General features: G+C 47.6%; 3 protein-coding genes and 2 non-coding genes across 11 annotated transcripts; 4 read left to right on the top strand and 1 right to left on the bottom strand.

Annotated features, from left to right (window-relative positions):
- The first annotated feature begins 6,655 nt into the window (after positions 1-6,655).
- Positions 6,656-13,060, top strand: LOC115096032. 2 transcript variants are annotated; one of them, XR_003857943.1, is made up of 2 exons: positions 6,656-6,805; positions 12,376-13,060. XR_003857943.1 is itself a non-coding variant. In XM_029610512.1 (2 exons), exons 1-2 carry the CDS (start codon positions 7,951-7,953, stop codon positions 12,783-12,785), a joined length of 1,158 nt encoding a protein of 385 aa, XP_029466372.1. In that variant the 5' UTR covers positions 7,945-7,950; the 3' UTR covers positions 12,786-13,060. The 2 variants fall into 2 exon arrangements, 1 of the variants encoding a protein (XP_029466372.1); XM_029610512.1 differs by lacking the exon at positions 6,656-6,805 and adding an exon at positions 7,945-8,698.
- An 8,098-nt stretch (positions 13,061-21,158) lies between these two features.
- On the bottom strand, positions 21,159-51,063 carry DENND10 (DENN domain containing 10). 4 transcript variants are annotated; one of them, XM_029610510.1, is made up of 9 exons: positions 50,969-51,063; positions 50,462-50,649; positions 48,383-48,465; positions 46,627-46,775; positions 36,711-36,822; positions 35,296-35,396; positions 34,637-34,744; positions 34,446-34,540; positions 21,159-23,361 (listed from the first exon to the last, which is right to left on the bottom strand). In XM_029610510.1, the coding sequence occupies exons 1-9, from the start codon at positions 51,015-51,017 to the stop codon at positions 23,185-23,187; spliced, it is 1,062 nt and encodes a 353-aa protein (XP_029466370.1). In that variant the 5' UTR covers positions 51,018-51,063; the 3' UTR covers positions 21,159-23,184. The 4 variants fall into 4 exon arrangements, with proteins under 4 accessions (XP_029466370.1, XP_029466371.1, XP_029466367.1 ...); XM_029610511.1 differs by having other exon boundaries at positions 48,383-48,462; positions 50,969-51,017; XM_029610507.1 differs by lacking the exon at positions 50,969-51,063 and having other exon boundaries at positions 50,462-50,867.
- A 36,294-nt stretch (positions 51,064-87,357) lies between these two features.
- Positions 87,358-285,283, top strand: EIF3A (eukaryotic translation initiation factor 3 subunit A). 3 transcript variants are annotated; one of them, XM_029610506.1, is made up of 23 exons: positions 87,358-87,495; positions 107,096-107,286; positions 108,125-108,261; positions 108,908-109,071; positions 114,600-114,799; positions 128,634-128,842; positions 144,331-144,502; positions 145,051-145,155; positions 146,495-146,593; positions 153,971-154,087; positions 168,249-168,434; positions 172,759-173,106; positions 174,481-174,585; positions 175,184-175,297; positions 175,972-176,094; positions 177,282-177,435; positions 197,706-197,887; positions 206,980-207,071; positions 246,582-246,745; positions 246,986-247,714; positions 258,031-258,208; positions 266,944-267,095; positions 283,573-285,283. In XM_029610506.1, the coding sequence occupies exons 1-23, from the start codon at positions 87,447-87,449 to the stop codon at positions 283,773-283,775; spliced, it is 4,173 nt and encodes a 1,390-aa protein (XP_029466366.1). In that variant the 5' UTR covers positions 87,358-87,446; the 3' UTR covers positions 283,776-285,283. The 3 variants fall into 3 exon arrangements, with proteins under 3 accessions (XP_029466366.1, XP_029466365.1, XP_029466364.1); XM_029610505.1 differs by having other exon boundaries at positions 246,582-246,761; positions 246,972-247,714; XM_029610504.1 differs by having other exon boundaries at positions 246,582-247,714.
- LOC115096305 lies at positions 168,492-168,621 on the top strand. Its single transcript, XR_003858036.1, has one exon. It is a non-coding gene; the product is annotated as a small nucleolar RNA SNORA19 (small nucleolar RNA).
- LOC115096307 lies at positions 176,263-176,384 on the top strand. Its single transcript, XR_003858038.1, has one exon. It is a non-coding gene; the product is annotated as a small nucleolar RNA SNORA54 (small nucleolar RNA).
- Positions 285,284-288,358: the final 3,075 nt, after the last annotated feature.

Here is a 288,358-nt window from a genome sequence, read left to right as displayed (position 1 = left end):
GGTTACGTTCTCCACGGCCCATGATGGATGCGTAAGGCTGTACCAGAATCACCTCTGCTTTTGAAATACTCAAGGCTAATTCATTGTGAAAGGGCCATTGTTTTATGGTTGACAGACAGAGACAGGAAAATTAGTTTCTTACCTGATAATTTTCGTTCCTGTAGTACCAAGGATCAGTCCAGACACCTGGGTTGTGACTCCGCACCAGCAGATGGAGACAGAGCAAAACTTGTCGGGCATCCCTACATATAGTAAGGCGCCACCCACAGCTCGTCAGTCTTACGTAATGTCAAAGCACAAAATTGAACTCCGACTAACTAACTAGACGGCCCAAACCCGGGCCAATTCAACAAACCCCCGGCTAGATCAGAACTACCAGAACCAGAGGCCTCAACAACACACAAGAAACCAACATAGAGTGCCAACCGAGCGGACTCTCCTCTGCAGAACTCCCAACCAAACAGACTATACGGGCGGGATCCTGGACTGATCCTTGGTACTACAGGAACGAAAATTATCAGGTAAGAAACTAATTTTCCTTTCCCTGTACGTACCAGGATCAGTCCAGACACCTGGGATGTACCAGAGCTGAATTACCGAGGGTGGGCTCTAGAGAGTCCCGCTCGCAGAACTCTCTCTCCAAAACCCCCTGAATCCAGGTCCTGAACATCCACACGGTAGTGTCTAGCAAACGTATGCAGTGACTTCCAAGTCGCTGCTCTGCAAATCTCTTGTGGTGACACGTGGGAAGACTCCGCCCACGATGCGGCTTGTGCTCGCGTCGAGTGAGCCCGAAGACCCACGGGAACAGCCTTCCCTTTCAGTATGTACGCTGAAGCAATGGCATCCTTGAGCCAGCGCGCAATCGTGGTACGGGAGGCTGCCCCACCACGTTTTGGCCCCGAGCACAAAACAAATAGATGGTCCGAAACCCGAAAGGAATTCGTAACTTCCAGATAACGGAGCAGAACTCTGCGGACATCAAGTTTCTTCAATAGTCTAGCATCAGGATCAGAACGCTCTCCCTCCGGAAAAGCGGGCAGCTCAACCGTCTGGTTCAAATGAAAAGCTGACACCACCTTAGGAAGGAAGGAGGGAACCGTCCTCAACGAGACGCCCGCCGCCGAAAAGCGCAAGAATGGCTCCCTGCAAGACAACACCTGTAGTTCGGAAACACGTCTTGCCGACGCAATTGCCACAAGAAATACCGTCTTGAGAGTAAGATCCTTAAGTGTCGCCCGTCTCAGAGGCTCAAAAGGGGACGAACACAGCGCGGAAAGAACACAATTTAGATTCCAAGAAGGACATGGCTGACGTACAGGCGGCCGCAAATGTTTGGCTCCCCGAAGAAAACGCGCCACATCCGGGTGCTGCCCCAAGGACCTACCGCGCACCTTACCTCTGAGGCAACCAATCGCCGCCACCTGAACTTTAAGAGTACTGCAAGACAGCCCCTTCGCAAGGCCAGCCTGAAGAAACGCAAGAACATCCGGTACGGAGGGCCGCACAGGATTCAGCTCCCGAGCTCTACACCAGTCCTCAAACACTGTCCACACCCGAACATAGACAAAGGACGTGGACCGCTTTCTAGAACTCAGCAATGTGGCTACCACCGCATCCGAATATCCTTTATCCTTCAAGCGTTTCCTCTCAAAAGCCAGGCCGCGAGACAGAAGTGATCCGCGTCCTCCAAACAGACAGGCCCTTGCCGTAGAAGTGCCGTTTCCCCGCGGAATCGGAGAGAGGGCTCCCGTGTCAACTGGAGGAGGTCCGCGAACCAAGGCCGCCGTGGCCACTCGGGCGCTACCAAGACCACCTCTGCGGGATGCATCTCTATGCGCCGAAGAACCTTGCCTATCAGAGGCCAAGTAGGAAACACATACAGCAGAACGTTTGTGGGCCAGGGGAGGACCAAAGCATCCACCCCTTCGGCCCCCCATTCTCTTCTTCGACTGAAGAACTGCGGGGTTTTGGCGTTCTGAGCGGTGGCCATCAGATCCATGTGTGGCGTTCCCCACCGCTCGCAGAGGAGGTGGTAAGCTCCCTCAGACAGCTCCCATTCCCCGGGATCCAAGCGATGTCAACTGAGAAAATCCGCTTGGACATTGTCTACTCCGGCGATATGGGACGCTGCGATGTTGCTCAGATGTCTTTCCGCCCAGTGCATTAGTTGTCGCGTCTGCTCCGCGACAGCCCGGCTCTTCGTTCCTCCCTGACGATTGATGTACGCCACTGTGGTCGCGTTGTCCGACAACACTCTGACCGCTTTCCCCCGAACCAATGGGAGAAAGGACTGCAGCGCCAACAAGACCGCTCTGGTCTCCAAGCAATTGATGGACCACTGTGACTGAGCTTTGGACCACTGTCCCTGCACCAAGCGGCCCATGCACACCGCCCCCCATCCGGACAAGCTGGCATCCGTAGTGACTACTGTCCAAGCGGGCATGAGCAGGGACACTCCGCGGGTCAGATTGTTTGAGCTGAGCCACCACTGTAGACTGGATCTCGCTTGATCCATGAGCGGAAGTGGCATGTGAAAATCCTCCGACACTGGTCGCCAGCGGGAGAGCAATGCGGATTGCAATGGCCGTAGATGAGCAAACGCCCAGGGAACCAAGGACAGCATTGACGCCATCGATCCCAACACCATGAGATGATCGCGGACCAATGGGCACCGCAGGGACAACAACCTGCGCACCTGGCTCTAAAGCTTGCAAACCCGCTCCTGGGACAGAAACACTCTGCCCTGCTTCGTGTCGAATAGCGCTCCCAGGTAATGCAGCGTCTGGGTGGGGACGAGGCGACTCTTGACGAGATTGACCACCCAGCCGAGGGAACGCAAGAGTTGCAGGACTCTTTCGACCGCCTGCCGGCGTTGACTCTCCGATTTGGCCCGGATGAGCCAGTCGTCCAAGTAGGGATGTACCAGGAACCCCTCCTTGCGAAGCTCGGCTGCCACCACCACCATTACCTTTGTAAACGTCCGTGGAGCGGTGGCGAGGCCGAAGGGAAGAGCCTTGAACTGATAATGCCGGCCCAGGATACAGAAGCGTAGAAACCGCTGATGGTCTGGCAGAATGCCGATATGCAGGTAAGCCTCCGTGAGGTCCAAGGACGCCAGAAACTCTCCTGGCCGCACGGCGGCGATCACCGACCGAATCGTTTCCATCTTGAAGCGTGGAACGCTAAGACACCTGTTGACCCTTTTCAGGTCTAAGATAGGTCTGAAGGTACCTTCCTTCTTTGGCACAATGAAGTAGATGGAGTACCTTCCCCGACGGAGTTGTCCCGGGGGAACGGGTCTTACTGCACCCAGGTCTTGTAGCCGCTCCAGCGTATCCCGGACGGCCGCTTGCTTGCCGCGACCCTTGCAAGGGGAGACCAAAAACTTGTCCGCTGGAATCCGTGCAAAATCTAACGCGTAGCCTTGTCTTATCACGGTGAGGACCCACTGATCCGTCGTTATACTGGTCCATTCCCCGTAGAAGTGCTCCAACCTGGCTCCTACTTTCGGCACAGCCGGAGGAGCCGGCGGCAGGGAACGGACCAGCCGTACTTCATTGTGAGGCTTTCGGCCCCGAGCCTGACCCGGGACCGTCTCGCCTCCCAAATTTTCTGCCACGAAAGGACTGAGACCACGACGATGTTCTCGAAGAACCAGAGCCAGCCCGATAGGAGGGCCCAGACGACCTCTGCTGCTGCGACTTCCGTGGTCCCCGAAAACGGGCCCTACCAGAGAAGGATGTCCTGCTTCGGTGCCTATCCTCAGGCAACTTGAACGCCCTGTTTTCTCCCAGAGACTGCATCAGGTCGTCCAGCTCCTTACCGAACAGCAGCTTCCCTTTGAACGGAAGGGCTCCCAGATGAGCTTTCGAGGACCCATTCGCTGCCCAATTTTTGAGCCACAGTAACCGGCGAGCCGAAACCGCAGAGGCCCTGGCCGACGTCCGCAGAAGGTCATGCATCGCGTCCGCACTATAAGCGATCACCGCCTCCAGGTGATCTGCTTGTGTTGCTTCCTCTCCCGAAAGCCCTGCGTTGGCCTGGAGCACCTGAGCCCAGCGCAAACCGGCTCGTAACGCAAAATTACTGCAAATAGCCGCGCGGACTCCCAAGGCTGACGCTTCGAAAACCTTCTTGAGCTGCGCTTCGAGTTTCCGATCCTGGATATCCTTAAGAGCCGTAGCCCCGGTAACGGGAATCGTGGATCGCTTCGTCACTGCCGAGACCGCCGCATCCACCCTGGGAAAACGTAACATCTCCAGAGCATCCTCCGGTAAGGGATACAACTTATCCATCGCTTTACTGACCTTCAGGCCCAATTCCGGAGTATCCCATTCCCGGAACAGGATATTTGTTGCCGAGAAGTGAAAAGGAAAAGCCACCGCCGGTCCCGTGAGGCCTAACAGCACAGGATCCATCTTGGCGTCTGACCGAGAGGCGTCCGACCGAGACCCCACCGGGGAGGCATCTACTCCCACTTCTCGCAGAATGGCTGGGATCAACGGAGCCAGCTCCTCCTTCCTAAACAACCTGACGACCTTGGGGTCGTCTCCTTCCACGGCTGGCGTTCCTTTGGCCGTCCCTGGGCCTCCCGCCCCCGGGACGGTGGGCGCGTCCGGTCCCCCCTGATCCTCGTCCGGCTCTTCCACTGCCGACGAGACCGAATCCGATTCGGTGTCCTGGGGAATCCCCCTCAAGGACCGACGCTCCCTGGGCGGGTCCGCGGGCCTCCTGATGGCCTCCCCCGCCCGTTTTTTGCGATGACCGGCTTTCCCGGGCTTCCTCTTCCGTTTTGAGCGTTTGTATTTCAACAATTGCTGCAGCAGTCCCGCGAAACCGGAAGATAAGGAGGCCTCCGAATCCGAGGAGGCCTCCTCAGAAGGGCAACTCGCAGGCGATCTGTCCCCCCCCAGGGGAGCCCCCCTGGGGGCCCGCTGCTGCGGGGAAAGTGCTGGCGGCAACGCGGCCTGCTCCACGGCCTTCCTCGTCGCCTCACGAACCGTGTCCAAGATGGCCGCCGTTCCCGCGCTAAGCGGGAACGGCTCTGAGCTGCCTCCTGCATCGGGTCCCTCTCGCGGCGGCGAACGCAGCGGCCGAGTCCGGACTCCCTGACCGCTCTCGGACGGCCCTTCACCCCCCGAGACGCAAGTCGTACAGAGCCCCTCCCTCGACACTCGCGATCGCGCCGAGCCGCACGAGCGGCAGGAGGAACCACGCGGCATTCGCGCCCTGCTCAGCGGCGCCTGGCCGGGCAGCGAGGCAAAGGAAAAAACCTGAAAATCAAAAACTACGGCGATCCGGCGGTCCCCCCCCTTCTACCCGCGAACAAGGAGCGAGAGAGAGAGAGCGACCGGCCGGCACAGTGAATAAAATTACCAAAACCAAATTTATTTATTTATTTTTTTTTTACTTGCTGCTGGCCCCGGTCCTGATTCTTCCTCTCCGACGAGGGTGAGTGAACCGGGCTCCCCGGTGTCAACCCCCGACGCTGCTGCCAGAAAGGGCCGGGCTCTCAGCCCTCAACAGCGGCCTCAACCAGGGAGGGATGGTCCCCTCAGAACCTTCCAACCCCCCTGGGAGGCTTCCAGGACCTGGACGGGATCCTCTTCTTGAAAAACCCCTGAATTGCCTTAGAAATAAATTTCCCTCTTTTTTTTTTTTTTTTCAAAACCAAACTCTCCTGACTAACTAACCAGGATCACCAGAGACTGTGGGTGGACCTGCCCCATCTGCTGGAGACAGAGTAAGACTGAGGGGCTGTGGGTGGCGCCTTACTATATGTAGGGGGCCCGACAAGTTTTACTCTGTCTCCATCTGCTGGTGCGGAGTCACAACCCAGGTGTCTGGACTGATCCTGGTACGTACAGGGAACAAGTAATTGTGATGTTTCAGAGCCGCCGGCTTGGACATAAAGAATTGAATATCTGCCTGTGTTCCACATCTGTCACATTAAACGGAGGCAGTGCATGCAGATCTCTCTCTCATCCATCGTCATTGCAGGTAGCCTGAAACCCTGACTGGGTGTGGGGGTGTGTGAACCACTGGTTTAATAGATTAACAATTATGGGAACAGCTACGCAAGGGGAGGTTTGCGAAATCTCTCTAGGAGCTAAGTATAAATCAGAATGGAACAAGTGTGTTTATATGATTTATTTTTCCCCGACGACAGCCTTAGCTAAAATTGTTTTTTTGTGGTAACGCTGTGTTTCTGCTGCTGCTGCTGGGAGTACTTAGATGGTTAAAGGAGGCCCGCCTCTCGAGGCATGGGCCGTATAACTGGGCAGACGTGCGGCAGGCAAGAGGGAGGGGGGCACAGCCTAGGTGCGGAGAGGGGCGGACAATGGGATTAGGGGCCAGTTCAAACCTGGACATGAGACAAGGAAGGCGGCGTCTCTGAGCTCGGGTACTTAGAGGTAGGGCGGGGTGGGGGGAGCACATTTGCAGCCTGGAAGCGAGAGCAACAGGCTGACCTCAGCACGGCTGTGCTGTAACAGGCTGACCTCAGCACGGCTGTGCTGTAACAGGCTGACCTCAGCACGGCTGTGCTGTAACAGGCTGACCTCAGCACGGCTGTGCTGTAACAGGCTGACCTCAGCACGGCTGTGCTGTAACAGGCTGATCTCAGCACGGCTGTGCTGTAACAGGCTGACCTCAGCACGGCTGTGCTGTAACAGGCTGACCTCAGCACGGCTGTGCTACAACAGTTTTGCTTTTACTTTCACTTTGCCTCCAGCACGGCCGTGCTGTAAGAGGAGCAGATCAGCTAAAGGAGCAGGAACGATTTCTTTGATTACATCATTGGGTAAAGTACATAGATTTTGTGGCTTATAGGCAAAATGTTGAGAATATTAATGGTAATTTTGTGTTGCTAAGGACTGGAAGGTATGCTCCCCCCCCCCCCCCCCCCCTTTTTGCATTGAACTGGCTCTGCATTACCAGTACTTTATTTAATGAAAAGGCTTTGAATGCATGGCTGCTTCTGCCTGAAATGTTATTTTATTTAAGGAAATGCCTTAGCACATGGCTGGTTATATATATTTTACCTGTTCTTTATATATATTTATATATATATTTTATGAATTCATGGCTGGCTTTCAGCACAATGCTTGCTCTGCATGTTGCTGTATTTATTGAAAGGGCAGCGAGTGCAGGGCTGGTTATCTTTCACTTGTAGCCTCTTAGAAACGCCATTGAAGGGGTCTGCACATGGTGAATACATAGGTGGTTAGAGCACATGGCTGGCAGTAGCAGGCTTGGTAGCTCAGTGGTTAGAGCACTGATCTTGTAGGCTTACTTTCTTTAAAATCGATGTTTTCTATGTATTGCTTTACCCCTCGCTCTCTAAATTGCTAGGAAGTGGGCAGGCTTCATGTCTACCATGCTACCTCAACATCCTGCGGATGTGCTTTGTTATACTTAAGTAATCTGACAATTAAAAAGTAGCCAGCATCCCGTAGTTGGGAATTCTGATGATATGCCTGTGGGACAGCGGTATGGCATTTGAGTGCTCAGCCAGGTTAACAGGATGTTTTTATATTAATCCTAAAGGTGATATTTAGCATTCGGTTACCATTTAAAGGGACAGCTGTCCCATGTGCACGTTTATACTGAATTATAAGGGGTACAGGACCCTCAGCTTGATAGATATGATTTAGGCTGCGCTATGCAGCTCTATCAAAGTAAATTAAAATATTAATGAAAGGTTGGCTTACATCTTAGCATGGTATTGTGGTTCTCATGGGAAGGGCTTGCCAGCAGAGGTCAGCACATGGCAGCGGCCATTTTGGGAGGTCAGCACATGGCAGCGGCCATTTTGGGAGGTCAGCACATGGCAGCGGCCATTTTGGGAGGTTAGCACATGGCAGCGGCCATTTTGGAGGTCAGCACATGGACTTTCAGGATTTTCTTTTTCTATTACTTTCCTTTTACTCCCCAGGCCCCCCCCCCATGCGCCGGCACTCCCGCCTCCCCACAGAGTCCGGCCGCCCCTCGCCCCCCCCCCCCACCTTCCTCAGCTGCCCCGGCTGCCCCCTGCCCCACCCACCCCCCTTAGCAGGTGTGCGCACACCCAAGTTTGGCTACCTATTCATATGCCCCCCCCAAAACTGTGCGGGATCTAACCATTTAATATGTCTACACAGCATGGCTACCACTCAGTTTGCTATGGCTTTTGCCCCGTCTGCATTTATGCCGGACCAGGCTCAGGCTCTAGCCAAGCGAGCACGTCGGAAGCCAAGCAAATTGCAGGAAAACTTCGCAGCAACGCCAGAAGTCGAAAAACGTAAGACCAAGACACAGAGGAATAAGAAGAGGAAATCCGCAAGCACACGACAACCGCGTAGCATCAGCCATTTGGGCTGCTATGTGCCGGAGCAGCCCCTTCCACGGGGCATGACCCCTGCAGCACCGACCCCTGCAGCACCGCCACGAGAGAACTTCGGCAATGTTACCGAACGACAGCTGCGTCAGCTCATGGACCAAACCTGGTCAGCGGCTGCTATCCATGGCACGGACAGGGTGAAGGCAATGCTGGATGCCTTAACGCATACCACTAGCCCATCCCCTGGCTCAGTGCCCATCGGTCCACAGCACGGTGCAGCGGGCAGCTCCAACAGTTCAGCTGGCAACACCCAGCCACCAGCACGTCAACAGACAGCTCATGGACAACACGGGCAACCGCAAGAAGGACAGAACTGTGAGTACCCTGATTTAAACCGGGGCCAGGGTAATGTGCAGGTACCCCCAACACAGCCCAGTTACCCACCACCAAGGAATGGCAGCGAAGTGTGGCTGGGGCCACAAAGCGCTCCTACTGACAATTTCGCTGCTATGAAAGCTATTTTCGATAACTGGCATGGGCAGGGTAATGCTAACACTAGCACAACACAGGAAACAGGGCAGTCAGGACGACCCATGGGGGATATTTTACTTGTGACACCAACCCCAGCCACAGCTACAGCTGTTGGAACACCAACCACAGCTACAGCGGTTGGAACAACGGTGGGTCAGCTGGGGACCAATGGGCACAATACCACTGGTAGCTCAGCCACGAATGGCAATAACGCTGCGCAATACACATGTACAGTGGGCTCACTAACCGCGCATGTGTCAGAGGCGTTTAAAAGAGAAAATATGGCGCAGCGAATATGTAGATATATTCGAGCTGCTCAGGAAAGAAGGGGAGGGTTCCGATCCCAAATGCCACGAAGCGTGCAAACTCTCAGCTAGGGAGAAACCCTGCATCGCTAAGACGCTAGCTAATTGGTCAGCAGGATTCAGAATTCTGTCATCCATCATAGGTCAAAAATTTCCTGAAAAATGTTGCTCCTTAATTGCTTACCAGGACGTCATTTGTGGTGCTTATCGCACGTATGGCGGTACAGCTTGGTTGGAGTATGATGAGCAGTTCAGAGGGAATATGGCTGTGAACCCAGGTTTAGAATGGGATCGCAAGGATATTGACCTCTGGCTCTCAAAAATCACACCGTACTGACAGGTGCAGGAGGTTGTCCCTGGCTTCGCTGGCAATGCATACCAGCCGAGTACATGGTTAACTCCTCGCCAACATACTTTTACGGGAAGATTTCCATTTCGGCAAGGTCAGCCCTTTCGTCAAGGGCAAAGGTGGGGGCAAGCCACTAGATTTAGGGGTGGGGGGACTCCCATCTGTAGGCTGTTCAAATCTGGTTTTTGCAGATTCGCTGCTGCCTGCAAATTCAGACACGCCTGCATGGGATGCGGTGCAGGCCACCCTCAAACAAAATGCTCAAGGGGAGGAACCATCCCCCACACAGAGCAACAATAAATTCATTAGAGCACCTACCCCCATTAAGATACATAGCTTGCAGGTCTGTTTAAAGGGTTATCAGCCCAAGGAGGCCAGATGGCTATACGAAGGGTTTTCCCAAGGTTTTCATATACCTTTCATGGGGCCAGAAACCGCCACAGAGGCTAAGAATCTCTTATCTGCGAGGAATAATGAAGAGGTCATTGCACTAAAGATCAAAAAAGAAAGCGACATGGGTGGGGTGGAAGGCCCATTCAAGGGCAAACCTCTACCTCATTTTAGGATTTCCCCTCTGGGGGTGGTTCCCAAAAAAGAGCCAGGGGAATTCCGAATGATTCACCATTTATCCTTCCCAGAGGGTGGGTCAGTGAATGATTACTTGGACCCCGAAGCATGCTCGGTCGCCTACGCCTCATTCGACCAGGCATTAGACATGGTGAGGCATTGGGGGCAAGGGGCATGGTTGGCAAAAGCCGACATTGAATCAGCCTTCCGCTTGCTTCCAATACATCCAAGCTGCTTCCATCTGTTGGGGTTTCAATTCCGAGGTAAATATTACTTCGATAAATGCCTCCCGATGGGCTGCTCTATATATTGCGCCTACTTTGAGAGGTTTAGCACATTTGTGCAATGGGCTGTAGAGCAGGACATCGGGAAAGGGAAAATCATACACTATTTGGATGATTTTCTGTTTACCGGCCATAGGGACACACAGGCTTGTGCGCAAGCCCTCGAAGCATTCACCCGGAAAACTGACGAATTAGGCATTCCGCTAGCTAAGCACAAATCAGAAGGACCGTCACAAAAATTGTCATTTCTCGGTATCGAAATTGATACTCTGCAAATGGTCACACGACTACCGCCCGCAAAACTAGAAGCGTTACGTGCCAACATATCTACTACCGAACAATCACGCTAAAACAAATGCAGTCACTCATTGGTCACCTCAATTTCGCTTGCAAGATCATGCCCATGGGTCGCCCCTTCATGAGAAGATTGTCCCAAGCCACAGCAGGTATTCGCAGGAGCCATCATTTCATTAGAATCACCAAGGAGCTCAGGGAGGACCTCATAGTATGAAAGACATTCCTAGGGGAATATAATGGGCGGACAGTTTGGAGGGACCCAATCATGACCAATAGGGAGCCGCAGCTATACACCGACGCAGCGGGGAGCGCTGGATTTGGGGCCTATCTGGCTGGGAAATGGGGCGCGGAACGATGGCCAGTACAGTGGGAAGCCATGGGTTTACTCAGAGACATCACTTTTCTCGAATTGTTCCCCATTGTTGCAACAATACACATGTGGAAAGCATGTTTCCACAACAGAAGAGTGGTTTTTTGGTCAGACAACATGGCGGTTGTACAGGCGAAAAATTCTCTCACCGCTCACTCCCCTAGGGTCATTAGGCTATTGCGGGATTTAGTACTGCTCTGCCTGCGCATTAACATGGTCTTTAAGGCTAAGTACGTTCCGGGGGAAGCTAACGGCATCGCTGATGCATTGTCTCGTTGTCAGTGGTCTCGTTTCAGATTCCTGGCCCCGGAAGCAGAGCATCACCCTTATCACGTCCCTCCGCGGATTTGGGAATTAGGGTGCCCGGAATCGCCTCCATATTGAGATCGGCTCTGGCAGAGTACGGGGAGAGCATATGCACGCGGCTGGAGCCTGTTCCAAAAATTTTGCCAATCAAATAACACGCAAGTTCAGGGGACAATGACAGAGAGAAATGTAACAGAGTTCTTGCTCTACCTCAAGAACTCGGGAGTATCAAGAGCACAGGCAGGGCAACATGTAGCTGCTATTGTTTTCGTCTCCAAACTATGGGGGATAGGCTCAATTAGCAACTCCTTTCTCATAAAAAAGATATTAGAGGGTTGGCGGAGACAAGAACCAGTTAGAAGGGACGCCAGAAAGCCTATCACACCAATGCTGCTACAAGCACTGGTAAAGGAGCTCCCCAGCCTAGTTTGGGACAATTATGAGGTAAAGCTATGGACCGTGGCTTTTTCACTAATGTTCCTTGGTGCATTTAGAAACAGCGAGCTTATCCCGAGGGCAAAGGTGACCACCAGGGCATCGGATGGGGGTCTCCTGATAGAAAACATAAGGCTGTTTAATGAGACAGTACAGATCTTTCTCAGGCGAGCAAAAACTGATCAACGGGCAGTAGGTCGCTGGATTACATTATACCCTGCTCATACGGGGGGTGATATGCCCCGTAAGGGCTACAACAGAATACCTCAAAGTACGCCCGGTGGGGGGAGGGCCCTTTCTAAAACACAAAGAGGGCAACGCGCTATCAAGTTATCAGTTTATCAGTATGCTACGCAAAGGCTTGGAAAAGATAGGGGAAGACGCGGGAGCTTATCACACACATTCATTCCGAATAGGCGCAGCATCCTTCGCCAGCAGCGGTTTAAGCGAAGATCAGATTAAGGCGCTAGGGCGGTGGAAATCCGGTAAATTCAAAACATCATACGACCCAATAACCAGACAGCCCAATGAACAGTCTCACTGGGAAACATAAAAAGCATATAGTTACCGTCCTGTTGCACATAACCGTTATATTTTGTCTATCATAGACTCGCCAGCGGGGAGCGCGAAAGTGATATGGATCATGGGGCACTCGTACATTTATTGGGCGCACATTAGAACCAAGAGAAAGACCTCCAGCGAGCAGATGGGCATACCTCGTAGCAAGGCCAGCTTATTCTGGCTCGGCAAACGAGGGATGAGGTGGGTCCAACTAATGCCTTGCATCCTCCAATACGCCAGGCAACTACCTCAGCCGGATATTATCATCTGTCATTTGGGTGGTAACGATTTGGTCGCAGTCAAAAACATTGACTTAATAATCACGATCAAGAAGGACTTGACTGCAATTAAGGCTATGTGGCCAGCCGTGGTATTGGTATGGTCCCACATTATCCCCCGATTGGTATGGAGGGACGCGAGGTCGCATAAATCCATCGCAAAAGCAGGCGCAAATTGATTAAAGAAGTGGGGACGTGGTTGAGAGCTATAGGGGGATATGTCATCAAGCATGATGATATTTCGCTCTCATGTTCAGGCATGTATAGGCCAGATGGGGTCCACTTATCAGACGTTGGGGTAGATATCTTCATCCTTGCCCTGCAAACGGCCACAGCAGCTTTAGTTAATTGGTGGGGGTAGGAAACAAGTAAGGTTTTACTGTTTCCTACTTTGGCGGGTGCCCTCACCGGAGCATAAGGGGATGTGTCGCTGCATAGAGGGGAAGTTTTTGGTGTTGGGGGAGGGGGAAGGGGAGGAGCACAGCACCAAGGACTTTGCATAGGGGGAAAGCGGGGGCATGGATATAACTAAGCATGGCGGAGACCGAGATAATGGCCGGTCTGGGGGTGGCCCAATGAAGGCCTGGCATAAGCAATAACCGCGGCCCGCAAGGCCAGGGGTGGGAGGAGGCGGCAGAATACTGCACGGAGCGGCAGTAGCCACGGAGGTGTTCACGGAGCGGGATGCCAGTGGCGGGTGTTCCCCTTCACGGAGCGGAAGGCGGGATTGGCATTCACGGAGCGGGGTGCCAATGGTATACCACCTTCACGGAGCGGAAGGATGGAGGGCTGCCGTCTCCAAAAAAGCATTGGGGTGGGAAGAACAAGCAAGGTACCGGTGAGGGCGTGGCATTTAGCTAATGCCAATTGTTTAAGCTGCTGCAATATAAAGTAATAAGGTTATAATGTTAAATGCTGGCTGTGGCCGTTTCTTCCACTTAATAAAAGTTATCTTGGCTTACCTACTCTGTTGTCGCGTGGTCAAGGGTGGGAGGGGCGGTCGTCCGTGAGCTACGGCGTGCCACAGTTAAGACTCCTCGTGGTAGAAGGAAAACATCTGCATTGTGGGTCCCAGCTGGCTCCTCTGCTCAGGGCCAGTGAGACGGGCAGTGCCAGGGAGATGAAGCTGCAGGCAGAGCACGGGGCCGATTTCAGCCCGGCCCTGACCGGGGGTGAGATAAGGGACTGATCAGTCACTGCCCGAATATTCAGCTAAAGCTTTACATTTAGTGTGGCTGGAGTGCCCTCGGTGCTGGCGGTCCTGCAGCAACCGGCTCTGTCCGCAAAAAAAAAAAAAAATAAAGGCAGGGACCTGTTTTTCATGTCCCTTTAAATTGCTCATTCCCTTTTCCCGGTTCTCTTGCCCCCTTTTTTTTTTTAAGTGGGCCCCAGCCTCTCCTTAAGTGAGCGGCCCCCTCCGGTCCCCCCTGTGCAGATTGGGAGTGGAGGGGGGAGGCCAGAGGGAGCCGGGTGACTGTTATTGTTTTCTGTTTAGAAGGAAGCGCTGGAGCTGGTGGAGCCGGATGGATTGCCCTGCAGTTGGGCCGTGGGCGGTGCCTGGATTTGTGCAGCCCGGTTAGGTTGGCTTCGCCACCTGAGCTTCCGGCCTTGCCTCTATCCCCGGCCCCAGGCCTGCCCAGATTTTGCTTGGTTTATTGCAGCACCTGCCTCGTGCAATAGAGAGAGGCACAAGCGAGCCAGGCCTGCCTGGTTTTCAAAGGCTTTGAGGTAGGGCCACTCGATCCCTGTGAATGTCAAATCCCTGGCCTTCCTCTGCTCTCTTTTCCTATGAAATCATGAAATAAAACCTCAGGCTTTCTTTAGCACTCGTGCTGGTCTGATTTTATTTTTTAAAAATGCTGTGGTTGGCAGCTGCGCTCACAGAGAGCGGGGGTGGGGAGCCATCCTGCATCCGTGGTCGCCGAGTTCTTGTTGGGTATTCGGCGTCTGATCTTGTGGACTGCAGGTCCTGAAAGCGACCCCATCGCCCCCCTCCTCCTGCCCTGGCCTTTGTTACAGGGGGGGGGGGGGGTGTCACCGCCTGTGCCCTCCCTCCTCACAAGCCACAGGACTCGCTTCCTCCTGGAGCCAGCGGCTCACGCCTGCAGCCATCAAATCCAAACTCACCGCTTCATTTTCCTCCAAAGAGGTTTTAGTTTTTAAACTGAAAGCCCCCACCTGAAGCCACTTGTGCTGTTTATACTCCTGCGGCAGAGATTGCAGAGTCAGCACATTCTGGGGCGCAAATCTGCAAAATGTTGCAACATTTAGATCATTTTTGTACTTTAGAAAAATAAAATCATTTTCGGACACTTCTATAGCCAGTTAATTTATTTGGTTCTTTATTAGAGGAAAAGGGATGTTAATGATTGGGGGGGGGGAGGGGGGAGATCTCAGCAGAGGGAAAGGAAGAAGGGACCTTAGGCAGGAAAATGTAGAGAGAGAAGGGATGAAGGATAAGGAATGAGAGAAGGGAAGAGGAGTGGGGATGGAAGAGGAGGGCTGGGGAGGGGGAGAAGGGTCACTCGCCTGACTCCAGGCCTGCCCTAGGTCCCTACCTCCCTCCTTTCCTCTCTCCACCCCCACCACTATTTTATTCTACATTTCACCTACCCATCCTTCCCCAACTCCTCTTGCACACAAACCCTGATCCCACCATCCCCAACCTCTCCCAATCCCCATCATCTCTCCCCTCAGGCCCCAGCCTCTCCCCCCCCCCCCCCCTCCACCCCTTGGTGTTACCGGAAACCTCTGCCTTCACATTGCCATCGCTGACCACGCAGGGAGGAGGGACGCAGGCCACAGTCCAGCCCCACTGCAGAGAAGACCATGGCCAAACCTGCTGCCTCCTCCACCTCCCTGCAACATGGCCAGCGATGGCAGGAAGGAGGGAACTGCAGCCCGAGTCCCCGCTAGGCTGCCACTCTCTATGGAAACATAGAAACATAGAAATGAGGCATCGGTTTATGCACGGGGGAGGATCAAGATAAATGCTGCGGTGGGAGAGGAGACCAGGAAGGAGTTTGTCGGGGGCATTGGGTCAGATCCGGCTCCCCGGTCTCCTGCTGTCAATTCTGCGGCACCACAGGAGACCGGAGGCCCTGCTTGTACTATACTTAGGGCGTGTGCAGAGGTTCCCTTCTAGAAAAGAAAGACAACGGCGGGCTTTCATCAGGAACTGTCTCGAGCCTGCTGCCGTTCAGTATCTTTGTGAGCAATATTGCAGATGGGAAAGCAGAAAACGTTTGTCATTTTGTAAATGACCTTAAGATCTGCCAAAAAAAAAAAAAAAATAGGGGAGGAATGATGAAATGCTCTGTAACGAAGTTTCATGGAAAGAAAATGCAGTCTTGCATTTATAAGGCAATGTATTAAATGACAGCAGAAGAACACCTGCCCCATACATCTGTCCAGATGTTCCTGTCCATGCTGCAAGGATAGAATGGACGACCACCCCGAAATCAGCCATAGAGTCTGACTCTTTGTAAGCACAGAGAAGGGCAACCAAAATGATAAAGGGGAGGAAAGGCTGAAGAGGTTAGGGCTGTTCAGCTTGGAGAAGAGACGGCTGAGGGGATATGATAGAGGTGTTTAAGATCCAATCCTTTTTTAAACCCAGCTATACTAACTGCACTAACCACATCCTCTGGCAACAAATTCCAGAGTTTAATTGTGCGTTGAGTAAAAAAGAACTTTCTCCGATTAGTTTTAAATGTGCCCCATGCTAACTTCATGGAGTGCCCCCTAGTCTTTCTATTATCCAAAAGAGTAAATAACCGATTCACATCTACCCGTTCTAGACCTCTCATGATTTTAAACACCTCTATCATATCCCCCCTCAGCCGTCTCTTCTCCAAGCTGAAAAGTCCTAACCTCTTTAGACTTTCCTCATAGGGGAGCTGTTCCATCCCCTTTGCCCCATGAGCAGGCTGCCCTGTTGAAAGCACAATTTCCTTTTAAATGGGCTAGGAAAACCATAAACTATTTGGGAGGATTAATTGGCAACCATTTGGAGGATTTACTTCAACTAAACTTTACTCCCCTGGTAGGCAAAATCTTCCGTGACCTGGAGAATTGGACAATTACTTCATTACTTGGACGGGGAGAACAGCAACATTAAAAATGAACGTCCTCCCGAAATTTAACTCTCTCTTTCAGTCACTGCTGATACCCACGGCAATGCTGAAGTTTGGTAACTCAAAATGTGCTCTGTAGACACAAATTGCGGGGTGGTTTGGGGGTTCCTCGGCTCCAGTGGTACTAGATTCCTGCGCAGCTGGGGCGATATCATTGCATAAACGAGGGGAAACTCCGCAGTGGGTTGCCCTTGATCAGACAATGGTGGGATCTATGCCAATGGCGGCCCTTATCTATCCGGCAACCTAGAGAGACATGGGAGCTTCCTCCACCCTTCATTTATGGACCCAGTGGAAACATTTAATAGTAGGCTCCAGAAAATACTTCCACCATACTTTTTTATTTCATAATGCAAAGTTCCCCTCAGGATGGGATTCTTCCTTATTTAGGGACTGGAAATCTAGAGGACTAACCCCACTGGGGCAGCTCTGGGGCTCAGACGGGCTAATGCCCTTTGACCAATTACAGGAACTCTAGCAGCTGAAGTCATTGGCGATTTAAGCATATCGGCAAATACGCCACTTTATCAGGAAGGAAGGCATCGTGGGAGAGCTTGGGCAGGGGAAGGCGCAGTTTGAGAGGTGGTGTGCCTTAGCGGATAGGATTAAGGGAGGCCTCCCAAGATATATAATACATTACAGAAGGACTTGCCCCACAGGCCCAACTACATTCAAGCTTGGGAAAAAGACCTAGGCAGGACATTTTCTGATGAGGAGTGGGATTAAATATTTCAATGTACCAAAAGGAGCTCATATTTCCACCCTACTCACGGAAAATGGATACAAACTTATTTCGATGGCATTTTACACCACTTAGATTGTATGAGGCCCTTCTTAGCCCCAATGATGTGTTGGAAAGGCTGCGGTTATCCAGGGACTTTTATTCATATGTGGTGGGAATGTCCCAAGGTGGGGGGTTTTTGGAACGATGTGGCTGGTATTGTCCAACAAATCCTAAGGCGACCTGTTTTGCTGACGCCGGAACAAATCTTATTAAACGCTCAATTGACGCTCCTCAGGGCGAGTTTGTTGCTTAATCAAGTGTGCGTAGGGGCACGGTGCTTACTGGCAGCAGTCTGGAAACAAGCACAGATACCCACGATGGGCAACCTGTTGAATAAATTAGACACAATGTGTACCCTATACCAGATTACTGCCTAGAAACACCACACTTTGCCTAAATTTCATAACGTATGGAATCCATATCTACAGTGGAGGGGGGGGGTTTACCTGCTACCTATTCAGCCACACACTAAGGACTCCTTCTGTATCGATTTCAATGAGGAAACTTCAACAAGTATTTTGTGTATCAGTATTTATTCAGGTTATTTTATTGTTTTCCATTCGTGTATAACATTGTTGACATGTATGCATTGGTACTGGTTCGCACAACGTTATATCTCTGCATACATATGCACATTGCTATAATGTTGAAACATGACCAATAAAACATTACATTACAAAAAAAACAAAAAACTAAAACCCACTAAATACTAAATTAACTATAAATAATGAAATAAGCAATATAGTTTCCTGTTCACAGCCAAGATCAGTCCAGACTCCTGGGATGTACCCAAGCTCCCATATCTTGGGTGAGAATGTGATAGCCCTGCTCACAATCCACTCTCTCCGAAGCCCATGGAGTCCGGATTTGGACATCCGGCGAAAGTGGGTAAAGACTTCCAAGTAGCTGCCCAACAGATTTCCTGTGGCGAGACCACCAGCTGACACTCAGCCATAGGGGGGGGGGTCCGCCTGCACCTGAGTCAAGTGAGCCCTCAGACCCTCTGGACCTGGATGACCTCTGCAAATGTACACAGAGCCAATCACGTTCTATAGCCAGCACGCAATAGCAGCCTTGGATGCTTTGCACCCGTTCCTTGGTCCATTCCAAAGCAGAAAGAGATTAATCTGATTGTCGGAAATTATTAGTCACTTTGAGATACCTCAACAACACCCACCTCACATCCAAGACTTGAAGCTCCTCTGTGTGTGGCTCTGATGAAGCCAAATTAGGAAAAGGTGCAAACAAGCTTTAGAACATAAGAGCATGCCATACTGGGTCAGACCAAGGGTCCATCAAGCCCAGCATCCTGCTTCCAACAGTGGCCAATCCAGGCCACAAGAACCTGGCAAGTACCCAAACACTAAGTCTATTCCATGTTACCATTGCTAATGGCAGTGGCTATTCTCTAAGTGAACTTAATAGCAGGTAATGGACTTCTCCTCCAAGAACTTATCCAATCCTTTTTTAAACCCAGCTACACTAACTGCACTAACCACATCCTCTGGCAACAAATTCCAGAGTTTAATTGTGCGTTGAGTAAAAAAGAACTTTCTCCGATTAGTTTTAAATGTGCCCCATGCTAACTTCATGGAGTGTCCCCTAGTCTTTCTACTATCCGAAAGAGTAAATAACCGATTCACATCTACCCGTTCTAGACCTCTCATGATTTTAAACACCTCTATCATATCCCCCCTCAGTCGTCTCTTCTCCAAGCTGAAAAGTCCTAACCTCTTTAGTCTTTCCTCATAGGGGAGCTGTTCCATCCCCTTTATCATTTTGGTTGCCCTTCTCTGTACCTTCTCCATTGCAATTATATATTTTTTGAGATGCGCGACCAGAATTGTACACAGTATTCAAGGTGCGGTCTCACCTTGGAGTGATACAGATTCATTCTGCATCAAACTGCTGCCAGATACCCAAAGCAGAAAACTCAAAAAACTTCCAGGATTTGGTGCCACCCAGCTTTCAGCACAGTGAGCCCCGCGCTAATGCAACCAGGGTGCAGAATGGTCTCTACGAGAAAAGCCGATGACCTGAGTCCACCGAGTGGCCTCCAGTCTGGCTGTGAAGGCTAGGAGTGTGCACAAGGGTCCAAAGACATCCCCCCTCCCAGCTGCAAACCCATGTGCATCTTGAGTGAAAGTGGGGGACTAGAGAGGCAGAGGTGCTAAGTCTCCTCTCCTTTCTGGCCAAAAATGCCTTGTCCCATAAAGTCACAAAATCAGTTGAGAAAATGACTCCCGAGCCCATCTAGGCGTCATAGTGGATAATACTTTAAAATCGTCGGCTCAGTGTGCAGCGGCAGTCAAAAAAGCAAACAGAATGTTGGGAATTATTAGGAAGGGAATGGTTAATAGAACGGAAAATGTCATAATGCCTCTGTATCGCTCCATGGTGAGACCGCATCTTGAATATTGTGTACAATTCTGGTCGCCGCATCTCAAAAAAGATATAATTGCAATGGAGAAGGTACAGAGAAGGGCGACCAAAATGATAAAGGGGATGGAACAGCTCCCCTATGAGGAAAGACTAAAAAGGTTAGGACTTTTCAGCTTGGAGAAGAGACGGCTGAGGGGGGAATATGATAGAGGTCTTTAAGATCATGGGAGGTCTAGAACGGGTAGAGATGGGAATCGGTTATTTACTCTTTCGGATAATAGAAGGACTAGGGGGCACTCCATGAAGTTAGCAAGTAGCACATTTAAGACTAATCGGAGAAAATTCTCTCACTCAACGCACAGTTATGCTCTGAAATTTATTTTATTACAAGTTTTTATATTCCGGTATTCGTTTTCACATATCAGTTTACATGGAATGGAAATAACAAAGGAAAATAAATACATTGAACTGGTGGAGCTCAAAATAAAGGCAGGAGGAATAAGAAAGCTAACAGCATTGATATAAGTCAACAGGGTAGAATTATTTACAATTTAAGATGTCGTATTATTTACACTTTCACATGAGGCAGGTTGCAAAACAGAGGAGGGAGGTGAGGAGAGGGGGGAGAGGTAGTTGAGGGAGTAAGACAATAAATAGTATGTGGAGAGAGAGGATAGGGTGGAGTTATGCAAAAGCCTGCTTGAAAAGCCAGGTTTTTAGCTTTTTTTTTTAAATTTCTGAATGCAATGTTCCTGGCGCAGATCAGGGGGCACGGAATTCCAGATTGAGGGCCCTGCAACAGATAAAGCAGGTTCTTTCGTGGAAATGAGAGGAGCGAGGTTGGGAGCAGGAGCGCGCAGGGTTCCTTTATAGGTGGATCTGTGGAACTGTAAGGAGTCATTGAGCCAGTGTAGGTCCTGGTGGTGGAGGGTTTTATGGATGATTGCGAGGATTCTAAAGGAGATTGGGAGCCAGTGGAGGTCTTTGAGGATGGGGGTGATGTGATCTTTCTTGCGGGTGTTGCCAGGGAATTTGGTTAGTGCAGTTAGTGTAGCTGGATTTGAAAAATGATTGGATAAGTTCTTGGAGGAGAAGTCCATTAACTACTATTAATCAATTATACTTAGGGAATAGCCACTGCTATTAATTGCATCAGTAGCATGGGATCTACTTAGTGTTTGGGTAATTGCCAGGTTCTTATGGCCTGGATTGGCCCCTGCTGGAAACAGGATGCTGGGCTTGATGGACCCTTGGTCTGACCCAGCATGGCATGTTCTTATGTTCAAATCATGTCTCTCCCCCCCCCACCCCAAAAAAAAATAAAAATCCTGCATCCTCCAATTCCTCCAATTCCCTCACGTGAGCTTCATCCTCGTCACCCAGAAGCTCCGACAGAGGACTCCCATCCTTCGCTGAGCACTCAGTCTTCCAAAACCCCCGAGGCCCACTGCCCCCACACTGAAGTACCCAGGCATCATTACTCCCCCTCTATGATTTCCTGGGCTGAGGACTCTGTGAGAGGGCCGGCTTACCAGCTGGTCCTTTCCAAGCAAGCAAGGTCTTGCGCCTTAACAGCACAAACTCCTAGGCACTTTCAGAGGCTTCTCGGGCACCATCCCAATCCTGAAGGGCAGGAAGTAACTCGGGGTGAGGCGCAGGTTACTCCCCCCAATATAGAAAACGGCCGCCGTTCCCACGCTGCAGGGGAGACCTCTCTAGCTCCAGCCCTCCCCTCTGCAAAGGTGGCCAGAGCCCCTGTACTGCCTTTCCCACCGGCCTTGCATCTCCTGCAAAGCCCCGGCAATGAAAGCCGCAATCTGTGCTCACTCCAAGTACGGCAGCGTCTCTCGCGTCCCTCGGACACCGCAATCTGTGCTCACTCCAAGTACGGCAGCGTCTCTCGCGTCCCTCGGACACCGCAATCTGTGCTCACTCCTAGTACGGCAGCGTCTCTCGCGTCCCTCGGACACTGCCATGCTTCCTTTCCCTTACTCCGGCTGATGCTCCTCCTCCGGCAGAGCTAAAAACAGAGGCAGAAATCACTGCAAGGCTGTCTTCAGCTGTCCTGCTGCGAGTATTAGCAGCTCCAATCCAAGCCGAAACGGTTCCCCCCGAGCTGACGCAGCTCACTCCGTGGGCCTCTGATCCGGCCCCCGTCTCTATCATCATCATCACACGATCAACCAAGAAAACCAATTTTTGTACTTTTCTTTGCGGAGTCCTGGCTTCCTGGGAGGGAGGAGTAAAGGCCGAATGCAAAGAGGGAGCCACCCCACTGGTTTTCAGTGTCCTCATTGCTGTGGAACTGAGGCAAGTTAGGGTCACGAACCCCCTGCCCAGCCAAGCGACCTGGGGGATAGTCCCCCTCCCAGACCTAACACCCCAGGGAGTAAACAATCCTCTTGTAAAAAAAATGTTTTCCGCTCCAGTCTGCAGCTTACAGAGAAATACTGAGGGACTGCAGGTGGCGCACCAGGTTAAGTGGCAGCGTCATGAAACTTTCTCTGTCTCCATCTGCTGGCAGGGAGGCAAAACTCGGGAGTCTGGACTGATCTGGGGTATGAACAGGAAGCCGTATTCCTCATTTCATTATCTGTAATGATTTAGTAATGACTGGGTTTTAGTTTTAATTAGGTACATACATTTCATTTTTAGCGGAACACAATATAAGTCCTTTATACGTTAGCCGTACCCGCCCAGGATTCTGATGGAGAGCAGCACAGCAGCGCCACCCTAGAATAGATAGGGAGGAGGCAACAGATATGGCTTTGCAAAACCCGTAACACTTATTGCTGCATAGAAATAAAACGGGGCTCTTAATGAGGTGATCACCACTCTTACGGCCCAATTACAATTGCCTTCCATTCTCAACTGGGTGAGGCCTAACATTCTTTGATCCCTGCCCTCCTCTGCTCCTCACGTCCACACAAGACCGAGGTGGCAGCAGCATTTTGCTTTTAACTTTTGCCTCGGCCCTTCTTTTGAGCTGTAAATATGCAGGAGACAGGCAGAAGAGTAATAAAGCCACAAAACACGTCTGTGTCCACGAGATTAGAGGGGAGCGTGACATTAAAATGCCACGGTGAAGAATCTGCTTCTGCCCCCTGTCAGCTGGGTCTGGAAACGCTTGAGAAATCTTTAAAAAGGCGGAAGACATTTTAAGCAGGACGAGAGAGACCACAGCGTCATGTGGGAGGTGACGGGTCTCTCTGTCTCCCCGGCTCCAAGCTGAGCGGAAGGGACCCTGGGCATTTCCCAGCGCGCTCACCAGGCCCGTCAGACCTTCAACATTTGCTCGGACGCTGCTAAGTGACAGAGAAAGTTCTCCGTGGCGGGAGGGAAGCGTTTCCCTTTCAGAGCTTCGAAGTTAATGGCGGGCTTCTCACGGTCGCTGGAAGCTTCGGCAAAGGACGCCAGCGTGGTCAGGATCTCCCTCGTCTTCAGGGAAATGTCCTGAGAGAGACGACAACAGAGTCAGGTGGGACGGGGGTCACTGAGGGATAAAGCTCCGATACATAAATACGAACACCCGAGCCGCAACATGTGCTCCCCATCACAGGGAGGATGACCCTGTTTGTTACCAAGGGCATTTGTTATAATTCTAGAGGGTCTGTACCAAAAGCCCCGTGACGAGGCGCAAGGAGCTAAATACGCACACCCTAAGAGAGAGGAGACATGGGGGGATATGACAGACAATCTGATCCCCCCCCCCAGTTATAAATAACGCACAAAAAGAATAAATGTCCTTTCATACACATCTGTCTCTATCAAGCAGAATCCCAGTGAGCTTCATAATTTAATCCTTCTGAGACACAAAGGCAGCCATCTATGGAGCACATGGCCTGGTTGCACCTGGACTGCATAAAAGCTTCCAAAAGGAAGGGAAAAAAATTGAATAGGTCAATTACTCAGTCTTGAGAGACAAGGTGACCTGCACAGGATCAGGATCAGGATTAGAACCGAGGCCAATGGAGATAGTGACCTACCCACAGTCAGTGACAGAGCCAGGGATTAGAACTGAGGCATAGGGAGATACAGTGACCTACCCACAGTCAGTGACAGAGCCAGGGATTAGAACTGAGGCACGGGGAGATACAGTGACCTATCCACAGTCAGTGACAGAGCCAGGGATTAGAACTGAGGCACGGGGAGATACAGTGACCTACCCACAGTCAGTGACAGAGCCAGGGATTAGAACCGAGGCATAGGGAGATACAGTGACCTACCCACAGTCAGTGACAGAGCCAGGGATTAGAACTGAAGCATAGGGAGATACAGTGACCTACCCACAGTCAGTGACAGAGCCAGGGATTAGAACTGAAGCATAGGGAGATACAGTGACCTACCCACAGTCAGTGACAGAGCCAGGGATTAGAACCGAGGCATAGGGAGATACAGTGACCTATCCACAGTCAGTGACAGAGCCAGGGATTAGAACTGAAGCATAGGGAGATACAGTGACCTACCCACAGTCAGTGACAGAGCCAGGGATTAGAACTGAGGCACGGGGAGATACAGTGACCTACCCACAGTCAGTGACAGGGCCAGGGATTAGAACTGAGGCATAGGGAGATACAGTGACCTACCCACAGTCAGTGACAGAGCCAGGGATTAGAACTGAAGCATAGGGAGATACAGTGACCTACCCACAGTCAGTGACAGAGCCAGGGATTAGAACTGAGGCATAGGGAGATACAGTGACCTACCCACAGTCAGTGACAGAGCCAGGGATTAGAACTGAGGCATAGGGAGACAGTGACCTACCCACAGTCAGTGACAGAGCCAGGGATTAGAACTGAGGCATAGGGAGATACAGTGACCTACCCACAGTCAGTGACAGAGCCAGGGATTAGAACTGAGGCATGAGAAGATACAGTGACCTACCCACAGTCAGTGACAGAGCCAGGGATTAGAACTGAGGCACGGGGAGATACAGTGACCTACCCACAGTCAGTGACAGAGCCAGGGATTAGAACTGAGGCCTAGGGAGATACAGTGACCTATCCACAGTCAGGGACAGAGCCAGGGATTAGAACTGAGGCATAGGGAGATACAGTGACCTACCCACAGTCAGTGACAGAGCCAGGATTAGAACTGAGGCACGGGGAGATACAGTGACCTACCCACAGTCAGTGACAGAGCCAGGGATTAGAACTGAGGCATAGGGAGATACAGTGACCTACCCACAGTCAGTGACAGAGCCAGGGATTAGAACTGAGGCATAGGGAGATACAGTGACCTATCCACAGTCAGTGACAGAGCCAGGGATTAGAACTGAGGCATAGGGAGATACAGTGACCTACCCACAGTCAGTGACAGAGCCAGGGATTAGAACTGAGGCATAGGGAGATACAGTGACCTACCCACAGTCAGTGACAGAGCCAGGGATTAGAACTGAGGCACAGGGAGATACAGTGACCTACCCACAGTCAGTGACAGAGCCAGGGATTAGAACTGAGGCATAGGGAGATACAGTGACCTACCCACAGTCAGTGACAGAGCCAGGGATTAGAACCGAGGCATAGGGAGATACAGTGACCTATCCACAGTCAGTGACAGAGCCAGGGATTAGAACTGAGGCATAGGGAGATACAGTGACCTACCCACAGTCAGTGACAGAGCCAGGGATTAGAACTGAGGCATAGGGAGATACAGTGACCTACCCACAGTCAGTGACAGAGCCAGGGATTAGAACTGAGGCACGGGGAGATACAGTGACCTATCCAGTCAGTGACAGAGCCAGGGATTAGAACTGAAGCATAGGGAGATACAGTGACCTACCCACAGTCAGTGACAGAGCCAGGGATTAGAACTGAGGCACGAGAAGATACACTGACCTACCCACAGTCAGTGACAGAGCCAGGGATTAGAACTGAGGCACGGGGAGATACAGTGACCTACCCACAGTCAGTGACAGAGCCAGGGATTAGAACTGAGGCACGGGGAGATACAGTGACCTACCCACAGTCAGTGACAGAGCCAGGGATTAGAACTGAGGCATAGGGAGATACAGTGACCTACCCACAGTCAGTGACAGAGCCAGGGATTAGAACTGAGGCATAGGGAGATACAGTGACCTATCCACAGTCAGTGACAGAGCCAGGGATTAGAACTGAGGCATAGGGAGATACAGTGACCTACCCACAGTCAGTGACAGAGCCAGGGATTAGAACTGAGGCATGAGAAGATACACTGACCTACCCACAGTCAGTGACAGAGCCAGGGATTAGAACTGAGACAAGAGAAGATACACTGACCTACCCACAGTCAGTGACAGAGCCAGGGATTAGAACTGAGGCATAGGGAGATACAGTGACCTACCCACAGTCAGTGACAGAGCCAGGGATTAGAACTGAGGCATGAGAAGATACAGTGACCAACCCACAGTCAGTGACAGAGCCAGGGATTAGAACTGAGGCGTGGGGAGATACAGTGACCTACCCACAGTCAGTGACAGAGCCAGGGATTAGAACTGAGGCCCAGGAAGATACAGTGACCTACCCACAGTCAGTGACAGAGCCGGGGATTAGAACTGAGGCCCAGAGAGATACAGTGACCTACCCACAGTCAGTGACAGAGCCAGGGATTAGAACTGAGGCATAGGGAGATACAGTGACCTACCCACAGTCAGTGACAGAGCCAGGGATTAGAACTGAGGCATAGGGAGATACAGTGACCTACCCACAGTCAGTGACAGAGCCAGGGATTAGAACTGAGGCATAGGGAGATACAGTGACCTTCCCACAGTCAGTGACAGTGCCAGGGATTAGAACTGAGGCATAGGGAGACACAGTGACCTACCCACAGTCAGTGACAGAGCCAGGGATTAGAACTGAGGCATAGGGAGATACAGTGACCTATCCACAGTCAGTGACAGAGCCAGGGATTAGAACTGAGGCATAGGGAGACACAGTGACCTACCCACAGTCAGTGACAGAGCCAGGGATTAGAACTGAGGCGTGGGGAGAGATACAGTGACCTACCCACAGTCAGTGACAGAGCCAGGGATTAGAACTGAGGCATAGGGAGATACAGTGACCTACCCACAGTCAGTGACAGAGCCAGGGATTAGAACTGAGGCATAGGGAGATACAGTGACCTATCCACAGTCAGTGACAGAGCCAGGGATTAGAACTGAGGCATAGGGAGATACAGTGACCTATCCACAGTCAGTGACAGAGCCAGGGATTAGAACTGAGGCATAGGGAGATACAGTGACCTACCCACAGTCAGTGACAGAGCCAGGGATTAGAACTGAGGCATGGGGGGAGATACAGTGACCTACCCACAGTCAGTGACAGAGCCAGGGATTAGAACTGAGGCATAGGGAGATATACAGTGACCTACCCACAGTCAGTGACAGAGCCAGGGATTAGAACTGAGGCATAGGGAGATATACAGTGACCTACCCACAGTCAGTGACAGAGCCATGGATTAGAACTGAGGCATAGGGAGATACAGTGACCTACCCACAGTCAGGGACAGAGCCAGGGATTAGAACTGAGGCATGGGGAGATACAGTGACCTACCCACAGTCAGTGACAGAGCCAGGGATTAGAACTGAGGCATGGGGAGATACAGTGACCTACCCACAGTCAGTGACAGAGCCAGGGATTAGAACTGAGGCATAGGGAGATACAGTGACCTACCCACAGTCAGTGACAGAGCCAGGGATTAGAACTGAGGCATAGGGAGATACAGTGACCTACCCACAGTCAGTGACAGAGCCAGGGATTAGAACTGAGGCATAGGGAGATACAGTGACCTATCCACAGTCAGTGACAGAGCCAGGGATTAGAACTGAGGCATGGGGAGATACAGTGACCTACCCACAGTCAGTGACAGAGCCAGGGATTAGAACTGAGGCATAGGGAGATACAGTGACCTATCCACAGTCAGTGACAGAGCCAGGGATTAGAACTGAGGCATGAGAAGATACAGTGACCTACCCACAGTCAGTGACAGAGCCAGGGATTAGAACTGAGGCATGAGAAGATACACTGACCTACCCACAGTCAGTGACAGAGCCAGGGATTAGAACTGAGGCATGAGAAGATACACTGACCTACCCACAGTCAGTGACAGAGCCAGGGATTAGAACTGAGGCATGAGAAGATACACTGACCTACCCACAGTCAGTGACAGAGCCAGGGATTAGAACTGAGGCATAGGGAGATACAGTGACCTACCCACAGTCAGTGACAGAGCCAGGGATTAGAACTGAGGCATAGGGAGATACAGTGACCTACCCACAGTCAGTGACAGAGCCAGGGATTAGAACTGAGGCATGAGAAGATACAGTGACCTACCCACAGTCAGTGACAGAGCCAGGGATTAGAACTGAGGCATAGTGAGATACAGTTACCTACCCACAGTCAGTGACAGAGCCAGGGATTAGAACTGAGGCCCAGAAAGATACAGTGACCTACCCACAGTCAGTGACAGAGCCGGGGATTAGAACTGAGGCCCAGAGAGATACAGTGACCTACCCACAGTCAGTGACAGAGCCAGGGATTAGAACTGAGGCACAGGGAGATACAGTGACCTACCCACAGTCAGTGACAGAGCCAGGGATTAGAACTGAGGCATAGGGAGATACAGTGACCTACCCACAGTCAGTGACAGAGCCAGGGATTAGAACTGAGGCATGGGAAGATACAGTGACCTACCCACAGTCAGTGACAGAGCCAGGGATTAGAACTGAGGCATAGGGAGACACAGTGACCTACCCACAGTCAGTGACAGAGCCGGGGATTAGAACTGAGGCCCAGGAAGATACAGTGACCTACCCACAGTCAGTGACAGAGCCGGGGATTAGAACTGAGGCCCAGAGAGATACAGTGACCTACCCACAGTCAGTGACAGAGCCAGGGATTAGAACTGAGGCATAGGGAGATACAGTGACCTACCCACAGTCAGTGACAGAGCCAGGGATTAGAACTGAGGCATGGGAAGATACAGTGACCTACCCACAGTCAGTGACAGAGCCAGGGATTAGAACTGAGGCATAGGGAGATACAGTGACCTACCCACAGTCAGTGACAGAGCCAGGGATTAGAACTGAGGCCCAGGAAGATACAGTGACCTATCCACAGTCAGTGACAGAGCCAGGGATTAGAACTGAGGCCCAGGGAGATACAGTGACCTACCCACAGTCAGTGACAGAGCCAGGAATTAGAACTGAGTCATAGGGAGATATACAGTGACCTACCCACAGTCAGTGACAGAGCCAGGGATTAGAACTGAGGCCCAGAGAGATACAGTGACCTTCCCACAGTCAGTGACAGAGCCAGGGATTAGAACTGAGGCATAGGGAGATATACAGTGACCTATCCACAGTCAGTGACAGAGCCGGGGATTAGAACTGAGGCCCAGAGAGATACAGTGACCTTCCCACAGTCAGTGACAGAGCCAGGGATTAGAACTGAGGCATAGGGAGACACAGTGACCTACCCACAGTCAGTGACAGAGCCAGGGATTAGAACTGAGGCATAGGGAGATACAGTGACCTATCCACAGTCAGTGACAGAGCCAGGGATTAGAACTGAGGCATAGGGAGACACAGTGACCTACCCACAGTCAGTGACAGAGCCAGGGATTAGAACTGAGGCATAGGGAGATACAGTGACCTACCCACAGACAGTGACAGAGCCAGGGATTAGAAATGAGGCATAGGGAGATACAGTGACCTACCCACAGTCAGTGACAGAGCCAGGGATTAGAACTGAGGCATAGGGAGATACAGTGACCTACCCACAGTCAGTGACAGAGCCAGGGAATAGAACTGAGGCGTGGGGAGAGATACAGTGACCTACCCACAGTCAGTGACAGAGCCAGGGATTAGAACTGAGGCATAGGGAGATACAGTGACCTACCCACAGTCAGTGACAGAGCCAGGGATTAGAACTGAGGCATGGGGAGATACAGTGACCTACCCACAGACAGTGACAGAGCCAGGGATTAGAACTGAGGCATAGGGAGATACAGTGACCTACCCACAGTCAGTGACAGAGCCAGGGATTAGAACTGAGGCCCAGGGAGATACAGTGACCTACCCACAGTCAGTGACAGAGCCAGGGATTAGAACTGAGGCATGGGGAGATACAGTGACCTACCCACAGACAGTGACAGAGCCAGGGATTAGAACTGAGGCATAGGGAGATACAGTGACCTACCCACAGTCAGTGACAGAGCCAGGGATTAGAACTGAGGCCCAGGGAGATACAGTGACCTACCCACAGTCAGTGACAGAGCCAGGGATTAGAACTGAGGCATAGGGAGATACAGTGACCTACCCACAGTCAGTGACAGAGCCAGGGATTAGAACTGAGGCATAGGGAGATACAGTGACCTACCCACAGTCAGTGACAGAGCCAGGGATTAGAACTGAGGCATGGGAAGATACAGTGACCTACCCACAGTCAGTGACAGAGCCAGGGATTAGAACTGAGGCATAGGGAGATACAGTGACCTATCCACAGTCAGTGACAGAGCCAGGGATTAGAACTGAAGCATAGGGAGATACAGTGACCTACCCACAGTCAGTGACAGAGCCAGGGATTAGAACTGAGGCATAGGGAGATACAGTGACCTACCCACAGTCAGTGACAGAGCCAGGGATTAGAACTGAGGCGTGGGGAGAGATACAGTGACCTACCCACAGTCAGTGACAGAGCCAGGGATTAGAACTGAAGCATAGGGAGATACAGTGACCTACCCACAGTCAGTGACAGAGCCAGGGATTAGAACTGAGGCATAGGGAGATACAGTGACCTATCCACAGTCAGTGACAGAGCCAGGGATTAGAACTGAGGGATAGGGAGACACAGTGACCTACCCACAGTCAGTGACAGAGCCAGGGATTAGAACTGAGGCCCAGGAAGATACAGTGACCTACCCACAGTCAGTGACAGAGCCAGGGATTAGAACTGAGTCATAGGGAGATACAGTGACCTTCCCACAGTCAGTGACAGAGCCAGGGATTAGAACTGAGGCATAGGGAGACACAGTGACCTATCCACAGTCAGTGACAGAGCCAGGGATTAGAACTGAGGCATAGGGAGACACAGTGACCTATCCACAGTCAGTGACAGAGCCAGGGATTAGAACTGAGGCATAGGGAGACACAGTGACCTACCCACAGTCAGTGACAGAGCCAGGGATTAGAACTGAGGCGTGGGGAGAGATACAGTGACCTACCCACAGTCAGTGACAGAGCCAGGGATTAGAACTGAGGCATAGGGAGATACAGTGACCTACCCACAGTCAGTGACAGAGCCAGGGATTAGAACTGAGGCATAGGGAGATACAGTGACCTACCCACAGTCAGTGACAGAGCCAGGGATTAGAACTGAGGCATAGGGAGATACAGTGACCTACCCACAGTCAGTGACAGAGCCAGGGATTAGAACTGAGGCACAGGGAGAATCAGTGACCTACCCACAGTCAGTGACAGAGCCAGGGATTAGAACTGAGGCATAGGGAGATACAGTGACCTACCCACAGTCAGTGACAGAGCCAGGGATTAGAACTGAGGCACAGGGAGAATCAGTGACCTACCCACAGTCAGTGACAGAGCCAGGGATTAGAACTGAGGCGTGGGGAGAGATACAGTGACCTACCCACAGTCAGTGACAGAGCCAGGGATTAGAACTGAGGCGTGGGGAGATACAGTGACCTACCCACAGTCAGTGACAGAGCCAGGGATTAGAACTGAGGCATAGGGAGATACAGTGACCTACCCACAGTCAGTGACAGAGCCAGGGATTAGAACTGAGGCATAGGGAGATACAGTGACCTACCCACAGTCAGTGACAGAGCCAGGGATTAGAACTGAGGCATAGGGAGATACAGTGACCTACCCACAGTCAGTGACAGAGCCAGGGATTAGAACTGAGGCATAGGGAGATACAGTGACCTACCCACAGTCAGTGACAGAGCCAGGGATTAGAACTGAGGCATAGGGAGATACAGTGACCTACCCACAGTCAGTGACAGAGCCAGGGATTAGAACTGAGGCATAGGGAGACACAGTGACCTACCCACAGTCAGTGACAGAGCCAGGGATTAGAACTGAGGCATAGGGAGATACAGTGACCTATCCACAGTCAGTGACAGAGCCAGGGATTAGAACTGAGGCATAGGGAGACACAGTGACCTACCCACAGCCAGTGACAGAGCCAGGGATTAGAACTGAGGCGTGGGGCGAGATACAGTGACCTACCCACAGTCAGTGACAGAGCCAGGGATTAGAACTGAGGCATAGGGAGATACAGTGACCTACCCACAGTCAGGGACAGAGCCAGGGATTAGAACTGAGGCATGGGGAGATACAGTGACCTACCCACAGACAGTGACAGAGCCAGGGATTAGAACTGAGGCATAGGGAGATACAGTGACCTACCCACAGTCAGTGACAGAGCCAGGGATTAGAACTGAGGCCCAGGGAGATACAGTGACCTACCCACAGTCAGTGACAGAGCCAGGGATTAGAACTGAGGCATAGGGAGATACAGTGACCTACCCACAGTCAGTGACAGAGCCAGGGATTAGAACTGAGGCACAGGGAGATACAGTGACCTATCCACAGTCAGTGACAGAGCCAGGGATTAGAACTGAGGCATGGGGAGATACAGTGACCTACCCACAGACAGTGACAGAGCCAGGGATTAGAACTGAGGCATGGGGAGATACAGTGACCTACCCACAGTCAGTGACAGAGCCAGGGATTAGAACTGAGGCCCAGGTTAATATTGAAGCTGAATTTTCACCAAGGCTGAGCATCTAATCTAGGTGGGCCATATTTTGTTTGCCCAGATTTATATGCTCATGGTGTACTAAAGTGAAACCTCCCTCCCAGCTAGCAGCGATGCTCTCTCCCTCCCTCCCTCCCGCTGCACTGAAAAGTTGCGGCATGGGACCCAACAGCTCTCTTGGCATTCCCCTCCATTTAAAAAGCTGCATCACTGGGCCTGAAAACCCTCTGGCACCCCCCCCCCCCTCACCCAGCCAAAATGAAATTCACACATGGTGCCACTCTGCTCCCAATTCCTCCTGAAATCACCTCACGATCGGTGGCAACAGAACCCCAGTCCCTCCCTTCCCACTCAAAACAAAACCAGGCCACCCGCCTAGACTTCAACCTCCCACCCCCCTCCAAGATCCTAAGCCTAGCCTAGAGGTCACAGGCTTAGGCGTCCAGCAGGATTGTTAGCTTGGGTCCTCCCGGAGGAGCTTGGATCAATCATTCCAGCTAGGATTCAGGTTATGTTTTGTTGGGGATGCTTTACAGTCCCTGATTTTTACTTCTGAAAGGTGATAGAGGAGGGGGGTGTGGAGTGGAGATCAGCACCACCACAGGTGATTTGACATTGGATGGATGGGAGTGGTCTAGTGTCTCCTCCCAGAACCACATTTTGAAAGATGGGGGGTGAGGGATGGCGTTGCAGGAGGGGGCAAGCAGACCCTCGGCTCATCTCTGAAAAGAAACCAAGAAGGAGAGCCAAATTTAGGCCCTTTAAATCAGCACTAGCCAGCTACCTTACTCCCCCCACCCTTACTCTGCCCCTATCTTTAAGCACCTGCTGAAAACAGACATCCAAAGTTAGGAGCTTATAGAAACATAGAAATGACGGCAGAAGACGACCAAACGGCCCATCCAGTCTGCCCAGCAAGTTTCACACTTTTTTTTTCATACTTATCTGTTACTCTTGGCCCTTAGTAACCTTTTTTATTCTATTTCCCTTCCACCCCCACCATTAATGTAGAGAGCAGTGTTGGAGCTGCATCTAAGTGAAATATCAAGCTTAATTAGTTAGGGGTATTAACCGCTGCAATAAGCAAGCTACACCCATGCTTATCTGTTTACCCAGACTATGTAATACAGTCCATGTTGGTTGTTGTCTGTATATAGATCCCCTTTTCTTCATTCCCCCTGCCGTTGAAGCAGAGAGCCATGCTTAACCCGGAATGACTTGCTGCGGGTCAGAGAGGGTCATCAGTGAGGGGGACTTGAGATCAGACTGTGCGTTCCTGCAGCTCAGTTCAGTGCTGGTAAGGATTTCTGAATTAGGCCTAAGATGGAGAGAGAGTGAGTGCATCTCAGTCTCTTCTGCTCTCTCCCGAGCAGAGTCTGCGCAGTGGCTACTGATGCACAGGACCCCCTGTCCTCGCAGGGCTCGGCGCAAGTAACGCGCACGAGCCGGGACGGGCGACATCAGAAGGCCACGTCGGGAAACGGACAAGTTTCATTTCAGCTCTTGGCTGAGGTGACCTAAACCCGTTTTAAAATCCTCCGCATACGAACAGGAGCAGCTCCTGACATGACGCGTCTATGAAGCAGAGTGGGGGCAGCCATACATATCCCCCACCCCCCCCAGCAGGACACAACCCTGAAGCAGTGACCCAGAGAAACCCCGCGGTCTTTTTCGTGTGTGGGAGAGTGGGGGCTGTTTTTAAGAGACTTTTAGGATGGGGGAGGCAGCACAGCAACGTCTGCAGCCACTCTCAGCCGCTCCCGTGCGGAAGGGGCGAGTTACCTTGATGACCTGGCCGTCCGATTTCTCGGGGTCCTCTGCAGACTGCACGATGAGCTGCCCCACGTCCTTGTGCAGCTTCCCCATGGTCATCGACTCTGGGGAGAGAGGGAGGGAACGCAGCGGAGTCAGGAAAACACCGAACCCACGGCGGCCGGCGAGGGACGCTCAAGCAACGGACACGCAGACCCCACCTTTGGCCGCCTGCGAGACGGCGATCTCGCTGTCCGCCAGGTTCACGTACACGTCAAACAGATCCGGCCTGTTGCTCACCTCGGAGTCGGTGAATCCAGCGATGTACCCTGGCAGATAAAAAAACAGAACGGTTTTGCATTTCTGGAACACCTTTGATCTATCCAGTGGGCTCCGTGATCAGCGAGACACAGTCACCTCCGAGGCGAGAAATCTGGTAAATGATTTCTGCTCACCGTACAGCATTTTGGGCTATTCTGGCTTAACCTGCAAGTCCGAAGTGACCAGAAGTAAGACAGTAGGTGTTGGCTTGTAAGACCCGATCAGGCCACCCAGCAATTCCAATGTTAAAGAGATCTCCCAGCTGTCAGCTGTACAAGCTTGACCACCTGCAGGAGTTTAGCTTTCTTCCCCCTCCTTGGTCCTCTACCATTCACTGTGCCCAGGATGCCTCTTCCACCATAACCACTCAGCCCTGCGTCTCTACCATGCAAGCTTTAATTCTTTTACATTTCCATATAAATCTCTCAGCATGCACTCAGAAACATAAGAGAAGCTCACGTTCGACACTTTGTCTCTCAGGCACCCTGGAAGTAAGATTCACCTGGAGTAAGGCCACATACACCTCTAAATGCAAGCCTATGAGAATGGAGGCTCCTACCTGTACAGGACTTCAGTGCTTCTAGTTCTTCCTCAGTGAGATGCACGTACGGATGCAGTATTGACCAGTCCTGCCGGTGCCAGACCAAGGCAGGAAGAACCCTTCAGAAATCAGACAGAACAAAAACACAGGGTAAGCAGCTTCTGTAATCCCCGGGACCGAACTCCAAGCATAGCCCTGACTGAGCCGCAGCCGCAGCGTGCACAGAGAAGACGCTGAGCTGACAGGCACATTAGTTTCCTGCCATCTCACCCCCACGCCTGTGCACTGAGACGTTTACTGTGCCGCCCTGGCTTCCGATCCCTTCCAGCCCCTGCGAGTAAAACATTTCCAGAAACTCTGAAATGGAGCCAAGCTGAAGAGCGGGTGCTGGGGGTGTGGAAGGCTGAAGATACTCCATAACAGGACCCGGGGAAAATCTGTTACGCTTGGATAGTACTTTCCCCCCGCTGTGAGTCCTCACCATCGCTCCCAAATTCTACCCACTCAAAGCAGAACTGGCCCTGGCCACACATCTGGGTTTCTACACCTTGGGGGGGTGGGGGGGCCAGCAATGTATCAGTATCAGAAGCTGGCCCGCACGCTCTCTCACCTCCCGGCCATCACTCACAGTAAGACCCTGCTAGAGGTCAGCAGATACCTCAGTACTCCTCATCAGTATCAGAAGCCGGCCCGCACGCTCTCTCACCTCCCGGCCATCACTCACAGTAAGACCCTGTTAGAGGTCAGCAGATACCTCAGTACTCCTCATCAGTATCAGAAGCCGGCCCGCACGCTCTCTCACCTCCCGGCCATCACTCACAGTAAGACCCTGTTAGAGGTCAGCAGATACCTCAGTACTCCTCATCAGTATCAGAAGCCGGCCCGCACGCTCTCTCACCTCCCGGCCATCACTCACAGTAAGACCCTGTTAGAGGTCAGCAGATACCTCAGTACTCCTCATCAGTATCAGAAGCCGGCCCGCACGCTCTCTTACCTCCCGGCCATCACGCGCAGTAAGACCCTGCTAGAGGTCAGCAGATACCTCAGTACTCATCACAAAATGAAGACGCACTCTTCTCCCTGCTCCAGATGTGCCGTACGAATACCTCTGGCAGCAGTGCCAGACAGGGCTACGTTAAAGAACTGCTCGACACCTCTTTCTTGTCATGGCTAGTAACTACGGTGCAACTTGTGTATTCAGTAGCTAGCCAGGTTTTATTGAGAGAGTCAAAAATCACTAATACTCCTTTTATGGCTTCAAATTTTCATCAATTTCAGTCCTGACTGTTTATAAAGGTTTTGAAAGCTCCTTGTTGGCTGCTCCTACCATTATTCATCTAAGTCAGTCAGGGGAGCTGCTGTGCTGATTGTCATCAGAAGCCCCATGCATTATAGCAGAGAGAAAACGCAGCCTGTCCCAGGATGTGCTGTACCTGCTAAACTCCTGGATGGCTTCTATCCGGGGGTGATACACAGCAATTCTTTTCTTCAGCATAAGTGCCGTGTACAGGATAACCGTTTCCATGCCAAACTGACCGACGACATCTGAAAGATAACGTGAAAACAGAGATCTGCCAGGGGAAACCAATTAAGCAGCACTGGTGGATGTGGGGTCACCAGCACAGATATCAGTGTGACTGCACCCCAGGTGAGAGAGCATTATACAGCGCTGGGTCCACCAATCAGGGGTCATCAGGGTGAGCTGATCAACACAGAAACATAGTAACGACGGCAGAAAAGGACCAAATGGTTCATCCAGCCTGCCCAGCAAGCTCCGTGCAGGTTACCCCCCATGCTTGTAGTAAAGGAAAATAGGTTCTTACCTGCTAATTTTTGTTCCTGGAACCAAATTTCCTTTCCTGTTCATACTCCAGATTAGTCCAGACGAGTGGGTTTTGCATCCCTACCAGCAGATGGAGGCAGAGAATAAAAACCTTTCAGGCACTGCTACATAACTGAGAGTGCCACCTGCAGTCCCTCAGTATTGACCTGCACTCAAACCAAGATGTCTACTTCCCAAACTCCAAGGATTTCTCCCTCTAAATCGAGCTGAGGAATAAGTTGGAACCCCCAACAAAACCGAACCCTCAACTTAAGAGTAATGAAAAACTTCCAATCTCCAAATAGTTTAAACCATGTACAATCTTGTTCAAATTCTGCGTCACCAGCAGCATCCAGAAGCGGGAAAGGTCTTTCGTAACAATAAGGGGACAGGAGTCTGGACTGATCCGTGGTATTCCAGGAACGAAAGTTAGCAGCTAAGAACCAATTTTCCTTTCCTGTTCATACCCCAGATCAGTCCAGACAAATGGGATTTAACTAAGCCCCTCTATACTGGGCGGGATCCCAAGAAGACCCACATGCAGTACACTCTCACCAAACGTGGCCTCCTCTGGAGCCCTAACATCCAAACGGTAATGTTTACTAAAAGTCTGCAAAGACGACCAAGTCGCTGCTCGACAAGTCTCCTGCGGAGAAACCAACTGACGCTCAGCCCAGGAGGCTGCCTTTGCCCTAGTGGAATGCGCCCACAATCCCTCAGGGAAGGACCGTCCTTTACAAATATAGGCCGAAACACTCGCCTCCTTCAGCCATCTTGCAATCGTGCTCTTCGCCGCTTTCCAACCCTTCTTTGGTCTACTGAACAAAACCAAAGAGAATGTCCAGCCTCCGAAAGCTATTTGTCATCTGGATACTCCCCAACAGAACACAACGCATGTCCAAAAGGTGAAGCTGCCTTGCATGGGGAGAATCAGACGTCAGGTGCGGAAAGCCTAGCAATTCCACTGCCTGGCTAAGATGAAATGCCAACACGACCTTGGGCAAAAAGGAAGGCACCGTACGCAACGAAATTCCATTGAAATCCATTAAAAGGATCTCTGCACGGTAAGGCTTGAAGCTCCAAAATTAGTCTAGCCGAACAAATCACCACCAGAAACACAGTCTTCAGGGTAAGGTCCTTCAAAGAAGCCCTTCTTAATGGTTCAAAAGGAGGTCCACACAATACTTGAAGAACCAAATTAAGACTCCAAGATGGACAAAATCTACGGACCAGAGGACGCAACTGCTTTGCTCCTTTAAGAAAATGTAGTATGTCCAGATGAGACGCTAGCAATTGACCTTGCAACCTCCTCTGAAACAGCGCTGCTACCTGAAATTGGAGAGAATTATAGGCTAAATGTTTTGACAAGCCATCCTGCAAAAAAGCCAAGACCTGGCAATGTTTGCTTGCAAGAGATCAGCATCATGGACCCCACACTAGGAGTAAAATGCTCTCCAAACTCAGATATACGCCAAAGTAGAAGATCTTCTAGCCTGAAATAGAGTAGTAATCACTGGCTTTAAATACCTCTTCAAGCGGTAGCATATTCTCTCAAAAGCCAGGCCATTATATAGAAGCGACCCTGCCTGCTCTGAAAAAATGGGTCCCTGTCGCAGCACTCCCCTCAGGTGACTTAACCGGATGGGCCCGTCTACTGCCAGCTGGACTAGATCCGCAAACCACAGATGGCGCAGCCACTCTGGTACCACCAGGATCACTCTTCCCGGATGTTGCTCAATGTGCCACAACACTTGACCTACAAGTGGCCATGGAGGGAACACACATAGAAGAAGTCTCATTGGCCACGGCTGAACCAGAGCGTTGATCCCTGTGGAGCCGTACTCCCTCTAGCGGCTGAAAAATCTGATTGCCTTGGCATTCTTCTGCAATGCCATGAGATAAAATTGGGGCTTGCTCCGCCTGTGCCAAATGAGGGCAAAGGCCTCTGCTGACAGCTCCCATTCTCTAGGGTCCAGCTGTTGTCTACTGAGATAGTCCACCTGCACATTGTCCACACCTGCCACATGCCAAGCTGCTATTGCTGCTAGATGAAGTTGCGCCCAGGCAAAGAACTCCTGAACCTCCTGAGCCACAAAACGACTCTTCGTTCTGCCCCGCCGATTGATATAGGCTACTGTCGTCACACTATCTGAAAACACCCACACTGCACGCCCCTGAATCAGAGGAAGAGAAAGAACAGCAATGCCCTGCTCACTGCTCTCATATTCAGATGGTTGATTGATCAGGACGCCTCCACCGGCAACCACTGTGCTTGGACTGAAGATTCCTGACAGACTACTCCCCAACCTCTGAGGCTGGCATCTGTGGTCACAACCACCTAGTCCAGAACCTCCAGATCCACTCCTTTCTCCAAACTGGGATGAGACAGCCACCACGAGAGTCTGGATCTGGATTCCTCCTGGAGCGGCAACGGTAGCTGAAACTCCTCCGACAATGGATTCCAATGGGAAACGAGCACCTTCTGAAGAGGTCACATGTGAGCAAAGGCCCATGGCACCAAATCCAGGGTAGAGGCCATGGAACCTAGCACTTGTAAATAATCTCAGACTTTGGGAACCGCCAGATCCCACAGTCGAACCACTTGCAGCTGCAACTTGAACACCCTTCTCTCAGCGACTGGGATGGCTCCAGATGGCTCTTTGCCAGGTTTATCACCCAGCCCAGGGACCTTAGACACTCCATCACCCACCAAATGGAACAGTGAAACTCCATCTCAGACTTTGCCCGAATGAGCCAATCGTCCAGGGTCGAATTCACTAATATCCCTTCCCAACTGAGGGCTGCCGCTACCACCACCATCACCTTCATGAACATTCTTGGTGCAGTAGCCAGCCCGAAGAGAAGAGCTGGAAACTGAAAAAGCTCTCCTAGCACCGTGAAGCGTAGAAACTTTTGATGGTCTGCTCAGATGGGAATGTGAAGATATGCCTCCGTTATAACCAAGGAGGTGAGAAACTGCCCCTAGCGTACCTTTACAATCATTGTCTGCAATGTCTCCATCCGAAAATGCGGCAATTGCAAGGCCGCACTGACCTTTTGCAGATCTAGAATGGGCCAAGAGGAACCCTCCTTCTTGGGAACCATGAAGTACACAGAATACCTTCCTCAACCCTGTTCTTCCTGCGGACTGGGATGATGGTTTCCAAGCACTGACCCTTAGAAGGATGTCCCGCACCACCACCTGCTTGACGAGTGGTGCGTAACGAGACACCACAAAGGATTCTTCGATGGGGGCACTGTTAAGAGCCAAACACGCTTAAGACGCTTCTCCAAAATTTTGTAGCAACAAATCTCAATTTTTTTTATTGTATATCAGTAAGCAATACAGGTATCCCTGGGAGATACAGAATGGCAGTTCTCTGGCAAGATGCTCATTAGAAGCACTACCCTCTGTCTCCCCTTGTACATCAGCTAATTCTTCTTTTATAGGTAAAACAGGCAGTCTCAAGAAAGTCAGTCCCTAAACAGCATGAACATATGGGAGCATCACATACACAGTTTCTCATGTCAAAAAGAAGATAAATTAGACCTATGTTACCCTGATCCCCTTTCCCAAATTGGGGCCTACTTGCCAAGTGTTTGCATTAGTCTTCTGTTAGTCCTTTGTCCTGTCATTTTTTCACCCGCTCAAGGAGATCTCCATGGCTTAGGCCGTTTTTACGGGTGCCACTGTAGTTGAAATTCTAACCCGAGATTCTGACCCTATGATCATCCATCACAAGTTTTAGACTGTTCCGGCTGCTGTCCAGATGTGGGGCATTCAAAGTTCACATGGCCAGAACTGCAAGCAGGCCAAGACAGCAGAGGATTCTGGGTTAATCACAGTCTCCATATTGGTCTCAATCTCAAGCACACATATCAGCTCAAAAATTCTAAGTAAGGCGTAGCCATTCCTTATCACTTCCAGAACCTACTGATCGGAAGTGACTCTGGTCCACTCCATGTAAAAATGGAACCACCTTCCTCTGACAACTTCCAGGGAGGAATGGACCAGCACCCCTGGAACCCTGTCCGGAGCTATCTCTGGCCAGTCTACAGGTCCCTTGAAAGGACCAATGCTTTCATGAACCCTGCTTCTGCGTGGATCTGGAAGAACGTCCATTGGAGCGTAATCTCCTCATTTCATGAAAGCAAGCGTACGCGATGAAAAGGTCTTCTCTCTCCCTTTCCTATCTTCGGGCAATTTATTCCCTTTAGATTCTGCCAAATATGCTTCATCAGTTTCTCCAAATATTCCCCGAGCAACAAATTTCCTTTGAAGGGGAGATTGCAAAGCTGTGCTTTTGACCACACATCCGCTGACCAATTACGCAACTACAGGAGTCTTCAAGCGGCTATCACAGACACCATACCATATTCCTGGACGAAGTCCGAACCATATCATACAGGGCATCCGCCACATAAGCCACCCCTACTTCCAACTGAGCTTCCTGGTTGGAATCAGCAGAGGTCTCCGATGTCTTCTCCTGCGCCTTCTGCACCCAGCACAAACAAGCTCTCTGTATTAGGCTAGCACAGACCGCAGCTCTACGGCTCAGAACCAAGACTTCAAGCAGCCTCTTTAACAAGATCTCTAGCTTCCAATCCTGGATATCTTAATGCCACCAACCCTGCCACAGGGATGGTCGTCTTCTTTGTCACCGCTGCATCCACTTTTGGAAGCTTCCAAAACTCCAAAGTGTCCTCTGGCAAGGGATATAACCTGGCCATAGCCCTGGCCACTTTCAATCCTGCCCCATTCCCAATCAGCTTCTTCACCTTCTTTGGCAAAGGGAAAGCCTTCGGCAGTCCACACAGTCCGTCCGATACTGGGTTTACACGCTTGTTGTCCGAATCCTCCTATGCAACCTTGATCCCCAATTCTTCCAAAACCTGGGGGATGAGAGGCCACAACTCCTCCTTACAGAACAATCTCACCACCCTAGGGTCATTCCCTTCTGCAAGCGGAAAGGAAAATTGGTTCTTAACTGCTAATTTTCGTTCCTGATGTACCATAGATCAGTTCAGACAAATGGGTTTATGCATCCCTACTACCAGATGGAGGCAGAGAACAAAACTTTGAGGCACTGTTACATAACTGAGTGTGCCACCTGCAGTCCCTCACTATTGACCCGTACCCAAGCCAAGATGACTATGTTAACAAACCTTCACCCCTCAATAAGGGCGAACAGAGACAAAAGTTGTAACCCCTGGAACTAGGCCCTCTTGATATATCCAACTATGTACACCGTACATTACTCTAGACTACATCAAACATCAGCTCAGTTACACCCAGAAGCGAGGAAATCTTTTGAAAGATGGGGATGGGTCTCTGGACTGATCCTGATCAGGAACAAAAATTAGGAGGTAAGAACAAATTTTCCTTTCCTGTTTGTACCCCGGATCAGTCCAGACAAGTGGGATGTACCCAAGCCCCTCTATTCTGGGTGGGAACTCAAAAGACCCGCGCACAACACACTTTCCCCAAATGAAGCTTCATTTGGTGCCCGCACATCCAAGCGGTAATGTCTGGTAAAAGTGTAGAGAGAAGACCACGTTGCCACATGACAGATCTCCTGCGGAGAAAGCAGTTGACACTCCACCCATGAGGTCGCCTGGCTCTCAAGCCCTCCAGTACCGGCCAGCCCTTATACATATAAGCCAAAGCTACCGGTTCCTTCAACCATCTTGCAACAGTGCCCTTGGAAGCCTTACTCCTCTTTTTCTGCTCCACTGAAGAGGTCAAACAGATGATCAGACCTCTGCAAGGCATTCATTACCTTAAGACAGATGTCTGAGGTATTCTTTTGTACTAACAAGTGAAGCTGCCTTGCCACTGAAGTCTCCACTGAGAAATTCGGAAAAGCTGGTAACTCTACAACCTGGTTAAGGAGAAAAGAGGACACCATCTTAGGCAAAAAGAAAGGCACCGTACGTAAGGAACCCATCCTCTGAAAAACACAGAAAGGGATCCCTACACAATAATGCCTGCAGCTCACAAATTCGCCTGGCTGAAGATAGCCACCACGAAAACAACCTTCAGGGTTAGATCCTTTAACGACACCCTCCGTGTAGGCTCAAAAGGAGGACCCCACAGCACCCTAAGCACTAAATTAAGGTTCCAAGCCAGACACATTCTCCACACCAGACGCAGATGCTTCGCCCCTGAAGCAACGAACCACATCTGGAAGAGACGCCACCGGTCTTCCATGAATCATACCTTGAAGGGACTCTAAGGCTGCCACCTGTACTCTAAGGTAATTATAGGCCAAACCACTTTGCAAAAAGGCCAGGATATGCGGAATGTTCACCTTCATAGGTTTCACTTTATTGAGAAAACACCATGATTTGAATACCTTTCACACCCGGACACAAGTCATTGACATGGAAGGTTTCCTTGCCTTGAAGTAAATTCACAATCACTGGCTCCAAATAACCCTTCAAATGGAACTGTCACCTCTCAAAGCCAAGCCGCTAGACAGAAGAGATTCTCCCAGTCTGAAAATACAGTTCCCTGCCGCAACAGCCCCTACCAGATGGGTCATGCGAACGGGACCGTCCAAAGCTAGTCGCAGAAGATCCGCAAATGATGGCCGGCACGGCCACTCGGGCACCACCAGAACCACCCTGCCTGGATGATACTTGATTTGGCGCATCACTAGACCTATGAGGCCACAGCGGGAATATGTACAGGAGCGGCCCTGTCGGCCACGGATGAACTAGAGCGTCGATGCCTTCCAATCTGACCTCCCTTCTGCGACTGAAAAACTGAGCTGCCTTCGCATTTCCCGGAGTCGCCATGAGGTCCACTGCTGGCCTGTCTCACCTTGCCTGAAGCAAGACGAAGGCTTCCAACGATAACGCTCACTCTCTGGGGTCCAGGCATTGTCTGCTGAGGAAGTCCGCCTGCACATTTGCATGGAAGGCCACTATTCTCGCCAGATGTTTCTCTGCCCAGATGAACAGATCTTGTGCCTCTGCGCAACTAGATGACTCTTCGTACCACCCTGGCGATTCATTTACGCCACTGTTGTCACGTTGTCCAGGAACGCTCGCACAGACTTGCCTCAAACGAGCGGAAGAAAAGTCAGTAAGGCCTTGCGCACTGCCCTAGTCTCCAGGCAGTTGATGGACCAGGTCGTCTGCTCCAGCGACCACAAACCCTGAGCTGATCTCCCTTGACAAACCACCCCCCAACCAGATGTTGGATTCCATGGTCACCAGTACTCGGTCGGGCACCTCTAGATCCATTCCCTTCTCCAGACTGTGCCAAGCTGTCGCGGTTGGCCTGCCGGTTCTGAAAGTACAAGGACCAGGACTGAAACCTCCCTGAGGCCTGCCTCTGTCCTGCACCCAGAGTTCTGCTCTGGCGGGGACGCCGCTGGTTCCGAAAACGCAAACAAAGTGGGAGAAAACCCTATCTAATCTAATCTAAGGCCCCCTCTTCCAGCCCCTCCCATGCCCCCCCTGGGGCTCCTAGGGGCTGTAATTTGCCGGTGACAGCAGAGGGAATTCCCCTCCCCCCGCTGGTCTCTCCTCCACGTGCGCAGGAGAATCCAAAACGACCGCTGTTCCCGCACTGAACGGGGACAGGTCAGCCTTGACAGAAGGAGCAGAGCGAACCCAACGTGGCTCCCGCTGCTAGGAAGGGCCCCCACAGATCCCCTCAACAAGCCCTCCCCACCAAGGAGGCATCGAGAACACAAGCCGGTCCGTGAAACCTCCCCACAGGCCAGGCATTGGGAGGGACGCAGAATAATCGAAACCCCCAAGGGAACTGCTGGGCTCGCGCCAAGATCCGAAGCAAACTAACCACCAGGACCTGCCTTCGCCACTCTAAGCTGATCGGGAAATGTCGGACACCCGGGAGAGCAGAGAGCACAGCTGGACCCTATCTCCCCTGTTTTGTTTTTTTAAATAACTTTAACCGAGAAGAACAAAACAGACAAGCTATGCTCCCCTGAGGAATGGCAGAGGTTTAGAAGAAATTGTGCTGGGAGGAGAGAGAGCCAGACCACTGACTGTCACCCCTGGTGTGCCAGCCCGAGCAATTTTGGGGTCCCCAACCCCTGCTTGCTCCAGCCTACTACCAGGAAAGATGGTCCCACCAGGACCTACCAACCTCCTGGGAGACACAGTGCTCTCCTAAAAATCATAACTCCCATAAGAAATCTCATCCTTCTTGAAAGTTTTTGGTTTTTTTTTTGGTCAGAACTGCAGGTTTTGCACCTCCTCCATCTGCTGGAGAGAGAGAATTACTGAGGGGCTGCAGGTAGCACACGTGTGGTTAAGCAGCAGTGTCGGTAAAACCTTGTCTCCATCTGCTGGAAGGGAGGCAAATTCCAGGAGTCTGGACTAAGAACATAAGAACATAAGAAGCTGCCATACTGGGTCAGACCAAGGGTCCATCAAGCCCAGCATCCTGTTTCCAACAGTGGCCAATCCAGGCCATAAGAACCTGGGTACGTACAGGGAACCTGTCGGACCCTACGACTCCCCAAGAAAGGGCTCCTAAATGTGCTTTCAGTCCGTCAGGCTCGTTTCTCAGAGACTCGGGAACTCCCTTCCCATGGCACTGCGTTGCATAGGTTATACTAAAACTTTTATAGGGATGCTTAAAAGCTATTTGAGCCTTGGCAGTTTATTAGAGGGCATGGGTATTTTCTTGTATGGTTTTATTATTTGCCATTTGAGTTGTTGAATTTTTGATTGATGCTTGCCATTTTGATTATGTATGTTACATTATAAGCCACCCTGGGCCTCCTCTGAACCTGGAGGTATATACATTTTTTAATAAAGAAATTAGACATGTGTGCATTATATCTATCTAATAATAGCATGGGTGGGAATCAAGTGCTATTGTATAGTAAGCTGGGTGGAGCTATGTATTATTATAGGGGATCTATTATATGGGGCACATTAACTTTACAAGACTTTTGGTGGGCAAACCTGGGGAATTTTTCCTTGCAGTACCAGTGGTGAGGGAGCTCATTTGCTAGGAGGGGGATAGAGTAGTCTGAGAAAATTGTAGTAATCTACTATCAAATGTGCAGTTTCTAGATACTTCAAGCCTCGTTGCTTTAAGTTTCTTACCACAAAACTAGAAGAGCCGTTTTGGTCTTTATTTGCTGTCATTCCCTGCCTTACCCCGTTTCCTCCCCCATCTCCAATGTTCTCGCCCCCTGGAGAGCGGCAGCAGTCTCTTCTCCCACAAAGTGCCAGCTCTGCAGCAGGAGCTACGAGGTCTAATGGACTCCACCCTGCGAGGCCGGACTTGAGTGGCAGAGGAGGCTGACGCTGGTACCAAACACTGCTCCTCCTGTCAGCCCAGGAAGGTGAGGGGGAGAGAAGAGGGCATTGGGGATCGGAGGAGAGAAGACAGAGTAAAGTGCTGCAACTCCTGCTTTACTCAGGGGGACAACTTGTCCTGGATCCAAAACATCTGAGAGGTCTGATACCATTAGTGCGTTATAGGAGAGATGCACATTATACCACCCCTGTTATAGCACTGGACCCCCAGCTCTTACCTTTGATGGATCCTGCAAGGTACGCCTTGCGGATGTCGTAATCCTTGGTCAGGAAAGAGCCACTCTCCTCGCTCAGACAGGCCCCCTTTGTGAACACGGCCATGTACCCTTCCATCAGCTTCTGGGGGCTGCCCTGCTTCTCATACGCTCTGCAAAGACAGCAAAGGTCAGGGGGCAAGGCCATGGGAGTGGCACGCGAGCTCCATGGGGCAAGGTATCGAGGACAGGACAAAGCATCAGGCAGGTCAGAGGTGGGGCCAGTGAGGTCAGAGGGGCAAGCAAAGCCAGGATGGCCGAGTGAGCTCACCAGGCAACAGAGGAGCCAAAATCAAGACGTATTTGTTCTTGCAATGGCAGAGAAAGAGAACAAGACCCATCTAAGCTGCCCTTCTTGCAGCTCACCCAGCATGGACTGGAAGGGATTAATATTCTCTGCCTGCCCTATTCATGGCTTTCTCCTGTGCCATCACTCTCTTTTACGATGTGTGAACCACAACCTCTAAGTGCAATTCACAAAGAGGAAATAGCTCTGGGCTAGGGGCAGCACAGAAGCCCTGATCAAAGAATGCACAGGCAGCACTGGGGTAACAAGCCTGGAGCGGTGCTTACAAGCCTGGAGCGGTGCTTACAAGCCTGGAGCGGTGCTTACAAGCCTTAAAGCAGCAGTACGTTTGTACTGGGCTTCCAAGAAAGCATTAGGATATCCCGCACAAGAATGGCCATGGTCACAACCCTAACAGGAGGAGTGCTGCTTACAACCCTAAACAGCAGAAGTGTGGCTGCAGCAGTCAAAAAAGCAAACAGAATGTTGGGAATTATTAGAAAGCAAATGGTGAATAAAACGGAAAATGTCATAATGCCTCTGTATCGCTCCATGGTGAGACCACACCTTGAATATTGTGTACAATTCTGGTCGCCGCATCTCAAAAAAGATATAATTGCGATGGAGAAGGTACAGAGAAGGGCAACCAAAATGATAAGGGGAATGGAACAGCTTCCCTATGAGGAAAGGCTAAAGAGGTTAGGACTTTTCAGCTTGGAGAAGAGGCAGCTGAGGGGGGATATGATAGAGGTCTACAAAATAAAGAAAGGACTTGAGTGAAGCAGATAATAAAGGAGTAGGGGGCATTCCATGAAATCAGCAAGTAGCACATTTAAAACTAATCAGAGAAAATCTCTTTTTCACTCAATCAATTAACAATGAATTCCAGAACAATTAAGTTCTGGAATTCATTGCCAGAGGATGTGGTTAGAGCAGTTAGTGTACCTGGGTTTAAAAATGTTTTGGTTAAGTTCCTGGAGAAGAAGTCCATAAACTGCTATTAATCAACAGGGAATAGCCACTGCTTGTTGCTGGCATTATTAGCATGGGATCTTCTTGGTGTTTGGGTATTTGCCAGGTACTTGTGACCTGGACAGGCCATTGTTGGAAACAGGATGCTGGGCTTGATGGACCCTTGGTCTGACCCAGTATGGCATGTTCTTATGTTATGTAACCTTGTATCTAATGCACTTAAGTCCCTGGCCCCGAGTGTGCATGCACCTACCATCCGTATGTCAAGTAATAGGACTGAATAATGCAGTTCTGCATCTGTGGGAGTTAGATCACACGGCCACCATTACTAAATGTGCTACTGCCTGATGGACTACTGCTTCCGCAAACCACTTCCTCTTTCTCCAAATTTATACAAGTCCTGCTTCTGGGCTTGGTGTTCTGTCTTCTGTTAGATTCAGATTTCTGGCTTTTAATACAGACCTGCACAATATCCTGCCGAGGGCTGCATACTTCTCTGGGTTAAAATCTTTGGCAGTAAGAACAACGGAGAAGTGCGTCACCTGCTTGAAACACAAAAACAAGACAAATCAGAGGACCGGGTGTAAAATTATGCTCTAAAAAAATAAAGCAGCCATTTATCTTTCAGCCTGAGTTCTGTATTATTCGCTTTCTATCTCAAGTGGTGCCTGATGCAAGCCTCACCTCCTACCGGGACCTGGATCTGAACCTGCAGCCTCCTGATCACTGAGAGACAGGAGCGGCTCACATCTGACCTCCTGCCCCCTTGGTTACACACATTGCACTTGGAGCCCCAGGCCACTCTCTGTCTTTGCCTGCAGCATCGGGGGGGATTCGTGGGAGAAGATGCTTCTGTCACCTCTCCTGTCTGCATGGCTCTCGATGTAATCTTTGGCAGGGTGGTCAGGAAGCGCTCATTTCCGTCACCCCAGAGGAGACGTTCGGACAGAAATCCCGAGGGCCAAAGATTTTCTTCAGTTAAATCTCGCCAAAGGCCTGAAAGTCTCTCACTCTCTCTAAGATCCCTGGTGCTAAAGGGCTGTCCGAGAGCTGCACCCACATAACCCCACAGCCCCTTATGCTTTGATCGCCTGCTCTGACTCCTTTCAATCTCTAATACTTTGCCCTGCTTCTGTGGCACGGACACAGGCTCTTTACAGGTGGAGCTAGCTACAAGTCCAGGCCCCCAGAGAGAGGAACTTCAGAAACTAGAAGCAGCGTTGATCATTTTCTGATGTCTCATTTAGCAAAAATATAAAAAAAAACATAAAATGACACAAAACAGCAATGAAATGCTGACAAGATGGCAACCAATGCTAATGTCTCAGCAGTGCGCTGGGGAGGCAAAGAGGTATGTGAAACATAGGGAGGGAGAGCGCGGGGATACTAATTCTTGGGAGAAGTAACTGGGGTGGGAAAGGCTGCAGTCTCAGAAAAGGATGAGAAGAGCTGCTGGCAGAGACGTCCTGCCAAGATCCCTCTCTCAGTACCAGAAAACCAGGATTGGATCAGAAAGCACTAGTGCCAGGCCCTTAAGCACTGTGATCTCAGAGTGGATCCGTTATCCCACAATCAGGCCGATTCAGTAAACCGCGCGGGAGAGCCGGCGCTCCGAGGCGAGCGGTCACTCTCCTGGGCACGTGATTCAGTATGCAAATGAGGGCCCACGCCTTATTGGCGGAAGCAGCGGCTGTCAGCAGGTTTGACAGCCGACGCTTAATTTTACCGGTGTCAGCTGTCAAACCCGCTGACAGCCACGGGTTCGGAACATGGGCGCCAGCAAAATTGAGCGTCCATCTTACAACCCGCGGGCAGATTTTTTTTTTTTTTTTGAGGCGTACAGAAAAGCAGTTGGCTGCAGAGTTTACTTTCTGTATCGAGCGGGACTAATAGGCTCATCAACATGTATTTGCATGTATTTGCATGTTGAGCGCACACTATTAGTTTCGGGGGGGGGGGGGGGGGGGGGGGGGGGGGGGGGGGGGGTTGGACGCAAGTTTTCCACGCACTATTACCCATTACTGTATAAAGGGTAATAATAGCGTGTCAAAAACGCGGGTCCAAACGGGGGATAATGGTGCACTCGGCCTGAGCACACCGTACTGAATCGGCCTGAATGTCCTGAAAGCGTTTCCTGAAAGGATGACACCAAGGCAAAATGAGGCAGGAAAGCTCCAGGGAAAATGCAAAGTTTGAAGCCACAGATACAGAGGTTGAGGTCTCTGGGGCCAATGCCGAAGACAGGGTGGCTATGGGAAAATTCTTAGTGCAGCCAGGATGCTGGCTATGGACCATTGGTTTGACCCAATCTGATAGTTATATATGTAAAGCGGTCACAGGATGTTCAGAATCCCTGGTCCTAAACAGAGCTCACATGGGCCCTGTACCTTTTTGACCTGCCCTCGTCAGCCATGGGCTATGACATGGCCCCCACCTTTGAGAATATGCAGGATAAACACTTTGAAAGCCAGGCCAGGGCGATGAAGGGCTGCAAAGCCGCCCCCTCCCCCCGGCCCCTTTTTCTCTGCTCGTCGGTCTCACCTTCCTCAGTGCTGAAGTGTCCGGAACCTGCACGGACGCGATGTAGTACCACGTCCTTCGGTACTGACCGAAGAGGAAGGGCTGGATCTCGTCTGCCAGGGCGCATTTCCGCACCAGCAGGTCCCGCAGGTCGCCTCCTACAGAGGGGTAGCACCAGACCCAGAGAGTGTCGCCGTTGGTGTCCTTTTCTGGGGTAGAGAGACAAATGCAGGGCATTAGGGAATTTCTGGAAGGGCGCCCTCCCTCCGGATCTGTCAGAGCCCTGCACGCGTCCCCCATGGCACCAGCTCAGCTCCGAGTCTGCCCGAAACCGTGCACGCAAGCCACCGCCCAAGTGCAAGTTACAATCCAATATTCTTAAAGTACAAATAAAATGCGATCGTCCAACCCCTGTAAAGCAGTGCGGGTAGCAGCTTTAGCTCTTAACTTTGTATTTGTTTCCGTGGAGCCCCAGCAGGACCTGATCATTGGCCCAGGCTGGAGAGCGCGCCCCGGCCCCGTCCTCACCGATCAGCCCCACTCCGAGCAGCGGCTGAGCGCCGGCGGCCGCCGCCATCTTGCGGCTCTCGCGCCAGCCACCGACACTTCCGGCCGCCCGAGACGTCTCCTCCCATCCCGGGGCGGGGCAAGCCAGGGCACCTCCCAGCCGGGGGGGGCGGGGAACGTCAGGGCACCTCCCACCCCGGAAGGACGCGTCGCTCCCCTGGAGAACTGAGCGGTGCGCTGGAAAGAGTTGCGCCTGCTTTTTTATTTTTGTACTTTAATGTTTTATACTAAAAAAAAAACCCAAATCCTTAATTGTTTCAGACTTGGTCATGAAGAGCTTTATCCTGCTCACTCTCAGGCCCATACAGTACAGTCCGCGGGAGAGCGGACGAACGCCACTCGCCGGTGCGCGCGATTCAGTATTTGAATTAGGTCCTGCGGTAGATCCGGGTGAAAGGAGGCGCTAGGGACACTAGCGCGTCCCTAGCGCCTCCTTTTGGCCTGGAGCGGCGGCTGTCAGCGGGTTTTGACAGCCGATGCTCAATTTTGCCGGCGTTGGTTCTCGAGCCCGCTGACAGCCACGGGCTCGGAAACCGGACGCTGGCAAAATTGAGCATCCGGTTTTCAGCCCGACAACCGCGGGCCGAATTCAAATTTTTCTTTTTTTTAAACTTTTTTTACTCTTCGGGACGTCCGACTTACAGGTCGATCCAGTAAAGTGTGCTCCGTCGGAGCGCACTGTCACCCTGCTCTGGACGCTGTTTTCCCTTACCCCTTATTCAGTAAGGGGAGGAAAACACGCGGCCCACCCGCGGCACCTAATAGCGCCCTCAACATGCAAATGCATGTTTGATGGCCCTATTAGGTATTCCCGAGCGATCCAGTAAGTAAAATGTGCAGCCAAGCCGCACATTTTACTCTAAGAAATTAGCACCGCCCAAAGGTCGGCGCTAATTTCTTCCGGCGCCAGGGAAGTGCACAGAAAAGCAGTAAAAACTGCTTTTCTGTGCACCCTCCGACTTAATATCATAGCGATATTAAGTCGGAGGTCCCCAAAAGTAAAAAAAGTAAAAAAAAAAATAAAAAAATTTTGAATTCGGCCCGCGGCTGTCGGGCCGAAAACCGGACGCTCAATTTTGCCGGCGTCCGGTTTCCGAGCCCATGGCTGTCAGCGGGCTCGAGAACCGACGCCGGCAAAATTGAGCGTCGGCTGTCAAACTCGCTGACAGCCACCGCTCCAGGCCAAAAGGAGGCGCTAGGGACGCGCTAGTGTCCCTAGCGCCTCCTTTTCCTCGTTTGCACCGCGTCGCCTAATTTAAATACTGGATCGCACGCACCGGCGAGGGGCCAGTGCGCGCGCCGGGAGAGCGGGCGTTAGTCCGCTCTCCCACGGACTTTACTGGATCGGGCTGTTAATATCGCCATGATATTAAGTCGGAGGGTGCACAGAAAAGCAGTTTTTACTGCTTTTCTGTGCACTTTCCCGGTGCCGGAAGAAATTAGCGCTGACCCAAAGTACCCAAAAACGAAGTCTATTCCATGTTACCATTGCTAATGGCAATGGCTATTTTCTAAGTGAACTTAATAGCAGGTAATGGACTTCTCCTCCAAGAACTTATCCAATCCTTTTTGAACCCAGCTACACTAACTGCACTAACCACATCCTCTGGCAACAAATTCCAGAGTTTAATTGTGCGTTGAGTGAAAAAGAACTTTCTCCGATTTGTTTTAAATGTGCCCAATGATAACTTCATGGAATGCCCCCTAGTCTTTCTACTATCCGAAAAAGTAAATAACCAATTCACATCTACCCATTCTAGACCTCTCATGATCTTAAAGACCTCTATCATATCCCCCCCTCAGTCGTCTCTTCTCCAAGCTGAAAAGTCCTAACCTCTTTAGTCTTTCCTCATAGGGGAGCTGTTCCATTCCCTTATCATTTTGGTTGCTCTTCTCTGTACCTTCTCCATCGCAATTATATCTTTTTTGAGATGAGGCGACCAGAATTGTACACAGTATTCAAGGTGCGGTCTCACCATGGAGCGATACAGAGGCATTATGACATTTTCCGTTTTATTAACCATTCCATTTCTAATAATTCCCAACATTCTGTTTGCTTTTTTGACTGCCGCTGCACACTGAACCGACGATTTCAATGTATTATCCACTATGACGCCTAGATCTCTTTCTTGGGTTGTAGCACCTAATATGGAACCTAACATTGTGTAAACTATAGCATGGGTTATTTTTCCCTATATGCATCACTTTGCACTTATCCACATTAAATTTCATTTGCCATTTTGATGCCCAATTTTCCAGTCTCACAAGGTCTTCCTGCAATTTATCACAATCTGCTTGTGATTTAACTACTCTGAACAATTTTGTGTCATCTGCAAATTTGATTATCTCACTCGTTGTATTTCTTTCCAGATCATTTATAAATATATTGAAAAATAAAGGTCCCAATACAGATCCCTGAGGCACCCCACTGCCCACTCCCTTCCACTGAGAAAATTGTCCATTTAATCCTACTCTCTGTTTCCTGTCTTTTAGCCAGTTTGCAATCCATGAAAAGACATTGCCTCCTATCCCATGACTTTTTAGTTTTCTTACAAGCCTCTCATGAGGAACTTTGTCAAACGCCTTCTGAAAATCCAAGTATACTACATCTACCAGTTCACCTTTATCCACATGTTTATTAACTCCTTCAAAAAAGTGAAGCAGATTTGTGAGGCAAGACTTGCCCTGGGTAAAGCCATGCTGACTTTGTTCCATTAAACCATGTCTATCTATATGTTCTGTGATTTTGATGTTTAGAACACTTTCCACTGTTTTCCTGGCACTGAAGTCAGGCTAACCGGTCTGTAGTTTCCCGGATCGCCCCTGGAGCCCTTTTTAAATATTGGGGTTACATTAGCTATCCTCCAGTCTTCAGGTACAATGGATGATTTTAATGATAGGTTACAAATTTTTACTAATAGGTCTGAAATTTCATTTTTTAGTTCCTTCAGAACTCTGGGGTGTATACCATCCGGTCCAGGTGATTTACTACTCTTCAGTTTGTCAATCAGGCCTACCACATCTTCTAGGTGCACCGTGATTTGATTCAGTCCATCTGAATCATTATCCATGAAAACCTTCTCCATTACGGGTACCTCCCCAACATCCTCTTCAGTAAACACCAAAGCAAAGAAATCATTTAATCTTTCCATGATGGCCTTATCTTCTCTAAGTGCCCCTTTAACCCCTCGATCATCTAACGGTCCAACTGACTCCCTCACAGGCTTTCTGCTTCAGATATATTTAAAAAGGTTTTACTGTGAGTTTTTGCCTCTATGGCCAACTACTTTTCAAATTCTCTCTTAGCCTGTCTTATCAATGTCTTACATTTAACTTACCAATGTTTATGCTTTATCCTATTTTCTTCTGTTGGATCCTTCTTCCAATTTTTGAATGAAGATCTTTTGGCTAAAATAGCTTCTTTCACCTCCCCTTTTAACCATGCCGGTAATCGTTTTGCCTTCTTTCCACCTTTCTTAATGTGTGGAATACATCTGGACTGTGCTTCTAGAATGGTATTTTTTTAACAATGACCACGCCTCTTGCACATTTTTTACTTTTGTAGCTGCTCCTTTCAGTTTTTTTCTAACAATTTTTCTCATTTTCTCAATGTTTCCCTTTTGAAAGTTTAGCACGAGAGCCGTGGATTTGCATACTGTTCCTCTTATTTATTTATTTATTTAACGTCTCTTATATACCGATAGCCGTTCGCACATCGTATCGGTTCATCCAGTCATTAATTCAAATTTGATCATATTATGATCACTATTGCCAAGCGGCCCCACTACCGTTACCTCTCTCACCAAATCCTGTGCTCCACTGAGAATTAGATCTAAAATTGCTCCCTCTCGTGTCAGTTCTGAACCAATTGCTCCATAAAGCCTATCATTTATTCCATCCAGGAATGTTATCTCTCTAGCGTGTCCCGATGATACATTTACCCAGTCAATATTGGGGTAATTGAAGTCTCCCATTATTACCGCACTACCAATTTGGTTAGTTTCCCTAATTTCTCTTAGCATTTCACTGTCTGTCTCAGCATCTTGACCAGGTGGACGGTAGTATACCCCTATCACTATAGTCTTCCCCGACACACAAGGGATTTCTACCCATAAAGATTCAATTGTGCATTTAGTCTCATGCAGGATGTTTATCCTGTTGGACTCTATGCCATCCCGGACATAAAGCGCCACACCACCTCCTGGGTGCTCCTCTCTGTCATTGCGATATAATTTATACCCCAGTATAGCACTGTCCCATTGGTTATCCTCTTTCCACCATGTCTCTGAGATGCCAATTAAGTCTATGTCATCATTTACTGCATATACATTCTAATTCTCCCATCTTACTTCTTAGACTTTCTGCATTAGCATACAAACATTTCAAAGTTTGTTTTTTGTTTGTATTTTCATTCTGCTTTTTAATTGATAGGGATAAGTTAGAATTTTTTAGCTCAGGTGAGCTTTTAGTTACAGGCACTTGGACTGCTTTTCTAATTATTGGAACCTCACTGTGGGGATGCCCTAATTCTAAAGCATCATTAGTATCCTTTGAAGATACCTCTCTCCGAACCATGCGCTGCTGAGCGACTGTCGGCTTTCCCCCTTTGTTCTAGTTTAAAAGCTGCTCTATCTCCTTTTTAAAGGTTAGTGCCAGCAGTCTGGTTCCACCCTGGTTAAGATGGAGCCCATCCCTTCGGAAGAGACTCCCCCTTCCCCAAAAGGTTCCCCAGTTCCTAACAAAACTGAATCCCTCTTCCTTGCACCATCGTCTCATCCACGCATTGAGCCTCCAGAGCTCTGCCTGCCTCTGGTGACCTGCGCGTGGAACAGGGAGCATTTCAGAGAATGCTACCCTGGAGGTTCTGGATTTAAGCTTTCTACCTAAGAGCCTAAATTTGGCTTCCAGAACCTCCCTCCCACCTTTCTCTATGTCGTTGGTGCCCACATGTACCACGACAGCCGGCTCCTCCCAGCACTGTCTAAAATCCTATCTAGGTGATGCGTGAGGTCTGCCACCTTCGCACCAGGTAGGCAAGTTACCAGGCGATCCTCACGCCCACCAGCCACCCAGCTATCTACATTCCTAATAATCGAATCACCAACTATTTCGGCCGACCTAACCCTTCCCTCCTGGGCAGTAGGCCTTGGGGAGATATCCTCAGTGCGAAAGGACAATGCATCACCTGGAGAGCAGGTCCTTGCTACAGAATCCTTTCCTGCTGTATCAGGTTGATGCTCTCCAATCATGAGCCCTTCTTCCTACAAGGCCTACAACCCAAGAAAGGGCTGCCAGTCTGAAGTTGGGACTTGGCTACTATGTCCCTGAAGGTCTCATCTATATACCTCTCTGTCTGCCTCAGCTCCTCCAGGTCTGCCACTCTAGCCTCCAGAGATCGGGACTTGTTCTCTGAGAGCCAGGAGCTCTTTGCATCGCATGCACATGTACAACTTCTCACCGGTGGGTAAAAATCATACATGTGACACTCGATGCAAAAGACTGGGAAGCCCCCCTCTTGCTGGCTGGACTGCTGCCTTCATCTCAGTTTTTGATCAGTTCCTAGTTAAGTTTTAGGTTGCTATGGGAGTAGGAATGTGTCTAATGTCCTTTATAAATGTATTAGTGAATTCACTATATGTCTGGTAGTGGCCTACAGGGGAATGATTAAACTCTCAATAAAGTTTTTGTTGTTGGTGGTTTTTTTTGTGAAAGTGGCACCTGCCTATAATTAAGGATGAGCTAGAGGTGGGTGGTTTGGGAAATACAAACAGTCTAACTTCAGTTAGTCAGCCAGAGTGACTCACTACTCTCTTGATTAACAAATGTTGGTCCCTAATCAAACCCAATCACACTACCTCAACACCTTTCCAAGGTAAGTAAACTGAGCAGAACTTTTCAAACTTTTTACTTAGGTATACACTGCTCCTAGCTTGTTTCTAGCTTTTGGCTACTATTTTTTTTTGGGGGGGGGGGAGGGGGTTTGTTTAGTTTTTTTAAATGTTTGTATTAAATACAAACACTCAGTTCTTAAAAGTCTGCAGAACACTCAGTTCTGCAGTACAGGGAACTCATGCATATTCATTGTGGATATCCTGAAAACCTGGCGCTTGAGGACCGGAGTCAGACACTGCTGTCCTAATCTGACATTTTGCTTTCAGGGGGTTGCATCGGTGGTGGTGGTGGATAAGAAATGGAACGGATTATGCGCTTGTTCGTGAGCAAGTTCTGAGGGTCTGTGTCTGCTGGTGTAAGCAGGTAAGTATTTCAGTCTGTATAAAGGAACTGGTATGTGGGCTATAGGTGCATGAAAGGCTGTGGCTGGTGTGTGACAGTTTCTGCACATATGGGAGCAGATGGGGTGTGACAGTCAATGGGTAGGCTCTCCCTACGAATGATTAGAGTGAGTGGCCCATTTTCCCATGCTCTCTAACTCCTTCTTCCCCCATTCCTTTTGCACCTTTCCACTCCTTCATCCAATCGTTTCCTAACCCTTTCACCCTACACATCTTTATTTAACCCAAGCGTAGCTGCCCTTCTGCCAGGCTGGCGCTTGCCATGCATTCAGTGCCTGCTGTGCTGCTTCCTGTTTCGGTCATGGGGCCTGGACTGCCACACACACATCCACCACTCTTGCTTCCACTTGGGCTGGTAGGGCCTTGGTCTCCCCACTTAATGCACCAATGCTGCCCCATCTGTCTCAGTGAACACTCCTGCTGTCCACGAGCCACTGAGTTTACGCATGAAGGCCTGAGCTCTGTGCAAAACTCAGTACACATGGACGTTGCTCAGGGTTTGTGTATAACTCAGACAGTACACGCCTTAGTAGAGAATGGGATGTAACAGACACCCTCCAGAGGGTTGTGCACTATATATAGATGGAGCTAGATATTTCACAGTCTATATCAATTGTATATAAGACTTCTATCCCATTTCTTTCTCTCATACCCAGCTTTTCTCTTTTCCAATTGTGTTTTTATAAAATTCATTCTATTTATTTATAGACATTCAGTGAGATAACAATTTGCTTTGTACCACTATATTATTTTTCTTTTCATTGTTTCCACTGTTCTCCTCCCCTCCCCCCCCCCGTTTATTGTAAAGCACTGTTGCCATTTCGTTAACAAGGTTTATTGTAAAGTTTATTGTAAAGCACTGTTAGCACATGTTCGTTCTATTGGCACAGCTGCAATGTTTCTGTTAATTGTGAACAGACGTGAGGTTACTAAACAAATGTTTGTATATAAAACTGCAAATAAAATAAAATAAATAGTACAATGGTTCTCAAACCGCTGTGTCACCAAAAATTAGACATAGCAAGCCTATGCTTCTATAACAGCCACTGTGGAGGAGAGTGCAGAGTAAGGAGCTGGGACTTAAAATCCCCATCACCGTTCGCTGGTGCGGCTTTTCCCTCAACCCTGGCAATCACTGCCACCACCAACCAAGCCAAGAAGGTGCAGGGGATGCTGTAGCCTGCCGCGCCTCCCTGCCTTCAGTTGCACTCTGGTTTATAATTTAATGCTCTTTATTCTGTATTAGATAAGAGTCAGGCTGCATTCTGCACGTTTCTCAGAGGTGAGGGATTCTGCTAACGAGGATGTAATTTTCTGTGAAGAAATCTAGAGCAGGCCGGCTTCTTTCTTTTTCCAATAGCGGAGTGTACTGGCTGCCAGTCTTGCTTTTCATAGGTAAGGGTTGTTGCTGTTCAGGTTCCTGGGTTCTGCCTCCCTTCCAGCAGATGGAGGCAGAGAAAGTTTCACTGACACTGTCACTTAACGTGTGTGCCACCTGCACGCTGTCTGTACGGACCTGTACTCAAGCCAAGATAGAAAATGTATCCCAAAAAACAATGTAACCTATGAAAACATCACCCGCTGAACAAGCAGACCGAGTGGCCTCTAAATCCAGGTGGGATCTGGACTGATCCGTGGTACTACAGGAACGAAAATTAGCAGGGTACGAACCGATGTTCCTGTCCCTGTATGTCCCCGGATCAGTCCAGACTCCTGGGACGTATCAAAGCTGCCCTAAACCAGGTGGGACCTGTGAGAGTCCCGCACAAAGCGCACTTTCACAAAAACCTCCTAGTTTCTGCTGTATTGGAACGTACAGAAGAAGATATAGTGGAGACATCTACATGGGGGGGGCGGACAGAGAATGGATCTTTTAAGAGATTTTTTTTGCATAAGCACGAGTTGTTTCTGAAACATAATCTCCAGATCTTTCCAGATTTATCTATACAAATGCAAAAATGAAGGCAACAACTTTTAATGTTGAAGACACAAGCTCTAAAACTGGGATTACAGTTTTATTAGAAACATCCATGCCAATGCTTAATTAAAAGTCAAAGTATTTCTATGTATTTTACTCATCTGTGCCAACTAATTTCTTTTCTGGCCAGTAAAGAAGAGAGTATACCTAGTAAGACCCCCACTTCTAGTCCAGTAACTCTCTGAAAGCTGTAATTAGAGATCTTGTAAGAATATAACTGAATCCCATTCCAGGGTCATTTTTGCTCAATGTTAGATAGGGATGGTGGTAAATTTGATTCCAGTTCAGGGGCTAGTGCATGACTTATTGTTTAACATACGTGATATTGTTAAATTTCTTAGTTAAATGATGTATAATTGTAAGATTTACAATTACTAATGTAATGTGTTTTTCATGTATATCTATTTCAATTCAAGTTTGATGCTTGGAAATCTGTAAAATTAATAAATAGTAAAAAAAAAAAAAGAAAAGAACCAAGTTAAGGCTCCACAGGGGACACACTTTCTGTACTGGAGGACGCAAATCCGTACCACATCTGGATGCACAGCCAGAGACTTCCTGTGCCTTCAGGGAGGGCTAACCAGTCAACCGAACCCTAAAACTGCCTAACTTTTTTTCCTTCTCAGACTGCAGGATTTGCACGGCCTTCCATCTGCTGGAGACAGAAATACTGACAGACTGCAGGTGGCACACCAGGTTTGACAGTGTCTCCACCTGCTGGAAGGGAGACAAAACCCAGGAGTCTGGACTGATCTGGACGGCCTACACTGAACCTCCCCCAGAACTGGTTAGAAATAGTAAAACATACTGATAACTATTGAATCTTTTTGCTGTACCCGTACCCTGAAATTTTTCACTTTGTTTGCGCTGTGTCGGTGACTGAGTGGTGAGTCCAGCATTTTTTGTTTGATCTGTAGATGCATTTCTGAGAAGTGAGAGATCCATTATTGGATAGAAGCAGCGGGTAGGAACATGTGCAGGCATAGGCGCAGCCAGAGCCGTGCTTGGTAGGACCCTCCAAGTAGCCAGTGAGTTTTTATCCCAAGTGGATGTCAGTGGTAAGGCAGTATGTAAAAGCTGTCACTGCTGGTGATGAAGTCTTAGAAGTACCATTACAAATGTCAAGATTTAAGGGCACTGTTGACTTACCTGGAATCCTTCTTAAACTCATTTATGTATTCGTGATATTTGAATTGATTTGTTTTGTGTGTTTTTAATATGTTATTGCCCTGAGCTACAAAGTCTAGATAGACCCATTTTTCAAAATGTAAGTAGCTGGTTGATGATTGCCTAAAATTTCTTTAAAAAAATGTATTGAAACTTTATTATGTGCTGCATCAGAAACAGCTCCAACTGTGGTACAAACCCAACCAAAACGAGAAGACAAACAAATAGTAATGTTCTGATTTCTTCGTACTGTGATGGCAACACTTTGTTCCATGCAGTCTGGTTTTCAGAGCCCCCGCAGCATACAAATTAAGCTGGTTAGATCATGAATATTCACTGCTGAAATCCTGGTGCTCATGTTCCTAGTTTCCTTGTGCTTCCTGCTGAAAGAGCTCTTAGGTAAAAGGAATGCAGCAGTGCTGCGGCAGGGTTTCTCTTACACGTGCGCTTTCTGGTTTGAGGCCTCTGGACTACGGGTCAGTGATCAGTACTAGGAGGCAGGCAAGCAGGGGCTGACCCAGAAGAAAGGTTTCAGATCTAGCTGTGCGCCTGTTTTATGGGGCGTGGGGCTGGAGAACCAGAGGCAGATGTCTGAGTGAGGAGTGACAGCAGCAGTACTGGGTGGAGAGGGGGCTGGTGATAAGAAGAGCAGATTACCAGCTACATTAGGAGGAGGTGGAGTGGATGAACAGCTGCAGTGGCAGATTGGGATGAGGGCAAACGTGTGCGCAGAGAGCCACAGTAGAAGTAGTTAAACTAGTGCAAATGTGACTAGTTAGCAAACCATTCAAAGGTTGAAGGGATTATCGCAGCTGAATGTAATCCACAGTGAGCATTTGTTAACTGGTGCCGATTTCTGCAAGCACTGCAAGAGATAGACGGGGAAAGCAGGAGAGCCGAGAGAAGCTCTGACAAAGCACCTGGGGATTTTATGGTGCTGCCTGGAGAAACAGTCCTCCTTGAAGCTGTTTGTGAGCAATTGGCAAAAGCTTATTATTACTATTTAGTGTCTGAGCAAGGCTGGTAGTTTGCCCTGGTAATAACACACAGATTACACTAATACCAGCACTGCTTTCTGACGTGCTCTCAGCATCTCCTTCATCTAGAACTCAATGTTACAGGTAGTCTGAACTACCACCGAAGATGACTGCATGGTCCGAGAAAGTGAATATGAAAATGCTATAGCAAAACACAACAGTAATTTCAATAATTCTGTAATAAAAACACACACACAGAAGATGCATCTTGAGAAACATCATGGCACCAGCAGAGATGAAGGCAAGATGGCTGCAAGCTTGCTGAGCAAGATACAAAACCAGGCAACAAGCATTCCCGAAGCTTTGCAGCTTGTACAAATGTAAAGAGCACAGCAGATGCTTTACCACCTTAATGGAAAAGGCTGGCCTTAAGAAAACCTTGCTGCTACAAACAGAAAGCCGAGATTCAGGAATTTATTATTCATCCCAAGCAAACACAAAAATTTCCTTGAACTGTATTGTAGAGCAAATCTAGTCACCATTCCTTATCCGATTAGAGAGTATGAAACATCTGGAGCTGTGGTGGTGCTGCTTCTGGAAGACCATCATTGTGTGCAGACTGCAATGTGAAAAATCAGTAATTCAGAAGTCAGGACCCTCCTTCTTCAGCTTCTTGTAATCTATAGTTTCCGAATAAAACTAGCAGAGAAAAAACACGGCAGGTAAGACATTTGTTACACAGGTATAGATGAAACTGTACAATACATACATTTGACAAGCTCCCCTCTCTCTTACTTTAAAGGACTTGGCCTTAGGACTACCATAGACTTAAGTTAATCACTTCCCATAAGACAGCCGATTTGGGAAATAAAACTGGTTTTGAAAAATCAGACCAATGAGCTTTCATAATTCATATTTGTTAGCAAAGAAATACAAAATGCTCCCATGCACCCCAGACAGGAACCTCAGATCCACTGACTCTGGACTCCTCACCGTCCCCACCTCCAAAACAGTGCACCTGTCCCTCTACCCGAAAACGTGCCACATCAGTAGCCGGACCCACGCTTTGGAACTCCCTCCCACCCCACGTCAGAACGGAGCCCTCGACTCAAATCTTCAAACACCGCCTTAAAAGCTGGCTCCCGCCAGAAACCTAGCCCCCACCCCTGTATAGAAATGATCCATACGTCCCCCCATTGCACCCTGTAACCCACCTCCCCCTCCTCTGGCACAAGCACATCCACCCTCCCCTGCCCTGCTCCCCTTCCATACTGTAAATGCACCCCACCCTTTCGTCATCCTCTTACCTCCATTTCAAGACACCCCGGTCTTCCCTGTCACCCCCCCCCCCTACCCAGCCCCCCTGCTACCCCCATATGCTCCCCCTGTAAAAGTCTCTTTAAATAATCTGGTTTTTTTTATTTTTATATCTATTTATCTTCAAATCTCCTGTTAATTGTTATCAACTCGAAGTTATTATGTAAGTTACCCTTCCTAACTTCTTATGTCAGTTACAATGTAAAACAAGCAGCCAATGTCTTATTTCTGTTCAGTTTAATGTGAACCGATGTGATCTCTCGATCGAATGTCGGCGTACAAAAACAAATAAATAAACAAGAAATCCAGTCAAGTGCCAGCTGAGTCAAAAAGGAGTTTAATTTACCTGTGACCTGACAGAGTACTGCGTACACAAAGTGTTTTAAAGGATCTTTTTTTTTTTTAAGTAATGCAATTTAAAAAGCATAAAACAGAAGGCATGGAAGAAAACTCACATTCTTGAGCTCCGCAGTCTCTCCAATAAATAAGTTCACAGGTGCCTGGAGTGTATCGGGTCTCTCTTGTAGAGCAATACTGGCTCAGTGTTTCAGAAATCTTACTTTGCCAGTTTTCACTCGTTCGGAAAATTCACTGAGCAAACAGCTTCTAGCAAGAGAGTCTTCTATCATGGAAGAAACGGAGGAGCGTGTGCTGAGATAGAGATGGAGAGCTGTGTGTGTAACAGAACGTTGTCGCATAACGCGTTACACGTGGATTTTAGTGGCTAAGAGCTTGCGTCACACGTGGATTTTGGTGGCTAAGAGCTTGCGTCACACGTGGATTTTGGTGGCTAAGAGCTTGCGTCACACGTGGATTTTGGTGGCTAAGAGCTTGCGTTACACGTGGATTTTAGTGGCTAAGAGCCTGGGTGGAAGCTTTGTATGGGATTATGATCAGTAATAGATGGTACTAGGATTGCACGTGTTTTAGAGTGGAGCATGCTTTTAATTTCTGATGCGATCTGAATCCAACGTTTACTGCATATGGGGGCAGAGTTTCAAGGATTTACGCGCGCCGGGCCTATTTTCAAAAGCCCCGGGGCTTTTCTGAATGGACGGGCAGGGGTGGGTGGGACGGGGCAGGCTGGGAGGCATGGCCAAGGACTCCGGCAGTGGCCCTTTGCCACTTGGCAGGCAGGTGTAACTTCCACAAAGGTAAAGGGGGGAAAGCCCGATGGTTTGGCGTGCACCCCCTTGCGCGCGCCAACCCCAGATTTTATAACATGCGCGCGGCTTAGAGTTATGCGCCGGGTAGCGCGCACGCGTAACTTTTCAAACCTGCCCCTAAATGAGATACATTACACTTAATATTAAAAGTTTACATATACTTAGTATTTCCACATAATTCACAGGTACTCAGTGCTCTAATGCTTTGAGTCAGCTGGCACTTGAGGGGATTTCTGGAGCGTTGTGTTTATATTTCCTCTCTATAATCAGCATCTGGAGTGAAAAACAGCGTCTCAAATGTCGCACACTGCTCATGTTCTGAAAGAATACTGAGTGTCGCAGCGCCATTCATCCACTTGTAGCTGTCGTAGATCATCAACACTGTCTGAAACACGAGCTGCGCTCCAGAGTGATTCCTAAGTGCGGGGAGAGGGTAATTCCCAAACTGCCCCCCTAACCGAAGGCCGAGGCCATTCCAGCTTCCAATCCAGCGCGGCGGAAAGGCAGCCCCAGTACCTGCAGACCTGCCGTGGAAGTTTCCGGCGGGGGAAGCCAGCACTTCTGTCCCTGCTCATTTCATCTGCACTGCGGCGAGTGCAAAGTGCATGCGTGGAAGCTTGAACGGGGCTTTCAAAATTAAATCCTTCCAGCAGCCTAGCCCTGCTCCTTTCCCCTCCACATTAAGTCCGTTTGCTGGTCCCGGGGGCGGGGAATAGCCACACAAACTACAGAAAATGAGTCACAGAGTATTTATTCTTTTCAGAGGGAAGACGGCCGCGTGCCTGTCCATGTGTAGAGGTCACATCCACACCCGGCTGTTGTCTCCTGATTCCTGGGGGTCCTGCTGGACAGAGGGAGGCCCCACCCACGCTCACTCATGGATCACTCTTCCCCTCTTTATCCTCCTCCTCTCCCCTCATTCAATCCCGGTCCCCACTCCATCTTTTCTCCCCATCAGGCCAGTGGCAGAGCAGGGACAGGATCTCACCACTGTGACGAGCCAGCCGTCCTCTGCTTTCCTCGTCCCCTTCTTCCCGGCATCCTCACAAAGTGCAGCAGCAGGGTTTACCATCGTCCCCTCTCTCTTCCCCGCTGCCGCTAAACAGGCGGAAGAGCAGTTTGGGGCTTCTAATGTGTGCAAAGGACCCCCCAGTCCCTCTCCTCCTGTCTGCAGCAACGTGGGGGTGAAATGTTCAGAGCCGTAACGGGCCCCCACTCACTAGAGGCAGCAGCTCAGCTAATTACAGTAGCAGAAGCCGCTCGTTGTGTCCCAGGCTTAGTCTTCTTGCATCCCTTCTGGGGGACCCCTGGAATGGATCCTTCTGGACCCCAGGTTAGGAACCACTGCTGTAGACTTTTCTGCCTCCACAAACTATTGCTATTTACAGCCAGCGAAAGAAGTGAACAGCCCCTTCCCCAACCCAGGAGCTGCACATCACACTTTGAAGGATTTAACCTGCAGCGAGAAGGAAGATGGAAGAGAAATAATGGAAAGCCCAGAGCAGGCTGCTACACTGCCTTCATTACAATGTCACTTCCCGAGCCCTCTAACCCTTCAGAAGGAACTCCAGAACTTACCTTGGACTGGTGATTGGGTCCGTACTTATTCCAAGGTTCAGGGTTATTCCTCTTGTCCCAGCTGCAAGGGAAACAGGTTAAAAGGATTAGAAAACCCATTCAGTAAACAACTACACAGCAGCTCTAGTTGCCAACTCTGCCTACCTGACATCAGGATTGAAAAATGCCAAACGAACCGTGTACAGGACTGCGCCAACACCACCAAGTCCAACAAACAAAAACAGAGGAATCAGCTGAAGGGAAAAAAAGAGACGAGTCACTTTCATGCTCCTGAACGGGAATATTTATGGCAGCCAAATTCTTTATTTTAGCTTTTGCTCCAAAAAGTGTCCCCCTTGCTCAGAGCAAAAATGCCCACCCCATGCTCATTCGGCAGTTCAATCTCCATATTCTGGTACAGTGCCACCCTTTCAGCAGGTATCACAGACAGGCCGGGTCCTCATGCTATCTACCCCAGAAGGACGACTGGCTGGATGCAGCAAGTTCAACTGAAGTCTCCATAATCATTTCACACTGGGAGAAAAACCATTTCAGTACTGAAGCCACGACCAGACACACTCAAGACGCTTACTGTGGCTTTGCAGTGCCCGTTTCTGGTGATATTGTCATTTCATTGCAAGAAGTTCCCCTTGTGCTATTAAAATCTAAGATTATTTTAAGACTGTCATTTGAAAGGACATTCATCAAATCTCCCAAATAAAGGCCTATTCAAGTTATGTCTGTCCTGCATGACGTTTCACCACCACCTTCTCTCAAAGTCATAATGTGAAAAGGACTCAAAGTAAGAGAGCTAGAAAAAAAGTCTCAAAAGTTAATTGAATGCATTGATTAGTAAAGTTGTACTGAAAAACATTTCTGCTCGAGGTGTGCATATCTGAAATTTGGCAGCATGTTCAAGTACAGCTTTATTTAAGCGCACGTCCTTGTGATTTGGGTGGCAACAGACCTGTGAAACCGCAGGTACGAGCCTGGGTTGCAGGAATAAGGAGGGAGGCAGATCAGAGACACTAGTCAAGATTTTAGGGAAGTCTTTCCTCATGAATCTGCTACATTTCTTCGAAGGGGTGAATAAACGTGGATAAAGGTGAACCGGTAGATGTAGTACACTTGGATTTTCAGAAGGCGTTTGACAAAGTCCCTCATGAGAGGCTTCTAAGAAACCTAAAAAGTCATGGGATAGGAGGGCGATGTCCTTTCGTGGATTACAAACTGGTTAAAAGACAGGAAACAGAGAGGAGGATTAAATGGTCAATTTTCTCAGTGGAAAAGGGTAAACAGTGGAGTGCCTCAGGGATCTGTACTTGGACCGGTGCTTTTCAATATATTTATAAATGATCTGGAAAGGAATACGACGAGTGAGGTTATCAAATTTGCGGATGATACAAAATTGTTCAGAGTAGTTAAATCACAAACAGGCCGATACAGTAAAATGCGTGGGAGAGCCAGTGCTCCGAGGCGAGCGCCCATTCTCCTGGGCGTGCAATTTCGTATTCAAATGAGGGCCCGCAGTAATAAGGAGGCGCGAGGGACACTAGCGCATCCCTAGCGCCTCCTTATTGGCAGAAGCAGTGGCTGTCAGCAGGTTTGACAGCCAATGCTTAAATTTTTACTGGCATTGGTTGTTGAACCCGCTGAAGCCAAGGGTTTGGAAAACAGACGCCGGCAAAACTGAGCGTCCGTCTTCCAACCCGCGAGCCGATTTTTAAGGCCTCCGACTTAATATCGCTATGATATTAAGTCGGAGGGTGTACAGAAAAGCAGTTTCTTCTGCTTTTCTGTACACTTTCCCGGAGCCTTTGGGTCGGCGCTAATTTCTGAGTGTAAAACGTGTGGCTTGGCTGCACATTTTACTTTCTGTATGGGCGCGGGAATAACTAATAGGCTCATCAACATGCATTTGCATATTGTGAGTGCTATTATTTTTTGGGGGGTTGGACACGCGTTTTCCTCGCGCTATTGTCCCTTACTGTACTCAGCCGAGCGCACCGTTCTGTATTGGCCTAAAGCAGATTGTGATAAATTACAGATGGTATTTAATGTGGAGAAGTGCAGGGTGATGCACATAGGGAAAATAACCCATGTTGTAGTTACACAAGGTTAGGTTTCATGTTAGGAGTTACCAGTTAGGAAAAAGATCTAGGTGTCATAGTGGCAAAATATTGAAATCATTCAGGTGCTTTATGTTAGGTTCTATGCATTTTTAGCTCACATTTAAATCTCTTTCTGTTGGAATTAACCATAGCATCCCAGGTAGGGAGTGCCAAAGCTTTGCAACCGCTATGGAAAACAACAAATCTCTTACTTGCGTCAGGTGTGCGCTTCTTATTGTGAGATCTTAGCATTCGCTGCGGGTTGTTTGGTTGTATTGTCAAGCCTATCATACCAGTGTTAACGCTAATATTCAAAATCGTGAATTCCTATAATACCTTAAATTGGATTTGGGTCTGAACTGGCAGCCAGTGCAGAGCGATCAGTGAGGATGTAATGTGATCAAATTTTCTAGTTCCTAAAAAAAAGTCTTGCTGAGGCATTTTATAATTGTTACAGTTTTAATAGACATGCTGGAAGACCGAGTAATAATGAGTTACAGTAGTCTAGATTTGAGAAAATTAGGGGTTGCAATACAGTAGGAAAGTCCTTGAATGTTAATAAAGGTTTTAATCGTAATATGTGCAACTAGGGGTACCCTGTAGTAACTAATTTATTGATGTGCTTTTTCATCATAAGGTTCTTGTCAAGCTGGATACCTAGAGCCTGTACTCGATTTGAGGGAGTAATTTGAAATTACCCAGGTCTAGAGCTGATTCTTTTACTATCGAAGAGTTTTTGCTTAACCAAATGTTTTCAGTCTTTTGGGGGTTTAATGTTAGTTTAAGTTGCGTTAGTTCCTGCTATATTGCTTTCATATACGTTGAAAGTGTCGATACTGTTATTTTCAAATGATCTGGAGAATGGAATGTTAAACTGTACGCCGTCAGCATATAGGAAGAATGTAATTCCTAATTCCACCAGTAATTTACACAGTTATTGAAAAAGTACTGCCAAGAGGGCTGAGCCTTGAGGGACACCTGAATCAATAGGGAAAGTATCTGAAATGCGATCGTCTAATAGAACATTCCAAGTAAAACTGAGCAAAGGAGAACACAACCATCAATACCAATTGCTGCTCAGCTGCTGGCAACAGCAGGATACGGTCCACAAGGCGGATCGATTAGCACTAGAAAAGATTCAACAGCATCAAACCCTCGTAAAACGGAGTCCATTACTGAGAGGAGTAATGTTTCAACTGTACAATTTTTTCTAAATCAAAATTGATTTGGGAAGAGAACATCTTGGTCTTTCAGATGATTTACTAGTAAATAGTCCGTTGCAGTTTTTATTTATTGCTTTAATTCCTCCACCTCCTGCTCTTTGTATACTCCTCCTTGTTCGCCCTCCCTGTTCATTGTAATTTCTGCCTTTAAAGTTACATTGTAAACCGGTATGATGTATGCATACTAATACCGGCATATAAAAGTTTTTAAATAAATAAATACATAAATAGTTGGGAAACACAACTTTTTCAAGTACTTTTGAGAGAAAAGACAAGTTGGATATTGGACGATAATTCTAGCAGTTTTATTTTTTAGAATTGCCTTTATTACTGCTTGTTTTAACCCATGTGGAATGATTCCGTCTGAGACCGATTAAGCATGAAATTGTTGGAGTGATAGCTCAGAGTACTTGTTTCAAGGAACTGGCAGAAACTGGGTCATGTAGGTGAATAGCAGGATTAGTTTTAGCAATGATTTGATCTATTTTGAGATTACTCTGTTGAATGTGGACCACTTAACCTGGTTCTGTGGATCTCTCAGTACTTTTGTAGGAGAATAAATTGAGAACTGAGCTTTCAACATAGATTTTGTTTAAAAATGATGTGGCATATTCATTGCAAGCGGCCTTTGAGAAGTTATAGTTTCTAGAGATGGAAGATGACGGGTCCTTAATTGTTTTACATCATCAAAAAGCAATTTAGAATTAAACATTACCCCATGAATCTGTTTAGCATAGTTTTTTGTTTTTTTTTTGCTTTATTGGTTAGAGTGCAGCATTTTGTTAGGAGAGATTAGTATTTTTCGAGGGATTCAGACGACTGGCATACTAATTTTCTACGCTTCTGTTTAATGTGTCTTAGATCATCACTGTACCAGGGCTTCTTGTGTTTAGAGGTATTCCTTTAATAGTTTTCATCTGGACAGGACTGATGTTTTCAGCTATTTCAAAGATAACCTTTTTCCCAGGAATCAAATGTAGAGGTGGCATTGGTTTGATTTATTTTAAATAGCTTATTTTCTATTGCTTCTGCAAGTATCTCCGTGTCTATCTTTTTCCTGAAGGTAAAGATTTGATTATCTATACTTTAGTGAGATGGGTTGAGGTAGGTTATTTCTGCCTTTATTAATTGATCAGACTAGGACAATATTGTGCGAAAAGTACTGATTATTACTGTTATAGGAATTGGCAAATATCAGGTCTAGAATACATCCTGCTTTAAAAGAACTGCATACAAGAAATACAAAAGATCCCAAAGGGAGGAGCACAAAGAAGAATATCTGATTCAACTGAGGGAGACTAAGAAATTAATAAAGTTGGCAAAAAGTCAAGCAGAAGAGAGGATTGCCAAGGAGATAAAATATGGTGACAAAACATTTTTCAGATACATCAGCGAAAAGAGAAAAGTCCAAAGTGGTATAGTGAAATTGAAAGGTGGAAATGATCAATGTGTGGAGGGAGACGAAGAAATGGCAGAAATATTAAACGAATACTTCAGCTCTGTGTTCACTAAAGAAGACCCTGGAGAAGGACCATCTCTACACAACAAGAAACTGGAGGGAAGCGGAACAGAGGAAAATCCATTTACAGTAGATAATGTATGGGAAGAGCTAAAGAATCTGAAAGTGGACAAAGCCATGGGGCCTGATGGGATTCATCCAAGGATACTGAGGGAGCTCAGAAATGTGCTGGCGGGACCACTGTGCGACCTGTTCAATAGATCCCTAGAAACAGGAGTGGTGCCGAGTGATTGGAGAAGAGCGGTGGTGGTCCCTCTTCACAAGAGTGGGAACAGAGAGGAGGCTGGTAACTACAGACCAGTTAGCCTCACTTCAGTGGTGGGAAAAGTAATGGAGTCACTGTTGAAAGAGAGAATAGTGAACTATCTACAGTCCGGAGAATTGATGGACCAGAGGCAGCATGGATTCACCAGAGGAAGATCCTGTCAGACAAATCTGATTGACTTTTTTGACTGGGTAACCAAGGAATTGGATAGAGGAAGAGCACTCGATATCATATACTTGGATTTCAGCAAAGCTTTTGATACGGTTCCGCACAGGAGACTGGTGAATAAAACGAGAAGCTTGGGAGTGAGTGCCGAGGTGGTGACCTGGATTGCAAATTGGTTGACGGACAGAAGACAATGTGTGATGGTAAATGGAACCTTCTCTGAAGAGAGAGCGGTTTTAAGTGGTGTACCCCAAGGATCGGTGTTGGGACCGGTCCTGTTCAATATCTTTGTGAGCGACATTGCGGACGGGATAGAAGGTAAGGTTTGTCTTTTTGCGGATGACACTAAGATCTGCAACAGAGTGGACACGCCGGAAGGAGTGGAGAGAATGAGACGGGATCTAAGGAAACTGGAAGAGTGGTCCGAAGATATGGCAGCTGAGATTCAATGCCAAGAAGTGCAAAGTCATGCATATGGGGAGTGGGAAATCCGAATGAACTGTATTCGATGGGGGGGGAAGGCTGATGTGCACGGAGCAGGAGAGGGACCTTGGGGTGATGGTGTCTAATGATCTGAAGTCGGCGAAACAATGCGACAAGGCAATAGCTAAAGCCAGAAGAATGCTGGGCTGCATAGGAGAGAGGAATATCGAGTAAGAAAAGGGAAGTGATTATTCCCTTGTACAGGTCCTTGGTGAGGCCCTCACCTGGAGTACTGTGTTTCAGTTCTGGAGACCGTACCTTCAAAAAGACAAAGACAAGATGGAGGCGGTACAGAGAAGGGCGACCAGGAAGGTGGAGGATCTTCATCGGATGACGTACGAGGAGAGATTGAAGAATCTAAATATGTACACCCCTGGAGGAAAGGAGGAGCAGAGGTGATATGATTACAAGACTTTCAGAAACTTGAAAGGTGTTAATGATCAAAAGACAACGACAAACCTTTTCCGAAGGAAAAAAATAAGCAGAACCAGGGGTCACGATTTGAAGCTCAGGGAGGAAGATTCAGAACCAATGTCAGGAAGTATTTCTTCACAGAGAGGGTGGTGGATGCCTGGAATGCCCTTCCGGAGGATGTGGTGAAGACCAGAACTGTGAAGGACTTCAAAGGGGCGTGGGGATAAAACACTGTGAATCCATAAAGTCAAGAGGCTGCCAATGAAGAGTGGGTGACTCGCCAGAAATGATGGCTACTGCCTGGAGTCAATACCCTTATTAAATAAACATACACAGGCTTACGGTGACTCCAACTCGCTTCTAAGCTTCAACAGCAAGAGGAAATGTGGGAAAAAAGGATTCACACTCACAAAGAGGGGAGTAGCTGGCCTTGTTACGGCGGTTACTACCCCAAATCAAATAAGCCTGATACTTCACTTCAATGCATATACAGCAAGTTCTCTGATTCAACGGCAAGGGGAGGAGAGAAAACTGATACTTCACACATCCAGCAGAGCTCTCTGCTTCAACGGCAGGGGGAGAAGAAAAGAGGGTTCGCACTCACAAAGCGGGGAGTAGCTGGCTTGTTACGGCGGTTACTACCCCAAACCAAATTTGCCTGATACTTCACTTTCGATGCACATCCAGCATGGCTCTCTGCTTCAACGGCATGGAGAAGACTTATACTCACGCATATCCAGCATAGCTCCCTGCTTCAAACGGCAGGGGAGAAGAAAAACACCAATAAGGGCTAATAACATAGTCTGGGTAAAACAAATAAGCATGGGTGCAGCTTGCTTATTGCGGCGGCTACTACCCCTAACGAATCAAGCTAGATATTTCACTTGGATGCAGCTCCATCACTGCTCTCTACATTAAAGGTGGGGGTGGAAGGGAAATAGAACCAAGAGCTAAGAGAAACAGATAAGTATGAGAGAAAATGTGTGAAGCTTGCTGGGCAGACTAGATGGGCCATTTGGTCTTCTTCTGCCGTCATTTCTATGTTTCTATGTTTATGAGTAGCTTTGGAAATAAATTGGGACTACCCCAAAGCATCCATGGTCTCAAAACATTTCATAGGCTACAGTTCTTGGTATTTTATCTACATGAAGGTTAAAGTCTCCTAATATTAAGGTAGAATCTGGTGATGAAAATACCTTAGTGAATAATTCAATCAGTGGTGAGCAATCTTTTTGCAGTATCCCTGGAGGCTGACAATAAACCAGTCCTATGTTTAAATGAAGAGATTTTAGAATTGCCACCTCACAGGGAGGGTTAATCTCTACTTTGTACGGTACTAGCTTAAGTTTTTTTTTAGGTCTAGGAAAATGAAATAATTCATAGTTGGGATGAGAATGGAGAAATTACTTACCTGCTAATTTCGTTTTCCTTAGTGTAGACAGATGGACTCAGGACCAGTGGGTTATGTGCTCTTCTGCTAGCAGATGGGGGACGGAGTCAGATTTCAAAGCTGACGTCACCCTAGATATACCCCTGCAATGACCTCACTTCCTCAGTATTCTCTTCGAAAAGCCAATGTGGATATATCTTTGCTTAAATAACTTGCTTAAACTTGATTAAAACTTGACTGGTTCAACTGATTTCTAACTGGAGACTGCCAGTGCATTCAACCGGATAACGCCAACACTGGATAACCTGTGGGTGTCGAACTAAGGGTAGACCGTGGCTTACCCGTATTTGCTTAGTCTCGAGGTTTGCTTCCCGAGGTTCTCCCTTTTCTGGGGGCGGGATGCTGAGTCCATCTATCTACACGAAGGAAAATGAAATTATCAGGTAAGTAATTTCTCCATTTCCTGGCATGTAGCCAGATGGACTCAGGACCAATGGGATGTACAAAAACTACTCCCAAACGGGGCGGGAAGCTGCCCGTGGCCCACTTAGTACTGCCCTTGCAAAGGCCGTGTCCTCCCAGGCCTGAACATCCAGGCGGTAGAACCTGGAAAAGGTGTGTATGGAGGACCACGTTACCGCCAGACAAATCTCGGTGGGCGACAGCAGCCTGGTTTCTGCCCAGGAGGCTGCCTGGGCCCTCGTAGAGTGAGCCTTAACCTGTAGGAGCAAGGGCTTTCCTGCCTCTATGAAGGCCACCTTGATTACTTCTTTGATCCAGCGGGCTACGGTCGCCCGCGAAACCATTTCCCCTTGTTTCTTCCCACTGTGAGGAACGAACAGGTGGTCCTGTTTTGCGCACAGGATCCAGTCTTTCAAGGTTTTGGACTAGGAGTCAGCCGACGTTTAGATGGCGAAGAAGGCGCGAGTCTTCAGAGTCCTTATGTTCATCTGGAGATGGTAGAGAGATGGTTTGGTTCACATGAAGTACACAAAATGGGTGATATTTACCACTCTCTCAACGCAAATGTAAATACATATATTGAAAGAGCAAATTTTTATTATCACAAAAATGTTTTAATTGCCAAACAAGTGTGTCATAAAATACACTCACACATTCACTCAATTAAAATCACAAATTGAAGCCTAGCGAAGTAACAAACCAGAATTCCTGATATAACAAAATTTACAAGATGTAAAGAGATATTTAGAATGCAACTAAGAACATGTATTTGTACATCCTGTGGTTATATAAAGCCATTTACAACTCTATAAATGCTTTTATCTTCCAATACAATTGCCAAATTATTCTTTAGTTTTTAAACATATGATCTTAATTACCATACTATTATGTAAACAAATATGCTAAATACATGTGTGCACCTATATGTCAAAGTACTTGAACACTTGAAATTCTCTTCATCTGGTGTTCTTCACTATATGCTTCTCTTCATCAAAATATAAAACAATGCTTCATTTCATTCAGCCACAGTATAACCCATCTCTCAATATATAGCTCTCTCTTTCAGTATATGTATTGGCTCACATGAAACCACTTTCGGTAAGAAGGAGGGGACAGTGAACATAAGAACATAAGAAATTGCCATGCTGGGTCAGACCAAGAGTCCATCAGGCCCAGCATCCTGTTTCCAACAGAGGCCAAAAACCAGGCCACAAGAACCTGGCAATTACCCAAACACTAAGAAGAACCCATGCTACTGATGCAATTAATAGCAGTGGCTATTCCCTAAGTATAACTGATTAATAGCCATTAATGGACTTCTCCTCCAAGAACTTATCCAAACCTTTTTTTAACCCAGCTACACTAACTGCACTAACTACCTTCTCTGGCAACAAACTCCAGAGCTTTATTGTGCGTTGAGTGAAAAATAATTTTCTCCGATTAGTCTTAAATGTGTTACTTGCTAACTTCATGGAATGCCCCCTAGTCCTTCTATTATTCGAAAGTGTAAATAACCGAGTCACATCTACTCGTTCAAGACCTCTCATGATCTTAAAGACCTCTATCATATCCCCCCTCAGCCGTCTCTTCTCCAAGCTGAACAGCCCTAACCTCTTCAGCCTTTCCTCATAGGGGAGCTGTTCCATCCCCTTTATCATTTTGGTTGCCCTTCTCTGTACCTTCTCCTTCGCAACTATATCTTTTTTGAGATGCGGCGACCAGAATTGTACACAGTATTCAAGGTGCGGTCTCACCATGGAGCGATACAGAGGCATTATGACATTTTCCTTTCTATTAACCATTCCCTTCCTAATAATTCTAACATTCTATTTGCTTTTTTGACTGCTGCAGCACACTGAGCCGACGATTTTAAAGTATTATCCACTATGATGCCTAGATCTTTTCCTGGGTGGTAGCTCCTAACATGGAACCTAACATCGTGTAACTACAGCAAGGGTTATTTTTCCCTATGTGCATCACCTTGCACTTGTCCACATTAAATTTCATCTGCCATTTGGATGCCCAATCTTCCAGTCTTGCAAGGTCCTCCTGTAATGTATCACAGTCTGCCTGTGATTTAACTACTCTGAATAATTTTGTATAATCCGCAAATTTGATAACCTCACTCGTCGTATTCCTTTCCAGATCATTTATATATATATTGAAAAGCACCGGTCCCAATACAGATCCCTGAGGTACTCCACTGTTTACCCTTTTCCACTGAGAATATTGACCATTTAATCCTACTCTCTGTTTCCTGTCTTTTAACCAGTTTGTAATCCACGAAAGGACATCACCTCCTATCCCATGACTTTTTAGTTTTCGTAGAAGCCTCTCATGAGGGACTTTGTCAAATGCCTTCTGAAAATCCAAATACACTACATCTACCGGTTCACCTTTATCCACATGTTTATTAACCCCTTCAAAAAAATGAAGCAGATTTGTTAGGCAAGACTTCCCTTGGGTAAATCCATGTTGACTGTGTCCCATTAAATCATGTCTTTCTATATGCTCTACGATTTTGATCTTGAGAATAGTTTCCACTATTTTTCCCGGCACTGAAGTCAGGCTCACTGGTCTATAATTACCCGAATCGCCCCTGGAGCCTTTTTTAAATATTGGGGTTACATTGGCCACCCTCCAGTCTTCAGGTACAATGGATGATTTTAATGATAGGTTACAAATTTTAACTAATAGATCAGAAATTTCATTTTTGAGTTCCTTCAGAACCCTAGGATGCATACCATCCGGTCCAGGTGATTTGCTACTCTTTAGTTTGTCAATCTGGCCTACTACATCTTCCAGGTTCACAGTGATTTCGTTCAGTTCGTCTGAGTCATCATCCCTGAAAACCATCTCCGGAACTGGTATCTCCCCAACATCCTCATTAGTAAACACGCAGTTGTATGGTTCCAGGCGTGAACCTAAGGAATGGTTCCCGACAGGATAGTGCCTGTAGATCGGAGATACGACGAGCTGAACATATTGCCACCAAGAATGCAGTCTTCAATGTTAAGAGGCATAATGATAGATCGCGTGTTGGTCTGAAGGAAGTCCCAGCTAGGAAGTCTAATACTAGATTGAGAATCCATAGAGGCACCGGCCGCTTTAGGGGTGATCGGAGTTGTTTAACCCCTTTCAGGAAGCGGGACACATCTGAATGGGCTGATAGTCTGATAGCGTCCACTTTGTCTCTGAAGCAGGTCTGCGCGGCAACTTGGACCTTGAGGGAGTTGAGTGACAACCCTTTCTTCATACCGTCCTGTAGGAACTCCAAAATCATGGGGATTTTGATTGTTCGTGGGAGGATCCCACGGTCCTCACATTTAAATACTCTCCAGATCCATATGTATGACAGGGAGGTGGAGAACTTGCGCGCTCGGAGAAGGGTGTCAATCACGGCCTTTGAGCAACCGCGCTTCTTCAGGTGAGTCCTCTCAAGGGCCAGACTGTGAGAAAATCGAGATGGATCTTCATGGAGGATCAGGCCCTGCCAGAGAAGGTCCCTGTGTGGAGGTAGGCACAGAGGGTTCCCAGCAAGGAGTCTTCGCATGTCTGCGTACCATGGTTGTCTTGGTCAGTCAGGGGCCACTCCTAGAACTAGTCCCCTATGATGCTCTATCTTGCGGATGACCCTGCCCAGAAGTGGCCATGGAGAGAAGGAGTAAAGGTGGTCTTCCTTTGGCCAGGTCTGGACGAGAGTGTCTATTCCTTGGGATTGTGGCTCTTGTCTGCGGCTGAAGAACCTGGGGACTTGGGCACTGAGCCGGGTGGCCAGTAGATCCATGGCAGTTGGAAGGCTGTGGTTGACAGCGTCCATTTCTTGGGTCTAGGCTCCCCTCTGCTGAGGTAGTCTGCTGAGACGTTCTTTTCCCGCGATGTGGGAGGCAGAGATCCCTTGTAGGTTTATCTTCGCCCATGCCATGAGGGGATCTATTTCCAGAGACACTTGCTGGCTCTTTTTCCTCCCTGGCGGTTGATATAAGCAACTGTTGTCGCATTGTCCGACATTACCCTGATTGACTCGCCACGGAATCTGTGGTTGAATCGCAGGCACGCTAGTCTGACTGCTCGAGCTTCCAGGCAGTTTATGTTCCATTCTGCCTCTTTCTTGTTCCATTGTCCCTGGGCCGTCAGTTCCTGACAGTGGGCTCCCCACCCTCGCAGGCTTGCATCCGTGGTGAGCAAGATCCAGTTCGGTGGGGATAGGCTTACTCCTCTGCTTAGGTGGTTTTCCTATAGCCACCACTGGAGCTGGGCCAGAACCTCTGCTGGTAGCTGGAGGTGAATTAAGTAGTCCTGAGACAGTGGGTTCCATCGTGACAGTAGGGAGCACTGGAGCGTTGCATATGGGTCCTTGCCCATGGAACGAGTTCCAGGGTTGATGCCATGAGGCAGAGGACTTTAAGGTAATCCCATACTTTGGGGTGTGCATTGGTCATCAATCGCTGCAATTCTTCCATCAGTTTCCTTCTCCTCGGATGGGGGAGGAAGACTTTGTTTTGTTTCGAACCGGGCCCCCAGGGACTCAAGAGACTGGGAGGGTTCTTTCTCCTGTTCACGACCCACCCGAGCTCCTGCAGTAGGCTCTTGACTCTGGTCACCTCTGGCTCTCCTCTGAAGATTTTGCCCTGATCAACCAATCGTCCAGGTAAGGATGTACCAGGATCCCATCCTTCCTCAGTGTTGCCGCCATGAACACCATATTTTTGGTGAAGGTCCTGGGGGCGGTTGCTAGGCCGAAGGGAAGCGCCCGGAACTGGTAACTGTGACCCAATATTACAAAGTGCAGGAAGCGCTGGTGTTCCTGATGGACTGGGATGTGAAGATAGGCGTCGGAAAGGTCGAGGGAGGTTAGAAACTCTCCCGGTTGTACTGCCATTATAACGGAGCACAGAGTTTCCATGCAGAAGTGTGGCACCCGCAGATAATGGTTAACTTTCTTAAGATCCAAGATGGGCATGAATGACTCTTCCTTCTTGGGAACAATAAAATATATGGAATAGTGCCCAGTATTTTGCTGGGACGAGGGCACCAGAGTTAGTGCCTTCAGACTGAGAAGTCTTGTTAGTGTGGTTTCTACTGCCAGTCTCTTGGAGTGGGAGTGGCAGGATGACCTCATAAATTTGTCTTGAGGGATGCTGCGGAATTCCAGAGAGAGTAGCCTTCTCGAATGATGTTTAGGACCCATTTGTCCGATATTATCTCGACCCATCTTTGGTAGAAGAGGGCAAGACGACCCCCTATATCTTCTTCCTGTGGATGGGTTGGCTTCTTCTCATTGTGGGGCACGACTGGAGCCTGCCCCCTGGTCCTGCTCCCCTCTTGGTCTGTCTGCTCCGAAAGAACTGGGACCTTCCGGAGGGGCGAGGTACCTGGAACTGTGTGTTCCTGTAGGGTCTAAAGTGCTGCGATCCTCTGCCCTTGGTTCTTCTAGGAGAGGGACACAGAGGTCTTTTATTCCTATCTTCCAGTAGTTGAGGCACTGGAGATTTGCCCCATTTGATGGTTAACTTCTCCAATTTACTTCTGAACAAGAGAGATCCTTTAATAGGCATTCTGGTGAGGTTCGCTTTAGATGTTGTGTCCGCAGACCAATTCCGTAGCCAAAGTTGTCTTCTGGCTGCCACTACTGAGGCAACGCCCCTGGCTGAGGTGTGAACTAGATCTGAGCTTGCATCAGTGAGGAAGGACGCTGCAGGTTCCATCGTCTCTCCGGTATGAGATCCAGAGGTATTTGCGTCTCTCGAGAGGAGCAAACAGGAACATGCCACCAGTGCGCAGCAGGACGCAATCTGCAGTGTCATTGCTGTTGCCTCAAATGTCTGCTTAAGGATGGATTCCAATCGTCTGTCCTGCGTGTCCTTCAGTGCCGCTCCTCCCTCAATGGGAATAGTTGTTCGCTTTGAGAAGACACAGACCATAGCGTCCACTTTTGGGAAACACAGACGTTACTTGGCCACAGGTTCCAGAGGGTATAGGGCTTCCAAGGCCCACCCCCCCTTTGAAGCTGGCCTCTGGGGCATTCCATTCCAGGTCAAGCATGAGGCCTTACAAAGGGACACCAAGATGGGGTTCTTCTTTGGTTCCGCCATAGGGTCGTGCCCGGAATACCCAGTGTCTTTAGAGTCTGGGAAACAAGGGCTGGTAATTTGTCCTTGTGGAAAAAGTGAAGCATGGTTCGGTATGGTTCCAACCCTGGAGGGACATCTCATTCTTCCAGGGAATCACTCATCATCTGAGGTGTCTAGATCCTTGTTAGGGACGTTCTTTGTTAGGCGAGGCATGTCTCGAGGCTTCTGAGCCGGACCGAGAGGGTCTAGTGCTTCTGGTCGGGGTTGAGCCTGGTGCGCAGCACGGGCTGGTTGCGCCTGAATGAAAGTTTGCAGCCCTTTGAAAAATTCCACCCAGCAGAAGGTCCCTGGGTCCATGTTGATCCCAAAGGGGGTTGGAGTCGGGGGCCTCAGAGTTGCCCTCCTGTGGGGAGGCCATGTCGGAGATACATATGCCCGGGGAGCAATTGTCAGTAGTTCCGGACCCTTCTCCCGACAGTTGGGGTCCAGGCTTTGGTTCCCCCCGGGCTTCTTTGCAATGCTGGCACAAGCAGGACTCCAATTCTGGCTGCGCGGCTCTTATGTGGCAGGCTGTGTAAAGGGAGTGTCCCTTGGCCTTCTTGGGCAGTGGTGCCATGATTTTTTTACGAGTTTGTGCATGTGGTCTATATTGGGTGCGCACAAGTTAGGCGCATCGGCCGCCTGGCCTGCCCTGTGCGTACCGCTGGTCAAGGAGGGAATTTGGCGCCGACAACCCTGCTTGCAAGATGGTGCCCAAGGGTCTCCACGTGTGTGGACCCTTGCATCGGATCGAGGCCTAACCCAAGCAGGGCTGCTCAACCTAATCGGTGCCCCTTTAAAACCTTGCCGGAAGAAAGTTTCGGTACAGCAATCCGAGCTCTGGAGACCGGAGACAATTTAAAGATTTTTACCTTACCTGGTCTCTGCGCTTACTGGCCGCTTGCTGGGCGGTCTCCAGCTGCGGGGGGAGAGGGGAATACCTTCACCGCTGCGCTCGATTCTGCACCCGCTACCTTTCAGCCACCCTGGGGGCTAAGTCCACGCTGGGAACCGGCTACCAGACCAAGGCTCACCTCCGAGGGATCTCGGAAATCACCGCAGGAATTCTCAACTGGGGGAGGGACCCTTAGGTTTCACCACAGGAGAGCCGGGCTCGAGCTTCTTAAGGTAAATTTCTCTCTTTTTTGCTGTAATTGCTAACACTATTCTAGTATGTGCACATCTGCTAGGAGACGGAGAGATACTGAGGAAGTGAGGTCAGTGCAGGGGTATATGTACCCAGGATGATGACAGCTTTGAAATCTGACTGTCTCCCATCTGCCAGCAGAAGAGCATAATACCCATTGGTCCTGAGTCCGTCTGGCTATATGCTAGGAAATGTGATATTGTTCATAACAGAAAAAACTGGACTGGAGAGAGAATGTGACTCCCTGACAAATATTAAACCTACTGGCACTAAGAAAATTGAAGAAATATTTTTAATTGATATATACAGTATTGAAATGCTGCACAGTGGGTACAGATATAAATTTGTGCAATGCTGGTAACAATCTTTAAAATGGGCAGCTGCTATTTAATCCATATACTGATAGAGACAGTGATGTGTAACTGGTCCTATTAACCCCTTGTGAAATCAAGTTTCCATAGTCTAAATTCACTTAACACTCTTACCATGTGACTTTGAAAATGTTACTTTGCTTTGCAATGCTGGGTCTCCGTTTTATCTTTCATCACCACAGCTATTAGCTATTTGGGTTAGCACTGATGGAAACCATTGTGATGAACGTTATATGTAGTTAGGGATTTTCAATTTTTATTTTATTTTTCCTGGGAATTTCAATATTACAACAAAAAAAAAAAAATGTAGTGGCTTTTTCCAATGATTTTCCTGTTTCTTATAATAAAGTCATTTGTCCAACGATTTTTGTTATAACATTCAAATTCCCAGGAAAAAGTAAAATAAAATCTGAAAACAGAGGTCCCTATATATAGTATAAAAAAGTTATTTCTATAGAAACCTGACATGCGATTCTACACTGTCAGATTACTGCAAGCACTATATTATTTTAAAAGTATAAATTTCTAGCATCAATGCTTTAAACATAACTGCCCATTGCACAACTTTACATATGGGCATTTGTACATTAACAGCAATACTTAAAAAAAAAAAAAAATCCCTCAGAACATCTCAGTGCTGTCTCCTAATGCTCATGCTTGTTAATGCTTTACTATTGTGTAATAAGAGCACACAAGCAGCAGATATGTGTAGACACAAATGCATGACTATCATAAAACACACCTATGAAAATTCTCAGGTTACAAGGCTGGTGGCTCCCTAACATGCACAAGATAGGTGGGGAAAACTGACATTTCAGATAACATTTGCCAGACTGGGAAGATGGAAGGCAATCTTGAAGTGATAAGAGGACACCACCTGATCAGAAGACAAACAAAATACTTTTAAAGAGTAGGGCTAGCAGAATTGAACCTGCATGTAAAAATGGAGTCAGAGATCACAAACACTGGAAATAAATATTGAGCTTTTTACATATTTATAAAGGTTCAATTTGAAACATGGTTGTATGATGGGCTTATTTTGAAGATATATATATATATATATATGGTATGAATTGTAGTAGGGAAAGCCTACTTAGAGGAAAATGGAGCTCATTTTACAGTTTTTATGAGCAAAGGTTGCAAAATTATTGGACTTAACATTTTAAAACAGATCCTCTTCCTCTCCCTGTGCCTTAATGCCTGGTCAGTCACTGATTCCTTTCCCCAACACTACATTCAGGCCTATCTTCAGGGAGCCACCAAAGGGCCCACCCAAAGGTGGTGATGTATTTCATATCAAAAACGCTTAAATAAAATAAAATAAAAAACATATGAACATGCAGAATTAAGGGTTCAACAAGTTGTAGAGGAGACCACTTTACTGAAGTCAATATACTTGTGGCTAGTTTTTGAGAGTTAGCCTCTCTTTGCCAGGTCAATGAGGAATCTGTACAATTTAAAAAATTGTAAACTGCACTAAGACATCAAGGTCGAAGGTTGCCCGTTTAAGTCATTATAGTTCAACAAAGTGGTGTGTGCATACATCCATAAGATAGTAATGATGGCAGAAAAAGGACCAAATGGGCCATCCAGTCTGCCCAGCAAGCTTCTCATGGTAGTATCTGCTGCTCCGTGCAGTTATCCCCAGGCCTTATGATAACCCATACAAAATTTACTGCTAGCAACATTTTTACTGGCTGATGAGCCTTCTTGAAAATTCAGACAGTGCTGCATGACGTGCTTTGCTTATGGACTTCGCCATAGAAGCAGCCCTGTGCTTTTTCCCCTATGTTTGCGGATCAGTACCCCAGATCGTAGAAGTCAGGGCCTGTGTTGATTGTTGTCTGATTCCAATTCCTCTCCCCCCACCCCCGACAAAGTGGAGAACGATGTTGCAGTTATGTTAAAAACAGCAAGACTTATTGTAATCCCATACCTTCTGTTAAAGGTAGGGGCCGCTGGTCCATGCAGGTTACTCCCATGCTTAACAGTTCCCCGGACTGTAAGTGTCAGGGCCCTTGCTCGTCGTTGCCTAAATCCAATTCCCCCTTTCCCCCTGCCATTGAAGTGGAGAGCAATGCTTCAGTTGCATCCAAAGCATTAAGGCTTTTTGGTTAAGTGTAGTAATCCCCATACCTTCCATTAAGGACAGTATCCGCACACCAACAAGTTACTCATGCACCCTTTTCTTTATTTCCAACCTCTACCCTTTAGAGATTTCAATGTTTATCCCATGCCCCTTTGAATTCAGCACCCTCTCTGTGAAGAAATATTTCCGACAGAATCGTCCCCCCCCTGGAGCTTCATTTCGTGAACCCTAGTTCTACTGTTTCTTTTCCATCCAAAAAGGTTCAACATTCGTACATCATTAAAACCTTTCAGGTATCTGAAGGTCTGTATCATATCTCCCCTGAATCTCTTCTCTTCCAGGGTATATATATATATATATATATATATATATATATATATATATATTTAAATCCTTCAGCCTCTCCTCATAAGTCTTCTGATACAGACCCCACAACATTTTGGTCGCCCTCTCTGCACCGCCTCCATCCTGTCTCTGCCCTTTTTAAGATACGGGCTCCAGAACTGAACACAGTACTCCAGGTGAGGCCTCACTAAGGACCTGTACAAAGGCATTATCGCCTCCTTTTCCTTACTGGTTATTCCTCTCCTTATGCAGCCCAGCATTCTTCTGCCTTTAACTATTGCCTTGTTACATTGCTTTGCCGCTTTTAGATCCCTTGACACTATCACCCCAAGATCCCTCTCCCAGTCCATGCACATCAGTCTTTCACCCCCCATCACATACAGCTCTTTTGGATTACTGCACCCCACATGCAGGACTCTGACCTTCTTGGCATTGAATCCCAGCTGCCATATCTTCGACTGCTCTTCCAGCTTTTGTAACTCACTTTTCATTCTCTCTATTCCTTCAGGTGTGTCCACTGTTGCAGATCTTAGTAAATACCTTCTATCCCTTTCACAGTGTTGCTCACAAAGATACTGAACAGAACCGGTCCCAATTCAGATCCTTGTGGCACTCCCCTTAATACGGTTCTCTCATCAGCGGAGGTTCCATTTACAATTACACACTGTCTCCTGTCAACCAGTTTGTAATCCACACCACCACCTTGGTGCTCACTCCCAAGCTTCCCACTTTATTCACAAGCCTCCTATGTGGGACTGTATCAAAAGCTTTGCTGAAATCTAAGTAGATCACATTGAGCGCTCTTCCTTTATCCAATTCTCTAGTCTCCCAATAAAAAAAAAAAAAAAAAATCAGTTTTGACAGACAGGACCTTCCCCTGGTGAATCCATGCTACTCGGGTCCAGCAACCCACTGATTGTAGATAGTTCACTATCCTTTCCTTCGGCAGTCTCCATTAATTTTCCCACCACTGAGGTGAGGCTAACTGGCCTGTAGTTTCCAGGCTCCTCTCTGCAAAGCAGGACCACCAGCGCACTTCTCAAATCCCGTGGCACCACTCCGGTTTCCAGGGATCTATTGAACTGGTCTTTCAGCGGAGCCGCCAGCACATCTCTGAGCTCCCTCAGTATCCTGGGATGTACCTCACCTGGCCCCATGGCCTTGTCCATTTTCAGTTTGTCTAGCTCTTCCTGTAATTCTGTCCTGTAAACGGAGTTTAATCTACCTCATCCCCATCTATGGTCTTGTTTACCAGCAATCGTCCTTCTCCAGGGGCTTCTTCAGAGAACACCAAACAAGTATTTGCTTAATATTTCTGCCATTTCTTCATCTCTTTCCACACATTGCTTGTCACCTTTCAATTTCACTATACCACTTCTGGCTTCCCTTCTTTCTCAAATATATCTAAAAAATATGTTTTGTCACCTTTCTTCCACCTGACCTTTTCCTGATTTCTCTCTTCATCTCCCTAAGTTTCACTAGACATTCTTCCCCATGTTCCTCTTTTTGAGATCTTTTATACTAATTGAATGCTGTTTTTTTGGGCTGCATTTTTTTCAACTATCTCCTTTGAGAACCAGATCTGTTTCTTTTTCTAATCTAGAGATTTGTTGCCTTTTAATTTGGCCCACTGTTTCACCTTGCCCATTATCTCCCAGTCTTCCAGTTCTTCCTCCAGAACATCCCCATTTTGACAAAGTCAGGATTTTCAAAATTCAAAACTCGGGTCTTCATGTGACGTCTCTGAATCTCATTTGCGATATCAGACCATACCATCTGATGACCCGTGGTGCTCAGGTGGGCATTTACTCAAACATTTCAAACATTATCCCCATTTGTGAGCACCAGGTCAACACTTACACCCTCCCTCATGGATTCCATTACCATTTGCTTGAGCAGAGCCCCTTAAGGGCATTCACTCTTAGCAGATTCTCCAGAAGGGATGCTCCAGTCTAAACCCTGCAGATTAAAGTCTCAGACAAGCAACACTTCTCCCTTCTTTCTCACCTTTTGAATGACTTTTACCATATCTCTATCCAGCTCTTCTGTCTGAACTAGAAGCCTGTAGAACACACCAAAATAAATGGAAGCACTTTTTTTTTTTTTTTTTAAGGATGGCAGATAATGCCTCTTCCCTAGCCCATGTCCCTTGTATTTCAGTTGTTTGGATATTGTTTCTGACAAAAGCACTACTCCTCACCCTTTCCTGTCCCCTCTGCCTTTTTTTAAATCATGGCCCTGGATGGCTGTAACCCAAGCATGTGACTCAGTGAACCATGTCTCTGTAACAGCAATGCCAAGTCCACCATCAGAGTCTGCAGGTGTGGGATTTTATTGCTCAGACTATGAGCATTTGTGCTCATAGCTTTCCAGCTTCTCTCATTCAGCCTGCTTCTCTTCTTGGGCATTTTTTCTGCCCTATTCAGCTGATTTTTGTTAATTTCTTCACCCACTTCTTGGAGATGCGGGCGGGGGGGGGGTGTGTGTGTGTGACACTCCAATTTCCTTCTGCCACCCCCGTCCTCTAGTTGAAATAACTTATGGCATTTGATTTGCATTTTTCCTCCCACAGACAGATTAAGTCATCTTTGACATGTGTTCTGTACATGGTCCCAGCCCCCAATATATCCAAGTTTCTTCCTTACACCAGGTTTTGAGTCATGCATTGAAGTTATCTATATGGTTTAGACCAGGACAGGGCTGGGGACCATTGGTTTAGACTCTTCTTTCCATGAACAGATAATTCTGAAAAGGCAATAGTCTTTGCCATGTGCTTAATCTGCTTCTCTAGAGCCTGGAAATCTTTGTACTGCTTGGATTTTGTTTCTAGCAAGGTCATTGGTTCCCAGATGGATGATGTGAACTTCAGAAACCTTACTTTCTTCACTGATTGCATTGACCAATTAGCATTAATACCAGCCGAGGATCCTGGAAGGTATTTAACTATAGTGCCCCCCCCCCCTCCTCCTCGATGGGAATTGTAAAAACCAAATGAGTCGGGCGGATGGGCAGCCTGGATAGGCCATTCGGTCTTTTGTTTTTTTTTGTTTTTTCTCCCGTCATGTTCCTAGTTTCTGAAGGCATGTGGCCTTCAGCAGCTTCGCTAAATTACGCCGGGCCTGCTCACCTCCCACTCTGAATTCCCTTTGCAGTCCACGGGGGGGGGCTGACAGAAGCCAACTCTTCTAAGTGACTGGGGATGCTCAATGCAATACAAATGCCCCCCCCCTTCCTGGACGGGAGAAGAGGAGTTTGCTCAATATCGGGGGCAGTTACCGGCACCTACGGGACTGAGCACCTCACACCGGAGGGGGGGCAGCCAGCCCAGCTTGGGCTCGGGAGGAGGGAAACAGCGTGGCCCTGCGGGAAAGGCGCCGGAGGACAGCCAGCGCGCGGCGGTCGCTCGGCGCCCCCTGAACGAGAGCCGCGGCCCCTACTCACGCTGGGGTGCTTCTTAGCCTGGGTTGCCATCAAACGGAACATTGCGCTGGCGAAGAGAACGCGCGACCCCACAAAGTCAAGTAAGACGTAGCTCCTCGGGACTGCAGCGGCGACGACGAACACGCAACTACGCACGGAATGGCCGCCGGGCACTGCGTGCGTCTCAAACCAACGTGCGTTCCACGCCTCTCTCCGGAACAGAAATCTGCCCTCTCGCAAGCGCACGTAGGGGATATGGCCGATCACGTGATCGCCGCACAGTTCTGTCACCTTTCCTTCCCCGGTGACTTCCTTTTTTCTCCTTGCGTGCGTAGCGACGTCACGGGGCGCTCGCCTGCCTTGTTCCTTTCCCTGTCTCTGTGCAGCTGGCGTGAGCGCCATGCTGGTTCTGCAGGCTTACTAGTTCCCGTCGTGAGACCGCCGCCGCCCGTGCTGCCTCTGCCACCATGCCGGCTTATTTCCAGCGCCCCGAGAACGCCCTGAAGCGGGCAAACGGTGAGTACGCGGCGGCGTCTGCGGGCGGCGCTGAGGAGACGGAGGCAGCCGCCATTATCCTTCAGCCCCGCCGCCATTACCACCGCCTCCTCCTCCCGCCATTACATCCGCCGCCCTTGGGCCTCGGCGGTGCCATTGCCGGTGACGTGAATAAACGAGCTTAGGAGTCGGAGAGACCGTGCGGGTGAAGCCCGAGGCCGCCCCGTCAACCCGACGTCCTCAGCCCGCAGCCGCGTCGGGACTCTCGCCCGCTGACACTGCCCGGCAGCGGGAAAACATTCACCCGGGTGGCTAAATCTTTCCGCATTCGTATTAATAACTGACCCTTCGCTAAGCTTGGGCATTGGGTGGGGTGGCCCTAAAACTTTACCGAGTGCCCCGGAGCCGCACAGGCAGAGAAATGCTGCGGGCCGGTGCCGTACGTGAGATTGTTCCGGACACGATGTACCGAGTCCTGAGCTCGGCATGCTTGGAAAGGGATCTCTGTATAATAACCGCGATTCCCAGATCTCACCCCCCCCCCCTTCTCACCCCGTAGTTTTGAGGTGAATTTATAGTATGCAAAGTACGTTGGCTTTTAATACACACGTGTCCAGCTTACTGCATATCTAGAAGTGTTAGAGAAATAATTAGTAAATTAGTATGATTAGTTCTTGTTGCATAAATTTTAGGACACTTTTCTAAAAGATGATATATGAAGTTGGTATCATGGAAGATGGTTAATGACTTATGAAATGATTATTATGCAAGTAGTTGTATTTTTTACATCTTGTAAGATAGATAACAGCAGATCAATGGTCCTCCTCCAGTCTGCTCAGTTATTCTATCCAGCTACTAAGCATGGACACTTGTAAGAAGATATTCTGTATCAGGACAGTGTTTGTGGTCACTTTTCATACTTCTCCACTCTGGGTACATAAGTATACAATAACACACACATATATATATATATATATAGATATATATATAGATAGTACCTTGCCCTCCTCATTTCTAACCACAGAGCTTTTGCCAAAACACGTGTCGTCTCTAGGTCCCATGTAGCTTATCAGATAGACCTGGGAATATGAGCACCGGTTTTTCTACTAGGGCTTCTAGTTATTACAGTACTTAGAGCCTGCCAGAGACCAAGCTGCTAGTTTCCTTCTATGAATCAGTGTTTCACAGTTCAGTCCTGCAGGCACCCCTACCTATTTTGGTTTTTAGGGAAGCCATAATGAATGCTAGGTCTCCAATGTATTCAGATCTATCTTGTGCATACTCATTGTGGCTATCCCGAAAACCAGACCAGTTTAGGTATGCTTCCAGGACTGGGTTGGGAAACACTACTGATTTTAATTATTGTTTTACAGTAGTAGCCCAATGGCTCAACAATCACAAACTCATACTCAGACCCTCCAAATGAAAACAGCTCTGGCTAAGCAGTCAAGGAACTTGCTATCTTTGACCACCTTGTCAGGAACTCTATTAAATTTTAAGATCCCAATATATAAAGTCTGGAAGTTTAAGTTGGCCACAGCCTTAACAGTTGAAATCCACATCTCAGAGGTGGTAAGGACCTTCTTTATGCATCCTTGCTAACTCAACTATTTCAATAAACACAACCTTGTCACCTTGATGCATGCACTATTAAGCATTCACATATACTGCTGTAGTTTTCAGTTTCATCCCCCAAAAGAAAAAATGGATATAATTAAGACCCCCCCCCCCCAACACACACACACACTTCAGATAGCAAAACAAAATTAATTCAGTGGAAAGCTCTGTTTGACCAACTGCATATAAGAATTATACATGGGAATTGTCCTGATGAAGCCGGAAGTGAAACAGTCTGTGTCAGGCGATTAAACTTGTTTTCATGTTTGAGTGCATCCAGATTAATGAGAAAATAAAGAATAGTTGGGACAGTTTAACCTCTTCTGGGATTACCTTTACTTTTTCTACACACAATTTTTTGTTTTGCATTCTCCATTTCCTGGCATCTCTCAGTATGATCCCAAGCACCTCCAGCTCTTATAAAAGAACAACTCCTAGGATTCTGGTAGGGGCCAAAGCATCTGACCTCATAAGGCCAATCTTAAGTCAATTCCATTGGCTCCCAGTTGCTAACAGGATACAATTGAAAACTGTCTTCAAATGTGTAAATAACATGGCCTCAGAGTATCTCTCTCAGCTCTTGTGGGAATGTATTTATTTATTTAAACACTTTTATATACCGAAGTTCGAATGGACATCACATCGGTTTACATAAAACAATAGGGAAGAAGAGGAAGAGAAATTGGAAGAAAAGTTACAGTATAACAAATATCTTATTAAATAAAAGAGGTTAAGAGAAGAGGAAAGGAGAGAGAAGAGTGGATATGTAAAGGGGGAGATGTTAGAGGAGAGGGTAGCTGGTTTAAGAAAATATATAATTAACTCAAAAGGTGGAATATGTACAGTGGAGGAGTAGGAGGTTGTCACATAAGAGTGGCGGGGTGTTGTGAGAAGGCCTGTTTAAAGAGCCAGGGGTTTAATTTTTTTGAAGGTCTGGGTGCAAGGCTCAAGTTGAATATCAGGGGGCATAGAGTTCCAGTGATGGGGGCCGGCAATGGATAAATCATGTTTTTTGGTAGAGTTGAGGTGTGTGTGTGTTTGGCGGGGGGAATGAATAGTGTGCTGGTGTAAGAGGATCTGGTGAGTCTGGTGGGAGTGTGGAAGTATAAGGATTTGTTTAGCCATTGCATATCTGGATTGTAGAGGGTTTTTTGGATTAAGGAGAGGGTCTTGTATGGAATTCTAGAAGAGATGGGAGTGATGTGATCGCATTTTCGAGAGTTAGTGAGAATACGGGCTGCGGAGTTTTGGAGCATCTGCAGAGGTTTGAGAGAGGCAGCAGAAAGGCCAAGAAGGAGTGCGTTGCAGTAATCGATCTTGGAGAAGATTACTGCTTGGAGAACAGTACGGAAGGAGGGGTTGAAGCTTTTTAAGGGCATGGAGTTTATAGTAACAGTCTTTCAGGGTGAAGCTAATACATTTTTTGAAATTTGAGGTTGCAGTCAAGGGTGAGGCCTAGACTTCATGCTTGGTGGAGTAAGTGAGAAGAAGAAGAGGAGGAGGGACAGAGGGAGGAGAGGGGGGTGGGTTGTGGGTGAAAAGGAGAAGTTCAGTTTTTGAGGTGTTTAGTGCTAGATTTGAGAGAAGAAGATTAATAGAGGATAGGTAGTTTTGCCAGGTATGGAGAGAGGCGGTGATAGTTAGTGATAGGCATGAGAATTTGGACATCATCTGCATAGATGTAGTGGGTTAGGCCGAGGTCAGAAAGGAGACCGCAGAGGGGCAGCATGTAAATATTGAAGAGGGTTGATGACAGGGAGGAGCCTTGGGGGACCCCACGGATGAGATTGATGGGATGGGATTTGTGGTTGCCTATTTTTACTTTGTAGGTTCTATTGTCAAGATATGATTTGAACTAGTTGAGGGCTGAGCCAGTAAAGCCAATCTCAGCTAGTCTGCATAGGAGGGTTTTGTGCCAAATGGTGTTGAAAGCTGCGGAAATGTAGAGTAAGGCAAGGATGTATGATTGGCCATTGTCAAGACCTTTGAAAATGGTGTCGGAGAGTGAGAGGAGGAGTGTTTCGATATTACAATATTTCCAGAACCCGAATTGTCAGGGGGGAGAGAATGCTATGTTTCTCGAGGTGTTCGGGCACCTGGGTGTTGACTGCTTTTTCTAGGAGTTTAGCTATGAAGGGAAGATTGGAGATGGGTCTGAAGTTGGCAGGTTCAGTGGGGCATACTTGGGTTTTTTTAGAACAGGTTTGACTATGGCCTGTTTTAGGATGTCTGGGACAGTTCTGTGGGTGAGGGAGGAGTGTTTGATGTCAGCTATGGGTTTGGCTAGGGTGGAGGAGATCGCTTTGAGGGTGTTGGGCGGAATGTGATCAGAGGGGTGGGCTGCTGGTTTTATTTTCTTAATGAGGGTTTCAGTTTCGGAGGCGGAGATGGTGCCAAAAGGTGTTGATGGAGGTGTTGATGTTGACAGAGGGGATGTGGGAGGTTCAACATGATGTTGGAAATTTTGTCATTAAAGTATTTGGCAAGGGTGCTGCATTTAGTTTTGGATTCAGTGTCAGTTGGAGAAGTAAGGGGTTTGGTGAGCTCAGAGACACAGGAGAAAAGAACTTTGGGGTCATAGAGGAAGTTGTGGATCTTGTTGGTATAGAAATCCCGTTTGGTTTTTTGGAGTGCAGTTCTGTATTTGTGAAGAGTGGATTTGTAGGAGGCAAGGAGGATTGGGGAAGGGTCCTTTCGTCAGATTTTCTCAGCATTCCTTAGGGTGCGTTTAAGGTTTTTGAGTTCAGTGGTGTACCAGGGTTTATTTTTATGTGCGTAAGGGTTTATTGGTTTAGATATAAGAGGTGTAGGAGAGCAGAAGTCTGTTCCTCCCATTCATCTGGCTACCACTATCGTAACTTGTGCCAGACTCTGCATTGCTGCTTTGCTTCAGAACTTTCGAATGAGATGTCCCTGGGATAAGCAGCACGGATCCATTGAACTTAGGGATCCTGCCAGGTACTTATGACCTGTATTGGCCACTGTTGGAAATGGGATATTGGGCTTGATGGACCTTTGGTTTGACCCAGCATATCAAAGCTTGTACTTTGAGAGATCTTACCTTATCTTCAGCCAGGTCTTTTCCTAAAATTCCCCTTAAAAACTGGTGCAGCTGTGATAGCAACAGAGACTTCTGCCTATTACTGGGTACGAGAACTTGACCATGAAACCCATTTCATTGACCACCACCTTTCTCTTTGCCTTTATTTGCTCTGCCCTAGGTGCCCAGTTTGTACTCCTCTTTTTTTTTTAATATTTTTATTACCCTGCTGTCCATACCTTCTAGTAGACTTGTACCACTACCATATCTTTTGCTTCTCTATTCTATGATGGTTGGTCAAGAAAAATCACAAATAAATAATCCTCCTTTGTGCCTTTCATCCTATCATCTATATCCCTCCTTCATGCTTATGTATGTTCCTTGTTTTTCTTGCTCATTGTAAACTGAGAAGCAAATGTGACTGGAATTTAATTATAGATTTGAAGTGAGTCAGCTAGAATACACAACACATTTATTTATAAACATAGAAGTTTTTACTTAAGTCTGAGAATAAACAACACGGTTTTGATTCTGATGACTCTTATTTTCTTGTGCTAACTGATTTGACAGCTGCCTTTGACACTGGACCATACCCTGCTATGCTATCAACTAAGCAATGTTGGGACAGATGGTAGCGTTCTCAGATGGTTCTCTTCCTACCTATCTAATTGGGCACATACATATTGATACAGGTGTCCCTCAAGGTTTGGCCCTCTTGGCAACATTATTCAATATTTATATGCTCCCACTAGCAGGCCGATTCTTTAAAGTGCGCTCGGCCGTGCGTGCTGTTTAACACTGGTTTGGCCGTATGTTTTCGACGGGTGTCTATTACTCCTTATACCTTAAGGGGTTTAGTGCCTCAAACGTGTGGCCAAACCCCCTGAAAACTAATAGCGCTCATCACATACAAATGCATGTTCCCTGTACGTACCCAGATCAGTCAAGACTCCTGGGTTTTTGCCTCCCTTTCAGCAGATGGAGACAGAGAAGTTTTCAAATAAACTAGACTAAATAGACTACTGCAACGCCCTCCTACTGGGTCTCCCTGCCTCCACCACCAAACCACTTCAGATGCTCCAGAATGCGGCAGCCAGAATCTTGACAAACACCAACCGCAGAGAACACATCACTCCCATCCTCAGGAACCTGCGTTGGCTCCCTATAAAGTACCGAATTCTGCACAAGGCCCTTACCATCATCCACAAATCCATTCACAATCAGCTCTCTTGACCTTCAGATCCCTCTGAGACTCCATACAGCTACAAGACCCATTAGAGAAGCTTACAGAGGAACTCTGCCCACTTCCACATCCAAAACCACCCTCCTTACAACCACCAGAGAACGAGCTTTCTCGACAGCGGGACCAGCCATCTGGAATGCCATTCCTCCGGATCTCAGAATGGAACCCTGCCGTTTGACATTCAGGAAAAATCTCAAGACCTGGCTGTTTCAACAAGCATTCCCTTAACTCGGCCACCCCCCTTCTAACTTCCCCCTTTCCCATCCCTGCCCCTCCCTCCCTTTCCTACCCCTATTCCCCTGCCATCAGGCTGCCTCATTTCAGCTATTCTATAGATAAACGCCAATAAGACAAGACAGAACTCGCCATACATGGCTCAAGGCGTCTTCTATACACCTTTGTTAAATTTTTGACAATTTCTCTTTCTCTTCCTCTAGACGTAGCTTCTAGCTACGTCATCTTCCAAGTTCACATGACCCTGTTTATTGTAACTTTGGTTTTTCTTTTATTGTTTGCGTTAATGTTCTTACCCCGTGTTCTTTGTAAACCGATTTGATATGATCGAGATCATGAAAGTCGGCATAGAAAACAGTTAAATAAATAAAATAAACTCTACCTTATATCCTAAGGTGCCACCTACAGTCCGGCAGTATTCTCTGTCTCCAGCAGATGGTGGAGGTGCAAAACCTACAGTCTGTGCTGATTGCTTAGGGTTTTCAGAAGTATTTTAGTCAGTGTTATCAGTGTTAGAAAGTTTGTCCTCTGAATTTATAATTTGGTTTACAAAAAAAAAAAAAAGATATTCTTCTCTTTAGCCTCCCAGGGGGTTGTCAGGTCCTGAGGAGACCATCCCCCACTGGTTTTTGAGGCAGCTGCAGCACAGGGTTGAGGGCCCTATTGCTACCATCTAGCAGCTCTGGATGTGATACTAGGGAGCCTGGTTCACTCACCCCAGTCGGATCAGGACCTTGGACCACTGCCAGGCAAGTGTTTAAAAAAAAAAATTAAAAAATTGGAGTATTTGCTTGAGAGTTCGGGGTTTGCGGCGCTGTGGCTCTCTCTTCCCTCCCTGTCTCGCGATTTGTCGCTGTTGTTCCTCTCTGTTTATTTTTAGTTTATTTGAAGTTATCACCGCTCCTGCTCCCTGCCTGATGCTAGGGTCCTCAGTATGCCGCGTGTGCCTTTCCCGGGACGGTCTCTGTACGGCGTGCCTCCCCGGGGGGGATCCTCCGATGCCCCAAAAATTGTAAATAATGCGACTTGCCGAGCTCCTACAGTGGTAGGTGCATTGAAGCCATTTTAGATTCTTTCAGGGCAGCGACTCGTACAGCGATGGGGGAGGGGCTTCTGCCACCTCCTCTCTCTCCTCGGCAAAGATTTCCCGGGGGGAACGAACCTTTACAGTATGCCTCGCCTGCAGCGGAGGATAGCTCCGAGGGGGCTTCAGACTCCTCCTCGGAAATTCATTTTGCTACTCCACAAGGCTTTTGAAGTCAGGGAAGCAGCAGGCTGGAAGTAAATCTTCCTCAATTGGTCCAAAGTCAAATCCACGGAAGTGGTCCAAGTCTAAGGGGAGCTCCGGGTCCTCAAAAGCTAAGCACCCATTACGAACAGGGCCCCCCCCCCCATATCGAAACAGATTCCTCCAGGCAGGATTCTGACCCAGGGAGCCAGGGCCTACAGGTCAAGCCCCCGCAGGGGGTGGATACGGAGTCTGATCAGCATTAGCAGGTCTCAGCTAGGGGCGCTCATATTGTGGAAGGAAATGACCCCAAGATGGTCCGCCTCTTTAGGAAGGAGGAGTTGAGTCCGCTTATCCCCGCTATTCTCTGGGAGCTGGGCATTGACGGGTCGCCAGAGGAATCCAAGCTGGGGGCTATGGATTCAGTATTGTTGGGCCTGAGGGGCACGGCTACTTCCTTTCCTTTTCATTTTTCCACGACAGACTTGCTGTTCAGAGAATGGGATACTCCTGATCTGGGATTGAAAGTTAGCAAGGCTATGGATAAGCTATATCCTCTGCTGGAGGATGCTATAGACCTGCTGCATGTGCCCAAGGTTGACGCGGCAGTATCCGCAGTCACCAAGAAGACTATCCCTGTTACAAGAGCTACAGCTCTCAAAGACCTGCAAGATAGAAAGTTGGAGTTGCAGCTCAAGAGGATATTTGAAGTCTCGGCACTCTGAGTGCGGGCAGCTATGTGCAGCAGTTTTTCATTACGAGCGGGCCTTTGCTGGGTGCATCAGTTGCAGGCCAACGCTGGTCTTTCCGATGAAGAAGCTCTGCAAGCAGGGCGCCTGGAAGCTTCGATTGCTTACAGTGCTGATGCACTTTACGATCTGTTACGGACTTCGGCCAGATCTATGGTGTCAGCGGTCTCGGCCCGCAGACTCCTGTGGTTAAGAAACTGGACAGCAGATGTTTCCTCCAAGGCTCAGCTGGGATCTTTGCCTTTCAAGGGCAAGTTACTTTTTGGTAAGGACCTGGGTGAGAATTTATTTATTTATTTTTATTTAAACATTTTATATACCGGCATTAGTTGTGGACATCATGCCGGTTTACATCAAAACTGGTAAAGTATGGAAGTTACATTTTAACAGGGAATTAGAAACTGGGAGGAGGGTAAATAATTAAATAGGATAGACGAGAAGTAACAGTAACATTAACATGGTTCCTCGGTGTGAACGAGGAGAGAGGATAACATATGGTTCCTCAGTATGAGGAAGATGGAACAGACGCAATGTGGTCTATTTTTTATTGGAGGAGGTGTGAGTTTTTATTCTGGGTAGGCATGTTTGAACAACCATGTTTTCAATTTCTTTTTGAAGTTCATACATGGTTCAAGGCGTAGGTCAGGCGGCAGTGTGTTCCAGTGAGTGGGACCTGCTATGGAAAGAGCACGGTCACGTGTAGAGGTGAGATGGGCTGCTTTAAGGGAGGGCACAACTAGGGTGCCTTTATTGGTCGTTCTAGTCGGTCGATTGGACTGGGTGGTTGTGAAGGGTAGGTCTAGCCAGTTGGAGTTGTGGGTGTAAATTGCTTTATGCATTATAGTGAGTGTTTTGTAGATAATACGAGAGGCTATGGGGAGCCAGTGTAGGTCTCTGAGTATAGGGGTGATGTGGTCGTATTTACGAGAGTTTGCAATGAGTCTCGCTGTGGCATGTTGTAACGTTTGTAGAGGTTTGATGGAAGAGTAAGGGAGTCCTAGAAGAAGAGCATTACAGTAGTCTAATTTGGATGATATGGTGGCTTGTATGACTGTACAAAAGTCTTGGGTGTGAAGAAGGGGTCTGAGTTTTTTTAAGTACATTGAGTTTGAAAAAACAGGCTTTGAGAATGGAGTTTATGTAGTTCTTCATGCTTAGTTGGTGGTCAAGGAGGACTCCAAGGTCTCTCACAGCTGGTTGTGTTGAGAGGAGGTGGAGTTTGGAGGTACCAGATGGCGGAGGTGCAGGGGGAGCGTGAGGTGAGATGAGCAGAAGTTCAGTTTTGTTCGTGTTGAGGGCGAGGTGTAGGTTGGTGAGCAGGGAGTTGATGGCTGTAAGGCATTTCTCCCAATGTTCTAGTGCGTCAGAGATGGAGTTCTGGATGGGGATGATGATCTGAACATCATCAGCATAGAGGTAAAACTTGAGATGGAGATCAGAGAGGAGTTGGCAGAGGGGGGTGATGTAAATATTGAAAAGGGTGGATGAGAGAGATGAGCCTTGGGGGGGACTCCCTGTTGGAGGGGTTGTGGTGTGGATGTGGAGTTCCCGATTTTGACTGAGAACTTTCTGTTTGAGAGGAAGGATTTAAACCAGGAAAGGTCCATCTGTTGCCGGAGGACAGGCCAAGATGAGGGGGCTCTATTTCTTCACAGGCTCGATTCAGAGGGAATCGAAGATTTCGTCCATCAAGGGCTCCAGGTTCTTCCTTTTGGCAGACGTCAAGTAGGCAACAAATCTGGTCTTAGCCTTTTCGTTGCCGATGCTTTGGCAGAGCCGGTAATTCCCAGTCCACCCCTGGGGCCAAATCTTCGCAATGAAGGGGCTCCAGTCCATTCCTCTGTACCAATTGTCAGGGGCAGACTGTCCCTGTTTTACGAGGAATGGACCAAAGTGACTTCGGACCAGTGGGTTCTCACTGTGATGAGACAAGGCTACACTTTAGATTTTGCACATCTCCTTTGGGACCGGTTTCTAGTCTCTCCATGCGGCTATGAAGACAAATGGAGGGCGGTACAGGACATGTTGCAGCACTTTCTGCAGCTCAGCGCCATTATCCCAGTTCCTCCGGTGGAAAGACGAAAAGGGCGTTATTCCATTTACTTCGAAGTGCCCAAGAAAGAGGGGTCTTTCCGGCCCATTCTGGATCTGAAGCGAGTAAACAGATGCCTCAGAGTACCATGTTTTCGCATGGAGACTCTGCTGTCCGTCATTGCCTCTGCGCGAAGAGGATAGTTTCTAGCATCCTTGGATCTAAAGGAGGCGTATCTTCACACCGGCATCCGAACCGACCACCAGACGTTTCTGCGGTTCTCGGTGCTGGGTTGCCATTTTCAGTTTCGAGCTCTTCCCTTCGGTCTTGCCACTGCGCCCAGGACATTTACCAAGGTAAGGGTTGTGGTGGCAGCGCATCTCCGGAGGGAGGGGCTCCTGGTGCATCCATATCTAGAAGACTGGCTGATTCGGGCGAAATTGGAATCGCTTGCCCATTTGGCGATTTGCAGAGTGCTTCAACTCCTGAGGTCGCTGGGTTGGGTGATTAACTTAGCCAAGAGTCGGCTGGTGCCCACCCAGTCCTTGGAATTTCTAGAAGCTCTATTTGACACTCAATGGGGGAGAGTCTTCCTTACTACAGATCGGATGTGCAAACTGCAAGGCCAAGTACGGGAACGTATTGCCCAAGCAGCCTCCCAGAGTCTGGGATTACCTGCGGGTCCCCGGCTCGATGATGTCCACCCTGGAGCTGGTACCTTGGGCCTTTGCTCATATGCGGCCTTTACAGTCCGTGTTGCTTTCGTGATGGAACCCGGTCTCTGAGCAATTTCACCTACCTCTTCCCCTTACAGATACTGCGTGGTCCAGTCTAGATTGGTGGCTTGTCTCGGACAATTTATCCCGAGGAGTCCCCCTGGAAGTGCCTGAGTGGACAGTGGTTACCACGGATGCCAGCCTCTCTGGTTGGGGGGCGATATGTCGGGGGAAATTGGTACAGGGGCTATGGTCCCAGGAAGAATCTCGGTGGTCGATCAATCGTCTGGAGACCAGGACGGTGTGTTTAGCGTTGCAAGCGTTCCGTCCTCTCCTCCAAGGGAGATCGGTCAGAGTTCTGTCAGACAACGCGACTACGATGGCTTATATCAATTGCTAAGGAGGAACCAAGAGCCAGCCAGTGGCGGTGGAAACTCAGCATAGCAGCGTCTCACATAGCCGGCGTCGACAATGTTCAGGCAGACTTTCTCAGTTGGCACCGCTTCGATCCCAGGGAATGGGAGTTGGCAGATGAGGCTTTTCAGCTCATATGCGACGTGGGGCATATCCAGAATGGATCTGATGGCAACGTTTCAGAATGCCAAAGCCCCGCGCGTTGGTTGCCGCAGAGAAACGGGCAGAAGGAGTAGATGCCCTGGCCAACCGACGTTCTGTTGTACGTCTTCCCACCTTGGCCGCTGATCGGCAAAGTGCTCAGGCGAGTAGAGATCCATCCAGCGGAAGTAATCATCGTAGCTCCAGAGTGGCCGAGACATCCTTGGTACACGGACCTGGTCAATCTAGCGGTGGCGGGACCCCTGCGGTTCCCAGCTCTCCCAGACCTTCTGCATCAAGAGCGCATTTGTTTGGAAGAAGTCGATCGCTTTTGACTAGCGGCATGGCTTTTGAGAGGTGATGCCTAAGAGGCAAAGGTTATTCTGCCGCCTTAGTGACTACATTCCTGAGATCGCATAAAACATCCAACAACCTCGCATATGTTCAGGTGTGGAGAACTTTTTAATCTTGGTGTGTGGTTCCATGAGGTTGTTCCTACCCGGGCATCGGTGTCAGATATTTTGTGTTTCCTGTAAGCTGGGCTATCCAAGGGCTTATCGTGTAGTTCCCTGAGAGTATAGGTGGCAACTCTTTGTTGTTTGCTTGGTTCCATATAAGGCGTAGCGTTGGCTGCACATCTGGATGTGGCTCGTTTCCTGAGCGGAGGGAAGCATTTATTAGGGGTGTGCATTCGTTTTGAACTTATATGTAAAACGCTACTTATTTTATTTTTTTAACTTAAAAAAGTGATGAGGCGAAAACGATCGGATTTCCAACTTATTCAACATAGCTATGTTGAATACGTTGGAAATCGCGATCGTTGATCCTAAATAAAAATTTAAACCCCTCACCCTCCTTAATCCCCCCAAGACTTACCAAAACTCCCTGGTGGTCCAGCGGGGAGTCAGGAAGCCATTCCTCTATTCCTTTGCGAGGAGCACGTGATGTCCGCGTCGGAGTGACGCGGCCGTCACGTGGTCCACCGCGGTTCCGCTCCCGGACCCCTCGTTGGACACAAACGGAACTTTTGGCCAGCTTGGGGAGGTCAGGAGGCCCCCCCAAGCTGGCCAAAAGTTCCGTTTGTGCCCAACGAGGGGTCCGGGAGCGGAACCGCGGTGGACCACGTGACGGCCGCGTCACTCCGACGTGACGCGGACGTCACGTGGTCCACCGCGGTTCCGCTCCCGGACCCCTCGTTGGACACAAACGGAACTTTTGGCCAGCTTGGGGGGGGGCCTCCTGACCTCCCCAAGCTGGCCAAAAGTTCCGTTTGTGTCCAACGAGGGGTCCGGGAGCGGAACCGCGGTGGACCACGTGACGTGGACGTCACGTGCTCCTCGCAAAGGAATAGAGGAATGGCTTCCTGACTCCCCGCTGGACCACCAGGGAATTTTGGTAAGTCTTGGGGGGGGGATTAAGGAGGGTGAGGGGTTTAAATTTTTATTTAGGGAACCGGTGCACGTATGGACATAGACTCAACTTATGGAATTCTCCATATGTCACATTGACCGAAATTGACCCCCCTTTTCGACTTATGGACTTATGAACATAAACTTTTTGTCTGCACATCCCTAGCATTTATGTCCCCTGGTAAAATACCCTTGTCCTTCCTGGAGTCTGAACTTCGTTCTTTCAGCTCTGTGTACAGCACCCTTTGAGCCTCTGAAAAGGGTGACACTAAAGGATCTCACTTTAAAGGTGATTTTTCTTGTGGCTATCACATCTGCTTGTAGGGTGTCAGAGCTGCAGGCTCTATCATGTAGAGAGCCCTTTTTGAGATTTTCGGATTTTGGAGTCTCCTTGCGGATGGTTCCTTTTCTTCAGAAGGTGATTTCTTCATTTCATATGAACCAGTTGGTGGAGCTCCCGTCTTTTATGGATTTGGACCGGTCTGATCCTTTGTCTAAAGACTTGCTATTGAGACACTTGTTCTGGAAAACCTTCCTTGTTATAACTTTTGATGAGTGCTGTATCAGCTGCTATTAGGATGCTGATGTTGTCAATGTTTCGCCGAAGCGTCAGGGCGACATAATCCTAAAATAATTCTAATAAATTTCAATATAATAAGGTATTTTGTTTCATCATTGCCGTAATCATCTTGTACTTACTTAGGTTTTCTCATCATGTCTCTTCTAAAAATTCTATCGGACTGTTATAACTCTGGCAAAGGCAAAATTATTTAAACCGTATTCAGCCACTCATATTGTCACGTCATTGTGTTTCAGCGTGCACATATGTTGTCTATCATTGCTGATTTTAGACAAGCTACTGACGTTCCAAATCACAATAAACTATTCCACTCTATTTTACTATTCATGACATGTGGTTTCTCCATTTTAAGTCTAAAAATCCACTGTTGCTCTCTAAAAAAAAATAAAAATAAAATAAGAGCCGCCCATGATCACCTCTTCGTTTGCTTGGCTTTACCATATCCAACACAAACCATTTAAGGTCTGAAAAAGCGTGATTAAATTCAATGCAATGTGCAACAAGTGGTGCATTTTCTTTTTTATTTATAATGCAACTTCTATGTTCACAAATGTGGTGTTTAAATGTTCTAGAGGTCTGGCTGATGTACATACGGGACAGGGGCATAATATGGCATAGACTACAAAAGTTGAGGCACAAGTAGTGACAAATATATTCTTTAATCTGTAAAATCTGATTACAGATGGAAGAATGTCCACGTTTGTAATGGCCTCCAATATCTATATTGTGTGTTAATGTTAATGGATTCCTTATCTTGTAACATTGCTAGACATATTTCTTTCAAATTCCTATTCCTCAAGAAAGCCATCCTGAAGTCTAGGTCCTCAAAACCTTCTATCGTCTGAATTATTGGCCAAGGCGGATCCATGTCGTGATGAACAGAAAAGATAATAAGGAAATAGAAACACTGCTACAAGATATGACATATTTGAAGTTGAAAAATGATACGACTAATTCTATCCTGAAAACAGTGAAAACATAAGAACATAAGAAAATGCCATACTGGGTCAGACCAAGGGTCCATCAAGCCCAGCATCCTGTTTCCAGCAGTGGTCAATCCAGGCCATAAGAACCTGGCAAGTACCCAAAAACTAAGTCTATTCCATGTAACCATTGCTAATGGCAGTGGCTATTCTCTAAGTGATTTTTGCCAAGGAGCAAGGCTATCTGACAAATAAAAAACATCAATTCCTGAATCCTAAATTTCCAAGAACTCCAACCATATATATATTGCCCAAGGTTCTCAAGAGTTTGGTCTACCGGGGGGTTGATTCAATCATCTCTTCAAATGATTCAGCTTTAGAACCCTTGTCACTATATGTAGACTGCCATCTCAGAGATTATGTACAACAAGGTACAACTTTATTTATTTATTTAGCATTTTTATATACCGATATTCGGGTAACAGAGTTACCAATCAAGTCGGTTTACATTACAACAATAACCATGACATGAGTGTCTTACAATAAACAGGATGATCGAACTTGGATATAACGAACTGGGTTTAACAGCAAAATCAGATAGGTAAGGAGACCAGTGAAGCCAGAAGGAGTAAAGATCAGCAAGTTAATAGTAGGGTATCACGATTTAACTACATCAGGTAAAAAGGGCGAGTGATTCTCTTAAGGAGTTACCAAAGACTAAGATCACTGGTGTGAAATCTAGTAGGATTTTGAGTTAGGAGAAGGCTTGGTTGAACAACCAGGTCTTGAGTCTTTTTTTAAAAGGTGGATGGGCATTGTATTAGCTTGAGGTCTGGAGGAGGAGAGTTCCAAAGCTTAGGTCTGGCTGTGGAGAAAGCTCTTTTGCTTAATGATGTTTTGATCGGTGGACACTTCACATTTCATAATCATGCTTGACTCCATAGATACAGACATATCCGCGTATTGTTTAGTCACGATGGATATCCAATCCCTATATACTTCTATCCCCTAAGAAGCTGCTTTACAAGTTCTTAAAAATTTTTGAACAGCCGAGAATGACCACATAGAGTGCCAACTGATTTCATACTTAAGCTGGCAACTATAGCACTGACCAAAAACTTTTTAAAATTTCAGGATATGTATTTCCAGCAAATATCAGGCATGGCGATGGGGGCAACGATGGCTCCCAGTATAGCCAATCATCATATAATGGACTTTGAAGAACATTGGTTAAAATACTCTCCATTTATAGAGAAGAAAATTTTCTATAAATGGTACATCAATGACATTTTTGATCTGAGGAGGTTCTGAAAATGAACTTGTCCAGTTTTGGAATTGGATTAATATATGTGACGAAAACATTAAATTCACCATGAATTTTGACTGAGAATTCCATTTCTTGATTTAATTGTCAGTAAAACGGATGAAGGAAGGCTAGCTACCAGCATATATAAAAAAGCAATGGATAAGAACACATTCCTCCATTATTTGAGTGCACATCCATAGCCCTTAAAAATTGCCTTCCTGTTTCTCAGTTCTTCAGATACCGACGGAATTGTACAGAAAAGATCAATTTCCTAAAGCAGAAGAGCTTAAACAACAATTCATATCAAGAGGATATCCCAAAAAATGTATCAAAGAAGGTTTCAAAAGAGCATTATATCAAGATAGGGAAACATTATTACAAACCACAGATAGATCCAATAAAGATAACATTGCTGCTTGTGTCACAAGATATTCAACTAATTGTTAAAATTATACGTTCTTGTTGGCCGATAATTCAGATGATAGAAGGTTTTGAGGATCTAGACTTCAGGATGGCTTTCTTGAGGAATAGGAATTTGAAAGAAATATGTCCAGCAATGTTACAAGATAAGGAATCCAAACAGAGCACATTAACACACAATATAGATATTAGAGGCCATTACAAATGTGGACATTGTTCCATCTGTAATCAGACTTTACAGATTAAAGAATGTATTTGTCCAAAAAACCGGATATAAATATTTATTGAAGAATTTAACTACTTGTGCCTCAACTTTTGTAGTCTATGCCATATTCTGCCCCTGTCCCCGTATGTACGTCGGCCAGACCTCTAGAGCATTTAAACAACGCATTTGTGAACATAGAAGTTGCATTATAAATAAAAAAGAAAATGCACCACTAGTTTGCACATTGTATTGAATTTAATCATGCTTTTTCAGAGCTTAAATGGTTTGTGTTGGATATGGTAAAGCCAAGCAAATGAGGTGGTGATCGTGGGCGGCTCTTATTTTTTTTTTTTTTTTTAGAGAGCAACAGTGGATTTTTAGACCTAAAACGGAGGAACCACATGGCATGAATAGTAAAATAGAGTGGAATAGTTTATTGTGATTTGGAACGTCAGTAGCGTGTCTAAAATCAGCAATGATAGACAACATATGTGCACGCTGAAACACAATGACGTGACACAATATGAGTGGCTGAATACGGTTTATATAATTTTGCCTTTGCCAGAGTTATAACAGTCCGATGGAATTTTTAGAAGAGACATGATGAGAAAACCTAAGTAAGTACAAGATGATTATGGCAATGATGAAACAAAATGCCTCCTTATATTGAAATTTATTGGAAAAATTATCATTTTAGGATTGTCAACCTGACGCAGCATTTGTGAAACGTTGACAACATCAGTGTCCTAATAGCAGCTGATACAGTGCTCATCAAAAGTTATAACAAGGAAGGTTTTCCAGAACAAGTGTCTCAATAGCAGCTGACGTGTAGTGCTCATCAAAAGCCATAACAAGTAGAGTTTTCTGAAACACTGGTGAAAAGTTCAACAAGAAATCGTATAAGATAAGTGTTTCTATTGGACAATTTTGTTGCTCGCAAATTATAAGTTGCCTGGTTCTATTTTTGAGCTATAATGGAAAGTTGACACACGTGTGTATGTGTGTATGTGTGTGTGTGTGTATATATATATATATATATATATATATATATATATATATATATATATATCCACACCAATACAAAATATAGGAATCAGTTTTCAAAGTATCTTTTAAAGAAAAGAAAAAAAATTAAGTTTTTTGAATAATGAAAGAGGTTTTTATGACCCGTGATTGCACTTTCTGGTTTTAAAAAAAAAATCCGACGGTACAAACTCAGTCGGTACCAGTGCTGAGGTATTTTCCTCTCTGATATAAAATTACTAATAAGGATTAAATTGTCAACTATTTATAAATAGCAACTGTTCTTTGCACCAGCCAGTTTCTTGTATTGTATAATTAGATACTGGTGTATCCCTTTTTTCGAAGTTGCTTGTATGGTAGGATGACGAGGACGATGCCATTACTCGAGAGCCTATCTTGGAACCCATTTGAAATCTGTAAAGGACCACTCAAGATACTGTAGCCATGCAGCAAAACGTTTTGTAGACTAAGAAAGCTAAAATAGAACTTTCTAGCCTCAGTGCAAAGTGTTATATTGTGCTTAAGCACAGCACATCGCTCATCCCTACTGACAAGCGTGGTGGTGGAAGAAGCAGCTTATGGGGATGCTGGGGCCAGAAAGGACAACGACTGGAGAAAAGTTGTTGAGGGAAGCCTGTGGCCCTGTGTAAGAAAGCTGGAACTGGGATGGAATTTCACCTTTCAGCATGACTGCGGTCCGACGTGCACACCCCAACAGGAGCCCTGACCTCAGCCCAAACCAAAATCTCTGGCTTGACTTGAAGATTGCTTGTTAGAGCTTATACGGTTTTGCGAAGAAGAATGGTGTAATACTGACAAATTTAGGAAGGTAAAGTTGAAGACCTAGCCCAACAGCTTCACAGCTGTAATTACTGCCAAAAGTGCTTCCCTTAAGTACCGATTCAGGGAGGAGTAAGCTTGTCCAGTTATTCAGTTTTGTTTACTGGAGATGTATGCTTGGTCACCTCAAACATTTTTGAACCTGAAAGGTCTGGAGTATGGAGAGAGCCCCTGGTTTCCTGCAGCAGGTTAAGGGCAGATTCTTTGTTAAGAATTGCAAAACTTTGCTTCTGTTATATGGCAGATTGCATTTTAATTTTTATAGAGTGAAATAATTTTCTGGCATTTCTCTGATGGTGCTGGGAAGGGAGGAAGGAGAGAGAAAAAGGAATGGATCTGGGTAATGTAAGGGAATCTCAGAGAAGAGAAATGTTTAAGGAACAGAGGGAGAGAGCATCAGGATGGGGGAGGACCAAGACGATATCCAGGGTTGGGAGAAGGAGTGATGGATTGCCACACATCCCCTTCCTGTCAGCACGGACATCTTGCACATCCACCCGTACACATCACAGCACCTCCAAATTCCCTCGATTGCTCTTTTGCCCTCATCCTCTCACTCATTGTCCCTTCTCTGATCCTGTCATTCGTTCTTGCCCCCCTCTCTCTTCTCCCCCCCCCCAGTAACTTTATTGCTGTTTTGCTTAACACCATTTTCCTCAGTTTTGCCTCCTTATTCACTCAATTGCCCACTTGCTCGATCCCCTCATTCACACTCTTGTTCTTCTCTCTGGTCTCTCCACCTCGCCACTTACCTTGCATTCTGGTTTGCACTTGGGAGGAAGAGTGGTAGTGCAGTTCCTCAAGCTGTGCCCTCCCCTCTCTGCTGCCCAGGGCTGCTTGCATTTTGAGCCACCGTTGTGGCCGGCAGTGGGAAAGTGGGCACAATTTGAGGTACTTCCGATAGGCAGGGGATGGGAGAGCTGCTGCTGCGCATGCTGACGCCTGGAGTGCAGGGGCAATTCAATGGGATCGGCTGGACTTTGTGGCTCTTTCTGCAGCTGCAGAGTCATGACGGGCTAGGGAAGCTGAGCGTGGTGTTGGTAAGGGGGGGGGGGAAGTCGGTTCACATACACAACAAAACGTGAAACAAGTTGAATTGGAATTTTTGAAACCGTGTAGTGTTTCAGTGCAGAATTTTGAAAGTACTCTGATGCTCAGGCCCATTCACACTCGGCCTAATTCAATGAGAGTACGTCCCCTCTGTCCCTGGTCTAAGAATATTTTTCTTTCATTCCTATGAACAATTTTCCTTCTGGTTTTATTGAAATGCATAAGTGCACAGAGAGGAAATGCCAGGCAGGTCACAAAGAAAGTTCGAATAATGATAGCATCCTTAAGCTTCCTGCTGCAGCTTGGGGGGGTGCTCTACAGCAAATTGGATTTTGCATGGATTTAATCTTTTCTCCTGGGGTGAGTAGGAAGGGAATAACGCATCTTTAGATAGAGTTCATGACTTCTGCCAGTCTCTCTGCTTAGTTCTAATCACAGTGTTTGCTCACAGAGTTCCTTGAGGTTGGCAAGAAGCAGCCTGCTCTCGACGTTTTGTACGACGTGATCAAGAGTAAAAAGCATCGAACATGGCAGAAAATTCACGAGCCTATTATGCTGAAATACCTGGAGCTCTGTGTGGACCTCCGCAAGAGCCACCTGGCAAAGGAAGGGTTATATCAGTACAAGAACATCTGCCAGCAGGTAAGGGTTATCTGCTTATTAACTGCTTCCCCAGGGTCAGGGGGGTTCTCAGACAGGAGATGCTAGAACAGAAAAGAATATTCGCTGCTGTGAGATTCTGGCTCTCCATTTAGAGGATGCTTTTTGAAAAGCCATTTACCTGGGTAAATGACCCTCCTGTTTGTGGGCAGAAGCATGTGTACCAGTCGTCCAGACCCGTAGCTTTACCTGCATTATTGTAGAGCTGTTCCTGGGGTGTGGTTAGGCCACAGGAGGTACCAATGTGAAGTTTTGCGTTTTCCAAATTGTCTGGCATTTTCGCTGGCATTATATCCCCCCTCCAAAAAAAATATCCGGGGCAGATCTCCATGGATGCTTTTTCCTTGGGTGACTTTCAAAGGGAAAGTACTTGAGTTCTTTGAGAACAAGCAAAAGTACCTGTGAACGTTTCACCTGCCTGCGCGATTTGGAAAATTGTCCTCCAAAATGTTTTAAGGAGCACACGTAAGGTTACCTCTCCCTGTTTTGTGAATGTTCACTTAGGATTTTATGCTTCTGGGAGAGATCCTACAGCGTAGAAACATCTTTAAACCGCATTTCATACATCTGAGCTGTTCCAGAAGTCCTTAAACATGTCTTCAGCCTGTAAGATTTCCTGCTCCTGTCTGCCAATTGTTTGTGTGGTGTTACAGCCTGCTTCCACATGAATAGAAACCTTAGCCAGTGCAGAACCTTTTAAAGTAACCTTTACATTGTGTTAAACTATTTTTCCCTTGTGTGATTTTTTTTCAGCCTTCCCTTTCCCTTTCTGTTGATTGAATGACATGAAGCTGCTTTATCTTCTGTGCTTTTCGTTTAGGTGAATATCAAGTCCTTGGAGGATGTAGTCCGTGCTTATTTGAAGCTGGCTGAGGAGAAAACCGAATCTGCCAAAGAGTCATCCCAGCAGATGGTGCTGGATATAGAAGATCTGGATAATATTCAGACTCCAGAAAGGTAAGGTGCACAGATTTAGAGCTGCAGCCTGATAATTGGTGCAAGGATTATTGTACTGCTTTGAGCTAATTTTGAAGTTTAAGTCGTACAGTTCCTAATAGCGAAAGGTGATTGTCTCGATCTTTGCAATTTTTTGATTCTGTGATGCATCAGCAGTAGGTGCATGGCTTTTGTGTTTATGCAATTTCCCATGGAAGATGAAGAGGCAACTCCACACCAGGAGGACCTTGTTAAGGAACTTGGCTCTTTCTCTGTGTTTCTCTTTCCCTCTATCATGCACCATTTTATTATAGTATCATAGTAAGTGATGGCAGATAAAGACCAGAAGTCTGCTCAGCAGTGACTCTTATATGCTTTTACCAAGAGCAAATCAAATTCCCACATGGAACCCAATCCCGAGTCCTATTGCAACCGGTGCAAATTGAAGGTTTCCCTGTGACATCCATGAAGTACAGTTCAGCCATATCATGGTGTCTTTGGCTGCAGTGCTTGCTCAGTGAAAGCTGCACAGTTCCCTTATAATTTTCTTGCCACTAGGGATCCTCTATGTGTATCCCATGCTTTCTTGAAGATTTTAGACTGTAACCCCCCCCCCCCCCTAGATGTTTATAAGAAGGTATTCATACTACTTTCTCCTTGCTTGCAGTGTTCTTCTAAGTGCTGTGAGTGGAGAAGATACTCAGGATCGTACAGACCGACTGCTGCTCACGCCCTGGGTTAAGTTTCTGTGGGAATCTTACAGGCAGTGCTTGGACCTTTTGCGTAACAACTCGAAAGTGGAGCGTCTCTACCATGACATCGCTCAGCAAGGTACCGTGGCAGAGGCTACCGGCCTGTCTGTTCCTCAGGCTGTCTTGAGTGCTGTATAATAGCGAGAAAAAAGTGGTTCCTTTCCTAGCGTGTAGCCAGATGGACTCAGGACCAATGGGTTATGCTCCCCTGCCAGCAGATGGAGACGGAGTCAGGTTTCAAAGCTAACGTCAGCTTAGATACATTCCTGCAGTGACCTCAGCCCTTCAGTATCTCTCCTTCTCCTAGCAGATGTGGATGTGCTTTCCCTACACCAGCATTGGTGGTTTAGCGGGATTGCAGTACTCGTTAGATGAAAATTTACCTTTAAATTGGAGAAAGATCGAGCCCCGCTCTCCTGCGGTGATTTCCAGGATCCCCTCAGGTGAGCCTTGGTCAGGTTTTCTGGCGTGCACTTGCTGCTGAAGCAGTTGAAAGGCAGCGGATGTAGGTAGCCAAGCGTGGCGGTGACAGCCAAAGCCCTCTTCCCCCCTGCAGCTGGAGATTGTCTCTGTACTCTGCCTGTAAGTGCTCAACCCAGGTAAGTAGAAGGACTCCTCCTCTGATTCAGAGACATGGAAGGGCTTCGGTAAGTCTTTCCTCTGGTCTCTTGCTCGGCACTTCGTACCGGCGACGTTCCTGATCCTGTTGGGGCAAGGGAAGGGGGTTTCCGAGCGGGTTGAGCGGCCCTCTGATGGGCTAAGTCCCACTTCAGGCTTGGTGGGCACTCCATGTGACAGGCTGCGGCAGCCCCATCTTGCGCGCGATTTTGTGTGGCGCCATTTTCCCCTATAGATCGTCGGATGCTCAGTGCGGGTCTTCCCTGCCGTGTGCCTATCGCCCACGTATGTGTGCGCGCATCCCAGCGCATGTACCTGCACGCATACACTTGCATACAACCAGACGCTTAAGGGAGCTTCTACTTTTGCGCATCGGGGCGGACCTGTGCACACTAGAGTCCAAGCACTAGCTGGCTGAACACACAAGTTACCGTTAACTATGGCTCCAGTTGCAAACAAGCACAAGCGCTACTCTTTGTGCTGCCTGCCATGTTAGGGCTACACAGTCAGACCTAGAATCCTTCCTGTCAGCACTGTGAGGAAGCCCAGGGAGGACTGGACTTCCAGAACTTCTTCTCCAAGCCCGGTCCCTCCCAGTCAGAAGATGGGTCAGCCACGACCTTATCAGGGAGCACCCCGGATTTGAGCAATCTTGGGGCTGCATCCGCCTCGGGAGAGGGCAGTTTAGCGGCACCTACCCCTGTTCCTCCTGAGCTAGGTGTGGACCCGGCAGCCTTTTCTTGGGTGGAATTCTTTCAGGGTCTTTCAAGCCTTCGTACAGCAGTCTGTCTCTCCTGCCCCTGTCTGGACCAAGCCCCAGCTGGAAAGGCCATGTCCTCCCAGCCCTATCAGCATGCCTCGGGTCATGCCTCACCAAGGGTATCCCTGACAGGGTCCCAGACACCACGGATGACAAAGGGGATGCAGACTCGTTGGAAGAAGGGGAAATCCCTCCAGGCGTGGAGCCATACTGGACCATGTTACAGTTTTTCTATAGAGATGAATTGCCGGCACTTGTCTCCCAGACTATAAAGACTCTGGGAGTTTCCTGCACAGACCTGATGATGGAACCAAAGAAGAATCCCATCCTGGTGTGTGTATGGAAAGCCTCTTGATATTTTCCAATGCTGGAAGACATCTAGGAGTTGATTGATCTGGAATGGGATGCCCCGGAAGCCAGTTTTAAAGGAGGTCAGACATTGGAGGCCCTGTACCCTCTGGACCTGATGACCAGAGAACGCCTGTGTTTCCCCACGCCCTGGTCTGTGCTGTTTCAAAGCGAACAACTATCCCAGTGGAGGGAGGAGCGGCCTTGAAGGGTGCACATGATAGGTGTTGTAGTCCAACCTTAAGCAAGCCTTTGACGCAACAGCAATGACACTACAGATTGCTTCCTGTTGTGCTCTGGTGGCTCGCTCATGCCTGCTTCTCTTAAGAGAGGCAGATAGCTTAGGGGCGCATTCCAGAGAAGTGATGGAGCCCGCCACCACGGCGCTCTAACCTAGTTCGTACCTCGGCCAGAGGAGTGGCCTCAGTGGAGGCAGCCAGAAGACAGCTATGGTTGCGAAATTGGTTAGTGGACGCGACCTCTAAGGCAAACATCACAAAGATGCCCTTTAAGGGATCCCTCCTATTCGGAAGTGAATTGGAAAAGTTAGCCAGTAAGTGGGGTGAATCTTTAGTGCTGCAGCTACCGGAAGATAAGAGAGAGAGGCCGAAGCACTCCTTGCCTATGAGACCAGGTTCTCCCAAGTTTTCGGCCCTATACAAACTTGTCATTTTAGACATCTTGCCCCTCAGAAAGGTCTCCGTCCTTTCGGAGCCTACAACCAAAAAGAGGGGCTGGTTCAGGTTTGGCCTGAACTTACCAATGAAGTTTTGCTGACACATCCATGGGACAAGGAGATAGGGGGTCGACTATCCCTCTTCTATCAGTGGTGGGTTGAGATCACGTTGGACAAATAGGTACTAGGTATTGGATATCATATGAGAAGGATATGCTCTGGAGTTTTGCAGCGTCCCTCGTGACATATTGATGTCATCTTTCCACTCCCAGCACAAGAAACTGGCAGTGGAATTTACCTTGATAAGGCAGTATGGGGCTTCGTCCGTGTCTGCAGAGGGGAGGGCGGGAGCTAGTGAGGTCACTCCCCTGCAGCATGGGAATGATGGCCATTTTGGAGTAGTTTCCCACATTGGGGGGAGACATTGGAGAAGAGGAAGTCTGCCCCCCCCCCCCCGAGTTACTTCCTGCCCTTCAGGATTGGGATGGTGCCCGAGAAGCCTCTGAAAGTGCCTAGGAGTTTGTGCTGTTAAGGCGCAAGACCTTGCTTGCTTGGAAAGGACCAGCTGGTAAGCCGGCCCTCTCACAGAGTCCTCAGCCCAGGAAATCATAGAGGGGGAGTAATGATGCCTGGGTACTTCAGTGTGGGGGCAGTGGGCCTCGGGGGTTTTGGAAGACGAGTGCTCAGCGAAGGATGGGAGTCCTCTGTCGGAGCTTCTGGGTGACAAGGATGAAGCTCAAGTGAGGGTCTCAGAAGAATCGGAGGATGCCCAGATGTTAAGCTAGGCAGCGCGTCATCTGGAATTATTGGCAGCTTCTCACATGACTGGGATTGACAATGTGCAAGCAGATTTTCTCAGTTGTTGCAAGCTGGGTCCCGTGGAGTGGGAGCTTTTGGAGGAAGCAGTGCAGCTTATCCATCGCAAGTGGGGCATGCCCCACGTTGACTTGATGGCAACTCAAAGGAATGCCGAGGCTCCATGCTGCTTCAGTCACAGAAGAGAATGTGGAGCGGAAGGGGTCGATGCCTTAGTGCTCCAATGGCCGTTAAGGGGCTATTTATTTATTTAACGGTTTTATATACTGACATTCATTGGGGATATCACATCCGGTTTACATTAAACGAGGAACTACGCTTAAGTGGCGATTGACAGATAACATGAAATAAAATATATACAATACCAGGAACAGAGATATATGAGGAACTAAAAGATGAGAATAAATATACGGGAACCTATGTACACAGCACTAAAATTACTTATAAGGTTGCTTACAACATAACTAAGGAGAAAGTTACCTATTAGTTACAGAAATAACTGTATCGCAGTTAAATGGTACAGAAATAATGTATGGTAAAGTACAATGGGTTGAATTTAGGTCAGAGCAGCTAGGGAATGAGAGAATATTGCATATGTATCAAGAATATAAACAAATGTATCAAAACGGCCATGATTTGGGGATTTGATCAATCTAGAGGTGGACAGGCCGCTGTGTCTTGCCTATCTTCTGAACCTTCTGCACAAAGGTCCCATATTTTCAGATCAGACAGCTCGCTTCTGTCTCACGGCTTGGCTTTTGAAAGGAAACGACTTGAGGTGCAAAGGATATTTCGATGATGTCATTTACACTTTCCTGCAAGCTAGGAAGACCTCAACATCCTTAGAATATGTGAGGGTGTGGAGAGTTTTTGAATCTTGGTGCGCAGAGCAGGTGGTTGAACCTACTCGAGTGTCTGTGGCACACATTTTGACCTTTTTACAATGGGGATTGGCGAAGGGGTTTGCCTTTAAATCCCTTAGAGTCCAGGTAGCAGCACTGGGCTGTCTTAGAGGCAAGGTGCAGGGAGCAGCCCTAGCTACTCATCCAGATATGGTGCATTTTTCCTGTGGGGCAAAGCATTTTGCGGAAGATGTGTCCGTCCCCGTCCCGTCCCCCCCCCCCCCCCCCCCTCTCCCGGAGCCTTAACTTGGCTCTCAAGGGGATGTGTACGGCTCCATTCGAACCACTTTGGAGGGCCATTATAAAGGATCTTACCTTAAAGGTTGTGTTTTTGGTGGCCATTTTTCCATTAGGAGTATTTCGGAACCACAGGTTCTGTCATGTAGGGATCCTTTTCGGAGTATTTCGGATTCTGGAGTCTGTGTGTATGATTCCTTCCTTTCTTCTAAAGCTGGTATTGGTAGAGCTTCTGGCCTTCCCAAATCTGGACTTGGCGGCACCTCATGCAAGAGAATTGCGGCTCTTTAATGTGAAATGAGCCTTCTTACGGTATCTCAGTCACTAATACCTTTCGACTCTCAGATCATCTTTGTGCTATGGAGTTCCACAAAAAGGGACATAAGGCTTCAAAGTCCACCATAGCTTGGTGGTTGATAGAATCAATAGGTTCTGCGTACATCTGTCAGGGTTGCCCTATTTCTGAGGGGTTAAGATCTCACTCTACGCAGTCGCAAATGGCATTCTGGGCTGAGTATCAAGATTTGCCACTGTAGGGAGGCTTCTTGGAGTCGTTGCACACTTTTGCCAGAAATTGTTTGGATGTTCAGGCTCCAGATGCCATGGGCTTTGGTGTGCTTCGAGAGGGACTCTCACAGTCCCACCCCGGTTAGGGAAGCTTGGGTTCATCTCAGGCGTCTGGACTGATCCGGGTATGTACAGGGAAAGGAAAACTGGTTCTTACCTGCTAATTTTCATTCCTGTTTACCACAGATCAGTCCAGAGCCCCGCCCAGTTGATGTGGGGAGGACTGGAGAGTCCGCTTGATCTGTTATTGTAAATAGACTGACTGCACAGGTTTCATTTGGTTTCTTCTGTTAAGGTTGGAAAGGATCATTCCCATAATGGGGTTCCACATACTACTGCTTGTTCAGGGGGACATGTTATGTGAGGTTGTTTATGTTCAGTAATATCTTGGCTTGGGTACAGGTCAACATTGAGGGACTGCAGGTGGCACACTAAGTTATATGGCAGTGCCAGCGAAACTCTGTCTCCATCTGCTGGAAGGGGAGGCAAAATCCAGCAGTCTAGACTGATCTGTGGCTCTACAGGAATGAAAATTATCAAGTAAGAACCAATTTTCCTTTCTCTGTGGCAGAACTGTTCCTTTTCCTTTTGTTATCGTAACTGTGATTAGTCCAGAACAGTCAGTCTGAGTTTCTCTTAAAGTGCAGAATAAGTGACTGGCACTTTTGTTTTCCTGCCCACAGCATTTAAATTCTGCTTACTGTATACCCGCAAGGCGGAGTTCCGCAAGCTCTGCGACAACCTGAGGATGCATCTGGGGCAGATTCAGCGCCATCACAACCAGAGCACGGCTATCAACCTGAACAATCCCGAGAGCCAGTCTATGCACTTGGAGACCAGGCTGGTGCAACTGGACAGCGCCATCAGCATGGAGCTCTGGCAGGTGCGTGCTGAGCTGGGGCCTGCGGCTGATGGGAGGATCCGTTCTGGAAAGGGCTCGGGAGCTGGGATCTCTTCTATAAAGGTTACATCTGCTTGCAGTGATTGGAAGCAAATGCAAGAGATATTTGGGGGATGCAGAGGGTATTCCATTCCCTTACCAGCACTTGCAATGCTTGTGACAGAGTATAGTGAGGGCCTTTCCCCCAATCACGCAGCTAGACTGATTTGTAAATGTGTTTGTACCGCTTGTTAATTTTAGTTCTGAAAGAATAGCTTCCTTCTCTCCCTCCTTTATATGAGGGGCAGGGGAAGAAACTCCTCATCTAACAGCACTACTGCCTTATACTTTATTTAAGAATACAGTGCCCGTCTGGGTCAGGCCATGGAGGCCAGCTTCTGGTCCCCTTGACACTGGCCAGTGTGGCTCGCATGGAAATACCTGGCAGGTCCTAATAGGGACACCCCTGTTCTGTTGCTCACACCCACAAATGAAAGGTAGCGATCCCCTCTCCACCTGTCTTCCAGAAACTTGTCTGACCTTTTTTACACCCAGCTATGTTTTTAACTTTGATCACAAATTCCACACAGGCTTATACATTGATTGACTAGGAGAGAGAAAAACCCAAAATACTTCTTCAGTTTGTTTTAAATCTGCTGTCTGTTTCATGGAGCATTCCTTAGTACTATTTGAAAGAGTAAATAATCATCCCCAATTAACCTGTTCCACACCATTTATGGTTTTATAAACTTCTATCGTATTCCTTCTATCTCTTCTCCTAGCTGAAAAGCCCTGACCTGTATAACTTCTCTTCACAGGGGAGTCATTCCAGCTCCTTTATAATTTGTTACCCGTCTCTGTATGTTTTCTAGTCCTATTTTTCTTTTTTTTTTTTTTAAATAGAATGTGTGTGCAGTTCAGTGCAAAGATTTGTTTACACCATATATTCCCAAGCATTATGAAATTCTTAGTTTTATTTTCTATTCCTTTGTCTAATTCATATTCCCTGTACGTACCCAGATCAGTCCAGACTCCTGGGTTTTGCCCCCCCTCTAGCAGATGGAGACAGAGAAGTTTTCAAAACAAAACTCCGCCTTAAATAGGATGGTGCCACCTACAGTCCGACAGTATTTCTCTGTCTCCAGCAGATGGTGGAGGTGCAAGGCCTACAGTCTGTGCTGATTGCTCATTGGAGTTAGAGTAGTGAGTTCTGTGAGTTTTAGAGTTTTCGGTCTATAAAACTTTTTTTATTTTGAAAAAAAAAGCAGTTTCTGTCCTGAGCCTCCCAGGTGGGGTTTGTAAGGTCCTGAGGGGACCATCCCCCTCTGGTTGTTGAGGCAGCTGCATTACAGGGTCGAGGGCCCTCTTGTTCCAAGCTAGCAGCTCTGGGTGCAACACCGGGGAGCCCGGATCACTCCACCCCGCCGGATCAGGACCGTGGACCATTGCAGGGCAAGTCTTTAAAACAAAAAAATTTTGATTTTCTTTCATTTCCTGTCAGTGACACCGGTGCTGCTGCTCTGTCTTCCCTTCCTGACTCGGCGCTTGGGCGGACCGCAATTATTTTTCTATTTTTTACAGCATTGAATTCTAGTTTTCTCATGCCCGCTGCACGATGCCGCGCTCGTCTGCGTGCCGTGCATGTGGCTCGACCCGCATGTGTCTTTCTCGGGAGGAGCTGTGCTCAGTGTGTCTTCCCGGGGCGGGGAGGGATCCTCCGGGCCCGCAAAAATAAAAGGCAAGCCTGCCCGAGCTCCTTCAGTGTTAGCTGCACTGAGATCAGCTGAGGCAGATCCGTTCCCATTGAGTGCGGGAATGGAGGCCATTTGGAGTCTTTTAGATCAGCGACTCGTGCAGCTATCGGGGAGGCGATTCTCCCGCCTCCTCTCTCTCCTCAGCCAGGGTTTCCTGAAGGGAGCGAACTTTTACAGCCTCTCTCACCTGCAATGGAGGATAACCCCGAGGGGGCTTCTGACTCCTCCTCCTCTCCCTCCTTCTCCTTGGAGTTTATTTTATTTCTCCATAAGGCTTTTAAAGCCAGGGAGGGAAGGGAAGCTGCAGGCTGGGGGTAAAACTTCCTCTAGTGATCTTGTCTCTCTCGAAAGCGGTCTAAGTCTAAGGGAGTCTCTGGGTCCTCCAAAGCTAAGCGCCCTTTGCGTACAGGGGTTCATCAGACCGATACTGATTCCACGGGTCAGGATACGGACTCAGGGGACCAGGACCCGCAGGGCAAGCTTCCGATGGGGGTGGATACAGACCTTGATCAACATCCACAGGATCCAGCACGAGGCTCTCGCATTGTGGAAGGAGATGACCCTAAGGTAGTCTGTCTGTTTAGGAGGGAGGAGTTGACTCCGCTTATCCCTGCCATACTCTGAGAGCTAGGCATAGATGGGCCGCCAGAGGACTCCAGGCTAAGGGCCATGGACCCAGTGTTGTTGGCTCTGAGGGGCCCGGCTACTTCTTTTCCTTTTCATTTTTCTGCCACGGACTTGCTATATAGAGAGTGGGATACCCCGGATCTGGGATTGAAAGTTAGCAAGGCTATGGATAAGCTATATCCTCTTCCGGAGGAAGCAATTGTGACATACTGCGGGTGCCCATGGTGGACGCAGCGGTGACTGCAGTCACCAAAAAGACAATCCCGGTTACGGGTACTACAGTCCTGAAGGACCTGCAGAATAGAAAGTTGGAGCTGCAGCTCAAGAAAATTTTTGAAGTTTTGGCACTGGGAGTGCGGGCAGCTATGTGCAGCAATTTTGCCTTACGAGTGGGCCTTCACTGGGCTCAGCAGTTACAGGCTAATGCTGGTCTTTCCGATGAAGAAGCACAGCAAGCAGGGTGTCTGGAAGCTTCGATCGCTTATAGTGCAGATACACTTTATGATCTGTTACGGACTTCAGCCAGATCCATGGTATCGGCAGTCTTGGCTCGTCTGCTCATGTGGTTAAGAAACTGGTCGGTCGATATTTCCTCCAAGGCTCAGCTGGGGTTGTTGCCTTTCAAGGGTAAATTGCTTTTTGGCAAGGACCTTGAGGATATGATTCAATCCTTGGGGGAGAACTAGGTTCACAGACTGCCAGAGGATAGGCCCAAGTCAAGGGGCTCCTTTTCTTCACGGTCTCGATTCAGAGAGAATCGGAGATTTTGTCCGCCCAGAGCTCCAGCTTCTTCCTTTCGGCAAGCGTCCGGTCGCCAACAGTCCTGGTCTCAACCCTTTCGTGGCTGACGCTTTGGCAGAACCGGGGCTAACCAGTCCGCATCTGGGGCCAAGTCTTCCCAATGAAGGGACGCTGACCCATTCCTCGGATCCAGCTGTCAGGGACAGATTGTCCCTGTTTTAGGAGGAATGGGTCAAGGTGACATCTGACTAGTGGGTCCTTACTGTGATAAATCAAGGCTATGCTTTAGATTTTGCACACTGCCTTCCGGAGAGGTTTCTGGTCTCCCCATCCTGTACAAAGAGAAACGACAGGCAGTACAAGATACCTTGTAATGCCTTCTGCAACTCTGCGCCATCACCCTGGTTCCTTAGGCGGAGCAGCAAAAAGGGCGTTATTCCATTTACTTCGTAGTCCCCCAAAAAAAGAGGTCCTTCTGACCCATTCTGGATTTGAAGGGCGTAAACCGCTGCCTCAGGGTGCCACGTTTTCGCATGGAGACGTTAAGGTCAGTCATTGCCTCAGTAAGAAAAGGAGAGTTTCAGGGGTCACTGGACCTAATGGAAGTGTATCTTCACATAGGCATTCAGGCTGACCACCAGATGTTTCTGAGGTTCTTGGTGATGGGTCGCCATTTTCAGTTTCGAGCTTTGCCCTTCGGTCTTGCCACCGTGCCTAGACTGTTTACCCAGGTAATGGTTGTGGTGGCGGCTCATCTGCGCAGAGAGGGGTTCCTGGTGCATCCATATCTGGACGACTGGCTAATTCCGGCAAAGTCTGAGTTGCTCGGCCGGTTGGCAAGTCGCAAAGTGCTTCAACTCCTGCGATCACTGGGCTGGGTGATCAACTTAGCCAAGAGCCGATTGGTGCCCACCCAGTCTCTGGAGTTTTTGGGAGCTTTATTCGACACTCAACAGGGGAGAGTGTTCCTTACCGCGGACTGAATTGTCAAGCTACAAGGACAAGTGCTGGACTTATTGGCCAACCGTCTCCCCAGAGTGTGGGATTATTTGCGGGTTCTTGGCTCCATGACTTCCACCCTGGAGCTGGTGCTCTGGGCCTTTGTTCATATGCGTCCTTTACAGTCAGCGTTGCTTTTGCGTTGGAATCCAGTCTCCGAACAGTTTCATTTACCTGTCCCTCTTACGGATACGGCGCATTCTAGTCTCGATTGGTGGCTTATCTCTCGGACAACTTATCCCAAGGAGTTCCCCTGGAGGTGCCCGAATGGACAGTGGTGACCACGGACGCCAGCTTCTCCGGTTGGGGAGCGGTTTGCCTGAGGAAGTCTGTGCAGGGACAATGGTCCCAGGAAGAATCTCAGTGTTCGAGCAATCGTCTGGAAAGCAGGGCAGTGTGGTTGGCATTGCAAGTGTTTCGCCCTCTCCAGGGGAAGTCAGTCAGAATTCTTACTGACAATGCGACCACGGTGGCTTATATCAATCGTCAAGGGGGAACCAAGAGCCAGCCAGTGGCCACGGAAGCCCGGCAGCTGATCAGCTGGGCGGAGAAGCATTTAGTAAGTATTGCAGCGTCTCACATAGCAGGAGTCGACAACATTCAGGCGCACTTTCTCAGTCAGCACCACCTCAGCAGACGAAGCTTTGCAGCTCATATGCGACACGTGGGGTGTACCCCGTATGGATCTCATGGCAACGTTTCAGAATGCCAAGGCTCTCGCTTCTTCAGTCACTGCAGAGAAACAGGAGCAGAAGGGATAGATGCCCTGGTGCTGCCCTGGCCGACTGGCGTGCTGCTGTACGTCTTCCCTCCTTGGCCGCTGGTAGGCAAAGTGCTCAGGAGAGTGGAGAATACACCCAGCAGAAGTCATCCTCGTAGCTCCAGAATGGCCGAGATGGCCTTGGTTTGCGGACCTGGTCAATCTGGCAGTGGTGGGTCCCCTGCGGTTGCCACTGCTCCCGGACCTTCTCCATCAAGGGCCCGTGTGTTTGGAAGAGGTCGATCGCTTTTATCTAGCGGCATGGCTTTTGAGAGGCACCACCTGAGGAGCAAAGGGTATTCGCATGCTGTGGTGGCAACACTTTTCCGTCGCACAAGACATCCACCAACCTCGCATATGTGCGCGTATGGAGAATCTTTGAATCCTGGAGCGTGGACTGGGTGATTGTTCATACTCTGCCTTCAGTGTCGGATATTTTAGGTTTCTTACAATCCGGACTTGCCAAGATCTTATCGTGTAGTTCCCTGAGGGTTCAGGTGGCAGTTCTTGGTTGTTTGCGTGGTTCCATTCAAGGCGTGGCGTTGGCTGCTCACCCCGATGTGGCTCCTTTCCTAAAGAGGGCAAAGCATTTACGTCCCCCGATCAGGCACCCTTGTCATTCTTGGAATCTGAACTTGGTTCTCTCAGCTCTGTGTACGGTGCCCTTTGAGCCTCTGAAAACGGCTACAATAAAGGATCTCACGTTAAAGGTGATTTTCCTTAACTCTATCACATCTGCTCGCAGGGTATCGGAGCTCCAGGCTCTATCCTGTAGGGAGCTGTTTCTGAGAATTTCGGATTCTGGTGTGTCTTTGCGGATGATTCCTTCCTTTCTTCCGAAGGTGGTGCCTGCTTTTCACGCATGGAAGTAAGGGAGTGTCCGCTCAGTTATTGATTGATTTGTTTTCAGATCTGCAGAAATTGGATTGAGCGTCCTCAAGTGGTTCTATAGGTTTAGTTCCTAGGAGGGTTAAGTGAACCGGTTATTTCTTTTTCTTGTTGAAGGGTTATTGTACATAGTTATGGTGGTTTTTGAGAGCCATTCTGCTTTGACATTGCGTAATACTGCCGGACTGTAGGTGGCACCATCCTATATAAGGCATAGTTTTATTTTGAAAACTTCTGTTTCCATCTGCTAGAGGGGGGCAAAACCCAGGAGCCTAGACTGATCCGTTGTACTACAGGAACGAAAATTATCAGGTAAACTAATTTTCCTATAATTTTTGCTGGTGTTGCTCACTAAGCCTAGGGTGTTCAGTGTATTGGCACAATGATTCTGGGGTTCTTTTCCTGAGTGGTAATGCATAGTATACAACCCAGCATTGTGTCCATGTAGTTAAGATTTTTTCCCTATGTGTACAGTTCTGCCCTTGTTCCTGTTAAATTTCATCTGCCATTTAGATGCCCAGTTTCACCAAGTTCTCTTGTAATTCCTCACAGTCTGCTCATGTTTTAAATATTTATATTCTGCTGATTTTAATAATGTTCATGGCGGGTAATGACCAAAAACATCCATAAGAAGATAAAGCATAAATAAAATACATAGCATTACCAACATTGCAGAATTAAAATACATATAATATGCATGAAAGAACAAAGCACAGCAGCCCAACAGAGTAGAATCTGATAAAACCAGCCTTTCCTGGACATGTCCAGACCAGTGGGTTATGCACTCCCACCAGCAGATGGAGGCCGAGAACAAAACTTTGAGGCACTGCTATATACCAAATGTGCCACCTGCAGCTCCTCAGGAGAGATGGTGGTGGTGCATGCCTGCAGCTCTGTAGGAGTTGTCTTTAGAACTGGACTTTGCTTCCTGAGGTGCCGGGCTCCTTTTCTCGGGCCATCCCTCGGGTAGAAGAGGGCGAACAGGGGTTGGTGACCCCTGATAGCCAGGGGACTGGTTCCCTCATCTGTCCTGAAGTCTCCCGCCTGCCGCTAGCTCAGGGAAGTACCCCTTTTGCGGGGGGGAGTGTTTCTCTCTTCTTGTTTCATTAAGTTAAAAAAAAAAAAAAAAAGTGAGGACTTATTTCTTGCCTCTCTCAGAGCTCAGCGGCATTGCTGGGAAAATCGCTTAGCAGAAGTGTTGGCACAGTCAGGCCCTTCGGGTACAGGTGAAGGGGCGGCGGCGGGGGGGGAGGACTCTAGCAGCGATTTTCTGGGAGCTTCAGTGTTTCCTTCCCTGGAGAGGAATTTCTGTGTGAGCGCCGTTGTGTTTTTTTTTGGGCTGCCACTTCCTCCCGCACGTTTGCTCGGTGGGTCCGTGCTATTTTTGGTGCGAGGGCCATTTTTGATCGTTGCTATTTTTCCCGCATGATCAGCGCAACACCATGAGCTCCCGGGCCTGGAGGCTCTGGGCTTCCTGTCAGCTGCGTTAATGGCAGAAAAGCCATGTGTGGAGGCCTGCAAGGCCTTTGGCACATGGTCCACCATGTTGAGTCCCCTCCCCTCTCCTTGTCCACAACTTGTGCATTGAGGTGGGAGGGCACCTCCCTTAAAGAGCATAAGGCCTGGAAGTCGTCGTCAGCCAGCTTCGGGGATGGGGTCTAAGGGAAGGTCTTTGACTCCCTCCCATCCGGCAGCCAGACCGGAACTCCTGGATGACCCCCATCCCCCCCCTGTTCTCCCCTGCGGGGTGGGAACCTGAGCTGGGGGGTGAGGACTGCACAGCTTTTGACTCCAGCAGCACCGATATGCCGGGGGGGACCAGGTGGTTTTCCCCTGAGTTTATTCTCCTGATGCACACGGCTTTTTTAACCAGGAGCTCCACAGAAAGGAAACCTCAGGAGAAGTTTGGGCTCTTCCAAGCAGCCTCGACGTCATGGCAACTCTCGGGCTCCCATCCTGGGCAGGACAGAGGGGATCCACAGGTTTCAGATGACCCGCCTTGTGAGGAGGCTTCTTCCCCCAATGCGGATCCTGATGAGGCCCTGTCCTCTGACCTGGACACGGGCAGAGACAACCAGACCCTGGTGGACATGGGTACTTGGGGGGGCGACCCGTGTGTTGTCCACTTGTTCAAGATGGAAGAGCTGCGCCCCCTTATTCCCTAGGTTTTGGAGGAATTGGGGTTGAAGTTAACCCTGGAGGATTTAGATAGTGAGGGTGTCAACCCGGTTTTGGATGGCCTCCAGGGTCCGCCCAGCGCTTTCCCTATTCTGAAGAAGAACCAGAAGTTGGGAATAGAATTTCCCTGGTGCGGGTCTGAAGGTTGGTCAGGCTTTGGTGAAGCTGTATCCTGTGTTGGAAGAGCACTTGGAGTGTCTGAAGACACCTAAGGTGGATGCTGCGGTTTTGGCGGTCACTAAGAAGACCACTATTTTGGTTGGTGGGAGCTGCCGCCCTGAAGGATGTGCAGGACCTCAAATTGCTAAAGAGCGAGCCTTCTTGACAGCGGCGCCAACCATTTGGAATGCTATGCCCCCTGACCTCAGACAAGAACCCTGTCTACTGATGATCAGAAAAAAACTCAAGACTTGGCTATTTCAACAAGCCTTCCCTTAATCTGGGACCTCCCCAGCTACAGTCACAATCCAAGGCCTTCTAGTCAATGCACCCCATTACTGCTATTGTAAATATTGTTGTATTAATATTGTTTAGTTCAGAGTTTCCTCCACCACTGGCTCCTCTTTTTCCCAGTTCAAGTATCCCTGTTTTATTGTAACTTTCGCTATCTTTATGTTTAACGTTATTTCCCCCTTGTTCCTTGTAAACCGATATATGATCTGTATCATGAATGTCGGTATAAAAAAGCACTAAATAAATAAAATAAAAGATCCAGCTCAAACGCCTGTTTGAGGTTTCTTCTTTGAGTCTTTACATGGCTGCCTGTGTGAGCACGATGCAGCGCGCCTGCTTATATTGGATTCAGAAGCCTCAGGATCTTGCTTTGTTGGGGACCCTGACCCCTACCCAGGCAGCCCACCCTGAGGCTGGGGTGGCTTATGTGGCGGATCCCTTATATGATTTAGTCCGCACTGCAGCCCGGAGCATGGTTTTGGCAGTGGCGGCTCGTCGTCTTTGGCTCCGCAACTGGGCCGTGGACGCCTCTTCCAAATCCCAGTTATGCAATCTTCCTTTCAGAGGGAAACTTCTCTTCAGAGAGGATCTGGCCCAGCTGATGAAGTCCCTAGGGGAAACCAACAAGTTGCCTGAAGACAAAAAGCCTTTTAAGAAGTCCTTCACTTCTCATCCCCGCTATAGGGAGTCTCGGAGATTTCAGTACAGGAGAGGGGTCTCTTCCTCCGGCTCGAAACAGACCTCTGGTCACTCGCAGTCCTTTTGGGGATCCACTAGATCTGCCAAAGGTGGCTCTGGCCAGGAGGCCGGGGCCAGCAAACCAGCCCAATGAGATCAGTCCCACCCACTCCTCATTGGTGGCGGTCGGGGGAAGATTGTCCCGGTTTTATGAGGAGTGGGCCAAAATCCCCTCTGACTGTTGGGTACTGGAGGTGATAAGGTATGGGTGTGCTTTAGAATTTTCTCACCATCTCAAGGATGCCTTCCTGGAGTCGCACTGCACTTCCTGAAACTAACAGGAAGCGGTGGAAGGCACTCTGCGAAGGTTGTTAAGCCTGGAGGCTATTCTCAAGGTTCCACTGGAAAAACAAGGGCAGGGAAGGTACTCCATGTACTTTGTGGTTCCAAAGAAGGAGGGCACCTTCCATCCCATATTGGACCTGCAGCAGGTAAACTTTAGCTTGCGAGCGCAGAGTTTCTATTCGAAAACGTGGCAAACTGTCATCGCTGCAGTCTGCAAAGGGGAATTTCTTGCATCATTGGATCTCACCGAGGCTTACCTGCATATCCCGATTTGGAATAATCACCAGAGGTTCTTGAGGTTCAAGATTCTGGGCCAGCATTTCCAGTTCCGGGCTCTCCCCTTTGGTCTCGCCATGGCTCCACTGCCGCCACTACCACCATCACGGTGGTAGTGGCGGCAGTTCACCCGTACCTCGACGATTGTCTGATCAGGACGAAGTCTGAGGAGACCTGTACCCGGTCCGTGCACTGGGTGATACAAGTTTTGCATTCCTAGGCTGGGTGATCAACAGATTGAAGTCATCTGTCCCTGTCTCAGTCCTTGGAGTATCTGGGGGCCGCGGTTTGATCCTCCTTATAGACTTTCACCAAGCATTACCGTTTGGATGTGTGGGTGTTTTGGTAAAAGCGTCCTGAGAGTGGGTCTTTTGGGTTCCCACCCGGTCTAGAGTAGCTTTGGTACATCCCACTGATCTGGGTATGTGCAGGAAAGGAAAACTGGCTCTTACCTGCTAATTTTCATTCTTGTAATACCACAGATCAGTCCAGAGGCCCGCCCTACTAAGACTGCCAAAAGATCGATTTGCCTGGTGTTTAGCTGCTGTATATACAGAGTTTATAAATTTTAACTGTTTTAAGTCGAGTTGTTCTCATGAGTTAGCGGTACGGAGCTGGGTTTTTTTCCCATTCAGAGGAATCCACTCCCCGGGGTTTTTTCTGTTTTCCTAAGTTGGGGGTATATTGGTTTCAAATCTTGGCTTGGATATTGATCAATACTGAGGAGCTGCAGGTGGCATATTTGGTATATGGCAGTGCCTCAAAGTTTTGTTCTCTGCCTCCATCTGCTGGTGGGAGTGCATAACCCACTGGTCTGGACTGATCTGGGGTACTACAGGAATGAAAATTAGCAGGTAAGACCCAATTTTCCTATAATTACTAGAAGGCCTTTTGGCAGAGGAGGGGCCTAAACATTAAGTAGATTTGAGCTGTAGCTCTACTAGGAGCGAGTTCCACAAAACTGGCTCAGCAGATGAGAAAATGTGGGCTTTAGTATCGCTCAACCTAACCTGACGTGTAATGGCAACCATCAGTATCATCTTATCCTCCAATGAAGCTATCCCATGAGTAGACTAAAATATTAATGTTGCTAACTTAAATGTTAAATGACAGACAATTGGCAACCAATGCAGTTTGTTTAAAACAGGGGAGATAGGGGAATAAAATAGCAACTCAGAAATGACTCTGGCGGCAGCATTCTGCACTAGCTGACGCAGCTGTATTCCAGACAAATCATGGTAAATGTTAACAGTAGTTGAGCCCAGGCAATACCAGGGCTTGAACAACAACAAAAGATCTGGAGAGGGTAACTACGAATACTTTGAATAATTGGTATCCTCTGCAAATTTGATAACATCACTCATTGCTCCCTTTTCCAGATTATTAACACACAAATTAAACAGTACTGGGCCCAGTGCAGATTCTTGGGGAATTCTACTATTTACTTTTTTGTTAGGAAAATTAGTTTTTAGTCCTACTGTTTTCTATTTTTTTTTTCTTTTTTACCAATTACCACTTTTTGATAGGACATTGCTTCCTATCCCATGACTTTTTAAAAATTTCCTAAGGAGTAACTCATGAAGAATTTTCTCATACCTTCCTAAAATTCAGATACACTATCTTTCTTTTTTTAAGGATGTATTTCCTAGCATGTATCCAGATTGTCTCAGAACCAGTGGATTTATGCTCCCCTGCCAGCAGATGGAGACGGAGTCAGATTTCAAAGCTGACGTCACCCTGGATAAACCCCTACAGTGACCTCAGCCCTTCAGTATCTCTCCATCTCCCAGGAGATGTGGATGTGCTTTCCCTATGGGGATTGCTATACCTTTTGGAAGAAAAAATTCTACTTTTAAATTGGAGAAAAGATTGAGCCCGCTCGCCTGTGGTGATACCTAAAGGTCCCTCCCCAGTTGAGAATTCCTGAGGTGATTTCTGAGATCCCTCGGAGGTGGGCCTTGGTCCGGTTGCCGGTTCCTGGCGTGGACTTTGCTGCTGAAGTAGCTGAAAGGCAGTGGGTGCAGGAAGCCGAGTATGGCGGTGATGGCCAAAGCCCTCTCCCTCTGCAGCCAGAAACCATCTCTATACTCAGCTGGTAAGCACGGAGGCCAGGCAAGTCTAAAACAAAAAGAAAAAGATTTGATTTCCTCCCGATTCAGAGACTGAGGGGTTTTGGTAAGACTTCCTCCGGTCTCCTTGCTCGTGCGCAGTACTGACGTTCCTGATCCCTTTGGGGTAAGGGGAAGTGGGCTTCCGAGCAGGTTGAACGGCCCCCCGGTGAGCGAGGCACCACGTGGTAGGCCACAGCGGTGCCATCTTGTGTGCGTTTTTGTGCTTGTATTACCTGCCATAAAGCTTCGGTACGTGCAGTGTGTCGGCTCTGCGAAAGCGCTGTGCGTATAAAGGCGTGTGCTTACATACACGCACAACTTACAACTTACTAGGCGCAGAATACATGTAAAGCCTGCACACGGGCTGTGCGTGAGCCTCGCAGCGGCCTGGGTAGGAACCCGAAATCTGTGCACATAAAATTTTAAGAGCGAGCCATCTGAACACACAGTTACCGTCGCCAGTGGCTCCGGCAGCCAAGAAACATAAGCGCCTTTCTCTTTGCGCTGCTTGTCATATTAGGGCTACGCAGTCTGACCTGGATTCTTGAATATGTCAGCACTGTGAGGAAGCCCAGGGAGAGTTGGCCTCCCTGGACTTTTCTAAGCCCGGCTTCTCCCATTCAGAGTATGGATCAATCACAGTCTTAACTGGAAGTACCCCAGATCTGAATAACTCCGGGACTGGGTCATCCATGGGAGAGGGAAATTCAGCGGCACCTACCCTGGCACCTCCTGGGCTAGGCATGGACCTGGCCGCCTTCTCTTGGGTGGAATTCGTTCAAGGCCTTCAAGCCTTCGTACGGGCACAGTCTGCTACCTCACTTGCCCCTGTCCAGATGGAACTTCAACTGGTAAACCCTCCCTCTCCCAGTCCAATCGGCAGACCTCGAGGCATGCCTCGACTCACCAAGGGTATCCCTGGCAGGGACCTGGTCGGCACGGACAAAGAAGAGGATCGAGAGTCTTTGGAAGATGGGGAAATCCCCCGGTTTAGAACCATATTGGACCATGTTATGGTTTTTCCATAGTGACGAATTGCCGGCCTGGTTTCCCAGACCCTGAAGATGCTGGGAGTTCCTGGGATGGACTTTTATGGAACCGAAGAAGAATCCCATTTTGATCTGCTTAAGGAAAGCCTCTTGCTACTTTCCAGTACTGGAAGCCATCCAGGAGTTGATTGACATAGAATAGGATGCCCCAGAAGCAAGTTTTAAAGGTGGATGAGCGTTAGAAGCTCTGTACCCACTGGATCCGGCAGCGAGGGAACATTTGTGTTTCCCTAAAGTGGATGTGCTGGTCTGTGCCATCTCTAAGCGAACAACTATCCCAGTGGAGGGAGGAGTGGCCTTAAAGGATGCGCACAATAGGCGGATGGAATCCATCCTTAAAACAGGCCTTTGGTGCAATAGCAATAACATTAGATTGCTTCTTGTTATGCCCTGGTAGATTATGGGTAAGCCATTATCCAGTCCCTAGATCAGGGTATCTATAATCTTGCTGGGATTCAGCATGCATTTGGTTGAGTACAGTTATCCATTTTTAATCATATTTTTAATCGTTATTTTCAGTAGTATGTCCACAGTGACTTTTGAAGAGAATACTGAAGGGGCTGAGGGCTCTGAAGGGGTGTATGTAGGGTGATGTCAGCTTTGAAATCTGACTCCATCTCCATCTGCTGGCAGGGGAGCATAACCCATTGGTCCTGAGTCCATCTGTCTACACTAAGGAAATAATTTTATCAGGTAATTTCTCCAATAATAGCTTGTTCAATCAGTCGCCGCACTGTTTTATTTACATATTCAAAAATGTCTAATAGATTGATGAGGCCTGTGCATTCAGTACTTCCACTCCTTTGTGTCCTTACTTGACTTACTGAAGTTAAATCATAGTGAACACAAGACTTTTAAGTGCAGTTGTCTGGGGGTTTCTGCAGATTTACATTGGTTCTATGTCTTCCGTGTGTATCTCAAAAATCATTTTGCTTCAGAAAGTCCGCAATTAAAAGCAAGAGTGTTCTCTTATTTCAGGAAGCATTCAAAGCTGTGGAGGATATTCATGGACTGTTCTCATTATCCAAGAAGCCACCCAAACCCCAACTAATGGCAAATTATTATAACAAAGTGTCAACAGTCTTCTGGAAATCTGGGAATGCGCTTTTCCATGCAACTACGCTCCACCGTCTGTACCATCTGTCCCGGGAAATGCGGAAGAATCTGACACAGGAAGAGATGCAGAGGTGGGAAGTGTTACTCAGCTCTTACTCCTAGTGCATGCATAGTCCTTCAGATGCACTGCAAAATGCATTACAAGCATGGCTGTCTTGGGAATAATACACAGAATGGCCACAGTTTTGCTATCAGAATGAATCGTGCAGGGCTAAGGATGTTTGTTCTGGGAAAGGGAAGTTACTGTCTTAGCAGAGATGATGAATTGCGAATGTTCCTTATAAATCCAAGGAAGGAGAGAACCGGTTGTTAGTGGTAATGCGATTGTGAGACACTTGCTGAATTTGACCCTGTGTGTGGTGATCTCTTTGACATGATGCAGTCTTTACTTACCTATTAGAAACTGGTAATAGAATTTCCAAGTAATAGAATCTCCCTAATAATTTAACAGCTAGTTTTCCATCAATAAGCAGGCTGAATTAGCCACGGCATGTGGGTGACATCATCCAGCAGCACTGAACAGACTCATGACTTCTAGCATGTAGAGCTTTTAGCTCTGCCGAACACATGAAGGCATTGCCTCATGAGCCTCCTTGGTCATTTTTTGTCTGAGCACACGCTCAGAAGTGTACTCAGTCTCTCCAGTGTGCTGCGACAGTCAAAAAAGCAAACAATGTTGGGAATTATTAGGAAGGGAATGGTGAATAAAACGGAAAATGTCATAATGCCTCTGTATTGCTCCATGGTGAGACCGCACCTTGAATACTGTGTACAATTCTGGTCGCCGCATCTCAAAGATATAATTGCGATGGAGAAGGTACAGAGAAGGGCAAACAAAATAAGGGGAATGGAACAGCTCCCCTATGAGGAAAGACTAAAGAGGGTTAGGACTTTTCAGCTAGGAGAAGAGACGGCTGAGGGGGGATATGATAGAGGTGTTTAAAATCATGAGAGGTCTAGAACGGGTAGATGTGAATCGGTTACTTACACTTTCGGATAATAGAAAGACTAGGGGGCACTCCATGAAGTTAGCATGGGGCACATTTAAAACTAATCGGAGAAAGTTCTTTTTCACTCAACGCACAATTAAACTCTGGAATTTGTTGCCAGAGGATGTGGTTAGTGCAGTTAGTATAGCAGGGTTTAAAAAAGGATTGGATAAGTTCTTGGAGGAGAAGTCCATTACCTGCTATTAAGTTCACTTAGAGAATAGCCACTGCCATTAGCATTGGTAACATGGAATAGACTTAGTTTTTGGGTACTTGCCAGGTTCTTATGGCCTGGATTGGTCACTGTTGGAAACAGGATGCTGGGCTTGATGGACCCTTGGTCTGACCCAGTATGGCAGTTTCTTATGTTCTTAACTTTGATATTTTCCTTGAGTACTTACCATTAGTTGCCTCTCTGCCTCTGCAGCACCCAGAATAGCACATTTCAGTGCTAGAAGAAACCCCTCCACCTGTCCCTCCCCCACTTGCCGCCTCCTTAACATGTCTGGCAAAAAGCAACCTACTGTCAGCAAGTTCAAAAAATGCATCTCCAGCAAGGTAATGTCTGTCAAGGATGGGTATGAGTTGTGCCATCGATGCCTTAGGCCAAACCATGATATCCCAGTGGTCTCAGCATTCCAGGACAAGTAAAATCGAGGAGCTGCATAAATCTCTTCAGTCACAGCAGAACCTTTTCCTGTCGGGTAAGGAGTTGAGCAAGAGCTCCTCAAAAGCTCCCCTATTAGCACAGGCCGAAGCCATAGGGTCGAGGAAAAAGTAATGAGCCATCCCATATCGAGGAACAAAGTGAATCGCTCTCTGGGGCCATTGGAGCCTGTGTTGAAGCATAAATTCTTGATTTGCAGTGCATCGGCAATGTTGACACATGACATGTCAGCACTGCATCAGGCATTGGCATCATTGGTCACTTGCATGGCGCACTGGCATTCACGGGGCCCACGCTGCATAGATGTACCATGCTTGCAGTCCAACAGGTCCACATGATCCATCAATGCATAGCGCAAAAACTCACGACCATGGGAGTTCTTCCAAGCCAATGATCCCAATACAGCTGATGCATGCATCAAAAAAACATCCCAGCTCCGCGCCGGCTTTGCAGTTTAATGGATGCCTCTCAAAGCACTTTAAGAACCATTCCTTGGCAATTTCCAAACATTTTGCTCCCATCGAAGCACAAGGCTCCTTTACAGTGCATCGATCTCAGGAGCAGGGTTGTCTTGCTGCATTGCTCCCACAGCTGTGTGCTGGCCACACTAGATCAGGTGCAAAAGGTTTGTCTCTGCACCCTCCGATTATAAGATGTCTCATTCCTTCATGATTACTGGCCGAGGGCTTCCGTTTGGAGCCACTGGACTTGATATGTTCCATAATACTGCTTACCTCCAATTGACCACCTATTGCAGAGTAGAGACCCATTCTTGCTCCGAAGAATAGGTTCCACCCATAGCCGGCTTTTGGAGTGTTTGGCATAGGATACCATGAATGAAGGGGGTACCACAAAGGAGTAATGTGATAGCGTCCCCTCTCCAACAAGGATCTGGAGGCCAGATTATTAGTGTCTGCGAGGCAGTGGCATAGCTCATCTCGCGGCCTGAAGAAACAGGAGGTCTGTTTGGGCTGGAGCAAAGCCCATCTCACTGCGGCCCAAAGAGAGGAGCACGGTAGTGCTGTCGCATAGTCCATCTTGCTGTAGTTCAGAGAGGGTGGCAGGGCAGCAGCGTAGCCCATCTCCCTGCAGACGGAAGAAAGGGAAGACCCTGAGGGTGTATGTAAGCTGTGCATGCCTGGAAGAGAGCCTGTGTGTGTGTGAATGAGATCTTCTATGCATGTGTGGGTGTGAATTGTATATATGCAGAGCGAGAGACAGCTGTAGCAGACATATTGAGTATGTGCAGAACTGCAGCGGTGCTGCGCAAGAAACATTGTCAGTGGGGAGATCTGACAACCAGACTCATGATGCTGAAACCATAGGCACCATGGTAAGGCTGAAACTCAGATAGAAAAGAGAACAACCTGTAGGAACAGGAAAGATTGGGGCAACAATATTGGGATATGCTAGGATGAAAAGAAACATATCATGATGTGCTGAGATAAGAGGAAGCTGTAAACAGATTTTCTATATAAGCAGCTAATGGCAGGCAGAGAACTGAAGGAGTTCAGATAGTGACTATCGGGTTTGACATTTGTGTCTCCTTCCTGATACTCTTTGCATACCAATAAATGCTTCTAACCTGACTGAGTACTTTCTGTTTATCTGTAAACACGGGGATAAGCACTTCAGTGTTAGAGCCTGTGATTGTGTGTGTGTGTGTGTGTGTGGTGTACCTGAAAGCCTGTGGGTCTGAGAGAGGTTGCATGAAAGCCTGTGGGTGTATGAAGGGGAGAGCCTGTGCATATGAGATCATGGCTATGTATGTTTATGTATTTAAAACCACTTGTATCTCTACTTATAGTGTATAACTGTGTGTATGAGAGAGAATAAAGTTTGTGCAGCCCCTTCCCCAATCCATGACAATCTCAGGGTGCTTGGAAATCGAAAGTTCCAAGGTATGGAGAGTGGCAGATTTTTTATTCTCATTAGATTTAACTGTTGGGTGGTGTATGTGTTGAAATATTTTCTTAGTTTTTGAGACCCTTTTAAATAATTTTGTATTTAATTATTGAATAATGTCCTGTTCTTCAGCAGTTCTGACATTCTTTCTATTAGTATGTTTTTACTATTATGATGTTTGTGAGAGCCTGTGCATATGTATGTGTGTGTTTGAGGGAGAGCTTGTGTATGTGTGAGAGAGGGGACTGTATGTGGGAGCATAGGCATGTGTATGAGAGGGATTGCGTGAGAAAATGAACATGTAAGTGTGAGTGTATGAGAGGAGAGTTTGTGTGGCCCCCACCTCCCCCAGTTCACCACAGTCTCAGGACAGTTGGAAATCAAGAAATCTTGGATATGGAGAGCAGGAGATTTTTAAATCCTTATAAGTTTTAATTATGGAATGTTTGTTTCTGTTTTGCAATATTTTATTTCCTAGCGTGTAGCCAGATGGTCTCAGGACCAGTGGGGTTATGTGCTCTTCTGCTAGCAGATGGGAGACAGATTTCAAAGCTAATGTCACTCTAGATATACCCCTGCAGTAATCTCAACTCTTCAGTATCTCTCAGTCTCCTAGCAGATGCGGACACTATCCCACACACTACAGTGTTAGGAAAATAACAGCAAGAAGACAAAATTACCTTAAAGAAGATAGAGCCCCGCTCTCCTGTGGTGATACCTAAGGGCCCCATCCCCAGTCGAGAATTCCTGAGGTGATCTCCGATATCCTCAGAGGTGTGCCTTGGTCTGGTAGCCAGTTCCCGGCGTGGAATTAGCCCCCAGAATGACTGAAAGGCAGCGGGTGCAGAACCGAGCACGGCGGTGAAGGTAATTCCCTCTCCCCCCTGCAGCTGGAGACCGTCCAGCACACAATCAATGCCGAGACCAGGTAAGCAAAAAATTCTTTAAATTCAGGTCTCCGGTCTCCAGAACTTGGATTGCCATACCGATTCCTTCTTCGGGCGAGGTTAAAAAGGCAGCACTGATTGGGTTGAGCAGCCTTGGTTGGGCTTAGGCCCCTTTCGGAACTGACAGACCAAGAGAGGAGCAGGCCCAGGGGCAGGTTCCAGCCATGCTCCACAATGAGCCGACCCATCCATAGGAAGAGGAGATAGGGGGTCGACTTGCCCTCTTCTACCAAAGATGGGTCGAGATCATGTTGGACAAATGGGTACTAAACATCATTCGAGAAGGTTAGTCTCTGGAGTTCCGCAGCATCCCTCAAGACAAATTTATGATGTTACCCTGCCACTCCTTCACCAATAGACTGGAAGTGGAAGCCACCCTGACAAGACTACTCAGTCTGAAGGCAATAACTCCAGTTTCCACACCCCAACAAAATACGGGGCGCTATTCCATCTATTTTATCGTTCCGAAGGAGGAAGGATCATTCCGACCCATTTTGGATCTCCAGAACGTCAACAGTCATCTGCGGATACTACACTTCCGTGTGGAGACTCTTCGCTCCGTTATAATGGCAGTACAACCAGGGAGTTTCTAACCTCCCTGGACCTCTCCGAAGCCTACCTTCACATTCCAGTCCATCAGGATCACCAGTGTTTTCTACGCTTTGTGAAACTGGGTTACCATTACCAGTTCAGAGTGCTACCTTTCGGCCTAGCAACCGCCCCCAGAACATCCTCCAAAATTATGGCGGTCAAGGGATCTTGGTACATTCTTACCTGGACGACTGGCTGATCAGGGCAAAGTCTTCGGAAGAGAGCCGGAATGTGACCAGCAGAGTCAAGAGCCTATTGCAGGAACTCGGTCGTAAACACGGGCAAAAGCAGTCTGCAGCCCTCTCAATCTCTACAGTACCTGGGGGCCCGTTTCAACACCAAACACAACAGTCTTCCTCCCTCCCCTGAGGAGGAGGAAACTGATGGAACAATTACGACGATTGATGACCAATGCATGCCCCAAGGTATGGGACTATCTTCAAGTCCTCTGCCTCATGGCATCAACCCTGGAGGTCGACCTGTGGGCAAGGGCCCACATGCAACCGCTCCTGTGCTTCTTACTGTCACGATGGAACCCACTGTCCCAGCACTACTCAAATCGCCTCCAACTACCAGCAGAGGTACATTCTCAGCTCCAGTGGTGGCTACAGGAAGACCACCTAAGCAGAGGAGTAAGCCTATCCACACCGAACTGGATCTTGCTCACCACGGATGCGAGCCTGCGAGGGTGGGGAGCCCACTGTCAGGAGCTGACGGCCCAAGGACAGTGGAACAAGGCAGGAGCGGAATGGATCATAAACCGCCTGGAAGCTCGAGCAGTCAGACTAGCGTGCCTGCGATTTAGCCACAGACTCCAAGGCAAAGCAATTCAAGTAATGTCTTCCTCAACAGAGAAAGCCTGGACCCGGGGGAATGGATGCTGTCGACCACAGCCTTCCAACTGGGGCCTCCCAGCCATGGACCTACTGGCCACCCATCTCAGTGCCCAAGTCCCCAGGTTCTTCAGCCGCAGATGAGAGCCACACTCCCACGCTCTCGTCCAGACTTGGCCAGAGGAAGACTTACTTTACACCTTCCCCCCATGGCCGCTACTGGGCAAGGTCATCCGAGAGAGAGAACATCACAGGGGCTAGTTCTACTAGTGGTCCCATATTGGCCAAGACGACCATGGTATGCAGACATGCAGAGACTCCTTGCGGGGAACCCCCTGTGCCTACCTCCACACAGGGACCTTCTACGGCAGGGCCCGATTCTTCACGAAGATCCTTCTCGATTCTTTCTTATGGTCTGGTCCTTGAGGACTCGCCTGAAGAAGGGCGGTTACTCAAAGGCTGTGATTTGACACCTTACTCTGTGCGCGCAAGTTCTCCACATCCCTGTCATGCATACGGATCTGGAGAGTATTCGAAGCCTGGTGCGAGAACTGTGGGATACTCCCACGGAAAGCCAAGATCCCCATGATTCTGGAGTTTCTACAGGACGGTATGAAGAAGGGGTTGTCACTCAACTCCCTCAAGGTCCAAGTAGCCGGTGCCCCTATGGAATCTGTCTAGTATTAGACTTCCTAGCAGGGTCTTCCTTCAGACCAAAGCGTGGTCTGTCACTACGCCTCTTAACATTGAAGACTGTATTCCTGGTGGCAATATGTTCAGCTTGTCACATCTCTGAACTACTGGTACTATCCTGTCTGGAACCATTCCTTAGGTTCATTCCTGGAACCATATAGCTGTGCACCATCCTACCGAAAGTGGTCTCCGATTTTCATTTGAACCAGGCCATCTCCCTGCCATCTCTGGATGAACATAAAGACTCTGAAGACTCACGCCTTCACCACCTAAATGTCGGCAGACTCCTGGTGCGATACCTGGAAAGATCGGAACTGTTGCGCAAAATGGATCGCTTGTTCGTTCTTCACAGTGGGAAGAAGTAAGGAGAAGCGACCTCGCGGGCGATCATAGCCCGCTGGATCAAAGAAGTAATCAAGGCAGCCTACATTCCACCAGGCAGAGGTGCGGAGGGGCAGCCCACCAGTACCGGGCACCTTTAGGGGCAATCGCTGAGAGAAAAAGAGACCAAAAGACCAAAAAAATTGAAAAAACACTTCGCGCTGAAACTGAGAATGCTGTGAACTCAGGGATGAAGAGACCCGCCCCCCTGACGTCATCACGCTCAGCGGTGAGCTGGTAAGTGGCCACATTCCACCAGGTGTCGCACCCCTTCGTGCAATCTTTTGTGCTACGCTTATTTTAATTCCCTTAAGTTTTTTCCTTTGTTAATTAACCTTTTTCATAGTGTTTAGTAATCCTTTGTTTGTTCAATGTATTTGACTTAGGAAACCTATTTTCCTGCATACTCTGTTTTTAATGTAAACCGGTATGATTTGTATCTGATACAAGAATGTCGGTATATAAAAATGCAAAATAAATAAATAATAGAGGCAGGAAAGCCCTTACCCCTACAGGCTAAGGCTCATTCTACGAGGGCACAGGCAATTTCTTGGGCAGAAACCAAGCTGCTGTCGCCCGCCGAGATCTGTCGGGCAGCAACGTGGTCCTCATACACGCCTTCTCCAGGTTCTACCGCCTGGATGTTCAGGCCCAAGAAGACGCAGCCTTCGCAAAGGCAGTACAAAGTGGTCCACAGGCAGCCTCCCGCCCTGACCGCGAGTAGCTTTTGTACATCCCATTGGTCCTGAGTCCATCTGCCTACACGTTAGGAAATGGAGAAATTACTTACCTGATAATTTCGTTTTCCTTAGTGTAGACAGATGGACTCAGCATCCCGCCCACGGCTGCCTCAGAGAAGGAGAACCTCGGAAAGCGAACATCGAGACTAAGCAAATACGGGTAAGCCGTTGCCTACCCCTAGTTCAAGACACCCACAGTTTGTCCGGTGTCGGCGTTAATTGGTTGAGTGCATTGGCTCCAGTTTGAAATCAGTTGAACCAGTTCAAGAAAGACATGGTTTAATGGAACAAAGTCAGCATGGCTTTACCCAAGGAAAGTCTTGCCTCACAAATCTGCTTCACTTTTTTGAAGGAGTTAATAAACATGTAGATAAAGGTGAACCGGTAGATGTAGTATATTTGGATTTTCAGAAGGCGTTTGACAAAGTTCCTCATGAGAGGCTTCTAGGAAAAGTAAAAAATCATGGGATAGGTGGCAATGTCCTTTTGTGGCTTACAAACTGGCCAAAAGACAGGAAACAAAGAGGATTAAATGGGCAATTTTCTCAGTGGAAGGGAGTAGGCAGTGGAGTGCCTCAGGGATCTGTATTGGGACCTGTACTTTTCAATATATTTATAAATGATCTGGAAAGAAATACGACAAGTGAGGTAATCAAATTTGCAGATGATACAAAATTGTTCAGAGTAGTTAAACCACAAGCAGATTGTGATAAATTGCAGGAAGACCTTGTGAGGCTGGAAAATTGGACATCGAAATGGCAGATGAAGTTTAATGTGGATAAGTGCAAGGTGATGCATATAGGGAAAAATAACCCATGCTATAGTTACACAATGTTGGGTTCCATATTAGGTGCTACAACTTAAGAAAGAGATCTAGGTGTCATAGTGGATAACACATTGAAATCGTCGGTGCAGTGTGCTGCGGCAGTCAAAAAAGCAAAGAATGTTGGGAATTATTACAAAGGGAATGGTGAATAAAACGGAAAATGTCATAATGCCTCTGTATCGCTCCATGGTGAGACCACACCTTGAATACTGTGTACAATTCTGGTCACCGCATCTCAAAAAAGATATAGTTGCGATGGAGAAAGTACAGAGAAGGGCGACCAAAATGATAAAGGGAATGGAACAGCTCCCCTATGAGGAAAGGCTGAAGAGGTTAGGGCTGTTCAGCTTGGAGAAGAGATGGCTGAGGGGGGGATATGATAGAGGTCTATAAAATCATGAGAGGTCTAAAACGGGTAGATGTGAATCTGTTATTTACTCTTTCGGATAATAGAAAGTCTAGGGGGACACTCTTTGAAGTTAGCATGGGGCACATTTAAAACTAATCGGAGAAAGTTCTTTTTTACTCAACGCACAATTAAACTCTGGAATCTGTTGCCAGAGGATGTGGTTAGTGCAGTTAGTGTAGCTGGGTTTAAAAAAGGATTGGATAAGTTCTTGGAGGAGAAGTCCATTACCTGCTATTAAGTTGACTTAGAAAATAGCCACTTCTATTATTAGCAGCAGTAGCATGGTATAGACTTCTTACTTAGTTTTTGGGTAATTGCCAGGTTCTTATGGCCTGGATTGGCCACTGTTGGAAACAGGATGCTGGGCTTGATGGACCCTTAGTCTGACCCAGTATGGCATTTTCTTATGTTAAGTTTAATCAAGTTAATTAAGTGAGATATATCCACAATGGCTTTTCAAAGAGAATACTGAAGAGCTGAGGTCACTGCAGGGGTGTATCTAGAGTGACGAAGGCTTTGAAGTCTGAATCCGTCTCCCATCTGGTAGCAGAAGAGCACATAACCCACTGGTCCTGAATCCATCTGTCTACACTAAGGAAAATTAAATTATCAGGTTAGTAATGTCTCCATTGGTATTTTGGGAAATGTATAACTTTTTTTTTTTTAATTGTCAGATGTTTAGAAATTTTCTTTATACTAGTATGGTTTTGCTATTATGATTTATATTTCTTTTATTTCATGTTTTATGAGGAATAATGTTGCACTGAAGATGGTGTCTGGCTTATTGAGATTTCAGTTCAGTTTTTGTCCGCACATTTCTATTTATGCTTTATGGTCTCTTTATTCTGTATTTGTTTCCAACAATTATCTGACATCTGTGGGTATATATTATATAATTATATATATGGTATCACTTCATATTTATTTCCTGCCTTATCTTCTTTCCAGCTTGTTGCAAGCTTCCAAGTTCTCTTCCCTGTTGATTGTAATTTTTAACTCATTCCTACCTACTGTTTATCTTTCGTTTACTTGAATAGTTACCCCAGTTTTATTCTTGTTAATTGTAAACCGATCCGATATGGTTATTTACTATGAAGGTCGGTATATAAAACTGTTAAATAAATAAATAATTTATGAGGTGTTGAATATAATTTAATACAATCCATTTTCTAAAATTGTTGATGCAATGCTGTCAAATGATAAAAGTTTTTTCCTGGGTGGTTAAACTGGCCAGGGCTTTCTCTATTGCATATAGGGCCCTTAGTGTTTCTTCTAATGTCTTATAGCTAAGATGCCAGATACATTTAATGGCAAGCCAAGATGTGCATAGTCTACAGGCATGCTCTACTTGGTTATTAAAACAAAATTTGTGTTGGAGATTTTTTGTCTTGGTTCTGCTGGTGATAGAAATTGAGTGTCTTTGTGTAGATACATATTCTCTAGACATAGAAATGTATTTCTAAGGCCAACACAGGAGCAGTGGTGGGGAAATGGCAAGAGAATGTGTCCACTACCGCTAATCTGTCAATCTGAGAGAGTGGGGCAGGGTGTTTGCTCTTCTTCAGCTTCCTCCCAGTCTGACTTCTTAACCCTGTGCTGCCCCTCCCCGCCCCCGAGATGCAGGGTTCAGTGGTGGGGGCGGTGGGCAGGTGCCATAACCATTTTTCACAGAGTGCCATTTGTCCTAGAGCTGACCCTGCTTCCACCTCCTACACCAGGTTAGAGGGCATGTCAGTCTCTGGAAGTCATACGAGAAGGATATATGCTGGAATTTCACAGCACTCCTCGGGACATATTCATAATGATTCTTGCCACTCCCACCACAAAATGTAGGTGGTGGAGATCACTCTTTTAAGGCTCCTAAGGATGAGGGCTGTAATTCCAGTACCTACGCCCCAGAAAAATACGGAACATTATTCCATCTATTTCATCATACCCAAGAAGGAAGGTTGCTTTCCCCTTATCCTGGATCCCAAGCGTGAGTTTCATTTGAATCAGTCCATTTTGTTCCCTTCCCTAGGTGAGCACAGGGAAGAATGCTGCCTCAGTCATGTTTTAATTTAGATTTAATTTAGATTTTTATATTCCGCTTTTTTTCAGTAGCATCAAACTCCTTCCACTCTTCAGTAGCAGCTGCCTGCTTGAAATGACAAAGAGAAAGGTATTAGCCAAAGGCTCTGCAGCAGAGACAATCTCAGGCCTGGGATAGTTTTTAATGACTGAGACCTGCCCCGCTGCTGTCTTCAGCGAGGGGAAGAGTTCATTCCTTCCTCCTGGAAAGGCTCCATGTCATCAATGATTCTGAAAATGGTGGAGTATGTCTACCACTTACGTTTCTTTCGTTATCTTCTGACCCATCGGATTTCAGTCTTCAACTCTAACCCTTCTCAATCTGCCCAGCTGGAGGTGGAGACCCCCTTCAGCAGAAATCAGTCGAGCCTGTCCTGCTCCATCTGAGGATTCTATTTCTGGTAATTCCCCAATCCCCAATAAATCGGAGGGATTGAGGCCTTGCTGGACTGGATGGCATACTTCCCTAAGAGGGATGAACAGTGTATATTTCTCTGACTCCATCTACTGGTAGGGGAGCAGAACCCACTGGTCTGGACTGAACTGGTAGGACTAGAGGAAAGAAAATTAGCAGTTAAGAACTGAATTTTTCTTTATAACTGCATGAAAGGTCCTTGGATGTAGGAATTGAGGAAAGTTTTACAATCACTGAGGAAGACCGGTGAAGACCTGTTTACCTCAGAAGGCAACAAAAAGTTCAAAGTTCTGCTCTGTGCATGCGAGCAGCCAGAGATCAGCTCCCAGTTGAGTTTTTGGCTATGCAGTCTTTCCAATTGTTCTAATTACCAGGACTGTCCAGATGGTCTTTTGGGACAAAGCAAGGATAATCCTGATAGTACTTGCCTGACCATAGCAAGTGTGGTATCCAAAACTTGTCTGTCTCTGGTTCCATTGGTAACATCTCTGACTCATTACAGAGGAGGAAGGCAGGCTCTGCCATCTGAACTTGCTGTTGCCACCCTCTCGGTGTGGATGTTGAATATATAGTGGTCTCCTCCTTATTCCTTCCCATGGAGGTGGAGGATGTTCTGATTTCCCAACAGAAAGACCCAGAAGATCCTACCATTTTAAATAGATGATGTTCTTGACATGGTGTTAGACCAGCCAGCTGTATCCCTTCAGTATTTATTCTGCCTTTCGACTTAGACCTTAGCACCTCTTCGGTCAAAGTTCATCTCTATGCCATTGCTGTGTATCGCCAGCAGGTGGAAGGAGCTCAGATCTCTCTACACCCTTTGGTATCAGAGTTCATGAAAGTACCATGGCATTCGAAGCCTCTGGTCATTAAACCTCCAGTGCCCTTGGAACCTCAGTGTAGCCCTAGCTGAACGTGTGAAACTTCCTTTTGAACCTCTCGAGTCAGTGGACTTAAAATTTGTCACCTGGAAACTGGTGTTTCTCGTAGCTGTCACTTTGGCGTGAAGAGAGTATGAAGTGCAGGCTCTGGTTTGATATTAGCATACCTTTTTAGTTTTTTCATTAAAGTGTGATTCTAAGTTCCTTCTGGAAGTGGCATCTATGTTTCACATTAATCAAACTATTGCGCTAGCTCCTTTCTTTCCAGTATCACATATGACTAAAAAGGAATGGGCCCTTTGCGCCTTGAACTGTAAGAGAGCCTTGACATATTACCTAAAGGGGTCTCAAATGAGAAGTATGCCTGAACACAGAAGACCAAAATGGAGAAGGAAATCCCCAGAACCCTCTGCGTGTCTTTGGCCTGTCTGGGCTGAATGGACTCTGAGTGACTTACAGAATGTCCCTGGATATCTGAGGAGGCAAGCTGGCACCAGACAGGTGATGTCTATTCATAGTCACAAAGAAGAAACCACAGGGGAGCTTCAGGCACTATTCTCAGGAGTTTGTAATCCACACAGTTACAGACGTATTGATTGTCTTGACCAGTAAGAGTTTAACCAGAACAAAGAAAGTCATGGGAAATGGGCTACACATCCTGGGAAGCCAATCAGGATAGTTAGTGATGATTTAATCATGCAGTTGACATCACAACTTATGTAAATGATCCTTTGGGCAGTCATGCAAGTCTCTAGAACCTTCTACCCTGTATTTGAATGTTATCTATAAAACAAGGATCACTTTCTGTATACGAGGAGATGCTGGTCAGATTGTAAGACGGAGGGCACCCAGTACCCAGCATCTCCCGAGAACACTTATATTGACTAATAAAAAAATACATTATACTTTTACTGAGTCTAAGTGTTCTTGTGTCCCTGGCCATAAGCATAGAGTAAGCTTTAACATTTTTGGCACCTGAACAGGGACCATAAGCATAGAGTAAGCTTTAACACAACCTTGCTGGCAAGCTTCTCAAGTGTTTGTTTCCTTTGATGCTAGTAGATTGAAAAGGGCAGTTATCAAATGAATTCTAATTGACATCTGGAGTCTATAGCGCACTGTTATTTATTGACTGGCTTACAGATTCAGTGGCTCATTGTAAGGCACTTCTATTGAAGACATTGGCAGAGCTGCTACTTGGTTGTCTGTGCATACCTTCACTTCTGCCTGGACAGCATGTCCCTTGGTGACTGGAACTGTTTACCGAGTAATCCACTCTCTGCTTGGTGGGGCCGCTTCGTTTTAAGTAATTGCTTCACTTGCAACCCTCAGCTTTTGACGCCCCACGCCTTAAGGCTAATTCATGTCCGCTTTGCCATACTGAATACCCGTCTGCCTCCGTGAGATTCGGCTTGCCTCACTAAAGAATCTTTGTAAGAGATTGAGAGGGTCATAAGGAAGTGTGCGCACATGGGAATTCCCACACATGCTCAGTGAAGTCTTTCCGAGCAGTGAGAGCTAGAGCTGTGCCTGTCAGTGCCGTGTGATGTGGTCACCCTTGCGTTATGGCTAATTCAGCCTACTGTGTACCGAGTCTCTACAGGTAAGCAAACTTTTTGTTTTTCTCACTAGCACTGAGAGAGAGCCAGATTTAACAGTTTGGTGTTTCATAGCCGGTACTGTTGGCCATCTTCAGACAGTCATTGGAAACTCAGACGTATGAGGTAATACAGCCCAGCTGCAAGTAAGATCCAGGTTTCTTTCTGTCTTACCAAAAAAACAATGAATTAACTACAGACGAGGTAATAAAGTGCGCTCATCTTAATGAGCAATTGGATACTGGAGGATGACACCCAATGCGCGTCCAAAAACGTGCATAGCTAATAGCACTTATCACATGTAAATGCCATGTAGATGAGACTATTATCTACTACCCCCGATGCAGAAAGTTGCCGCTCAGCCAGTGCACCCTTCGTAATGCGGAAAAAAGGCTGAACTAAAAACCAAAACAATACTGCTTTCTGTGGTTTCCGTTTAAATAAAACCTTTCTTATTTTGCGGATTCGTCGTGTTACAGCGATTAGCTGTCAATATGTCCTTTTTTTTACTATCTTTCCTTAAATCATGAAAAGGTTTACTTTAATTTTTTTGTTAGCCAGTCCCTCGTGTAAGTATGTAAGGTGTCCTCTCGCAAGTGACGTCGGATCAGCCAGCTTATGAAGCTCTGAAGCGGCGGGATAACATGGACGCTGGTATTGAGCGTCCGTCCGTTTACCTAACCTGGGCCCCAGTCATGTCTCACGGGCGGGCGCTCAATGCTTTGGAGCGCTAGGGTCGCACAGTTTCCCCTAGCACAGCAGCTCGTTTGATTATTGCATCGGGCGCCCAGGAGAGGTGGCTATATGCCCCGGGAAGTGAGTGGGGGGCATTTACATCTGCTGATGTTTCTCTAAGCTAGCATGGGATAGTTGGGCAGACCGGATTGGGCATTTGATCTTTTTCTTGTCATTTCGGCGCATCTGCTCTGATAAATCTGTGACGTTCTCAAGCTTCCTGGGACTTTGATATCAGGGCTGTGGGACCGGTCCTGCTGTGCGTGGCTGCTGCTTTTGGACTCCAAGCCACGTGATCAGCCCCCACAACAGTCCATTGCTATCATTAGGGAAGGAGGGCGACAGCTTTATTTGTTAGGGATCGCTCTGGGTTTGTTGTGACTGTGTGCCTCGCTTCTTGGTGCTCTTTGGATATCTGACTTGGTGTAAGGGTCCGTTTGTTTCTCGGCTCCTGGCTGAGGTGGTGTGTTTGCGGTTAAAGCATCCTTCTGGTAATATTGCTTTTGTGAAAGACATTCTGTGCCATCTGGAGAGCATGGAATGTGTCACCCGGGATGTGCTTCCTGTTTCCCGACATCTCTTCAGGAATGGTGTGCTCTGGTTTCTGGGTGCAAATGTAACCCGTTTTCAGCAGAGTGGCCGGCAGCTTGGATTAAAAATCTCATGCAGCAACACGAAGGAACATTAACTACATTAATGTTGCCGCAGAATAGATGGGAGGGGTGACAGCCTGAAACTCCTCTTCACAGTGTTTTACTGCGCTTACTTGCATACTTTAACAAGCATCCAGTTGCCCAACTGTCCTTTTTTTCTAGTATGTTTGAAAGGCAATAAAGAGAATGAAAAGTAAACTCTGCTGCTTTGCATGTGCCGTGTTAGGATGTCCACCAGGGTCCTTCTGGCAACTCTGTCCATCCCCATCACGCCGGAGCGCACGGACATCGCTCGCCTCTTGGACATGGATGGCATCATCTTGGAGAAGCAGCGCCGCCTGGCCACGCTGTTGGGCCTTCAGTCTCCTCCCACGCGCAGCGCGCTGATAAATGACATGGTAAGTAGCTGGGGCTTGGTGGACGTTTCTTTTTGTGGGCTTCCTGCAGGAGATTGCTCACTAATGTGGAGCAGGCATGATGCAGAGTGGATAAAGTCTTTTGCTGATGAATAGCATATGAAGGATAAATACACATTTATGGCCATTCACTTGCTGACTGCCTTGAGGTAATATTTTGGCAGTTCGGTCTGGCCCAGGGGTCACTGGGACTGGTGAGTGCTACAGTCCTAGGGGCTTGAAACTTTGCTGGCGGTTATGGATTTCCCGGTTCTTGAAGCAGTCCAACCTTAATCTGGCTGGTGCTAGGAGGGTGCGCACAGCTGTGGGGAGATCAGCTCTGTCTCATGTCTCCGGTGCTGGAGTTTGAACCCAAGGGGCGCCTCCAAATTTTCCTTCCCCAGAGGCTGCCAGGAGTTTGAGGGATTGGGGGTGAAATGGACGTTTGCTCTTGCTGAATTTGCTGCAGTAAAACTTGCTGTATGGAGCTGCCTCTCGTATGTTGGTGCCCATGGGCTTTTCATCTGACTCGCTGAGTAACTTTCTCCTAGGTGAGGTTCAACGTGCTGCAGTATGTTGTGCCGGAAGTGAAAGAGCTTTACAACTGGCTGGAGGTGGATTTCCACCCGCTGAAGCTGTGCGGTCGAGTCACAAAGGTAATGTCTCACCAGGAAAGGGGTTTCCAGTTGTCGCAGGTTGTGATAAAATGTGTACGAACACGAACCCAGCCAAACGTGTGATGGCAGGTGAGGGACTGCAGGGCTCGTTCACTCTGCCCATTGCTGCTCACTTTAGAGAGGTGTGGAGGTCCCGGTGACCAGGCAAGGAAAGGGTGAGATCACATTGGCAGGGCTTCCTTTAGCAAAAATGTATATGTTTGGAGGACCAAAAGAGAGAGAAAGGAAGGTTGAGAAATGGCGCCGGTGGCCCTTTGCCCTTGTATTTATTCTGAACCCAAGCTGGAGGTGAATGACAAGTTATGTAGATCAGATTATTTCCCTGCCCCAGAGGGGGGTTACAGTCTAAGCTGGCACCTGAGGCAAGGGAGGGTGAGGGGCCCGGGCGTTCCTGGATCTCAGCTGCTGCTCTGGGCAGTGAAGTGCTGCGGGGCCTGCACTATAAGCAGGCAGGCAGGTGTAATTAAGATGCTAAAGGGGAGATATCATACAGACCTTTCAAGAAGATACCGGAAGGAAGTAAATGAAGGGAAGTTTGGTAAGAAATGAGGAAATGCCTTCTGAAACCTGGAACAGATTTATGGAAGCCAAAACGCTGAGCATGCAAGAAGGGGAGGGCCCGCAGTGCTAGGTCAGGGGAGGGGATCGGGTTCTGATGGGCAGACCGGGTGCACCAAGTGGATCTCTCTTACCAACAACTTTCCAACGATATCTGCCCCAGTTAGGGCTTTGCACCCATGAGCCTTCATTCCCAGCTTCCTCGAGTTTTATCTTCTGTTCTTATTTTCTCACTTTCTGCCTCTTTAATCCAGTCGTCCCCTCCCCCCTCCTCAAAAGGGGGCCATAGACCACAGTACCCTTTGAAACCTACTTACATGTGCATCCTGCGTCCCACCCATTGGTGGCGCTGATGCGTAACAGCTGCAGTTCCCTTTGCTCTCTGGGAACCAGCCATGTTCCTCTCATTACAGGGCTGTTGGGAGCAGTGGAATAGATAAATAAGAATTCTCCTAATTAGATGAACATTTGGTGTGTTCCTCTGTGCTAGTAAGGATAGGGAGATCTGATGTGCCAAATACTGAAGGTAAATTAGCCTGTTCTGTAGCCGGTACTGTCTGTCACCTTCTAATAAACTTCATAAACCGAGAGCCAGTCTGGCAGTGTGAGTGCAAATCCATTTTTTCAGCAGTGCTGCATGTAAAAGGATTGAAGAGTGGCGGGATGGGCTGGCATTTCCCTAGGCTGTATTTCAGTCATGCACAGCTTCAGCCCATGCCCTGTAACTAACTGATGCTTCCATGTTTTGTCCCTGGTGAAGGTTTTGGACTGGGTGAAGGAGCAGGCTGAAAAGGAGCTTGAACTGCAGCAGTACGTTCTGCAGCTACAAAACAACACTATCCTTCGACTTCTGCAGCAGGTAATGCTCTGGGGGGTAAAATGTGATTCCCACAGGTGGTGCACAAGGGGAAGCACAGATTTGGTGCAGCATAGAAAAGAAAAAAAATGCTTATCTGATGTGGTGGGGAGGGAGTGAGAGTGCAGGGTATAGCATAACTTTATAGGGTGGGAAAAGAGAATGGGAGGGAGCGTGGTTCTGCATGGTTTGGGAACTGTGTGTGTGTCAGCGGTGCATTGCTGGGGGATGGAGAATGTGAGGGTGGGGGAGGAAGCGCAGCTCTGCGTCGGTCGGGGGACGGAGAGTGTGAGGGTGGGGGAGGATGCGCAGCTCTGCGTCGGTCGGGACGGAGAGTGTGAGGGTGGGGGAGGAAGCGCAGCTCTGCGTCGGTCGGGGGACGGAGAGCGTGAGGGTGGGGGAGGAAGCGCAGCTCTGCGTCGGTCGGGGGACGGAGAGCGTGAGGGTGGGGGAGGATGCGCAGCTCTGCGTCGGTCGGGGGACGGAGAGCGTGAGGGTGGGGGAGGAAGCGCAGCTCTGCGTCGGTCGGGGGACGGAGAGCGTGAGGGTGGGGAGGAAGCGCAGCTCTGCGTCGGTCGGGGGGACGGAGAGCGTGAGGGTGGGGGAGGAAGCGCAGCTCTGCGTCGGTCGGGGGACGGAGAGCGTGAGGGTGGGGGGAGGAAGCGCAGCTCTGCGTCGGTCGGGGGACGGAGAGCGTGAGGGTGGGGGAGGAAGCGCAGCTCTGCGTCGGTCGGGGGACGGAGAGCGTGAGGGTGGGGGGAGGAAGCGCAGCTCTGCGTCGGTCGGGGGACGGAGAGCGTGAGGGTGGGGGGGGATGCGCAGCTCTGCGTCGGTCGGGGGACGGAGAGTGTGAGGGTGGGGGGAGGAAGCGCAGCTCTGCGTCGGTCGGGGGACGGAGAGCGTGAGGGGGGGGGAGGAAGCGCAGCTCTGCGTCGGTCGGGGGACGGAGAGCGTGAGGGTGGGGGGAGGAAGCGCAGCTCTGCGTCGGTCGGGGGACGGAGAGCGTGAGGGTGGGGGGAGGAAGCGCAGCTCTGCGTCGGTCGGGGGTCGGAGAGCGTGAGGGTGGGGGGAGGAAGCGCAGCTCTGCGTCGGTCGGGGGACGGAGAGCGTGAGGGTGGGGGAGGATGCGCAGCTCTGCGTCGGTCGGGGGACGGAGAGCGTGAGGGTGGGGGGAGGAAGCGCAGCTCTGCGTCGGTCGGGGGACGGGGAGCGTGAGGGTGGGGGGAGGAAGCGCAGCTCTGCGTCGGTCGGGGGACGGAGAGCGTGAGGGTGGGGGAGGATGCGCAGCTCTGCGTCGGTCGGGGGACGGAGAGCGTGAGGGTGGGGGAGGATGCGCAGCTCTGCGTCGGTCGGGGGACGGAGAGGGTGAGGGTGGGGGGGGATGCGCAGCTCTGCGTCGGTCGGGGGACGGAGAGCGTGAGGGTGGGGGGAGGAAGCGCAGCTCTGCGTCGGTCGGGGGACGGAGAGCGTGAGGGTGGGGGAGGAAGCGCAGCTCTGCGTCGGTCGGGGGACGGAGAGCGTGAGGGTGGGGGGAGGAAGCGCAGCTCTGCGTCGGTCGGGGGACGGAGAGCGTGAGGGTGGGGGGAGGGAAGCGCAGCTCTGCGTCGGTCGGGGGACGGAGAGCGTGAGGGTGGTGGGAGGAAGCGCAGCTCTGCGTCGGTCGGGGGACGGAAAGCGTGAGGGTGGGGGAGGAAGCGCAGCTCTGCGTCAGTCGGGGGACGGAGAGCGTGAGGGTGGGGGAGGAAGCGCAGTCTGCACTTTTGGACAGAGTGTCGGGGAAGGGGGACTGCGGCTCTACACAATTGTGGGACATTGGGGGTGGGGGGGGGAAGTGCACTGTATTGTTGGGAGATGGAGAATGTGTATGAGAGGGTGAAGCATGGCTGCACGATTGGGGAGGGAGAATGGGGGGGGGGAAGCATGTCTCTGCATCGGGGAGAAAGTGTGTATGGGGAGTGAAGCATGACTGTCGGCAGAGGCACCTCTGATCTTTAGTTCCCTGTACATAACCGGATCAGTCCAGACAGTGGGTTGAGCCTCCTTTCCAGCAAATGGAGACAGAGAAAAGCTCTAAAGGTCTCCTATATCAGGAAAGTCCTTTCAGTATTTCTGTCTCCAGCAGATGCAGATAGCAGAACCTGCAGTTCCCGTTCTTTGTAGCAGTTTTTGGTTTGTGGATGTTCTTCTTCCTCCTCCTCTAGTTATAAAGGATCAAGCAAGTATTGGTTTAATTCCCAGGGTTTAAAAAGTAAAAAAAAAAAAAAAAAGTTTAGTCATCAGGAGCAGTTTTGTTCTGACTCCTCGCTCTTGCTTGGGCCTAGGGGGGGTCCTGTCCCCTTGATCTATTCAGCCTAGGACCCTTTTCCCGGTGGCCTCTTGCCTGGCTCTGGGGTGATACTGGTGGTCCAGTCCCTCCCCCTTGAGACCCCTGAGAAGTTTCATGCCTCGGGTCTCTTGTCAGAGAAGTTAAATTCCTCTGTCACTTTAAGCTGTCTGGGGGGGGGAAGAAGAGGAAAGGTTTTTACTTTTTATTAATCAGTACCTTGGATAAGGACCGGCAGCTTATGGGGAAGGAGCGGAGAGCAGTTTTCTCTCTCTCCCGCTCGCATCAGCCTGGCACAGAAGGACTTTGCTGTTCCTGTGGCAACTCTTCACCCCCCCCCCCCCCCCATGCCTTGATCGCCATTTTGTATCGACATGTGGAGAGCTATCGAGCCTGTTTCTTCGCCGGACGGGGGAAGGGATTCTGTAGTTCATCAATCCCCTCCGGATTTAAGCCCACCTGTGAAGATTCCTATAGGCCCTTCACCTGCAAAGGTGCCTAGGGTATCTACAGACCTGGGACCCAAGCTCCCAGATTCCCAGGGGACTAATCGGGTTTGGACCATACCAGGGACGCAAAACCTGCCGGATCCTCTTACCCCACCTCCTCAGCTCTCGGAGCCTGATCCGGATGCAGATCCCTTAACTCAAATCCACCGGTCGAAGGGGACGACCTGCAGGTCTTACGCTTGTTCCAATGGGAGGAGCTGGACCTGCTCATCCCTTTCTGTTCTAGCCGAGTTGGGCATAGATGCCTCTCCGGCGGAAGCCGCTAGTACCCCGGTTTCCAGTAACGTGGACCCTGTCCTGGCAGGACTGAGAGCCCCTCCATGTACCTTCCCTTTTCATCCTTTGCTAATCCAGTTACTTCTCCGGGAATGGGAAGCTCCGGAATCCGGCTTACGAGTGGGCAGAGCAATAGACAATAGAGCAATAGCTCTATCCCTTCCCGGACCACTGCCTAGAGATGCTCATGGTCCCTAAGGTGGATGCTTCGGTTTGTGCTGTCACAAAAAGAGCCACCACCCCGGTGGTTGGAGCGACGGCTTTGAAGGACCTTAAGGATCGGAAGTTGGAGGTACATCTCAAAAGGATCTTTGAAATTCTAGTGCTCGGTGTTCGGGCATGTCTCAGGTGGGTTCAACAATTACTCAGCACCCAGGACCTCCCATCTGCAGAGGCAGAGCGGCTGGAAGCCGCGGTTGCGTATGGTTCTGCTGCCCTCTATGATCTCCTCGGGGTGCTGGCCAGAGCCATGGTTTCAGCGATGTCGGCCAGACGCCTCCTCTGGCTGCGAAATTGGGCAGCAGACTCCTCTTCTAAATCGCAGTTGGGCACTCTCCCATTCAAGGGTAAATTGCTTTTTGGGGAGGACCTGGAACATCTTATCAAATCTTTAGGCAACAACAAGATTCATAAGCTGCCCGAGGACTGCCCTAAACAGTCCAAGTCCTTTTTTCCCGTCGCACTCTCGTTTCAGGGGGAGCACAGGGTACAGCAAGCCGTGGGAGGTTTCTCAAAGAAGTCCCTCCACTAGATCTCAATCATGGTCTCATTCCTTTCGTGGACGATGGCCATTCTGGGATGGTAACCCTCAAGGATCCGCCCCAAAGTCCTTGCAATGAGATGCGGCCGACCCATTCCTCCGTTCCCAACTTAGGTGGTCGTCTGTCTCTGTTTTATGAGGAATGGGTCAAAATTACTTCGGATCAGTGGGTCCTTGAAGTAATCGAGTGAGGCTATGCTTTAGAATTTGCTTGGGATCTTCCAGACCTCTATTTAATTTCTCCCTGCGGACTACAGAAGCATCCAGCTGTGCACCAGACTCTCATCAGGCTTCAACAGCTCGGAACCATAGTCCCTGACCCCTGGAGGATCAGGGGTCAGGCCAGTATTCCATCTACTTCATGGTTCCCAAAACCTCTCTTCGACCAATCCTGGATCTCAAGAGAGTCAACACGGCGCTCAAGGTCCCCCATTTTCGGATGGAGCCCCTGAGGGCTGTCATTGCGGCGGTTCGCACAGGCAAATTCCTTGCTTCTCTCAATTGACGGAGGCCTACCTTCATATCCCAATCCGCCAGGAACATCAGAAGTATCTCCATTTCAACATCCTGGGACGGCATTACCAGTTTTGAGCGCTCCCGTTCGGTCTCTCCACTGCTCCACGCACATTTACCAAGGTCATGGTGGTAGTGGCGACCTTCCCCCGCCGAGAGGGTATACTGGTCCATCGTTACCTGGACGACTGGCTCATTAGGGCAAAATCGGAGAAACTCTGCGTGATTGCAGTCAACAGTCTTGTCGTTTCTCACTTCCCTCAGTTGGATAGTCAATTTCCCCAAGAGCAACCTCAAGCCCTCTCAAGTCCTGGAATTTTTAGGGGCACGCTTCGACACACACGTGGGCAAAATCTTCTCTAGGGTCGGGTGCTCAAGTTCATGAATCAAGTACGACATCTATTATCTCTCTCTGTGCCCACGGCCTGGGACTATCTCCAGGTCCTGGGCTGTATGGCTTCAACTATAGATTTGGTTGCATGGGCCTTCACACATATACGGCCTTTACAGAAAGCTTTGCTGTCCTGCTGGAAGCCGGTCTTGGAGGAGTTTGACACCTTTACCACTCTCCGACTTTACCATCGCCAGCATGCAGTGGAGGCTCTCACTCGCTCACCTGTTGAAGGGGATGCGCCTGGAAAACCTCAGTGGATCATTGTTACGACGGACGCCAGCCTCTCCGGCTGGGGAGCAGTGTGCCAGAATCAGTCTACCCAAGGGCAATGGTCCCCAGTCCAATCTCAATGGTACATCAGTCGTCTGTACCCTGGCGCTCAAGACGTTCCTGCCCTTGCTCAGTCGCAAAGCAGTGCGAGTTCTCTCAGACAATGCCATACAGTAGCTTACATCAATCGCCAGGGTGGCACCAGGAAGTCTGCTGGTAGCCCTGGAAGCCAGGAAGCTGTTCTCCTGGGTGGAGCACCATCTGGCTCGACTGTGGGGAAGGAATATTCCGGCTGACTTCCTAAGTAGTCAACACCTAGACCCCGGAGAGTGGGAGTTGTCCGAAGAGGCGACGGATCTTGTGCGCAAATGGGGAGCCCCCCACCTTAGGCCTGATGGCCACTCTGAAAAATCGAAGGCTCCCAGATTCTTCAGCCGCAGACGGGAGCACTGCTCGGAAGGGGTGGATACCCTGGTGCTACCCTGGCCTCTGGTGGGAAAAGTACTAAGAAGAGTAGAGCTTTACAGTGGGCCGGTCATTCTCATAGTGCCAGAATGGCCCCAGAGATCATGGTTTGCAGATCTGGTGAACCTCGCGATGGACGGTCCTCTTCACATCGGTCACCTCCCAAAGCACCTGTGGCAGGGTCCCATATTTTTCAATCAGGCGGATCGCTTTTGTCTAGCGGCCTGGCTTTTGAGCGGCGGAGACTGAGGAAAAAGGGTTATAAGGAGGAGTTATTTCCATCTTGTTGCGTGCGCGTAAGACTTCAACCTCTCTTGCTTACGATTGGGTATGGAGAGTGTTTAAGACTGTGTGCTGACTCAGGAGTACCGGCGCGCAAGGCCCCGGTGTCCCAGGTCCTATCTTTCCTACACAGTGGTCTTTCAATTCCCTGCGGGTTCAAGTTTCGGCTCTCTGTTCCCTCTTAGGGTGGGTCGATGGTTATATAATGGCGGCCCACCCAGATGTCGTGCGGTTTCTCAAGGGGGCTAAGCAATTGAACCCGCCTGTCTGGGCTATTGTCCATCTTGGAGCCTTAATCTGGTACTTCCAGTTCTCTGCGGGGTGCCTTTCGAACCCCTCAGGCGGGCCACGCTCAAAGACCTGACTCTTAAGACAGTATTTCTGGTCTCTATCTGCTCGGCCAGGAGAGTGTCCGAGCTCCAAGCCTTGTCTTGTAGGGAACCATTTCTTTGTTTTTCTGATTCAGGTGTTTCCCTCAAGACAGTACCATCCTTTTTACCAAAGGTCATGTCCTCTCTTCACTTAAATCAGTCAGTAGAGCTACCTGCCTTTTCTCCAGACGACATTGCGAGCACACTTGGCGCCTTGATGTGAAAAGAGTGCTACTGCAATACTTAGAAGTCACAAATGAGTTTCGTGTCTCTGATCATCTCTTTGTCTTAAGGAGCGGACCCAATAAGGGGAACAAGGCTTCTAAGGCTACCATCGCTCGCTGGCTAAAGGAGGCAATTGCGTCTGCATTTATTTGTCGGGCTGTCCGTTTCCGGAGGGCTTAAAGGCCCATTTGTTGCGTTCACAGGCCACCTCTTGGGCAGAGAGCCATTTGGTCTCCCCGCAAGAAATATGCAGAGCAGCTACTTGGAAATCTCTTCATACCTTTGCTCGTCAATATCGCCTTGATGTACCGGCGCCAGTTTTTGGTTCCTTCGGCAGACAGATGCTTCGAGCAGGATTTCTCGGTCCCATCCTACTTAGGGAAGCTTTGGTTACATCCCACTGATCCGGGTACATACAGGGAAAGGAAAATTGGTTCTTACCTGATAATTTTCGTTCCTGTAGTACCACGGATCAGTCCAGACTCCCGCCCTTCTTGTATTCTGACTTTTCTTGGAAATGACCGCTCGAAGTTTTTCATTTACAGATTTTGGGAGTATCTCCTAAGCTTATCAGAGCAACGCATATCTGAGCTATAAGGCACCGCAAGTATCTGACCATTATATTTAAGAGCGCTTTTTTGCATTGTTTCAAATTTCCAGTTCTAATTTGGAGGTTACAGGTTTTACTTGCTTGATCTTTCTCTGGTTAAGATTATAGCTTACAATTTTTTCCTGCTTTGATAACAATTATACTGAAGGGACACAGGGGGAGCACTGTCCTGATATAGGATACCTTTTGAGTTTTTCTTTCTCCATCTGCTGGAAAGGAGGCTCAACCCATTGTCTGGACTGATCCGTGGTACTAAAGGAATGAAAATTAGCAGGTAAGAACCAATTTTCCTGTGAGCTTGACTGATAGGAAGGTCAGAAGTGTTTTGATAAGATACACAGTTGCAGTAAGTTCTCTTTAGTAAATATGTCTATTTTTCAAGGTGGCACAAATCTATCAGAGCATCGAGTTTTCCCGCTTGACATCACTGATTCCGTTTGTCGATGCTTTCCAACTAGAACGCTCCATTGTGGATGCTGCTCGGCACTGCGACCTGCAGGTAATGAGCTTTAATGAACAAGTTTGCACACAATTCTTTGTGACCTGGAATCTGTTTTCTTAAGATAATATAAGTAGGGTGTCTATCCCTAAAATAAAATGTACTTGGCAGTATTTTGGGTTTGAATTTAAGCTTGAACATTGCTTTGTGAGATGTAGTTCGTGCTGTGCTGTGCTAAATAACCCACTAGCCTTCAATACCAATACAGCTCTAGTAAACCAAGTGAGAGACCTTGGAGCCTTCCTAGACTCCAGAATGAACTTTAAAAAATTCATCAACAACACCACCAAAGAAGGCTTTTACAAACTACAAATATTAAAACAGTTAAGACCTCTCCTACACTTCCACGACTACCGTTCGGTCCTTCGAGTCATACTATTCTCAAAGATTGATTATTGTAATGCGCTGTTGCTTGGTCTCCCGGCCTCTTCTACCAAACCTCTTCAAATGCTGCAAAACGCTGCAGCCAGGATCCTCACTAACTCCCGCCACATGGACCACATCACCCCGATTCTTAAAATACTTCACTGGCTACCCATTCGCTACAGAATTCTCTTCAAGACACTTACTATTATCCACAAAACCTTATTTCAGGAATCCTCACTCCAACTTTCCATACCCTTCAAACCACACTCCTCTACAAGACCCACCAGATCTGCATATAAAGACTCCCTCCAGGTTCCCCCCAAAAAATCCGTCGTTCACAACACGATTGAAAAACGAGCACTATCAACTGCTGGTCCACATCACTGGAACTCTCTCCCGCCAGATCTCCGCCAGGAACATTGCCATACAACTTTCAGAAAAAAATTAAAAACTTGGCTGTTCACCCAAGCATACCCTTGAAGAAACCTTAGGGTCACCCACACAGTCACATACCCCACGATTGCGTCTCTTTCCGGAACTCAAAGGAACTGTATTTCGGCTAACTGCACTTTCATAAAACTTGCTTAATCATAATACACTATGTAAATTTGTAGATATTCTTACCATGTAAGCACTTGCTCCTACTTACATGCCCTGCTCTGCCAATTAGAAATTGTTTAACCTATCCTTTTTCTAACAGCCCAGTTCCACTTTCCCTGTTATAATGTAACTTTTTGCTTTCATTGTTTAACTGGTTCCCCCTAGTTTATTGTAAACCGGTACGATAAGACCTGGTTCTTGAGCATCGGTATATTAAAAGAATTTAAATAAATAAAATAAATAAATAAATATTAAAGCTTATTAAATCTCAACTGAAGCATGAGGCAATGTGCAAAACCACATTTGCAAATCGATAAAACATCAAAATTATACATGTTTACAAATGGATCGAAATAAAATACAACATAATAAAGTATAGCTATGCAGTTAAGGTACATTTCATTGACTTCCCTCAAAAGCGAGTATAAACAAAGTAGTTTCAGTAATGCCTTGAAAGTTTTCAGGCATTCAGTATGGTGCAGCAAGTCAGGCAAGGAGTTCCAAAGTGTTGGTGCAGCCACAATAAGGCACTCTTGCTAGTTTCTACCAGGCGGGCCATCTTTATGAAAGAGACATCCAAAAGATGTTGCTGAGATGATCATAAAGTTCTCGTCGGTTGGAATAATCTTAACAGGGCATTTGCCCATGGAGAGATAATTACATTGATCATTTTGTATGTCATCAAGCATATTTTGTACTGTATATTTTATTTAATTGGAAGCCAGTGTAACGGAATCAAGACTGGAATGATATGCTGATGTCGATTAATGCCTGCCGTTAACCTAGCAGTAGAATTTTGTAACATTTCTAATGGTTTCAAAGTGGAATGTGGAAGACCTATATAAATAGCTTTACAATAATGCAAGTACTGGCAAGATGGATGCCTGAACTACAGAATGAAAGTCCTCATGTTTATTGAAGAGGATGTTCGGGAGATACCTGTGCTAAAACTGTATTTAATGTTGATGACTTGGAAGAACTGAAAAAATTCATGGTGAAACCTGTAAGATGTTATAGGGCACATTGACAAACTAAAGAGTAGCCAATTGCCTGGACCAGATCGTTTACATGAAATTGCAGATCTATTACTAATAATTTGTAACCTGTCATTTCCTAGCGTGCAGCCAGATGGACTCAGGACCAGTGGGTTATGTGCTCTTCTGCTAGCAGATGGGAGACGGAGTCAGATTTCAAAGCTGACATCACCCTAGATATACCCCTGCAGTAACCTCAGCTCTTCAGTATCTCTCCGTCTCCTAGCAGATGCGGACACTATCCCACACACTAGAATAGTGTTAACAAATACAGCAAAGAAGAGAGAGAGAAAAATTACCTTAAAGAAGATCGAGCCTCGCTCTCCTGCGGTGAAACCTAAGGGTCCCTCCCCCAGTTGAGAATTCCTGAGTTGATTTCCGAAATCCCTCAGAGGTGTGCCTTGGTCTGGTAGTCGGTTCCCGGCGTGGACTTAGCCCCAGAGTAGCTGAAAGGCAGCGGGTGCAAAACTGAGTGCAGTGGTGAAGGTAAAGCCTTCTCTTCCCGCAGCTGGAGACCGTCCCGGCACGCAATCAGTAAGCAGAAAACTTTAAATCAGTTCTCCAAGGCTCGAATTGCTGTACAGTTTTGACTTACTTCCTGGCAAGGTAAAAGGGAGCATGGATCGGGTTGAGCAGCCCTGGTTGGGCTAGGCCCCAATCCAGGACTGGTCCACATGGCGACCCTTGGGGGCGCTGGCGCCATATTCTCTTCTTGAACGGTGGTATGCGCGGGGCAGGCTGGGCAGCCGATGCGCCTAACCTTGCGCGCGCTCAATACAGACGCTCGCATAACTGGGCCGTGCGCACAGCTGCATTTACAGCTACACGCGCGCATTGAAACTAGAGGTAATGGCTCCGGCACCCAAGAAGGCCAGAAGGCACTTTCTTTGCACAGCCTGCCACATAAGAGCCGCGCAGCCGGAACTGGAGTCCTGCCTGTACCAGCATTGTGAGGAAGTCCAGGGGGAACCAAAGCCTGGTCCCGAACTGTCGGGGATGGGTCCAGAACTACTACAGTTCCCCTGGATCTTTGCATCTCTGAGATGGCGCCTCCACAAGAGGGAACATCAGAGGCTCCTATGCCGACTCTTCCTGGGACTAACATGGATCCAGGGACCTTCTCCTGGTTAGAATTTTTCCAAGGGCTGCAAGCCTTCGTTCAGGCGCAATCAGCCCCGGTTGCACCCGGCCTCAGATGCCTTTCCCTGACAGGGACCCAGACACCTCAGATGATGATGGCGACTCCCTGGAAGAAGGAGAAATTCCTCCAGGCCTGGAACCATACCAAACCATGCTTTCCTAGCGTGTAGCAGATGGATTCAGGACCAATGGGTATAGTGTACTCCTGATAGCAGTTGGGGAAGGATCAGATTTCAATCTGACGTCAGCCCTGGTACATAAACCCCTCCAGGAAGTGCAGCTCTTAAGTTATTTTCCGTCTCCATAGCAGTTAGGGACTCTATGCACGCTCGCACAGCGTTAAGAGTAATTTTACCAAAGAAAACCAAATTTAGAAGAAATCTTACCTCTACAGACGAACTCCGCTCTCCTGCGGTGACACCCATTGGGTCCCTCCCCCAATTGAGAATTCCCGAGGTGATTTCCGTGATCCCTCGGAGGTAAGCCTTGGTACGGTGGCCGACTCTTGGCAGGGACCTAGCCCCTGACATCTGGTGAGGCTGAGAGGCAGCGGGTGCAACCTTGAGCGCAGTGGTGAAGGTATTTTCCCTCTCCCCCCCACCGCAGCCGGAGACCGCCCGGAACGAGACCGGGAAGCGCAGAGACAAAGTAAGGTAGAAATCTATTTAAAAGTCTCTGGTCTCCGAAGCTCGAGGAGACGCACAGGTTGCCAGCCGGGACCAGTGCCACCGGGTTGATCTGCCCTAGCAGGGCTAGACCCTTGGTCAGATCCGAGGGTCCTCAGAGGTGGTCGACATATTGTCCGTGTGGTCGCTGTCACCATTTTGCTCTGTTGGCCGCCCTGTCCGCCATTCCGATCTGTGTGCACAGAGACGAGCTGTGCGCACAAATACCTTGTGCGCACAATGTCGCATGCCCAAGTACCATGCGCATAAGTGACGAGCATAGCCACGCGCTTACTGTCAGGCGCACAACAGTGTGCGCATCTCCGAGGGCGCGCACAATGTCGACGCACAACTGTATTTTATGCACACAACCCATGGCACCACCGGAAAAGAAACTCAAGGCTCAGGGCCTTTGCCCAACATTCCACATTAGAGCTGCACAGCATGAAGGAGGCCATGGTCCTGTGTATACAGTGTGAAGAGGCCCTAGGGGATCCAACTCCAGGCCCTCCCCAGCTGGTACCGGGTTCCGGCCTCTCGAACAGTACACCGGACATAGCATTGCACAGCGAGACCCCCCATCAAACTGGGCTCCCCAGGGACACGGCGCCCCTTAGTCTAGACCCTGCATCTATCTCCTGAATGGAATTCTTCAAAGGTCTGCATACCTTCGTCCACATGCAACCGGGGTCTCCTGTAATACGGCCGCAAGCTCCACCACAGGACCTCAACATTCCGGGACCCTCTATGCCCAGGGAAACTATCTCACCATCCAGAAGTCCCACCTTCGGGGACCCGGACAACTCGAATGAAGATTCAGAACCCCTGGAAGAAGGGGAACTCCCGGGGACAGAGCCCCACCGAACCATGAGATGCTTCTTCACCAAGGATGAGCTTCCAGACCTGGTCACACACAGCTTAAAAGAGCTTGCTATCCCGGGCACAAGTGCCTCAGGGTAACCTAAGACGAACCCTCTACTGGAGGGATTCCGTCAGACCTTCTGTCGTTTCCCACTATTGCAAGCCATCCAGCAACTAATTGACCTGGAATGGGATGCCCCGGAAACTACGTTCAAAGGGGGGCGGGCTCTGGCAGCCATGTACACTCTGGACCCAGCCGCCAAAGATCTCCTGGCATGTCCGAAAGTGGACGCCATGGTCTGCGCTATCTCGAAGCGCACTACTATCCCGGTGGAGGGAGGAGCAGCACTCAAGGATACTCAAGACAATCGTCTGGAATCTATCCTCAAACAATCCTTTGACGATTCCACTATGTCTTTACAGATCGCGGCCTGCTGTGCCGTGGTGAAAAGCGCCTGCTTATCACAGACTGGGAACTACACTCCTGGGGAGGCCCTGGGACCAGCAGTATCATTCCTCGTGGACGCCGCTTCTGATCTGGTGCGCACTGCAGCTAGAGGAGTGTCCTCCGCCTTGGCAGCCAGTGGATATGTTTAAAATATACATGATGGAATGCCTTAAAATGCCTAAGGAGATTATTCCAGTGATAACCAAGGCTTTCTTCATATCCAGGAAAATTACATCGCAGGGAACAGAAACATAGGAACAGTATTCAATGAATATCATGGACATATAATACAAACTGAAATCTTAAGAGGAACGTTGTTAGTTTCTTTTGCGCTTAATATGACAGGAATTTAGTCCTGAAATGTTTCTTTAGAAATAGGATGACTCACTATCACGGACAACAGATCTGGATATATCCAGAAATAGTTCGTTCGACACAAGAACATAGGAAAAAGTTTATTTTTATGAGATCAGAAGTAATAGATCGAGGGACTAATATGATACTAAGGTATCCATGCAGATGTCTAGTAAAATATCATGATGAAAATTATGCATTCTTAGAGGGGTTTTTTGGATGGGAGGGTATGAGGTGTAAAGCTGAAAAAAAAAAAAGGGGTGGCAGGTATCTTATGAGTGGGATAGTTCCTATGTTATTTGGTAGATGAGAGCGCTCCTCTCATCTACCAAATAACAAATTGCAGATGAAATTTAATGTGGATAAGTGCAAGGTGATGCATATAGCGAAAAATAACCCATGCTATAATTACACAATGTTGGGTTCCATATTAGGTGCTACAACCCAAGAAAGAGATCTAGGTGTCATAGTGGATAACACATTGAAATAGTCGGTTCAGTGTGCTGCGGCAGTCAAAAAAGCAAACAATGTTGGGAATTATTAGAAAGGGAATGGTGAATAAAACGGAAAATGTCATAATGCCCCTGTATCGCTCCATGGTGAGACCGCATCTTGAATACTGTGTACAATTCTGGTCGCCGCATCTCAAAAAAGATAATTGCGATGGAGAAGGTACAGAGAAGGGCTACCAAAATGATAAGAGGAATGGAACAGCTCCCCTATGAGGAAAGACTAAAGAGGTTAGGACTTTTCAGCTTGGAGAAGAGACGACTAAGGGGGGGATATGATAGAGATGTTTAAAATCATGAGAGGTCTAGAACGGGTAGATGTGAATCGGTTATTTACTCTTTCGGATAGTAGAAAGACTAGGGGGCACTCCATGAAGTTAGCATGGGGCACATTTAAAACTAATCGGAGAAAGTTCTTTTTTACTCAACGCACAATTAAACTCTGGAATTTGTTGCCAGAGGATGTGGTTAGTGCAGTTAGTATAGCTGTGTTTAAAAAAGGATTGGATAAGTTCTTGGAGGAGAAGTCCATTACTGCTATTAAGTTCACTTAGAGAATAGCCACTGCCATTAGCAATGGTAACATGGAATAGACTTAGTTTTTGGGTACTTGCCAGGTTCTTATGGCCTGGATTGGCCACTGTTGGAAACAGGATGCTGGGCTTGATGGACCCTTGGTCTGACCCAGTATGGCATTTTCTTATGTTCTTTTTCCTTATTACTAAATCTTGGTTCCCCATTACCTTAACGATTAGAGATTTAAACACGTGTAAATTTTGATTATGTTGCTTTATGTGAATATACTATATAATCTCTATTTTCTATAGTTTCTGGATATTGTAATATATCTTTAAATGCAAAATTAAAAAAAAAAATAATGAATATATAGGTAGGCCTCGGATAGGTCCAGGGTGGTTAGGAACTCTCCCAGTTGTACAGCCATTATCACGGAGCAAAAGGTTTCAATGCGGAAATGACTCGCTCATAGATGACAGTTGACATTCTGGAGGTCCAGGATGGGGAGAAAGGAACCTTCCCTTCTTGGGTACGATGAAATAGATGGAATAACGTGCCATATTTTCCTGGGGCGTAGGTACTGGGATTCCAGCCCTCATTCTGAAGAACCTTAAAAGAGTAATCTCCACTGCCTGCTTTTTATGCTGGGAGTGACAAGGCGACATCACAAGGCCTAACATTATTCTCACTCACCCCAAACGGGTCCCCGGGCCGACCACAAGGCTCCCACGCCGCCGATTCGCGCCCGAGCCGCCTCTCTGCAGCGCTCCACTTCCGGCTTCCAGCAGCGCAGCAGCAGCACAGCCAGCCAATCGGAGGAGCCACAGTCAGCCAATCGGGCTGCCCCAAGCAGGCATTTAAAAGGCTCTTCACGCAGGCGCCGCGCGCTGAGCGTCGCGCGCCGAAGGAGCGCAACAAAGGGGCCTGCCCCTTTGTGCGCCCCTTAGTGCAGCCCCGCAGGGCAGCCCCTTACCTTGAAAAGCGGATCTTGAGCAGCCCTAGAGGTAGGTCCAACACCCCATCTTACCGCCTTCAAAAAAAAACAAAAACCCTACCTGCTACCATGCACTCCCTCACAATTCCTATTATCCACAACCAGATTTGGAGAGCACCCAAGCCCCCTTCCCTCCTTCACAGCCGTCAACAGAGGCTCAGGCCCATCATGCTAACACCTGTCACCCAACTACTCGGCCTCGCTCTATTCTCACTCACACTGGTCAACGCACAGTCCATCAACAAGAAATCTCATATACTCAACGATCTCCTCTCCGACACCAAACCTGACATCTGTGCCATCACAGAAACCTGGTTAAAACCCACCGACACCGTCTTAATAAATCAGCTCCCCATTGAAACCTACGACTGTCTCTCTATTTCCAGGCTCAAAAAAAGAGGAGGAGGGCTCCTTGTAGCCAAAAAAGGGCTAGGTCTCACATTGCAAGCATCCAATAACCTATCAAATATCGAATTTGCTCTATTCAATTCAAAACATCTAACAATCGGCTTAGTATACGCTCCTCCTGGTCTACTGGAATCAGACCCTTCCCCAATCATTGAACTAACAGCAAAACACCTCAATACCGGGAAACCAACCATTCTGATGGGAGACTTCAACCTTCACGTGGATGTCCAACCCCACTCTTCCAATTGCAAAATTCTTCTCTCCTCCCTCAGCCACATGGGCTTTAGACAAATTGTGAAAGAGCCCACCCACAAAGCAGGACATACGTTAGACCTTATATTCATAAACGAAGGAATATCACCCCACACCATACCTACCTGCATACCGGTACCTTGGTCAGACCACCAAATCATTTCCACTTTGCTAGAGATCAAGGAGCATCCTCCACAAACAACACAATCAATCACAATATCAGTCAGGAAACAGTGCTCAGAAGATCTCCTCAGCGAACATCTGACCAAGGAACTAGAACATCTGGACCTCTCGAATGCCAACTCAGCCACGTCGTCATGGATCAACATCACCAACAAGGTTGCAGACCAAACGTGCCCCATGACGACAAAATCCCTTAAGCCAGACAAAGACAACAGGAAACCATGGTTCTCCCCGGAGCTGAAGGCACGTAAACAGCAGCTCAGATGTAAGGAACACAAATGGAGAAAAAACCCATCTACAACAACACTCCTTACCTACAAATCATGTCTGAACTCATATAGAAATGAAATCAACAAAACCAAGAGAGAATTTTTCTCTAAAAAGATACACCACTTCATATTCGACTCAAGAGCCCTTTTCTCTTATGTATCAGCCCTCACCAAACCAGCCACACCAACCATACCAGATGAACAAGCTCTCAACAAAGCCAACGAACTGGCAGACTTCTTCGAAAAAAAAATCACCTCACTAGTCTCTCCCATCACAAGACCATCTCCGCTCCCAAATGACTCAATCAATCACAGCATTCAATCATCGCACCCGACCGTCCAACAACCCAAGTCAACCCCAGCAGTGCTCGACTCCTTTGAACCCACGTCCACCTTAGAAATAGAGAACATCCTTAAGAAGATAAAACCATCATCTCATCCTTTAGATCACATTCCCTCCAATCTGCTGAGTTCGATTCCTAACATCATTGCCAAACCCCTTGCAGACATCATCAACTGCTCTCTCGCACAAGGCCAAGTCCCTAACCAACTCAAGTTGGCAATGCTCAAGCCTCTCCTTAAAAAACCCAACCTTCCCACCACAGACCCAGCTAACTTCAGACCCATAGCAAACCTTCCAATGATTGCCAAAGTTATGGAGAAAGTTGTAAACAGACAACTTTCAGAATTCCTTGATGAAAATAACCTCCTCACCACAAACCAATTTGGCTTCCGTAAGACAAGAAACAGCGAATCGCTATTAGCCACACTAGCAGACACCATTATCTTTAACCTGGAAAAAGGTCAACCTTGCCTCCTTGCACTTCTGGATCTCTCCTCAGCTTTCGACACTGTGAACCACACGTGCCTCCTTCAGTGTCTCACCAACATTGGCATCACAGGAGCAGCATTCAACTGGTTCAAATCATTTCTCGAGAACAGATATTATAAGGTCAAGATAAACAGTAAAGAATCCCACCCCATTGAATCCAAGATGGGGGTACCCCAAGGATCATCCCTTTCACCCACTCTTTTCAATATTTATCTTCTCCCGCTCTGTCATTTACTAACCAACCTCAAGCTTATTCACTTCCTATACGCGGATGACATACAAATTCTCATCCCTATAGCGGAATCTCTACACAAAACCATGTCATTCTGGAATAATTGCCTCTCAGCAATTAACAACCTACTCGCAAGCTTCAACTTGGTTTTAAACACAAACAAAACTGAAATCCTCCTTATCGCTCCTGAAAATTATGTCTGGCCCACCTCTCCTTCTACCAGCCAAAGGCATGACACCACCATGAACCCAACTACGCCTCAAGTAAGAGACCTGGGTGTACTCCTGGACGACAGACTCAGCCTCAACAAGTTCGTAAATAACACCACAAAAGAATGTTTCTTTAAACTTCAAGTATTGAAGAAACTAAAGCCTCTTCCTCACTACAAAGACTTCCGCATGGTTCTACAATCAATCATACTCCCGAAACTGAACTACTGCAATTCTCTCCTTCTGGGCCTTCCCGCTTGCACTACCAAACCACTTCAGATGGTCCTGAATGCCACGGCCAGAATACTTACAAACGCCAAAAAAAGGATCACATCACCCCAATCCTCCAACATCTCCATTGGCTCCCGATTAAATTCAGGATTCACTTTAAAACTATTATGATGATACACAAGGCCCTACACAACATCGCTCCTCTCAACTTAACTTTTCCACTGGAAATACACACTTCCAAGAAACCAACTAGAAGTGCATACAAGAACATGCTCATCTCCCAGCCGGCAAAAACCTCGCTGAGAAAACGTGCACTATCGACAGCGGGCCCTACACTCTGGAACGCGATACCGCCAGACCTGAGACTTGAACCTTGCCATAGTACTTTCAAAAAAAAACTTAAGACTTGGTTCTTCACCCAAGCATTCCCGGAGAGCTAAGAACAGGACGAATGACGACATCAGCATAGTCGTTGTCCCCCAGCCTTTCTGTACATATGCCCCTTAAGATTTTGTCAGTATTAGTACTATAATTCATGTATGTACACTCTAAGCTCCACTAAGATCCTCGTCATGCCGCTGTAAATTGTTAACTGTTAAAGGTTACGGTTTAATTGTTAATTTGTAAATTGTTAAATGTTCAATGTAAAACGCCATCGAGGCGACAGTTTCTTTCTTGTAAACCAGTGTGATATGTATACTTTACAGGAACATCGGTATATAAAAATTAAAAATAAATAAATCATGAATATGTCCCGAGGAGTGCTACGAAATTTCAGCGCATATCCTTCCCGTATGACTTCCAGTATCCATTTGTCAGAAATGATCTTGATCCACCTTTGGTAAAAGGGACCGTTGACCCCCATCTCCTCGTTCCAAAGATAGGTCGATAAAATTTCATTGGGAGGTTCAGGACGATCCTGAATCCGAACCTGCCCCTCTCTTGGGCTGTCGACTATGAAAGAACTGAGTTCTTCCAAAGGGCCGAGACCTATGAAATGTCGCGTTTCTGTAGGGGCTGAAACATTGAGAGCCCCTGGACCAACCCCTCATAGACGAGGGGTGTGCAACTGCTTCCTCTTATGTTCCGGTAGCTGAGGGACTGGAGATTTACCCCATTTACTGGCCAGTTTTTCCAATTTGTTTCCGAATAGGAGTGATCCTTTAAAGTGCTTCTTTGTAAGGTTGGCCTTCGAGGTTGCGTCGGCTGACCAATTCCGCAGCAATAGCGGTCTTCTGGCCACTACCACTGAGGCCACTCTTCAGGCTGAAGTATGGACTAAATTTGAACCTGCATCTGCTAAAAAGGCATCGACAGTTCCATAGCCACTCTGGGGTTCATCCCAGAGTCATTCACCTCCTAAGAGAGAAGTAGATACGAACTCGCTACCAGGGCACAACAAGAAACAATCTGTAAGGTCATTGCTACTGCATCAAAGGCTTGTTTAAGGATAGACTTCAACCATCTATCGTGTGCATCCTTTAAAGCCACTCCTCCCTCCACTGGGACTGTTTGCAAGTTCTTGGCTTCATGGCATTTACTCTAGAATTGGTCCCCTGGGCCTTTGCTCATATGAGACCTTTGCAGAGGGTGTTACTTTCCCGCTGGGATCCCAAGTTAGAGGAGTTTCAATTACCCTTGCAACTCATGGACCCCACCAGATCCAGCCTACTATGGTGGTTGGTTCCCGAACATTTGCTGCGTGGGGTTGACCTGGAGAAACCCCAGTGGATAATTGTGATGACAGATGCCAGCCTCTCCGGTTGAGGAGCAGTTTGCTAGTCTCGGTCGGCACAAGGCCGGTGCTCATGTCAGGAGGCAAGGTGGTCCATAAATCGTTTGGAAACGAGCAGTACGGCTTGCGCTGCGCGTCTTTCTCCTGCTCGTTTGACATCAGTTGGTACGAATCCTGTCTGACAAACGTGACTGTGGCATATATCAATCGTCAAGGGGCATGCGCAATCGGCCGGTGGCCGTGGAAGCAGATGAGCTGAGTGGTGAGGTGGTCCTCCTTGCACACCACTTCCAGGTTCTATTGTCTGGACGTTCAGACCCAGAAGGATGCATTCTTTGCAAGGGCGGTGTTAACTGGAGCGCGGGCAGCCTCTCGCCCTGATCGGGAGTAGCTTTTGTACATCCCACTGGTCCTGAGTCCATCTGCCTACACGCTAGGAAATGGAGAGATTACTTACCTGATAATTTCGTTTTCCTTAGTGTAGACAGACTCAGCATCTCGCCCCCGGCTGCCCAAGAATGGTGCCAAGGATTCGCCGATGGAGTGGATATAGATTCCAAGAGATTACGGATAAGCCGTCATCCAGTCCCTAGATCAGGGCATCTATATTCTTACTGGGGTTCAATGTTTGGTTGGTTGAGTACAGTTACGGTTATCCATTGATATGTCCCTGAGTCTGAGACCAACGTGGAGACTGTGATTGACCAGAATCCTCTGCTGCCTTGGCCTGGTTCCAGTTCTGGCCATGTGAACCGTAAATGCCCTATTGAACCTGATTTGGAGAAATTCCAGGAGACATCTGGACAGCAGCCAGAGCTGTCTAAAACTTGTGATAGGAGGTCATGGGGGTCACAATAAGCAGAAGGAAAGGATCAGAATCTCAGGCTAAAATGTGAACTGCAGTGGTACTTGTAAAAACAGCCTAAGCCATGCAGATCTCCCTGAGGGTGAAAAAATGACAGGACAAAGGACTAACAGAAGATTGACATGTACATCAGGCAAGTAGGCCCCAATTTAGGAAAGGGATCAGAGTAACATAGGTCTAATTTATCTTTTTGACATGAGAAACTCTGTACGTGACACTCCCATAGGTTTATGCAATTCAGGGACTTGCTTGAGATTGCCCGTTCTAACTATTAATAAGAATTTACTAATGTTCAAAGTGAGACAGAGTAGTGCTTCTCATGAGCATCCTGCCAGAAAACTGCTGCAACCCTGTATCTCCCAAGGATACCTGTATTGCTTACTGATATGCAATAAAAAATTGATATCTATTTCTACAAATTTTGGTGTGGTATCCTTGTGTCCGTGGAGAAGTGCCTTAAGTGTGTTTGGCGCTTAATTGTTTTTAATATTTTAAATTGTTTATTCAGTAGTATGTCCACAGTGGCTTTTGAAGAGAATACTGAAGGGCTGAGGTCACTCCAGGTGTCTGTCTAGGGTGACGTCAGCTTTGAAACCTGACTCAGTTTCCATCTGCTAGCAGGAGAGCATAACCCATTGGTCCTGATTCCATCTGTCTACACTAAAGAAATCGAAATTATCAGGAAAGTAATTTCTCCAATGACACACGTCTATATCGCTCCATGGTGAGCTGCACCTTGAGTACTATGTGCAATTCTGCTTGCTGCATCTCAAAAAATATGTAGAAATGATAAAGTGGATAAAATAACTCCCCTCTGAGGAAAGGCTAAAGAGGTTAGGACTGTTCTGCATGGAGGGGAATATGATAGAGGTCTATGAAATAATGAGTGGAGTAGAGTGGCTGAATGTGAATTGGTTATTTACTCTTTAAAAAAAAAAAAAAAAAAAAAAAGTACAGAGACTAGGAGATACTCCATGAAATCAGGATAAAGCATTTTAAAAATTGGAGAGAATTTATTTTTCACTCAACACATAATTAAGCTTTGGAATTTGTTGCCAGAGGATGTGATAAAGGCAGGGTCATGAAGGAAAATTCATACTGTTAACCAGGTAGACTCGCTAAGGCCACTGCTTATCCTTGGACAGTAGCAGCATTGGATCTATTTACTGTTTGAGATCTTGCCAGATACTTGTGACCTGGATTGTCCACTGTCAGAAACAGGATGCTGGGGTTGATGGACCTTCGATTTGACCCAGTATGGTAAGGCTGGCTCTTTCAATGATAAAGAATGCCATCGGAGGCATCTGACCTGTTACTGTACAGTGCCTGCAGCTCAGAAAAGGAGGGACTTGTACTTCACCAAACTAAAATGCTTGTTGGATTTTCCTTCTGGACTAGTACTGGAATTGCACTGCTATTTAGTAATGTTTAACATAATTTTTTATATTACCTTTATAGGTTCGCATTGATCATACATCTCGGACTTTAAGTTTTGGATCAGACCTGAATTATTCTACGCGGGAAGATGCTCCTGTGGGACCTTACCTTCAGAATATGCCTTCCGAGCAGATCCGAAATCAGCTGACAGCTATGTCCTCTGCTCTTTCCAAGGCTATTGCGGTCATTAAACCTCCTCAGATTTTGGTAGGTGCAGCATAACAGTTCAGATGGTTGTAGAAGACCAGTTTTCTCTCTTGATCAGTGCACATCTCATTGACGTACTCTGCATGCTTATCGGAGTAACGTTATTTCTGGTGTGCTAGACTAAGAACGGAAGGTCAATTAGCACTGTGACTTTTCTGTTACTGTTGCCAGTCCCCTTCAGACAAACGGTCTCTTGCAAGGTAAGTTGGCTGTCATTAGGCTCTGTAGCCACTTTGTTAAAGTGTGAATTAGTTTGGTGCATCTTGAATACTGCAGAGGGCTGGCACAGATGGGACCTTGTTTTGGGGTTTTATGTCTGCTGTGTGTGTGTATTCTTGAATGCATATTTTTTTTTTTTTTAGGGGTAGGGAGCAGAGAAGGAAAGGTTGCTTTTTGTTTTGCCTTTTCCCAGCATTTTTCTTTCTTCATCCTCTTCCTACCAACCAGCCTTTCTCTGGTGGGCCAGGAACAGCTGTGCTGAGCCACATCTGCCCATTCTTCTCCCTATTGACATTTCTTGGCCAAAAGTCTTCCTCTCTGCAGCCCAGCTGGGGCTGTTCCATCATGTTCTTTATCCTTTGGCCTGTCTGCCCCAGTTATAGTTTCTGTTGGGAAGACAGCACTTGAGAGCAGACACCTTAAAAGTTTTCCACCTCTGGTCAAGAGCTTGGTGTAATGTACTTTGACAAAAAGTGCAGAATCTTTTATTTAAATAAACTATATTCTACCTTTCTCAATAAATGTTGTGCAAGATAGATTACAATATAAAATGTAAATCAATTAGCGCAGATATACAATATGAATACAAACGTCTTCATCACAACAAACGCCCAAATACCCAGTGTATTCCAGAAACCCTCACAAGTGTGACACACTCAAACAGAAATAGGTTTCAACAGCTGGATTATCGGGGAATATTACTTGTCTCTTTTGTTTTCCCCACTGATAGGGATTTAATTTTAAGATTATTCTCGCGAAATAGAAATAAGATGTATTATGGACAAAATGTATGGGTGTACCCCGACATAGCAAACTGTTCTTGGCAATGTGTCAGGAGTCAAGATCTTTAGGAGCTCAAATAAATATTAGGTATCCATGCAAGTGCATGAGGAAACTGAACAATAATAGATATATCTTTTATGAGCCTATACAATTAAGGAATTTCTTGGATAACTGTAAAGTTGAGATCGGTACAACCCAACCTGTTTAAGTGGCATGAAATGAAAATAGGCTGATACTGTCTCCTTATTTCTTTATGATTTTAACATGTATTATGTTCCAGAAAATTCTTGGATCTTTTCATTACTTTATGCCAATATTAACAGTAAAGTTGTTTATAGATTATTAGGAAGTTATTTCCTTTTCTTGTTTAACATTTACTGTAATTCACTTTTCTGTATGTGAATAACTTGAAAATTGAGAAATAAAGAATAAAAAAAAAAGTTGACATTACACACAGGTAATCCAGTTTTCCCCATCTCTTGTAATGCACAACTCTTTTAACAAATTGGTGTAAACCTGTGAGAATAACTGTGCATTTGTGATGCAGAAATCAAAATGCTAAACACCATTTTGAAAGGGAAGGATATGCCTATGTACAAATGTGAAACCTAGAAGTGATTTATTTATTTATTTATTTATTTAGTTTCTTTTACTATACCGATGCTCAAGACTAGGTCTTATCGTACCGGTTTACAATGTAACTGAGGGGAAACCAATTAACATCAAGGTAGAAAGTAAAGTTACATTAAACAGGGAGCGTAAAACCTGGGCAATGGAAGACAGTACAGAGTTTAAACTAAGAAACGATTAGAGAGAGATAGCAGATTAGAGAGTGATGGCAGATAAAGACCAAAATGGGCTCGTCCAGTCTACCCAGCTAAGATTCATCCTCTTTTGGTAGATGAGCATATAAAATTCCCAAATGAAACTCAACAGCAACTCCCCCTTGGGGTTTTTCACCAGTTTCTCAACCCTTCTCTCCTGTCCGTCTCAAGCATGGACAGTGTTCCCACTGTTCATCTCTCTGTGCCTTCTTTGAGCTTTGAAATTAAAGTTTTGTTGTTTTTGGGTTGTAACTGCTGATCTGTGCGGGTTACCCCCTTGAATCATCTCTGATCGCAAAGTAGCCAGTCAAGCAGCTGGTAAAGCTAATAGTATTCTTAGGTATGTAGAGAGAAATATTGCTAAAAGAAAGATGACTCTAAAATCTTTGTAGAAGCTGAGAGCCCACCTTTGGTGTTCTAAGCAATTCTGGCGAGCACATGTATTTATTTTTTGCTTACACTTGATTTATATCCTCTGTTCTGCATGCACACATTCAAAGGGAGGGCCATTAGCATGTTACAGGGCCTTCATGTAAGCCATGCGCAGAGAGAGACTGAAGAAGCTACTCTAGAAAAAAGGAGGGAAAGGGGAGATATAATGTAGTTCCCAGACTGGGTTATGCCTCCCTGCTAGCAGATGGAGACAGAGAAAAACTTGTGAGGCACCCCCTCCTAACCTTTTGTGCCACCCGCATCTCCTCGGTATTTCTCTGTCTCTAGCAGATGGAGGTGGCATATCCCTGCGGTCTTGCACTCTAGAAAAAAGGAGGGAAAGGGGAGATATAATGTAGAGATTCAGTTAGAAGCCATAAGGAAACATTTTCTGTAGAATGAATCTTACAGACCAGGTGTTTGGGGGGAGGTTGAAAGCGATGTGAGAAACTAACTTTTCACTTATAAAGTGGACAACAGTAGGATCAGGGTGTTAGAAGAGGTTATAGGATCTAAAATGGTGACAGAATTCAAGCATGCATAAGACAGAGACGCAAGAGAAGGGCACTGATCGAGTAGGTAGGCTGTGGATCACAGGTTCCTTATCTGCTCCTCTCTCTCTGTGTACATGTTGTATGTTGAAATAGCAGCATTTTTAAAATGACTATAGGTGGTGGAATGGCAGTACCCTGCCATAAATTGATTGATTACATTCTTTTGCTTCCTGTGGGAGTTGGAGGCCTTAAATGCCTTGTAAGAGTGTCTTATGGCTCTAGAGCTGAACTTTTGCTTTTAAATACATCCAGATAACTTACTTGCCTGATGCTGTCACAAAACATTTCTGCTAAGCTAGGTACAGAAGTTAGTGAATGCAATATGTTTTAGTTTTTTTTCCTTAGCTTTACCCTATGGTATTTTTTTATCTTTGAGCTTAAAAAAGCAGATGGCGTGCCTTATTACAAATGGCCACAGCTGGCGTAAACTCAGCTGAGCTGTAGAATTCCTCATTCTTGCCATAGTTTGACTCCAGCATTCTTTATTTAAGCACATCCATGTGTAGTGGCAAACATTCAGGAAGGGCCCCAGTTCCTGCGCACCTCAGGCTCTGTCTCTGTAAGTGGTTTAAAGGGTTCTGTAAATACTGTGTCTCTCGACGCACACAGTCCTGTTGTCAGCACCACGTTTGTGGGAGCGAGAGGAGATGTAGTGCCACGGTTACAGCCACTAGTTTGAGGGTAAGCAGTATGGGAGTGTGACCCACATGAAGGCAGATACTGCACGCTGCAGAGGCACTGACCTTCTTTAATATTATTTTTTCGTTATCTTTTTGTTTTTTCTATTTTTTTTGTTTTATTAAATTTTAAGGCAATGTTTCCCAACACTCTCCTGGTGGCACAACTAACAAGTCGGGTTTTCAGGATATCCGCAGTGAAATACGTATGAGAGAGATTTGTATACATTGAAGATCTAGGGTATGCAAACCTCTCATGTATGTTCATTGTGGAAAGCCTGAAAACCAGACTGGCTATAGATGTGCCTCCAGGAGAGGACTGGGAAACTTTGTTTTGAGGTCTTCATCTTTCATATTTCCCCATTGCACTTGAGATATTGTCATTACCTGTTAACTTTCTGTTTTGCTCTTTATTTTTAATGTTTTTGTAGGTAGGTTGGGGAGGCAGGTTTCAGGATAGATTGATGTACACAACATTTTTGATTGTGTGTGCTGCTGATTGAAATGTCTGCTTACTTGTGTCTTCCTAATAAACTTCAAATTATATATATATATATATATCTAAAAAAAAGGGACAGAAATTTACCTTTTTTGCCCCCAGTGGATACCCAGACCCAAGCATAGGTGGGCTGATAGTTGGGTGCCACAGTGCCTACTTTATGTATCCATGGCTGTGTATGATGAAACATGTCTACTTTTGACTCTTGTTCTTTGGTGTGTACCTTACAGCAGTCGCTGCTGTGCTGAATATGGGAACATGCAGCGTGCTTCAAGCATAAGCTTTCTTTTTTTTTTGGGTCACATCCCCTCTAATAGCATTTTCTGTTCTTTGCAGCAAGAGAAAGAGGAGCAGCACCAGCTGGCTGTCACTGCATACTTAAAAAATGCACGGAAGGAGCACCAGCGCATCCTGGCCCGCCGCCAGACCATCGAGGAGAGGAAGGAACGCCTGGAGAGCCTGAACATCCAGCGGGAGAAAGAGGAGCTGGAGCAGCGGGAGGCTGAGCTCCAGAAAGTGCGCAAGGCAGAGGAAGAGCGGCTGCGCCAGGAGGCCAAAGAGCGAGAGAAGGAGAGAATCCTGCAGGAGCATGAGCAGATCAAGAAAAAGACCGTGCGGGAGCGCCTGGAGCAGATCAAAAAGACAGAGCTGGGGGCGAAAGCCTTCAAGGACATCGATATTGAAGTGAGCATCTACATTGGGCAAAGTTATTCCTAGCAATTTAAAAACATAAGCTGAGTGTTATTGGCACCTCAGTCTGAGAATGTGCCCCCTACCCTGGGGTACTGTTTAGAGAATGTTGAATTCTAATATTTCCTAACGTGTAGCCGGATGGACTCAGGACCAGTGGGTTATGTGTTCCCCTGCTAGCAGATGGAGACGGTCAGGTTTCAAAGCTGACGTCACCCTAGATACACCCCTGCAGTGACCTCAGCCCCTCAGTATCTCTCAGTCTCCCTAGCAGATGTGGACGTGCTTTCCCTATGGGGATCTCTGTACCCTTTAGAAGAAGAAATTCTACTTTCCCTGTACGTACCCGGATCAGGTTTATGCATCCCTGCCAGCAGATGGAGACAGAGAGAGTTTTACTGACACTGCTTCATAAACCCCAGTGCCACCTGCAGTTCCTCAGTCTCTCTCTTTCTCCAGCAGATGGCAGAGGGTGTGAAACCTGCAGTTCTCCAGTTTCTGGATGATTTTTTTTTCTTTTGAGCCTTCCTCCCGGGGGTGTTTAATTTTTGTTTCTGGAAGGAATCCTTTTGGGTCCTACCCTGTCCGGTTGAGGCTCAGCACTGCTGTGTGGCATTTTTCCTCCTCATCCAGTCAGGCCAGTCCATCACGAGGGGGTTATGCATGCCCACCAGTAGATGGAGACAGAGCCTAAATGCTCTGTGATGTCGTCATCCTTCCTATACCTTCATATTGACACCAGCCTGCCAGTATTCTGTGTCCAGCAGATGGTGGCTGTGCTTCCCATGCTGGAAGCTGAGGCCTGGTTCTGGGGTCTGGTACCAGGAGCCTTTATTCATAAATAGAGGTGGTTCCCCCCCATTTCCCCCTCCCCCTAAAAACCCACACCTAGTCTGGTCATTGCAGCGCCAGTCCTGGTCGGAAGCCTCCCACCATGGGTCCCAAGTCCTATCACTTGGTGTTGCTTCTGTAGGATGATGGAGACTCTCCCCTTCCCAGGGGCTGTGAACTTTGCCTCTAAGGCATCCCTTTGTGACCCAGGAAGTGGAAGGCCCAGCTTGAGGTTTGAACTGGGGATCTTCCACGTGGCAGTGCAAGCACCGCCGTTGGATCATACATTATGCAAGTAGGCAACTTTTTAGGTGATTGTTCTTTAGAAAGGCTGTGGGTATAATATCCTAATTTGTATCTGTGCAATGCTGTTAAGATGATCAGTTATTCTTGTTTGAAGTCAATGATATGAGAGGGGAGAGGAGTGGTTGAAGAAGCTCCATGCAGTAATATGAGCATATTTCTGTTTAGGTGAGACACTAATGTAAATTTAAAAAAAAATCATCTTGAGCCCTGATAGCTGTCTCTCTTCCTCAGGACCTGGAAGAGCTGGACCCAGATTTCATTATGGCTAAGCAAGTGGAGCAGCTGGAGAAAGAAAAGAAGGAACTCCAAGAACGGCTGAAGAACCAGGAGAAGAAGGTAGGCGTAGAGGAAGGAAAGGTTTAATTTTTGTGCCCTCTCTCTTACCCAGCTGATTTTTATTTGTGCTGTTGGCTGTTAGGGCTCAAAGCCTTCAATCAGCATTTGTATTTTCGATCATTTTTATTTGAACTATAACTTGAGGACTTCATTCCAGTCCTTATCAGATGTGCTAGATGGCCATGGATGCAGTTTTTCAGTGTAATTGTTGCCTTGGCATCCTGCTAGAGAGGCTTGGTATGTGATGCCTCCTATTTTACCGTATGAGGATGTAAAATCTTTTGTGTAACCACAATAAACATCGATTGTATACCACTGAAGTAAGATGCGCTCTAGACCTCAGCCTGTTGCTTCCTGAGCGATGGTTAGAAGTTTTGAAAGGCTCATTTTTCTTCACTTTGGGCAACGCTGCAGTGCAGTCCTCTATTGTGGTTTTGCCTGTCTGGTGCATCCGTTGCTTCCAGTTCTCTGCAGACAGGCCACCTTCTGAGTTCTATACTCCTCTCCTACAATGCAAAGATACTTATTGAACGTATTTAACATCGTGTCTCCTCCCTGTCCACAGCAAGTGCCTAAGCCTGTGCTTTCCTGCATTTAGATTGACTATTTTGAAAGAGCTAAACGTCTGGAAGAAATCCCTCTTATAAAGAAGGCTTATGAGGAGCAGCGAGTCAATGACATGGAGCTGTGGGAGCTGCAGGAGGAAGAACGGGTAAGAAGCACATGGTGGCTCATGCGTTAGCTAGGCTCCATGCTGGCTAACGTAAAGAAACTGTTAAGGTGGTTCAATAATATAGGATCCCTGTACGTACCCAGATCAGTCCAGACTCCTGGGTTTTGCATCCCTGCCAGCAGATTGATAGAGAAACCTTTACTGTTCCTGAACATACCCAGATCAGTCCAGAGAAGTGGGTTGTGTATCCCTACCAGCAGGTGGAGTCAGAGAACAATTAGTCTCTTTCGCCTTGTGTTTGTCCTGGTTAGATTATAAACTCTATTGAGAAGGGGCTGTACAGCACTGGGTGTGGCGAGTAGCACTATAGAAGTGATAAGTATAGGACTGAGGAGGCATTTGTAGCACTGGCTGCTCAAGATTTCTTCAGACCACTGTGGAAATGTGGCTGAATATCCTGCTATCCTAAAAGAACACCTGTTACAGGTATGCAGCTTGTTTCTACCTACCAGTTCTGAAATCCCCAGGGACGAGGCAGATGCATTTTCTGCAGGGAACCCGGCCATTGCTGCATTTAAGCTGCATGGACTCGTGCTCCCCTCCTTGTTTTTTTTTTTTTTTTGCTGATTTGCTCGCTCCTGGGATCTTTGTGTTTGAGATTTGAGCCTGTGCACTTTCCTAGGTTTACGGACAGTTACATAATGTGTTTACAGATCACTACCATGAAGCTGGAGCGAGAGAAGGCCTTGGAGCACAAAAACAGAATGTCCCGCATGCTGGAGGACAAAGACTCATTTGTGGATAGACTCAAGGCCTCCCGGCAGTCAGTCTATGAGGTAAAGAGCCCTCTTTGTTTCTCTGCAGCACCGGCACATGTTCCTGTTTATTGACCTTACATGCTCCCTGTTTATTCCTTACCTGGCTCTCTTTTCCTTCTGCCCCTTTCCCAGTCCCACGTCTCTTACTTCCCCCTTCAGCTGCCCTGAATCTTATCTCCTTGCCCCCTGCACTGTTCGTAACCTGTTGACAGTCCCTTTGGCAATGGGTTCCATTCCAGTGCTACATCAATCCCCGATATAAAGCTAGACTGACTCATGTTTGTCTGTTTTTAGATTTGGGAACATCCCCCTACCTTCTCTGTAGATGTATCTTTTCGTGTCAACAAAACTGAAAAATGCTTTGCAGAAGTAGTATTGGAGAATTGTGATTGAGGCAGTGACAGGGCCATGTGATTGGCACTGTGGGGGTTGGGTCATGCCTGCCATCTGCCTTAGGGAGCACAGACAGATCTGTGCACACCTCGGTGTCCCTGAGGCAGTGCCAGGGAAACTAAGCCTACCTTTTGGGAGGGAGCTTTTTATTTTTCAAAGTTCTGCCTTCCTGTTTCAGCGTTTATTAGTCAGGGTTAAGTTTTTATAGATAAAAAACGTCCAGGGACTGCATAAAGTACCAGGTATATCACGTGTGTCCTTTCCAATCAGGCAAACTTTATCGAAGCTTCCCCTGATACCACCTCCCATGTGTCTATTGAGTACTGTCAATCTTCTGTTAGTTCTTTGTCCTGTCAATATATCAATCATTGTAGTAGGTCTTTGTTCTGTCACTCGTTCCAGGCCTTTGATCAGAGTCTTGAATTCAGGGGGATATTCAGTTTTTCTATGTTTATTTTTCATATATATAATCAATTATAAGACTCACAATTAAAAACCATAAAACCTGAAACAGTTGACCAGTAGAGATGGTGGAGATGAGCATTGTAGCAGACGTTTAATACGTTTGGCACTGGAAGGAGGGTAGGGGCAGGAACCAGAATAAGAGGTCAGGTAAAATACAGGGATCGGGGAGCTGGAATTGATACGCCTATATACAAAATTGTTAGACTGCCAGAGAGGATTACTGGCAGATCGGGTGGCTCTTGTCTGTCATTTACTATGTTACTAGTTCCTTCACTCCAACCCCAGGAAAATGGTCGCTTAGAACATATTGATCCTAGGAAATTTTTTAAAAATCCTTTGCATTATAGGAGAAGCTTGAGCAGTTTGAAGAGAGGCTGGCAGAAGCAAGAAAAATGCGCTTGGAGGAGCGCAAGAGACAGCGCAGGGATGACCGACGTATTGCTTATTATCGAGCAAAGGAGGAGGAAGAGCAGAGGCTACTAGAAGAAGAGATGAAAAAAGGTAAAACCATAGAAAAACAGAAGCTTGTCATAATCCTCATCACAGATAGTTAATGCAAGTTCAGATCTGCCTTTTTTTTTTTTTAATGCTGCTTTTCCTAGCGTGTAGCCAGATGGACGCAAGAACCAATGTGTTATGCTCCCCTGCCAGCAGCTGGAGACCGAGTCGGAGTTCAAAGCTGACGTCACCCCAGATACACCCCTACAGTGACCTCAGCCCTTCAGTATTTCTCCGTCTCCAGCAGATGGTGGACGTACCTCTCCCTATGGGGATTGCTATGCTTTTGGAAGGAGAAATTATACATTTAAATAGAAAAAATTGAGCCTCGCTCTCCGGTGATAACTAAAGGTCCCTCCTCCAGTTGAGAATTCGTGAGGCGATTTCCGAGATCCCTCAGAGGTGTGCCTTGGTCCGGTAGCCGGTTCCTGGCGTGGTCTTTGCTGCTTAAGCAGCTGAAAGGCAGTGGGTGCAGGAAGCCGAGCTCAGCGAAGACTGCCATAGCCCTCTCCCCCCGCAGCTGGAGACAGACTCTGTACTCAGCTGGTAAGCGCTGAACCCAGGTAAGTTTAAAAAAAAAAAAAAAGAGAGAGAGAGGAGAAGATTTACTTCTCGATTCAGAGGTTTGGAGGGGTTTTGGTAAGACTTCTGGTCTCCTTGCTCGGCGCGCCGTACCGACATGGTGTCCGATCCCATTGGGGTAAGGGAAAGTGGGCTTCCGAGCGCGTTGAGTGGCCCTTTTGGTGGGCAAGGCCCTGCTTTAGGCTTGGTCGGCACACCGCATGGTAGGCTGCGGCGGCGCCATGTTGCACGCGCGTCTTTGTGCATGCTTTATTGATTTCCATAGAGCTTCGGTGCGTGCAGTGCATGTCGACTTTGTGCTCGTGCTGTGCACATAACTTTGCACATGTACATATGCGCACAACTTACTAGGCGCAGAATACAAGTAAATCTGGGCGCACGAGCTGTGCGTGAGCCTCACTGCGGCCCGCATAGGCGCCCAAAATCTGTGTGCATAAAATTCTAAGTGCGAGCCATCTGAACACACAGTTACCGTCGCCACTGGCTCCAGCAACAAAGAAACATAAGCACCTTTCTCACAGGACAAGCAGGATGGTAGTCCTCACATACGGGTAACATCACAGGATGGAGCCCAATCACGGAACACTTTTGTCAAAGTTTCCAGAACTTTGACTGGTCCCTACTGGGCATGCCCAGCATGGCACTAACCCTGCAGCCAGCAGGGGTCCCCCCTCAGTCTTCTTTTTTCCGCGCAGCGGTAGCCTCGCAGTAAAGGAGCTCCGCAGAGATTCCTGACAGGAATTTTCCTCACGGAATTACTAAAAGTTTATTTGCCCCACAGGGGTCCCTCCTTTATTTTATTTTTTAGTCAGATTTATATACCGACATTCAAATTCATTTCATGTCTGTCAACAATGACAAATTTAACGTAACAAAACAGATCTGCAAACAACCTAACAGTACAGCAACATCAATATTATACTAAAACACAATTCTCTATTTTTAACTTTTTTTCAAGCCGCGGTACTCCGGTAAGTTTTTACCCGTTTTCAGTCGATAAGTCTAGTTTGGCCCTCGCAACCTACTGGCTGTCGACCGTACCATGGCTCAATTTTTTCTATGGCCATGGCGTCTGAGTTCCGTCGGTGCCTGGACTGTACTCGCACCATGTCTATCACAGACCCTCACAAAGTCTGTGTAATGTGTCTTGGACGAGAGCACGATGTCCTAACCTGCACCAAATTTGCCTTAATGACACCAAAAGGTCGCAAGGCCAGAATGGCATCGACGACATCTCAGCCTTCGACACCTTCTACTCCCCCTCAGGACCGAGGGGATCGTAGAGAGAAACATCGCCATCGACATAGTAAGCCTCGGACCATCGAGGGAGCGAAGTCATTGACCTCGCCATGGTCCGAGCCACCGTCGAAAAAACCCCATCCAGAAAAGGCACCGACCTTTTCGGCAACCGGGTCACCGAGGCAGCCCTCACCCGACGGGATCGGGAGCTGCGACTCCGCCTTCAACGGTGGTCCCTCCGGCTATGCCTCTGCCTCCTTCTGTTCCTGAGCAGGGGCTGCTTGCTCCAGGTCTCTGAGAAGAACTGGTCTGGATGGTTCAGAGGCCATCGACAAGACGATGCAGCGACTCCAGGTTCCTCCGGCACAGACACCGGTACAGATTGTGGAACCGAGCACCGACCCGATTCCAGCAGCGTTGGCACCGCTGCTATCCAGGATGGAAGCGCTCATTGCTGCTTTTCCACTGATGGACCCTGGATCACCGATGGCTCCAGTGCCCTCTCCACTTAGTCTGTCATCGGGAGGAGAAACACCGTTCCGCATCCCTCCATCCGAAGTCCGCCTCAGCCATCGATGCCGATACGTCCCTCACCACAGATCCAACCATCGGTGCCGATACGTCCGGCGCCACTGAGCCATCCATCGATGCCCTCTATGCCAGTGCCTTCGATGCCTTCATCGGTGCCTCTGATAATTCCTCCGATTCCTTCGGAGCCTAGACCAGGACCTTCAGGTATCTCACCACCCCATCCCCCTCTAGTTCTTAGAGGGACAGGTTCTGATCCTTATGCTACCTGGACTGATGATTCCTCGCCAGACACTGATGATTTACCTTCACCACCTTCACCCACTGAAAGTAGGAAGCGTTCTCCTCCAGCGGACCTCTCCTTTATAAATTTTGTGAAGGAAATGTCTGAATTGGTTCCCTTCCAATTGCAGACTGAACAGGATGACAGACATCAGATGATGGAGTTGCTCCAATTCCTGTATGCTCCCAAGGAAATAACCTCCATCCCTATTCACCAGGTTCTTCTGGATCTCCTCAAGAACTGGGATCATCCTGGCTCCATTGCTCCAGTGCACAGGCTGACACTACCTATTTGGTGCAGTCAGCTCCAGGCTTTCAGAAAACTTAGTTGGATCACCAATCTGTAGTTGTTGAATCTGCACAAAGAGCAAAGAGATCAAAGCCTCATACCTCTTTTCCCCCGGGCAAAGAACAGAAGTTTTTAGATGCCATTGGCCGCCGGGTATTCCAAGGCTCAATACTCATCTCCCGGATTGCCACCTATCAGCTCTATATGGCCCAATATAATAGGGTCATTTTTAAGCAGGTACAAGACTTCTCAGATACCCTGCCTCAACAATTCCAAGATCAGCTTCAAACCCTAGTAAACAAGGGTTTTGAGGCAGGCAAGCATGAGATCAGATCATCCTATGATATCTTTGACACTGCCACTAGGGTATCTGCAGCTGCTATTTCGGCAAGAAGATGGGCCTGGCTCAAGTCTTCCGACCTTTGCCCTAAAGTACAAGACAGGCTATCCAACCTGCCCTCTGTGGGGACAATCTGTTTGGTGAACAGATTCAGCGAACGGTGGCGGAACTTAAGGACCATCATGAGACCCTAAGACAGTTCTCTCTGATGCCTTCTGACTATTCTTCTAAACAGCCCTTCAGAAATGACTTTAAAAAGTCCTCCTTCCGCCCAAAGAAGTCCTACCTACCACCAACCAGATCCCGTGCCATGAGATCTTTTCAAAAAGCACAGTCTCATCAAACACGTAAACAAAAGCCACAAACAGCTCCTCAACCAGGGCCTGCTTCAGGTTTTTGACTTCCACCTAGAGAGCAGCAGCCAGATTCCACTGCCTCACATACCAGTGGGATGTCGATTGTGCCACTTCCACAACATATGGCACTCAATCACCTCAGACCACTGGGTACTGGCGATAATTGCTCAGGGTTACCATCTGAACTTTCTCTCCTTGCCACTGGACTCCCCACCTCTACCGATGTGGAGAACATCCGATCATCCTTCTGGATCAAGAGGTCTCCCTCCTTCTCCAGTCCAAGGCAATAGAAACCCGTACCCTACTCTCAGCACGGCCTAGGGTTCTATTCCCGGTACTTCCTAATCCCCCCAAAAATCGGGAGGCGTTAGTCCTATCCTGGACTTACGGGTCTCAGCAAGAGAAGTTCAAGATGGTAACCTTAGGCTCGCTTCTTCCTCTCTTACAAAGAAGAGACTGGCTCTACTCTCTGGACCTCCAGGAAGCATACAATCATATTGCGATAACTCCATCTCATCGCAAATATCTGAGGTTTCTAGTAGGCCCCAAGCACTATCAATACCGAGTGCTTCCATTCGGCCTAGCATCTGTGCCACGAGTCTTCACAAAATGCCTCGTGGTAGTTGCAGCCTTCCTCAGGACCCAAGGTGTTCACGTCTACCCTTATCTAGACGACTGGTTAATCAGGGCTCCCACTTAGCAAGCTGCTCTGTCGTCCCTCAATCTAACCTTACATACTCTAATTTCATTAGGATTTCTCGGCAACTACCTCAAATCCTACTTAGTCCCATCTCAAACCTTGTTCATTGGGGCAGACTTGGACACCTTGCAGGCAAAGGCTTTTCTGCCTCGACAGCGAGCGCTCTCTCGTGTCTCTTGCACACCAGCTGCAGTCTCAGCAATCCGTGACTGCTCGTCACTTTCTTATCCTTCTGGGACACATGGCTTCCTCAGTGCAAGTCACACCAATGGCACGATTGGCCATGAGAGTCATGCAGTGGACTCTACGGTCGCAATGGACTCAAAGCGTTCAGCCCCTGTCGATCATGGTCCATGTAACTGTCTCACTCCGTCAGTCTCTTGCCTGGTGGAGGCATCAGACCAATCTCCTCCAAGGCTTGCCCTTTCAGGCTCAGACCTTCTAACTCTCACCACCGATGCTTCCAACCTCGGCTGGGGAGCCCATGTGGCCAATCTGCAGACACAAGGCTCTTGGTCTCCAGAGGAAGCCAAACCCATAATGGAGAAGGTTTTCATGGGTAATGATTCAGATGGACTGAATCAAATCACGGTGAACCTATAAGATGTGGTAGGCCTGATTGACAAACTGAAGAGTAGTAAATCACCTGGACTGGATGGTATACACCCCAGAGTTCTGAAGGAACTAAAAAATAAAATTTCAGACCTATTAATAAAAATTTGTAACCTATCATTAAAATCATCCATTGTACCTGAAGACTGGAGGATAGCAAATGTAACCCCAATATTTAAAAAGGGTTCCAGGGGCGATCCGGGAAACTACAGACCGGTTAGCCTGACTTCAGTGCCAGGAAAAATAGTGGAAAATGTTCTAAACCTCAAAATCACAGAACATATAGAAAGACATGGTTTAATGGAACAAAGTCAGCATGGTTTTACCCAGGGCAAGTCTTGCCTCACAAATCTGCTTCACTTTTTTGAAGGAGTTGTTAAACATGTGGATAAAGGTGAACTGGTAGATGTCGTATACTTGGATTTTCAGAAGGCGTTTGACAAAGTTCCTCAAGAGAGGCTTCTAGGAAAAGTAAAATGTCATGGGATAGGTGGCGATGTCCTTTCGTGGATTGCAAACTGGCTAAAAGACAGGAAACAGAGTAGGATTAAATGGACAATTTTTCTCAGTGGAAGGGAGTGGACAGTGGAGTGCCTCAGGGATCTGTATTGGGACCCTTACTTTTCAATATATTTATAAATGATCTGGAAAGAGATACGACGAGTAAGATAATCAAATTTGCAGATGACACAAAATTGTTCAGAGTAGTTAAATCACAAGCAGATGTTGATAAATTGCTATATTATATGCTATAGTTACACATGCTATAGTTACACAATGTTAGGTTCCATATTAGGTGCTACAACCCAAGAAAGAGATCTAGGTGTCATAGTGGATAACACATTGAAATCGGTTCAGTGTGCTGCAGCAGTCAAAAAAGCAAACAATGTTGGGAATTATTAGAAAGGGAATGGTGAATAAACAGAAAATGTCATAATGCCTCTGTATCACTCCATGGTGAGACCGCACCTTGAATACTGTGTGCAATTCTGGTCGCCGCCTCTCAAAAAAGATATAATTGTGATGGAGAAGGTACAGAGAAGGGCGACCAAAATGATAAGGAGAATGGAACAGCTCCCCTATGAGGAAAGACTAAAGAGGTTAGGATTTTTCAGCTTGGAGAAGAGACGGCTGAGGGGGGATATGATAGAGATGTTTAAAATCATGAGAGGTCTAGAACGGGTCGATGTGAATCGGTTATTTACTCTTTTGGATAGTAGAAAGACTAGGGGGCACTCCATGAAGTTAGCATGGGGCACATTTAAATCTAATCGGAGAAAGTTCTTTTTTACTCAATGCACAATTAAACTCTGGAATTTGTTGCCAGAGGATGTAGTTAGTGTAGTTAGTATAGCTGTGTTTAAAAAAAGGATTGGATAAGTTCTTGGAGGAGAAGTCCATTACCTGCTATTAAGTTTTCATAGAGAATAGCCACTGCCATTAGCAATGGTAACATGGAATAGACTTAGTTTTTGGGTACTTGCCAGGTTCTTATGGCCTGGATTGGCCACTGTTGCTGGGCTTGATGGATCCTTGGTTTGACCCAGTATGGCATTTTCTTATGTTCTAAACACCAAATAAATTTCCTGGAGTTTCGAGCAATAAGAAATGCTCTCAGGGCGTTTCAGGATCTCCTCTCAAATCGTTATGATTCAGACGGACAACCAGGTGGCCATGTGGTACATCAACAAACAGGGAGGCATGTGCTCCTTCCTTTTGTGTCAGGAAGCTGCACAGATATGGGCGGAAGCTCTCTCCCATTCGATGTACCTCAGGGCCACCTGGTTCCCGGGAGTGGACAATGTGTTGGCAGACAAGCTGAGTCACATCTTTCAACCGCACGAGTGGTCTCTCAACCCCTCGATGGCGAACTCCATCTTCCAACGATGGGGATATCCTCAGATGGACCTCTTTGCGTCTCCTCAAAACCGCAAAGTAGAGAACTTCTGCTCTCTTATTCGCAGCAAACACTCTCAGCCCAGAGATGCATTCTCCCTCTTGTGGGCAACCGGTCTGCTCTATGCATTCCCTCCACTTCCTCTTCTTTCAAAGACTCTCGTGACGTTACGTCAGGACAAGGGAACCTTGATCCTCTTAGCACCTCACTGGCTATGCCAAGTGTGGTTTCCAATACTGCAGGATCTCTCCATTCGCAGGCGCATTCCCTTAGGGCGGACCCGCTTCTGATCACTCAAAACGACGGGTGCCTCCACCATCCCAATCTTCACGCCTTGTCCCTGACTGCATGGATGTTGAAAGGTTAATCCTTCAGCCACTTAACCTTTCTGAACCAGTTTCCCGTGTCTTGATTGCTTCCCGGAATCCTTCCACGAGAAAAGCTTACTCTTACAAATGGAAAAGGTTCACGTCATGGTGCTCTTCTCAGTCCCTTGACCCCTTTTCCTGTCCAATCACGAAGTTTTTGGACTCTCTCTGGCATTTATCAGAATCAGGTCTAAAGACTTCTTCCATCAGAATGCATGTCAGTGCGGTAGCCGCCTTCCGTAAAGGTTTCGGGGATGTTCCTATATCAGTACAACCCCTTTGTAACACATTTTTTGAAGGGCTTGCTTCACCTCAAGCCTCCACTGCGTTTTCCGGCCCCTTCTTGGGACCTTAATCTGGTTTTGGGTTGGCTCATGAAACAACCATTCGAGCCTCTTCGCTCTTGTGAACTTCGATATCTCACATGGAAAGTGATTTTCCTTTTGGCAATCACTTCAGCTCGCAGAGTTAGTGAATTACAGGCCCTAGTTACCTATCCGCCTTACACTAAACTTCTGCAGGACTGAGCAGTACTCCGCACTCACCCTAAATTCTTACCTAAGGTAGTTTTGGATTTTCACCTCAATCCATCATACTACCTACCTTTTTTCCCAGGCCCCATTCCAATCCAGGAGAGCAGGCTCTGCATACCCTTGACTGTAAACGGGCTCTAGCATTCTACCTTGACCGTACAGCCGCCCACAGGGAAAGCACTCAACTGTTTGTTTCCTTTGCTTCCATCAGATTGGGGCAGCCTGTGGGTAAGCAGACTCTCTCCTTCTGGTTGGCGGACTACATATCCTTTTGCTATCAGCAAGCGGGCATTCTATTTCAAAACCTATTTCAAAAATCTTTGGCAGACTATCATTAAAACCCAGCCTCTAGCCTATATTAGGCACCGCTCATGTTAATTGTTATTACCCCCATATATCTTAATCCAAGTTAATTCGAACTGTTCATTGTAAGACATTTACTTGTCATTGTTGTTATTGTTTAAAATGTAAACCGAATTGATCAATAATTTTGTTATTGGAAAGTCGGTATAGAAAAATGCTAAATAAATAAATAAATAAAACCGTGTTAAAGCACACTCGGTGAGGGCCATGGCGACTTCAGTAGCACACCTACGATCGGTGCCGCTTCCTGACATTTGCAGGGCTGCCACTTGGAGTTCTCTCCACACCTTTGCAGCCCTCTATTGCTTGGACAAAGCCGGAAGACAAGATTCCATCTTCGGCCAATCTGTCCTTCGTAATCTGTTTACAACGTGATGTACCAACACCCTTCCGCCTGCCCGTTAGGGTTCAGGATGCCCTCTCCCAAATTCCACCCCAGTTGTTGTGCCTGTTGCACGCCGTTGGGTATATTTGGTGCATGTTCAGACATCCTCAGCTCGGTACTCACCCATATGTGAGGACTACCATCCTGCTTGTCCTGTGAGAAAGCAAATGTTGCTTACCTGTAACAGGTGTTCTCACAGGACAGCAGGATGTTAGTCCTCACGAAACCCGCCCTCCGCCCCGCGGTGTTGGGTTCGTATCGTTTTCTTCTTTTATTTTTTGGCACTTCCTGTAGCTTTAAACAAGATTGAGGGGGACCCCTGCTGGCTGCAGGGTTAGTGCCATGCTGGGCATGCCCAGTCGGGGCCAGTCAAAGTTCTGGAAACTTTGACAGAGGTTTTCTGTGATTGGGCTCCATCCTGTGATGTCACCCATATGTGAGGACTAAAATCCTGCTGTCCTGTGAGAACACATGTTACAGGTAAGCAACATTTGCTATCTGCAGATCCTGGGCTCCATGGCATAGACGTTGGAGTTAATACCGTGGGCCTTCGCTCACATGCGGCCATTGCAGAGAGCGCTGCTGTCTCGATGCAACCCGGTGTCTGAGCAGAACCAGCTGCCATTATTGTCAAAGCAGGCCAGGTTCAGCCTGGAGTGGTGGTTGTCGGAGACCAACTTACAGAAGGGAATGCCCCTCGAAGTCCCTGATTGGGTGGTCTTGTCAACAGATGCGAGCCTCCAGGGCTGGGGAGTAGTGTGCCTGGATCATGCGGCCCAGGGTACCTGTTCCTCGACGGATTGGTCCTGGTCCATCAATCGCCTCGAAACGAGAGCTGTCCTCAGGGCATTGGTAGCGTTTCAGCCTCTGATGCAGGGGAGAATGGTTTGCTTCTTCTCAAACGTCACTATGGTGGCTTACCTCAACCACCACGGAGGAACTAAGAGCCCGGCTATAGTGTGGGAGGCTCATCTCCTGTTTGCTTGGGCCAAGTGTAATCTGGAAGGAATCGCAGACTCTCAAATAGCGGGCGTAGACAACATACAGGCAGACTTCCTCAGCCGTCAACAGCTAGATCCCGGGGAGTGGGAACTGTCATGGGAGGCCTGGAATCACATCTGTGCCAGATGGGGGGGGTTTCCCCAGGTGGACCTCATGGCGACACGAGCCAACTCGAAGACTACTCAGTTCTTTAGTCACAAGAAAGAGGTCAGGTCGGTAGGACTGGACGCCCTAGTCTGCGAGTGGCTGACCGGAATTCTCCTGTACGCTTTTCCTCCTTGCCCCCTCATCGGTCGGGTTCTGCAGCGCATAGAGGAACATCCCGGACCAGTGGTCCTGGTGGCTCCGGAGTGGCCACGGTGTCCCTGGTTTGCAGATCTCATTCAGTTAAGTGCTAAATCAGCTTAAAGGCATTGTCCCAATGACACTAAGGTACCATACCAAATTTAGTAGAAACAAATTTAAGTTTATTATTGCATATCAATAAGCAATGCAGGTACCTTCGGGAGGAACAGAGTCGCAGTTCTCACTGTAGAGAAGCACTACTGTGTGTCTCACTGTCAGTGAGTGCTGGTTTTTTATAGGTAAAACATACAATAATCCCTAATAGGGATCCATGAGAGCACCACGCATTGTTTCTTGTGTCAAAACAAGACAAATTAAACCTGTTACTCTGATCCCCCTCCCAAATTGAGGCCCACGTGCCTGATCATGTAAACTTTCTGTTAGTCCTTTGTCCTGTCAGGTTTTTATCCTTAGGGAGGTTCCAAGACTCTGGTTTTGCTGGTACCAATTAGTGAAAACAGCCTGTGAGATTCTAACCTTTTCCTTCTGCTTTTCTGTGACCCCCATGATTTTCTATCATAAGTTTTTGACATCTCCTGCTGCAGTCCAGATGTCTCCTGTAGTTTCTCCAAATCAGGGTCAAGAGGGCTTTTAAGGTTCCCGTGGCCAGAACTGCAAGCAGGCCAAGGGAGCAAAGGATTCTGGGTGAGCCATAGTCTCCATGTTGGTTTCAAACTCAGGCACACATATATCAAGTTGGCAACGGGTCCGTTGCTCCTGGCCCATCTTTTAGGTCTCATATCAAGGACCCATCTTTTTGGATTGGGAGGATTGCTTCTCTTGCGGCTTGGCTTTTGAAAGGCGGCGGTTACGCCTGAAGGGTTATTCGGAACAGTTGATTTCTACTCTCCTCCAGGCTAGACGCCCTTCGACTTCAATGGCATACGTCAGGGTGTGGAAAGTGTTTGAGGCCTGGTGTGATCAATAAGGCATAATACCGCTTTTGGTGACCATACCTCGTATTTTGGCCTTTCTGCAGCAGGGCTTGTCAAAAGGCTTGGCTTATAATTCCCTCCGGGTTCAGGTTTCCACCCTAGGGTGTCTCGGGGGCTGGATAGGCGGCAAGCCCTTGGCCAGCCATCCGGATGTTGTCTGCTTCCTGAAAGAGGTAAAGCATCTTTGCCCTCCAGTTCGTAAGTTGTGTCTGGACTGGAATCTTAATCTGGTTTTACAGGCGCTTTGTGATCTGCCCTTTGAACCGCTGGGACGGTTTTCCCTAAAAGACCTTACTTTGAAGACTGTTTTCCTGGTGGCCATTTGCTCTGCCAGATGGATTTCGAAATTACAGGCTCTTTCCTGTCGGGATTCCTACGCATCTCTACTGACAAGGTGTCCTTGCGTACGGTGCCTTCCTTTTTGCCCAGAGTGATATCTGCCTTCCATGTGAATCAATCCATGGAGTTGCCCGGTTTCCCTGACTGATCTTGAGATTCTTCTTCGGGGAGAGATCTTCATCTCTTGTATGTTCGCCGGATACTTGTACGTTATTTGAAAGGTGAGAAGGCATCCAAGGTCTCCTTGGCTCATTGGATGAAGGAGACCATTTGTTTGGCCTACTGGTTTGAAAGTGCATTCTTCAAGAGCGCAAGCGGCTTCCTGGGCGGAGTGTCAGTTGGTATCTGGAAAGAAATATGAGTGAGATAATCAAATTTGCAGATGACACAAAATTGTTCAGAGTAGTTAAATCACAAGCAGATTGTGATAAATTGCAGGAAGACCTTGTGAGACTGGAAAATTGGGCATCCAAATGGCAGATGAAATTTAATGTGGATAAGTGCAAGGTGATGCATATAGTGAAAAATAACCCATGCTATAATTACACAATGTTGGGTTCCATATTAGGTGCTACAACCCAAGAAAGAGATCTAGGCGTCATAGTGGATAACACATTGAAATCGTCGGTTCAGTGTGCTGCGGCAGTCAAAAAAGCAAACAGAATGTTGGGAATTATTAGAAAGGGAATGGTGAATAAAACGGAAAATGTCATAATGCCTCTGTATTGCTCCATGGTGAGACTGCACCTTGAATACTGTGTACAATTGTGGTCGCCGCATCTCAAAAAAGATATAATTGCGATCAGAGAAAGTTCTTTTTCACTCAACGCACAATTAAACTCTGGAATTTGTTGCCAGAGGATGTGGTTAGTGCAGTTAGTATAGCTGTGTTTAAAAAATGTTTGGATAAGTTCTTGGAGGAGAACCTACTATTAAGTTCACTTAGAGAATAGCCACTGCCATTAGCAATGGTAACATGGAATAGACTTAGTTTTTGGGTACTTGCCAGGTTCTTATGGCCTGGATTGGCCACTGTTGGAAACAGGATGCTGGGTTTGATGGACCCTTAGTCTGACCCAGTATGGCATTTTCTTATGTTTTTATGTTCTCCTGCAAAAATATGTAGGGCCGCAGTCTGGTCAACTATGCATACCTTTACAAGACATCACCATCTAGATGTATGGGCATCGGAGAGCGCAGTTTTGGGAGAAAGCGTTCTGAGAGCGGGTCTTTCGGTTTCCTGCCCGGTGTAATGTGGCTTTGGTACATTCCACTGATCTGGACTGATCTGGGTATGTCCAGGAAAGGAAAATTGGGACTTACCTGCTAATTTTCGTTCCTGTAATACCACAGATCAGTCCAGAGGCCCACCCTTATAAAACTGCAGAAAGACTGATTTGCCTGTTAGCCGCTGTACATAAGTCTGTAAGGGATCATTCCTTTTGCAATTTGTATATTATGGCCTAAGGTCCAGAGCTGGGGTTTCCAGGTTCGGGGATATCAAACCCTTGAGGTTTTTTTCTTGTTCGCCCTTAGTAGGGTTAAATGTTTTTCTGTTGTATCTTAGCTTGGGTGTTAATACTGAGGAGCTGCAGGTGGCACACTTGGTTATATAGCAGTGCCTCAAAGTTTTGTTCTCTGCCTCCATCTGCTGGTGGGAGTGCATAACCCATTGGTCTGGACTGGTCTGTGGTATTACAGGAACGAAAATTAGCAGGTAAGATCCAATTTTCCTGTAAGTGTTCCCTCTGTGATCATTAATAGGGCGAGTGTTTAGGCGCATCGAGAAGCATCCAGGCCAGGTGGTAATGGTGGTGCCGGGGAGGCTGCTGTGTCTATGATTCGCAGATTTGGTTCAGCATGCAATTGACAAGTCCCTAAGATTGGCTCATTTGCAGGGGCTATTAAGGCAAGGTCCTATTTTCTTGGATCGGACAGATCACCTTTGTCTCATGACTTGACTTTTGAGAGCTGGCGCTTGTGACAAAAAGGATACTCTGAGCCCGTGATTGTCAAGGGCTTAGTTTACAATTCTTTGCAGGTTCAGATGGCAGGCTTGGTGTGTCTCAGAGGTATACTCCAGGGAAAAAGTCATTGGCCTCACATCTGGATGCTGGGAGGTTTTTGAAGGGGGTCGAGCATCTGTGGCTGCCGGTACATAGATTGGCTCAGGCATGGAGTTTAAACTCTGTCTTGTGGGTGCTTTGTGGGCCTCTGTTTTGAGTTGTTGAGGAAGAAGTCGTTAAAAGGAAAATTAGTTTCTTACCTGATAATTTTCGTTCCTGTAGTACCAAGGATCAGTCCAGGACACCTGGGTTGTGACTCCGCACCAGTAGATGGAGACAGACTAAAACTTGTGGGCGGAGCCATATAAGCCCCTGTGCCAGTCACAGCCCCTCAGTCATACGTAATGTCAAAGTAGAAACCCAAAAGGGCAACCATAGCTAACTAACAAAACTTGCCATTTAATCGGAAACAATTCCAACCCCTGCGGGAACCGGACTCCCCAACCGGGAGAGCGAACAAGCGGTGAGCGCAAGGAAACAACGATGAGCAGACTCTCCGTCAGCGGGCGGGATCCTGGACTGATCCTTGGTACTACAGGAACGAAAATTATCAGGTAAGAAATTAATTTTCCTTTCCCTGTACGTACCAGGATCAGTCCAGGACACCTGGGATGTACCAGAGCCAACTTACCAAGGGTGGGAAGCAGAGAGTCCTGCTCGGAGAACCCCTCTCCAAACCCTCCGACCTCAGCGGCCTGAACATCCAGACGGTAATGTCTGACGAAGGCATGCAACGACTGCCAGGTAGCCGCCCTACAATCTCTTGGGGAGACACCTGAGAAGACTCCGCCCAGGACGCAGCGTGAGACCTTGTCGAATGAGCCCGAAGACCCACCGGCGGAGTCTTTCCCCGTACAAAGTACACTGAGCCTATGGCCTCTTAGAGCCAACGGGCGATCGTCGTGCGAGACGCTGCAGCCCCTTTCTTGGGACCAGAAAGGAGGACAAACAGATGATCCGTTATCTGAAAAGGATTAGTGACCTCCAGATAGCGAAGGAGGGACCTCCTCACATCCAGCTTTCTTAAGTCTCTCGTCTTCGGATCCGACGACTCCCCGACCGCGAAAACGGGAAGTTCAACGGATTGATTCAAATGAAAAGCCGAGACGACCTTCGGAAGAAAGAAGGGACAGTGCGCAAGGAAACGCCTGTGGCGGAGAGTCGCAAGGACGGCTCCTTACATGACCACGCCTGCAATTCCGAGATACGGCGTGCCGAAGAAATCGCCACCAGAAACACGGTCTTCAACATGAGATCCTTGACAGTAGAGCGCTGCAAAAGGCTCAAACGGTGCCAAACATAAGGCAGAAAGAACCCAATTAAGATTCCAAGCCGGACAGGAAGGACGCAAGGGAGGACGGAGATGCTGAGCCCCCTTCAGGAGACGGACTATATCTGGGTGAAGAGCCAGAGGGGATCCCCCCGACCTTCCCCCGCAAACAACCAAGTGCCGCCACTTGGACTCGTAGGGAACTGCACGCCAAGCCTCTGGCCAGTCCCACCTGGAGGAAAGCCAGAATATCAGAGACCGCAGCGGCGGTGGGATCCAAACCTCGCTTCATACACCAATCCTCAAAAACCCACCCAGACCCTGACATAAGCCAGGGACGGAGACTGCTACCGGGACCTCAGCAGCGTAGCAATAACCGCGTCCGAGTAAACTTTGCTCTTTAACCGATTCCTCTCAAGAGCATGCCGCGAGACAAAAGTGATCCGCATCCTCCAAACAGACGGGGCCCTGATGAAGCAGCCCCGCGAAGCCGTGGAGACGAAGGGGAGCCCCCACCGACAACTGAATGAGGTCTGCGAACCATGGACGGCGTGGCCACTCCGGTGCCACCATGATCACGTTGGATGGGTGCAATTCTACGCGCCGCAGGATCTTGCCGATCAGTGGCCACGGGGGAAACACGTACAGCAGCACATCCGTCGGCCAAGGGAGCACCAGCGCATCGACGCCCTCTGCTCCCCGCTCTCGACGCCGACTGTAAAAAAAAACCGCGGAACCTTCGCGTTGTGCCACGTGGCCATCAGATTCAAGTGGGGAACTCCCCACGTCCTGCAGAGGAGCAGAAACGCCTCGTCCGCCAGTTCCCACTCTCCGGGATCTAGACGATGCCTGCTGAGGAATCCGCCTGCATGTTGTCGACCCCGGCAATGTGAGACGCTGCTATGCTGCTGAGATGTTGTTCCGACCAGGCCATCAAAATTCTCACCTCTTCCGCCACCAGTGGACTTCTCGTCCCTCCTTGACGATTGATGTAGGCCACGGTGGTTGCGTTGTCTGACAGTACTCGGACCGCCTGTCCCCGCACCAAGGGTATGAAGGCTTGGAGAGCCAGACAGACCGCTCTGGTCTCGAGGCGGTTGATGGACCATTGAGCTTGCGATGCTGACCAACGACCTTGCACCGACTTCCCTAGGCAAACTGCTCCCCAGCCGGAGAGACTGGCATCCGTGGCCACCACCGTCCAGACGGGAACGAGAAGGGATACGCCACAGGACAGATGACTTGGATCCAGCCACCAAAGAAGACTGGATCTCGCCGGACCCACAAGCGGGAGCGGTAGGTAGAAATCCTCCGAAACTGGTGTCCAACGGGACAGCAAAGAAGACTGCAATGGCCGCAGGTGAGCGAACGCCCAGGGTACCAACGCGAGCGTTGAAGCCATAGACCCCAGCACCGTCAGGTAATCGCAGACTCGTGGACGGCGAAGAGACAACAGACGCCGCACCTGAGATTGCAGTTTGCATATCCGATCTTGAGAGAGGATTACCCTGCCCCGTTTCGTGTCGAATAAGGCCCCCAGATATTCCAAGGACTGAGTGGGAGCCAAATAACTTTTGTTGTAATTGACCGCCCAGCCTAGGGACTGCAAGAGCTGGAGGACCCTGTCCACCGCCCGTCGACACTGACTCTCTGACTTCGCCCGAATCAGCCAAACGTCTAGGTAAGGAAGAACCAGAAGACCTTCCTGTCGCAGTGCGCCGCCACTACCACCATCACCTTCGTGAATGTTCGAGGCGCCGTTGCAAGATCAAAAAGGAAGCGCCCGAAATTGGTAGTGCCTCCCCAGAACGCAGAACCTCAGAAACTGCTGGCACGATGGCTGAATGCCCACGTGAAGGTACGCCTCCGTGAGATCCAGAGGAGCCAGAAATTCGCCCGGACGCACCGAAGCGATAACTGACCGAATCGATTCCATTTCGAAGTGGGGAACACGAAGACATCTGTTTACCCCTTTGAGGTCCAGAATTGGCCTTGAAGTGCCGTCCTTCTTGGGAACTACGAAGTAAATGGAGTAACGGCCCGAGCCGCGCCGATCGGCAGGGACGGGGGATATGGCCCCCAAGCTTTCCAGCCGACGGAAGGTGTCCAACATCGCTGCCCTCTTCCTGGGGCCTTGCAGGGCGAGACCAGGAACTCGTCCGCTGGGATGCGAGCAAAATCCAACTCGTAGCCGTGTCTTATCACGTCGAGGACCCACTGGCCTGACGTCACCCTGGTCCACTCCTCGAAATATAAAGTTAACCGTGCCCCTACATATGGAACGGCGTGCCGCAGGCGCGACGAGAGGTGGACCGGCCGGAGTTCAATGCGAGGGCTTGGACCCCGCACCCGACGGGGCCCCGCCTTGCTCCCCGAAACGTTTCCCACGAAAGGACTGCTGCCATGAGTGTTCCGGGAAGAAGATGGTCTATACGAAGAGCCGGCAGATCTTTGAGGGTGCGATTTCCTGGGCCCCCGGAACCGGGCACTGGCCGGAAAGGAGGGCCGTGCCCTGGCCCTATCCTCGGGCAGCTTGAATGCCCTGTTCTCCCCCAGAGAAACCATCAAATCACCCAACTCCTTGAAAGGTAACGAACCCAGGTGGGCTTTGGAAGAGCCATCCACTGCCCAGTTGCGTAGCTACAGGAGACGGTGCGCCGAAACTGCGGCTACTATGCACCTAGCAGAGGTGCGCAGCAGGTTGTGGAGGGCGTCAGCTCCATAAGCTATTGCCGCCTCCACTCTATCAGCCGGAGACGCCTCCTCCGCCAACAGGCCTGCATTCGCCTGAAGGACCTGGGCCCAGCGTAAACTAGTGCGCATGGCAAAGTTAGTGCAGATTGTTGCCCGCACCCCTAGGGCGGATACCTCAAATATCTTCTTGAGCTGCACTACGAGCTTCCTGTCTTGTATATCCCGAAGGGCCGTCGCCCCCGTGACCGGGATAGTGGGCCTCTTCGTCACCGCGGAGACCGCTGAATCCACCTTTGGAAGTTGCAGAAGCTCCAGCGCCTCCTCCGGGAGCGGGTAGAGCTTATCCATGGCCTTGCTGACTTTCAATCCCAATTCCGGGGTATCCCAGTCGCACTGGATCCATATTGGCCTCCTGGCGGACCACCACTGGTGAAACCTCTATCCCCAGGTCCTGGAGAATGGCCGGGATGAATGGCGACAGTTCCTCTCTGCGGAACAGACGGACTACCTTGGGGTCATCCCCGTCCGCTGCTTGGGTACCTGTTCCCGCGCCGGGCTGGGCGGAGCCATCCGCCCCCGTCTCCTCAGCCCCCCTCGGGGGCTCCTCGAGACCATCAGTGTCCGCCGTGGAGGAATCTTCTGGATCTGACTCCTGAGGTACGCTCCGGGGAAGCCGTTTCCCTCGCGCTGGCTCCTGGGCGAGCATCGCGGTCTTTTTCGCCTTGCGCTTACTCGGTGGGGCCTGGTTGGAGCCCTCCCCAGAGCCCCCCCCTCGGGAGCGCTTGCTGCGCTTGTACTTAATTACCTTGCGCAGCAAGCCCGCGAAATCCTCAGAAAAACGACCCGGATTCGGAAGAATCGGCGTCGGAATCCCCCCAGGGCCGAAGCCCCTCCTCGGCGCCCCCTCCCGCCGCGCCCCGCTGCGGGGATAACGCGGGAGGGAGAGCCGAATCGCCTGCCGCAGTCCGCGAGAATTCTTTGCCGGTGGCCAAAATGGCCGCCGCTCCCGCGCTGAGCGGGAAAATGTCCTGAGGCCTATTTACTGGGCCTACCCCTCGCGGCGGCGAACGCGCGATCCGGGCCCGAGCCCCCCACGATGCCCCGGACGTTGCTTCACCGTCCTGGATGCAGGCAGAGCAGAGGCCCTCCCTGGAAAAACGCGCGCGCGCGCCGACTCGCAGGCCTTGTCTGAAGAACAGTGCGGCAAGCCGGCGACCGCGGGAAGTAAAAAAAAACTGAGGCGCGTCAAAATTAAAGAAAAAAACTAATTCGGCGACCTCCCTCTTGCCTGCGGCGCCCCCCTGCGCGAAAACGACGGAGCAGCGACGCCGAAGCAACGGAGAGCCGGCCGCAACAAAATAAAAACAGAAAACTTTTTTTTTTTTTTAAACGCTGACGCCGCTGTCCCGGGTCCTGGAGCCCTAGTCCTGCAGGGGTGAGTGAACCGGGCTCCCCGGTGTCACCCCTGACGCTGCCACTAGACCAGCCGGGTCCTCGACCCTGGCAGCGGCCTCAACCGGGGGAGGGTAGTCCCCTCAGGACCTCTCAACCCCCCTGGGAGGCAGGGCACCCGAGACTAAGGGATTAAAAGAAAACCCCAATTTGGTATATAAACAACTATGCCTAACAAAAAACCTAGCCCAAAAAATTCAAACCTGACTAACACCAACACCAGAATCAGGTCAGGCAGGGCTGTGACTGGACCTGCACCATCTACTGGAGACAGAGTAAGACTGAGGGGCTGTGACTGGCACAGGGGCTTATATGGCTCCGCCCACAAGTTTTAGTCTGTCTCCATCTACTGGTGCGGAGTCACAACCCAGGTGTCCTGGACTGATCCTGGTACGTACAGGGAAAGACCTCATGCTGAAAGTGATATTTTTGGTGGCGATTTGTTCGTTCAGAAGGATCTCTGAGCTGCAGGCTTTGTCCCTTAGGGAGCCATTTCTGAAAATTTTGGACAACGGGGTGACACACTAACCCCCTAAATTTACTTGGAATTCCAGACCCCACCATATACCCAGTAACCTAACCTGAGAGGTAATGTGTACGGGGAAATCTATGATTGCCATCCCAAAATCACTGTACCCCTGGGCAGTACCACCTATTTCACCACATCCTCTCCAACAAGTAGCACTCGCTTCAGGAAACAATTTTGAGTAATAAGAGTAGGATATTCTTCTGATACTGCTCTGTGGCCACAAGATGTTGCTCTCAGTACAGTGCTTACCTCTTCCTGCTCCCGGAGGTTAGGTCTATGTAGGCCCAAGTCCTGGGTTCTTGTTCAGCAGCGTTCTAGTTAGGTGGGTAGTTTTCTGTTTGAAATCTGCTTAGAGCTATGATAAAATGTAAGTCTTTACCACAAAAGCAAATCCCTTAAGTGCTTTTCTTCATTTTATTTCTAATTGTTGTAATGGAACATAAACCATCTGAGTTTTTGCTGCACATCTGTCTCTTGATTCCCTGTACGTACCAGGATTAGTCCAGGACACCTGGGTTGTGACTCCGCACCAGTAGATGGAGACAGAGCGCGTCCTGGACTGATCCTTGGTACTACAGGAACGAAAATTATCAGGTAAGAAACTAATTTTCCTTTCTCTTCTGAATAATTAGCATATCTAGCAGGTCCCTGTAGGCAGGCATGGAAAAATATTTAGAAATTTTGCGTGCTGGCCAAATATTTTTAGGAGTTAGGGAAATTGATTTTTTTTTTCATTTGGCTATTTTGCATTTTGTCTAGGTTTTTGAATGTATTTTTACATTTTTTAGTGGGGTTTTTTTTTTTTGCTTTCCTTTGCTGCACTCTTCTTCTTCATGCAGGGACTCTTCCTTCCTTTCTCAATCCCTGCTTTTGAGAACTTCCTCCCTTCCCCTCTCTGTTGTATCCAAGTACTTCCACCCTACATCTTCTCCCTTTCCAGGCGCTCTCCTATCCATTTCAGCTCTTCCTTTGGCCGCATCCGGAAGGTCTGGCACCCATGATTTTTCCAGCCCTATGTAGGGTTGAGATCTGTTTCATTTTATTTATTTTTTTTAAACGAGAAACATACTTAACTGAAAGATGAATATTTTACATTGATTCCAGTTCTTGCCGTCTGCGGCATAGAAAGTTGAGTTTAGCTGAGACCAGAGTTGTGTGTTCCTGCAGAGCGGGAAGAACAGGAACGCGTTGAGAATGAAAAGCGGGAGTCGGAAGAGCGAGAATACCAAGAGCGCATCAAGAAGCTGGAAGAACAGGAGAGGAAGAAGCGGCAGCGGGAGCTGGAGATAGAGGAGCGGGAGCGTCGGAAGGAGGAGGAGAGGAGGGGCGGTGAGGACTCGCTCAGGAAGGTAAAGGTCCTCGATCTGTCTGACAAGGGGGTGGATGTGGATTACTATTCCCCAGCGGTCCTCTTCGGCTTTAACCCTGGCTCATTTTCTGAGGCGATCAAAATCAAATTGTCTAATTTTATTTGATTTACATTTGTTATTTCTTAAAAATTACTTGTATACTGCTTTGTGCAATAATCAAAGCCGTTCACAGTTAGAAAACAGACATAAAATAGGTAAATGTGTATACGTGGACTCCACTCATTAATGTGCATTTGTTGCCTAATCTTTATTTGATTTATATTCCACTTTTCAAAGCAGATTGCATTCAGGTACTGTAGGTAGTTTGTGTTCTAAGAGGGTAAAATTGACTTGCCCAAAGTCATAAGGAGTGGCAGTGGGATTTGAAGCCTGGCTTCCCACTGCTCTAACCACTTTTCTAGTAACAGCTCAGAGCGGCGCATGGTAAAAGTACGGGTCCTATCATGGGATTCATAGAAATATATAGCATAATGCAATGACATTGGGATAGGTGTGTTTTTAATAAATGCTTTATTTTTGAGAGCTACGGGGAAATAGATTAAATTCTACGGTTGCTGGTCTTCATCCCTTTCCCTCCCCATGCTTTTTCTCCCCAACACAAAGCTCTTCTCTGTTTCCCACCTTCTCCTAAGCCCTGTGGCTGTGCCTGATTCCTGCCTTTTACAACTGTAAAAAATAAAAAAAAAAGCTGAAGAGGGTAAGGGAGGAGGTGATGGTGTCTCTTCAGGTGCAGGGGAAGTGCTCAGTAACTTGCAGTTCCTGTGGATGGCGCTGTCGGGTACAGGGAGGAGGAAGCCAGGGGAGTGGGCGGGGTTGTCTGCAGAGGCCGCTCCTGCGGCGGGAGCGGCTCAGAGCAGACGCCGGCCTGGACCTTGGAGCAGGCTGGAGTTCCAAGAGGAGCAGCTCCTTTCTAACATGGAGTATTTGCCTGTGCAAACAGCAGAGATGAATTTTCGTTTAAATTGCATTCGATATGTTTTTTGTTTTGTGTCGCATGCTTTTATGAGTGTTCCCCATGTTCGTCGCCTAGAATATTTGACCAGGCAATTTATGATTAAACATTGTTTGTAAAGACGGTATAGAAATACTTTTAAATTAAATAAATAATAAATATAGATTTGCGATAAAGATGGAACGGGATTCCTTCCTCGTCCCATGGAGCCTGTGAAGTGTTTGCATCGGACCCTTTCTCTTCTGCGGGACCCCCTCCCGGAGGGGATTCCTTCTGGGAATCCAGAAGTAGAGGAGGATTGGGAGAGGAGAAAATCCTGCACTTCTGGATCGCTCATTTGTGATTCTGCAAGTTAGCAATTTCTTTAGCAGACTTTTTGAAATGTAGTAGCTATTGTGGGAAATTTGCATACTTTTACATTTATTTGCATATTAATGTAGATTATTTAACTTTATAAAATAGCCCTGTTGAGAAATTTCTGTGTCCGGTTAATTTATGTGGTTCTTCCTTAGAGGAAAAGTGCTGGTAGTTTTTTTCTGGAGGGAAGGGGAAGTGATCTGGAAATGGGGAGAAGATATCTCAAGAGGGAAATGTGAAGGGATCCAGGGATGGAGGAGGAGGACAGACACACAGAGGGAGGAGTAATCCCCTCATATTCATACCCCACACCCCTCAGTCCTCTGCCTCTGTCTCCAAACACTCCCCCTCCAGTCTCATTCAGAGAAACACAGCTCCTCCCACCCTCTCATTCACTAATCCCCCTGCATGTGCAAGCCCTCCAACACCCCCACTACCCTTCAGCTCGCTCCTCGCTCTTACTTTTACATCAACCCTGTACCTCACACTCCCTCTCCTTCCTGCTCCCTCACCTTACCACCCCTCGCTCTCTTACTTTTACATCAACCCTGCACCTCATACTCCCTCTCCTCCCATCATCCCTGCACCTCTCCCTCCTGCTCCATCACCTTACCACCCCTCGCTCTCTTACTTTTACATCAACCCTGCACCTCATACTCCCTCTCCCCACCACCCCTCAGGATCCCCTCACTCCCTCTCCTCAGGTCATCCCTGCACCTCTCCCTCACCTTACCACCCCTCGCTCTCTTACTTTTACATCATCCCTGCACCTCTCCCTCCTGCTCCCTCACCTTACCACCCCTCGCTCTCTTACTTTTACATCATCCCTGCACCTCACATTCCCTCTCTCCACCATCCCTCAGATCCCCTCACTCCCTGTACTCCTTCTCCCCCCACAACTGAAAAAGAGAGAGATGCACTGGGTTTTCTTTTTTTTCTGCAGGCTGAGCTTTTAATTCCTTTCTGTAGATCATCAATAGTTATAAAAAGGAAATTGGAGGGAAGCTAATTATAATTTAACACCACCTACTGGTTTACGGTGTGTTGTATCCCAGATCTGTTTAAAGCTGCGTTCTTTGGATTCTTTTCTGATAGTAAAAAATAAGGTTGCAGTTTTTGAAAATTGTTTATTTTTAATTCACCCCTAATGAGGGGTATAGTCCCACAGCGTTTAAGAAAAGGTATTGTGCGTCGGATTCAGAAAGATTTAACGATTTCCTCTGAAGATCTGAGCAATTATCATCCTATTTCAAATGTATATACCAATTTGATGATTACCTGGTTGAAAATATTTATGGTAAAGAGCGATTTGGTTTCTGTAAAAATCATGGAAGTGAAACCTTATAATCCCAGCTGGATGAGTAGAAGAAATCTGGCATGCTAGTGCTTCCGTCAATATGGTAATGCCATAGGTCAGGGGTCGGGAACCCATGGCTCGCGAGCCAGATATGGCTCTTTTGAGGGCTGCATCTGGCTCGCAGACACGTGTCGCCATACTTCGCGGTTCCCCGCTGACCCAGCTGCTCCCCGGTCCTCCGCCGCCCGGGCTTAAAATGCTGTCAGCCCGGGCGGAACGCGGCAGGACAGCTGGAGTCAGCGGCACCGGCGTGCTCTCTTCTCCTCCCCCCGCGGCCCGGAAGAGGAAGTGGAGAGCATCGGGTGCCTGCGCGGGAAGAAGAGACCACACTAGCGTGGTCTCTTCTTCCGCGCAGGCACCCGATGCTCACCACTTCCTCTTCCGGGCCGCGGGGGGGGGGGGGAGGGGAAGAGAGTACGCCGACTGGAGTCATCCGGGTGCCTGCGCGGGAGTCATCGGGTGTCAGCCGGGTGCCAGCGCTGGAGTCATCGGGTGCCTGCGCGGGTCTTCCCGCGCAGGCACCCGATGCTCTCCACTTCCTCTTCCGGGCCGCGGGAAGAAGAGAGCACGCCGGTGCTCTCTTCTTCCCGCGGCCCGGAAGAGGAAGTGGAGAGCATCGGGTGCCTGCGCGGGAAGAAGACTGCAGCGCGGCTCGGAGGAAAATGAAAATCTTCAACCGCGGCCGATGGGACTCCGCCTTCGCCTCCGCGAGGGCTGAAAATGAAGGAGGTTAGCGTTGGGAGGTGGCTGCTGCTGCCGCGAGTTCCCGGGGGGGGGGGGGGGGGAGAGAGAGAGTGAATGAGCGAGCAAGCATGTGTGTTTGAGATCCTGTGTGTGTGAGTGAGAGATTGCATGTATGTGAATGATTGAGAGCCTGTATATGTGAAAGAGAGTATGTCTGTGATTGAGATCCTGCCTGTGAGAGAGAGAGCATGAATGTAAGTTTACCATTGGGAACCTGTATGTGTAAGTTTGTAATTGAAAACCTGTTTGTTTGAAAGAGTATGTGTGTATGATTGAGATCCTTTGTGTGTGTGAGAGAGATCATGTGTATGTATGATTAAGAGCCTGTGTGTATAAGTAAGAGAGAGATCATGTGTGTCTGTGTCTGATTGACAGCTGGTTTAGGTGATGGAGCATGTGAGTATGTGATTGAGAGCCTGTGTTTAAATGAGAGAGAGAGACCATGTGTGTCTGTGTGTGATTGAGAGCTGATTTAGGTGAGGGAGCATGTGAGTATGTGATTGAGAGCCTGTGTGTAAATGAGAGAAAGAGAGGACATGTTTGTAAGCATGTGAATGAGAGTCTGTGTGTGAGAGAAAAAGACAGCATGTATTTATGTGATTGAAAGCCTGTGTGTGTGTAAGCGTGAAAAGATAGACAGCATGTGTGTAAATGTGTAATTAAGAGCCTATATAAGTGAGAGAGAAAAAACATGTGTATATGTGAGTGACTGAGAGCATGTGTGTATAGGTGTGTCATTGAGAGCCAGTGTGAGAGAGAGCGCTGGTATGTGACTGAGAGAGGAGAAAGTTCCAAGCAAACCACCCCACCTCCTGCTAATTCAGAACAATCTCAGGACACCTGGATATCAAACGTTCCCAGGTATGCAGAGCAAAAAAATTTTTGTATCCTTATTATTTTTCATTACTGGATCTTTGTGTCTGCTATTTTGAAATATTTTGTTGGTATCTGGAAATGTTTTATATGAGTTTTTAATTATTGGATATTCCACTCATCAGCTGTTTCGAAATATGTTCTTTTTGTTAGTACAGTTTTACTGCTGATGATTTTATATTTCTTGATTTGTTTTATAAGGATGGGTGATGTTTCTTTTTTCCTTTGTTACACTGCATACAGAGACTCTGGCTTGTTGCAGTTTCCAATTCAGTTTTTGTCTGCATGCTTCTTGTTATGCGTTTTGGTCTCTTTATTCTATGTTAGGTGAGGGACAGCACGTGATTCAGGTGAGGTTTTCTGCTGGCGTGTAGTTTCTGTGTAGGACTCTATAGCAGCCTGACTTGGTCCGTTTTCCTAATAGGAGATGTATTGGTGTCTTAAGGCCTGGTGTAATATTTTCAGAGACTTATTGTACTTTAAAAGTGTGATCTTACATAAAATGCACACATTTACTTGTATTTAGTTTTAAACATATTGTATGGCTCTCATGGAATTACATTTTAAAATATGTGGCGTTTATGGCTCTCTCAGCCAAAAAGGTTCCTGACCCCTGCCATAGGTTGTATCGGGATAGGTTTGGGTCCTTTCCGATGAATAGGATCTGCTTTTTAATGTGTATTAACAATTAACCGATCTGGGGCTTATCTACAAAATGTATGTGGACATTGTGCAATTTTTTTTATATAAGAAGTGAGATTCCAGGAGAAGTTCTTCTGCAATAGTTTAATTTTTATTTTAAACAAATTCAGAATTGGCTAAATAGAAATGGGCTGTTTCTTAATAGTGGAAAGGCATCTTTACTTTGGATTGGTAAGATTCCTTTGGGAATGTCGGTCAATATTTTGGCGGCTGGTGTTAATTTAAAGAGACAGCACATAGTTTAGGGGCAATCCGATCCTAAGCTCTATTTAAAAGAACAGGTTAGTAAAGTGGCTGTTAGGAATTTTAGTAATGTTTTGCCTGTAGATGATTTTAAGCTGCTTGTGCATGCGGTAGTACCGAGTCACTTGGAGTACTGTAACGCTGTTTGCGTAGGTTTGCCAGCTTATTTAGTGAAAGTATTGCAGCTTGTTCACAGTGCTGCAGTTAGGAGGGAAAAGTTTGCTGCCTTTTATGAGACCACTTCATTGGGTGCCAATCTCACAGAGGATACAGTTCAAATTTTGTTTTAATTTATAAAGCCATTTATATGGGGGTCACATTTCTTAGCGGGAAAATTGCACAAATGCTTTTTCGTGGGCCGTCTTTTCATGAATTCTGTCTTCAGTTGACTAGAGCCAGAGCTTTCTCATTTATTGGATCAATGCTTTGGAGTTTGAGTTAAGAAAGATACAGGATTTAGTTTCTGTAAACAAATACAAATTTGCAGGTTTGCTACTTTAAGAGTACAAATGTTAGTATGCTGGTCATGCTCTTTACACTGTTAATTTTAGATGTTTTATAGTTTATATTTTATCTTAAATTTGTTTTAAATGTAATTTTTGATGTAATATTTTCTTAATGCTTTTTATGTATTTTTATGTACTTGTGTATTTTGCTGTCTACTTTGGGGGGGGGAGGGGAATTGGATTCAGATACTAACCAACAAGGGCCCCCGACTTTTATGGACTGGGGTACTGATAAGATTGGGGGTAACCTGCACGGACTGGCGGCTTTAGTAAGCATGGGGATTTCTACCCTTAATGTCTTTTTTTTTTAAATTCTTTATTGCTTTCAATAATTTATACAATAAACAACTCACATTGAAAATATCTTAAATGTCGAAGTTGAACATAAATCAAATAACATTAGCTTCAATCAACTTTATACTCTATATCAACTACTTTCATTTAAGAAACCCAAAGAAATATAGTAGACTCTTCATCATGTTGAACGGTATACAGGAATAAGAACTAAGTCAATGAACATATACATCTATCTATGACCTAATTTCATTTTGCCGGTCATTGATCATGAGGAGATCCTTGAGACCCTGTGGATCATGGAATACATAGGTCTTCCCTTCCATTTTAATAACACACTTACAAGGATATTTTAATGTAAATTTCCCCCCTTTATCTAGTACCATTTTCCTACATTGTAGGAAATGCCTTCTGCGAATCTGAGTATTTTTTATGAGATCTGGAAAAACCCACACCTTTTGACCATAGAATGTATTAAGTCTATTACGAAAAAAGAACCTCATTACGTTGTCCCTATCTGTAGCAAAAGCAAATTGCACTAATAAAGTTTCCCTTGTTTTTATATCAATTTCCTCCTGTGATTTTTGTAGGAGGTCTGATAATTCTATGGAATTATCCCCAATTTCTATCCCTTTACCATTCTTTGTTAGATGTTCTACATCAGATTCTTTTTTTTTTTTTACACCTAAGTAAAAAGCTTTAACAATTACTGGCATACATTTTTCAGGAACCTTTAAAACTTGACTTAAGTGGGCCCTAAACAACTCAATGGGATCTGTTTTTCTTATCACTGGGAAATTATTAATTCTTAAATTTAAAGATCTTACTGTATTTTTTAAAATTTCTAATCTTTTATCTATTTCATTCTCCTTAACTATCTGATGACATTGGATTTTTTCAATCTGAAGTACCCTTTTATCCAGTATATTTACATCTTCTCTTTGTTTTCCCAATTCTGTTTGTTGTACTAATGAATTAGAGGTTTTTATAACTACTTCCGTCAGTTTACTTATTGAGGCATCTAATTTTTCCATATAATTCCATAAACTCTCCAATGTCACATTTACAGGTTTTTTTGGTAAACTGTCCATTTTAATTATCACTTCAATATTATCTTTATTACTGCTAGTAGGGTCAATATTTCTTGGTGTACTAGATTCTCTCGGAGTAGGGGTGAAATTTTCCAGCATTCCTGTCAAGATTACATCCTGTTTCAGTTCTTTGGGGGACGACTTTTCACTTCCTTTTTCCAATTCCACTCGAGAATCCACAGAGCTCACATTTTCCTCTGATAAACCACTCGGGTTTACTGGGGAGAACCCCCCCTCTTTCCCAGGTGGTGATGGAGGAGCCAGCGCCCCTGGGCTCAATGATATTTCAGTAACCAGGGAGGAGGCACTCCGTTCCAGTGCTAATCCCCCAGCGGCTAGCCCTAATGGGGTATTCTGTGGGTCCAACCATTCCAACACTGTTTTTTGTCCTAAATCAACTACAGCCACATCACTAGAAGGCTTTAATTTTGCCTTCCTTTTAGTGTGTGGCATTTTAAAAAGGGGCAGAAAAACTAATCCAAATCAAAACTTGTGTTGCAATGGTTCAATGTATATCTAAATTGAAGAGTCCACTTATGAGGCCATGAGGAGATTTAAGATTGATTTCAGTCCTACCTGAGGGTGTCTGTCGTATCGGGTATCTTTTATCCCGTAGACAATCAAAAAGGTATAAGAAAAAACAGGAAATTTCTAAGATAGCAGATGTGGCGAAATCCCGGCGAAGCCCTGCTCGACCGCGCGCCCCTTCAGCCGCGCGCCGCAGTAAGTTCTCTTAAATAGCTTGACTTCTGGGTTTGCCCCTGGTACACGCCCCTCCGGCATCCTCGGCACAGGAAAATAGCAGCTGAAGATGAATTCAGGCTCCATAGGGGCAAGAATCTCTTACCCCCGGGCTTGGTCAGCTGCAACAAGGTAATTGTCCCTTCTCCTCACAACCTCCTTAATCAATAACTCTTGATGCAACTGCAGCATTGCTCTCCACTTTGATTGCGGGGGGAGGGTGGTAAAGGGAATTGGATTCAGATGATAATCATTATGGGCCCTGATATGTAGACAGAAGGGGAAAAGCACAGGACTGCTTCTTTGGCCAAGTCCATAAGCAAAGCACGTCAAGCAGCACTACCTGAAACTTTCAAGAAGGCTCATCATCCAATAAAAATGTTGCTAGCAGTACATTTCTATGGGTTACCATAAGGCTTGGGGATAACTGCACGGAGCGGCAGATACTACTCTTAAGAGAAACATGGGATAACCTGCACAGAGTTGGAGTTACTATCAGAAGAAGTTTGCTGGGCAGACTCGATGGACCATTTGGTCCTTTTCTGCCATCATTACTGTGTTTGTCATATTTCTGGGAACAGCCTGTAGCTTGGGGTTCACCCATCTGTGAGGACTACCATCCTGCTTGTCCTAGGGGAAAACAGAGTTGCTTACCTGTAACAGGTGTTCTCCTAGGACAGCAGGATGTTAGTCCTCAGGAAACCCACTCGCCTCCCTGTGGAGGAGTTCTGCGTTTTGTTTTATTTTTTCGCTCGTGAATTCTGTTACGAGACTGAAGGGGGGACCCCACATGGATGCGCGGATAGTGCCATGCTCAGTGTGCCAGTCAAAGTTCGACATGCTGGGCTCCATCTGATGATGTCATCCATCTGAGGACTAACATCCTGCTGTCCTAGAACACCTGTTACAGGTAAGCAACTCTGCTTTATAGTCCACTGAGCCACCAATCTCAGCGGGTTACAGCTTACATACAAAGTCAATATAATATACAAGTTTGTCAAAGTGTAACAAAAAAATAATCAGTATTATCCACCAGTTATATATATTTACTGTCTGCCTGATTCTGATTAGTTTCCGAGGTCTTGGACATGACTGCACGAAAATGACTGTCAGACTTTGCTCTAAAGGGGATTGATGATTGGTTGCATCCTTTTTTGTAAAGTTTTGTTTAGCACCCATTACTCAGGCTGTCTCCCTTTTGATGACTATAGGACTCCTCTCGTTGGGGTGACAGAGAATCAGAGGGAGGTTGGAGAAGAGGCGGTGAGGTAGATTCGGAATGGAGGCGCCCACCCCCACTGAGGTAAGGACAAGTTGGGCGCTCACATAAATGAAGGTTGCGGGGCTAGGTGATAGGGTAAATTATGAACCTCTCACCGCTGAAAAATTCAGCCTGATCTTCTCATCATTAGCCTCACTTTTCATAAATATGATTCTTAGAGTTGGCCTGTTGTACTTATTTTGAACAAAGAAATCAATGGCGTACAAATACATTTTTAAAGAATTCATCTAGAGAGAGAATTTATCTACTTAATTATTAAACATATTTAATACAAAATCATGTAAACTAATTTTTACTTTTTAAATTATAAATGTATTACATCGAAAAACAAAAACTCTGAAAAGTTCAACAAAATTGCATACAAAACCAAAATTTATCCATTCCTATTGAACAACTTTTACAAGCTGGTGTATATCCTTGAAAAGCAGTGCTTTTCCATCTAAAAGTTGAATTCTTCTTTCAGAGCAAACAAAAATAATCCTTGTAAAGTTTCTCTGCTCCTTTGTCCATAACCTTTAAGGCACTGCTCTGATACCTATGGGCTTTCAGACTGCTTTCCTATTACCAGGGCACCAATGAGATTCCGTCTTAAAGCCAGTTTAAAGCCTTTCTCTTCACATACGCTGCTTTCTCTCTTATTCTCTCGTTAAATGCTGTGAACACAAGCTGTTTTCACTGTCAGTAGTTGCCACACAAGGAAGACTGAAACCCAGAGTCTCATATAGCAATTTACAAAAATAATTCACATCCATATTTACATGAGAACTACAGAGAATATTAACACATAGCAAAAGCAGAATTTCCTAGTGTGGAGCCAGATGGACACAGGACCAATGACTTATGCTCCCCTGCCAGCAGATGGAGACGGAGTCAGGTTGCAAAGCTGACGTCACCATATATATATCCCTGCAGTGACCTCAGCTCTCCGGTATTCTTAGTTTCTAGCAGATGGTGGACGTACCTCTCCCTATGGGGATTGCTGTACTTTTTGGAAGGAGAAATTGTAAATTAAAGGAAATTGAGCCCCGCTCTCCTGTGGTACCTAAAGGTCCCTCTCCCAGTTAAGAATTCCTGAGGCGATTTCAGAGATCCCTCAGAGGTGTGCCTTGGTCCAGTAGCCGGTTCCCAGCGTGGGCTTTGCTGCTTAAGCAACTGAAAGGCACTGGGTGCGGGAAGCCGGGCACAGTGGTGACTGCCAAAGCCCTCTCCCCCTGCAGCAGGAGTCTCCCTGTACTCAACCGGTAAGCACTAAGCACAGATAAGTTTAAAAATAAAAATCTCCTCCCAGTTCAGACACGATTAGAGGGAGTTTCGGTAGGGCTTTCTGCCCTACTGACGACATTCCCACTTCTGTTGAGGGTAAGAGAATTGGGCTTCCGAGTGGATTGAGCAGCCCCTGTGGGCTTGGGCTCGCTGTAGACTTGATAGGCACACCGCATGGTAGGCCATGGTGGCACCATCATAGGACGTCAGTACGCACAGTGTGTTGGCTCTGCACATGTGCTGTGTACGTAATGTCGGACGCATCCCTATATACATATCTTTTAAAGCAACGATACAGTAAGAGCTCTGTGCATGTGCCTTGCTCCACCCGAACAATCGAAATTTGTTCACATAAATTTTATATCATGAGCCTAGAGAGCACACAACTACAGCGGCCAATGGCACTGCCAGCCAAGAAACCTACGTGCCTTGCCCCCTGCAATGCTTGCCATATTAGAGCCTCACAGTCTGAACTGGACTCCAACTTGTGTCGGCACTATGAGAGAGCCCAAGGAGAATTGGCCTTCTCTGACTTTACAAAGCCAGGCTCCTCCCATTCGTATAACGGGTTGGTCACTGCCTTAACTGGAAGTACGCCTGACATCAGTATCCCATTAACTGGGTCATCGTGGGAGTGGGAAATTCAAGTGGTCACACCCCAGTGCCTCCTGGCTTAGGCATGAGCCTGCTGCCTTTTCTTGGGTAGAGTTTTTCCAGGGGCTACAAGCCTTCGTATAGGCACAGTCTACTGTCTCACTTGCCCCTGTCTGGATGGAACCTCAGCCGGTGACCCTGCCCTCTCTCATTCCTACCGGTAGACCCCGAGGTACGCCTCGCTTTACCAAAGGTATCCGTGGCAAGGACCCAGATGGCATGGACGAAGTGGAGGATCCAGATTCCATGGAAAATGGGGAAATCCCCTGCTGGATTGGAACCGTATTGGATCATGATGCAGTTCTTTCATAGAGATGAATTGCTGGCCCTGGTATCCCAGACCCTGAAGATGCTGGGAGTCCCTGGGGCAGATTTTAAGACAGAACCAAAGAAGAATCCCATTCTGGTTTCCCTGTGGAAAGCCTCCTGCTACTTTCCAGTGATGGATGCTGTCCAGGAGTTGATTGATCTGGAATGGCATGCTCCAGAAGCAAGTTTTAAAGGGAGCAGGGCGTTGGAAGCTCTATACCCTCTGAACCAAGCAGTATGAGAACATTTGCATTTCCTAGTGTGTAGCAGATGGACTCAGGACCAATGGGTATAGTGTACTCCTGATAGCATTTGGGAGGCTGAGTCAGATTTCAATCTGACATCAGCCTACATATACCCATGCAGGAAGCTTAGCTCTTCAGAATTTCTCTGTCTCCTAAGCAGTTAGGACACTACACACACTTGCACAGTGTTGGAAAATCCAAACCAAAGAAGAAAAAAATCTTGCCTCTACAAGACGAACCCCGCTCTCCTGCTGTGATACCTAAGGGTCCCGCCCCCAGTCGAGAATTCCTGAGGTGATTTCAGAGATCCCTCAGAGGTAAGCCTCGGTCCGGTAGCCGGTTTCCGGCGTGGACTTAGCCCCCAGAGTGGCTGAGAGACAGCGGGTGCGATACCAAGCACGGCGGTGAAGGTATTTTCCTTCTCCCCCCCGCAGCCAGAGACCACCCGGCATGAGACCGGGAAGCGCCAAGACAAGGTAAGGTAAAAAAACTTTGTTAAAGATTCCGGTCTCCGAGGCTCGGATAGCCGCACAGATCGTCCTTCCGACATCTGTTACATTGGATTGAGCAGCCCCATCCGGGCTAGACCCCGATCCGGTGCGAGGGTCCACACTCGTGGAGACCCTCCGGGGAGGTCGCCATCTTGCCCGCGTGGTCGTCGGTGCCATTTCCCCCTCTTGATCGCCGTATTGTCCGCATAACTGAGCCGTGCACACAGTGGCAAGCCGGGCGCACAACGGCACGCACAACAGTGCTGGGCGTCAAGACAGGCCTGTGCGCACAGCGGCGCATGCATCCCTCCATGCAATCTTCCGCATCCTGCACGCACATCGTCTGCGCACCCGGTGCACACAACTAAGTCTCCCAGCGCGCGCACCTGCGTGCACAGACGACCTTTGAGCCATTCCACGCGCACAAATCATGTGCCGGCCAAGAAAGCCAAGGGACAAGCCTTCTGCCCAGCCTGCCACCTGAGAGCTGCGTAACCCGAAGTGGCTTCTGCCCTATGCCTGCAGTGCGAAGAGACTCAGGGGGAACTGAAGCAAGGCTCCTTCCAGCCAGTAGAGGAATCCGGTTCCACCAATGATAGTACCCCGGACTTCTGTATCTCCGACCCGGCCCCTCCCCAGATGGGCTCCTCGGGGAACGCCACTGGATTCAGTATGGACCCAGGGACCTTTTCCTGGGTGGAATTTTTCAAAGGGCTACAAACCTTTGTTGCGGCACAATCTGTGCCGCCTGCGACACAGCCACAATCTCCACCAGAAGCGCAAGACCTTCCAAGCCCATCTTGGATCCCCCGAGACGTGCCCCAGCCGGGCAAAAGCCTCCCCCTAGGGGACACAGACACCTCGGGGGCAGAGTCTGACTCTCTGGAGGAACGGGAAATCCCAGGGATGGAACCATACCGAACTATGATGTGGTTCTTCTCCAAAGACGAGCTGCCAGATCTCGTGGCTCTGAGCCTGAAGACGCTAGCCAATCCTGGCGCAAGTTCCACAGCAGAGCCAAAGACGAACCCAGTTCTAGTCGGTCTCCGTCAGGCCTCATGCAATTTTCCAATGCTGCAGGCCGTACAACAACTGATTGGCCTGGAATGGAATGCCCTGGAGGCCAGCTTTAAAGGAGAATGGGCCCTTGAAGCCCTATACCTCCTGGAACCCACGGCCAAAGAACTCCTAGCGCAGACCATGGCGTTCACTTTTGGGAACCCTATTTCAAAGCGCACTACCATCCCAGTTGAAGGAGGAGCTGCACTCAAGGATGCTCAGGACAGACGTCAGGAATCCATCCTTAAACAGTCATTTGATGTCACAGCAATGATCCTGCAAATTGCCTCCTGCTGTGCCGTGGTGACATGTGCATGCTTGCTCCTCTCCAGGGACGCAACCACTTCCGCTGAAACATTAGAACCGGTGATATCGTTCCTCACGGATGCGACCTCAGACCTGGTGCGCACCTCTGCCAGGGGGGTGTCATCCATAGTGGCAGCCAGAAGGCAACTATGGCTCCGAAATTGGTCAGTCGACGCGACCTCCAAGATGAAACTCACGAGAGTGCCTTTTAAAGGATTCCTCCTGAGCATGCTTAGCTTGCTACTATGCGCATGTCCACGCAAGGTCCCCCTTCAGTCTCTTCTTTTCTGCTGTGCGGTTGCCTCTCGGTCGTGAAGCTCTCCACATTTTACTTGTTTTCTCAAATAAGTTTCGGGTTCCTGCCGGTCTTCCTCTTCTGGTCCCCCTTTGCGGGCGGTGCCTTCTCGGTTGGGTAGATTTTTCTATTTCCTTTTTCCCAACTTTGCGGTTGATTCCCGACTTTTGCCTTGCGGTGACAGCCGGTCATTGACCACATGCCGAGTATTTTTATGGCATCGACCGGCTTTCATCGTTGCCCCCAGTGCCCGCGGACCATGTTCATCATGGATCTACATGAGGTTTGTATCCTCTGCCTGGGGGCCTCGCACGATGTCCATGGGTGCCATCTGAGTGATCAGATGACCCCCAAAGGGCATCGGGCGCGCCTCAGTGAGATGGAGAAACTTTTCGGGTCCCCAAAGTCTGCTCCTTCCACTCCTGCTTTGGGCCCATTGATGCCGAGGTCATGGGGAGCCTTCTGACATGCTTCCCCTGACTGTGCCTCTCGCTAGTACCTCTAAGGATCGAGGGGATGGTGATAGATCCTCGAGCTCACCACTCTCCTGGACGCTGGGGAAAAATCGGGCCGAACACCGAAGACTATTTCATTAGCATCACTACCAGTCGCCATCGACCCATGGCACCGGTTCCAAGGCAGCATCAGCGGCTGCTGAGCCGCCATCAAAGCAACACCGGCCATTGGAGACCCCAACCTCTGATGCCCCTAGTAGTCCTCGGCATTCCCCACAGACTCCAGTACCTGGGCACTGTGCCACCTCTGAGACCCGAGGAAGAGCCAGTGACGCCTTGTCCCTCTCCATCAGTCCTAGCTACTTCAGACTTTCAAGAGGAGTTGGACCGCAGGGTGCAGTCCGCGGTGCTTAAGGCATTCCCGAGCGTTAGCTGCCGGTGCCTGAGTCTTCGCCCTTGGTGCTTACTCCCCTGCTGGAGCGTCTGGACATACCTCTGGGTGCCCTTCCAACACAGCTGGTGCCCGAGGGATCCTCTGTTCCTCAGCACCCACCGATACCCCCACTGGACTAATCCTGATTCTCGGGTCCTCTGAGGAGGAAGATACTTCAGTACCATGTTTCCCAGACCACAGTTCCCTGAGCCCTTGCAAGATCCCTCCGGCCTAACACAGTCTTCAGTTCCCTCGATGCCCTGGGAACTGGTGATGCCCTCAAGGCCTCCGAAGCCATCGGAGCCCAGGGTCGATACCCCTCACGGACCTTGCCCATGGCACGCCGGACCCAGTGAGGAGGAAGGGCCTTAAGACCCTTTGGGTGATGACTCCACGGACTCATCCTTGGAGTATTCGGATGATCCCCACTCAGAGCCTACTCCGCCGGAGGAATGATGTCTGTCGCTCCCGAGGACGTGTCCTTTGCAGGGTTTGTCAGGGCCATGGCTGAAGCCTTTCCCTTTCCCTCGTGGCTGCTTACAGAGGAGGATGCACAACATAAGATGCTGAAAGTGCTCCAGTTTGGATTGTGGCAGTTCCTATCCACGATATTTTTAAAGACCTCCTCCGCATCTATCTCCCCCATCAATAGGAAGGCCGATGCCACCTACTTGGTGTAGCAGGCCGATGCCACCTACTTGGTGTAGCAGGCCATGTGATCGTGGAGTCTGCTTTAAAAAAGGCCCAGTGCTGCATGAATACAGGGAGCTCGATGTCCTGGGCAGAAAAGTCTTCCAAGGTGCCTTGCTGGTGGCCTGCATCGCTGCCTACCAGCTTTATATGACCCTATATAACTGCAATCTCTGGAATCAGGTCCAGGACTTTGCTGAGGGCCTTCCTCAACAGCAGCAGGAAGCCCTTATGGCCATTGTCCTGCTGGGTTTCAATGTGGGAAAACATGAGGTGCGTTCCACCTACAATGTTTTTGAGACAGCGGCCAGCGTAGCGGCGGTGGGCATTGCCGCCAGGAGAATGGTTTGACTCAGAGCCTCTGGCCGGAGATCCAAGACAGGCTAGCCGATCTCCCCTGCACAAGTGAAAATCTCTTTGGGGACAGGGTCCGGGATGCAGTAGCGTAATTTAAGGTCCATCATGATACCCTTCAACAGCTATCCGCTAGTGCCTCTGAAGGCCCATACTCTGCCAGAAAATCCTCCAGGCTGGGTTCCTGAAGCCCTTTTACTGGCAGAGGAAATACTATCCTCCGACCTCCTGGGCTTGTACACCGGTTCCAGGGGCCGTCCTTGCCAGCAGTGAGCACCTAGGCCCCAGCAAGTCCCGGCCATGGGATTTTTATTGGTGGCGAGGGAGCGAAAGTCAGTTGACCGTACCCCTGATACCAGATCTCCCCAGTCAAAGACAGGCTCATGAGCTTCGCCCATTGCTGGGAAGAGATCACGTCGTAAATCTAGGTCCTTTCTATCATCCGTCAGGGGTATTGTCTAAATTTCAGCTGGCTCCCAGAGGCCTCTCCCCCATGTCCATTGTGGGATTCATCCGCCCAATTGTAGCGGTTGCAGTGGAACCGGTCCCTAGCCATCAGTAGGGCAGAGGTTCTATTCGAGGTAATTCCTCATTCCGAAGAGGAATGGCAACTTGTGCCCCATCCTTGACCTACAGGCGTTGAACAAATTTCTCGTAAGAGAAAAGTTCAAGATGGTCTCTCCGGGCACGCTGATCCCGCTCCTCAGAGGAGACTGGCTTTGCTCCCTCGATCTGAGGCTTACGCACACATTTCGATTGTCCCCAACCACTGGAAGTACCTCTGCTTCGTGGTGGGGAAAGCACATTACCAGTACAAATTGCTGCCCTTTGGCCTGGCATTGGGGCCCCCCCTCTTTTTTACCAAATGCCTAGCGGTGGTGGACTCCTTCCTCAGTTGTCACTCGGTGCACGTGTTCCCCTATCTGGACGACTGGTTGGTCAGGAGCGACTCCCGATCTGGAGCCTTACATGCTCTGACCTTGACAGTGCAGACGCTGCAGACAGTGGGGTTTGTCATAAACTTCCCAGCGTCTCATCTCTGCCAACCTCCTTAGCTGGATTTCATAGGCACCAGGTTGGACATGGTGTAGGCGAGCTTTTTTGTCCCGAGACCGGGCGATCACCCGTGCCTTGCTGGCCACCCTTGTCCGGAACAGCTGGATTGTGCCAGCTTGCCTGCTGCTCCGCCTGCTGGGCCACATGGTGGCTTCCATCCATGTGACCCCTCTAGCTCACCTCTGCATGAAGAGCGCTCAGTGAGCAGCAGGCTTCTCAGGAACTTGAGGTGCCAATTTGCCGTCACAGACCCTCTGAGTGTCCCTATCCTGGTGGGAAGATATTTCCAACCTGGAACAAGGGCTTCCCTTCCAACCCTCTCCGTCTCAGGTGGTTCTCACCAACGATGCTTCCCCTCAAGGCTGGGGAGCCCATGTGGGTGGTATCCACACGCAAGGTCTCTGGACTGCCTCCGAATCCCGCTCTCAGATAAACTTCCTGGAGCTTTGAGCAATTCGGTACGCTCTATGGGCATTCAGAGAACTGTTGTCATCGAAGGACGTCCTAATTCGGACTGACAACCAAGTTGCAATGTGGTATATCAACAAGCAGAGCGGCACGGGTTTGTTCCTCCTCTGCCACGAGGCGGTACGGGTGTGGATCTGGGCCCTTTCATAGGGAATGTCTCTGCAAGTGACCTACCTGCCGGGCCATCTCGACGTGCTAGTGGACCATTTGAGCCACTCCTTCTGGCCACATGAATGGTCCCTCAACCTGAAGGTGGCGGCTGAGCTGTTTCGCCAGTGGGGTATGCTAGATGTGGATCTCTTCGCCTCCCCACACAACCACAAGATGAGCAGGTATTGCTCCCTAGTATCGGGGGTCAGCCATCCGGTCTGCAATGCCTTCTCCCTCCACTGGGGGGCTGGCCTGCTGTACACATAACCCCCTCTACTGCGCCTCTTGAGGACTCTACTGAAGCTTCAGCAGGACAAAGGGACCATGATACTCCTGGCACTTCTTGGCCTCGACAGGTCTGGTTCCCGCTTCTGCATGACCTGTTGATGTGGGCGCCATCCGGCTGGTGACGGCGCACAATTTCATCTTGCAGAAACAGGGCACCCTATGCCATCCGAACCTCTGGGCACTGGCCTTCACAGCTTGGAAGTTGAGCACGTAGTCCTCCAGCTGTTGGAACTCTCGGGCTATCTCTCTTAGGTCCTTGTGGCATCTCAAAAGCCCTCCACCAGGAATCCTACAGCTTGAAGTGGGAAAGATTTTCCATCTGGTATGAAGACAATGATTTGGATCCTTTCTCATGCCCCTCCCCTGGCTGTTGGACTACCTGTGGCATCTGTCAGAGTCTGAGCTCCAGACTAGCTCAGAGTGCACCTCAGCGCTGTCAATGCGTACCATCGAGGTGTCATTGGCCCTCCTGTTTCCATCCAACCTTTAGTGGGCTGCTTCATGCAGGGCATCCTCCAGCTGAAGCCCCCTCTTTGGCCTCCAGTTGCGTCTTGGGACCTCAATGTTGTTCTGGCGCAGCTCATGTGACCTCCTTTTGAGCCGCTGCAGTCCTGCCACCTGACGTTCCTCACCTGGAAAGTCATATTCCTGGTGGTGATTACTTCAGCTAATAGGGTTAGTGAGCTTCAGGCTCTGGTTGCAGCAAACTTGAGGTTCTTCCATGATTGTGTGGTCTTGCGTATGATTCCAAAGTTTCTGCCCAAGGTTGTAACTGATTTTCATATCAAATCAGTTCGTTTTACCCACCTTCTTTCCGAGACATCATTCCCACCCGGGGAACAGGCTCTTCATACCTTGGACTGTAAAAAGGTCCTTAGCTTTCTACTTGGACCGCACTGCTGGCCTCATACAGTCCACCCAGCTCTTTGTCCTTTGATTCCAACAGGTTGGGGGTGGAAGTAGGTAAACAGACCTTGTCAAATGGGGTGGCGGATTGCATCGCCTTCTGCTACGCTCAGGCAGACCCTTCCGCTAGCCGGCAGAGTAAAGGCTCACTCTGTGTGGATTATGGCGACAACTGTGGCGCACTTGCATGCAGTCCCCATCGTCGAGATCTCCTGGGCCGCAACCTGGACTTCACTTCACATGTTTGTGGCTCATTACTGCTTGGATAAAAACTGGCGTCAGGACAGTGCCTTTGGTCAATCTGTCCTATGCAACCTGTTCCGGGCTTGAACCCAATTCTTCGTGCCTTGTGGTAATCAACAGTCCCTTGCTGTTCCACAGCGCTGCAGTTGTATTGTGCCTGTTGGCACTTTGTTCGGTCGCTGTTGGTCTCTCCTGTCAGCAGGGGTGCTCTGGAGCTTGGTATTCACCCACATGTGAGGACTACCATCCTGCTTGTCCTAGGAGAAAGTGCAGTTGCTTACCTATAACAGGTGTTCTCCTAGGACAGCAGGATGTTAGTCTTCAGGAATCCTGCTCAGCTCCCCCTGGAGTTTGGTTCTCCCTCCGGTTTATTTTTTTCGCTCATATTTTGCTATGTTACGAGACTGAAGGGGGACCTCGTGTGGATGTGTAGATAGTAGCAGGCTGGGCATGCTCAGTCTGCTGGTCAAAGCTTCTAGAAACTTTGACAAAAGTTTTCCGTGCTGGGCTCCCTGGATGATGTTACCCATATGTGAAGACTAACATCCTGCTGTCCTAGGAGAACACCTGTTACAGGTAAGCAACTGCGCTTTCTCTATTTGATAATCCTTTCCAATGTTTTGCCTGGTGCCCAATATCAGGCTTGCTGGTCTGTAGCTTCCTGAATAATCCCTGAAATCTTTTGCAAATATTGGCTACCCTCCATTTCTCAGGTACTGTAGCATATTTGATAGGTTACAGCAGGGGTAGGCAGTTCCTGTCCTTAAGTGCCACAGGCTGATCAAATTTCAAGATATCCACATGGAATGATCATAAGATGCCTTTACATGCAGTACCTCAATTGTGCATATCCTGACAACCTGACCAGCTTGTAGCACTCGAACTGGAGCTGCCTACCCTGGGTTACAGATTACCAGTAATAGCTCCATAGTTTTGTATTTGAATTCCTTCAGGATTATAGGGTGACTAGTGATAATAGGGTGCTAGTGATTTGCTACTATTTAGTTTGAACATTTTCTCTGGCATCTCCTAGAATCACTTTGTTCCCTGTATGTACCCAGATTAGTCCAGAGTCCTGGGTTTTGCCTCCCTTTCAACAGAATGAGACAGTTTTACAGTCACCACCTCTTAACCCAGTGTGCCACCTGCAGCTCCTCAGTATTTCTCTGTCTCCAGCAGATGGAGGAGGTGCAAAACCTTCAGTTCTGTACCAAGCAAAAAAGAAAAAAAGACAAGTCTTCAGGATAGTTTTGGAGGAATTCCCTCACTGGTGGGAACATCCCTCCTGGTTTTAGAGGAGGATGAGTAAGAGTTGGGTACCCTTGAGTGCTCGTTGATCCACGCAGAGAGTGACAGCTGGCGGTCCAGTTCCCTCAACCTCAGGAGTCTGGAGAAAGCCTCTGCCACCCTTCGTTAAAAACCTGACTAATGATAAAACAGAAACACAAACCCCAGAAGAGAATAAATGTAACGAAATAGCACACTATTTCATAGACAAAATAACAAACCTAAAAGCAAAAATCCCGAATTCAACAAAACAGGAAATTACAATGCAGACTAGAGATGTGACACCATGGTCCACATTCGATGAGGTATCCAGCATTGAAGTTGAATCCATGCTAAAAAATTTAAATCCAGCACCACATAAAATCGATACAATTCCTACCATAGACATAAAAAAAACTAGCCGACACTGTTTCCCATACAATAACCAATATAATTAATCTTTCACTGAACGAAGGATCAATCCCAGATATTCTTAAAGGTGCAATAATCAAACCCATACTAAAGAAAAGAAACAGTGATCCAAATATACTAAGTAACTACAGACCTGTCTCAAACCTACCCCTGCTTGCTAAACTGATTGAAAAAACAGTACAAAAACAACTAGCTGAGCATTTAGACAACAATAACATACTTTACCCCTCACAGCACGCTTCAGAAAACACTATAGCACCGAAACTTTACTAATATCCCTAACTGACAACGTACTACGGGGATTTGATAATGGGAAGCACTACATCATGATACTACTAGACTTATCAGCAGCATTCGACACAGTAAACCATAACACACTTCTAAAAAGACTAGAAGAAATAGGCCTAAAAAACAAAACAATTGAATGGTTCAGATCCTACCTAAGCAACAGATTTTTCCAAGTTCAGATTAAAAACACAATATCAGACAGAATTGAGCTAAAAAATGGAGTACCTCAGGGATCCGCACTCTCGGCAACACTTTTTAACATCTATTTACTGCCTCTATGCCACTTACTGGCTGGACTAGGAATCATACACTACATATATAGTTTTGGAGTTTTTTCAATGTTAATTACTAGTTCCATTTGGTTTAGTAGTTGCTTAATTATGTCTAGGTACATCAATGCTAGGTTTAATGTCTTATCAATTGTGTCCTCTACTGGTAGTATTAATTGGATGTCGGCTTCATATATTTGTATTTGTATTTTTCTATACCGGCATTCACGGAGTTCGTATCATGTCGGTTTACATAAAACAAGGGGTGAGAAATACATTATAACGTAAATAACTAATAACATAAGAGTAAACATTAAAAAGTAAAACAAGTGTATGGAAGAAGAAGAAAAAGAGAAAGCATTTCCGGACCCTTAAAGATTCACTACCATCAAATGCAGTATTACTGAACATTTCCTCTTAAACTGAAACAGTCACTATCTACCAATCATTACAATGTTTTTACTTCTTGTTAAACCTTTTATCTTTCCTCTAACTCTAATCCCAGTTAGAATGACCCCCGTTTTATTGTAACTTTTTCTTCCATACACTTGTTTTACTTTTTAATGTTTACTCTTATGTTATTAGTTATTTACGTTATAATGTATTTCTCACCCCTTGTTTTATGTAAACCGACATGATACGAACTCCGTGAATGCCGGTATAGAAAAATACAAATACAAATATATGCAGCCGACATCCAATTAATACTACCAGTAGAGGACACAATTGATAAGACATTAAATCTAGCATTGATGTACCTAGACATAATTAAGCAACTACTAAACCAAATGGAACTAGTAATTAACATTGAAAAAACTGAATTTATACACCTAGAGCGTAAAAGCTCTGAGGTAATCAAAAACCCAATCAAACTTAAAAACAATCAAGAAATAGTACTAACCGAGAAGGCTCGGAACTTAGGAGTAATAATTGACACGGAACTCAGCCTGAAGCAACACATATCACAAAACACTAGAGAAGGATACGCCAAACTAATGGTCCTCAGGAGGCTTAAACCCCTATTAACCCAAGCGCACTTCCGAACAGTCTTACAAGCACTTATATTCTCCAGCACAGACTACTGCAATACTCTATTTCTAGGACTACCATACTCAACAATAAGACCTCTTCAGATATTACAAAACCCGGCTGCCAGAATACTGACTGGTAAAAACAAAAGGGAACACATCACCCAAACACTGGCCGAATTACACTGGCTGCCAATAGAACAAAGAGTGCAATATAAAACACTATGCACAATTCACAAACTGATTAACGAAGAAAAAGTAGACTGGTTAAACACAGCACTACGCTTACACGTCCCACAAAGAAATCTTAGATCAGCCAACAGAGCTCTACTAACCATCCCCTCAGTCAAGACAGCAAAACTTACCCAAGTTAGAGAACGAGCCCTTTCCTTAGCCGGACCAGCATTATGGAATTCATTGCCACTCGAAACAAGATTACAAAGTGATTTAAAAAGCTTTAAAAAAAAGTTTAAAAACATGGCTTTTCAAAAAAGCATTCTACAATATGAATAGGGAACAAGAAGTTTAAAGGAATAAGCGAATGAACATCTACACAAAGCTAAAGTCACCCTATTAGCATAATTGTATATCCATCATCATTATAGAATAACTTAAGAAACTTGCAGTTTAAAGTTCAATTATTATTATGATTTCCTATTAATCATATAAAAGACAAGATCCAGATTTCACATTTTATACCTTAGATAATGAAAATTGTTACCGTAAATGTTTTGGCACTTTGTTAGTAAGAATTCAATCAAATATATATATGCGTGGCACCCTGTAAACCGTTGTGATGGTGCAATACTAAACGACGGTATAGAAAAGATTTTAAATTAAAAAAAAAAGAAAAAAAAAGCCTGGTTTGTAAATTTAAAAAAAAGAAAAGCCTTTTTGGTCAGCTGAAAGCGGTCTGTCTTATTTTTTTGTGAAGTTGTTGTGGCAGTTCCCTACAGTGGCAGAAGGGCAATCTCTGGTTGCGTCTCCCAGTGTGTGTGACTGTTTTGGTGTGTGCTGCGAGCTCTCAGCTGCTCCGAGCCATGCTAGGAGCTAGCAGATGCGCCATGTGTGGAGAGAGTACCACGTGCCTCTCTCAAGCCAGCTCATAGAAACATAGAAATGACGGCAGAAGAAGACCAAACGGCCCATCCAGTCTGCCCAGAAAGCTTCGCACTTTTTTTTTTCTCATACTTATCTGTTACTCTTGGCTTTTAGTAACCCTTTGGTTCTATTTCCCTTCCACCCCCACCATTAATGCAAAGAGCAGTGTTGGAGCTGCATCTAAGTGAAATATCTAGCTTAATTAGTTAGGGGTAGTAACCGCCGCAATAAGCAAGCTACACCTGTGCTTATTTACCCAGACTGTGATTCAGTCCTTGTTGGTTGTTGTCTGTATATAGATGCACTTTTCTTCATTCCCCCTGCCGTTGAAGCAGAGAGCTATGCTGGTTATGCATTGAAAGTGAAGTGCCAGGCTTATTTGGTTTGGGGTAGTAACCGCCGTAACAAGCAAGCTACTCCCCGCTTTTTGTGAATGCAAATCTTTTTCCATATTTCCTCTTGCTGTTGAAGCTTGGAGCAATGTTGGAGTCGCATTAACCGTGTATATGTTTATTGAATAAGGGTATTATCTCCAGGTGGTAGCCGTCATTCCCGCAAGCCACCCACTCTTCATTCACGTCCTCTAGACTTTATGGATCCACAGTGTTTATCCCACGCCCCTTTGAAGTCCTTCACAGTTCTGGTCTTCACCACTTCCTCTGGAAGGGCATTCCAGGCATCCACCACCCTCTCCATGAAGAAATACTTCCTGACATTAGTTCTGAGTCTTCCTCCCTGGAGCTTCAAATCGTGACCCCTGGTTCTGCTGATTTTTTTTCCGATGGAAAAGGTTTGTCGTTGTTTTTGGATCGTTAAAACCTTTCAAGTATCTGAAAGTCTGTATCATATCACCTCTGCTCCTCCTTTCCTCCAGGGTGTACATATTTAGATTCTTCAATCTCTCCTCATAAGTCATTCGATGAAGACCTTCCACCTTTTTGGTCGCCCTTCTCTGGACCGCCTCCATCTTGTCTCTGTCTCTTTCGAGATACGGTCTCCAGAACTGAACACAGTACTCCAGGTGAGGCCTCACCAAGGATCTGTACAAGGGGATAATCACTTCCCTTTTCTTACTCGATATTCCTCTCTCTATGCAGCCCAGCATTCTTCTGGCTTTAGCTATCTCCTTGTCACATTGTTTCGCCGACTTCAGATCATTAGACACTATCACCCCAAGGTCTCCTCATCACTGATGCCTTTCTGGTGGAGAGGGCACTTCGGGGTGGGGTCTGTGGCAGCATCATCTTCGCAGCAGGTGTCTGGCGGGCTTGGAGCTGTGGTGCGGGAGGCCGTTCCTGTTGAGTGTGGGAATAGCGGCCATTTTGGAGTCCTTTGCGGCAAAGGGTACAGAATGCAGCAGGGGGAGGAGATAAGAACATAAGAAATGCCATGCTGGATCAGACCAAGGGTCCATCAAGCCCAGCATCCTGTTTCCAACAGAGGCCAAACCTGTTCTCTCTCTGGCTGATTTCTCAGCGGAGGAGGACAAGGGGGCCTTTGGGAGCCAGTCAGGGGAAGATCAGGATCCTCTGGAGGAGGATTTGGACTGTTCCTCCCCTTTTTCTCCAGAATTTGTGTTGCTGATGCACAAAGCCTTTTTGGCCCGTCAGGCCACAGAGCGATCTAGTTCTAGGCGGAGGGCAATAAAAACCCCATCCCCCAGAAAGAAGTCCAGATTTTCAGGGGCTTCGGGGGGGTCCTTGGTCCTTCTGGGTTGGGGGCCACCGAGGAGGGATCCTCAGAGGAATCTGATCAGGGCTTCCCATCTGGGGATGGTTCTCCTGAAGTTGACCCTTCTCACTTTTCACAGCATCTGGAAGAGGATGCGGGAAAGGTCCTGGCGGTGGAAGGCGACGATCCCAAGGTGGTTCGCCTGTTTCAAAGGGTGGAACTCGGGCCCCTGATACTGCCGGTCCTGGTTGAATTAGGAATAACTGTTCCATTTTCATTTCATTTCATTTAAAAAAATGTATTAAACGCCTAACACAGAATGGCCTAGGCGATATACAAAATAAACAGACATAATAATAAAAACAATGACATAAAAATAACATACATAAATATAAGTTTCATAGAAACTATCATAAAATATTCCAAACTATCATTAACGATATATCCCTAGAGAATCGCTGTATTACATACATAGAGTAAACTCATCAGAAAAGTTCAAAGGTTGACACACCATGAATTGACAATAGAATTATAGCATGTTGACACAGGAGCAGGCTGACCTGGAGGAGATGGATCTGGTCATGACTGGCTTGAGGGGTCCAGCCAAGACTTTCCCTTTTCACAGGTTGGTTAAGGAGCTGGTGGTCAGGGAGTGGGATACTCTGGAGATTGGCCCTAAGGTTAGCAGGGCCATGGATAAGCTTTATCCTTTGCCCAAAGATACTCTTGTTGGTGTCTCGGCTGTTACAAAAAGGACCACCATTCCAGTAGCTGGCGTAGCGGCCCTGAAGGATTTGCAGGACAGGAAACTCGAGGTGCATCTTAAAATTTTCGAGGTGTCTGCTCTTGGCATCCGGGCAGCTGTCTGCAGCAGCTTTATGCTCCGGGCTAGTTTGAGATGGGTGCAGCAGTTACAAGGTAACAGGAGTCTGTCATCCCAGGAGTCTAAACAGGCTGGAGGATGCGGTCGCTTATGGGGTGGATGCTTTGTATGATCTCATTTGCACCTCCTCTAGGTCTCAGCTAGAATACTTGTTTGGTTGCAAAACTGGTCAACAGACATCTTGTTAAAAGCTCAGCTGGGAGCGTTGCCTTTTAAGGGCAAACTTTTGTTTGGAAAAGATTTGGAGCAGTTGATATAGCATCTGGGAGAAAAGGTGCACAAGCTTTCGGAGGACAAGCCCAAAGGGTCCAAAGGATTTCTCCCTGTACGCTCTCATTTTTGGGGGCAAAGGCGTTTCTGCCAGAGCAGAGTTCTGGGTGGTGGCAGACCTGGAACCAGCCATTTCGTGGGCGCAGAACGAGCCTAGATGGCCCCAGCCCAGGGTAGTGACAGAGCCAAGCCTGCGCAATGAGGCGAGTCTGGCCCCTTCCTCAGTCCCAGTCATCGGGAGTCATTTGAATTTTACGAGGAGTTGGGTCAAAATCACATCGGACCAGTGGGTTCTAAACGTGATAGGGCAATGTTACGCTTTAGAATTTGCTTGGTCGCTCAAACTATGAGATCTCCTTGTTCCTTGGCGAAGAAGCTAATTGTTCAGCAAATCATACTGATGACTGCGAATGCTGGGAGCCATTGTCCCTGTTCCTCAGGATGAGCAGGGGATGGGGCGTTATTCCATTTATCTTGTGGTGCCAAAAAAGGAAGGAACCTTTTGGCCAATTCTGGATTTGAAAAAGGTGAACATAGCTCTGAGTTTCCCGTTTCCAGATGGAGGCTTTGCGATCTGTCATAGCAGCACGAAGCAGGGAGTTTTTGGCGGAAGCGTATCTGCCTATATGGATTCACCCAAATCATCAGAGGTACCTCTGGTTTATGATCCTGGGGAGGCATTTTCAGTTTTGTGCCCTCCTGTTCGTTCTAGCAACAGCCCTGAGGACCTTCACCAAGGTGTTGGTGGTAGTGGCGGCAGCCCTCAGAAAGGAGGGCATGCTAGTGCACCCGTATCTGGACAACTAGCTCATCCGGGTGAAGTCAGAAGACCTTTGCAGGCGGTGGAAGTGGTGATGCATCGCCTGAGCTGGATAGTGAATTTGTCCAAAAGTCAACTTTCTCCTTCATAGGTTCTGGCGTTCTTGGGCACGCATTTCGATAGTGGGGAAGGTCTTTCTCATAGAGGAGTGGATTGTCAAGCTGAATGCTCAGGTTTGGAGCCTGTTGGAGGCCTGAGTGGCCAGGGTCGGGATTACTTGCAGGTCCTCTCTTGGATAAGTTCTTGGAGGAGAAGTCCATTAACTGCTATTAATCAAGTTTATTTAAGGAATAGCCACTGCTATTAATTGTATAGGTAGCATGGGATCTTCTTGGTATTTGGGTAATTGCCAGGTTTTTGTGGCCTGGTTTGGCCTCTGTTGGAAACAGGATGCTGGGCTTGATGGACCCTTGGTCTGACCCAGCATGGCAATTTCTTATGTTCTTATGTTCTTCCATGGCCTCGACCTTGGAGCTGGTCCCGTGGATGTTTGCTCTTATGAGACCTACAGAAAGCGTTGCTATCACGGGATCCGATGTCAGAGCAGTTCCATCTTCCACTATTGCTTACAGGGTTCACCAGGTCCAGTCTTTTGTGGTGGCTTGGCCTGTACCATTTGTGCCACGGGGTGGACATCAAGGTGCCTCAGTGGGTGGTGGTGACTGATGTGAGTCTCTCCGGTTGGGGGACACTGCGTCAGTCCCAGTTGGTACAGGGCCTATGGTTGGCAGAGGAAATGACCTGGTCTATCAGTCGCCTAGAGACAAGAGTGGTGTGGTTGCCTCTGGAGGGGTTTCTTCCCCCTTCTGCACATCCGTGCAGTCAGTGTCTGTCAGACAATGCGAGGACAGTGGCCTACATAAACTGTCAGGGAGGCATCAAGAATCGAGTGGTTGCTCTGGAAGCAGAGATACTGATGTCCTGGGCGGAGTAGCATCTGGTCGTGATAGCGGCATCACCCATAGCGGGGTCCGACAATGTGCAAGTGGATTTTCTCAGCCGGCAACAATTGGATCTTGGAGAATGGGAGCCATCGAAGGAAGCAATGACTCTCATTTCTTGTAGGTGGGGCATGCCTCATGGATCTGATGGCAACCCAGAAGAATGCCAAGGCACCGCATTTCTTCAGTCGCAGATTAGAGCGCTGAGCGGAAGGAGTCGATGCCCTGGTGCTTCCTTGGCCACATGACACTCTGATCTACGTATTTCCTCCATGGCCTCTGGTGGGCAAGGTTATAAGGAGAACAGAGAGAGATTCTCGTGGCTCCGGAGTGGCCACGAAAGTCTTGGTTTTTGGATCTGGTCAGTCTAGCAGTGGATAGTTCCCTGAGGCTGGGCTACCTACCAAATCTTCCTCGACAGGGGCCTATATTTTCAGATCAAGCGGATCTCTTTTGTCTAGTGGCTTGGCTTTTGAAAAGAGGCAATTAAGGAAGAAAGGATATCCGGAGGATGTTTTCTACTCTGTTGCGAGCTCGCAAGACTCTACTTCTGTGGCATATGTCAGAGTTTGGAGAGTCTTCGAGTCTTGGTGTACGGAGCAGGGGGTTGATCTTTGGCGAGCATCGGTGGCGCAGATTCTGGCCTTTTTGCAGAGAGGCCTAACTAAGGGTTTGTCCTTTAGTTCCCTGAGAGTGCAGGTGTTGGCCTTGGCCTATTTGCAGGGCAAGGTTCATGGATCCACTCTGGCTGCGCATCTAGACGTGGTGCATTTCCTCTGAGGGACGAAGCATTTGCATCCCACTGTTTGTAAGGTGTATTCTTCTTGGAGCCTTAACTTGGTCCTCAAGGTGTTGTGTGATGCTCTGTTTGAGCTTTTTAAGAGGGCCACCATAAAAGATCTGACATTGATGGTGGTTTTCATTAGTAGCGATTTGTTCAGCCAGAAGAGTGTCTGAACTTCAAGTCCTGTCATGTAGGGAGCCCTTTTTGCAGATTTCGAATTCTGGGATCTTTCTGAGGACAGCTCCGTCTTTTCTGCCGAAGATAGTTTCAGCATTCCACTTAAGTCAGTCAGTGGAACTTCTGGCTTCTACAAATCTGGAGATAGGTGTGCCTCATGCAGAGGAGTTAAAGCACCTGAACGTCAGAAGGGGCTGTGTTGCGGTATCTAGAGGTCACTAACAGTTTCAGATTGTCAGATCACCTTTTTGTGCTGTGGAGTGGGCAAAAAAGGGTCAAAGCATCAAAAGCCATGATTGCGCGTTGGTTGAAGGAGGCCATTAGTTCCACATATATCTGTCGCGGTCATCCTGTCCTGGAAGGGTTGAGAGCTCATTCTACCTATTCCCAGGCGGCCTCCTGGGCAGAATGCCAATTTGTGTCGCCGTAAGAGCTTTACAGGGCGGCTACTTGGAAGTCTTTACATACCTCTGCTAGACACTACCGATTGGATGTCCAGGCCCTGAACTTCGGCAGTTACTGAGAATGTGTTCTTCGAGTGGGACTCTCATAGTCCCACCCCGATTAGGGAAGCTTTGGTACATCTTAGGAGTCTGGACTGATCTGGGTGCATACAGGGAAAGGAAAATTGTTTCTTACCTGATAATTTTCGTTCCTGTAGTACCACAGATCAGTCCAGGGTCCCGTCCAGTGATGGAGAAGATGTAATGCACCAAACACACTTATGGCGCTTCTCCATGGGTACAAGAACACTTTACTTAAATTTTGTAGAAAGTATAATTTTTTATTTAGCAATTTAAGTATTCTTAGAAGATGCTGGATGCCATTTCTCTGACAAACTGACCAACCAGCATCTTGTTTGTATACATGAACTGATCCTTCTTTTACAGGTAAAATACAGTACTAGGTCAGAAATTTTTAAGTTGCATGATCTCCTGGAGTATCATTTACATAGGTTGTCATGGCAACAGCATGATAAATTATCACTAAATTACCCTGACCAGTTCTCTAAGTTGGGGCCCATTTACCATCACTCTTTAGATAATCCTTTGTCCTGTTAAAATCTTGATGCTCAGGGCAATCGTTACATCTTAGGCTGTGTGCTGTGTTTACAGATGCCCCTGTAACCGACATTCTAGCCTGAGGTTCTGACAGTTTCCTTCTGCTTTTGTGACCCTATAATTAGGCATCACAAATCGTCGCCTGCTTCAGCTGCTGTCCAGGTGTCCTTGGAATTCCTCCAGGTCAGGCTCAGTCAGTAAGACATTTAAAGTTCACATAGCCAGCAAGACTAAGATAGCAGAGGATTCTGGGTCAGTTGCCTTCTCCATGTTGATCTCAAGCTCAGGTACACATATCGAGGAGTATTTGAAGGGTCCGCTCAATCTATTTATTATAATGCTTCTGAAGATTTCTGAAGAATGGCACTGATTTCTCATTGGTGTTTTTCAAGAAAGGTTACTACATCTGCTCGTTCCGGGGAATATTGTAGAGTTGATTTATTGAGAATTTTTGTTAAATATTTTATGCTTGGGTACTGAGTAATACTGAGGAGCTGCAGGTGGCATACCGGATTAAAACTTTCTCTGTCTCCATCTGCTGGAAGGGAGGCAAAACCCAGAAGTCTGGACTGATCTGTGGTACTACAGGAATGAAAATTAGCAGGTAAGAACCAATTTTCCTATTTGCGTCAGTTCTTCCAGGTCATAGCCTACAAAGAATGTTCCCTGTTTGGGTATCTCCCCAACATTGTCTGGAGTGATGACTGAAATAAAAATGTATGTAGCTTTTATGTTTTCGATGGCTTACCCTTCCTGATTGTTTAATGGTCCAACTGGACTCCGTTGCAGCTTTCTTGCTTTTGATGTAATTGAAAAAGTTGTATTTTTACTGTTTGTATCTGTGACACATCTCTCCTACCTTATTGTATTACATCTAATTTGCCAGTGTGTGTGCTCCTTTTGTGTGTGGTGCTTTCCAGTTTTCATGCTCTTTGACATATGGAATACTGGAAAGGATTATATAAAAGGAATTGATTTCCATCTATCTGTAGCACAATAACTTCCCAAAAAGGGTCAGAAATTCACCATATTTGGCAGGTAGTAGGAAAAGGTAAATGTCTTGGATAAGTTTGAAAAAAAACAGAAACATCTGATCAGTATTTTCAAAGAACCAAGCCTTGCTTTTTATGAAAGAAAATCTCCATGAATTTTCTCTGGGAAGCTGTGAGAATGCTGACCAGCACTTTGTCACAGAGCAACACTAACAGAGAGAAAATAGTTGGAGAAACTGGCAACAGATGGCACAAAGGTGTTTCCAAAGTACAAAATCACCTCACTCACCCCACACTCCTCTCCACCTACGTACACAACTGACACTACCCCCTCAAACAAACACTCCCTCGCGCATTCCTTCATCACCCTGCCCACGTGTACCCTCCCACACACACCACGCTCCCCTTTCACCACCAGCTCTCATACACACGTGCCCTAGCACACATCCGACTTATTTATTTGTGATATATTATGCCTTTGACACTTTGAAATGGATTACATTCAGATGCTGTAGGTATTACACACAGTCCCAACACACACACACTTTCACAGCCACATCTGCTCTTAGGGAAGATAAGGCCATTGCAGAAAGACTAAATGAATTATTTGCCTCCGTGTTTACTAATGAGGATGTTGGGGAGATACCAGTTCCGGAGATGGTTTTCAGGGGTGATGACTCAGACGAACTGAACGAAATCACTGTGAACCTGGAAGATGTAGTAGGCCAGATTAACAAACTAAAGAGTAGCAAATCACCTGGACCGGATGGTATGCATCCTAGGGTTCTGAAGGAACTAAAAAATGAAATTTCTGATCTATTAGTTAAAATTTGTAATCTATCATTAAAATCATCCATTGTACCTGAAGACTGGAGGGTGGCCAATGTAACCCCAATATTTAAAAAAGGCTCCAGGGGCGATCCGGGTAATTATAGACCAGTGAGCCTGACTTCAGTGCCGGGAAAAATAGTGGAAACTATTCTCAAGATCAAAATTGTAGAGCATATAGAAAGACATGAATTTAATGGGACACAGTCAACATGGATTTACCCAAGGGAAGTCTTGCCTAACAAATCTGCTTCATTTTTTTGAAGGGATTAATAAACATGTGGATAAAGGTGAACCGGTAGATGTAGTGTATTTGGATTTTCAGAAGGCGTTTGACAAAGTCCCTCATGAGAGGCTTCTACAAAAACTAAAAAGTCATGGGATAGGAGGCGATGTCCTTTCGTGGATTACAAACTGGTTAAAAGACAGGAAACAGAGAGTAGGATTAAATGGTCAATTTTCTCAGTGGAAAAGGGTAAACAGTGGAGTACCTCAAGGATCTGTATTGGGACCGGTGCTTTTCAATATATATATAAATGATCTGGAAAGGAATACGACGAGTGAGGTTATCAAATTTGCGGATGATACAAAATTATTCAGAGTAGTTAAATACAAGTAGACTGTGATACATTACAGGAGGACCTTGGAAGATTGGGCATCCAAATGGCAGATGAAATTTAATGTGGACAAGTGCAAGGTGTTGCACATAGGGAAAATAACCCTTGCTGTAGTTACACGATGTTAGGTTCCATATTAGGAGCTACCACCCAGGAAAAAGATGTAGGCATCATAGTGGATAATACTTTATAATCGTCGGCTCAGTGTGCTGCAGCAGTCAAAAAAGCAAATAGAATGTTAGGAATTATTAGGAAGGGAATGGTTAATAGAACGGAAAATGTCATAATGCCTCTGTATCGCTCCATGGTGAGACCGCACCTTGAATACTGTGTACAATTTTGGTCGCCGCATCTCAAAAAAGATATAGTTGCCATGGAGAAGGTACAGAGAAGGGCAACCAAAATGATAAAGGGGATGGAACAGCTCCCCTATGAGGAAAGGCTGAAGAGGTTAGGGCTGTTCAGCTTGGAGAAGAGACGGCTGAGGGGGGATATGATAGAGGTCTTTAAGATCATGACAGGTCTTGAACGAGTAGATGTGACTCGGTTATTTACACTTTCGAATAATAGAAGGACTAGGGGGCATTCCATGAAGTTAGCAAGTAGCACATTTAAGACTAATCGGAGAAAATTCTTTTTTCACTCAACGCACAATAAAGCTCTGGAATTTGTTGCCAGAGAAGGTATGTAGTGCAGTTAGTGTAGCTGGGTTCAAAAAAAGTTTGGATAAGTTCTTGGAGGAGAAGTCCATTAATGGCTATTAATCAAGTTTACTTAGGGAATAGCCACTGCTATTAATTGCATCAGTAGCATGGGTTCTTCTTAGTGTTTGGGTAATTGCCAGGTTCTTGTGGCCTGGTTTTTGGCCCTTGTTGGAAACAGGATGCTGGGCTTGATGGACCCCTGATCTGTCCCAGCATGGCAATTTCTTATGTTCTTATGCTATCTGCCAACAAACCACAACTTCTCCGCAAACCCCCCTACTCATCCAAAAACAAAAGAACATAAACTTGGCATACTGGGTCAGCCAAGAGTCCATCAAGCTCAGCATCCTCCAGCACGCACAGCCACAGAGGTCCACTCCACACGTGATCTTATATCATCCTCATACTTTCTCCCTCCACACTTATACACGCCTCTTCCACAAATCTGTTGGAAAGCATTTCCAAAGCCATCTCACTGTATTCTTTTCCTGGTTGTGAAAGGCTGCATTTTGACTCCTATCCTTTCATTGCACTAATTGGTCATGCTTGGTAGACAAATGAGTTAATACCCATGTGCATCCTCTAACACATCATATCTACACCAAAACAAAGACATCTCTCTCAACTCCTTCGAACCCATCACCATTTCTGATATACAAACGGTTCTGAAGAAAATGAAACCATCATCACACCCTTTCGACCAAATCCCTACCAAAATGCTCTTACTAATCCCGGATACAATATCAAAAACTCTAGCTGACATTATAAATTGTTCCCTATCCCAGGGTATCTACCCAGATGACCTTAAAACGGCATCAATCAAACTACTCCTTAAAAAACCAAACCTAAACACCCGTGATCCCAACAATTTCCGTCCCATTTCCAATCTCCCGTTTATAGCAAAAGTCATGGAAAAACTAGTAAACACACAATTATCTAATTACATTGAGGATCACCAAATTCTATCCCCTAATCAATATGGATTTCGCAAAGCATTAAGCATGGAAACGCTACTACTCTCTCTTACAGACTTCCTCCTAGCCAGTATCGATAAAGGTCACGCTTACCTTCTAATCCTTCTTGACTTTTCGGCGGCATTTGATACGGTCAACCATCACATGCTACTAAACCAGCTGGCAAACATCGGAGTTACAGGCACAGCACTGACCTGGTTTAAAACCTTTCTGGAGAACAGAGGATACAAGGTCAAAATTCATACCAAAGAATCTCACTACCATCCATCCTCGCTAGGGGTTCCACAGGGTTCTTCCCTTTCACCCACCCTTTTTAATGTTTACCTGCTCCCACTCTGCCAACTCCTAATAAAACTAAACCTGAAACACTTCCTATTCGCAGACGATGTTCAGATCGTGATCCCTGTAAAAGAATCCATTACAAAAACATTAGAATTCTGGGACAGCTGCCTAATTGAGATCAAACACCTCCTCAACAGTCTAAACTTAATTCTCAATGCTTCAAAAATGGAATTTCTCCTTATAGCCCTGGAAAACAATAACATCTCCTCAAACCCACTAGCCAACCTTCAAACCTCTCACGTAAGAGACCTAGGAGTTATCGACAACCATCTCAACCTAAAACCATTCATCAACCAAACGACCAAGGATTGCTTTCACGAGTTACATATCCTTAAAAGAATTAGGCCACTCTTCCACTCCCAGGACTTCAGAACAATTTTACAAGCAATAATCTTTTCCAAGTTAGATTATTGTAATTCTATTCTACTAGGTCTCCCTGCTTCCCATACCAAACCCCTACAGATGGTACAGAATACAGCTGCCAGAATTCTGACTAACTCCAGGAGATTCGACCACATCACCCCAATCCTGAAAGCCCTTCATTGGCTACCTATTCACTACAGATTTATGTACAAGTCCATCACCACCATTTACAAAGTCATCCATCAACTCGCCCCGCTAAACTTACAAATTCCTTTCAAAAAACACACCTCCGTCAGACCCGTTAGGGAGTGTTATAAAGAATCACTTCATGTCCCACACGCAAAAACCTTTCAACACAAATCCCTCAAAGACAGAGTGCTCTCAACAGCAGGACCACTTTTATGGAACTCCATCCCAGCTGAACTGCGCCAGGAACCGTGCCTACCAACTTTCAGGAAAAGGCTAAAAACCTGGCTTTTTAAAAAAGCGAACCAAGACAGACTGATCCCTGCTACTGTCATCACAAACACATTGTTATAAATGGGTTTAAACACCAACACTCTGTCATCAACCTCATTCACGACTTCATTTCTTCCACATTGGAATTAATTTTGCATCTCTGTAAATAATCGTTGTATATAATTTGCTGTCAATCAATCTCTCTTTTCTTCTTCTTCCTCTGCTCCCTGTTGTGTACCTCCCTGTTTTATTGTAACTGCAATTTCTGCACCAGTTATAGTTGCTCGAGTTCTCTGTATAATGCACACCCTGTTTTTTTTTTTGTTTTAAATCTTTTTATTAGGTTTTTAGTAACATAATGGATATACAGATCCCAGAGTACATATGACTACACAGAGCAACGTATCATATCACGTACAACATTTGGTTATAACTTTGGTAACTAGAACAAACTACGCAAATAGAGAAGAGTATCAACATTCACAAATTGCAACAGATCCAAATACATTCCATGACTCCCCTAGGTTTCGTCTGAACAGGAGCCTATTATAATAAATCTTGGAAACTGTGCTATCCAAAAACCCCTATCTCCAACATCCCATCTCCCCCCCCCCACCTTCGGACAGCCCTGGAGTGAGATAGCATTGTCTGCAATGTGGAACTCTGGAAGTACACATGCATGAGGTTAAACATCTAAATAAATGTTAAAAGAAACCCATGGAAGTTACTTAGCCAGAAACCAAAATTGTTTACGCAAGAGGTAAGCTTGAAAGTAGTGTCGCATCAGCCTAATGTGTCATGATATTGCAATGCTGATGGTTAAGAAAGGGTCCCCATATTTTAGAATATTCTTCTTTCTTTCTATTATTTTGCGTATTAGCAGTCATACACTCAAAGGTGGCCACTTTAATCATCTTGTTCAGCCAATGTCGGAACTGCGGGGGTACTGCGGAGATCCAGTTTGTCAAAATAATCTGTTTAGCCAGTAATCCCGCCTTATTCACAAATACGGTTAAATGGCTATCTAGGAGAGCAAACCGCGGTTCATCACAGCCCAACAACCACAGTTGCGGCGTCAAAGGAATGTCTTTTCCCCACACTGTAGAACAGAACCTCTGAATTTGACCCCAAAAGTTCTGAATTGCAACACAGGACCAAAAGCTATGAAGGAGATCTCCCTGATCCTTATTACATTTGAGACATTGACAGGAGTCACTAAGGCCCATTCTAAAAGCTATATCTTTTGTAATATAGAGTTGCCATATAAATTTGAATTGAAGCTCTCTTAAGATTACATTATCAGTAATGCATTTTATGTTCTGTAAATATTTCTTAATAATAAGTGGAGTTACCCGCACCCCCTGAACTCCCCTCCATTTTTCACTGATGACATCGAAAGCAGGTGTCCCTGTCAAGTGATTCAAAATTTTAGAAAATGTAGAGCAAGACATCTTCCATCTAGATTTAAAACCTAATAGTCCCTCTAATTGTGTTCTATGCAGGTTTAACATCGTATGCAAGCCGTGAGCTTGAACATAGTGTCTAAGTTGCAGGAACGCAAAAAAATCGTGTGAGGGGAGGTCAAAAAGGGTTTGGAGCTCCTGAAAGCTGTGCAGATAGTTAGTGCCCGACTGCACCACCTGTATGACATGTGTGAGGCCTTTGGCCGCCCATTGTTGAAAAACTACATGTTCCAGCCCCGGAGGGAACTGAGGGTTTCCACTAATAGGCAAAAAGGCAGTATGGAGCACACTAATACCCAATCGCTTACACAAGTATGCCCACGCTTTCCTGCCCATCTGCACCAAAAACATGCTTTTACAATCTTTCGGTACGGATGCATAATCCAATTGTATCACTGTTGCTAGAGAAAGCCCCTGTAGGCCTGCCCGCAGAAAGCTCGTAGGTGAAAAGTATTCAGTGCCTAAAAGCCAATCCCGGATGTGCCGCAGCATACAGAGGAGATTATATTGTCTAAAATCCGGACACGCTAGTCCCCCCTCCTCCTTCGTACGTGTTAGGTGATGCCAGGCTAATCTTGCCCTCGTACCTTTCCAGATAAATCTACGTAAGGTCTTATTAATAGCTAGGATGTCCGCATTTTTCAGCCATATAGGGAGCATCTGAAGTATATACAGCCATTTTGGCAGCTCAACCATCTTAATCAACTGAATCCTGCCTATCAGCGACAGTGGAAGACTCTGCCAGTTAGACAATCGTTTCTGCATCCTGTCTAAAGCTGGCTGTACATTTGCCCGGTATAAGTTGGAAATAGAATTCGTGATTTGTATGCCCAGGTATTTTATACATCCCGGGGCCCATTTAAGTGGAAAAGCCAAGCCCCAAGTAAGATGTAACTGCCCCCCGATATCCAAAGCCTCCGACTTATCTTTATTAATTTTCAAACCTGAAAACCTGCCATATTGTATCTGAAGCTCAAGAACCCGGGGCAGTGCCAGTTGGGGGTCAGTGAGGAAGACCAGTATGTCGTCAGCAAACGCTGCCGTCTTAAAGGAGTGTCCTCCGATAGCGAGGCCTGTGATCTGAGGGTCTTGCGCTATGTAGCGTAGCAACGGGTCAATGGCTAGTATATATAATAACGGGGAGAGAGGACACCCTTGCCGTACTCCCCTACCCGGAGTAAACGCTTGAGAAAGCATTCCATTGGCAAAAATATGGGAAGATGGATTGGTATACAATAGGGTGATATATTCCAGAAGGTTACCCTGTATACCGAACCGTTTTAAGACAGAGAAAAGGTAATCCCAGGAAACCCTGTCAAAGGCCTTTTCCGAGTCAAAACTCACAGCCATAGAAGGAATTTGTCGGGCCTGACAATAGTCCATGGCTGCTATTAGTTTAACTATATGAGAGCTAGACGCTCGCCCTTTCACAAATCCAACCTGGGACTGGGATATCAAATCTGGTAACACTCTACCCAACCGCGTAGCTAATACATTAGCTAATAGTTTCAAATTGCAATTTAACAATGAAATAGGGCGATAAGACGCAGCAAGCTGTGGATCTTTACCTGGTTTAGGAAGTACTGTTATGTACGCTTTGTTGAAGTCAGTGGGAAATCTACGTGTAACTAGTGCAGAATGAAGAAACGATTGTAAGGGTTCAACCACCTCCTCCCCTAAAATTTTGTAAAAATCATACGTGAAGCCATCAGGGCCTGGGGCTTTCCCAGATTTACTATTTTTTATCGCCAGTAGAAGTTCCGGCTTTGTTATAAGGGTATTTAGTTGGCTCATTTGTTCGTCCGTCAAGTGCGGGAGGTTTAACCTTTCAAAGAAAACCTGTTCCTCAGCAGAATCACCTAATCGATCCTCGGTATATAACTGGGAATAAAACTTACGGAGGACTTCACAGATCTCATCACCTCTACATGCCCATGAATTCTGGGGAGTGCGTAATTTTTCAATATAAGTTTTGCTACGTCTGGTTCGAACCAGATTTGCCAGTAGCTTTCCCGCTTTATTTCCAAATCGAAAGAAGGAGTGTTCCTTGAATTGAAAGGATTTGAGAGCTCTCTGTTGCAATTGTGCTTGCAACTTCCCTAATGTCATGTGATATTGGGCCCAATTTGCCTGTGAAGGATCCTGTACCAGTTTTTGTTTATCCTGCTTCAATTGGGAGTCTAGGTGCACTATACTTGCTGTCAGAACCTTATTTCTATGCCTCAGAAACGAAATAATTTCCCCTCTCATAACAGCTTTACTTGTTTGCCAAAACAGTTCAGGCTCATCTTGATGTTGACTATTAGTGTCTTGAAATTGGGACCACTTGGTCTTAAGATACTCCTTAAACTCCCAGTCATCCTTAATATAAGTGGGGAATTTCCAGCATGGACTATGAGGTATGTTATCGTCCCAGTCAACAGTAATCCAGATCAATGCATGATCTGAGACTCCCGAGGCATCAATCCTCGCTTCAGAAATAAGGGGAAATAACATTGAGTCTCCCAGTACGTAATCTATGCGGGATAGAGAACCATGGGCTTTTGAGATATGAGTATAGTCTCTCTCCTCGGAATGTAGTACTCGCCAATAGTCCATAAAGTGCAAATTACGACATATCTGACTAATAAAAGTAGGTGCACTGGACTGTATTCTATGTGGCTTATTAGAGGATCTGTCCATAGAGAGGTCATGAACACTATTGAAATCTCCTAACAGCAGTTGTCTACCTGCCCCATACGTAGTAAACAAATTAGTAATATTGGCAAAAAATTGTGAAGGAGTGTTCGGTCCATAGATATTCCCAATCGATATGTCCTTCCCATTGAGCTTCCCAGTGATAAAGATATAACGCCCTTCCGGGTCAGTTATTTCTTTAGTTAGTTGGAAAGATATGTTTTTGTGTAACAATATCGCAACTCCCGCCTTTTTCCCACATGCTGCAGAGAAGAAACATTGGCCAACCCAGTCCCTCCTAAGTTTTTTGGACTCTAGCCCCGTGAGATGTGTTTCCTGTATACATGCAATCTGCACTTTAGCTTTCTTTAAGAATTGCAACACCTTTGTTCTTTTAATGGGATTTCCCAAGCCATTGACATTTAAACTGGCTAGTTTCATGTGATTCCTACCAGTTCATAAATAGTGAAGTGAATAGCACAGATCATTCTGAGAGATGGATGGTGAGCTCCCCAGCCTAAGCCCATCTTCCAGACCGTAGCTGCTATACTCCAGCGTATACCTTTCCTATAGACCCGTGACACAACCCTCTGCATGCACAAGAGCAGTCTAAATAATCTACACAGGTTCCCCATGTTGCAGAAACTGTCCTTCTGTCCTTCCCTCCCTCCCTTTCCCATCCCCCAACCCCCTCCCTTCCCCGACCCAATACCCATTAACCGAATGTATCTTGAGGTCCCTACTAAAGGGGAATCCTCAGGGGAGTGCACTATTGATGTGATGTGCACTCCTCCTCCTGCAATCAAGTATTATATATAAACGGAACATTAACAATCATAACCATATCAGCATTCCGCTCATCCCTGATGGCATGGTCCGCGCTCCCGTGCGCTCTTCCTCTGCAAAATAACCGTTAGAACAAAAAAAACAAATAATAAAAAAAGATATGGACCATGTGATCCAATTCGGGAATATATTAACCAGAAAAAAAAAACAGTATTCAAACTAGAACCCGTTCATTAAATGCATTAAAAGTGTTCAAAAGAAAAGAATGTTCTTTCCCGCCTTTTGTGAGTCTTAACAGCCTGGACCTCCGATTCTTCTCTCGCCCGCTGGAAAACTTCAGAATAGCATGGCAATACCAATCCAACGTAAATCCTCCGTGCTCCCTGTGTAATAGCCCCGTGCATCAGCGAAGGCCATTGAATTAATACTGCCGGCTAACCATACGGGAGGGCGAAACCAAGTCAGCCATAACAAACTATTGCACTGCAGCATATAGCAGAGTGTATGAATCTGGTGCGAGCGAAGGGGCAGTGGCTCTCTAACTCACAGGGCCAGAGTATCACAGTCATGCAGCCCACTCGCGTATTCTTGTGGCATTCAATGGTTAATGGGTAATGCAAACACAACGCCCGTCCGTGTCCACGAGGGTCTCTGCATGGAGGTGCGTGACCGTCGGTGCACGCTCGAGTCGGGTTATGCCTTAGCCGTTAGGGAGTAGTCCAAGCCTCCTGTATCAGCCACTCGATATATCAGCAATAAAAATAAAAGAAAAAGGAAGAAAGGCCGGGAAATCCTGGTAATACTATGTTCAAATTCGTCAGTAATAGGAGATGGTCGCAAGCTCACCACCAGCATCGTCGTAGCTAGACTGTTTAGGCGTCTCCGATCTGCGCAATGCATTCCTTAGCCGGCTGTACAGTTGTAAAAACATGTTCCTTACCTCCGTGACGGAACCTCAGTGTGGCCGGGTATGCAAGTTGGAATCGAATATTCTTATTGAAAAGATCAGTACACAGGGGACTGAATTGCTTACGCTTTTGGCCCAATGCTGCAGAGAAGTCTTGAAATAGCCGCACGTCCGCCTCTTCATATTTCAAAGGTTGTTTTGTACGGTAAGCTTGGAATATTTTTTGTTTTTGCGACCAGTTCAGTAATTTGGCAATTATAAAGCGAGGGCGGTTTTCCCCGTCTCGGCGCCTTCCCAGTCTGTGAGCCCTTTCGATGTGAAAGTCACGGCCCAGCTCCGCGAGGCCCAATGCTGCAGGAAGCCACGCTTCTAATATGGCTTCTAAGTTGGTTTCTCCCACCGATTCGGGGACACCTGAGAGCCGAATGTTATTCCTTCTAGAACGGTTTTCGAGGTCATCAATCTTTTCTGCCTGGATAGCTAACCGTGGTTTCCAAGGCTTGCACCCTGCTCTGCGTGGCGAGGGAGGTGTCCTCTAGTTCGGAAATTCTGGATTCCATTTCGGCAATTCGGGGTGGTAATTCCGCAAAGGAATCTTTCAGTTCTTTCATTTGAGATGAGAGCTCTGTAAACCGGCCATCGAGTGCCGCCACTACTGCATTCGTGACGGTGAGGGTGAGATCCGTTTGAGGAGCCGTAGTGTTCGGGGTGCTCGGAGGTGTCTGCCTGCTCGTGGTTTCCGCCATTTTGTGAGTCGTCGGTCCCAATTTTTCTTTTTCCTTTTTGCTTCCTTTTAATGGCATGCTCCCCGCTCCTCGCAGCATAAAAGTGTCTATAGACATCAACGATCACGGCCCTAGATTTGTGAGGGTGTTCCGATGCCAATTGGTAAAGATGTTTGTTGATTGCAGGAGGGGAGCGCACGGAGCTGAAACAGACACGTCTGCTCAGCTACATCTCATCCTGCACACCCTGTTAAGTGTAAATCGGTTTGATGTGACCCCTGTCTTGAAAGCCGGTATAGAAAAATAGTAAATAAATAAATAGTAAATAATATAAGAAAATGTTTCGTCACAGAAAGAGTGGTAGGTACATGTTTTTGGTCTTGTGGGGAGGCCAAGGCAGTAGCAGAACTCAAAGCCTTGGGATAAGTAGAGAGGATTGTTGAATGTGAGGATGTGTGCGTGCAGTTTAGATGGATTTCGCAACCCTTATTTGCTGCTATTCTGTTTCTTTTGTGCAAAAAAAAAAAAAAGGCTAAATTCCCCCCTGCCAAAAACAAATCTTACTGTGCCTCACCCAGCAGTAGTGTTCATCATATTGCTTCCCTTTTTTTAAGATAATTTTTAGCTAAGCAGCTTTGTTAGTGTGGCAGTCCTCAGATACCACATGCAGTGCAGTAGTCATGAGCCATCAGTGTGACTTGTATTGTCATTAGAAAGGAGTAATTATCTTCTATCATTGCTTAAATAAATCCAGGGGGGGGTACCTTCTAGGTAGAAGATGTAACAAATCTAATATAAAGACTTTGATTGTAAATGATATGATACAATGGTAATTCCCTATTCGTACAAGGATCAGTCCAGAGAAGTGGGTTGTGTATCCCTACCAGCAGGTGGAGTCGGAGAACAATTAGAACTTTGGGCTCTGCTACATAAGGAGAGGGCCACCTGCAGTCCCTCAGTATTTCTCTGACTCCAGCAGCTGGAAGACAGGCACCTGCAGTCTTAGTTCATTTTTCAGTTTAGTTAGATTTTTTTTCTCCGGGTTTTTTTTCTTCAGGATTGCTTCCTGAGGTGTTAGGCACCTTCGTGGGCCATCCCTCAGTCGAAGCCGGATGTCCGGAGGTTGGTTACCTCCGTCTGGGTTCTGTACATCACCACTCGGAGTGTGAAGACCAGGGGCTCCTGGTTACTCACCTCTGTGGCTGCTCCCCCAAAGCTGCTCCTTCGACTCTCTGCTCTACATTATTTAAAAAAAAAAAAAAAAAAGTAAAACTGAGTGAGACTTCCTCTGTGGTTTCGAGTTGAGGTAAGGAGTCTGGATGGGACAGCCAGCCTTGCTGGCACTCCAGGGTGTTTGGCAGCCCTTCGGCCTCCTTTCCCTCTACTCCCGGGGCTCTGGGTTGCTCTGAAGGGACGGGGTAAGTGTTTTCTTTGCCAGCCAGCTTTTGGGGCAGCTCACTGCGCTCGACAGCGCGACCTGTTGCAACGGGCCTGTCGGCATTTTTTTCTATTTTTTCCGTTTCTCCCCTCAGCTCCTGGGCTGCGTGGCTGTGCGTTTTTTTTTCAAGGGGCCCTCGCTTTCTTTCCACGCTCTCAGGCGTGTGGGCGCGAAGGCAGAATTTAGTTTTTGTGTTTTCCCTCCCTTATCCTTCCTAGAGATGGAGACTTCGGGCCCTGAGCCCTTCCCCGGGGACGGGGGTTTTCATGCCGAGGCTCAAGGGAGGAGGGATTCCCTCCAGTCTTAGCCCTTGTGGCAGAGGACAGCGCTGGGGGGACTGGGTGAACAGTCTCCTCAGGATCCCATTCCAGCAGATGGAGACCCGGAGGGGTTTTCTCCGGAGTTTGTCTTGTTAATGCACCAGGTTTCCTGGCCAGAAAGCAGGCGGGCTTCAGGAGGCAAATTCAGTCAGTGGGTCTTTCCGAACCGCCGTTAAAGAAGGGTCAACTCGAGGAACAGCAGGCCCCTGGGGAAGTGATGGTCCCCAGGGGCCGCAGACCCCTCCCCCACCTTCCGGAGTTCCGGGTTCGGCTCAGATTCCGGATTTGTTTCCTGATCTTGGGGACCCTGATCAAGATGCTGCAGATGATGATGATTTGCCACCCACAGAAGGGGATGATCCCAGCATGGTCTGCCTTTTTAGTTTAGTTCTATGTAAAGGCTCTGCCTACCATGTTTTGAGTTAAATGTACACCGATACGATGTGCAAACGGTTATCAGTATATAAAAAAACGTTAAATAAAATAAGCGGGAGGAACTAAGACCCCTTATTCCCCAGGTGTTGGAAATTCTGGGGCTTAAGATCTCTCAGGAAGAATCAGACAGTGATGGGGTTAATCCGGTTCTTGATGGAATACGGGGGCCCACTTCGTCCTTTCCACTGCCTAAAAAGGTTTGCAAGCTGGTGACCTGCGAGTGGGACGCACCGGACGCGGGGCTCAAAGTGGGCAGAGCTATGGCCAAGCTCTATCCTCTTTCAACAGATGTCTTGGATCTTCTGAAAATTCCGAAAGTGGATGCGGCGATTTCGGCTGTGACAAAGAAGACCACTATTCCGGTAGCAGGTACTGCCGCTTTAAAAGATATGCAGGACCGTAAGCTGGAGATCCAGTTGAAGTGAGTCTTTGAAGTGGCTGCATTGAGTCTTTGGGCCATGATCTGCACCAGCCTCATGCAGAGGGCATGTTTGTGCTGGGTTCAGGCCTCTAACACCGCTACAGGAGCTGGCAGTGGTGCCGCCTTGGAGGGTGCTCGTTTGGAGGTGGGCATCGCATATGTAGCAGATGCGCTTTACGACCTAGTGCGAACTTAAGCGCGCAGCATGGTTTCTGTAGTGGCTGCGCGCCTACTTCTGTGGCTGCGCAATTGGTCAGAGGATTTGTCTTCAAAATCTCAGCTGTGTAACCTCCCGTTTAAGGGGTAAGCTCCTGTTCAGTGAGGAGCTGGAGCAGTTGGTAAAGCTACTTGGAGAATCTAATGGGCATAAGTTGCCAGAAGATGAAAGGCCCACCAGAAAGGTGTTTTCTTCGCGGCCGTGTTTTCGGGATTCACGCCGATTTCGTTCCGGCAGATATTCCTCGCCGTCCACATCTAAGTAGACCTCAGGACGGCAACAGTCCTTTTGAGGGGGTCGTTGTCCCGGCTGGGATTCTGGACACCTCGGGACAGGAGGTAGTAAACCCTCCCAATGAAGCCACGAGTCCCCATTCCGTCGTCTAAGCAGTCAGGGGCAGATTGTCCAGCTTTTACACGGAATGGGCAAGGATCATCTCAGACCGTTGGGTCCTGGAGGTGATCAGAGAAGGCTACGTGTTTTCACGTCCCGTGCAGGAGGTGTTTTTGGAGTCCCGCTTGGCCTCGTGCTGCAAGCAAGAAGCAGTACCGGAGACCCTGCAGCGTCTGATCCAGCTACAGGTCATTGTCCTGGTTCCAGAGGCAGAGGAGGGTCGGGGACATTACTCAGTTTACTTTGTGGTTCCCAAAAAGGAGGGCACGTTTCGTCCCATCTTTGACCTACAGAAGGTGAACCATTGTCCGAATCTCTCGTTTTCGCATGGAAACCCTGTGGACAGTACTGACTGCTGTTCGGACGGGGAGTTCCTTGCGTCCCTGGATCTTATGGAGGCTTATCTGCATATTCCGATACGGCTATGTCACCAGAGGTTTCTACGCTTCAAGGTCTTGGGACAACACTTCCAGTTTCAGGCCCTTCCATTTGGTCAAACTTTCACCAAAGTCATGGTGGTGGTAGCAGCCTTCCTTTGCAAGCAGGGGATCCTGGTCCATCCATACCTGGATGACTGGCCGATTCCCGCCAAGTCCAGGGAGGACTGCGAAAGATCGGTTCGCATGGTGATGTTCACCTTGAGATCGCTCGGATGGGTCATCAATCTTCAGAAGAGTCACCTGGAACCCACCCAAGAGCTGACCTATTTGGGAGCCCGTTTCAATACCTTGTGAGGCAGAGTCTTTCTGGCATCGGACCGGGTAGCCAGGTTGCAGAGCCAGATACAGGTGTTTCTTCTCAAACACCCACTGTGTGGCATCATCTGCAAGTGCTGGGATCCATGGCGTCCACCTTAGGCTTGGTTCCGTGAGCGTTCGCCCACTTACGTCCGCTACAGTGTGCGCTGTTGTCACGGTGGAGTCCAGTGTTGGAGCAGTTCCACCTACCCTTGTCTCTGCTTCCAGAGTCCAATGCCAGTCTGTCATGGTGGCTTTTGCGTGACAATATGGAGAAGGGGGTGGATTTGAACCCACCGAATTGGCTGATGCGAGTCTGTCAGGTTGGGGAGCTGTGGGCGACACCAGATCCGCCCAAGGGCTTTGGTCTCCAACAGAGGGCTTGTGGTCCATCAATTGTCTCGAGACAAGAGCGGTATGTCTTGCCCTACAAGCGTTTCTACCCTGGATTCAGGGACGCATGGTTTGAGTGTTCTCATACAATGCGACAATGGTGGCCTACATAAACCGACAGGGCAGGATGAGAAGTCCCACGGTGGCACTTGAAGCACGTCTTCTGTTCGCTTGGGCGGAGCATCATCTCGGGGGAATTGCCACGTCACAGGCGTGGACAACGTGTAGGTGGATTTTCTCAGCAGGCGACAACTCGACCCGGGAGAGTGGGAACTGTCTCCCGAAGCACGGAACCGCATTTGTACCAGATGGGGGGTCCCGCAGTTGGATCTGATGGCAACGCGGGAGAATGTGAAGACAGAACGCTTCTTCAGCCGTCGAAAAGAACAAGGCTGTCTGTCTCGACGCTCTGGTATGCCCCTGGCCAACAGGGATTCTCTTGTATGCCTTTCCCCCCTGGCCTCTCATCGATTGGCTTCTCCGTCGCATAGAACTCCACCCCGGAAGGGTGGTGCTAGTGGCTCCAGAGTGGCCACACCGCCCATGGTTCACAGATCTGATTCGCTTGACCCTAGAGGGTCCTTTGCAGCTGGTTCATCTACCACATCTACTTCGTCAAGGTCCCATCTTTTTGGATCGGGAGGATCGCTTCTCTCTCGCGGCTTGGCTTTTTAGAGGTGACGTTTACGATTGAATGGTTATTCTGAACAAATTATTTCCACTCTGTTGCAGGCAAGACGTCCGTCCACTTCCCTGGCCTATGTGACGGTATGGAGGCTCTTTGAGACCTGGTGTCATCAGCGCTCTTGCGATCCTTTAATGGTTGAGGTCTCTCTGGTACTGGATTTTCTGCATCAGGGGCTCAAAAAGGGTTTGGCGCTCAATTCTCTTCGGGTCCAGGTAGCAGCCTTGGGAGCCTTGTGGGGAAAGTTTGCCGGTGGTTCGCTTGCAGCACACCCTGACATTGTTCGATTTCTCAAGGAGGTCAAACATTTTAGATTGGAGTTTAAATCTTGTATTGTGTGTGCTCTGTGGCGCTCCTTTCGAACCTCTACGCACCGCTTCCCTGAAAGATCTAATCTTGAAGACTGTGTTCTTGTTGACCATTTGCTTGGCGTGTCGGATTTCTGAATTGCAGGCCCTGTCGTGCCGTGACCCTTTTTTGCTGATTCACGACGATAAGGTGACGTTACGCACGGTTCCTTCCTTTGTTCCTAAGGTGGTTTCGGCCTTTCATGTTAATCAGACAGTAGAGCTTCCAGGGTTCCCACAGGGTTCCAGGGGGTCGCCTTAGGACAAGGATCTTCTTCTTTTGGATGTGCATCTGGTCTTATTGCGTTATCTAAAGGTTACTAATGACTTCAGACACTCCGATCATTTGTTCATTCTTTTCGGGGGTGCAAAGAAAGGGGACAAGGCGTCTAAAGCGACCATTTCTTGATGGATTAAAGAGACTATTACGTCAGCATACTTGGTCCGCGGCCGCCAAGTGCCTTTGGGTCTCCGAGCTCATTCCACCAGGGCTCAGGCTACTTACTGGACGGAGTGTCAGTTGCTATCACCTCAGGAGATCTGCCGGGCGGCGGTGTGGTACTCTTTGCACACATTTACTAAGCATTATCGCTTGGACGTTAAGGCCTCTGAGGCATCCTTCAGTGCAAGTGTTCTACGCGTGGGTTTTTCGGGTTCTTGCCCAGTGTAGGGTGGCTTGGGTACATCCCACCTCTCTGGACTGATCCTTGTACATATAGGGAAAAGAAAATTTGGTTCTTACCTGCTAATTTTCGTTCCTACAGTACCAAGGATCAGTCCAGAGGCCCACTCCTTACTTCAGTTACCGAAAGACGGTGTTGGCTACAATTTGCCTAGTTTTTCATAGAGCTCCTTTTTTCCAGATTATGATTGTTGGAGCAGTTTTTTCTGTTTATTTACTCGTTGTTTCCTTGGGACGAAGTGGGGGACAGTGGTTTTTGGTCGCCCGTTAGCATTGGTTGTTTGACTTGGGTACAGGTCAATACTGAGGGACTGCAGGTGGCACTCTCATTATGTAGCAGTGCCTAAAGTTCTAATTGTTCTCTGACTCCACCTGCTGGTAGGGATACACAACCCACTTCTCTGGACTGATCCTTGGTACTATAGGAACAAAAATTAGCAGGTAAGAACCAATTTTCTTTTTTAACTGATACATTTAAAAAAAAAAAAAAAGTAAATCAAAAACTGGAAAAATTAGTGATTTAAATCAAGACTTTCTGTTTTGGTGATTTAAATCATATTTTTAAATCAATCCAGCCTGTGTTGCATGGTGGAAGGAAGAATGGAGCTGGGATGTCTGTGCTTTTAAATGCTGTATTTCCAGCATGTTCAGGCCCAAAGGCTCTTCTTGATCTTTTAGGCTCTGTCAAAACCTGCCCTGCCCCTGACTAGGCCAGACGTTGCAGCAACAATTCTCTGACTTGGCTTTTCAATCATTCTGTTTGCAACTTGGCACATTTGTGTACTCGAGTCAACCAGTACATGTTGATTTTGTTCAGTGACTGGGCCTAACTCCCTCCTGTAGACTATTCATGCAGCATCGTTAACCCCAGCAAGTCTGTAAATCGGGAGTCAGATCTTGGCATAGATTATAGATCTCTTAAGCTATACCATATTGAGCCTTCTCAGTCACTTTGCTTATTTTCCTTTCAGGGAGCAGCTTCATGGAGATGTACATGATGAAGAAAAATCAGAGAGTCGAGAGAATAACCAGCCTCAGTCTGTCAATGAGAAAGACAGTGAACAACCTTCTGTTATTAAACATGACAAAGAAGGCCCCCAACCTGGTAGCGTTGATGACAGGGTGCCCTGGCGAGGTGCTGATGATGACAGGGGGCCCCAGCGAGGCGCTGATGATGACAAGGGGCCCCGGCGAGGCGCTGATGATGACAAGGGGCCCCGGCGAGGCGCTGATGATGACAAGGGGCCCTGGCGAGGCGCTGATGATGACAAGGGGCCCTGGCGAGGCGCTGATGATGACAGGGGGCCCCGGCGAAGCGCTGATGATGACAGGGGGCCCCGGCGAAGCGCTGATGATGACAGGGGGCCCCGGCGAGGCGCTGATGATGACAGGGGGCCCCGGCGAGGCGCTGATGATGACAGGGGGCCCCGGCGAGGCGCTGATGATGACTGGGGGCCTCGGCGAGGCGCTGATGATGATAAGGGGCCCCGGCGAGGCGCTGATGATGATGATAGGGGCCCCTGGCGAAGTGCTGACTGGGGCCCAAAGCGAGGCATCGATGATGACAGGGGACCCAGGCGAAGTGATGACTGGGGCCCCAGACGGGGTGCTGATGAAGACTGGGGCTCCAGGCGGGGTGCCGATGATGACCGGGGGCCTCGACGCTTTGATAGCAGAGGGCCCCGGCGCTTTGGTGACGACGACAGAGGGCCCCGGCGCTTTGGTGACGACGACAGAGGACCCCGGCGCTTTGGTGACGACGACAGAGGGCCCCGGCGCTTTGGTGACGACGACAGAGGGCCCCGGCGCTTTGGTGACGACGACCGAGGGCCCCGGCGCTTTGGTGACGACGACCGAGGGTCCCGGCGCTTTGGTGACGATGACCGAGGGCCTCGGCGCTTTGGCGACGATGACAGAGGGCCTCGGCGCTTTGGCGACGATGACAGAGGGCCTCGGCGCTTTGGCGACGATGACAGAGGGTCCCGGCGCTTTGGCGACGATGACCGGGGACCCAGGCGCTTTGGCGATGACGACCGTGGTTCTTGGCGAGGTGGAGATGATGATGATAGGAGACCTGCACCATGGAAGCCATCTGGAAAACCAGGTAATCATTGTGATCTGTAAGGTTAGTGACGAGTATATTGACCTACCATGAGCAGGGAAATCGGGACTGAATGTCTAAAACGCTTATTCTTGCTTGGACAGAACATTTTATTTTGCATAATCACTTATTTCTACATTTCTTAGTACTTTCACTACTATTTAAATTGAGATTTTTATGGGATTAATCATACCATTTCAAAAAGGAATAGACTAGAGTAAACCTAGAAAAGGTACAGCAGAGAGCAACAGATGATCAGGGGCGTGTGACAATTTTATGTAAGGAAAGACTCAGAAAACTAGGACTCTCTATCTTGGAAAAGAGATGGAGGGGAAACGAGAGAGGTTTTTTTGAATCAAGTGAAGTTTGGAGAAAGTAAATGGGGAATTCACTGTTTTATAATACAAAAACAAAGGATATTCTATAAAAGAAGTTTGCTGCAGTTTTAAATAAAATACTGCTTCATGCAGTGCTGAGTTAACTCAAGGAATGTGCAGCCACAGGACATTGCAGAGGACAGTAATACAGCTAATTTCAAAAGAGATTAGGTGAATTTCCCCATGGACAAGAAGGATGAATCCGCCACATGACGCTGAGGATGGAACATTCCTCCAGGGAGAAGCAGGATGGCAATCCTCATACATGGGTGACATCAGAGCCCAATCTGGAAATTTGATTTCAGGGTTTCTAGAAATTTTGAGCATGTCCTGCTGAGCATGTGTGCAGCATGCCATACTGCCTCATCTTTTCTGCAGAGTCCATAAATCATACATTTTTGTTTTTCCTGCTATGAAGGGTCCTTCAGTTTCTTAAAAGTGCAGAATTTGTCGTCTTCTGGGGCCCTTCGCTCTGTTTTGTTCCTTAGAAGAAAATAGGATAATGCATAAGTGTTGGCAAGTTAAATGTAAGACATTGATAAGACAGGCTAAGAGAGAATTTGAAAAGTTGGCCGTAGAGGCAAAAACTCACAGTGAAATCTTTTGTAAATATAGCAGAAAGCCCGTGAGGGAGTCAGTTGGACCATTAGATGATCGAGGGGTTAAAGGGACACTTGGAGAAGATAAGGCCATCGGGGAAAGCTTAAACGATTTCTTTGCTTCGGTGTTTACTGAAGAGGATATTGGGGAGGTATCTGTACTGGAGAAGGTTTTCATGGGTACTGATTCAGATGGACTGAACCAAATCACAGTGAACCTAGAAGATGATCTGAAGAGAGCGGTGTTAAGCGGAGTGCCGCAAGGACCGGTCCTGTTCAATATCTCTATGAGCGACATTGCGGACGGGATAGAAGGTAAGGTTTGTCTTTTTGTGGATGACACTAAGATCTGCAACAGAGTGGACACGCCAGAAGGAGTGGAGAGAATGAGACGGGATTTAAGGAAGTTGGAAGAGTGGTCGAAGATATGGCAGCTGAGATTCAATGCCAAGAAGTGCAGAGTCATGCATATGAGGTGTGGAAATACAAAAGAACTGTATTCGATGGGGGGTGAAGGGCTGATGTGCATGGAGCAGGAAAGAGTCCTTGGGGTGATAGTGTCTAACGATCTGAAGTCGGCGAAACAATGTGACAAGACGATAGCTAAAGCCAGAAGAATACTGGGCTGCATAGAGAAGAATATCGAGTAAGAAAAAGGAAGTGATTATCCCCTTGTACAGGTCCTTGGTGAGACCTCACCTGGAGTACTGTGCTCAGTTCTGGAGACCGTATCTCCGAATGGACAGAGACAGAATGGAGGCGGTCCAGAGAAGGGTGACCAAAAAGGTGGAGGGTCTTCATCGAATGACTTATGAGGAGAGATTGAAGAATCTAAATGTACACCCTGGAGGAAAGGAGGAGCAGAGGTGATATGATATAGACTTTGATACTTGAAAGATTTTAATGATCCAAAGACAATGACAAACCTTTTCCATTGGGAAAAAAAATCAGAAGAACCAGGTGTCACGATTTGAAGCTCCAGGGAGGAAGACTCAGAACCAATTTCAGAAAGTATTTCTTCACGGAGAGGGTGGTGGATGCCTGGAACGCTCTTCCGGAGGAGTGGTGAAGACCAAAACTGTAAAGGATTTCAAAGAGCCGTGGGATAAATACTGTGGATCCATAAAGTCTAGAGGATGTGAATGAAGAAAAGAGGCATGAGGATGACTTGCGGGAATGACAGCTACTACCTGGAGATTAATACCCTTATTCATTAAACATACTTACTGTTAATGCGACTTCAACATTGCTCTATGCTTCAATGGCAAGAGGAAATGTGGAAAAAAGGATTTGCATTCACAGAAAAGCGGGGAAGTAGCTTGCTTGTTGCGGTGGTTACTACCCCGAATCAAGTAAGCCTGATACTTCACTTGGAATACATATCCAGCGCAGCTCACTGCTTCAACAGCAGGGGGGAATAAAGAAAAGAGTATTTATATTCAGACAACCACCAAGGACTGACTTGCACAGGCTGGGTAAACAAATAAGCGTGGGGAGTAGCTTGCTTATTGCGGCAGTTACTACCCCTAACCAATTAAGCTAGATACTTCACTTAAATGCAGCTCCAGCACTGCTCGCTACATCAATTGCAGGGGGTGGAAGGTAACTAGAACCAAAAAGTTACTAACAAGGGCCAAGAGTAACTTAAGTATGAGAAAAAAAAAAAGTGTGAAAGCTTGCTGGGCAGACTGGATGGGCCGTTTGGTCTTCTTTTGCCCTCATTTCCATGTTTCTATGTGGTAGGCCTGATTGACAAACTGAAGAGTAGTAAATCACCTGGACCGGATGGTAAACACCCCAGAGTTCTGAGGGAACTAAAAAATGAAATTTCCTAGCGTGTAGCAGATAGACTCAAAACAAGTGGGTATAGTGTGCTCGTGCTAGCAGTTGGAGACGGATCTGACGTCAGCACGGGTACATATACCCCCGCAGGAAGTGCAGCAATTCAGTAATTTCCATCTCCAAAGCAGTTTGGAGCTACCTCACGCACGCTGAGCGTGTTTCCAAATTCTAAACGACAAAATTCATAGAAGAAACCTACCTGAAGACGAGCCCCGCACTCCTGCGGTGATACCATTCGGTCCCTCCCCCAGTTGAGTTTCCCGAGCTGACTTCCGTGGTCCCTCGGAGGTAGGAGCCTCGGTCCGGGGGCCGACTCGCGGCAGGGACCTAGCCCCCGAGTGAGAAGGGCTCGGGCGTGGCATAGAGGCAGCCTCGGTCCCGGCGAAGACTTGGCCCCAGAGTGAGACGAGTTTGGGCGCGGCCTAGAGGCAGCGGGTGCACTTCCTCGAGCGCGGCGGTGATGGTACTCACCCTCTCCCCCCCGCAGCCGGAGACCGCCCAGGTTGCAGCCGGGAAGCGCTGAAGACAAGGTAAGGCGTACATCTTTACTGTGGTCTCCGAGGAAGTGAGGATTAGCGGGGCCTGCCTACGTGGCAGCCCGCCAAGGAGGTCGCCATTTTGCCTGCCTACTCGCCTTCGCCACCTAGACGCACGTTGCTGTACGCACGCTGAGATAGGCGCACGCGGATAAGCGCACGTTGCTAAGCGCGTGCTGCTAGGATAGGTGCATGTTGCTAAGCGCGTGCTGCTAGGATAGGCGCACGTTGTTAAGCGCGTGCTGCTAGGATAGGCGCACGCTTGCTAAGCGCGTGCTGCTAGGATAGGCGCACGCTTGCTAAGCGCGTGCTGCTAGGATAGGCGCACGCTTGCTAAGCGCGTGCTGCTAGGATAGGTGCCCGTTCGTAGGCGCGCGTTCGTAGGCGCACGTTCCTAAGACGCCCATTCCTAGGCGCATGCGGCTAAGTGCATGTTGATGAGCGCACATTCATAAGATAAGTGCATATTAGTAGGCGACACATATTACAAGGCGCATACTCCGGTTGGGAGGAAATAACAGACAAAATGGAGCATAAGAGAGCCCATACGTCCGCAGAGCCGGCACCTCCAGAATCAGGCATAAGAGCTCTAAGCCTCTGCTCAGCATGCAACCTCAGAGCCACACAGAGCGAGGAAGCAGACTCACTATGTGCCCAATGTGAGGAGGCCATGGGAGTTCCAGGCCAGGACCGGTCCCAGCCCAGCGTTCCTCAGGGAACACTACGGACTTAGCAGGCCGCGGTGAGCAGCCAGGGAACCCGAGAGACCTGGTGCCCCTAAGGCCAGATCCGGCTTCGCTTTCCTGGGTGGAATTATTCAAGGGGATTCACGCCTTTGTCCAGATGCAGTCTGCTCCTCGAATGGGTCTTTCCGTTCCGGATGATCCGGCCCCTGGACCCTCGAGACCTAGGCATGGCCACTCGCCACCCGGAAGCCCCACTTATGGGGATTCTGATTGCTCCGAGGAAGATGAGGAGCCCCCCCGAGGAGGGAGAACTTCCCTCTGAGATAGAACCATATCGGACCATGAGACGCTTCTTTCGGAAAGAGGATCTTCCAGGCCTGGTCTCACAATGCCTATCAGAACTGGCTATTCCAGGCCAGGACACCCCAGGGGACCCTAAAATGAACCCCCTGTTAGAGGACCTGCGCCAAACGGCTCACCATTTTCCCCTCCTACAAGCAGCACAGCAGCTAATCGATCTGGAATGGAATGCGCCGGAGGCCTCATTCAGAGGGGGTCGGGCCTTGTCAGGCATGTACCCTCTGGATCCAGCGTCCAAGGAGCTGCTGGCGTGCCCCAAGGTAGACACCATAGTTAGCGCAATTGTGAAGCGCACCACCATTCCGGTGGAGGGGGAAGCGGCCCTCAAGGATACACATGACCGGTGCATGGACACCATTTTGAAACAAGCCTTTGAGGTGGCAGCCATGTCCCTACGAATTGCGACCTGCTGCACCGTGGTGACGCATTCCTGTTTATCACAAGCTAGGAACAACACCCCGGGAGAAGACATGGAATCAGCTCTCTCGTTCCTCACTGACGCAGCCTCCGACCTAGTCCGTACGGCAGCCAAAGGAGTGTCATCTTCAGTGGCAGCCAGGAGGCAGCTTTGGCTACGTAATTGGGCGGCCGACTCTTCCTCCAAGACACACCTCACAAGAATGCCCTTTAAGGGATCCCTACTGTTCGGCAGCGATCTCGAGAAACTGGCTAATAGATGGGGTGCCTCTCCATTACCCCGTCTACCAGAAGACAGATCGAGGAGGAGCCAGCGTTCTTTTTCTGGGCCATCTAGAGGTAGAAACTCTCAGCGCTTCAACCCTTACAGGGCTCGCTACCAAGCACCTCGTTCTCAGGCCAGGAACCAGCCCTTTCGGGCTAAGCACAACAAGAGGAGAACCGGCTCGGGTTCTGGTCCCGGCCGCACCCTACAATGACAATCAGCCGACCCATCCGGGGGTAGCAGCCATAGGGGGCAGGCTAACCCTCTTCTACCGCAGGTAGGTCGAGATTACCTCGGACCAGTGGGTCCTCGCCATCATCCGAGAAGAGTATTACCTGGATTTTCTTCGGCTCCCGCCGGACAAGTTTGTGAAATCTCCTTGTTCACCCCTCAAGAAGGCAGCACTAGAAGTTACCTTGCGGAGGCTCCTGTCTCTAAAAGCCATAATCCCAGTGCCTGCAGGGGAGATAAATTCTGGGCATTATTCCATTTATTTTATAGTACCCAAGAAGGAGGGCACTTTCAGGCCCATCCTGGACCTCAGGTCGGTCAACTGACACCTACGGGTTCCCCAGCTTTTGCATGGAAACTCTGCGGTCGGTCAAGAATGCAGTACAGTCAGGTGAGTTTCTCACCTCCCTAGATCTGTCGGAAGCCTACTTGCATATCCCAATCCATTGGGATCACCAGCGCTATTTACGCTTCAAAGTCCTGAGCCAACACTTCCAGTTCCGAGCTTTACCCTTCGGGTTAGCCACTGCGCCACAGATCTTTACCAAGGTCATAGTAGTAGTGGCGGTGACACTCAGGAAGGAAGGAATTCTTGTCCATCCCTATCTGGACGATTGGCTGATCAGGGCAAAGTCACTGGAGGAGAGCCACCGGGCAACCAACAGAGTTATATCTCTTCTGGAAAGCCTAGGCTGGGTAGTCAACACAAACAAGAGTTCCCTACAGCCTTCCCAGTCGCTGGAATGCCTAGGAGTGCAATTTGACAACCAGGAAGACAAGGTCAGCCTGACCTCCAAGAGGAGATCCAAACTCCGGAATCGTCTGCAGGCCCTGCTGAGCGCCACCCGGCCCACTGCTTGGGATTACCTACAGGTCCTCGGCCTCATGGCATCCACTCTGGAGGTGGTACCACGGGCGCGGGCTCATATGAGACCATTACAATGCGCCCTCCTATCTCGGTGGAGCCCACGATTACAGAACTACACCGTACACCTACCTCTACCAGCCAGAGTGCAGAATCAGCTGCGGTGGTGGTTGCAGCCCGGCCACATGAGCCGGGGGTCAAGAATGTCCTCCCCAACCTGGACCCTGCTCACTACAGATGCCAGCCTGAACAGATGGGGGGCACACTGCGAAGAACTCACCGCCCAAGGGCGGTGGAGCAGAGAAGAGTCAGGGTGGAACATCAACCGACTTAGAGGCAAGGGCAGTCAGGCTAGCATGCCTGCGATTTGCCCACAGACTTCGAAACAGAGAGGTCAGAGTGATGTCAGACAACGCCACCACAGTGGCTTACATCAACCGACAGGGCGGAACCAGAAGCCGACAGGTTTCCCTAGAAATAACTCCCCTGATGACTTGGGCGGAAGCAAATCTCCAGGACATCTCTGCCGGCCACATCGCCGGGAAGGACAACACCACGGCAGACTTCCTCAGCAGAGAAAGCCTAAACCCAGGGGAATGGCAGCTGTCGCCCACAGCTTTCCAGATAATTGTGGATCAGTGGGGGACGCCGGGCATGGACCTACTAGCGGACAGGTCCAACGCTCAAGTACCCAGATATTTCAGCCGCAGGCGGGACCCTCTATCCCAGGGGATCGATGCCCTGGTACAGCCATGGCCTCAGGGAATCCTGCTATATGCCTTTCCTCCATGGCCCCTGCTGGGCGCCATAATACACAAGATTCAGCGGCACAGAGGCCTAGTTCTTCTAGTGGCCCCGGACTGGCCAAGAAGACCCTGGTACGCAGACATGAGAAGACTACTGGCAGGGAATCCACTACCCTGCCAGATATTCCAGTGGAAACACTGAGAGGAGAGGATCACCTTGCTGGTGGCTGAAAGGAATCAGTAAGTTTTTGCTTGGGACATGACTTTTTTAAAAGTATTGGGGCAAAGTTAACTATTTGGGAATATTATTTAGTGTGTCTGTGTGTTTGTGCCTTTAATAGTCAGAAAGGCAGTGAATAAACAAGTTAGACTGTTTGTATTTTTAGTCAGTCAATAAGATAGCAGTAGGTAGTGTGTTTATTTTTAAAAGTCTTCAGAACTGAGTGTTCTCCAGACTTTTAAAGAGCTGAGTGTTTGTATTTAATACTGAGTGCATTGTATTGAAAAAAAAAAAACCCCACAAAAAAGTAGCCAGAAGCTAGAAATAAGCTAGGAGCAGTATACACCAAAGTAAAAAAGTTGAATAGTTCAGCTCAGTTCCTCACCTTGGAAAGGTGTTGAGGTAGTGTGATTGGGTTTGAATAGGGACCAACATTTGTTAATCAAGGGAGCAGTGAGTCACTCAGGCTGACTAACTGAAGTTAGACTGTTTGTATTTGAAAGTCTTATTACTCATACGGAAATCTCCCAATCGATAAAAGCCCTTAAGACGAATAAGGCTCCGGGTCTCAATGGATACACGGGTCTATTCTACAAAAAATTTGCAGACCAATTGTCTCTTATTTATTGGAATCCTGTAATGATCTCCAGGGGGACACTTCCCTACCACAAGATGCTAACGTAGCTGGAATCACTATTTTGGCTAAACCTGGGAGGGATCCCTCCGAATGTGGGTCATATAGACCTATTTCACTCCTAAATATAGACCTGAAATTCGACTTAATAGGGTAATGGCTAAATTGACCCATCCAGATCAGGCAGGTATTTTACCTGGGAGGAAAGCAGCGGTATAAAGTCAGGAAAATTATAGACTTATTATGGCAGGTCAAACAAACCCAAACCCCAGCAGTCTTAATGGCCGTTGACACTGAAAAAGCGTTTGACATGGTCCATTAGCAGTTCTTGTTTAAAACTTTAGAGAAGATGAATTTTGGCCCCAAATTCCTGAACTGGTTCCTTAAATTGTATGACCACCCAAGGGCTAGGGTAAAAGTAAACGGGGTATACTCTGACCCCTTTCCTATTGGCTGAGGCACACAGCAGGGATGGCCGCTGTCTCCGCTGCTCTTTGCATTATTTTTGGAGCCCTTCACCACTAGAATTAGAGAGGAACAGTCAATAACTGGCATATCAATTGGAGTTATAGATTAAAAATTATTCCTATTTGCGGATGATGTATTATTCACCCTGACGAACCCTCAACAATCCTTGGATGGAGTGGTAAACAAACTCCTGGAATATAGCTCTGTGTCCGGATTTCGTTTAAATCTTGATAAATCTGAAGTGTTCAACATTTTGCTGTCCGAAGACCTAGCTATACAACTGAAACAGCAATATCCCTTCAAATGGGTGGGAATCATGCTAGGAACTCAATTGCATGACCTATTTAAATTATATACCACTGACAGGAAACCTTTTTTGGGAATTGGATCAATGGTCCAATTTACTGGTCACAGGGACCTGGAAGATAGCAATCTTAAAGATGCCCGTTCTTCCAAAATTTAATTATCTCTTTCAGTCACTGCCTATTCCCATTCCCACTGCCTTATTGAAAACTTGGCAGAAGCATCTCTTCACATTCTTATGGAAAAGGAAACCATCCCGGGTAGTGCAAACCAATCCTACATAGTCATAAATTGAGAGGTGGGATGGGGGTCCCTAAACTCTAGTGGTACTATGCTGCTGCACAACTAACTGCTATACTGTCTTGGCATAGACAAGGAGAAACTCCCCGCTGGGTGGCCATTAAACAAGCATTACTGGGTCCAATTCCATTCAGAGCTCTTATTTGGCAGCCTAGAACGACGTGGAAAATGGGAGGTGTCATCACTCTACCGTTACAAACCATACTACATAATTGGGATAAATGGAAGCATCTGCTTATAGGCAATAGGAAGTATTTTTCCAACACTCATCTCTATTACAACACTAAATTCGGGCTGGGATTCTTCTCTATTCCATGTCTGGAGGGCTGGCGGAGTACTCACTTTAGGTCAGGTGTGGGGGATGAATGGCATGCTAGCTTTTGATCGACTCTGGGACATTTATCAGATACCTTCCTCTGCTGAGTATTCCTATATCCAACTTCGTCAATTTATGAAGCAGGAGTACATACAAGATGACCTTAGACAGGGGAAATCTCAATTTGAAGGGTGGTGCGATTTCGCTGACCACATTAAGGGTGGATTATCCAAAATTTATAATATGTTACAGGGATCCTTGGTGGGACGACCTACATACATTCATAAGTGGGAGGAGGACTTGGGCCAATCACTCACAGATGAAGAATGGGATCAGATATTCTATTGCACTAAACGGTGTTGTCTCCACTGCTCTCACTGAAAATGGTTATAAAATATTGTTTCGTTGGCATCTCACACCTTATAGGCTGCATAGAACCCCGCCTCCGTGAGGATGTGTTATGTTGGAAGGGCTGTGGGCAGGTGGGATCTTTTATACATCTGTGGTGGGAATGTCCTCAGGTGAGGAGACTATGGCAGGATGTGACTGATATTATGCAGTGCATTTTGCAAAGGAGGGTAGATTTGTCTCCAAATATGAAAGCTTGTTGATAAATCAGTTATGTATAGGGGCTCGATGTTTACTGGCGGCCACCTGGAAACAATTGCTGGTTCCATCAAAGGGTGTACTACTTCAGAAATTGGATGCCCTGAGTACCATGGATAAGATAACTGCCCAAAACCATCGTCATTTGTCTAGGTTCCATCAGATCTGGCGGCCATATGTTGATTGGAGGAGTAGGGTGCAACAGGCTGCACCTGCATCTTCTACCTGACTTATTTACAAGTTATTTAGTAGACTGTGAAAGCACTTGAAGCAGGCATGAAAATGCTTCTTTTCCGCCCTTCTGTATGTTTCTCCGTTCATTCTTTATTTATGAACAGCGACAATATGCTTTACATATCTCATGTCACATCATATTACATATCAAGCTGTATTGATCAGTGTAAATTTTGCATATCTGTATACTCATGTACATTGTTTTTTTTATAGTTTGAAAATGGTTAAACATTACATTACAAAAAATGATTGCTTTAAAACCAGCAGAAATGTGATTGTGGTGTAAAACCAGCTCTAATGTTTCAACCATGAAGGTGGCTGGAGAGAGCGAGAAAAGGCTCGAGAAGACAGCTGGGGGCCTCCTTCTGATTCCAGAGCCTCAGAAGACCAGGACTGGGATAGGGGAAAGGAACGAGATAGTGAGGACAATGAGCAAGACCGTGGTCGTGACCTTGATCCTGATGATCAACTTCGAGACAGACGCTCTCTAAGGTTTGTTGGCTGTACTAGTCTGCAGCAGTGGCCATATATTTCACTTAAACACAGCAGAAGTGATTTTGGTGGTACGCTGATTTTGGATTGTCGTTGGGTGGTGGAATTAAGCTGATCCCAGTTAGTGAGGGTGATCTTGAGGAAATTGCTAATCCTTTTTTGGCTTTCCTGAAAGTGTCGCTGATAAATTACACAACTCTAAACTTTTGGACTGTATGTGAGCAGTTGCTCAATGTATTGTTGAACTCATTCTCTGCCCCTGCTGCCAAATCCTCACTTCCTTATCTTGCCATACCAATCCAGACAAAGCAGGTTATGCCTCCCTAACATCACTCACAGTACATGAGCTTGTGCAGCAGTAAACCTTGCCAGGATTTCTCTGTCTCCAGCAGATGCAGACAAATCTGGACTGGTGCAGCATTTGGAAGGCTTCCCAGTTGACTTTTCTTTTTGGAGGTCCCAGTAGAGCCCAAAGAGCAGGAGTGGTAGGGTTGAGATAATTTGATTGTTAATAAGATAAGTGATTTGTTAACACAGTTGAGAACCTCTAATAATCCCTTAGATCCTTGCCCAGTGTGAGTTATATAGTCTTTACAGGCTGATTTTTTTTTTTTTTTTTTTTTAAAGATATTCTGACCAAACTTATAAATCTTTCCCTTATGGAAGGAGCGGTACCCGAAACGCCCCAAATTGCATACAGACTCGCAGGTCTCGCACGCAGCCTTGGTTCGGGGGGATCTTGAAGGCTCGGATGACCCGCAGGGGGAGGAAGATCCCTCACCACAGGGGGATGCCACTACAGAGGCTGGATCCAGGGGCAGGTCTTCTGCAGCCTCAGCTACGTCTGCCAGGAAGGAGTCCCTGGATGACCCTCCCCTGCTGTCACCCACGCTGCAGGAACCGGATCAAGGGGACGTGGAGTCTGATTACAGCGACAATGAGACTGGTCTCTCCAAATCTGGATGCTGGTGGGGATGACCAGCTTCAGGTGGAGGCTGGTTCGGAAGGGGACGATCCACATGTGGTTTGCCTATTTAAGAAGGGAGGAGCTGCAATCCCTTATCCCCCAGGTGCTCGAGGAGTTGGAGGTGAAGCTCACTCAGGAAGAGTCCGACAGCAAGGGGGTTAACCCGGTCCTGGACGGTCTCAGGGGTCCACCAAGCGCTTTTCCTATTCCAAAGAAGATCCAGAAGCTTATTAGTCGAGAATGTGATTCTCCAGAGGCAGGTCTCAAGGTTGGCCGGGCTATGTCTAAATTGTACCTGGTTCTTGAGGCGCATTTGGAGCGCTTGAGCACTCCAAGGGTGGATGCGGCGGTGTCAGCGGTCACTAGGTAGACTACCAATCCCGGTGGTGGGTGCTGCGGCTCTACAGGATGTTCATGACCATAAGCTGGAACTTCACCTCAAGCGCCTGTTTGAGGTCTCCTCCTTGATTCTTCGGGCGGAGGTTTGCGCAAGCATGATGCAGTGCGCCTGTTTGTGGTGGATTCAAAAACGTCAGGATCCAGCTTCCTCTGGAGTTTTGTCCCCGTCCTAGGCGGCCCAGCTGGAGGCGGGTGTCACTTATGTGGCAGATGCCTTGTACGATCTAGTGCGTACCTCAGCCTGGAGTATGGTCTCTTTGGTAACAGCCAGTCGGTTACTGTGGCTTCGAAATTGGGCGGCGGACACATCCTCCAAATCGCAATTATGTAACCTTTACTTTCAAGGGAAAATTCTTTTTGGTGAGGATCTGGATCAGCTTACAAAGTCCCTGGGAGACACCAAGGGTAACAAGCTACCTGAGGATAGGAAACTGTTCAAAAAGCCCTTCGTGCCACAGACCTGTTATCGGGACGCTTGAAGGTTTCGGTCTGGGAGGGGCAGCCCCTCCTCCTCCGGCTCCAGGCAATCAACGGCTCGGCAGCAGTCCTTTCGTGGATCCTACCAGCTGGCAAGAAGCGGCTCCAGCCAGGGAACTGGAGCTGGGAAGCCTGCCTAATGAGATCAGGCCCACCCACTTCTTGTGCGTGGTGGTCGGGGCAGACTGTCCCAGTTTTTCGAGGAGTGGGCCAGAATCACCTCAGATCAGTGGGTTTTGGAGGTAATAAGGGTCCATTACATCTTAGAATTTTCTCGCCCTCTCAAGTAGACCTTTCTGGAATCGCACTGCATTTCCCGCAACAAGCAGGTTGCGGTGGAGGACACAATTCGAAAGTTGCTCAGTCTGGAAGTGATTGTATCCGTTCCACGGGACGAGCAAGGAAGGGATCAGTACTCCATTCTCTTTGTGGTCCCAAAGAGAGAGAGGGTACCTTCCGTCCTATCCTGGATCTACAGCAGGTGAACCAAATCTTGAGGGTTCCCTGCTTCCGGATGGAAACCCTCAGAATGGTCATTGCAGCCGCCGCAAAGGGGAATTCCTTGCCTCCTTAGATCTTACAGAGGCCTACCTCCACATTCAGATTCAGAGCGATCATCAACAGTTCCTGCGTTTCAAGATTCTGGGACAGCATTTCCAGTTCCGGGCCCTTACCTTTGGCTTGGCGACGGCCCCGCAAACCTTTAGCAAGGTGATGGTAGTTGTGGCGGTGGCTCTCCGGATGGGAGGGAGTATTAGTTCACCCTTACCTCGACGACTGGCTGATTCTAGCAAAGTCGGAGGAGGATTGCTGGCGAGCAATACACGGGGTGACACAGTTGCTCCATTCACAGGGCTGGGTGATCAATGGGACAAAAAGTCATCTAATCCCATCGCAGTCCCTGGAATATCTGGGTGCTCATTTCGACACTCAGGTTGGCAAGGTGTTCCTCACAACGGACAGGATGGACAAGTTGCGACAACAAGTACTTCATATTCTACAACTTCAGATACCCAGAGTGTGGGACTATCTGCAGATTTTGGGCTCCATGCTTCGTCGCCTGAGTTGGTGCTGTGGGCCTTTGCTCACATGAGGCCGTTGCAGAAGGCTCTGCTGTCTCGCTGAAACCCGGTGTCAGAACAGTACCAACTGCCGTTACCGTTGTCACAGCCTGCCAGGACCACCTGGAATGGTGGTTATCAGAGGCCAACTTACAGAAGGGCATGCCCCTCGAAGTCCCGGATTGGGTGGTTGTGTTGACGGATGCAAGTCTCTAAGGTTGGGGAGCGGTATGCCTGGGTCATGCAGCCCAGGGCCCCTGGTACTTACCGGAACGGTACTGATCCATCAATCGACTCAAGACGAGAGCGGTCCGCAGAGCATTGGTGGCGACTTCTTGGACGACGCTACCATGGTGGCATATCTCAACAGGCCGGGAGGAACCAAGAGCCCAACCATGGTTCAGGAGGTTCATATTCTCTTTGCTTGGGCCGAGGTTCATCTGGAAGGAATCGCAGCCTCTCACGGACTTCCTCAGCTGACATTAGCTGGATCCCGGGAGTGGGAACTTTCCTGGGAAGCTTGGAATCACATTTATGCCAGATGGGGGGTTCCCCAACTGGATCTCATGGCGACACGAACTGACTCGAAGACAGTACAGTTTTTCAGTCGCAAAAAGGGAGATTGAGGCGGTCGGTCTGGACGCACTCGTGCAAGTGGCCGACCGGGAATCTGCTCTCTTTCCTTCTTGGCCTCTCATCGGTCGGGCTCTTTGGCATATAGAGCAGCACCCAGGTTCAGTGATCATGGTGGCTCCGGAGTGGCCGTGACGTCCTTGGTTTGCAGACCTCATCCAGCTCGCGGCAGACAGTCTATTGCGTCTGGCCCACCTCCCGGATCTCCTTCGCCAGGGGCCCATCTTTTCAGATCGGGAGGATCCGCTTCTCTCTTGGCCTGGCTTTTGAAAGGTGGCGGCACCGCATGAAGGATTATTCGGAACCGGTGATTTCCACCCTCCTCCAGGCTAGATGTCCCTCCACTTCCATGGCGTACATTCGGGTGTGGAAAGTGTTTGAGGGCTGGTGTGATCAACAAGGCGTAGGGCCCCTTTCGATGACCATTCCCCCACATTTTAGCCTTTCTCCAGCAGGGCTTATCTAAGGGCCTGGCTTATAATTCCCTCTGGGTCCAGGTTTCGGCTCTGGGGTGCAAGGACCTTACTTTGAAAACGGTTTTCCTGGTGGCCATTTGTTCTGCTAGATGTATTTCTGAACTGCAGGCTCTCTCCTGTTGGGATTCTTTATTTCAGCGCCTAAAGTGGTATCTGCCTTCCATGTAAATGAATCCGTGGAGTGGCCTGGTTTTCCGGATTGGTCTTGAGACTCGTCAGGTGGAGAACTGCACCTGTTGGATGTGCACCGAGTTTTGCTCCTTTATTTAGAGGTCACTAATTCCTTTCGAAAGTCTGACCATCTTTTTGTATTGTTTGGGGGTCTGAAGAAAGGCAAGAATGCATCCAAGGCATCCTTGGCTCGCTGGTTGAAGGAAGCAATCTGTTCGTCCTACATTGGCAATGGGCAGCCTATTCCGGCGGGTTTAAAATATGAAGAAATATGTAGGGCCGCAGTCTGGTCCTCTAGGCATACCTTTACAAGACATTACTGTCTGGATGTTCGGGCACCTGAGAGCGTGGTTTTTGGGGAAAGCGTTCTACGAGTGGGTCTTTCGGGTTCCTGCTCGGTGTAGTGTGGCTTTGTACATCCCACTGGTCTGGACTGATCTGGGTATGTTCAAGAAAGGAAAATTGGGTCTTACCTGCTAATTTTCGTTCCTGTAATACCACAGATCAGTCCAGTGGCCCACCCTGGTGGAACTGTCAAGACTGACTTGCCTGGTACTTAGCTTCTGTATGTAAGAAGAATTGAAGGGATGATCCTTATTCATTTGAATGTTATGGGCTACGGTCCGGATCTGGGGTTCCAGGTTCAGGGGAATCCAACTGTTGCGTTTTTGTTTCTTGTTTGCCCTCATGTTTTTTTTTAATATTTGTCTATTGCATCTTGGCTTGGGTATTAATCAATACTGAAGAGCTGCAGGTGGCACACTTGGTTATATAGCAGTGCCTCGAAGTTTTATTCTCTGCCTCCATCTGCTGGTGGGAGTGCATAACCCACTGGTCTGGACTGATCTGTGGTATTACAGGAGCGAAAATTAGCAGGTAAGACCCAATTTTCCTTTCTAGAATCAAATCACTTGGTTTGGCAGGAAATGCTTTTTTGTTGGTTTTTCTTTTTTTATTCCAGTGAAAACTGCAGGTTAGAATTGGGTCCCAAGAGTCTGACTGGACTTTGAATATGGTTGGAGTACTGCAAGGGTCAGTTTTCTCCCCTCCAGTTTTTAATCTTTATTACCTTTTTGTTGTCTGCTGGACTCATTTGGTATCTCTTTACATTTTTGCTAATGATATTCGGCTGTATTTTGAGGTATCTGGGGATGTTCCAGGTGCAGTTAGTGGATGGTTAGCCCATAATGCTTTGGTGCTTAGTTTCTCTAAAATGTAGCTTCTTTGGTATTCAAGAAATCCATGGCCAGAGGGGCTGTCTGAGATTATAATTGAAGGGGTTAGTATTGAATTTTGGGACCAAGTGCAGAATTTGGGTTTTTATTTTGGTAGAAATTTGACTTGTAAGCAGCAGATTAAATCCATTCTCTCCACTGGGTATTTTAAATTGAAACAGTTGAGGCATCTTAGACCTCTGAGTTAACTGGTTTAGGACTATTGTGTAGGCCTTCTTTTTAAGCACATTTGGCTATGGAAATTCGGTTTATTTAGGGATTCCAAAATCTAGGCTTGGAGCACTACAGTTCCTTCAAAACTCGGCAGCTAGATTGGTGGTAAAGGTAGCACGTCGTCGTCATCATGTGACTCCTCTGCTCCGCCAACCTCATTGGCTTCTGGAGGAGCAGAGTGTCACATTTAAGATCCTAATTTTTGTATTTAAAGCTGTACATAGAATTTCCCCTTCCTTTTTAATCTTTGTTTCAACCCTGTCTTCCTAAAAGAGCACTTCGGTGACTTGATGATGATAAACTTTTTGACCTGCCAATGTTAAAAGCTGTTCATTTCCAGGATACTAGACAGAGGTTTTTTTTTCTATTGGGAGAGCTATACTCTGAACTAATTGGCCAGACAGGATCCAGGGTTTATGTGATTTTAAGTTATTTTGGAAAGCTGTTAAAACATTTCAGTTTTCCGAGGCATTTCAAATCTGATTTATTTTAACTCTGGTGTATACTGTTTCCTGTTCGTAACCCAGATCAGTCCAGACCAGTGGATTTTGCATTCCTACCAGCAAGTGGAGGCAGAGAAAAACTTTTGAGGCACTGCTTCATATACGAGTGCCGTCTGCAGTCCCTCGGTTTTTCTGTCTCCAGCAGATGGCAGAGGTGCAAACCTGCAGTCTGCTTTAGAGTAGTTTATCAAAACAGAAAAAAAAAGAGAGAGAAATAAATAAGAGAAAAGGCTGGAAGAGACAGTCTCTTCTTCAGGAGCTCCCTGAGGTGCTAGGTACCTTTATGGACCATCCCTCAGGTTGAGCCAGGCAAGCTGGAGGGGTTGGTGATCCCTTAACTGCTTTTGCCTGCATCATCCTGGAGGGCCTGATAGCCAGCGGTCCCGGCTCCCTCATCCCCTGGAAAAGCTTCTCTCCATGGTGAGGAAAGTGTTTGGTTTTCCTTTCTTTGTCGGTGGAAAGAATGGTTTTTCCCTCTGTGCGCAGTGCTAGTCTGTGGCTCCTCAAAACAAAAGAAAGGAGCAGTGACTGACCATTTTTGTTGCCAGTGCTGCAGCTTCAGCACAGCGATTGCGGTGAGAAGTGCTTGACGTATCTACGTGATGACGCAGAGGCTCTGCGGGGAGTTTTCACCTGAGGCGCACCTGAAGCGTGTTTTCCACTTGGTGGGCCGATGGCGTCGCAGCGCGCGTAAAGGCTGTAAGGTGTGCGGGTCGTGGCAGCAACAGTTAAATACTGCCGTGCCTTGGGGAGTGAAGGAATCTCTCCGCAGGATCTGCGAGGGCTCAGAGGGTGGGAGGATCATGTACAAAGTTTCTTGTCAGAACAAGATAAAATAAACCTAAGTTACCCTGATCCCCCTCCCAAATTGAGGCCCACTTGCCCGATGTTCACATCAATCTTCTGCTAGTCCTTTGTCCTGTCAGGTTTTCACCCTCAGGGAGGTTTCCAAGACTCTGGTTACGCTTGTACCACTTTAGCTGGAACATTAGTCTGTGAAATACTAACCTTTTCCTTCTGCTTTTGTGTGACCCCCATGATCTTCCATTATAAGTTTTTGACATCTCCTGCTGCGGTCCAGATGTCTCCTGTAGTTTCTCCAAATCAGGGTCAATAGGGCATTTAAGGTTCCCATGGCCGGAACTGCAAGCAGGTCAAGGCAGCAAAGGATTCTGGGTGAGCCATAGTCTCCATGTTGGTTTCAAACTTAGGCACACATATCACTCCCCTTGGCTGAGAGTCATACATTGCTCTTTAGGACTCCTGGTATGGCAGGATTCAAGGAAAGGAATTTATCAGGTAAGATGAAATTTCTCCTTTAGAGGTTTGCAGGGATGCCAACCAAACTCTGTGGTGGCATGAGATTATTCCATCCTGAAGTTTTAGCATCCTGCAGATCATCATTAGGATTAGAGATAGCAACCAGGATCTGACTAAATAGACTAATTAAGACTGATAGAAGATTTCTCTGTTAACCGTTTTTCTGAAGCTGGCGGGGTTTTTTTTTCCCCCCTCTCAAAACAGAGCTCCCGTTGCCCATTTTTAAGATTTTAAACTTTTCTATCTCGGGCCCTACACCAAAATGGTGCTTGTCATTAGTGCTCTTTTTTGCCTAACAGTTATACATTCTGCCTCCAACTAGAAACATGCTGACATCACCAATTGCAATGCACTGGGAGCTTTAGATAAAAAATGGCTACCCGTATATCAGCATTGCTAATTCTCTGCTTCATTTAGCTAATATGTATCAAAATATTTGGGACCTAAAGAGATGGGGATCTTATAGTTTTGGCTGTATAACTGGTAGAGCACCTTTCCAGCCACTCAGCCTAAAGAGGGTTAGATCCAGTTTATAGCAGTGTATCAGTAACCAAAGTGCAAGTGTTTCAATGTCTAAATTTTTCATTAGACGTGTTATAGTCCTAAGGCAGGTTTCCCCATGTAGCAATTTTAGAAGTGGAAAGGTAATGTCATGCTGAGTCATTTCTACTGTTCCTGAAGACACCTGGAATGTTAGGCTCTCGTACCTTTTATAGGACCAGCAGAAGAAAAAAAACAAAACTCAGCCAGGCAGGGCTGGAGATGCTGCAAAGGCAATGTGTTTACAGGCTCTGCGGGAGAGAGGAAGCCTCTGCCGCCACACGGTGCTTACATTTAGCCACCAGACTTGGCGAATACACATGCCAGGTTCCGGGGAGAGCTGCAGTCTGTGGACACTTCCTGTATTCATCAGCCTAGAGGAGGGAGGGGTGGAAAATACCAGATAGTTGAGAGTGAAGGCTCTTGGTACCATAGGTACAGTAGAGGCTTTTCCGATTGATCTGTAAACCAAAAGGAACAGGAAGAAAGTGCCTGGCAGAGAGAATCATTAAAAGAGGTAATGTGAAAGCTTTTCAGAAAACATCAGAGACCCTGTGTGGTCTGAAAAGTTCATGTATTGCAGCATTCGTTTGACTTGCTAAAGATGACAACGGGAACATGTGGGGATAAAGGATACATTGGCATGGTGTCCCTTTAGTGTAACACAAGCAGTTTGACATTGGGTGTTCTAGTCTTTGTTACTCTAAATTGAAAAGGTTTTGTTTGTTACATGATGCTAGGGATGATGGGGCCTGGAGGCGTGGAGGTTCTACAGAAGAGACATCCAGCTGGAGAGAGGCGCAGCGTCGTGATGATAGAGAACGAGATGATCGACGTGACCTGAGAGACCGTGAGAGAAAAGGGCCACCTTCAAAACCAGAACGTGAAGAAAGTAAGACATTCTCTTAACGTTTTGGGAGTTGCGTGGCATCAGGACATTTACTGGAGAGGCTTGTAAGTAAAATTGGACAGACAAAAAGCAAGGCAGCTGTCAGGTCATCATATCTCCTATTATGCTTGGGAGTCCCTCTTATTTCTGTAAGATGCTTTCTGTGTATAGGTTAGTGATAGCACTGTTTACTGCTTGGAATTATTCTGAGCAGAAGGTAACCTTTCTTCTTACTAAGGGGTCTGCCTTTATTTTTTTGTGTAAGAGCTGGAGACCTGTTCTGTCTTCGTATCAGAGCAGTATGCAGGACTACTGGGATAAAAATCTTACAGAATGTCATTAACAGGAATTTTGCACTAGGAGGTTGAGCATAGTTAATCTACGTATACTCTCTGTAGACCTTAAATCCTGATATTCAACAATTCCACCCCAGAGTGCTACTTTGCCTGCCATGTAAAATTAATGTACAGTGGTTTGTGTTAGTGAACCTTTTTTTTTAGGGGAATAATGTAGAATGAGGGAGGCAGGTGAAGAAAACCATGCTAGGAAAAACATCTGGAAATGTTTCTCCTAGGACAAGCAAGGATGGTAGTCCTCACATGTGGGTGACATCATCAGATGGAGCCCAGCATGGAAAACTTTTCATCAAAGATTCTAGAAACTTCGACTTGCGCACTGAGCATGCCCAGATGCCACTATCCACGCGTCCATGCGGGGTCCCTCTTCGGTCTCTCTCTTTCCGCAAAGTGTTTGCCTGGCAGTAGTGGAGCTCTACTCTTTCAAGTCATCTTCAGTGTTTTTATATAAAACATGTTGTTTGATTTGTCCATCAGAGAGACCAAAGACAACACTTATTTATACAGAGCAACTCCAGAACTGAGCAGCGTTTACAGTCTCTTATGCGGATGATTCTCAAGTAAAATTGAAAAAGAGACATTATAGTAATAAGTTACCCGTGAATAAATCTCTGATGCGTGTACCCCTCCCTCTCTCCCAAGTGTTCTATTGTGACGTCGTGGATTATGTGTGATTGTTTTCTGGCACCTTTCCTTTTCCATAAAATAAACTAAAGTGAATTATACAACAAATGCATGAATCCACATAACCTCTCCATTCTCCTTGATAACCCAGTCTTGAAACCAGGGTTAATATATCTCTTGAAGTCACGCTTCTTAATATTTATTGATTTTATTGATTTTATATACCGTCATTCGGTTGGACCATCACAACGGTTTACAAGTTAGAACATAAGCTAATACAATAATTCACAGTAAAACACTTAAAACAATGCTAAAATAATTATAAATGTTAATAATAGATGTCATTTCTCTTTCCTAGCAAACATGTCCTATGATAGATACAATTCTTCCCACAGATTAAAAATTGTATTTCTAAGGAGAGTGGAAAGCAATCCTGCCAGACTTGGAAGTGCCGTTCTATTTTGGATTCCGATGATATTTTGGTTGTCACAGTCTCAAAGGTTAATAATTTAAACACCCTGTTTTTCCAAGAAGTTATGGTTGGTATATCCTTTCCCACCCATACAGATAAGATAGTCTTCTTTGCAGCAAGGCAACCTTATCTATAAATAGCTTTCTGTCCGGAGAAAAGATCTAGGTAATTCAGTATAACACCCAAATAACCACACTCTGGGGTAAGTGGCAAAGACTCATTAAACAGGGCATTTATAAACACTTGTGTCCAAAAGTCATACATTTTGGGACAGCTCCAGAAACTGTGTACGTAGTCTCCTGTAACCACTCCACGTTTACTGCAGATTGGGAAGTTACAAAGCTTAGCTCTGTAAGCTCTATCTGGAGCCAAGAAGGACTGATTAAAAATCTAAACTGAGTCGCATGTAAGTTGACATTTTCTGTTTTATATATTTTTAAGAAACAAGATTGAAACTTTACTCCCTTAGGAGCTGATGCGGCAGTCACATACCCGCAAGCTCTTATGTTTTACAGGCACCCTCAGCGCGGCTTCCCCCAAGTATAACCCAAGCATCACTTATTAAGCCTATCCGGCTAACATGGGCACGGTTCTCAACACTGCTAAGTATCCCACGTATCTGCGCCTACTTTCTTCCCATCAGGGGGAACGCGGATTTTTCCCCGGGCACGGACTCTGGGATTTTTCGGGTCTGGGATGCCCAGGGAATTTATCTCTTGGGACACCTCTTCACAAAGGAGGGGGGTTCTTTTAAACTTTGCTGATCTACGTGCCATGTACGGGCTGGGAATCTCTTCTACATTCCCATACTTACAGATCCAACACTATATCGGGGTTTTACCTGACGATACCCTGCAACCGTCGCTGGTTCACAAACTAGACAGTGTTTCATTTTGCTCGTGTCAAGGCTCCCTCTATGTCTAGCTATTATAAGTATCTGCAACATGTTTCCCGATTGGATATCTGCTCCCTCTTAGAAACTTGCTGGAATCAAGATGGGGATTTTACTGTGACATGTGCTATATTAAGGGTGGGGTTTCGACGAGCTGCCAGGATTTCTACCAACATGTATTACCGAGAACTGAATATGGTGAGACCGCACCTTGAATACTGTGTACAATTCTGGTCGCCGCATCTCAAAAAAGATATAATTGCGATGGAGAAGGTACAGAGAAGGGCTACCAAAATGATAAGGGGAATGGAACAACTTCCCTACGAGGAAAGACTAAAGAGGTTAGGACTTTTCAGCGTGGAGAAGAGACGACTGAGGGGGGATATGATAGAGGTGTTTAAAATTATGAGAGGTCTAGAACGGGTAGATGTGAATCGGTTATTTATTTATTTATATTCTTTTATATACCGAAGTATAGCTTAGTGACTTCACCCCGGTTTACAGCGAAACAACATCATACAGAGAACGAGTTATACAACTTCATACAGAGAACGATTTATACAACTTCGTACAGAGAACTAGTACGAGTTCTATGTTAAGGATAATTATAGATAATTAATATAACAAATCGGCAAGAAGCAGATTAGAACAAGTTATCAGTAGGCAACATATAACTTAAGTAGAAAAGTTTTGTTACAGAGATCAAGAACTGGGATAACTCAGGATTTGTCATATCAGTCTGTGAGTGATTGTCTAAACAACCATGGTTTTAGTTCTTTTTTGAATGTTTTGGGATCTCTGATAGAGCTTAGGTATCCTGGTATAGAGTTCCATATTACCGGTCCTGCTATCGAGAAGGCTCTATCTCTAGTGGTCGATAGTTTCGCAGATGATAGGGGTGGGATGATTAGAAGTAGTCTGTCAGAAGATCTTGAAGTACGTGGTGATTTGTGTATTGAGATCATGTTGTTTAGAGAGGAATTGTTATCTTTGTAGATTTCGTTGTGGAGAATGGTTAAGGATTTGTATTTGATTCTTTGTGTAATGGGTAGCCAATGAAGATTTTTTAGGGTTGGAGAGATGTGGTCAAATTTCCTTTTGCCGGTGAGTATTCGTGCAGCGGCATTTTGCAGTAGTTGTAGTGGTTTTAGAGTAGTTTTGGGAAGCCCTAAGAAAATTGCGTTGCAATAATCCAGGCTTGAGAAGATAAGGGTTTGAAGAACTGTTCTGAAGTCATTTGGGAACAAAAGAGGTTTGAGGTGTTTGAGAATTTGGAGTTTATGAAATCCTTCTCTAGTTTTTATAGCGATACAATTCTTAAAGTTTAGGTCATTATCTATCCAAATGTCAAGATCTTTTATTGGATTCTTCATTTGAATGTTGGAGTTATCAATTTGAATATAAGGTAGTTGTGAGGGTTGCACTGAGGAATTTCTTTTTATTAGGATCCATTCGGTTTTGTTCATATTTAAACATAGTTTTAGTTGGTTTAGAAAATTTGGATTGATTTGAGGTATTTTACTGTTAGGCAAATGGTTTCTTCAATAGTAGATGTTATAGGGATTAGTAGCTGGATGTCATCTGCATATAGGAAGAATGTGATGCCTAGATTGGCAATGAAGTGGCATAGTGGTAGAAGATAAATATTAAATAGAATGGCAGATAATGCAGATCCTTGCGGCACTCCTGTTTCAAGTGGGTAGGGATCCGATGAGCAATTATTAAAGGTGACTTTGAAGAATCTGTCTTTTAGAAATGAGGTGAACCAATTGAGGGTGTTTCCAGTTATGCCTATGTTGGCAAGACTTGATATTAGTAGATTATGGTCTACTGTATCAAAGGCAGCAGATAGATCGAGCATAACCAGTAAGTGATTCAGTTTATCAAATCCTGTTGTTAATTTATTAGTTAGATTTATCAGAAGGGTTTCAGTGCTGCGGTTCTTTCTGAAACCATGTTGAGCGGGGTGAAGTATGTTGTTGTTTTCAAGGTGCTCATTTAGTTGAAATAGCACAGTTTTCTCAATCAGTTTGGCTAGTAAAGGAAGGTTGGAAATTGGACGGTAGTTATTTAGATCATTGGGATCAATGTTTTTTTTCTTAGGTATCGGAGTAATGGTTGCAGTTTTTAGATTGGTTGGGAGAGAGCCTTCTTCGAGTGACTTGTTTATAATTGCGGTTAATATAGGAGCAATAATATGTGATATTTCCTTTATAATTCGAGTGGGAATAGTATCGAGCTCATGTCGTGCTGGGTTTATTTTTTGAAGAATCTTTTCTAGTTCGATGTTGGATATTGATTCGAATTTTGACCATGAAGTAGATGATGATGATGAAGTGTGAGGAATATTAAAGGAATGGGTGGTGTTAAAAGAGTTTGTGATTTTGTCTATTTTGTTTTTAAAGAACTTTGCGAGATCTTGACTTAGATTATTGGTATTGGGGGTTGATTTATCAGTGCAGCTGCTATCTATTAGGTTCTTCACTATGTTGAATAGTGAGTTTGATTTATTTGTGGCGTTTTTGATCTTTAGACTATAGTATTCGCGTTTGGCGTTTAGGATCGCTTTCTTGTATTCAGCAAGTTTTGAGCGGTATCTTTGGTTGGTTGCTTGGCATTTGGATTTGTGCCATTCTTTTTCCAACTTTCTGAGGTTAGATTTCAAATTCAAAAGTTCAGAGTTGAACCATGGATTGTTTTTTGCTCTTTTGTGTTTTATAACTTTTGTTTTCTCTGGATTTATGTTAGCAGTTTGTTTTGTGAGACTGAACCAGGACTGGGTAGCATTCTGGATGTTGGATAAATCTAGGTTTGTGAGTTGTTTACTCAATTCTTGTTTGAGGGAGTTGAGTTGGAAGGGGGGTCTGTATTTGAAAGATAGAGGCGTTTTGTGTTCATAAATTTACTCTTTCAGATAATAGAAGGACTATGGGGCATTCCATGAAGTTAGCAAGTAGCACATTTAAGACTAATCGGAGAAATTTCTTTTTCACTCAATGCATAATAAAACTCTGGAATTTGTTGCCAGAGGATGTGGTTAGTGCAGTTAGTGTAGCTGGGTTCAAAAAAGGTTTGGATAAGTTCTTGGAGAAGTCCATTAACGGCTATTAATCAAGTTTACTTAGGGAATAGCCACTGCTATTAATTGCATCAGTAGCATGGGATCTTCTTAGTGTTTGGGTAATTGCCAGGTTCTTGTGGCCTGGTTTTGGCCACTGTTGGAAACAGGATGCTGGGCTTGATGGATCCTTGGTCTGACCCAGTATGGCATTTTCTTATGTTCTTATGTCTACATATCACCTTTAAGGGCCAAACAACTGACCATAACGGCCTCGGCTGCCTGTCCTCGCTGTAAGCAGGTGAGGGGGTACCCTTTCCCATATCTTTTGGTCGTGCCCTGTCATCAGTCGCTTTTGGTGCAGGGTTGCCAATTTCCTGGAGGATATATTGGATGTTCATCTTCCATTTTCTCCTCTGTGATTTCTTTTTGGGTGTGTGTCCCTTATTAGAATTAGAGATCCTGGTGCACGTCTACTATTGCAGAAAGCGTGTTTAGTGGGGAAAAAAGTGATTTTGTTGGTATGGAGGTCAGCGGACTCTCCCTCTTTTTGGATTTGGAGGACTCATTTTTCATTCTTTGATGACCATGGAAAATCTGGCATCCCAAGAATCACTGCAGCGAAGACGCAGATTCTCTCCACATGGGACTCTTACTTACAGCAGCTTCCCCGGCGAGCGCGCAGTTTGGTAATGAATGACTGATTCTTCATCAGCTAGCTGGCGGGAGCCCATTGCGGTACCCATCTCAACAACTACTAGTGACTTAATTTAACCTTTGTGGTGATGGGGGGGGGGGAAACAGGAAACTATATGGTACTTTATGTTGTTGTCACAGTTCTTTGTGAGGGGGATAAGAACCACATCCCCCTCACTGTCTGTACTTTTTTGCTGGAAAAATTAATAAAAATTGTTTATACTAAAAAAAAAAAAAAAAGAAACAAGATTGAAATTTCTGGAATGTCAAAGTAAGTTCAGACCAGCCAGTCCATTTGTTAAAAATAGAGACAAGTACATTTTCCTGTGAAATGTGCGTCAGTCTGCGCATGAGTTTAGCGCAGGATGGTGAATCTTTTCTGCCCCCATTAATACTTTAAGGGGCCCAACCAAACCAAAATGCGGGTAATTCTTAAGAATATTGGAATATAGTGTCACACTTGTAGGAATGCGTAAAATTCTTCAGAAGACACCTGAAATTTGGATTGTAAATCTTGGAAACTCATCAGCGTATTAAGGTCCGACCTAAAAAATTGATGCAAATACTTAAGGCCTTTCTCACACCAACTCCGAAAGATCGGATTGATCATTCCTGGCACAAATTGCGGGTTACTCCGCATTGATAAGTGTGGAAAGGATATTCCTTTATAGTAATGTTTTGCATAGATATGCCCAAGCCGAGTGACAGGACCCCACAAATAAATGCCCTTAAAGCTCTACTGGAATATCTGTTGTGGGAACTTGAATCAAAGAGTTCAGTGAGAATGGGCCTAGCCAAGATTGTAACATGGCCTGTGGGGAGAATTTAGAAGTTTCAAATCCCATCAAATATGTGCCATAGCATCCATGCTAAGTTATAAAGTTGCATATTTGGGCACTTTAAGCCCCCACGCTCAGTAGGACCTGTTAGTGTCTGCAAAGGAATCCGTGGTCTCTTACCTTTCCATATAAAAGTCCAAAATGCTTTTTGTATCTCCTTGTGGTCTCTCCTCTGCAATGAAATGGGTAACATCTACAATACATATAGCCTCTGAGGCACTTCCATCATTTCCACTCGTTGTGTGCTACCCGTGAGATGGGGAGATCTTGCCATTTTCAACAAGAATTGAACATTTACTTCATATCTTCTACTAATATCCCCTGTAATTCTGATCCCTAAATACCTCATCTCACCAACCCGTGTGGTCTTTAGTGTACCTGAGATGTCCAGTACTTCTGACTTGTCCGTATTCATTTTTATTCCCGCAAAAGCCCCAAATTGAGTCTGGAGTTGAAGGACCCTTTCCGAGGATTCCTTGGGTGTTGTGAGAAAACTAGGACATTGTCAGCAAAGGCCACTATTTTGAATGTATACTCTTCCTCCCCAAATCCTTTTATAGTACTTTCAGCATCAATTTTCCATAACAATGGGTCAATGGATAGGATATAAAATAAAGGGGATAGAGGGCAATCCTGTCTGACTCCTTTGCAATTGAAATTCAGCTGATTTATATCCATTGACAATAATAATGGAATAGGGAGAACGATATAAAAGATTAATATATTGTAAGAAAGAGCCTCTAAAGCCGAAGCAGCCCAATACCAAAAATAAACATGGCAGGGAAACCTATCAAAGGCTTTTTCCGAGTCAAACCCTTTTGCGACTGCTGGGATATCCTTAGTCTTACACTGACATTGCTGTTATTAGTTTTAACAATATGGGAGCACGCTGCTCTACATTTTATCAAGCCCTCCTGATTGTTTGAAATGATGGAAGGAGTGACCCGGCTAAGACAATCTGCCAGCACTTTCGTTAAGATTTTTAAATCACAATTTAAAAGTGATATGGGTAGGTACAAGGCTGGGTTTGGCTAGTACTGTTATCTGGGCTTTGTGAAAATGTGAGGGAAAAACCCATCTTGTAGAGCCCTCCTGAAATAATTCTCCATGGAGACAGAAACCTGTGCACTCAACAATCTGGTCCTGGTGTGTTGCAGGATTTACTACCCTTGATGACTTGGGAAATTTCCCATGCTTGAATAGGCCTATTCAAGTAGCCCAACTGTTCCGATAATTGAGGTAAAACCAAATTTTGAAAAACGCTATCTTCCTCTATTTGCGTGTTTGGCATGTCTTCAGAGGAATATAGTTGCTCATAAAAATGCCGAAATACCACACAAATGTTATGATTATATTAATTTGGAGTGTACAAGCTACACAATGTGACCCATTGCCCATTCAGTTTGCTAACAAAGATAACAAACCACCCTCCATGGTCTTGAATCACTTTTTCCTCAAACATTTTTCTGTATCGATGGCTGCAGAAAAATAACATCCTCCCACCCAATCCCATCATAGTTTTACTCTCTGGCAAGGAAAGGTGAGTTTCCTGTAAGCACGCCACCGAAACATAATGGTTCAAAACTTGTAAAACTTCTTCTCTTGATAGGGGAACCTAGCCCATTGACATTCCAAGAAATAACTCTTTATCTGCCTTTGATATAGAATCAAAATGAAATAGAGACTGCCAATCAGATGAGTAGAAAATGTCCCTCCAGGACCCACTTCCCAAAAGAAGAGAATTTACATGTTCCATCACTGTTTGCAAATAATGAGCCATCCCTTGGTGCGCGACCACTACACTTTCTAGAGAATGTTAAGCGCCAAATCACGCACTTCACCCCTTTCCTTTTGCCCAGCATTTGCCGAGATGCGTACTGGTTAAGAAGTACCCATGAAATAAGAAAATGCTCTCCTCCCCCCACCCAATCTCCACCTTTCCCCTCCATCTGCAGTTCAGCCTGCCCCTGGCAAGCATGAGGCACGCTTTAGATGCATTTAGATACCGTCCCCCCCGTTAAAAGGAAAAAAAACAAAACAAAAAACCCTGCATTAGCATCCTAAGTAACAATTCAAACCAAAATGTTCATACTGTTTCTGGCACTAAAACTTAGGTGCCACTTAACCCGGCCAAAAGGCCGGGAAGAAAAATAAAAGAATAAATGGACATCTGGTACAGGGGCCGACTCTGTCATGACTCCGGATGGAGAATGTCTCTTACAAACTGAGGTGTTTAAGTAGCAAAGCTTTAGTCCAACGCTGCTTTGACAAATAAAAACTGCTGCGCTCCAGTGCTGTAACTCAGGAGCAAAAGCTGTGCTCTCCACGAGGTGCCGACTGTGGAATAAATAAGGGAGAAACTCAGTGATGTCACTGGACGCTTGCGCTTTCTGCCTCCCCTGTCCAAATGCAACAATTCCAACTTTATTTCAGGAACGTTAAGGCTATTAACAATAGACCTATTTGCCGTATTTTCAAGTTAACTGATCGGTATTCAAAAACCTTGACGACATCACCAGTAGGCATTTCATAGGTGACTGCACCAAATAAGTTAGAAAATCTTTGCTTCTTGCAGTTCAAATGATTGTTTTGTTCTGATACCATACTCAGTCTCTCTGGTTATTGCAGCATAAAATTCACCTGCTTCTTCGCCAGTGCAGAGCAGATTGGGTTAAAGCGAGCTTTTTCAACAGCAGGTCCCCTACATTGGAATTCGCTTCCTCAAGACTTACGCCAGGAACAATGCCATTTAACCTTCAGAAAAAAACTTAAAACCTGGCTGTTCACACAAGCCTATCGTTGAAGGATTCCATATTAACCAACTCTCTCTCACCCTCCAACCCACCCTTCTCCCTCCCCGCACTCCCAAACTTTTTTCACTTTTTCCCTTTTCCACTCGCAACCTCAACCCACCCTTTTCCCTCACCCCCGCCACTCCTCCCATCTGACATAACATGTATATTCCAGCTGTATATATTCCATATATATATATTTCCATGTATATTTCCGCTGATTATAATCCATGTTTTCTGTATTATTAATTTATTGTTTTATGTTAATTTATAGTTTGTAATTTTGTTAACTTATTGTTCAATTACTTAATTCTGTCCTATCTTCCGACATCCATGTTTTTACTCTCCCTGTTTTAATGTAACTTCTCTTTTCCACTTATACGTTAATTGATTTTTCCCCTTGTTCTAATGTAAACCGGTACGATAAGACCTGGTCTTGAGTGTCGGTATAGTAAAAGAAGTTAAATAAATAAATAAAATAAAATTCTTTGTTTCATGGCTAACCTGGAGGAGTAATCTTGAAAAATTCTGACCACTCCTTCTTTGTATACTAGCTCTCGAGATTTGCAATAAGATTGAAGAAGCTGTTTGTGGGACCAATTGCAAAATTTTGCAATAGCGATGTGAGGCCTTGCTTCTCGACTTCCTTCCAACTATCCAGCCAATGAACTCTGTTTCCAGCATGCCATTGAGCTCGGGGAGGTTTAGTGCTTCACGTAGCCATTTTTCCAGAAATCGAGCTAAGTTGCTGTCCTCAATATTTCCTGGTATTCCTATTAACCGGATGGTTCTCCTCAATCGATTTTCTAAATCCTCTATCCTTTCTTCTTGCTTCTCCACCAGTTTCATCATTTTACCCATTAGGGGCCCCCGAGTCATCTTCCAGGACCGATATTCTGCCTTCCATCACATCCAACCTCTTCCCCATTCTGTGATTGCAGATTTAAGTTCTGCTAACTGTTCTGAGAGGGAGGTGAATCTACTATCCAGAGCTGCAACTACTGCTGCTGTGATATCAGTTGCAGAGGTGCTGGGTGCTATTGGAGTGCTCGGATTTTCTGCAGCACCTGTCTGCTTATCTTTTTCCTTTCTCCCTTCTTTCAAGGGCATAATCCATGGAGATCTCTGCATATATATTTGTCTATAGAGATATGCTGCTGTGACAATGTAGAAATTAATGAGTTATAAGAAAGGATGCCAGAGATATTTTATAGATAGGGAAGTATGGTATGCAGAGCCAGCTCAGACACATCTGTTCTGGCTCATCGCGTCATGTGTCCTTCAAAGTTTTTCCCTGGCCGATTTTCAGCTGTTATGCACTGGGTCCCTCTTTCACTGGTTGGTATCCTTCCCGTGACATGGTAGTTCAATTTCTCCCTTGTTACAGTTGATTCCCAGTGTGTCGCTTTCCGGTGGCTGCCGGTCATCAACTGCTCAATGGCTGTTTTTATGGCGTCATGAGGTTTTAGATGATGCCCGCAGACCATATCTATCACTGATCTGCATGAAGTTTGTATCCTCTGGTTGGGGGCATCTCACGACAACCGGGTTTGCGCGCTTTGCCCCAAAAGCTGTCGCGCATGGCTGGATAAGATGGAAAAGCTTTTTGGGACCATCTACTCCGTAGTCGGGAGGTGTCAACACTGGGTGGCTGCGGGGAGCCATTAGATACGCCATCCCTTTCCATTCCTCTGTTGGGACTCTCTCGGGGCCGGAGATAGGTCATCTCCAGTGTCCTCGCATTCCAAGACATCGGGATCTTCGCCTTCCTTGGCGCCAGGGAAGGACCGGACTGACCATCGAGGGAAGTCCCATAAGTATCAGCAGTCGCCATCTCTACATGGCACTAGGACAGGTGCAGCACTGGCGGCTGCCGTAACAGTACCGAAGCAACCCTGTGGAGAGGAGGCCTCGGCCTCTATAAGACCCGGGAATCCCAGGCGTTCCCCACCGGTATGTCGATGCTGGGCACCGAGCCTCCTTGGGGCTCCAAGGAGGCAGCTCTGGTGATGCCTCCCCCTCCTGCTTCAGCTAGCAGTGCTACGGGCCCTGCAGGGTATTGCATCACCATCAACACCGGTTTCCATGCCGATGCCAGAGCCTGCGCTATCTCTCTTGGCACCCCTGCTCGAGCATCTAGACTTCCTTTTGGATGTACCACTGATGAAACTGGTGCCCAGGGTTCCATTGGTGCCCCAGCGGCCACCAGTGCCCTCCTCCGGAGCAATTTCCATCAAAATTGTCACCAGCTTCAACTGCTGTCCAGGTGTCCTTGGAATTCTTCCAGGTTAGGCTCAGTAGGGCATTTAAAGTTCACACAGCCAAAAAGGCTAAGATAGCAGAGGATTCTGGGACAGTTGCTGTCTCCATGTTGATCTCAAGCTCAGGCACACATCACGGGTCCTCTGAGGAGGAAGTGCCAATGCGGCCGGCACTTATGGAGTTGCTAGTTCCACAGCTGCGACTCCCTGATTCCAGTCCTGGTCCATCAGGGTTCTTGGTGCCCAAATCAAGAGGCTTGGGCAGGGAACCCTCCATGTCAGCCCCCAGAGGACCTTAGCAGGGTGGAGGCCCTATATGATCCGAGGGAAATGATACCTCCGAGTCCTCTTTAGATGACTCAGGCGACCTTCTCTTGGACCTGTCTCTACTGTATGAGAGGCCTAGGTCTCTTCCGGATGACTTTCCTTTGCAGGCTTTGACCAGTTGATGGCGGAGGCCATCCCATTTCAGTTCCTCACTGAGGAAGATGCCTGGCACAAAATGCTGGAAGTCCTCCAGTTTGTGGTTGCCCCAAAGGAAATAGTGGCAGACCCAGTCCATGACATCTTCAAGGAGTTACTCCTCAGGATCTGGGAACACTCCGTGACCGTTCCTTTGGTCAATCGGAAGGCAGACACAATTTATTTAGTGTAACAAGCATTAGGGTGTGAGAGGCGCCATCTCCCCCATCAATCTGTTGTGGTGGAGTCCACCCTCAAGGAAGCCAAGCGCTCCCGCACCCATGCCTCTGCTCCTCCAGGTCGAGAGCATAGGACGTTGGATACCCTGGGTAGGAATGTCTACCTGGGCGCTATGCTCTTCGCCTGGGTTGCCTCTTACCAGCTGTATATTTATTTTATTTATTTAACGACTTTTACATACCGTCATTCGGAATCGTCAAAAATAACACCGCCATATATGTCCCAGTACACCCAGAACTTGTGGAAGCAAGTCCAGGAACTGTCAGAGCACCTGCCTCAACACCTTTTCAGCGGTGGTATAGCAGGGTCTGGAGGCAGGTAAACACAAGGTGAGATCTACCTACAATGTTTTGAGGCAGCGGCCAGAGTAGTTGCAGCGGGCATTGGCTTCTGCAGGATTGCCTGGTTCCGTGCCTCGGATCTTCGAGGCACGGAAGCTGGCAGATCTGCTCTGCATGGGGTAGAATCTCTTTAGAGGTAAGGTCAGGGTGCAGTGGCCATTTGAAAGACCACCATGAGTCCCTTCAGCACATTTTGGCCAGCACTTCTGACCCACCATCCTCTGTCAGAAAATCCTTGTGACAGAGCTCTAGGAAGTCCTTCTATCACCAGAGGAACTATTACCCTCCTACCTCGAGGGCCCGCACACCACATGTGACCTCTGGGGTCGCTCCAGACAACAGTGGGCCCCCAGGTCTCAGCCAGCACCCAGCAGAACCCCACTGCGATATTTTGACTGGGAGTGGGGGAACATGAGCCAGACTGCCATACCCTCGGTGCCCTGCTCTCCAGTTGGGGGCAGGCGGCTTCTTTTTGTGGACCACTGACCCCGCGCTCCCTTGAACCCAGTGGGTTCTTTCCATTGTTAGCCAAGGGTACTAGCTAAACTTCAGAGATGTCCCCACGGACTCACCCCTATGTCATTGTGCCATTGTGGGCCTCGTCCTCTCATCAGGAAATACTTTTGACAGAGCTCTCCCCCCTTCTAACAGCTGCAGCGGTCGAGCCTGTTCCTCTGCGCCAGCGAGGCTGCAGGTTCTACTCTCATTATTTCCTGATACCAAAGAGAACAGGGGGCCTCTGCCCTATTCTTGGTCTAAGAGCCTTGGAACAAGTTTCTCCAAAGAGATAAGTTCAAGATGGTCTCTTTGGGCACCGTGATCCCACTCCTGCAAAGAGGAGACTGGCTGTGCTCCTTTCACTTAAAAAAAAAAAAAAAATGCCTATGCCCACATCGAGATCTTCCCTGGTTACAGGAAGTATCTCCAATTCGTTGTGGGCAGGCAACACTTCCAGTACAGTGTGTTGCCATTTGGCAACAAGTGCCTGGCAGTGGCGGGGCGCACCTCCGCCACCAGGGGGTGCACGTGTTCCCCTACTTAGATGACTGGCTGGTCAAGGATTCCACTCAGGGTGTGCTCTGCCTGACCATCAGGGTGCTGTAGTCTCTGGGGTTTGTCATAAAATACCCCAAGTCCCATCTCAACCCATCGCCAGCCTGGAGTTCATCTGGGCCAGATAGGACACAGCGCAAGCCAGGGCGCTTCTGCCCCATGATTGAGAACTTGCCCTGTCATCCCTTGCGAGTTCGCTGATGCCGGCAGGTTTCGGCTCGCCTTTTACTTCGTCTTCTGGGTCACACGGCAGCATCTGTCCATGTCACCCCCTTGGCGCCCCACTGTGCATGTGCAGAGCGCAGTGGATGCTGCAGTCTTAGTGGACGCAAGCGACCCAGGACCTCAATGCACATGTCTGCATTACGCAGCCTCTCCAGGTCTCCCTGTCTTGGTGGGAGGATCTTTCCAATCTGGAGCAGGGGGTCCTGTTTCAAGTTCTTCCGCCACAGGGGGTCCTGTTTCAGGTTCTTCACCCCAGTGGACAGCTTCCACACACAGGGTCGCTGGTCAGCTCAGGAATCTCAATACCAGATCAACTTCCTGGAGCTTTAGGCAATCCGCTATGCTCTTTGGGCATTTCAGGATCACTTGTCCCACAAAGCGGTCCTGATCCAGACAATCAGGTTGCAATGTGGTACATAAACAGGGGGGCACTGGTTTCTTCCTCCTCTGTCAAGAGACGGTGCAGATATGGGCCGTGGCTCTGTCCCAGGGCAAGTTCCTAAGGGCAATGTACCTAGCAGGAATAGAGAATGTGGTTGCCAGCCGCCTGAGTTGAGCAATCCAACCGCACGAGTGGGCATTGGATCCAGTAGTAGCAGACCGGATCTTCTGCCTGTGGCAAACCCTGGACATGGACCTCTCTGCGTTCCTTGTAACAACGTGAGTCACTTCTGCTCCCTGTTCAGGACAGACAGACTACCAGCCTTGGATGCTTTTGCCTGCCATTGGGGCAAGGGTCTTCTGTACGCGTATCCTCCGCTTCTGCTGGTAATGAAGACTCTCTTGAAGTTCCAGCAGGACAAGGGGACCATGATCCTCGTGGCTCCTTATTGGCCCAGACAGGTCTGGTTCCTGCTCCTGCAGGACCTCCCCCAATCTGATTATGCAGGATCGGGGCAGACTACGCCATCCGAACATCAGGTCATTAACTTTGACGGCCTGGATGTTGAGAGGCTAGCCCTGCGGTCCCTTGACCTCTCTGATAGCGTGTCTCAGGTACTGGTAGGTTCCAGGAAATCTTAGACTGAAGTGGAAGAGGTTCTCCGTCTGGTGCGAGGGTCATAGCTTGGATCCATTCACTTGTCCCACTCTGAAGTTGCTGGCCTATCTGTGGCACATCTCAGAGGCTGGGTTGAAAACCAATTCAGTCAGGGTACACCTGAGTGCCATCAGGGTGCTGCTGCTACGTCCATCTCTGTGCAGCCCATAGGTTGGTTTATGCAGGATCTACTTCAGTTGAATCCGCCTCCCGTTGTGTTCTGGGACCTAAACGCGGTGTTGGTGCCATAGTTTCTTGTGCCCGTTAGCACCCAGTCTGGTGCTGTTGGCCATTGGTGTATCCGGGATTAGCCTGTAGCTTGGTATTCATCCATATGTGAGGACTGCCATCCTGCTTGTCCTAGGAGAAAGCAGAGTTGCTTACCTGTAACAGGTGTTCTCCTTGGACAGCAGGATGTTAGTCCTCAGGAAACCCGCCCGCCACCCCGCGGAGTTGGGCTCTCCTGCGTTTTGTTTTTAGTTTTCGCTCGTGAATTCTGTGTTACGAGACTGAAGAGGGAGCCCGCATGGATATGCGAACAGGGGCATGCTGGGCATGCTCAGTGTGCCAGTCAAGGTTTTCCATGCCGGGCTCCATCTGATGATGTCACCCACATGCGAGGACCAACATCCTGCTGTCCTAGGAGAACACCTGTTACAGGTAAGTGACTCTTGCTTTACGCCGGTGAAATTAGAGGTGTTCGTCATGAGCAAGGTATTCTGTCTTGGGTGTTTTCCATTGCAGCATGGACAGTACTACTGTCCAGTTACTGCCGCATCAGAGGAGAGGTTTGTTGGTTCACAAGGCAGTGCAAGGGTGGTAATATACCCTATGTTAATAGAAACCGTGCTCGCCATCAGAGGATCACTCCTAGCTGGCCTTTGTGGGTGGATAGTTGTGTAATACAGGTGTGCTGGAACATAACTTGGTAGGTGAGCTTCCAGCCTGACTCTAGGACCTGGACTTGGGACTCTCTTTTTTTTAATTGAAGCTGCGAAGAAAAACATTTACAGAAAAAAAGCGCCCAAGTTCTTAGGCTTCCTGCGGGTGGTCTGCAGGTTACATCTTTTTGGTACTTTACTGTCGGCGGCGACCTGGTGCCGTTTTTGATCTCTTCATTTCTTTTTCAGCAAGCTGCTGGCGGCGGGGTGAGGAAAAAGAAGACCGCAAGGACGGCGTGGATACTCCACGGCGAGCTCCGCCACCGCCAAGAGAGCGAGACGGTGAGCGAGAAGAGGAGCGAGGGGCGTGGCGCACGGACAAAGAGAAAGAGCTCCCTCGCCGCACAAAGAACGAGATGGACGAGGAAGGCTGGACCACTGTCAGGCGGTGAATCCAGAGGAAATGCTCCTAAACACAGCCTCTGGCAATTTCTGATCAGATATAAGGAATTATTATTATTATATGTGGGCTTATCAATTGTTAAAAATTTTACCTCCTTTTAACCAATGTTTCACCACAATCTGAAAATGAAACCTGTTACTGCTCTGTAGATTGATCATGCACGGGGGAAAAAAAAAACCAAACCGTAAACTTTCACAGCCAAGCGATGGGATACATTTAAATTAGATCTCAGTGCAGTCTGTGAGGTCTCCCACCATCCTTTGAAATTGACGGAGCATCCTCTCTGAGGAGACGGAATTAAATGGGATGTTGAACCTCAGGGGCCCGTTCAGCGCACACATCACTGTTCTAGCAGCTCAGCACTCGGGAATTCCTTAAGGAGCCATACGCAGATATTTGTAATAGAGCGCGGCCATATATGTAGCCATATGCATGAATAAGGTGATGCTCTGCTCTTTCCTCCAGACTATGGCGAGGGTACAGTGACCAGGCAAGGTCTGGAGGAGTCTGTACTGGAGGGAGAATTTGAGTTTAGTAAGGGTGCCTTTTGCTAAATGCAGCTTGTAACCGGGTTAGGGTCTAAGGAACCAAAAATGACCTCTAATAATGCAAACCAGGCCACTTGGCTGCATTCTACAGGACACCAATTCAGTGCATTTTCAAATCAAAGAGCAAAATGTTTTGTGGTTTGATTTCTGTACCTTGTGTTTTTGGTTTCTCATTTGGCAATATTCCAAAACAGCCAGTTACAAGCTTTGGAATAGACTTGTGGCTTTTGTTTGCAGAACGTTTACTCCTCTGCCCATGACACATGTATTTCTTGAATGTGGAACCCAATGAGACGACTGGTGCCCACTGGCCATGTTCTATAAAAAAGTCCTGCCCAAGGAGTGGCCATGGAGGTGCTTGAGAGTGTCACATTGAATAAATGGCTTCGATTGGTTCTGTAGTCTCCGTATGAAAGAAGGTGGAAGCGTGTGCAACCAGCCGGTTTGTGAAGATTATGGGGGGGGGTTACCCAACCCACTCTGTTCTGCCATTCTTGAAAGGTAAAAGCAGCTGTCATGGGCTGCAGAAATGAGTTGGCTACTGAGGGCTGACACATGTGAGCTTGCCACTAACCAGACATTCCTCCTCTTCCTCACTGCCTACAAAAAAAAGATGGAGCAGTTCTTTGCAGCACAGCTGCTGAGTGATTTCGATTGCCTAACTTTTTTTTTTTTCCTCTTCCTGGGTAATTCATGCTTTTCAAACATTTATACGAGGATGTATTTAAAACGCGGCAGGTTTTGGAGGAATTCCAGAAATAATTGGATGTGGAGGTGTTTAGAAGTAAGTGCACTCTTTCAAATAAGTATTTTGTAGTAATGCCTATGTTGACTTCAATTTGAGGATGTAGTAATGTTTAGCACTTTCCTATTTTGTCTTATTGAAGCCAACACAGGATGTTGCTGCTGTTTTTTCCTTCAGTGATAAATAAACTACTTATAGAATTAACCTTTAGTCCTGTGGGTTTCTTTTTTCAAAGCTTGCCTTAGTGCATCATGTTGCATCTGTAGGGATCACGTGTTTCCTGTATAACTGGTCTTAGGTAGAGCACAAAAACACACATAAAACCACCTTCAGGATGGATGATGTGAAGGCTCATTTCTGATGCTTGGACATTTTCAGAGAAAAGACTTTGTCATAGGTCAGTGGTAGAGAGAAGACTTTAGCTGACTCTGTACTTCTGCTTACTCCAGACTGAAAACCACTGTTCCTTATCCCACCAGAGGGTCATGCTCCTCTGCAGCCGATTTGCTGCTGTCACCCTGTATTCGGTCCTGTGCTGATCTGTCTCCAGCCGATGATAGGTGTGCACAATCCAAGTGTCAGGCGCAGAAGGAATCAGACTGCTGGAGTGATAGGCCATAGGTCTGTTCCTCCCCCAGTGGAGTAGCTCTTGATAGGGAGCATACAGGAAATGATTGGCTAGGGCCTCTTGGACACAGACAGGACTGCTGGCTCTCGTCCTCTCATAAATCTCCCTGTTCCTCTGCCTTCTCTGGCTTGGAGCTGCTGGTATATTCACAGCTAATAAAGTTTAAAAAGAAAGACAGAAAAGGCAAAGTAGCATCAAGTGGCTGCCTGGCAGAAACTTGTGGTTGATGGCCTGTTCCTCCGTGAGTACAGGGGACTGGAGAGGAGAGAGCATGTCCAGACTGACAACTGCAGGAAGTGCGGTGGCGCTTGCAGTTTCTGCCGCCTATGTCACCAAGCACCCAACTGTAGTGGCCATCGCCACTTGTGCTTTGAGGAGGAAAGGGAAGCCAGGAATCTAGCACCAGAGCCTGTTTCCACAGCAGCACCCAGTCAGTCCACCGATCCCACCAGCGTTATTTTTCCCTCGGCAGGGATAGTGGCCATTTTAGTCATGTGATGTGGTTGAAATTGGGCCTCCAAACTTACCCCCTGTTACCTCGGGGGAGGGCTAGGGCATGGTGGAGCTCCTATTCAGGGGAATTCTGGGTCCTTTCTTACTGCCTTAGCTGCTTCTACCTCTGTCTTCTCCTTAGGGTTAGTGGTGCTGCTACCCCAGGCTTTTGTTGCATGTGGCAGGGCTCCTTCTCAGATCTGGGTGGAGTTGGCATGGTGAGGAAGCACTCTCGGTGGGATGATGAGGTGTGGGAGCTAAAAGAAGAAAGGTCTTCCTCCCTGGGCACTTCACAGCGATCCCTGTGTAGGAGGGGGCAAGCTTTCATCCAAGCAAGAGGAAGATTCCATAGCACTGGGCATTTTTTGAGAGGAAGAGTTGTTTTCCCTCATTATTAGTGCTCTGGAAGTCTTAGACCTGGCTAGAGGATCAGCAGAAGAAAGCAAGGTAACTGGCAACCTGATTCATGGTGGGCATGAAGGGAGTTGATTGCAGTGGAGTAGGATTCTCTGGAGACAAAATCAAAAATTGGAAAGGCAATGAGTAAAATCTATGCTCTTCAGCTAGAAGAAAGGGGAGAGACTGAAGGATACTCAGCAGCAGAAGATTGAAATTCTCCTCAAACAATCCTTCATGGTATTAAGTCTGGTATTTCCGGCTGCGGCCTTTGGTTGTGTATCCAGTATGTGTCTGTGCTGGGCTCAGCAACTCCACAATGGAATGCCAGGTTTGGTGGGTCTGCAGGGGATGGCCCAGCTTGAAGTGGTGTGACCTTCCTGTGGGACACCTCATGATTTAGTCTGGGCTTCTGTGAGAAGCAATGACCATGCTGGTTGCAGCCCAGCATTTGCTTTGGCTTAGGAGCTCCTTTTTGGAGAAGTGCTGAAGATGTTTGGTTAAGGATATAGAGCAGGGATCCTCCACTTTTTCGAGGTTAGAGCCACATAGGACATTTCAAATCGTCAAGGCAGGCGGAGGCGCAATTCTAGCCCTTTTGGATAATTTGAAATGCTAGGAAAGGAAGGGGACCGTATTCTGGGCTGTGGCAGATAGAAATGCCAGTAATAGTTTATTTATATTTATTTTTTTATTTCAGGTTTTTATATACCGGCATTCGAGATCGCAGTCACATCATGCTGGTTCACATAAAACAAGGGTGCATCGTGAAACATAAACTAAAACAGTGGTGCGGAAAAAGCAGTTACATATAACAGGGTAATTAAAACTTGGCGGGGAGGAAGAGAAAGGACAGATTATAATTCAAACATGTAAAAACGATAGTGGAGATAATTGATTATAGTGTGGGCGGAGATAAGGAGTGGCGTGGATGAGCTAAATCAGTTGGAGTCCGGGAATGCTTGTATGAATATCCATGTCTTTAGTCTTTTTTTGAAGGTTGAGATGCATGTTTCCAGTCTGAGGTTTGTGGGGATGGAGTTCCATATTGGTGGAATGGCTGTGGAGAAAGCCCGATTTCTTAGCGTGTTGTGTCTGGTAGATTTAGGCGGTGGTACCTGTAGCGATCCTTTGTATGCCTCTCTTGTCGGTCTTGACGAATTATGTAGTTGGAGAGGGATTTGTAGGTCGATGGGAGCCAGTAGGTGGATATTTTTGTATGTAGTAAGAATGGCCTTGTATATTATTCTAAAGTGTATGGGTAGCCGATGGGGGTTATGTGATCCCTTCTCCTAGAATTTGTCAGTATTCGAGCAGCTGTATTTTGTACCATTTGGAGCGGTTTGGTGTATGAAGCGGGAAGGCCAAGTAGGATGGTGTTACAATAGTCTAATTTAGAAAATATGATAGCTTGCAGAATGGTTCTGAAATCTTGGGCATGGAAAAGAGGTCTAATTCGTTTCAGTACTTGTAGTTGGTAGAAACAGTCTTTAGTGGTTTTGTTGATAGTGGCTTTGAAATTCAGGTGATTGTCAATTAAGACTCCTAGGTCTCTTACTTGTGTAATTGTTGTTGTTGTGCCTTGCTGTGTCGAGGTGATGGTGCTGTTCTCAGAGGTGATGAGCAGGAGTTCAGTTTTGCTGGAATTAAGTACTAGCTTAAGGTTGGTGAGGAGGAGTTGAATTTTTTGAAGGCAGGTGTTCCAGTAAGCTAGCGTTTTTGTAAGGGAATCCTTAATGGGGATCAGGACCTGGATATCATCA

The sequence above is a fragment of the Rhinatrema bivittatum genome, chromosome 7 (genome assembly GCF_901001135.1).
Source record: "Rhinatrema bivittatum chromosome 7, aRhiBiv1.1, whole genome shotgun sequence".
Classification (NCBI taxonomy): Eukaryota; Metazoa; Chordata; class Amphibia; order Gymnophiona; family Rhinatrematidae; genus Rhinatrema; species Rhinatrema bivittatum.
This window is presented reverse-complemented; position numbering and strand designations above follow the sequence as displayed.

Coding starts and splice junctions, on each gene's coding strand:
- DENND10 (XM_029610507.1), bottom strand. CDS start 50,740: ATGGGGGACGCGTGCAGGGCTCTGACAGATCCGGAGGGAGGGCGCCCT. Junction 48,466..50,461: donor ACACTTCAGCACTGAGGAAG/GTGAGACCGACG, acceptor TTGTGTTTCAAG/CAGGTGACGCACTTCTCCGT. Junction 34,745..35,295: donor AGCACTGAAGTCCTGTACAG/GTAGGAGCCTCC, acceptor TTTATCTGCCAG/GGTACATCGCTGGATTCACC.
- LOC115096032 (XM_029610512.1), top strand. CDS start 7,951: ATGCGCCGGCACTCCCGCCTCCCCACAGAGTCCGGCCGCCCCTCGCCC. Junction 8,699..12,375: donor ACCGCAAGAAGGACAGAACT/GTGAGTACCCTG, acceptor TGTCTATCATAG/ACTCGCCAGCGGGGAGCGCG.
- EIF3A (XM_029610504.1), top strand. CDS start 87,447: ATGCCGGCTTATTTCCAGCGCCCCGAGAACGCCCTGAAGCGGGCAAAC. Junction 144,503..145,050: donor GCGCGCTGATAAATGACATG/GTAAGTAGCTGG, acceptor ACTTTCTCCTAG/GTGAGGTTCAACGTGCTGCA. Junction 168,435..172,758: donor TTAAACCTCCTCAGATTTTG/GTAGGTGCAGCA, acceptor TGTTCTTTGCAG/CAAGAGAAAGAGGAGCAGCA.